At 43.3% G+C, this 260019-nt stretch overlaps 1 protein-coding gene across 1 annotated transcript; it reads left to right on the top strand.

Annotated features, from left to right (window-relative positions):
* The first annotated feature begins 75184 nt into the window (after positions 1 to 75184).
* LOC134569205 (complement factor H-like) lies at positions 75185 to 217734 on the top strand. The gene is made up of 12 exons (XM_063428118.1): positions 75185 to 75206; positions 81132 to 81314; positions 82153 to 82326; positions 117734 to 117922; positions 166994 to 167176; positions 173738 to 173935; positions 177943 to 178122; positions 205317 to 205493; positions 205680 to 205877; positions 211340 to 211528; positions 217521 to 217586; positions 217685 to 217734. Exons 1-11 carry the CDS (start codon positions 75185 to 75187, stop codon positions 217535 to 217537), a joined length of 1710 nt encoding a protein of 569 aa, XP_063284188.1. The 3' UTR covers positions 217538 to 217586; positions 217685 to 217734.
* The last annotated feature ends 42285 nt before the right edge of the window (positions 217735 to 260019 follow it).

The following is a 260019-nucleotide window of genomic DNA, read 5'->3' as shown; positions in this document are numbered from 1 at the left end:
GATCCCTGAGGTACCCCACTGGTGACAAGCCCAAGCTTCGAATATACTCCATTGACTACAACCCTCTGTTGCCTGTCACTCAGCCACTGCCTTACCCATTCAACAATATTGGAATCCAAACTCAAAGATTGTAGTTTGTTGATAAGCCTTCTATGTGCAACAGTGTCAAAAGCCTTACTGAAATCGAGGTAAGCAATGTCTACTGCACCACCCTGATCTATAATTTTAGTTACCCAATCAAAAAAATCAATAAGATTAGTTTGGCATGATCTCCCTGAAGTAAACCCATGTTGTCTCTGATCTTGAAATCCGTGTGTTTTTAGATGTTCAACAATCCTATCCTTTAACATGGTTTCCATCACTTTCCCCACTACTGAAGTTAGGCTTACTGGCCTATAGTTGCCCGACTCCTCCCTATTACCTTTCTTGTGAATGGGCACAACATTCGCTAACTTCCAATCTTCTGGGACTACTCCTGTTATCAATGATTGGTTAAATAAATCTGTTAATGGTTTTGCTAGTACACCACTAAGCTCTTTTAATAGTTTTGGGTGTATTCCATCAGGTCCCATTGACTTATTTGTCTTTACTTTTGACAGTTGAAATAGAACCTCTTCCTCTGTAAACTCACGTGTAATAAATGACTCATTTATCCTTTTTCTTAACTGAGGTCCCTTTCCTTCATTTTCATCTGTAAATACCGAACAAAAATATTCATTGAGGCAGTCAGCTAGACCTTTATCCTCATCTACATACCTTCCTTCTTTTGTTTTTAATCTAACTAATCCTTGTTTTACTTTTCTTTTCTCATTTATGTATCTTCAAATATAATGTGACTTCAAATATATAAATGTGATGTATATATGTATTTAAATCTGTAACTTTCCAAGACTCCCTAAAACCTTTACATGGGGAAGGGGGGGGGGGGGGGGGTGCTGTTTTACTCGGTAGACTTCGCCGAACACAAATATTAGTGTTTCAAAACAGTGAAACATGAATAAAGTAGAAAGAGAGCAGAGAGAGTGTGTCAGGTCACTGAACATTAGTGGGGGGGTAACCCCTATACGTAAATTTACTGAAGAAAAGTACAAAAGTACAAGAATTCCAAAAGAGGGGGGGAGAGAGAAAGATATCTAACAAAAAAAAAACTTAAAGTTCTTGTACTGTGGCAGCAACCCGAAGTAGTCTTCTCACAAAAAGAGATAAAATGTAACTTTTAATTTGATTAGTTAAAATAACTGAAAATAAAAAACAAATATAAAAGACTGAGAGGTACGAAAATAGGAGAAAATGATAGCTTGCCCGTGCTGCCCCTGTCTGATGGCAACACCTATGGCACAGGGGAATAAGGGGCATAGATATGGAGACACTGAAAAGAGTAGTATCAATATTCCTAATAATATATCCCCCCAACTCCCATCACTCTGTGCCACCGTGGCGGCAAAATCTCCTCCCCCTATGCAGTGAAACAGCAGCCGAACTGTCAAAACGGCTACCTAACTGAACGTTATAAAATCATCAAGCTGGGTGACTAAACCGGAGGAAAAATAAAGTATCACGGCAACAGCATAGTCCCCTGTCAACCCCCTCCACTCTCTTGCTACTAAAAGTCCCGACGCGCGTTTCGCCGAGTATCGGCTCTTCAAAGGGAACCAATTCAGAGTTAATCGGTTATTTAAATATCCTGCCCTCCATCCTGATTGGTTCACAATTTCACCAACCGGATTGGGGGGGGAATGGAAAAGAGAATTAACCCTTAATGACCGGGTACAAAGTGAAGAAAAAACAATAAATAAATAATCTCTGCTAATGATATAGAAATAAAAAATACAGAAACTCTAGGCAAGCAATGAAATTGTTGAGTGTTATGATATTGGCCACTCATATATTACTAGCAAGAGGAATCTGATAATATAGTCCTGAGCAATGCTCAAAGTGAATTACAAGATATTTTTTAGCTAGAATGATGTTACAATTTTACCTCAATGTGTTCTAATGTAACTAGTTATAGATGAGGATTGAAATTATAAATAGATGGGCAGGCTTTTTAGTAATGAAACCTATCCATAAGAGGAACAACACATAATTATAGTGGTTCAAATGGAGATGCAAAGTCCCATTATCAACCATGGCCACTGAATGTATCTTGACAGGAGGAATAGCACAAATCATAATTATAGTGATTCAAATGGAGATACCAAGTCCCATTGTCAACCATAACCACTGAGTGTATCTTGACAGGAGGAACAGCACAAATCATAATTATGGTGATTCAAATGGAGGTACAAAGTCCCATTGAAAACCATAACCAGTGAGTGTATCTTGACAAATTTACACTATATACATTGATTATAAAGTAGGAATTCTTGTACTTTTTTTCCTTTTCTTCTGTAAAAAAACAGTCAAAACATATCACAGCGACGATATTGTCAGTGAAAGTGAGTTTATTTTGCATTTTTCACACACAAACAGGACTTTCACTGCGGATATCATTGTTCTGATACGTTTTACTGTTTTAAAACACTTATATTTGTGTTCATCGATGTCTCCTGAGTATAACAGTACCCCCATGTACAAGTTTTATAGCGTTTTTGAAAGTTACAGGGTCAAATATAAGGCCATTTTTTCACATTGAAATTTGCCAGATTAGTTTTGTTGCATTTGAGAGCGTATGGTAGCCCAGGAATGAGAATTACCCCCATGATGGCATACCATTTGCAAAAAAAAAATGTTTTTTGCATTTTTAACACCAAAGCAAATACTGGACATACCCCATATTAAATACCCTGGATTGTTTACTTTTTAAAAATATATGCTTTGATGGGGGTAAATTACATTGGCCAGCTTTAAAAATTTCCCAAATAGGACATGGGTGCATGCTGACCTGCTGTGAAAATTCAAGTTGGAAAACTGGATTGCGCACCCTCCAAATATGGTATTTTAGCCCCCAGAGAACCTAACAGATTCCGTAGCGCTTTACAATATTATTAGAGGGGGGATTTAACTATAAATAGGACAATTACAAGAAAACTTACAGAAACGATAGGTTGAAGAAAGCCCTGCTCAAACAAGCTTACAGTCTCTAGGAGGTGGGGCACAAAACACATTAGGACAGGAAGTAGCAGTGTGAGGAACTGACTCTGCTGGGTTTTGAACCCTGGTTTATATGCTGCTAAACCTCTTCCTTACCAGTACACCAGCCTGCCTTTTGTAAATTTACCTGAAATCTAATAACCTTGACTCTACAAGCAATGGTATCAGTGACAACTCTCTTCAGCTGTGTCTGGGTAGGTGTCTTGTTCTTGGCCTATAAAAGCCACTTCCTGTCTCTGTACCTTTGCCAGATTATTGTGGTTCCTGTACTCTCTAATCAAGCTAGTTCCTGTTTCTTCTACCTGTTGCTGAATTTGAACCGTTTTGACTTTGCTGCTTCTCCTTCCCACTGACCTCGGCTTGCCTCACTACGATTATCATCTTTCTGCTCCAGTCTCCCATCTCTGCTTAAGACCAGACGGCCACTCAAGGTTCAGGGGCTCAACCACCTGGGTAACGAGTGGCTACCTCTGGCAGAAAACATTGCTGATCTGGCTACTGGACTCCAAAACTTTGTAACATCAATATCATTACAAGCAGTCAAATTAGGTGGGAGTGAAGCAGAGCTGGAGGAGAGAGTAGAGTGCTGCCCTTTAGGAGAGAGCAAGAGACATGTATGTGAGGTAGAGGTTAGTCTGGGAGGCCATAGGCTTTCCTAAAGAAATGGGTTTTAAGGCACTTCTTAAACGATTGGAAACTAGGGCAGAGTCTGATGGCAGAAGGCAGACTATTCCATAAGAAGGGAGCCGCCCACGAGAAGTCCTGCAAGCGCGAGTTGGCGGTATGGGTGCGAGCAGCGGACAGAAGGTGGTCACGGGCAGAGGGGAGAGACCGAGAAGGGGCATACCTATGGATCTGTGAGGAGATATAAGAGGGGCTAAGATTATCCAGTGCTTTATAGGTATGTGTTAGCACTTTGAATTGACTCCTATAGTATACAGGAAGCCAATGTAAGGACTAACAGAGGGGTGAGGTGTGAGAGGACCGACTAGAGGAAAATCAGTCTGGCAGCAGCATTTATTACTGACAGTAGTGGGGCAATACGGCTATTGGGAAGACCAATTAGGAGAGAGTTACAATAGTCCATGCGAGAGATTACTAGAACCACAAACAGAAATGGGATACGGCTGTACAGTCTATAGAGAGAACATATAAAGAAAAAAACAATAGTGTGATACAGTATATACAATGAATTGTGCGCTTTAAATGGATGCACTCACAAGATGGTAGAAATAGAAGAGCATTCAAAGGTGCCTCCCCAGATAATATGGGGGGGATACTGGTTTCCCTTGTTAATGTCAAGCAGCCAATGGAACACAGGACTCCAGATGAGTAGTAGTAGAAAAAAATCGGTAATTTTATTTTCTTAAAAAGGTGAAATGACACCATAGGAATAAAATGTAAAAGTGCAGCAATAGGTCCAACGCGTTTCGTTCAGACAAGAACTTCATCAGGGACCGCACAGTAAAATAAATCACAGGCAATATCATAGATTGTAAAAAATACATCCTACTCTCTCCTTAACAAAAACCTCTATAAATAGGGCTAATCCCAATGTCCCATTGGTCCATAGTGTGGGAGTATCCAATAGCAAGCTCTTCATTGGTCCAGGCATGATGTCCTCCAGCTGATGGTATTTTCGGCATTTCGATGAATCAAAATGAGCGCGTTTAGAAACGCCGGAACCGGAAGTGGACGTCCTTCTTCACTTGTGCGTTCCACGTGCGTTCCAAATGCGATCCGCATACGTTCAGTGGTTTTATCATAGCCACCTCAACAGGAAACCATCATTATAAGTAATCAAAAAATGACTAAAGAGTCAGAACATAATTAATAAACCAAATACAATTAATCTCTAAATAAAGAAAGAAAATTAATTAGTATATGCAATATATAAACACCTTCTTATGCTAATTCCTGTAAAAGTTAAACTTATATTTCAAAAAATATGTGTAACAATATCAAACATCATTATATAATTTATTCAAATCTATTTAAAGTGACAGACACCTCCCTATTAGGTGGGGGAAAAAATACATGACCAATTTATTCCTAAAAATGTTCCCTCAATACCAATGATAATAGTTTATAATATATAACCTGATTAGTACACATAACTGTATAATATAGAGCACACTTGTTTATTTTTTTATTTTTATTTTTTATTTTTTTATATATTTAGATTTTTTATACTTTTGTTTTATCCCAAAGAATATATCTCATTTTCCCATATATTTACACTGGTGATATTACTCATATTTCTGGAGGTACATATGGTGAAAAAAGAATAGACACAAAGATCAATCCAAGAAACACACCAAATTGATCCCAATATTCAGACCCTTCGGTTCCAGGGTCTTCAATTTGTGTATCCAAAAGGTTTCCCTTTGGGATAACTTCTTGACCCTGTCACCTCCCCGCCAATAGGTCAGGACATGTTCAATCCCCTTACATTTGAATTCTCTGAATGAGAAAAAAGGACAATTATAGCAATGGGCGGAAACAGAATGGGTAACAAGTCCCTTACGTATGTTGTTTAAATGTTCCAAAATTCTGACCTTCAGGATACGTTTCGTGCGTCCCACATACTGTTTACCACACGGACACTGCAGTAAATATACTACATGGTCCGTGTGGCAACCTATCGGTGATTTGATCTTAAAAAATTCCCCCATAATAGAACTGATAAATTCCTTGGTTCTCCCCATAAGGGCAGTAGTGCAAGCTTTACAGGTACTACATCCCCTGAAACAGCCCGAGTCAGGGGATCCATTGGATCTGTTCGTTTTAATAGCATAACTGGGAGCTAGCATATTCTTTAAATTCTTATTCCGCTTGAAGATCACCATCGGACGTTCAGATAGAGAGTTACCCAAAATAGGGTCCTGTTGTAAAATGGGCCAAAATTGACTGAAACTTCTTTTTATCTTGAAATGATCGGTATTATATTGGGTGACAAAAGAAGACCTGAAGTTCCCATTCCCCCCCACCCCAGGAGCTTTATCCTCCAAAAGTTTGCTCCGCTCAAGGAGACCTATTGATCAAATTTCTTTTTCCAGAGTGTTCTTGTTATAGCCCCTTGCACATAATTTATTTTTAATGTGGGCAGATTGGGTCTGGAAATCATGGGGGCGAGAGCAATTGCGTCTCAATCTGGTGAATTGGCTCCGTGCTATGCCTCTAAGCCAGGGTTTGTGGTGACAGCTCCGTTGGTGTACCAAGCCGTTACCATCCGTAGGTTTGAAAAAGCATTTGGTTTACGGTGTTGGTTTGTTTGCTGTTTGAGAGATTACTAGAGCATGGACAAGCTCTTTAGTAGCATCTTGTGTAAGAAAGGGGTGGGTGCGAGCAATGTTTTTTTTTTTTTTTTTTTAATTCTTTATTTTTATTGTGCAGGTGAGTACATAACAAAGTCTACACGCCACAACAGCGTACATAGAAGCATACAGGTTAAACTGTGGCAGAAGTAATTGCACATTATTATTATTTTTGCTTAAGACAGGCTAAATAGGACTGTAGCATTTAGTTAAGAATGTTAATCGAAATGAGAGGCCATAGCGAAGTACATGCTAGTGTCAAGTGTTTACCAGGCTGAGTATGTGTTAGCACTAATGCATTGCAAGATTGTATCTTCCAGTAGTCAGGTTAAGGATGTGCTAGTAATGTTATATGATCAGCTTGTGTCGTGTAATAATCAGGCTGGGTGCCTGTTATCAGAAATGCATGATATGTTTGTGTCGTGAAAATAACAGGCCGGGTACCCGGTAGTTATAAGGTACGGTAAGCTTATGTCATGTATAGAATAGGCTGGGTACGTGCTAGTAGTAGCGTGTTGCGGTTATCCTGGTGACCAGCCTATGAGATTATATGCGTGCGCTTAAGGCGCTGATAGTACGCTTCTTGGCTTTAAAAATTTTGCACATTGTAAGTCAACATGGATATGATTCGGCAAGCCTAGGGCTGTACAGTTTTAGGTAACAGTGGTGACAAACTTTAATACAACTATAACTTTGCATATTTTTAGTTAAAAAGGCTAGGCTGTGTCGTGGTCTAGACTTTGCCCTCTTGTGGTGAGATAAATAGTAAACTTTAGTTTAGCCGCGACTTTGCATTCGTTTCAGTTAAAGTAAGCAACAAACTTTTAGAACACTGCTACCAAAAAAGTATTGCTTTACCTTACTAGGTGAACATAAACATTTTTACATGAGCTGTGGTTAGTAGGGCATCACATACAGTGCTCGCCAGCCATACCTGTCGGGCACCTTTCGTGTGTGTGTATGGGCTGAGAGCCCTATAAGTGCAGGCTGGGGCGTTATTAAGAGGTTACTGGCGGTGTGTTAGGCGTAAGCTGGGGAGTTATTGCGGGTACCACTGTATAATAACGTTTAAAAGTGGGCGCCCATACTGTCGTGTAGAAACATTTTAAACGAGTAGGTATCAAGAGACAAATAAAATAAAACAACATATAAGGAACAAAAAGCAGGGAGAGTGCATGAGAGACACTACCAACAGTCTCTCGCTGCGTATGAGCGTTCTCAGCCGTTGGGTGTCGGGCTAGGCTGTTGCCCGGTAAAAGAGGAGTGCGGGAGAGCGTCCCGGTAGGTTTTGTCCTGTTTCAGGTTGTGGCGGCTGTATGCGGCCCTGCGGGCGGTTGTCGTGGCACAAAGATCGGTGCTCCCACCGCGTTCTTCCCTAGGCTGCTTGTAGTTCCAGCCGGTGGAGTCATGGCGGCCATTGCCGGTTGTGGTATTCTCAGGTCCTCCAGTGTCCTTGTGGCCTCCTGTAGGTTGCGCACCACCAGGGGGCCGCTTGCGGCTTCTATGTGTAGGGCGCGGCCTGGGCCCCAGCGGTACCTGGGTTTTTGTTGCATCAAGAAGGATGTGAGCTGTTTGATAGATCTTCTCCAGTTCAGTGTGCCCCTTGAAAGATCTGCATAAAAGGACAGGGTCATGTCCTCAAAAGCGTAGGTGGTTAGGCCTTTAGTAGCTTCTAAAACGGCCCTCTTGTCCCTCATGTTCTGAAAGCGTAGGATTATGTCCCCTGTGGCAGCTGGGGGTGCCATAGCTGGCCGTGGTATACGGAAGATGTGGTCCAATATTATTGATTTGGCCACTTTCGGGGTCAAGAGTGCGGTCAGCAGCCGCCTGGCATAATGTGGAAGTTCGGCCTCCGGCACAGAGTCAGAGACCCCCCTAAGCTTTAGATTATTTTGACGTCGCTTATCCTCTTGTGTGGCCAGTTGCTGTTCATGGAGTGAGGTTAGTTGTTTCAGGTCGTGGACTGCCACTTTTAGCTCTTCTATCTGGTGTGTATGTCCGCTAGAGGTGCATTCCACAGTCCCGAGCCGTGCTGAGAGGCCTTTCAGGTCGTCTCTTATCGTAGCCACTTCTGCGGAAATTTTGCTGTGATGGGCGGCCATGAGCTCTTTGATGGCCTCCATGGTCACCGGTGTGGGGGCTGTTGCGGGCACCCGCGGCCTGTCTGGTGGCGGCGGTGCTCTGGTCGGCATGAAGCACCCTTCACCTTCATCGGACGTGCCGTCCTTAAAATCGGAACATCCTCCATGCAGGGACGCCATTGTTGCTCCGGCTGTCTCGTGGGCCTGCTTCCACATGTCCCCGATGTTCATGCCCAGACGGGACTTGTCAGGCTTTTGCTTTTTTGTTTTCCTGCCCATGTGGATCAGGTAAGTCAAGTGGTACTCTGGCGAGTGTTTGGGTCGCAGATGGGTTCTGTTTGTCACTGTTTATCACGCTTGGAGACAGGAGCTCCGCGGCCATGCGACCGTCCTTGTCCGTTGCTAGACCGGAAGCATCACGAGCAATGTTTTTGAGGTGGAATTGGCATGATTTGACAAAAGACCGGATGTGAGGCTCAAGGGTGAGGCCAGAATCAAAAATAACACCAAGACCGCATGCTTGTAAGGATGGGCTGATATGGGTACCACCAATCTGAAGGGAAAGTGAGAGAGAAGGATTAATATTAGGAGGAGGAAAGACAAGAAGTTCTGTTTTGGAAAGATTCACTTTCAGAAGGCGGGAGGACATCCAATCAGAGATAGAAGAAAGACAAGAGGTGACATGTTGCAGGACATTAGGGGAGAGGTCCGGGGAGAAGAGATATATCTGGGTGTCATCAGCATACAGGTGGTATTGGAATCCAAAAGAGGTAATAAGTTTGCCAAGAGAGGCAGTGTAAAGAGAAAATAGAAGGGGACCAAGGACAGAGCCTTGCAATTGAGACAGGACAAATGGTGGAGGTTTCATTAGAATAGGAGACACTGAATGAGCATTGGGAGAGATAAGAGGAAAACCATGAGAGGACAGTCACAGAGACCAAGTGATTGAAGGGTTTGGATAAGGAGAACATGGTCAACTGTGTCAAAAGCAGCGTAGAGGTCACGAAGAATTAGTATGGAGTAGTGACCTTTGGATTTAGCTGTGATAATGTCGTTAGTGACTTTGATAAGGGCAGTCTCAGAAGAGTGGAGGGGGTGGAAGCGGACTGAAGAGGGTCAAGGAGAGAGTTGGAGTTTAGGAAGCAGGCCAGACGGGTGAAGACTAGTCTTTCAAGAAGCTTTGAGGAAAAAGGGAGCGAAGATATAGGACGATAGTTAGAAGGGGAGGATGGGTCGAGACATGGTTTCTTTAAGATGGGTACTACAGTAGCATGTTTAAGGACAGCAGGAACAGTGCCAGCAGAACGAGAGCAGTTGAAGATGTGTGTTAAGGAGGGCACAAGACAAGAGGAGAGATCTGATAAGGTGAGGCGGGACAGGATCAAGCGGGCAAGTGGTGGGGCGAGGGGAAAGGATAAGTGCAGCCACCTCTTATTCAGTAGCCTGGGAGAAGGTCGGAATGGTTGGAGAGGCATGATCCAGGTGAGGTTGAGAAAGTGAGGGGCAAGGTGGTGAGAATTCTTTCCTTAGCTGCTTAATCTTGTCAGTAAAGTAGCATGCAAAACTTTTGGCTGTAAGGTTAGTTTGGGGGGTAGCCGCAGCAGGGCAAAGAAGAGAGTTAAAGGTATCAAAGAGACGCCTGGGATTGCGATAGCATGAGCTAATAAGTGAAGAAAAGTATGACCATTTGTGCTGTATGAGCGCAATATGAATTTGTAGTGTAGAAAGTCTGACTCCGTGTGAGACTTCCTCCAGCAGCATTCAGCAGAACGGGAGCATCTTTGCAGGTAGCGTGTTGATTTTAGTGTGCCACGGTTGGGGGCGTGTTCTCCTTGAGGTGCGTATTTGGAGAGGGGCTGCAGCGTCCAGGGCTGAGGTGAGGGTAGAGTTTTATGAGGAGATAGCAAGTGAGGGACATGAGTAAGCAGGAATGGATAATAGTTGGGAATCGATATCAGTTGACAGCTGCTGGAGGTTTATGGAATTCAGATTCCTTCTGAGTTGAGGGGGGTTAGGCTGAGGTTTTTGCGGGAGGGGGCTATTGAGAGAAAATGATAAATTGCTATGTGTGTGTAAAAAAAAATCACCAATTATTTTAATTTTTTTTTAAATTTGGCATTGATTGGTGGTAAAATGTTTGCATGAAAAGAGGCAAAATACCCCAAGTTTAATACCTTGGGTTGTGTTCTTGTAAAAAATATATACATGTGAAGGGTTATTCAGGGATTCCTAGCAGATATCAGTGTTACAATGTAAAAATGAAAATAAATGGTTTGGAAATAGCAAAGTGGTACTTGTACTTATTGCCCTATAACTTAAAAAAAAAGCTAAGAACTTGTTAACATTGGGTATATCTAAACTCAGGACAAAATGTAGAAACTATTTAGCACGGGTGTTTTTTGGTGGTTGTAGATGCTTAACAGATTTTGGGGGTCAAAAGTTAAAAAAAAGTGTGAGGTTTTTGGCTTTTTTACATTCTTTCATCATATTTTATAATTTTTTTTGTAGTATATTATGATATGATGAAAATAATGGTATCTTTTGAAAGACCATTTAATGGCGAGAAAAACGGTATATAATATGTGTGGGTACAGTAAATGAGTAAGAGGAATATTACAGCTAAACACAAACACCACATAAATGTAAAAATAGCCCTGGTCCCAAACGGTAAGAAAATTTAAAAGAGGTCTGGTCACTAAGGGGTTAACACTGTAATAATTTGTACTTGCAGTTACATGTAGTTATTAATAATTTGGCTAATATAATTTGATTGCCAATTACTTAAATTATATACAACAAATGTTTTTTTTTCTGCTCCACCACTCCTCCCCCCTGCTTTCCACTCCTAGCTGTAAATTCCTTTAAATAACTGTGTATCTTTAAACCATAGTCCCAATTCCACACCATCTCTGCACCCGGCCTCTTTAATTGTATTTGGCTCTTCCCAGCTACCCATCCGCCCCTCCTCCTACCCACCCTGGTTTCTTCTAACTATACAGAATGCTCCGTCAGCTGTTTGGAACCATAGTCAATCACCTCATCATTCCCTTCACATGTTACTGCAATTGTATAATGAATTCTCTCTGCCATCACCTCCAACTTCCTCTGCTACCCTTTGTCTCATCTCCCCCATTTTAACCTTTAGGTTGTAAGCTCACGGGCAGGGCCCTCTACATTTTGTATTGGTCTGTTTATACTGATATGATTTTTTTCCCCAATCGTACAGCGTTGCAGAATTATTGGTGCTATATAAATTCTAGTAATAATAATACTGCCTTGACAAGTGCTTTGCACGTAATCTTCATCATGATGATGTAGATTAATTTAGAAATAAACAAATATGTTTAAATGTCTATCTGTTCCTGTCCAAATCTGAGATGATTAAATTGCGTATACGCAGAAGTAAGCTCACACTGACACATGGAGTTCAGGTTAAAAGCACTTCAGAAAATTTAATGCAATCTGGTTGGAAAACAGTTGTGCAGATCTTTTTAAAAGCAAAATGACATCATCATTGAATATCAGATAATAACAAATAAACATCATTAATTGGATTAAACATTATGTGACTAACTTCGTGTCCACCCACCAAGAGGTGGTATTATTTTGGACACGGGTGGGGACAAGGGGGTCTTGAGCGTCATTTTACACGGTCAGTGATATCAGGCCTCATGTCCAGGTGCAAGGTCTCTTATGAATAGAACATTTCATTACTACTGTGTTCTCGTGGCCTTCAAACTATACTATCTTACAAGTTTAGGGAGTAGTCAGCAACTCCTGTGTCTTTGCAGGAAATACAGTCTTTGTCTACTATACTAATTGGGTTGGGAAATTCAGTCACGTAAGGTAGTTTTAAAATGAACAAGTTAAGTCATGAGGACAAAATGGAGGATTTGAAGAAGTCAGGTTAGGAGGACAAAATGGAGGATTGTCACAATATAAGGTTAAAATGGAGTTAGTACAATAATTCAATACAAGTACAATAAAGATTTTTAATAATCCCACATCAGTCCCCCCTATGAAATGTTAAATTCTAAGAGATAAAAACTTTATTAAGTTAGTATCAGGAAGACGTGTTAACCCAAGGCACAGAAATGACTGGAGTAACGGTTCTCAAAGTCTTCTTAGTTCTTCAGAGGGACATCATAAATAGACAAGCTTACATTATCATATGGACTTGTGTTATCTGGAATATAGGCACAAGTAGTCATGGTGACAGGTAAACGTTGTTGGTTGCAATAGATATAATAAATGCAAATCAAAATATTATTATTATTATTAGCAGTGACGGTTGGGAAAATGGACTCAAACTTTTCTTTTACTGCAAAATCATCTGGTACCCCCCTTGGCACACCTATGGCATCAATATATATATATATATATATATATATATATATATATATATATATATCAAACTTTCCCTTTAGAGGGGTGCTCCTTTTTATGTTCTGAAGCATGAATGTGGTGTGTCAAGAGTACCTTGTCATGTATTATGTGTATTGACATAATAACCTTGGCTAGGGTGTAGTATTAAACCTGTCCCACGCTACATCAGCGTAGGTGGACTCGGATCATTTAGTCAATATTAATATCACCACAAACTCAGGATGGGCAAATAATCCTGAGGAAGCTTGGCGTTTGGATCTCTTTAGCTTCACGAGGTCTCCTTTTGGGGTCCTCGGCTTTCCATCGATGGCAGGTGGTCAGGCATTATTATGGCCATCAAACACCTACTTGCTGGTATCTTTTTATTTAACAAGTCATTTTTTTTCTTTAGAGTCAAAAGTGTGTCAAAATCAACAAATGTCACTTCTCATGTTGCAGAGAGAGTCTTGAATCTGGAACAATGAATCCACTGAGTGATCTCTGCAACTTTCACAATGCACTACTGGGTATATGGTCTTGGATGTCACATTGATGACCGGCTAGGCTTCTGGCCATCCTGACAAAATGTCTATTATAACTAGTGCATATTTGAGCCAGTAGCTCTTTGTCACCTGGATTCTTGAAAGGGATATTGAGAGTTAGCTAGGTGCTTAGGAGTGTTTAGAGATCAAAAGAGTTCATGAGGGTCTTGGATAGGTATAAAGTTCCATGGGCTCACTGCCCAGTACATGTTTTTGGGTAAACAGAGCTTGAGAGCGTTGGAGTACAGCCCGTCTTCAAGGGTTGCCCCTTTCTGTTTTTCCAGCTTTGTATTTCTTCAGGGTCAGTAGCTGCTTGTCATTCTTTCAGAAGCTTGAGATCTGTAGGTAGGATTTACATGGTGAGTATAGAAGTTTCTTTAGCGGACACCATTCTGTCCACTTCCCTTGGTGCACTTGTGGCTTGGTTGGCAGATTTTAGTCAGCTGAGTGGTGCTTCTTATCTTCCAGATTGATCCAAAATAATGTGCTGCACCCAGGGCATGTCTTGAGTCAGTGTAGATATTGGCATGTCTTCCTTCAGGCATTTTGTATGCCACTGAGAAGGCTGTCAATTCAGCGTCTTGAGCAGATGTGAGTGAGGAAAGTGAAGGTGCTTGACGTACCTGATCTTCTGTAGCAACAGCAAATCCAGTATGGTACCTTTCCTCTTTATCCGCAAACAGAGTGGAGTCAGGATCTGGTAAAGCTACTTTGTCTTTCTATTCACAGTTCTCTTGCTGACCCCCCTCTGTAGAGATTTGTAAATTGAATGTTCATGTTTTGTTCCAATGAGTCAAGTTCCTTTCATGAGATTTCTGGGGACTTAGTGAAGAAAAAACATGAGGGACAGCCACCTCCCTTACTTCCATGGGAATCTGGGTCAGGGCCGCACTATTTCCTTGAGAGTGCCCAAAACAGTTCTTTCAGTGTGGTATTCCCCCCTGGGAAGTGGCGGAAGAGTGGCCAGAGCAACTTTTCTTCAAAATATAATGTTGTCAGGTAGAGGCAGAGTTGTCTATGAGTGGAGGAAATTGGTAAGGAATAAGAAGGGAGGAAGCATATAAAGGATATAGATATGGTGGTGGGGAGATGGAAGAATGAGTAGTGGAATCAGGAATTGAAAGGTGGAATCATGGAAAAATCTAGTGCTTCAGGTAGTCTTAAGCTGCACTAGTCCTCAAATACTATTCCTCAAATACTAGTTGGAATCTTCTCTGCGATATATCCAGGGACACATTTTTTTAGTCTTACCATGCCTAAGTGATGACATAGGAAATATTCCTGTTCCTATTATTTATTCAATGAACAAAATTGTCAAAACAGCTTTATTTGAAAAACAAATGTTTATAACAACATTTGTGCATAGCTGTTCTAACGTCTACCTAAAAAAATAATAATAAGTTAAATAAAGGACACTGTGTTCCATCTGCAAAAAATGATGACTTGTGTTGCATAATACTTTATAATTGTGCGCTAATAAGATATGTTGCACATGCATAATTTCACATTATATACAGTGGTGCACAATGAAGGCAAATGTATACATTTTATTGAGAGCATGCTTTTTTATTAATACAGTTTAGCTGTGCAGACAACTTTACTATAGAAAAAGGTTAAACACCATTAAACCTAGACATTATTATTATAACATTATTTTCTCCATATACCTATATTTTTAGCATAAAATTTTCTGTTTCCATTTCTATATGGGTCTAGTTTCTTAAAGCACAATAATGTATCCAAAAGCTAATATGAACTTTCGTGCAGTAGAGCTTTCTTAAAGTTTTAGGATTTCATAAAGATAAAATCTTTATGAAATGCTCATAAAGGCTGATGTAGACTTTCACTGAAATCCCAATGCTGTCAAAAGATGAAATATTGTCCACTTTCTCTCATGGTAAGACTTGACAAGAGGTGGAGGCTACCACTATCAAGTTTTGTCAGTTCCCACAGCCGTTAGTAGCAATGTCTGTGGTAATAAAGCATTGACTAGCTCTTCATGAGACCATAAGCATGGAGGCTTCTGCCGTCTTGCAGGATCCTCCATAAACATTAGTATCACTCATCCATGCGTGACACCACAACACTGATATGGGCTTCTGGTGGATGAAATGCAAGGAGCTGATTGATGGTAATGGCAATACGTAGGGGACAACATAAGTTAGATAGAGCTCACCTCTACTGCACTTCTGCTGCACAAACAGGGTCTTTGCACAATATGCAAAGAACCTGGAACGTGACAATGTTTTAAGTCTTAACTTCATTCATAGTTCAGTTCCTGGAGAAAGACCTTTATATCACAAACCAGCTTTTGATTTTCTTGGATACTGAATCTCTTTGGGCCTTTCAGTGTTATGGGTAACATGAGTAAATCAGTTACCTGTATTAACATGTAGTTGGCATATTGGTTGCAAATCATACAAAATAAAATCTGCTTAGTAAAAAAAATGTACGCAAGCACTCTAATACATTCCATTTGTATAGTGGGCATATATACAAGTTTAAAAAAAAAATAAGATTGTAGATTATTTCCGAAAATAGCAAAAGAAAGGTAAAGCACTGGAAGTTCTAGTGCAGGTAGACTGAAGGCAGAAAACCCTGAAACTGGGGACTCCTCTAAGCCACAACAAGAAGTAAACACATAGTAAATTGTATATATGACTAATAAAACAAATAACCAAAAATAAAAAAGGAACAAAGATTGTATACTATAGAGTATATGAAGTGAAATAAAATACAATAAAACATAAGTAATTAAATAGTCCAGAAATTCTTCTAATACCTGAGCTCTTTTGCAGTCTATTCCATTCTCATTGGGTGTATATGTGGATAGAAGAGAGAAAGGGTTAATATCATCGATTCGCTTAATACCGGTGTGCAACAAGGTTCATGAATATCTTAAAGCGGCACTGTTACACCAAACTTACCTTTCCGCAATCGCTTCCTCTTTTCTACTTCTCTCAGAATTTGTTCTTCATTTCTTCCTTCCTGATCTAGTTTTCTTTAAAACATAAGACAGAGTAGTGACTACTTTGTCGAATGTATTTTTCCTACGCTTGACCAGCTTTGACCCAAGGAGGAGCTTAAGCCTGCTCCATATATGTGTTCAAATAAATTTTCCCACAATACTCACCTCTCCTCAATGTTCCCGTGTTGCTTCATTCGCCGTTCGAATATCCTGTTATTTAGACAGAGCACCGGCAAAACTACCAAATTTCGCCCTAATAGAATGAGTACAGTTTGTTAGGAAGGCATTCGGTACTTTTTGTTCGGATGGGAATTTCATTTGAATTAATGAAATTTTGAACCTATTTGTGCCGCAGCTGTGTCTTGCTGCCGCTTAGTAGATAGCTTCCTAATTCCCACGTTATAGGGAGTTATCTACTAAAAGGTTAAAAGACCAATTTTTTTTTAGCCTACTTTACTAATAAGTAAAGATTACTTAGTACTAGTAATTAAGGGAGATTAACATCTCCCTTCTGCCCCACTTGATATGCCATGAGTAGGGGCATATCTACTAAACAATGATTTGTAGGGAAAAAAGTAACAGTGCCCCATGGTGGGACATCTATTAAAATAACTAACAGGGGGAGGGGAAGGGGGAAATAGCTCAATCTTGAACTTTGCAGGTAAACAATCGGGTAAGGCTCAAGATTAACCTATCAGAACACTCTTATTGGTTAGCTTAAACCAACCAATCAGAGCACTCTGAGGTAAATTGCAAGGTGTGGGAAGGCTTTATAAGTATGTGGTGCTCTTGCAGGCTAAATATGGATTATTATTTTTAGAGTCGTTTTTTTTTGCGTGTTTTTTCTTTTATAATTTTGACGAGCTTTATGGATTTTAAATTGGCCTTTTTTGGGGCTAAAAAAAAGGTTTTAGAAAAAAGACATCAAATGGTAAGTATGATTTTTTTTAATTTACAGGTCTTTTGTTTTTTTTACTGGTATTTTATTTTATTACCGGGGGAGAGGGGACAATAGGTCATCCCCCCCTATTGTCACTTAGGCACCCCACCCACCGCTAATGGGTGGGGCTGGGGGGGACCATAGGTCCCTGTTTAGTTGATTGGACCCCACGGGTAGGCCATGGGGCACCTTATGGGAGGGGAGTTTTTTGTTTTTTTACAACAGTGAGTAGACTACTCACGATTTTATTCTCTTTATATTAACTTATGCTAATATGGGGTCATATTGGGGGGGGTTAGGAAGTGGTGGGGAGTACAGCTCCCAGCCACTTATTTTTTTACATATTACAAGGAGGGAGCTGCAAGCCAGTAGCTCCATTCTTGTAATAAACTGAACAAATGAACAAAATAAACACCGACATTTGGTCTTTGTTTCTGTGAAATTTCTATTCATTCATTCGCCTTTCTGAAGAAAGAATGAATAGCCAAAATTACAGTCTGAATGTTGGACAATAGTAAATGGCAAAATGTTTAACTGGACATGTGCGGGAATTTCATAGCGCTATCAAGTGTGGGCAGATGACATATCCCACAGGGCTTTCATCTGCCCTCACAAGATGGCAGCTCCCAGGACCTAGTCCGGGCACAAAATAAAGATGAAAAACAAGGTAATATGGAGGGCCTAGGGGCATTTGGGGATGACTAGAGGGACAAATAGATGTAGTGGAGCTGGGAGGGGGGTTAAAAAAATGGTTGTGGCCATTAAAGTGCCGCTTTAAGGCTAGTTTCTTTTTATTCAAAATTAACTTCTCTTTTTATTTACAGTTACACAAAAATAATACAAACAATAACAAACACAACACATGCTAGTTTTAACACCAATGGTGCCGAAATAACGTCACCGATATTTTGGATGAATGGTGTCAAAATTAAAAGAAGAATGGTGCTACTTTGAGTCATAATATCTGTTCAAAGAGCGGCTGCAAGAAAGGGATTCTTTTTTTTTTTTTTTTTTTTTACCAGGAATAACACATGATGTTTAATTTTTTTTCTATTATACCCATAATTAAGGTCAATATTATTTTTATTTTGTTAGGTCACTATTTTGCCAGGTGTTTGTCTTACATTGGTCTGAATATCTTTCGGTAACCAACATAAGCTGAAAGATATTAGTTAGCATATACATTTGTTTATATGTTTAAATCTGTTTATATAATCCGTATTATCAAGCATGACTGTCTGAAAAAAGATTTAGTTTATTGGTTCACAAATTGAATTGGTAGTTGTGATGTCAAAATTTGCTGTAAATGGGGATATTTCAGAATCCAGTTGAATGCACTCCAATTTAAACCAAATGTTGTTGTAGATTATGAGCACTTTATTTTATTTGGTGGTAGGCAGGTATCACATGAAGACTTACTTGCTACACAGGCTGTATATTGAAGACTGTTAGAGTGTCACCTTCCGATATAGAAAGAGTGATACCTAAATCACAATCAATAATTAAGTAGTCCTCTTTTCAGGTATATTTTTTTCTTTTTTTAAAAAACCTGTATAACAATAAATCTCTCAAATTGACTACTCTAGTTTAAATTTTCAAACAACAAGTGAACCCTAAACCCCTCTAAAAATTAAAACAGAGCCAGCTGATTTAATGCATGAGACTGATCATAGTATAACGTATATTATAAATTAATTAATATATTAATATAATATAATATATATATATATTCTATCCAGCGCAGCAGGGGCGGTTCTAGACTTTATGAGGACTTAGGCGAAACTCGAACATTAGGCCCCAGGTGACAGCGTAAGGGGAGTATGGTGGATCTGCTTGGGGGACATGACAGTGTGTGTGAGGGGGTTACAGTGTGTATGATGGATGGTGACTGTGTGGTAGAGGGGTGACACTGTGTGTGAGGGGGTTATAGTGAGCGGGTGTTGATAGTGTGAAGGAGGGGCGTGATAGTGAGGGAGAGGGCGGTGATACTGTGAGGGAGGGAAGTTATAATGTAGCTACTGTGAGGAAGGGTGGTGATACTGTGAGAGGGGGGAGGTGATGGTGTGAGGGCGGTGGGGTGATGGTTTGAGGGTGGGGGGTGATGGTGTGACGGCAGGGGGTGGTTCTGTGAGGGAGGAGCGGGGGGTGGGGGTGGGGGGTGATGGTGGTGTGAGGGAGGAGCGGGGGGTGGGGGTGGGGGGTGATGGTGGTGTGAGGGCGGGGGCGATTTATGGTGTGAGGGGGGTGATGATGGTGTGGGTGGATGATATTGATGGATTGAGGAGGGGTGGTGGGATTTAATACTTCATTTTTTATTTTATTTTTTAGCTCCGTGGTGGTCCGGTGGGCTCCCTGGTGGACCAGTGGCCATAATATCTGTTCTGCAGCTACGGCCTGTAACCCGCGGCAATGCTCTGATTGGCCAGATCACACAAGACACATTGTCTGCAGCTCTGCACATTGCAGAGCTGCAGATTGGTGTCTGCGATGGGCGCTCTCCTCCGGGCAGACTGGAGGTGCCTGTCACCCGGCGGCATACTGAGCAAATATAGGATTCAAAACATTAACAGAGCACCAGTTTTAATAAAATTCATAAAAATTATCATTTACTTGCTTTCATAATGTGAAATACTGTTTGAAGGCGAATAGTTAAAAAAACAAAACAAAAAAAATTGTCAGAAAGGCTTAATTATGTGGAGGCCTGGTCACCACTTGCTAGGCAACCACTAGATAAAAAATTTAAATAAAAATTAATAATAATCCTATGGCATATATCCCAAGTGTTCTTAGGGGGTACAGTCCCTAGTTTGGCCGGGGGATTTCGGTGGGACAGTCCCTATTTTGGGCTCAAAACCAAATGTCCCTTTTTTTTTTTTTCTAATATCCCTCTTTTCTGGCTGTTAATATTGTTAGTGTGTCAGAGTATATAACAGAACTCCACAGCTATAATACTCACAGTAATGTGTCTTAAAAATACAATCAGTGTGTCTAGAAATTAGTCTGTGTAAATAAGATACATTGTTCTAGTTCTAAACTACATTTTAGTTACATAATTTGTATTAGTAAGTTACCTAAATAGTTTCAAGAAGCCCACCCCTGGTCACACCCCCACTCACACCGTGAAAAATTAAAATATCCCTCTGTGTTGGGAGATATTCTATGGGGGTCAATAAGACCCCATATTACTATAATGAAGGTTATAGAAAATGCTAGAAAAGCCCATTCATATGGGAATGGAGCCTGTGAACTAATTGGGTCTGGGTAAACACAGTTTCCTCCCGTGGGCAAGGCGGTTTGTTAATTGACAAAATAAGCAGGGAGACCTGGTTATGTCCCCCAAGCTTCCACAGTAGGGGCTATGATAACATTCATGGGGGAGGATATAATTAGGTGCTTCCTCCTTTATTATTACTATTACGATCCCCACCCATTACCAATGGCTGTCCAGTTGCTAGTTTTAAATGTTTAGGAGATATGTCTCCAGGTAGGTGGGAGCATAAGGAGGTCCAAACCTCCATTCTAGTAATTGCAGGGTCTAATTGATCCCATAGACCATTTTTTTAATTTATTTTTGAAAACTTTTTTTAAGTGGCGGCTGGCTTGCAGTCTTTGACAACCAGTCTTTTTAACCATTTGTCTGCAAGCAGTTAGAGCTGCCAGTCGGCATATAGTTTGAATTTTATTTAAAATCCAGGCCTGGATTTTAAGCCTTTGGTCCAGATTTCAGCTGTCAGACTTAAATTGCAAAATTCCGTCATTGTTAAATTGCACGGACAATGATCCCATATACAGTCAGATAGTTTTGCCCAATTTGATACGAATGCACTTTAGTGAACTTCCCTCATGTTAAATTTTTTTTCTTTGTTATGTAATTGAGAAGTTGGCTAAGAATTAAAGGAGCACTTATACATGCTTTCGTATGGGGTAAGTACTAATGCAAGCATCAGCCGGCGTGGGGAGAGGAGGCAGAGCCCGAACCAGCACAGAGGAACATCGGCCCTGGACTCAGGTAAGTGACAGAGAAGGGGTTTTAACGTCACGGGGCACGTCGGAGTGGGGCACTTTGGGAGCTATCGTGCCAGGAAAACAACTTTGTTTTCTTGACACTATAGTTTCCCTTTATGAAAGCTGTACTACATTAAAGCCAATAATTCTTTGTTCTACATTTTTAGGGCTTACAGAAACACTCTAAGCACTAAAACAACTTTAACTTAATGAAGTGGTCTTGGTATATAGACCATGCCCCTGCAGTCTCACTGCTCACCAGACTGTATAGCATGATTTGTTTACATTAGATGATCTCATGTCCTGCTCTGTTAGGTTAACTTTAATTATAATCAGGAGACTGATGCGGGCTCTAGCAGGTAATTAACAAAACAGAAACATCTACTTACATGTGATCATCCATGAGGCAGTTGCAGGCTCTAGCATGCTATTGCAGAGCACGGGATAAGACATCCTAAATGAAACACACTGTACAATATGGGAACCAAAAAATAAAAATAACATATTTTTCTGGAAGTGTGTAGGGAGACTGTGTGAGTCTCAGCCAGTGGTGGTATGTCTTGGGCTGCATAAACAAAGTGAATGAACTTCTAAATTTTAGACAATTGAGCAGTGCAACCGAAGGTGCATGATCTATACCCAAAGACCACCTCATTAAAATTAAGTTGTTTTGATGCTTAGAAGGTACATTTGAATTTTACAATTAGTATAGTTTTATATTGAATTTAATAGTGAGTGAATATTGTTTGGGGCTTTTTTTTACTTTCAGAAATAAAGTGCACCCTTCCAAGATTCCAAGAAAGTAATCTGGTCAAGAATCCCAACCAGCTTGTTTTCAAAGTGAATGAGGAAGTATCATTGTCCTGTCCCAAAAACTTCTTTTTAAATGGAGCAAATCGTATCCGTTGTACTTCTGATGGCTGGGTTCCAACTTTACCAGTTTGTCAAAGTGAGTAATTGTTCCTTTTCTTGTTCATGGAATGATTGGATGCAGTAAGAGTTTGAGCAGCTGACAAGTGTTTTCATTCTCCTGCTGTATTTGACAACAGATCTCAAGGGATACAAATATAGCTAACTGAACTAGCCACTTAAACGTTTAAAACATACCATAAATAATCATCTACAAGTTGCTGCCCAAGGCACAGCAACATTTTAACATCACACATCATATATTAAAAGTTATTCATACTACATGGCACATCCTACTTGGCTTCAATATCCTCAACCTGATCCTAGATCTTTGTCAATTTCTTACCTGGTACTGCCTCTTATCTGGTACTGCCGGTGACAAGTCTCTGCTATGGCTGGCTGCAATATGTACCTGGCTTATGCAGAGCTGCAGTTCTGGATCCTATCCTCCAGTTATTCATTGACTGAGAGTGTCTGCAAACTGATCTCAGCCAAATGCCTGCTATTCTGTGCATAAAAATACACATATTTGAAATTAGTTACATTAGATGGTGCCCCATCTCTGGCATCATAGTTAATCTTCCTATGTGCAGCATTTCATAGTGTCTCTAGACTCCAGATAAACTATATGGACAACAGTATTACACTATATGGACACCTGATCATTACATCAACTGGGACTTTTTTGACATTGCATTCTAAATACATAGACCTTTATATGTAGTTGGTCCCCTCCTTTGCAGCTATAACAGCTTCCACTCTTTTGGGAAGGCTTCCACAGGGATTTGTACTGTTTCTTTGGGAATATTTTCCCATTCATCCTGTAGAGCATTTGTGAGGTTAGGCACTGATGCTGAACAAAAAGACATGGCTCGTAAGCTTCATACAAGTTCATCCCAAAGGTCTCTGAATGGAATGAGGTCAGGGCTCTGTGCGAGTCAGTCAAGTTCTTCCCTACCAAACTCATCCAACCATGTCTTTATGGAACTTGCTTTTGCAATGGGTCACAGTCATGCTTCAATAGATTTGCCCAAAATGTATTACAATTTCCCTTCACTGGAAACAAGGGGCCTAGCCCAACCCCTAAAAAGCAGCCCAACCCCTAAAAAGCAGCCCAACACCATTATTTCTCATCCACCAAACTTTACAGTTGGCACACATACATACAGCTGCTCAGCCATCGAAACCCATCCCATTAAGCTCCTGATGCACAGTTTTTGTGCTGACAGTAATTCCAGTAGAAGTTTGGTACTCTTCAGCTATGGAATCAGCAGAGGGATTGTGACTTTCACGCACTATGCACCCAGGGTCGGCCTTAGGGGTGTGCGAGCTGTGCGGCCACACAGGGCGCCATGGAGCAGGGGGCGCCCTGCGGCCGACACAGCTCACACATGGCCGGCCTGAATTTTATAAATAAATTGTGGGGGAGGAGGGGGGAGCTTACCGTACGGCGGGGGCGGAGCTAAACGCACCAGATAACTGCTGCAGGGGAAGCAGGAAGGAGTCCCTGCTTCCCCACCAAACAGTCTCCAGGAGCTGCACTGCCTCCACAGGTAACTGTGTGATTGTCAGTGAAAGTGTGACTGTCTGCCTGTGTGTGTATGACTGCCTGTGTGTGTGTGTGTCTGTGTGACTGTCTGCCTGTCTGTGTGACTGTGTGTATGACTGCCTGTCTGTGTGACTGTCTGCCTGTGTGTGCCTGTGTGTATGACTGCCTGTGTGTGTGTGTGTGTGTGTGTGTGTGTGTGTGTGTGTGTGACTGTGTGTATGACTGACTGTGTGTGTGTATGACTGTCTGCCTGTGTGTGTGTGTGTGTGTGTCTGTGTATATGACTGTCTGCCTGTGTGTGTATGTGTGTATGACTGCCTGTGTGTGTGTGTGTGTGTGTGTGTTTGTGTGTGTATGACTGCCTGTGTGTGTGTGTGTGTGAGAGAGACTGTCTGCCTGTGTGTCTGTGTGTATGACTGCCTCTGTGTGTGTATGCATGTCTGCCTGTGTGTGTGCATGACTGCCTGTGTGTGTGTGTCTGTGTGACTGTCTGCCTGTCTGTGTGACTGTGTGTATGACTGCCTGTCTGTGTGACTGTCTGCCTGTGTGTGCCTGTGTGTATGACTGCCTGTGTGTGTGTGTGTGTGACTGTGTGTATGACTGACTGTGTGTGTGTATGACTGTCTGCCTGTGTGTGTGTGTGTGTGTGTGTGTGTGTGTCTGTGTATATGACTGTCTGCCTGTGTGTGTATGTGTGTATGACTGCCTGTGTGTGTGTGTGTGTGTGTTTGTGTGTGTATGACTGCCTGTGTGTGTGTGTGTGTGTGTGTGAGAGAGACTGTCTGCCTGTGTGTCTGTGTGTATGACTGCCTCTGTGTGTGTATGCATGTCTGCCTGTGTGTGTGCATGACTGCCTGTGTGTGTGTGTCTGTGTGTATGACTGTCTGCCTGTGTGTGTGTGTCTGTGTGTATGACTGTCTGCCTGTGTCTGTGTATGACTGTCTGCCTGTGTGTCTGTGTGTATGTATGACTGTCTGCCTGTGTGTGCGTGACTGTCTGCCTGTGTGTGCGTGACTGTCTGCCTGTGTGTGTGTATGTCTTCCTGTGTGTGTATGGCCGTCTGACTCTGTGTGTGTGTGTGTGTGGCTGTCTGCATGTGTGTGTCATGCCTTAACTATGGTATCCTCTTACTTCCTGGTTCCACGGAGCCTAGCCACACCCCTTTATGACACGGTCTCCTTATTTAATCCGACCGCACCAGCTGATCGACGCTGGATTATTGAACTACGTTCCGTACTCACGAACCGGCTACAACTTCGTTGTGAAAGCCTTCTGTTACCGGACCGGACTGGAAGACACTTCAAGTTCCCTTCACCTCTCCTCATCCACGACTAAAGCTGAACTCTCTTCACTTATGATAACCGCCTCTGAGGAGATCTCGGGAACCAGTGTTCTATGTGCCAGAAGCTAAGTAAAACCTCTGTGATAAGCGTTACATCTCAAAGCTGTTATTTCCTGTCTCCAAAGTCCTTCTATAAAACAACCCAGTTACAGCTATCTTCAACTCATTCACTATACAAGTTAGCTGCATCTGTCTTGCTTCAGTTAAATGCTATGGAACAGCTATTGTAACTTCTTATCACCTAATTCATTAATACTACTAAGAGACTCTTTCTGATTCAGTGTCTGCTAATTACTACCGTTTACTACTTAAAGCTACAGTGCCTGTAATTGTGGACTTCAGTTATCATTTACTACTTTAAGCTACAGTGCCTGTAATTGTGGACTTCAGTTATCGTTTACTACTTAAAGCTACAGTGCCTCTAATTGTGGACTTCAGTTATCGTTTACTACTTAAAGCTACAGTGCCTGTAATTGTGGACTTCAGTTATCGTTTACTACTTAAAGCTACAGTGCCTGTAATTGTGGACTTCAGTTATCGTTTACTACTTAAAGCTACAGTGCCTGTAATTGTGGACTTCAGTTATCGTTTACTACTTAAAGCTACAGTGCCTGTAATTGTGGACTTCAGTTATCGTTTACTACTTAAAGCTACAGTGCCTGTAATTGTGGACTTCAGTTATCGTTTACTAATTAAAGCTACAGTACCTGTAAATTGGACTTAACGTCACAATATCTTCTACTTTTTATAATAAATATTCAAACTATAAGAAATCTGCATTTGTGTTCCTTCATAACAAATGTTTAAACGTGACAGAATAATCCAGCCCTTGTAATGGATCCAGCAGATTTCGATTCTACGATAACTACGCTGAATCAACGAGTTGATACACTAGCCCAAGGTGTGCAAGACCTGCAAGTTACTAACGAAAGAATTCTCACTTATGTCAGAGATTTACAAACTCATACTCCTCATACTATTCTGCACTCGGCTAGCGATCCTGCTGTATGTAATCCTGAAAAGTTCTCTGGAGATCGTTCTAAATACAGGGAGTTCCTTAACTCTTGCAAACTATTAATTGCTTTGAAACCTAGATCTTATCCTACAGAAAGAACTAAGGTTTGTTCGGTTATTTCCTTTCTAAGAGGTGAACCTATGTCATGGGCCCATTCCTTTCTGGAAAACGATGACCCCATCTTAGTCTCACTGGATGAATTTTTTGAAGCCATGTCTCTTCTCTATGAAGATCCTAACAAACAAGCAACAGCTGATTTAACAATCAGAACTCTACAGCAAAGACATAGACCCGTTGAAGATTACATTGCTGAATTTAAAAGATGGGCAGTAGAAACGCAATGGAATGACATCACATTGCACAACCAATTTCGAATTGGTTTATCTGAAGCTGTAAAAGATGAACTATCTAGAACAGAACTCCCTACTACTTTGAACGCTCTAATTCACCTATCAATCAGCATTGACAGAAGATTAAGAGAAAGAAAGGCCGAAAAAGCCCTCTTACATTCTAAAGACCGAAAACCTTTCACTCCCTCAAAAGCTCCTGAAAAGACTTCCTTACCAAGCGAACCTATGGAAATAGGTGTAATAAGAAGTCCTCTCACTCCTGAAGAGAAGAACCGAAGACGTCAATTAAACCTATGCATGTATTGTGCTTCTCAAGATCATTTGGTTCCTGATTGTCCCTTATTGAAACGGACAAAGGGCGGTAGGCAAGCCTATGCCTCTGCTATCTTAAGTGCACTCCCTTCTACACCAACCACTCAGTTCACTCCTATATCTCTCATACTACAGTGGGATAAGGTGAGAATTATGACTGAAGCTATCATCGATTCTGGTGCAAATGGGGTATTCATCGATTCAACCTTTGTAACAAAGAATAAAATTCCTTGTGTTCGAAAAAACACTTCTGTTCCTATTAGAGTGATTGACGGCTCCCTTATCTCCTCGGGACCGATTCTTCATGAAACCATCCCTCTAAAGGTAACCACCAATCATATTCATACTGAATTTCTAGTATTTGATGTTATTCAATCACCTCTCTATCCCGTTATAATAGGGATCAACTGGTTAAGGAACCACAACCCTCAAATTTCTTGGTCTCCTTTCTCTCTCACCTTTAACTCCCATTATTGTAAAGAAACACGTTTACAACAAATTCCCATTCTTCAGATCTCCAAAGAACCAACTATACCTTCTTGTTATTCAGACTTTTCAGACGTATTCAGTAAAAAGGAAGCTGAAACGCTCCCACCTCATCGTTCCTACGATTGTCCTATAGACCTCATACCTGGTGCCCCAGTACCTTTTGGGCACATCTACCCTCTCTCTGAGTCTGAATTGCAAATTCTCAAAGAATATCTGGATGAAAACCTACGGAAAGGGTTCATTAGACCCTCTAGTTCACCTGCTGCCTCAAGTATGTTTTTTGTGAGAAACAAAGATCAGACTATACGTCCTATCATTGATTACAGAGCTTTAAACAAAATAACAGTTAAAAATCGTTATCCTCTTCCCCTCATCAATGAACTGGTTGAACGATTAAAAACTGCTACCATCTACACTAAGCTTGACCTTCGCGGGGCATATAACCTCATCAGGATAAAGGCTAATGATGAATGGAAAACTGCTTTCCGAACAAGATATGGCCTCTTCGAATATCTGGTGATGCCTTTTGGCCTCTGCAACGCCCCTGCAACTTTTCAACATTTCATAAATGATATCTTTAGAGACCTATTGGACGTCTGTGTTATCATTTATTTAGATGATATTCTCATATACTCCAACACTCCTGATGAACATAGAAAACATGTCAGATGGGTGTTATCCAGACTCAGAACTCACAAACTATTCGCTAAACCCGAAAAATTTATTTTTCACGTCAATGAAATAACCTTCTTAGGTTATGTTATTTCCCCTCATTCAATAAGTATGGATAATTCAAAAGTCAATTGTATCATCAACTGGCCTGTTCCCTCTACAGTAAAAGAATTGCAGCGATTTCTAGGGTTCGCCAACTTCTACAGAAAATTTATTAAAAACTACTCTGAGATAGCTCACCCACTCAATCAACTTAACAGTAAAAAACATCCCTTCAATTGGAACGAGAAGGCTCAAACTGCCTTCAATGAATTAAAGAGAAAGTTTATAACAGCTCCTGTTCTTCAACTTCCAAATTCTTCATATCTTTATGTCCTTGAAACGGATGCTTCGGAAATTGCAATTGGAGCTGTCCTTTCTCAACATAAAACTCCTCAGGAACCTCTTCATCCAGTCGCCTTCTTTTCACGATCATTATCTCCTGCCGAAAAGAATTATCCTATAGGGGAAAAAGAATTATTAAGTATCAAAGTGGCTTTAGAAACCTGGAGACACCTTCTTGAAGGTGCTCAGACCCCTTTAATCGTATATACTGACCATAAAAATCTCGAATATCTTCACTCCAATAAAACACTGTCTGCTCGACAAGTAAGATGGAATCTCTTTTTTTCCCGGTTCAATTTCCAAATCGTCTTTAGACCTGGGTCTAGAAACAAAAAGGCAGATGCCCTTTCCAGGATCCATAAAGACACTATATTTGAACCTCCTCCGCCTACAGTCATTGGAATCTTATCTTCTCTTATTGACGACATTAAAGATCTCAGTGAAGATGCTCTTGAACTTCCTAAATCAATCAAATTATCCAAGAAAAACGGTCTCTACTATTTTAAAGACCGGATTTATGTACCTCCCTCTTTCAGAATTAAAGTACTTGAATTTATTCATGATTCTCCTCTGGCAGGTCATCCAGGTATAAAAAAGACCCTTGAATTGTCTAAGAGATACTATTGGTGGCCTCGTCAAGACCAAACTATTGAATCTTATGTCAAATCTTGTTCTATATGCCAAAGATCCAAACATGTCCATCATCATCCATTCGGTCAATTATTGAATTTACCGATTCCTGAACGGCCTTGACAATCCATTTCTATGGACTTCTTGGCGGAACTACCTCCTTCTCACCATCATACCACCATTTTAGTGGTAGTAGACCGCTTCACGAAAATGTCTCATTTTATTCCTTTAAAGAAGTTACCCTCATCCTCTGAACTTTCAAAAATATTCCTTGACAACATAGTTAAACTTCATGGACTGCCAGACGAAATCATTTCAGACCGAGGAACTCAGTTTACCTCCAAATTCTGGAATGCATTATGTGCTACTCTTCATATCCAACGTAAACTATCATTTGCATATCATCCTCAAACAGATGGACAAACTGAAAGAGTCAACCAATGCTTAGAGCAATATCTACGATGTTATTGTTCTCACTTACAAGACGATTGGATAACATGGTTACCCATGGCAGAATTCGCATACAATAACTCTTTTCATACCAGCAGCAAAATGACTCCATTTTTATCCAATTATGGATTTCATCCCTCCTCATTTCCTGCTCAGACAGTTTCTTCATCTAACCTCTCCGATTCGAATCAAATCTCTCATATGTCCTCTTTATTCAAGAAATTGCATGAAAATCTAGAATTGGCCTCCTCCAATCAAAATAAGTTTTTTGATACAAAAAGACAACCTCCTCCCTCTTATGAAATCGGTGATCTTGTCTGGCTTTCCTCAAAGAACATCTCTACAAACCGTCCATCAAAGAAGTTAAGTTCCCTTTTTCTTGGTCCTTTTCCGATAATATCGGTTATCAACCGTAATGTTGTTAAATTGAAGCTTCCACCTACTTTGAAACTACATCCTGTTTTTCATGTGTCCTTGCTAAAACCTCATCATCCTGACCCTTTCCATAGAAATGTCGCTACTTCTCCTGATCCCATATTGGTCCAGGGTGAAGAAGAATACGAAATTCAAAGTATACTGGATTCAAGGATTCATTGTGGCTCTTTACAATACCTCATCAGATGGAAAGGATATGGAATTGATGAAGATACATGGGAAAACTCCTCTGTCGTTCATGCTGACAAATTGATTTCCAAATTTCACAAGCGTTACCCTTCTAAACCAAGTCAATAGCACCCAGAGGTTGCTCATTAAGGAGAGGGTACTGTCATGCCTTAACTATGGTATCCTCTTACTTCCTGGTTCCACGGAGCCTAGCCACACCCCTTTATGACACGGTCTCCTTATTTAATCCGACCGCACCAGCTGATCGACGCTGGATTATTGAACTACGTTCCGTACTCACGAACCGGCTACAACTTCGTTGTGAAAGCCTTCTGTTACCGGACCGGACTGGAAGACACTTCAAGTTCCCTTCACCTCTCCTCATCCACGACTAAAGCTGAACTCTCTTCACTTATGATAACCGCCTCTGAGGAGATCTCGGGAACCAGTGTTCTATGTGCCGGAAGCTAAGTAAAACCTCTGTGATAAGCGTTACATCTCAAAGCTGTTATTTCCTGTCTCCAAAGTCCTTCTATAAAACAACCCAGTTACAGCTATCTTCAACTCATTCACTATACAAGTTAGCTGCATCTGTCTTGCTTCAGTTAAATGCTATGGAACAGCTATTGTAACTTCTTATCACCTAATTCATTAATACTACTAAGAGACTCTTTCTGATTCAGTGTCTGCTAATTACTACCGTTTACTACTTAAAGCTACAGTGCCTGTAATTGTGGACTTCAGTTATCGTTTACTACTTTAAGCTACAGTGCCTGTAATTGTGGACTTCAGTTATCGTTTACTACTTAAAGCTACAGTGCCTCTAATTGTGGACTTCAGTTATCGTTTACTACTTAAAGCTACAGTGCCTGTAATTGTGGACTTCAGTTATCGTTTACTACTTAAAGCTACAGTGCCTCTAATTGTGGACTTCAGTTATCGTTTACTACTTAAAGCTACAGTGCCTCTAATTGTGGACTTCAGTTATCGTTTACTACTTAAAGCTACAGTGCCTGTAATTGTGGACTTCAGTTATCGTTTACTACTTAAAGCTACAGTGCCTGTAATTGTGGACTTCAGTTATCGTTTACTACTTAAAGCTACAGTGCCTGTAATTGTGGACTTCAGTTATCGTTTACTACTTAAAGCTACAGTGCCTGTAATTGTGGACTTCAGTTATCGTTTACTACTTAAAGCTACAGTGCCTGTAATTGTGGACTTCAGTTATCGTTTACTACTTAAAGCTACAGTGCCTGTAATTGTGGACTTCAGTTATCGTTTACTACTTAAAGCTACAGTGCCTGTAATTGTGGACTTCAGTTATCGTTTACTAATTAAAGCTACAGTACCTGTAAATTGGACTTAACGTCACAATATCTTCTACTTTTTATAATAAATATTCAAACTATAAGAAATTTGCAGTTGTGTTCCTTCATAACAAATGTTTAAACGTGACAGTGTGTGTGTGTGTGTGTGTGGCTGTCTGTGTGTGTGGCTGTCTGCATGTAAGTGTGTGTGTGTGTAAAACTGTATGTGTGGCTGCCTGTGTGTGTGTGTGTGTGTGTGTGTGTGTGGCTGCCTGTAATTGTGTGTGAGTGTGTTTATCTACCTGTAACTGTGTATGTGTGTTACTGCATGTACCTGTGTGTTTCTGTCTGATCCTGTGTATGTGACTATCTGCCTGTGACTGTGTGCATGTGGTGGATTTGACAGTGTATATGTATAACTGTGTGCATCTGACTGTGTGCACATAACTCTGCAAAATATACACCTGCATTCACACACAGGCTTAAATGCATGTTTTTATCTGAATTAAATAACCATCACACACAGCCATTAAACTAAGCACACATATCACATACAACCAATACACGCATATCACACACTGTTAATACATCCATTACAAATATCACACACAGCCAATAAATAGCATACATATCACACACAGTCATCACACCTACTATCACATAAACAGACAACACAAACATTACATCATACATGGATGACAGGGGGGGGGGGGGGGCTGTGAAGATTTTTCGCACAGGGTGCCTAAAGGCCTAAGGCCGGCCCTGCATGTGCCTCAGCACTCGGTTATCCCTCTCTGTGACTTTACGTGGTTTTCCACTTCGTGTTGCTGCTGTTCCTAAATGCTTTCAGTTTCCAATAATACCACTTACGGTTGGCCGTGGAATATCTAACAGGAATGAAATTCCATTTATTGACTTATTGCAAAGTTGGCATCCTATCACAGCACCACAGTTTAATTACTGAGCTATTCAGATAAACCTATTTTTCACAAATGTTTGTAAATGAAGACTGCATGGCTAGGTGCTTGATTCTATACATCATTGGCAATGGGTCTGATTGAAATACCTCAATTCAATAATTAAGAGGTGTGTCCCGATACTTTTGTCCATATAGTGTATCATGACCATTTCAAATCACTTATTTGGTCATGGTGTGCGGAGAAACCCTTTAATTAACATTTTGAAAAGTACACCTTCAAAGCAAAATAAAGACTTTAGGACTTTCTTCCAACAATCCTAATAATAAATAATCATTAAATATCAAAAAGATGCGGCATATTAAGTCCAAACGTGATTTTAAGAACATGTGAAGCAAGTACCTGAAGAGGTGAAGGATGTGATCATCACATAAATGCCACAAAAGAGAGAAATAAAAATAATGGAAAATAAATAGAAAAAGAAAGAAAGAGAAACACCCACAATTGTGAAATGTATAAAATGAATTAAAACTATACAGACTTCTACAAAACACAGATTTTAAACATAATTATAATTTACTTGCTCTTTGCAATTGACAACTAAAAAACAACCCTGAAAGGATGATGTAAACACAAACTATGAACAAAGCCCCTCACCTCAGAAAATGCAACCGTATCACAGAGAGAAGCAGCATGTTGCAAAATGGATACATACAAACAAAACCCCAGTGTGAATAGAAGTAAACACTTCTATCAGCAATAGAACCTAAAACCTATATGATCCCCAGAAAAATGTTAAAAATGTACCTTAAAGGACCACTATAGTGCCAGGAAAACAAACCAGTTTTCCTGGCACTATAGTGTCCTGAGGGTGCCTCTACCCTCAGGGTCCCACTCCCGCTGCGCTGAAGGGGGAGGTAGGGGTTAATCCCTTACCTTTTTTCCAGAGCTGGGCTCCCTCTCCTCCCTCTTCTGATGTCATCGGCTGAATGCACATGCAAGAGCCACGCGCGCATTCAGCCAGTCCATAGGAAAACATTCTCAATGCTTTCCTATGGACACTGGCGTCTTCTCACTGTGAGAAGATTAACCCAAGTGTAAACATAGCAGTTTCTCTGAAACTGCTATGTTTACAGCAGAAAGGTTTAATCCTAGATGGACCTAGATGGCACCCAGACCACTTCATTGAACTGCCTATAGTGGTCCTTTAACCTCGGTGTGGGCCCCCACCTGAGGTAAAAAGTCCCTTGCCGTGGCAGGGGATAAGACGGGTAAACAATGAGGTGAAACTTCAGATAAAATACTAGCTGTAGATGCTGAGCGCTCATCCGTGGAAGATAACCCAACCACTAGCAACTGATGGAAGTCACAGGAACAAAGGTGAAGTTTTGGCTTCTTCTATAATCTACTTTTTTCAGTCCTAAAAAGGTCAAAAAAACATAAGAAACACAACTATTAAAAATAAGTTTCAAAAAAAAGAATCAAAATGAAAATGCTTTGAAAAGATTTACATAAAAACTATTACATCGACACAAATTATTTTGCCCATGGAAAGCTCTGAACTTGCTGGACATTTAAGACAGGGAAGGTCTTTATAAAGGTCTTTGTACTGTGAGTCATAGTGTGCTGCATTGTTGGTTTAGTAGCTATCAAATGATGCTAGCGCTGACAGTGGGCAAATTGACTGGACTTTTATATATGGGTCCAGCTGTTCCCAAACTCAAATTTTAACTTTCAGAACAAGCTGAAATCTGGATCTGATTCAGTCTCGCTCTGAACATGTTTTGCAAAAAACAGACGTTGTTAACTAAGTCTGGATTCTACAGCCTTTGAGCAATCTGAGATTCCTTTAGGTGCTTTTTTTTGCAAATTCTAAGTGGACTCTAATGTGTCTTGCAGTGAGAAGAAGCTTCCATCTAGTCAGCCTGCCAGATTGGTGGAGTGCTCCAGAGATGGTTGTTCTTCCTCAAGTTGCTCCCATCTTCACAAGTTATCTCTGTAGCTCACCCAGAGTAACCTTTGGGTTCTTGATCACCTCTCTTACCAAGGCCTTTCTACCCCTACTGCTCAGGCAGCCATCTCTAGGAAGAGTATTGGTTGTTCCAAACTTATTCCATTTAAGAATTATGGAGGTTACTGTGCTATTGGGAACCTTCAATGCAGCTTATTTTTTGTAACTTCCCCATATCTTTATTTATATCTATTTCTATAACCCAGGAATCATGCACTCAGAACTTCAAATTAAGTCAAATGCCCCTGTGTTTTCTACAGCGTAGCATATACTCCAAAGTGCCATTTGATGTTTTGGTTCAATCCAGGGTCCTTTATCAACAATTATGTTTTCTTGTCGGATGTACCTAGTACGCCCATGGTCATTAAGGGGATATACAAAGATATAGATAGATATAAAAAAATATTTTTACAGCTTTTTTTTTTTATTATTATCTTTTTATAATAATAATAATACAGCTTATTGTATTTTTTTTTTTTTTTTTGGTGAGTAATCATTTCCTGCAGGCATTTCAGAGAAATTACTCAGTGTCTCTACCCTCTGCATGGAGACGCTGAACTTTCCTCGTACAGATGCATTGATTCTTTCACTTTGAATTAAGTAAGAACCAAATGTTTTATTTTTCAGAGGATACTCCCAAACCACATGAAGTTGATGAACAGCCTGGAAAAGGTAATCACACTCCTACAAAATACCCACAGCTCTGCTGCATCTTTCTTTGGCTTATTTAACGTTGAATGTCTTTCTGCAACACCCTATCGGCCTATAAGACAGGGCAGTATGGTTTTGATATTTGGGAACAATCATTGCTGTGTAGTACAGCCTGACATACAACCCAGTCACAGCTGTCCAACCCACAGCACCTGATGGCCATTGCTTTATATCAGTATCCAGCATTGCAGAACAGTCGTAGCCCAGCCCCTGCCTTCTTATTGGACTGAACAGAGAGAGAGAACACAGACACAGATAACTGAGCAAACAAATTATCAGTCTATAGGTTCCCTCCAATAGATTGTTACGGGTGAATCTACAAGAAAGTAAAAAAGTGAGATTGGTACTCTGTTAATGTGTGAGAATATATCTAAATGTATCTGAATGTTTGATAGTAACTCTATTAGTGTATGCAAGTAAGATGATATAACACTGCCTGTAAGAATAATATATATATATAATTCTTTATTCCATATGGAAATCCAAATGGTCCACAGTTTTTGGCCCAAAACACTTCCCTTCTGTGCTCCCAGATAAATTAAAGAATACGTTTGCTCTGCCAATATTAAGTCAATATAGTTGCTGCAGGATTTTACGAAGTCATGACGGAAAGCCATGAGTATATTAATAACACGGAGGCTACTATTTAACTTTTCTCTTATTTTACTCTCCAATAGTAGCAAGGCACATGTGTAACATTATTAAAGCAAGGTCTAAAATATGAAAGAAACAATAAGGGGTATGAACACAGTGGCAATGACCTAATTTCAGTTGTACTAATCATAACTCCGCCCAGGCTATAAAATACACAGCACGGATAGAATACTTTTCTTTGTGGAGACAAAACTTCATAATATAATGATAGACGCAAACTAGCTAAAGTGTATCCAATGTTTAAAGGATCAATTTGACATATATCCTTCTTCACAAACTACTCAGTAAATAGGTTAGTCTTGAATCCAACAAGTTACACTAGAACAAATAACAAATGGAGAGAAGAAGAATTATCAGAACAAATACTTAACTTGTAGGGTAACTTATCAGGAAAAGGCATTATAATTGTTCTAGGTATAAACCTTAAGGAACACAAGACATCATCAGGGTTGGGAAATATCTTTAGGATAATCACATTTGATATAATGCTCACCTCAGTGACTCATACAATCATATTATAGTAGTTTAAAGCTTAACAATCACAGATTTAGATGCATAGTCTATCTGCTTAAAATGGAACTCTGTAAAAGTCGACCCTCTGATCCAGTCTGACAACTTCATTGTATATTCCAATCTGGCTTCAATATTGAGTGCATTCATTATCATGGCACCTTTAAATAAATGAATATATAGTATATCTGTTGATGTTAACTCCTGTAAATTTTAACAACGGTTTGCAGAAGGAAATAAAGAGTTATCCAGTAGATGAGCATGGGAAAGAAGTTCTTTTTTTTTTTTTTTTTTTTCATATTCTTAGACACAATTTGGTCTATTAGGGAAGGCAGGCAACAACACTTACTGGAGCTCAGTTCAGTCTCCTGGCAATATTAAACTCCAGTCCTTTGGGAGAAAAATATTGTATTCCAAAATGCAGTGCCCGTATGTCTGACACTCTCAGTCATAAAGCAAAAAAAAAAGCGTGACAAATTTAGCCAATAATGGTGAAAGACTCCATTTTTGTACCAAATTAAAAAACAAAAAAAAAACAAAAAGACTATATCGACATCACAAATTGTGTTATATTTTGTCCTTGGAGGTCTTCATATTTTGCTTTTTTAAGGAGGTAAAGGCTGTGTTCCTAGCTAAACACTATCTAGCCCAGTGTGGCCAGCAGATCATGGTCCTGTAAGCTTTTATTTGTTCAAAAAGTGTAGTAAAAAAGGTCAGGATTTATTTCAAATGTGGAGATTGGTGATCCAGATTCCCCTCAATGCACCAGTTACTCTCTTCTCACCAGAAAAAGCAATAACCATTGTGTTTTTATTGTATGAGAGTTGTCTTTGAAACTCCATCCATGTGCTGTGGCCATCTATTATTAGCCAGGTTAGGAGTTTTAATGATCTGCTTTGTATCAGGTGGTCAAGCTGATATTCTAGATCGAGAAGGAGTTCTTTGAATGTATTTGTGATAACTCTGCAGCGCCCTCTGTTAGTTAAATAGAAATGTATCAACTTGCATAATGTCAGTACGCAAATAAGTGCAAAGAAATAAGCAGATACATGTCAGCTTTTTATTATGTTAGAAAGTGGTACTTGTATTATATATTTGATGTGTTAATTATACATGCTTATTCTTAAGTGGATAAAAAGAAAGGAGGTTTTGCGCACACAATGGACGTATAGTAAATTCTGAAAGATAAACAACTTTCATAGGGCAATATATAAAATCCCAATAATAATAAAAAGAGTAATATGAAGCACTCACACTTTAGAGAGCCATATAAGTCGGCTCTCTACTTTGAAGGCACATAAAGTATTTCCAGTAAAGTGCTCTTGTGCGGATTGGTCCCACCATCAGATTTCGTCTGGATATAATCAGGAACCAGGATAAGTTGAAAGTAAAATACTTTATTCACAATAAAAGATAAAAAAACAACTAGCACAACGCGTTTCGACCACTCTCTTGGTCTTCCTCAGGTGCAATGATAATACATCAGACAATTTCTGTTTATATACTGCATCTTTCGTTAGAAAAAATGTGCTGAAAAACTCGGCTTATACTCGAGTATATACGGTAATTAGAAAACACATACATATAATCACAAAACCCCACCCTCTATGTCCATATATGGTAATTCCGGTGCACTTGCCCTCCAAAAATGGTGTCTTTTCATCCTCCATGCTGTGAGGAACGACCTCCTAAATCATGACCGTGCGTTCCAAATACTACTGTGCGCACACGTGACTTCCGGTTCTTCTGCCGATACGTCATTTCCGTCTGCTAGGGGGAGAGAGAGGTTATAGAAGAGAGGACAAGATAAGAGTATTTTAGTAAGAGATAATACCTATAAAACCATAAATAATATTAAAAACATATGCTAAGAAATTATGTCTGTAAAAAATAGCAATAAAAAAAATGGTCATAAAAGGTTATAAAAAGTTTGTACAACAGCTTCATAAAATAGGACCAATATCAAAATCTAAATTTAAACGCCTAGGATGTAAAGTTTGCATGTCAAGGATCCAGGAGCTTTCCTTTTTACTAAGGTTTAAAGCACTATTCCCTCCTCTCCAGTTATTTGAGACTTTTTGAATAGCCATAAATTCTAAATCTTTTGGATTTGACTGATGGACTTCTAGAAAATGCTTAGACACACTGTGGTTGAGGAAACCTTTTTTTTATATTCCTAATATGTTCACTCACACAGATTTTTAACAACCTTGACGTTTTTCCTACATATTGTAAACCACAGGGACATTGTGATAAATAAATACATTTTTTTGATTCACAGGAAATAAAAGAACAAACTGAATACTGTTTCTTAGTTATAGATGATAATAAAAGTTTTTTCTTTTACTGACTTTGGTGCTTTTACAAGCGTTACAGTTTCCGCAATGAAAGAAGCCTTTCTGTTTCTTAGACCAATCTTCTATAAATGTATGTTTTTCTTCAGCATTAATAAAACCTGAAGTTAAAATTTGTTTTAAATTCCTGGCACCTCTAAAAACTAATTTTGGTTTTTCCCCTAAAAATTCTTTAATATCATGTTCTTGGTTAAGAATGTGCCAGTTTTTGCTGATGGTCTTTTTTAAAACACCAATATTGCTTGCATAATTAAAGATGAACGGAATTTGATTCGATTTTAGGCTCTCTTTTTTTCTCTTTATATTTAAGCAAATCAGACCTTTCTATAATGTCTACATTTTTTAAATCTCTCTCAAGTGCATCCTCATTATAACCCTTTCGTAAAAATTGTTTTAAAAATTCCGATTGTTCCTTAAAATCCTTTCGTTCTGTGCAATTACGTTTTAGACGTAAAAATTGCCCTTTTGGTATATTCTGCAACCAGGGGTCATGATGACAACTTTTAATAAAACTGTTGATATCAACTTGTTTTAAAAAAGTTTTGGTTTTAACCTGATTATTGCTAATAAAAATGTTAAGATCTAAGAAATCTATAGAAACCTGATTAATATTTTTAGTCAATTTGATCCCCCAATTATTTGCATTTAAATAGTTAAAAAAAATTGGTAAAATCATTTTCAGTTCCCTTCCATATAATAAAAATATCATCTATATATCTTTAGTAGAGGACCAAGTTTGCCCCAAATTCATGTCCCTGGTACACAAACGTGTTCTCCCAAAAGGACATGAAAAGATTAGCGTAATCGTTTTGAAACCAGAATCCTCCTTTGCCTCTGCCAGACATGGTTCTGCTCTTCTTTCTGCACGAACGTTCGTGCAGAAAGAAGAGCAGAACCATGTCTGGCAGAGGCAAAGGAGGATTCTGGTTTCAAAACGATTTTTATCTTCAAATACAAGGCACAGCTATGGGGACCAAGTTTGCCCCAAGTTACGCTAATCTTTTCATGTCCTTTTGGGAGAACACGTTTGTGTACCAGGGACATGAATTTGGGGCAAACTTGGTCCTCTACAAAAGATATATAGATGATATTTTTATTATATGGAAGGGAACGGAAAATGATTTTACCAATTTTTTTAACTATTTAAATTCAAATAATTGGGGGATCAAATTGACTAAAAATATTAATCCGGTTTCTATAGATTTCTTAGATCTTAACATTTTTATTAGCAATAATCAGGTTAAAACCAAAACTTTTTTTAAACAAGTTGATATCAACAGTTTTATTGATATTAAATGTTGTCATCGTGACCCCTGGTTGCAGAATATACCAAAAGGGCAATTTTTACGTCTAAAACGTAATTGCACAGAACAAAAGGATTTTAAGGAACAATCAGAATTTTTAAAACAACAATTTTTACGAAAGGGTTATAATGAGGATGCACTTGAGAGAGATTTTAAAAATTTAGACATTATAGAAAGGTCTGATTTGCTTAAATATAAAGAGAAAAAAGAAAGCCTAAAATCGAATCAAATTCCGTTCATCTTTAATAATGCAAGCAATATTGGTGTTTTAAAAAAGACCATCAGCAAAAACTGGCACATTCTTAACCAAGGACATGATATTAAAGAATTTTTAGGGGAAAAAACAAAATTCGTTTTTAGTGGTGCCAGGAATTTAAAACAAATTTTAACTTCAAGTTTTATTAATGCTGAAGAAAAACATACATTTATAGAAGATTGGTCTAAGAAACAGAAAGGCTTCTTTCATTGCGGAAACTGTAACGCTTGTAAAAGCACCAAAGTCAGTAAAAGAAAAAAAAGAAACTTTTTTATCATCGATAACTAAGAAACAGTATTCAGTTTGTTCTTTTATTTCCTGTGAATCAAAAAATGTTTTTTATTTATTACAATGTCCCTGTGGTTTACAATATGTCGGAAAAACGTCAAGGTTGTTAAAAATCTGTGTGAGTGAACATATTAGGAATATAAAAAAAGGTTTCCTCAACCACAGTGTGTCTAAGCATTTTCTAGAAGTCCATCAGTCAAATCCAAAAGATTTAGAATTTATGGTGTTACGGACCGTTTCAGCATAAAAGGGAATAAATCGGTTTAGGCGATAATCCCCTTTTCCAAACAGGCACAGCTACTGCAGAACATCAAAACTCACAAACTGGATATAGATGAATAAGGTAGCACTCCAGCTGGAACCTCACGAATAGCTGCTAGCAGATGAATAGGAAAAGCAGACATCAGCTTACACTCCTAGCAGTCAAATCTCCAACAGCATACAGTGAATCCCCCCAAGAACGAGACAAGGCTCCGTGTTGAAGGTCAAGCAGTGGTCTGTTTATTCAGGGCTACCTGCCCCTGTATTTATGCAGGTCTCCCACCTGGTGGACACTCCCCTAGGGGACCAGATGGAAGACTGAAACAGCAGACAGACATGTATCATTTTCGTACACACAGCCACAATACTTTCCCACAATGCATCTTGGTTTCCTCCTCCCTGCCCTGGAGATAATTAATGAAGTAATTCAATTATCTCCTAAGACAAAGGCCAGACTCCATTATGCACATGGTGACACAGAAACAGACTATCACTTTAAAATACATACAGACACATTTTATACATAAAACACAGACATGTAACATATCCCCAGATAGCTCAGGTCTGGGTGCACATTATTAGGTGAATGGCACCCAGATCACACAAATACATTTTAATTGCCATGGAGCCAAAGTCTTTAATTATACGAACAGGCTCCATGGCATTGCTATCTGGGTTACTACAGTTCACATAAAACAAACTACCGAATTTCCCTGCATTCACCAAATTCATACGAATGAGAACCAGGGGCTGGAGGTTCAGCGGTGCCTGCACGTAAAAGTGTCCGATTTTGGTGCATGAAAGCCGGGCAGAAAAGTGTTGGCTGCCCGGGGAGCTCCAGAACAGCGCCACCTAGCGGCCGCTAAGTGTAACAGCGGCCACACAGTTAACAGGCAATTAACCGCAGCTTCAGGGAGGTAAATTGGCAGCACACTCCAGCTTCTGGGTGGCCAATTAACAACGCCGGCCGGCTTCCCACGGCTCTGGGGAGGTTGGTGAACGGCTGTTTGTTCGGTAGATGAAATCGGTAGATGAAATCTACCGAACTGCTGTGCAGAAAGGGAGAAATAAATCCTTCTGCACAGTAAAATTAACCCTTTAGCTGCCGGTCCATAATCCAAAGGCAGCAGGCGGGCAACCAGGCTCCTCCAATACAATGTGGCGAGATTGGTTTCGTCACATCTCTCCCCCTTTCCAAAAAGACTAACAGGGTACCTGACCTCCTGCCGGTCAGTGCCCTTGTTAGTCCAGCAGCCCACCCACAAAGCAGAAAAAACAGTACAGCCCACCCACAATAAATGGTTACTACACCTGGGTAGAGGAGAATCTTGTCCAGGTCCAGGTGCCTCACCACAGCTGTGTGGGGGACCGGTAGGCTGCCTTGGTGGGTTGCTGAGTGGGCAGAGACCAGCGGTACTCTGTCCTGGTGCCAGTACTACCACCGGAGTAGTCTGGTTGGAGCCTGGTTGCTGGAGACGGACTGTCTCCCCCTTGAATACACAGCTCTGTCGTGGGGGGGTAGGACCGACCGTCCCTACCCCCTGTGTGGTGAGTGCAGAGACCACGGTCCCATCTGCACCGGTGGGGGGTTTACAGTCTCCCCCTGGTACATTAAGCTGCCGCTGGGGAGAGGGGGTAACAAGCTCCTCTCCCGATAGAACACTCTGCCCATTAATGATCCGCCGCTGGGGAGAGGTGGTAACAAGCTCCTCTCCCATACATATTCCTAGTCTTTGCGGAGGGAGACCGACTGTCTCTCCTCCCAATACAGAGTCCTGCCGCTGGGGAAAGGAGACAGGGCTCTCTATTCCCTGCTGGATACTCTGCCGCTGGAGAATGGAGACTGGGCTCCCAATTCCCGAAAACTCACGCTGCCGCTGGGGAGGGAGGACGCTGCTCTCCTCTCCCTGTATTCCACATTGCCCTCCTGGCATATCACTCTGCTGCTGGGGGGCAGGAACAACTACCTCTGCCCCCTGTAACTCAGCCTGTCGCTGGGGAGGGAGGCCACTGCTCTCCTCTCCCCGCACTTCACATTGCCCTCCTGGCATATCACTCTGCTGCTGGGGGGCAGGGACAACTACCTCTGCCCCCTGTAACTCAGCCTGCCGCTGGGGAGGGAGGCCACTGCTCTCCTCTCCCTGTACTTCACATTGCCCTCCTGGCATATCACTCTGCTGCTGGGGGGCAGGAACAACTACCTCTGCCCCCTGTAACTCAGCCTGCCGCTGGGGAGGGAGGACGCTGCTCTCCTCTCCCTGCACTTCACATTGCCCTCCTGGCATATCACTCTGCTGCTGGGGGGCAGGAACAACTACCTCTGCCCCCTGTAACTCAGCCTGCCGCTGGGGAGGGAGGACGCTGCTCTCCTCTCCCTGCACTTTACACTGCCGCTGGGGAATGGAGACTGGGCTCCCAATTCCCTGCAGGCTCGGTGGAGAGACCTCGGTCCCATCTCCACTGGCCACCTGGGGTTCTTCCCAGTAAAATTGTACAATATCTTCCCAGCTGAAGGGGTCTGGATCTGGGTCTGCGCTTCCCTGTTGAGCCTTCTCACTGGAGTGGAACAGATTTTGGTAGTCCTGTTCCAGCTCCATCTCTCGGGTTACTAGGTGGACCAGGTCTTGCTCAATTTCATGAGTGTCGTCCCAGTCATACCTGCTCTCCCTCCACTCAAAGAGATCACTGAACCGGGCTTGTGTGGGGCTCCCAAATTCAGGCTCTGAGAAAGACTCCCATAACAAGCCAGGACCATCAAACTCCTCTCCCTCTGGCTTGTCATGCTCGGCTGTCCAGGGCAGGTGCTGTGCAACATACCACCAAAGCGCCTGGTAGGCATCCTCCAGCCACATCTCTTGCCATACCCGGAGCTCCAGTCTCTTTGGAGGCGTGGGTTCAAATCCCACCGCTGCCACCAATTGTTACGGACCGTTTCAGCATAAAAGGGAATAAATCGGTTTAGGCGATAATCCCCTTTTCCAAACAGGCACAGCTAGGACGAGCAGAGCAGACGAGCGCTAGGGGACGGCCGCTCCACTTTTGCACCCTGCTCCCTCTTATGCTTTGCTGGTGCCTCTGTGCCACCAGCGCCTCTTCCTACAAACTGCACACGTCAATTACATGATCTTGATTCCATGTGGGGTCTAGGACCTCATCATCCTCCACATCATCTTTCACCCACTCCTCAACCCTGCCCTCCTTGCCGGTATGCACACTGCAGTAAGCCACAGCAGGTGGCACCTGTGTTTTTCAAGCATCTAAAGGCTGCAAAGGACATATGGAAATTGTTTTAGAATTGGATCAAAGCAACAGTTTTCTCTATAAACTGACCTCTCAGTTTGACTTGTGAGGCTATTGCCCCAGAATCTTAGCTATTGATAACTGGTTTAAATAAAGCAGCTTGTTATCTGGTAGTTTCTAGTGTAGAAAATATCAATCTGTTTTCTATCACTTAGGTCTGTGTAACAAGTGTTGTAGGTGTGAAAAAATATTACAAGTGACCGATGTAGTAAATTGGAATCAATGTTCCATTTGCAAAAAAAATTTGTTTGGTTTTTAACTTTGTAGTTGTGTCTTCACACAATATAAATGTATATTAATGCTTCTGTAAATGAAGCGATCACAATAACACTTATTTTCCACTTTAAAAAAAAAAAAAGGCTAAACAAAAATTGGTAATTAACAATATGACATCTGAAAAGCACATGAAAGGATGCTGTATGATTAAAAAAAAAAAAAAAAAGAACACACTACATGAAGGTCTTGTTCACTAGAGTGTGTAGTCATGAATGTAACCAGTAAAACTTTGTTTTTACAGCCACTGGTTGGCCCATACATATTTGAAAACTTGTCTTATTTTGTTGTAGCATGACTTTTAGATATGAAGAGCAGGCCCCAAAATGTACTATTAGGCAGATTAGCAGCAAAACAATTAGAATGTTTACCACTGCGCTGTATGCACACTATTAGACACTTCGATTTGACTCTCAGATATGAAGTGCACGCTCCAAAATGTACTATTTAGCTGTTTAGCACCCAGAAAATAAGAATGTTTACCACTGCGCTGTAAGCACACTACTCCAACCCGAACATACAGTGATACGTCCGAACTTTACAGTTCGGGTTCGCTCAACTCTAGTTTTGATGCGTCCATATCCCACTTTGGAGCACTTGAGCAGGCTACATATTACAACTACCCCATAAAGGCATACCATTTCTTAAAGAAGACATCCCAGGGCAATTCAAAAGTCATATTTTGAACCTTAGCGTGGGATAATTTTTCCGCTAGCTTGTACCAAGTGTAGTGACACACAAAGTAAGTTTGCGCAGTATAGTTTGCAAACCTTATGTGTGCTATGACTGTATAATACTTCATATGTTGCTCAGCTATGTCAGCTGAGTACAGCAATACCCCCGTATGTACCTTTGCCAGGGATATGTGGACATTGAAGGGGCACATTTGAGACACAGCCATTCAGTTTTTTTCTAACTTTGAAGTTTTACGCTGTGTCCATGTTCCATTGTGGAGTAGATTAGCAGGCTGGTTATTCAAACTTCTCCACAAACACATACTATTTATTAAAGAATACACCATAGGGTAATTCAAAAGGCATATTGTAAACCTTAGCGTGGGATCATTTTTTCGCTAGTATGTTCCAAGTGTAGTGGTAATGAGCATTTTTTAATGTATTTTTTTTTACTTTGTAAAACTTTTTTTACTTTCTAAAACTCGTTTTTAAACTTTTTTTCTTATTAAATGTTTTAAACGTTCGTAACTTTTTTTTTTACACTTTTCAAAAATGTTATGAACTTTTTTATCGTTAACCCCTAACTAGCAGTAAGCAGCACTATCAGTAAATTCCCCACTTTCCCATAACTCCCACCCACCCCAGCTAGCAAAATACAAGGAGTGCAGAATCATTAGGCAAGTTGTATTTTTGAGGATTAATTTTATTATTGAACAACAACCATGTTCTCAATGAACCCAAAAAACTCATTAATATCAAAGCTGAATATTTTTGGAAGTAGTTTTTAGTTTGTTTTTAGTTTTAGCTATTTTAGGGGGATATCTGTGTGTGCAGGTGACTATCACTGTGCATAATTATTAGGCAACTTAACAAAAAACAAATATATACCCATTTCAATTATTTATTTTTACCAGTGAAACCAATATAACATCTCAACATTCACAAATATACATTTCTGACATTCAAAAACAAAACAAAAACAAATCAGTGACCAATATAGCCACCTTTCTTTGCAAGGACACTCAAAAGCCTGCCATCCATGGATTCTGTCAGTGTTTTGATCTGTTCACCATCAACATTGCGTCCCACAGCCTCCCAGACACTGTTCAGAGAGGTGTACTGTTTTCCCTCCTTGTAAATCCCACATTTGATGATGGACCACAGGTTCTCAATGGGGTTCAGATCAGGTGAACAAGGAGGCCATGTCATTAGATTTTCTTCTTTTATACCCTTTCTTGCCAGCCACACTGTGGAGTACTTGGACGCGTGTGATGGAGCATTGTCCTGCATGAAAATCATGTTTTTCTTGAAGGATGCAGACTTCTTCCTGTACCACTGCTTGAAGAAGGTGTCTTCCAGAAACTGGCAGTAGGACTGGGAGTTGAGCTTGACTCCATCCTCAACCCGAAAAGGCCCCACAAGCTCATCTTTGATGATACCAGCCCAAACCAGTACTCCACCTCCACCTTGCTGGCGTCTGAGTCGGACTGGAGCTCTCTGCCCTTTACCAATCCAGCCACGGGCCCATCCATCTGGCCCATCAAGACTCACTCTCATTTCATCAGTCTATAAAACCTTAGAAAAATCAGTCTTGAGATATTTCTTGGCCCAGTCTTGACGTTTCAGCTTGTGTGTCTTGTTCAGTGGTGGTCGTCTTTCAGCCTTTCTTACCTTGGCCATGTCTCTGAGTATTGCACACCTTGTGCTTTTGGGCACTCCAGTGATGTTGCAGCTCTGAAATATGGCCAAACTGGCAGCTGCACGCTTGACTTTTCTCAGTTCATGGGCAGTTATTTTGCGCCTTGGTTTTTCCACACGCTTCTTGCGACCCTGTTGACTATTTTGAATGAAACGCTTGATTGTTCGATGATCACGCTTCAGAAGCTTTGCAATTTTAAGAGTGCTGCATACCTCTGCAAGATATCTCACTATTTTTGACTTTTCTGAGCCTGTCAAGTCCTTCTTTTGACCCATTTTGCCAAAGGAAAGGAAGTTGCCTAATAATTATGCACACCTGATATAGGGTGTTGATGTCATTAGACCACACCCCTTCTCATTACAGAGATGCACATCACCTAATATGCTTAATTGGTAGTAGGCTTTCGAGCCTATACAGCTTGGAGTAAGACAACATGGATAAAGAGGATGATGTGGTCAAAATACTCATTTGCCTAATAATTCTGCACTCCCTGTATATAATTATAAAATATTTTAATTAATTAATTAAATTGAACACCTTAGGGTTAAAAAATAAATTAAAGTTAATCCTCAGGGGTTAAAAAAATAGATAAACTGGCAGGGAAGGGGTTAATTTTTATTTGGACTGGTTAAAGAGGGTGGTATTTTTTTAATTTTTTTTTTTTACTTAAACGTTACTAAAACATTTTTTTAAAAACTTTTCAAAGCTTATTTTAAAACTTTTTTTTAATGTTAACCCCCTAGTTAGCCTAACACCAAATCCCACTATTCCCCACTAACTTCCACCGATCCCAGCTAGAAATGTTCAAATGTTTAAAGAATTAATAAAATAAATTTAACCCCTGAGGGTTAAAAAAACAACAAAATAACCCTCAGGGGTTAACAAAAAAATCAGATGACAGTAAAATGTAATCCCTGTAGTCAGTGATCAATTGGCAGTGAAGGGGTTAATTTTATTAAAGCAGGGGAAAGAGGGGTGGGATTTAACTTACATTTTTTTTTTTATACACAGGATGAAGCGGGTGAGCACTGATCCGTCTCCCTGCACTTCATACTGGACGCGGAAGCGCAGGGAGGCGGATCGTGAGTCCCTACAGCACATGTGCTCACTCTGACAGCCTGTCAGAGCGATCACTGCTGCAGGGGCAGCGCAATCGCATGCTCCTGGTCTGCCTCGGATACCGAGGTGAGCGTTAACCTGGGGTTAAAGGGAATCTCCCGTGCCAGGAAAACAATCCGTTTTCCTGGCACTGTAGGATTCCTCTCCCTCCCACCCCCCAATCCCCAGTTGCTGAAGGGGTGAAATCCCCTTCAGTGACTTACCTGAGGCAGCGACATGTCCCACGTCGCTGCCTGCTCCTCCCCCGTCGCTCCTCCTTCTGCCTCCGTCGGCAATGCCGCGCATGCGCATAAGCACCCCATAGGAAAGCATTGAAAACGATTTTCAATGCTTTCCTATAGGGAATTGAGCGACGCTGGAGGTCCTCACACAGCGTGAGGACGTCCAGCGACGCTCTAGCTCTTTGCTATGGACCAGGAAGTTCCCTATAGTGGCTGTCTAGTAGACAGCCACTAGGGGAGGACTTAACCCTGCAAGGTAATTATTGCAGTTTATAAGAAACTGCAATAATTACAGTTGCAGGGTTAGGAGTAGTGGGAGTTGGCACCCAGACCACTCCAATGGGCAGAAGTGGTCTAGGTGCCTGGAGTGTCCCTTTAACTTTAGTAAATTAATGAAATTTTCCGTCAACGGTCCTTAACGCAAGGACAAGGTTGACGGAAAATTTCCGTCTTCGGTCGGGAAGGGGTTAAGGATGGAGGCAATTGTACAAGTTCTGATTAAAACAAAATCAAAACAAAAACTGGAATTGGAGCTATATTGTATTTAACCATAATTTACCTCTTTCATTTTAAGTGCAGCCGCACTTGTTATATACCAATTTGTTCAGGCGAAACAGAGCTTTCCTTTCACATCAAATATTTATAAATGAAATATAATTTGATATGAATAAAATCTAAACAAGATTGAGAAAACAGGAAATTATATTTTTTTTAAATTCTGCCTGGCCTTTTAACTGTGAATGTCATACTACTGTTAGCTTTTTCTGCAATAAAACACATATTTGTATGCTGTGATGTCCCATGGAATGCACAGATCTGATTGATCACTGCATACAGCTGATCTGTCAGTCTGCCGCTAAGAATGGCCCCAGCTGTCTTAAAGGGGCCCCATGTATCAATAGATACCTGGAACTCCCTGGTGTGAGCAGGGAGTTCCAGGTATTGCTCAAACCAAATAATTAGGAAATGTCAATACACCATAATAGAGTAAAAGCTCAGCTTAGTTAGAATGGCACTTCCTAACGTCATGAAAGTGTGAACATTAGGTGCATTATGAGAAAAAATATGTATGTATTGTTCATATAAATTTTATACATGCCAGCACCTCCTCCTTCCAGCACCACCTCCATCAGATACATGACGCTTGGAAGGTATAATTGTTTTAGTGTTTTCTGTTTATACAGTTCTGTAATTAGGCCTATCATAATTGTCAGCACCAGGCCCAATGGGCTCTTAATCTGGCCCTGCATACAGATCTTTAATTGTGGATTTCAATCCCATAGCAATGCTGTGTGAGCAGTACTGCCTCAAGATGACATAGGCCTGGAAAATTAGTTTGGTTAAATTTATACAGTTAGGTCCAGAAATATTTGGACACTGACACAATTTTCATAATTTTGGCTCTGAACTACCACAGTGGATTTGAAATGAAACCACTAAGATGCAATTTAAGTGCAGACTTTCCGTTTTAATTCAAGGGGTTGAACAAAAATATTGTATGAAACGGTTAGGAATTTTCACACACAGTAAACATATTTAAGGGGCTCAAATGTAATTGTACAACTTGACACAATCACAAATAAAGTTCTATATTTTAATACTTTGTCGAGAATCCTTTGCAGGCAATGATTGCATATAGTCTGGACAGCATGGACATCACCAAATGCTGGGTTTCCTCCTTTGTGATGCTTTGCCAGGCCTTTAATGCAGCTGTTTTCAGTTGTTGTTTGTTCATGGGTCTACCTTAGGTTTTATCTTCAGCAAGTGAAATGCATGATCAGGTGATTGATTCGGCCATTGCAGAATATTCCACTTCCACTCCTGGGTTACTCTTGCAGTATGTTTTGGATCATAAAAAGAAGCGCCGTCCAATCAACCTCGCTGAGCAGACAATATATCCCTATACACTTCAGAATTCATCCGGCTGCTTCTGTATTCTGTCACATTGTCAATAAAGTGACCCAGTGCCATTGGAAGCCATGCATGTCCATGCCATCACACTATCTTCACCGTGTTATACAGATCATGGATACGGATCATGAGACATTCCCAACCTTCTCCATACTTTTTTATTCCCATCATTCTGGTATAGGTTTATTTTAGTTTCATCTGTCCAAAGAATGGTGTCCCAGAACTGTGCTGGCTTTTGTAGATGTTTTTTGGCAAAGTAAACTCCGGCTTTTCTATTCTTGAGGCTAATGGTTTGCACCTTGTGGTGAGCCCTCTTTATTTGCTCTTGGGAAGTCTCATCTTTATGTTCTTCAGTGTTCTTCACTTGGCTGGATGTTGTGAAGGGGTTTTTCTTTACCATGGAAAGGATCCTGCAATCATCCACCACTGTTTTTCCATGAATGTCCAGTCTGTTGTGTTGCAGAACTCACCAGTGCATTTTTTTTCTTATAATGTACTGTTGATATGGCCACTCATAATGTTCCTGCTATCACTCAGGTGATTTTTTTTTTTTTTTGGGGGGGGGAGGGGGGGAGGGGTAACCTAAGGATGGCCTATTTCCCTTGCACTGAGAGCTCCTTGCATGTTGTGGGTTCACAGTTACAGCTTTAAAATGTGAATGCCGCACTTGGAATCAACCAGGCCATTTACCTGCTTAATTGATGAAGAAACAACAAAGGAATAGCTCACACCTCCATGAAATAGCTTTTGAGTCAATTATCCAATTACCTTTGGTCCCTTGACAAAGAAGGAACTACATATTAAGGAGCTGTCATTCCTAAACCCTTGTTCCAATTTGGATGCGAATACCCTCAAATTAAAGCTGAGAGACTGCACTTTAAGCCCATATTCATAATTTAACTGTAACTTGAATTTATTTTGGTAACAGAGATAACAAATCTTGTGTCAGTGTCCAAATATATCCTGGCCTAACCTTATGTATGAGAACTGGTGCTCATATTTGGCTTTGTAACTTCTAGCAAACCTGTACATGGGGGCCAATCGGATGTATTTCTGGGACTCAGTAAAACTATCAGTTTCATGATATTCATAATATATACAAAATATAGGTTGTGCCAATATAAAGTCCAATTATCCACAATTGCTGGAGTCTGTTCTAAACTGGTGGGAGTATATGCAGAAAATAACCAGTGATCGTCCAGAGTGTATGGAACTAGGTGCAGGACCTAAAACAATAATGTATATGGTATATCACTCACATTTGAGTGAGCTATAAGACCAGCTCTGAGTTTAGCAGCATGCAGCGGTACAATCCCCTCAATCCCCACTGATGAATATGTATATCTGGGGCTGGTCCCTTGATATATAAAAATTTAACGACAAACAATAGTGCTAACTGTGTGTAGACACTTGAGAGAGCCCCTTACTTTGCGAAACGTGTTGTGTTGGTTTTTTTAGTATCACGAACAGAAGATAAAAACAGGCCTTCCCACACATCAGTTGTATCAGGATGTCAGCATGGATTGGAACTCCACTTTAGATATGCTGGAAAGCATTTTGCAACAGTAGAGGGCAATTCATAGTCTATTTTCTGACCATTCCATTAGTGTTGATTCACCATTTGGGATTGAACAATAATAGAGCAGTTCTTGAATTTATTTTGGTAACAGAGATAACAAAACATGTGTCAGTGTCCAAATATATCCAGACCTAACCTTATGTATGAGAACTGGTGCTCATATTTGGCTATGTCCTTAAACCATTTAGGGATGTGACAGAAACTTTGAGCCACAGTAATCTCTGACAGACACTTCTCTCGAGACTTGTCTGTCAGAGCACTCTGAATGGTTAGCTTACAAACCAACCGATCAGAGCACTCTTACTGATATTACAAACCATATGAAATTTTCACACATAGTGTAATAGCTAACATAGCATAGGGAAGCCTTTATAAGGCTTTCTCCGCTATGAGAGCTCAGTATGCGGTGAACCCTCATGGGGGAAAAGATGAATTACTATGAATACTATATTTAATGGTTACTGGGGGTCGGAGGAATCTAATATTTTATTCTTGAAAGCCTCCACCCGCTGCCAATGGGTAGGGGATGGGGAATACTATGCCCCTGTATGTAAATATTTAGCAGCCCCACCCACAGACCACAGTTGGGGGAATGGGGGAGGCATTAGGATATCATCCCCATTTTCTTTTAGTACACAGCCCTATCCACTGGCCCTAGGAGGAATGAAGCATATTGTGGACTAACCCACTTCCCCCTTCCCCCCCCCCCCATTATTTCACTGGGTCCTATTCACATGAGATGGGGCCTTTATAGTTACTGTTTTAAAAATTTAGTTTCATTTTAAATGTTAGCAGATATGTACATCTAACCACCCTTATAGTAGTAATAATAAAAAAAAATAATAAGAATCTTTACCCCATACTGGAGTTTTTTAATGTGGCAGCTGGCTAGCAAACTCTGGCCATCCACCACACAATTAACCTTCTGGTTCCAGTGACCCAGACGATGAGAGACCCACAATCTCCAGGCCCACCAGGAGGAAGGACTCCGACTCAGGCGACTCCCTGTCCACCAAGGGAGAGATCAAAACATTACATACGGGATAGCTGAAAAGAAGACATGGTGGTATGATAACGGAGATGAATGGCCTCAAGACGTGCATCGGGGCACTGGAGAACCGGGTGGGAGACAGTCTATACTTACAGCCACCCACTGACAGATGGAGTCCATGTCCCAACAACTCCCTACGACTTACCTATAATGTGACTACAATGGAGGCACAACACTTTAAAATAAATTTAGGCAACCGTGGCGCTACCAAATACGTGGGCCCTGAGGCCTTACTAGAGTTTACTAATAAAGTTGCAACAGCGATGGGAGCGAAGAAATCTTGTGAAGCAATGTCCAGAGTGGCAGCCTTCCGCATCAGGAAAGAAGGTGAGCAATTATTTACAAGCGTAATTTAGGATATTTATTCTGTCCTGACGATATTACGCTAGAAGCACCTGTCTCTCTCTTTTCCTTTTTGGGGAACTTCTGAGTCAAGATCCTGAAGAGGTCTGGTATTACCTGATATACCCCTGCGCATGTGATTTGAGCCTATCCCTATAGGGCTCTTCACCATGTGAGTGTGGTCTATATAAATGCACATGTCAACTTTATATTTGTTGAGATACTACACCATATTTTATTTCTTTCTAATTTAGACTTTCCAGTCTTTTTCTACCTTCCTTTAAAACTCGTAGGGTAAGTGTTCATTTGACATATTACGATCTAGCACTCCACTGCGTTGACTCTTGGTGGTTTTTACCGCTGGGTTCACTTTTTCTCCACTATTATTTGTGTGTAATTTTGAGGTTTTACACAAGTGTTGAGTGGCTTTCTTTATACATATCTAGTTAATTTATTTATTAAGCACCTCTTTATACACAGTGCACTTTGTGTTATGTATGATCACATACTGTAACTGAAGTCTAAACTTACCCTAAACTAATCCTACTCCCTAGCTGTTAGCCTATGGATTCGATTCCCCAGGCCTGGATCGCTGTTTACATCAGTACAGGGATATGGTATTAAGCCATGGGATATCCCCAGGGCACTCTATCTCTATGTAGCATAAACCTTACAGTGAACTGCCGTGTGTTTGTTGCTTAGACAAATGGTTCCCAACCTGTGGTAAACATATCCCCAGGGATACAATCTAGTTCCCCCAGGGGTAAGCGGAAAAAACATCAGTAATGGCGTTCTGCTGGTGCAGCCACACTGCACAGGTTGGGAACCGCAGAGTGAGTGAGTCCATCGTGTGTCTCATGCACTTAGGCAATATGATCGGCATGAGCCATGGGGGGCCTGGTCATGTGCTGCAGCGCTTTAACAGTGTGATTGTGCTCCTTCTAGTCCGCAGGGAGTGCTGGGAGGAAGTTAGATCCAGCCTCATGGAAGAAGGGACGCAACCCGCGAAGGGGGCAAACCGGGAGAGATGCAAGCCCCTATCTCCTAACAGCCCCAGCCAGCAGAAGCCACCCTCCTGTACCCAAAAGGCAGGAAACAGGAGGGTGGCTAAAATGATGATGTGCATGCATGTTTTAGGTGTCTGTATCTATGTGTGTGCATGTGTATGTATGTCGGTGTAGCTGTGTGTATGCAGTGTGTGTATCGGTGTGTTTGTATCTGTGTATCTGCATATGTGAGTGTGCCTGTGCAACTGTATGTTTGTCAATGTTTGCATTTGTGTGTCTGTGCACCTGCATGTGTGGCAGTGTTTTCATCTGTGTCTCTACATCTGTATGTACAGTATGTGTATCAGTACATGTCAGCCTGTATCTGTGCGTCTGTACATCTGTATGTGTGTTAGCATGTATCTATACAGGGAGTGCAGAATTATTAGGCAAATTAGTATTTTGACCACATCATCCTCTTTATGCATGTTGTCTTACTCCAAGCTGTATAGGCTCGAAAGCCTACTACCAATTAAGTATATTAGGTGATGTGCATCTCTGTAATGAGAAGGGGTGTGGTCTAATGACATCAACACCCTATATCAGGTGTGCATAATTATTATATCGAATCTAAATTCAGACTTGTTTCCAATGCCTGTAAACAGCAAATTAGACTGGGCTGGGAAATTTCCTCTATCCACAACTACCTTAATAAGTCTATGATTCCCAGAGGTCTTAGAATCCAAGTCATGCCCAATATGCAAATGGAGGATACTGCCCTCCTAAAGGAATGGGAGGATGCAGCTAATCTATGCTCCCGCACCTTTATGAACATTATCTGCAGATTTGAGAGCCAAAGGTTGGAACTTATAAACAATAATGTTAAAGAAGCAGTTGAGGCTGTACAAAAACATAAAGATGATCCAACTTTTGACTCACAAGAACTGAAACTCCAGCATAATCTGAACAAGTACAAAGATACTATTAAAAATCGGAAGCATAAAAAGTTCATAAGGGATAATTCAGATTATAAAAATGGTAGAGTCTATAGAAAATTTAACAGAAAAAACGTACGTACAGACTCAGACCAGTACTCAACATCAGAGTACGAGACCTCTGATACAGACACTGAAAGCTCAAACACTAGTTCTACACCCTCAAGTGTCACTCAAACAAGAGGCATACTGAAAAAAGGGGTGGCTTTTTTAGGCCAAAACCCCCGAGAGGGGGAACCCCAAGCACAGTACAGGCAAACGCGGTACAGGGGGAGGTCACGCAAACGTTATTAAACGCCAGTAATAAAGTCATCAACTTCTCAGATGAGACACTTACTGAAACCCAGGTCCAGGTTCTCGTAAAGGGGTTATCCTTTGTCCCAGTCCCTCTATTCAACAAGTTTGAATGGATAAAGGATATCCACCTTTTTGGACGGAGACTGGCCCTCCATAAATTCTTCCTCATTGAGAAAGAGAAAAAAGCCAGAGACCTGGGTTTTAATATGAGGGAATATCAATGCCTCCAAGACCTAGTAACCTTACTAGATGAGAATGATGGCCCTGAGTTGCTACCTTACACCGACCTACGAACTAAGAGTAAATTTACCCCGAATATCAGGGATTACAAGAACATTGATATGTTCGTAGAGTCGACCTGCCAAATGATACAAGACCTAAGGTTGGATAATCTTCAACATCGACCACACAGCAACCTTTCAAGGAGGGAATGGCAAGCCCTCTGTGAACTACAGGCAAATGATGACATAGTCATCAAGCCGGCAGACAAGGGGGGGAATATCGTGGTACAGAATAAAACACAATATGTACAAATGGCCCTAAATATACAGTACCACCTATAAACACCTACCCTCAGATCCCTCGACCAAATTTCTACTAATATTTAAAAAGCTCCTGGATAAGGCCTTTGATGATGGAATTCTGGGAAAAGATGAATATTCGTATATATACGTAAAGTGCCCCACTGTGTCCACCTTTTACTGTCTACCAAAAGTGCATAAACAGTATGACGTTCTATCTGCTAGACCTATAGTGTCGGGGTCTAACAACCTTACATGCAAAGCCAGTGTCTACATAGACAAGATTCTTCGTCCCTTTGTTGAAAAATTACCCTCCTATCTCAGGGACACCAAGGATACTCTAAAATGTCTAGCTTCCATCAACCTCCCTGAGAATGCTATTTTATGCAGCTTGGACGTAGAGGCACTCTATTCATCTATTCCCCACTCCTTAGGGTTAAAACACACCAAGCATTACTTGGAAACACGTGGTCCTAGACATCAGGGCCACACCTCCTTTGTAATAGACTTACTACAGTTTGTCTTGACCCACAACTTTTTCTTGTTTAATGGACAGTACTACCACCAGGTGCAGGGCACAGCTATGGGGACATCTTGTGCCCCATCGTATGCCAACCTGCACCTGGGCTGGTGGGAGGAGTACGTGGTCTTCAGCAACTCAAACATTGAATACACTAAATTCATCTTTATGTGGAAACGCTATATAGATGACGTACTAGTGGTATGGACTGGCACGAGGGATCTTTTTTTGACCTTCGTAGAGACCTTGAACTCCAATGACCTTAACTTGAAGTTTACAATGGAGATAGGGGGGTCGTCCTTGAACTTCCTTGACTGCACGTTCACGACCACATCAAAACAAACCATTGAGACGACTTTATTCAGGAAACCCACCTCAACTAACACTATGTTGAGGTGGGAGAGCTATCACCCCACCACACTGAAGAGAGGCATCCCCGTGGGACAGTACCTCCGACTCAGGAGAAACTGTTCCAACGTGGAGGAATTTACCATCCAAGCCAAACTCCTTAAACACAGATTCAAAGAGAGGGGCTATCCCAACCGCTGTCTAAAGCAAGCGTATCAGAGGGCTCTACATAGTGATAGATCGGAACTCCTCAGCGACAAACTGACACTTGCCACACAAACGCCTATTCGCTGCATCGCAAAGTTTTGATTCAGGTTGGAACCAGGCCAAGAAGATACTAGGCAGGTTCTGGCCACTCATATCACAGGACCCCAATTTTAAGGGGATAGTCACCCCCTACGTATCTCTAACAGCACGTAGAGGTAGAAATCTAAAAGAGACACTAGTGCCTAGCCATTTATCCTCCAAGAAATCTGGTCACAACTGGCTTTCTTTACAGGGTACTTACAAGTGTGGCAAATGCGTCGCATGCAGCCACATTTGCAAAGACTCTAAACAACTTATGGACTCAAGCAATCAGGTGGTCTGCAATGTTAAACAATTCTTTAATTGCAGTACCAAAGGCATAGTTTACCTCCTGATTTGTGAATGTGGCCTAAAATATGTGGGCAAAACAATCCGCCCATTTAAAAGGCGAATCATGGAGCATGTACACTCCGTGAGAAACCTGAGGGATACACCTGTGGCGAGACACATCAGGAACCAACACTCCGGAGACCCTAAGGGTGTTAGGTTTGCTGGAATTGAGCGAGTGACTTTAGGTCATAGAGGTGGTGACTTGGATAACACTCTACTAAAAAGAGAGTGTTATTGGATCTACAGGTTTAAAACCCTGGCCCCCAATGGTTTGAACGAGGGATTTACATTCACTCCCTTTATTGAGAAATAAACACATCAGGATTCTATTAACACAAATGATTATATCACACATGTACATAATTTCTTTAGGGACTGTATATACTTTCGTTTTACTTCATCTATTCATTTATTTGTTTATTATTATTATTTTTTCATTTTTTTCATTTTTTATTGCAACACGTTTATTTATTTATTTTGTTTTACTCTACACTTCATCCACTTTCATTTATTTTTATTCTATTTATTTATTTTTATTATTATTTTTTTTTATTTACTTTTATTTATTAATATATATTTTTATTCACTTCTATTTTCATTCTTATTTATTATTTATTTTCACATTCAATTTAATTTATTACACTTACACATTATTTTTCTACTGTCACTTCTTTCATTATTGTTTCATGTTCTTTTTCATGTTCTTTTTCATGTTTATTTATATTATTTATGTTTCACTAACGGGAACCCCATATTCATGTAAATAACCCATTGTGCACCAGACCCCCTGAGTGTTTTCGGATTTACCCTCCCGGGATTGGGTCCCACGATTGTCATTCCATGTATCTGAAGTAGTCTCCCCTCACTAGAGGACCTGGTTGATTGGAGGCTCATCTTAGGCCCCCGAAACCCGTATTTTTTCGGGTTAGCACTCTCATATTGATTAAATTTAATATTTGGTCACTTGTTATACAGGCACTGTTCAACATGAGCAGCCTCCTCTGTATATATAAAAGGATTCTTCACATCCATGGATGTCATACTGGTCACGGGCACTGAAGGGGTTAATGGTTCCATTGATTGCCAGCAACATCACCTAATCCGCTCCTGACACGCTATCAAGGGGTGTCATTGGTCCGTTCCCGGCGAATCTGGGCGCAACAATGTGAATCACGCCCATAGCTTGGATTTAGCTTTCATGGGTATATAAGGGGCTCCCGTTACTCATTTCTTGTTTAGCCTCAGAAGAAGGCGCTTGTGTTGGCGCCGAAACACGTGTCAGGCAGGCAGTTAGGGAGGATATGACATAAGTCTGTTCACATGGAGAATTAGTCAGCAAGCTGAGCAATTCGATATAGTTCCTCTATATAGATACAGAGTTTTCTTCTTAACTCAGAGGGGTGGCTTCAAGGGGACAGACTTGGTGTATTAAGCAAGAGTTGCACAAGGGGACAGAATTGTTGTATTGATTGAGCGTTGAATCCTAAGGTCCAGCAGGTTGGCTAGTATAGACCTGGTTCACTGTAGCTCTGCATCCCAGTTACTGAGCGCTCTTTGAACACCGAGTTTTGTCCTCACAGCCGGTTCCTACAATTGTATCATTTTTATTTAAGAGGGGTGATGATGGGGGCACGTTTGGTGGGTGTAGAGGAAGGCTTTTTTTCAAAGACACCACTGCACAGTTGTTAGCTAGTACCTTGTAGCACTGTCTGGTTATCAGTGGCTGCTCTCTCCTCGCTGAGTTCGCTCCCTCAACCCCAGAGGCATTGCTCCTATAACTGTATCGTTTTTAGATACACTAGTATCATCCAGAACAGTTCTCATTCATATGATACACTTACTTCTCATGTTATTTTCTCGTTGCCTCTTTTCCCTCCCTTATGGGCACATTATAGTTTGCCATTCTCTCTACCCCATCAGATTCCGTGTTGGATACTGTTAGTGGGGACGAAACGGAGGGTCCATAGCACGAGTCAACTAAGAGTTTACAGTGTACCTGTGAGATATACAGCAGTTTGGGGGGCGTTCATTCGTATAGTAACTTGTAGGTTATCACCTTAGGTTATACTATCCCCATCCAGCACGCTCTCACATTTATTGATATCCTCCCGATCTAATTTTTCTTTCTTTTGTTTTCATTATTTTGTGTATTGTGTTTTCATTTTCTTTCTTTTCTGTTTTGCATCTGGGTCCTTACCTCAAGCATTTTATGCATTAACTATTAAAAGTTATATTTTACTTCTTGTACATATGTATGGATATTCACTAGGGGGCGCCCTACTCTCTCTGACCCACTAGGTCTGCTTTTCTACTTGTGCATAATTATTAGGCAACTTCCTTTCCTTTGGCAAAATGGGTCAAAAGAAGGACTTGACAGGCTCAGAAAAGTCAAAAATAGTGAGATATCTTGCAGAGGGATGCAGCACTCTTAAAATTGCAAAGCTTCTGAAGCGTGATCATCGAACAATCAAGCGTTTCATTCAAAATAGTCAACAGGGTCGCAAGAAGCGTGTGGAGAAACCACGGCGCAAAATAACTGCCCATGAACTGAGAAAAGTCAAGCGTGCAGCTGCCAAGATGCCACTTGCCACCAGTTTGGCCATATTTCAGAGCTGCAACATCACTGGAGTGCCCAAAAGCACAAGGTGTGCAATACTCAGAGACATGGCCAAGGTAAGAAAGGCTGAAAGACGACCACCACTGAACAAGACACACAAGCTGAAACGTCAAGACTGGGCCAAGAAATATCTCAAGACTGATTTTCCTAAGGTTTTATGGATTGATGAAATGAGAGTGAGTCTTGATGGGCCAGATGGATGGGCCCGTGGCTGGATTGGTAAAGGGCAGAGAGCTCCAGTCCGACTCAGACGCCAGCAAGGTGGAGGTGGAGTACTGGTTTGGGCTGGTATCATCAAAGATGAGCTTGTGGGGCCTTTTCGGGTTGAGGATGGAGTCAAGCTCAACTCCCAGTCCTACTGCCAGTTTCTAGAAGACACCTTCTTCAAGCAGTGGTACAGGAAGAAGTCTGCATCCTTCAAGAAAAACATGATTTTCATGCAGGACAATGCTCCATCACACGCGTCCAAGTACTCCACAGCGTGGCTGGCAAGAAAGGGTATAAAAGAAGAAAATCTAATGACATGGCCTCCTTGTTCACCTGATCTGAACCCCATTGAGAACCTGTGGTCCATCATCAAATGTGAGATTTACAAGGAGGGAAAACAGTACACCTCTCTGAACAGTGTCTGGGAGGCTGTGGTTGCTGCTGCACGCAATGTTGATGGTGAACAGATCAAAACACTGACAGAATCCATGGATGGCAGGCTTTTGAGTGTCCTTGCAAAGAAAGGTGGCTATATTGGTCACTGATTTGTTTTTGTTATGTTTTTGAATGTCAGAAATGTATATTTGTGAATGTTGAGATGTTTTATTGGTTTCACTGGTAAAAATAAATAATTGAAATGGGTATATATTTGTTTTTTGTTAAGTTGCCTAATAATTATGCACAGTAATAGTCACTTGCACACACAGATATCCCCCTAAAATAGCTATAACTAAGAACAAACTAAAAACTACTTCCAAAAATATTCAGCTTTGATATTAATGCGTTTTTTGGGTTCATTGAGAACATGGTTGTTGTTCAATAATAAAATTAATCCTCAAAAAATACAACTTGCCTAATAATTCTTCACTCCCTGTATGTGTGTCAGTGTTTGTATCTGTGTGTCAATATGTATCAGTGTGTCTGTGCAACTGAAGCTACCCTTTCACACATCGCTTTATAGTTCCCTACATTTCAATGCAGGTTTAAAGCAAAATGCAGAGAAATTACTATAACTAATTAATGGACTCCAAAAATACATTCATCTGTGCTTTCTTATTTCTTCTTTTAGCTGAAAATCCTTGTATGTACGTAGTGGGGAATTACGATGCAGCATAAACATAATTAAACCCCATTCAACCTCCCCCCAATAACGACAGACAACGTGGTATGGATGAACAGGCCACAGCATTTATTAAAACATAAATAAATTACTGTATAACACACCCATAACTCCATATATTAAACTCTTCTTTCTGTAACGAAATTGTTAGCAACAAAACATAAATAACATATATATATATAAATAACAACTCAACATACAGTGCTATACAGAGAACCCCCCGTCCTTGCCAATAAAAACCTGCAGTGGCTCCTAAACACCACTGCCTCTCACCTCCCCCCCCCGTCATAAAAAACATATTCCAATGCCTGCCATCAGCCGACCTTATCCACGCTCGATGGGCACGAGACCTCAGGCAACCTAAAGTTAAACCTTTTGAAGCAGGGGAGGCTGAGACCTGTAAACATGAGGAACTTATTCCATCCTTAACATAACCACACTTACTTGGCAAGGACATACCCCCGACTCGCTGTGACTAACTAAACCTACTCGGGGTGGGCGGGCGGGAAGCTGTTCACTGGCCCGAATCCCAAGTGGCACTGAGGTAAGACCTCCCCCCTGCTAGCTCACATAGCCCTAACCCCCACCCACACAATACACCCACTATCAAAGACCCTCCCCTGCATCTATCCCCCACACTCCTACATGTGCCCTTGTCCGCTTAGCTGCGCTATCTCCCCAGGGCCTTGTATGTACGTAGTGGGGAATTACGATGCAGCATAAACATAATTAAACCCCATTCAACCTCCCCCCAATAACGACAGACAACGTGGTATGGATGAACAGGCCACAGCATTTATTAAAACATAAATAAATTACTGTATAACACACCCATAACTCCATATATTAAACTCTTCTTTCTGTAACGAAATTGTTAGCAACAAAACATAAATAACATATATATATAAATAACAACTCAACATACAGTGCTATACAGAGAACCCCCCGTCCTTGCCAATAAAAACCTGCAGTGGCTCCTAAACACCACTGCCTCTCACCTCCCCCCCGTCATAAAAAACATATTCCAATGCCTGCCATCAGCTGACCTTATCCACGCTCGATGGGCACGAGACCTCAGGCAACCTAAAGTTAAACCTTTTGAAGCAGGGGAGGCTGAGACCTGTAAACATGAGGAACTTATTCCATCCTTAACATAACCACACTTAATTGGCAAGGACATACCCCCGACTCGCTGTGACTAACTAAACCTACTCGGGGTGGGCGGGCGGGAAGCTGTTCACTGGCCCGAATCCCAAGTGGCACTGAGGTAAGACCTCCCCCCTGCTAGCTCACATAGCCCTAACCCCCACCCACACAATACACCCACTATCAAAGACCCTCCCCTGCATCTATCCCCCACACTCCTACATGTGCCCTTGTCCGCTTAGCTGCGCTATCTCCCCAGGGCCTGAGCCTACACAACCTTCTACTGAAAGTGCAACTCAAGGTATGTTATGCTCTTCAGCTCCTGGTCGACGGCTCACATGATGCACAAGAATATAGATGGCTGATTCCTGTGCAAAAAGATGACTTACTGAAATAGTTACATAGACATTAAACTGTACCTTTCACCAACTTCAAAGCTCACAAAATGTAATGGGGTACATTGGCATTGTGGAAGGCTTATTTAATATATGATCATAACAGAAAAAAGCAATCATATATGCGCTAAACACAAATAAACCCTAAAATAGTGTTCCCTTTGTATACTTAACATTACAAAAAAGGGGAAATTGTGTAATATTGTGTAATATGTCACCAAAAAGTGATAGATATATATATATATTTATTTATACAACCTGCATATAATAAAACAAAAATCACAAGGTATCTGTGCCTGGTGAGTTCTCTCCCCTCACCCCCCCCCCCCCCCCACCACCTCTGTGCTGGTCATACTGCACTATATATTTATATATATATATATATATATATATATATATATAGTGCAGTATGACCAGCACAGAGGTGGTGGGGGGGGGGGGGGTGAGGGGAGAGAACTCACCAGGGAAAGACTGACAGCCTTCTGGGCCCCTGAGCAAAATTATCTCTTGGGCCTCTTGAGAGATATATATATATATATATATATATATATATATTATTATTCAAAATGTTGGTTGTTGCACATACATGCGCAAAGACAAGCTCACTACACACCTCACTACAGACAGCTCACACTGACATACAGAACAAGCTCTCTATAAACAGCTCACTGACATGTACACAATGTCACTACCCACAAGCTTACTGACACAATTCACAAGCTCATTCAGACACACAAGCTTACTTCTAAATAATCACTACATACAAGCTCACCCACAGACATTCAAGCTCACTATAGTAAGATACCTACACACAGCTCACTACAGAAATCTCACTTCACACAAGTTCACCAACAGACATTCAAGATCACTCTTTAAATAATCACTACACACTGCTCACTACGCACACCAAGCTCACTACAGAAAGCTCGTTGACATATCCAAGCTCACTACAAACCTCTAACTACACACAAACCCATGCAGCTCACTATGGACTGCTCACTGACACACACACACACACAAGTTCACTACACATAGCTTGCTACAGAAAACTCACTGACACATATGAAAGCTTACTAAACACAAGCTCACTGACACATTCACAAGCTCACTCACGGACACACTATTCCAATAAGTCCACTATTAAGAAATCACTTCACACAGCTCACTACATAAATCTCACTACACACAAGCTCACCCACAGACATCCAAGATCACTATAGAAATAATCACTACACACCGCTCACAACACACACCAAGTTCACAACAAAAAGCTCATTGATATATACAAGCTCCAAAGAAACCTTTAACTACACACAGTCACACAGTTCAGACACACACACACACACACACACTCACTACAGCAAACTATTATTTATTATTATTATTCAAAATGTTGGTTGTTGCACATACATGCGCAAAGACAAGCTCACTACACACCTCACTACAGACAGCTCACACTGACATACAGAACAAGCTCTCTATAGACAGCTCACTGACATGTACACAATGTCACTACCCACAAGCTTACTGACACAATTCACAAGCTCATTCAGACACACAAGCTTACTTCTAAAACATCACTACATACAAGCTCACCCACAGACATTCAAGCTCACTATAGTAAGATACCTACACACAGCTCACTACAGAAATCTCACTTCACACAAGTTCACCAACAGACATTCAAGATCACTCTTTAAATAATCACTACACACTGCTCACTATGCACACCAAGCTCACTACAGAAAGCTTGTTGACATATCCAAGCTCACTACAAACCTCTAACTACACACAAACCCATGCAGCTCACTATGGACTGCTCACTGACACACACACACACACAAGTTCACTACACATAGCTTGCTACAGAAAACTCACTGACACATATGAAAGCTCACTGACATGCACACACAAGCTTACTAAACACAAGCTCACTGACACATTCACAAGCTCACTCACAGACACACTATTCCAATAAGTCCACTATTAAGAAATCACTTCACACAGCTCACTACAGAAATCTCACTACACACAAGCTCACCCACAGACATCCAAGATCACTATAGAAATAATCACTACACACCGCTCACAACGCACACCAAGTTCACAACAAAAAGCTCATATATATATATATATATATATATATATATACAAGCTCCAAAGAAACCTTTAACTACACACAGTCACACAGTTCAGACACACACACACACACACCCTCACTACAGCAATCTGACACACACAGACACAAGCTCACTGACACATACACAAGCTCACTACACACACAATCTCAGTAAACACAGACTCACTTACACGCACACCCAAGCTATACACACACACACTAGCTCACTAAACACAGGCTCACTACACACACATGCTCACTGCATGCACACAGAAGATCACTAGCACACAAGATAACCCTGTCACTTACCCTTTGCTGCTGTGGATGGAGAGCTGGAACACAGGCTGTTCCTTACAGCATGGCCAGGTTTGAACTGGGTGCAGAGATTAGGTGCTGCTGGTCCCTGCAGCTTGTGCTGCTCATGGGAGAAGCTCAAAGGGGCAGGTAGGGTTTTACATTTGACTCCACAGAGAGGAGGGCCTGAGGGAGGAGGAAATTTCCCTCCTCTTCTACAAACATAGAGCTCTCCCGACGGGGAAGTTTAACAGAAACCAGGTATGAAGAGGTTCCTGCTGGTCTCACACTGCATTAATGCCTTATTTAATGTTGGGCTGGTTGGGGAGATCCTCTGATCTCTCAAGCCCAGCCACAGCATCCCCAGGCCACTGGCTGCCACCGGCCGTCGGTCAATGACCAATGTGCCCGAGTGGTCAGTCCACCCCTGGAACTCACTGAATGGATGAAATATCAGGCATATCTCCCTCTCAAATGGAGTGAGGAAATGTCGACAAACAGTCTTTAAGGAGAATCTTGATCATTTAGAATGGCAAAAAAAGAGAGAATATATAGTACAGATGGTATTAAAAATACACATATATTAAACAATATTGCACTTACAAGATTTAAATGACAAAAGAGCCTATCTCCACAACCAGCTTGGTGTCCAGACTTCAGCAAAAGCAGCAATAAGCGCTAGATGTAAAAATGCAGACAGGAAAATAATAGAAAAATACAAAACACAATAAAATGTCTGAGAGGGAGACGAACACACATAGAAACATAGAAACATATAAACATAGAATGTGACGGCAGATAAGAACCATTCGGCCCATCTAGTCTGCCCAGTTTTCTAAATACTTTCATTAGTCCCTGGCCTTATCTTATAGTTAGGATAGCCTTATGCCTATCCCACGCATGCTTAAACTCCTTTACTGTGTTAACCTCTACCACTTCAGCTGGAAGGCTATTCCATGCATCCACTACCCTCTCAGTAAAGTAATACTTCCTGATATTATTTTTAAACCTTTGTCCCTCTAATTTAAGACTATGTCCTCTTGTTGTGGTAGTTTTTCTTCTTTTAAATATAGTCTCCTCCTTTACTGTGTTGATTCCCTTTATGTATTTAAATGTTTCTATCATATCCCCCCTGTCTCGTCTTTCCTCCAAGCTATACATGTTAAGATCCTTTAACCTTTCCTGGTAAGTTTTATCCTGCAATCCATGAACCAGTTTAGTAGCCCTTCTTTGAACTCTCTCTAAGGTATCAATATCCTTCTGAAGATAGGGTCTCCAGTACTGTGTACAGTACTCCAAGTGAGGTCTCACCAGTGTTCTGTACAATGGCATGAGCACTTCCCTCTTTCTACTGCTAATACCTCTCCCTATACAACCAAGCATTCTGCTAGCATTTCCTGCTGCTCTATTACATTGTCTGCCTACCTTTAAGTCATCAGAAATAATCACCCCTAAATCCCTTTCCTCAGATGTTGAGGTTAGGACTCTATCAAATATTTTGTACTCTACCCTTGGGTTTTTACGTCCAAGATGCATTATCTTGCACTTATCCACATTAAATGTCAGTTGCCACAACTCTGACCATTTTTCTAGTTTACCTAAATCATTTTCCATTTGGCTTATCCCTCCTGGAACATCAACCCTGTTACATATCTTAGTATCATCCGCAAAAAGACACACCTTACCATCAAGACCTTCTGCAATATCACTAATAAAAATATTAAAGAGAATGGGTCCAAGTACAGATCCCTGAGGTACCCCACTGGTGACAAGCCCAAGCTTCGAATATACTCCATTGACTACAACCCTCTGTTGCCTGTCACTCAGCCACTGCCTTACCCATTCAACAATATTGGAATCCAAACTCAAAGATTGTAGTTTATTGATAAGCCTTCTATGTGCAACAGTGTAAAAAGCCTAACAATGTGACAATGCAAAAATCATTTCAATGCTTTCCTATGGGGTTTTGAGCGACGCTGGAGGTCCTCACACAGCGTGAGGACGTCCAGCGACGCTCTAGCACAGGAAACCTGTGCTAGAAACTAGGAAGTGACCTCTAGTGGATGTCTAGTAGACAGCCACTAGAGGTGGAGTTAACCCTGCAATGTAGAAACATAGAAACATAGAATGTGACGGCAGATAAGAACCATTCGGCCCATCTAGTCTGCCCAGTTTTCTAAATACTTTCATTAGTCCCTGGCCTTATCTTATAGTTAGGATAGCCTTATGCCTATCCCACGCATGCTTAAACTCCTTTACTGTGTTAACCTCTACCACTTCAGCTGGAAGGCTATTCCATGCATCCACTACCCTCTCAGTAAAGTAATACTTCCTGATATTATTTTTAAACCTTTGTCCCTCTAATTTAAGACTATGTCCTCTTGTTGTGGTAGTTTTTCTTCTTTTAAATATAGTCTCCTCCTTTACTGTGTTGATTCCCTTTATGTATTTAAATGTTTCTATCATATCCCCCCTGTCTCGTCTTTCCTCCATGCTATACATGTTAAGATCCTTTAACCTTTCCTGGTAAGTTTTATCCTGCAATCCATGAACCAGTTTAGTAGCCCTTCTTTGAACTCTCTCTAAGGTATCAATATCCTTCTGAAGATAGGGTCTCCAGTACTGTGTACAGTACTCCAAGTGAGGTCTCACCAGTGTTCTGTACAATGGCATGAGCACTTCCCTCTTTCTACTGCTAATACCTCTCCCTATACAACCAAGCATTCTGCTAGCATTTCCTGCTGCTCTATTACATTGTCTGCCTACCTTTAAGTCATCAGAAATAATCACCCCTAAATCCCTTTCCTCAGATGTTGAGGTTAGGACTCTATCAAATATTCTGTACTCTGCCCTTGGGTTTTTACGTCCAAGATGCATTATCTTGCACTTATCCACATTAAATGTCAGTTGCCACAACTCTGACCATTTTTCTAGTTTACCTAAATCCTTTTCCATTTGGCTTATCCCTCCTGGAACATCAACCCTGTTACATATCTTAGTATCATCCGCAAAAAGACACACCTTACCATCAAGACCTTCTGCAATATCACTAATAAAAATATTAAAGAGAATGGGTCCAAGTACAGATCCCTGAGGTACCCCACTGGTGACAAGCCCAAGCTTCGAATATACTCCATTGACTACAACCCTCTGTTGCCTGTCACTCAGCCACTGCCTTACCCATTCAACAATATTGGAATCCAAACTCAAAGATTGTAGTTTGTTGATAAGCCTTCTATGTGCAACAGTGTCAAAAGCCTTACTGAAATCGAGGTAAGCAATGTCTACTGCACCACCCTGATCTATAATTTTAGTTACCCAATCAAAAAAATCAATAAGATTAGTTTGGCATGATCTCCCTGAAGTAAACCCATGTTGTCTCTGATCTTGAAATCCATGTGTTTTTAGATGTTCAACAATCCTATCCTTTAACATGGTTTCCATCACTTTCCCCACTACTGAAGTTAGGCTTACTGGCCTATAGTTGCCCGACTCCTCCCTATTACCTTTCTTGTGAATGGGCACAACATTCGCTAACTTCCAATCTTCTGGGACTACTCCTGTTATCAATGATTGGTTAAATAAATCTGTTAATGGTTTTGCTAGTACACCACTTAGCTCTTTTAATAGCTTTGGGTGTATTCCATCAGGTCCCATTGACTTATTTGTCTTTACTTTTGACAGTTGAAATAGAACCTCTTCCTCTGTAAACTCACGTGTAATAAATGACTCATTTATCCTTTTTCTTAACTGAGGTCCCTTTCCTTCATTTTCATCTGTAAATACCGAACAAAAATATTCATTGAGGCAGTCAGCTAGACCTTTATCCTCATCTACATACCTTCCTTCTTTTGTTTTTAATCTAACTAATCCTTGTTTTACTTTTCTTTTCTCATTTATGTATCTAAAAAAGGTTTTGTCCCCCTTTTTTACTGACTGTGCTATTTTCTCTTCTGTGTGTGATTTGGAAGCTCTTATAACTTGCTTAGCCTCTTTCTGCCTAATCTTATAGGTCATTCTGTCTTCCTCACTCTGGGTTTTTTTATAATTACTAAATGCTTATGAAAAACTGCAATAATTACACTTGCAGGGTTAAGGGTAGTGGGAGTTGGCACCCAGACCACTCCAATGAGCAGAAGTGGTCTGGGTGCCTGGAGTGTCCCTTTAACATTTGTATAACAGATAACCATATTTCTTAATAACATTAACATTTGGAATGCAGAGGCGGTCTTCAGGCCTATTGATGGCGACTGCCAACTTGGTTATGCATAGTCCCGGATCCGTGGCCTAGTTGTAGGCTCCTATCATACTTGGGGTATGAGCTTCACCCTTGCCGGACCCCAGTCCCCATCTGTGTCCAGGCCTTCCCTCCCATTCCCCATTCCCCCCTCCCCAGCCTAGTGTCCGGGTACGTCACTCGGTCCCCCACTGAGAAATGCCATTGCGACAAAACTTTTTGTGAGGAGTGTCTCGCCTCAGTCTCTTATGATGGATAGACCCCCGTCCCCCCCCCCCAAATCCCATGGGGCCCCCTTGAACGGCGTGACTCAGCGGGCTCACTGTAATTTTGTAGGCCCTGTTGGCCCCCCAATAAAATATGAGTGCAAGATTGTCCCCAGTACCTTACTCTCCCATGGTCTGCCATTCTTCGGGGAGGGCTTGCAGTTCCTCCGTGCCGGTCAGCATAGGTGGAATCTAGGTCGGGGCTTGAATCCCCATGTCTGCAAAGAATGAGGAGGCGTTGTCTCCCGGCTGCAGGACGTAGGTTCTACCATTTTGAAAGGCCAATAGCTTAAAGGGGTATCCCCAAGCGTATCTCACGGTCGCTATCCTCAGGGTTTCGGTAATGGGTTTCCACTCTCGCCTTCGTTGGAGCGTTGCCGGTGCCAGGTCTTGGTACAGCGACAGCTCTGAACCTTGGTAACGAATTGGTCCATCTCTGCCTCGTCTAATCAGCGCCTCCTTTGTCTGAAAATGGAGGAATCGTATGATGATGTCCCTCGGGGCGTTAGTGTCAGGCCTTCTAGTGCGCAGAGCTCTGTGGGCGCGCTCTATATGCCAGAGGTGGTCCAGCAGGTCGGGGAGCAGTGGTTTTAATATTGCGGTCACAACATCAATTACCGGGTCTTCCCCTGAGTTCTCTGGCAGGCCCCTCAGGCGTAAGTTATTGCGGCGTGACCTGTTGGCCATGTCTTCGATTGCAAGCTCTGCTGCCGCCATCCTGGCTGTTAGTTGGTTCACTTGATGAATGGCTGCATTGTGTGCAGTAGTAGTGGCCTCTAGGCGGTTTTCTAGCCTCAAGGTGCGATCTCCTATGGCCTGGATTTCACCTCGCAGGACGGATGTGGAGCGTTCTATTTCCCCAGCTAAATAAGATTTAACCTCTGCAAGGGTTTCCAGTATTTTCACCGTGTCTGCTGTTCCTTTGGCTTCCCCCGTCGTTTCCACAGCACTGGCTGGTGATCTTGGAGATCCTGCAGTCCCCGGGCCTGTGCCGCCGCCATCTTGCGGGCCCGCGGGTCCGACACGCTGTGTCACGGCTTACCTTGGTGGGAGTCCGGTATGCAGAGATATGCTCACCCTTGCAATTAAACACAGGCCAAGGTGGTCAGGGAAGAACTCACCTGGCCTGTGAGTCTGTGCACGGGGGCTGTTAAGGATAACCAGGTCGAAGTACAGACAAGGACAAGAGCAGGAGAATCGTCGTGGGTAAGCCAGAGGTCAGAGGATGCCAGAATTCAGGATAAACAAGAACAGAGCCAAGGTCAGAAGCCAAAAACGAACAGGACAACAGGAACTCGAAATAACAGGAACCAAACAAGGAAACCTTAGGGAGGGGCAGTGTCTTATACCTTGTTAATTCGGTATCAGATCCAGCTGGAGAGTTACTGACAGGTGTGAGCCTGGTGAAGTCCAGCCCCCTAGTGCTGCAGGCAATACAAGAATAAAGAGGAGTTATCCAAAGTCCTGAAATGGCTCAGAGGTAACATAGCAGGATACGGCCCAGAAGAACCACAGTTCAAATCCCCTATTGGGTGCTTCTGGGGTGACCACCTCTGGCAGTTGGGATGTCATGGTGTCGATCATGACACGTGGAGTTGAGAAAAACTCCGCTACGGAGGCTCCTGTGTCCTGGCCCTTCGTTAGGGTCTTCTTTGCTGGTCGTTTGTCCATCTTGCTGTGCTCGGCTTGTGAGTTAATCACGCTTCTGTAGGCTATCCGCGGTGTGGACGGAGCGGAGCTAAATGCAACCTCGGCCAATCAGCATCTCTTTATAAAGATGCATTCAATCAATACATGTGTCAAGACCCCTGAGCAGCGGTAGCCTCTCTGTTACCTTCACCATGAGCGGTCTCTTCCGTTGCTCGCGCACTGCTCGCAGTACAAGTACAATTACCTTGCACGTGTGATAATTAACTCTGATTGGAAGGTAGCCAATCAGAGTTAACCTAAGCATATTTATACTTACCTTTCCCATGTCTCCTTGCCCTATTGTGGTCCTTGCTTACCCAATAGTGCGTTACACTGTTGTCTGGTATTCTGGTTACCGAACTTTGGCTTGTCTCTCGTCTACGCGGTCTTCTTTAATCCTTGACCTCGGTTTGTCTTTTCGTATTTCCATCCTTCTGTATTCCTTGTCCTCGGCTTGCTCTTTTACTATTATATTCCTTTGCATTGTCCGGCCATTCTAAGGACCGGCATTGCAATTATGTGTGTCTGTGTCTTCATTAAGATGTAGTTGTTCTGTAGTGTCTCTTTAAATTTGCTAACCTTTCTTCAAATCTAAAATGTTACATTCCTTTTATTACTTTTGAAGCCCGCCTCTGCACTTTTTCTAGTACCATAATATCCTTCTTTACAACAGGTGCCCAAAATTGCACAGCAATTAAGACATCTTACCATTGATTTATAAAGAAGAAAAATATTACATTAAAATTTTTTATTAACTAACCCATTTCTGATTTCGGTGTACCTATACTTTCTTTTTATATTTATTACACTATGGTTTGCTGAGAAGTGTACATTTCTAATATTTGTTGTAGATGTTGCATCTTCCATCATTTTTTTCACTAATGAGTTCAAATGAGGCAATGAATTTAAAGCCCTATTCTAAATCCTATTGAAATTGGCAGTTTTAAAAGTAAATGTTTTAGTATACCTTATGTACATTTGCATTTTTTGTGTACATTTCAAAAGACACCATATTGTGATCACTATTTCCCAAGAGCTCTCTTATTAGAATGTTTTCCAAAGAATCAACATTGTGTGACCTTTATGGGCAAAGCAACACAGTCCTCTAGGGTAACAGGTATAAAACAACAGTCTCTTATGCAAAAAAGGTGTGGTTTATTTACATTGTGCACAAAAATCCATGCAGCAATCAGTTTGTTCAGAACTGCAGCAAAACAGAAAGGAAAGTTCTACAAACAAAATCCTAGCTCAAATTCGAGCACTTACTAAACATAAAGTAATGTCCCTTACTAAACCAGGGTAATAATCTAAACAAATTAACAAAATAAACATTGGTTTCACCAACTTTTAGCACTTTTCTGGTGCTGCTCTGCACAAACCTGCTCTAGCTGCAGGTCAGATTGTATCTTTCTCCTTTCTGCTCTGAGACCTGCTAATTAAAGCATCAGCAGTTGCTAATTGGGCAGGTGAATGAGTACAGGCTATGGAGGATTCTGGGTCCTAAATACCTTCCTTCTATTACCCTCACATAGACTCTGTCACAATTGTTATAACCAAATCCAGACAAGCACCCTTTCAAGTTGTTGCTTCTACCAATTGTGATATGAAGCTAGATGTACAGCTTTCCAAATTTGCTCTAACAGTCGTTCTTCCTCATCAATATCAATGTTAGGTGGTTTATTACGTATCACAACTAGAGATGTCCCGAACAGTTCGCCAGGAACTATTCGCCAGCGAACATAGCTTGTTCGCGTTCGCAAAGGCGGGCGAACATATGCGATTTACGGTCCGCCCCCTATTCGTCATCATTGAGTAAACTTTGACCCTGTACCTCACAGTCAGCAGACACATTCCAGCCAATCAGCAGCAGACCCTCCATCCCAGAATGTGTCAGCTGACTGTGAGGTACAGGGTCAAAGTTTACTCAATGATGACGAATAGGGGGCGGACCATAAATTGCATATGTTCGCCCGCCGTGGCGAACGCGAACAAGCTATGTTAGCCGGCGAATAGTTCCTGGCGAACTGTTCGGGACATCTCTAATCACAACCAATAACTGATTTCTCTTCTTTTGCCCCTAGCAGATATCTACCCATAAAGCTTTCACATTTCCCTTTTTTTCGTTGTCACATTCCAATTGCTTAATATTTGGCTTTAACTCATGGTTGATATACAAATATACTCCTCCAACTTTCCTGTTTTTTCTATCCTTCTTGAATAATGTGTAACCATTTGAATTAATTGTCCAGCCATGTGTCTTATGCCACCAAGTTTCCATTATGCCTAGTATGTCATATTGCTTAGTGTGTGCTAGTGACTCATTTTGTTATTTAGGCACCTTGCATTAGTAAGCTTATCTTTAAGGACCAATATAGGAACCCAGACCACTTCAGCTCAATGAGAAAATGCTATGTTTACACTGAGGGTTAATCCAGCCTCTAGCGGCTGTCTCACTGACAGCCACTAGAGGGCACTTCCGCGATTCTCACTGTGAAAATCAGTGAGAAGACGCTGATGTCCATAGGAAAGCATTGTGGCTCTTACCGCGCATGCGCATTCGGCGCTGACGTCGCCAGGAGGAGGAGAGTTCCCCAGCGCCCAGGGAGCCCAGTGCTGGAGAAAGGTAAGTGGCTGAAGGGGTTTTAACCCCTTCAGCCCAGCAGGAGGGGGGCCATGAGGGTGGGGTGAACGAAGGACTACATAGTGCCAGGAAAAAAAGTTTGTTTTCCTGGCATTACAATGGTCCATTAAATATTGTCATGAAGCACTTGTACTTTATTTAAAATTTAAATACATTCCATCTCCTTTCTCTCTCATTCTAAATCCCATCTCCTTTCTATCCTATCTTCATTTTGTAGACTTCTGTGTCCCAGTTCCCCTACCACTAGTTTCATATCTCCTCCAATCTTCTAGCAGTCCTGTCCCCCTGCACAACAGACCCTCTTCTGTGTACGTAGGTGTAATCCATCAAAGCTATAGAAATTGTACCCAAGCTCAAAAAGCTCAAATCCTAATCTCCTTAATCTCCTGCTGCCTTTCTACTGTAGCGCATGACATAGGTATTATCTCTAAAAATCCAACCTGGGGGGTCCTTTTCTTCAGTTTAATTTCTAGTTTCCTGAACTAATTTTTTTTAGAAAACCCTTCATTTTCTTCTGACTTTGTCATTTATATTTATAAGTATCATGACAATATCATCCCCAGCCCCATCTCGATAATTAACCCACTCTATCAACAACATTCTGGATCCGTGCATCCAGGAGACAGCAAATTTTCTGGTTGGAATGATCAGAGCAGCATATTCCCTATCTACCACAAGCTGACTACCCTTTCTTACATTGCCAGTCCCACCTATACTGAAAATGTTCCCTTTTTCTAAAGTTCCTAGAAGAATCCAGCTTGGAAATATACTTTTTTTTTTTTTACCACCTCTTGCTTGAACAGCTCATAAAACCAACATTATTAGGCAAATATCTTCTTGAGCCACTCCTTTGTTGCCTTGGCTGTGTGTTTTGGGTCATTGTCATGCTGGAATACCCATCCACAACCCATTTTCAATGCCCTGGTTGAGGGAAGGAGGTTCTCACCCAAAATTTCACGTTACATGGCCCCGTCTATCGTACCTTTGATATGGTGCAGTTCTCCTGTCCCCTTAGCAGAAAAACACCCACCAAGCATAATGATTTGACCTCCATGTTTGATGGTGGGGGTGGTATTCCTGGGGACATAGGCTTTCCTTCTCCTCCAAACACAGCGAGTTGAGTTGATGCCAAAGAGCTCGATTTTAGTCTCATCTGACCACAACACTTTCACCCAGTTCTCCTCTGAATCATTCAGATGTTAGTTGGCAAACTTTAGACAGGCCTGTATATGTGCTTTCTTGAGTGGGGGGATCTTGCTGGCGCTGCAGGATTTCAGTACTTCATGGCGTAGTGGGATACTAATTGATTTCTTGGTGACTATGGTCCCAGCTGCCTTGAGATCATTAACAAGATTCTCCAGTGTAGTTCTGGGCTGATTCCTCACAGTTATCATGATTATTGAAACTCCACGAGGTGAGATCTTGCATGGAGCACCAGACTGAGAGAGACTGACAGTTATTTTGTGTTTCTTCCATTTGCGAATAATCGCACCAACTGTTGTCACATTCTCACCAAGCTGCTTGGCAATGGTGTTGCAGCCCATCCCAGCCTTGTGTAGGTCTACAACAGGGGTAGGCAACCTACGGCACTAGTGCCATGCACGGCACTCGAGGTGTCTTTCCACGGCACTCCAGGCTGCTAGAGCCAAACAGGGTCTGGCCTATCAGGAGTCTCAGTGAAACTTCAGATATCTGCTAATACAAAGAGGTAGTGAATGACAATCCTCAATTTTTGCATTGCAGCACTTAGATCACTTCCTCCCAGCACTTGTGAATGGGAATCCACACTGTAGTAGAGCAGCCCACAGCTGATGTTGCAGCTCCTGTCCTTGACCTGTACCTGCCCAGGCTGGTCCCCACTGGAACCCAGGGAAGCCACCCACACTGCTATATACACAGACCTGCAGAATAAGCCTCCCCTCATACAAATAATACGAACAGCCCACACACAAACATACACACAATCCCCACAAACGCAACACCACTAACAATCTACATACATGCACACAATCCCACATGCAGCCTCTCACGTGCAAAACCCAAAACAGCCGCCATACACTACCTAACACACAATGTGACATAACCACCCACACACAATTCCACAAGCAGCCCTCATACACAGCCCACATTCATATGTATCATACACGATACCATAAACTACTAATGAACAAATACAATATAATAGCTCATATACGCACAAATACAACGATACAAAGCAATTACAGTATACATAACACAAGCAGAATACGGCAGCACACACACGTCAATTTAAAAAAATAGGATCGGCAGGGCCGTTTGAAGGAATTTGGGGGCCCCAAGCAGAATGGACATGGTGCCCCTCCCCCCCCCCCCTGCACGCAAAGCCTACAGGAACCACAGCATAGCCATACAGTTTAAGTTCACCCACACTTTATATAAATAAAAAAGGTTTACAGTGCTAATACTGCTGTTGCATATAATGTGCATAAAACTTTTCAATTGAAAATTCCCTGTGTTCTCCTCATCTCCCCTTCTCCTCACCCCCCTCCCTGTGTTCTCCTCATCTCCCCTTCTCCTCACCCCCCTCCCTGTGTTCTCCTCATCTCCCCTTCTCCTCACACCCCTCCCTGTGTTCTCCTAATCTCCCCTTCTCCTCACCCCCCTCCCTGTGTTCTCTTAATCTCCCCTTCTCCTCACCATCCCCCTCCCTGTGTTCTCCTAATCTCCCCTTCTCCTCACCTCCCCCTCCCTGTGTTCTCGTAATCTCCCCTTCTCCTCACCTCCCCCTCCCTGTGTTCTCCTCATCTCCTCACCCCCCGTGTTCTTATACTCCTCCCCCTCCGTGTTCTTCTTACTCCTTCCCCCTCCCTATGTTCTTCTTTCTGCCCCATGTTCTTCTTACTCCTCCCCCTCCCTATGTTCTTCTTACTACTCCCCCCTATGTTCTTCTTACTACTCTCCCCCCTCCCCATGTTCTTCTTACTCCCCTCCCTATGTCCTTCTTACTCCCCTCCCACCCTCCCTGTGTCCTTCTTATTCCCCTCCCCCTGTGTCCTTCTTATTCCCCTCCCCCTGTGTCCTTCTTACTCCCCTCCCCCTGTGTCCTTCTTACTCCCCTCCCCCGTGTCCTTTTTACTCCCCCGCCTATGTTCTTTTTACTCCCCCTCCCTCCCTCCCTCCCTATGTTCTTCTCACCTCCCCTTCCCTGTAGCGTGGCCGAGCTCAGGGTGCACTTCCTGTCAGTCTGGCCGGGAACAGGAAACTAAATCTCCTGTACCGCGTGGTACCCAGCCGGACTGACAAGAGGAAGAGGAGCTCAACCACGCTACAGGGAAGGGGAGATGACGAGAGAGGCAGTGCTGCAGCCGCCTGAGGCTCTCTATAGAGCGCTCAGGCGGCTGCAGCCTTATAGAAATGGCCGGCCCTGCTTGGGGGCCCAGGCCAGCTTGGGGCCCCAAGCAATTGCTTGGTTAGCTTGCCTGGTAGTGACGGGCCTGAGGATCGGCACGCTACGGGACATCACAATCCTATATCGGCACAGTGCTGCTAAAAGGTTGCCTACCCCTGGTCTACAATCTTGTCCCTGATATCCTTGGACAGCTCTTTGGTCTTGGCCGTGGTGGAGAGTTTGGAATCTTATTGATTGATTGCTTCTGTGGACAGGTGTCTTTTATACAGGTACCAATTTGAGATTAGGAGCACTCCCTTTAAGAGAGTTTTCCTAAACTCACCTTGTTACCTGTATAAAAGTCACCTGGGAGCCAGTAATCTTGTGGATTGATAGGGGATCAAATACTTATTTCCCTCATTGACATGCAAATCAATTTATAACTTTTTTGACATGCGTTTTTCTGAAATTTTTTTGTTTTTGTTGTTATTCTGTCTCTCACTGTTAAAATACACCTACCATTAAAATTACAGACTGATCATTTATTTGTCAGTGGGCAAACGTTCAAAATTAGCAGGGGATCAAATACTTTTCTTCCCTCACCGTACATAATATAACCCAATTCATATATATGAGCATTGAAATTGTTTTAATTATTTTTTTAATATAAGGCTTGTGTGTATATATATATATATATATATATATATATATATAGCATCGTAATATATTGGTTACAATTATATCCCTGGTATTATTGTTATTATTCTTATTATTTTTATTATTGTGTTTTTAATATATATATATATATATATATATATATATATATATATATATATAACAAAAGGGTTCCTTGCACTCACGCTTTCCTGTTAGATGCCGGGTGCAAAAGTCAACTGGCTGGTCCACATTGAGTATCCACAATGACGGCTGCACTCCTTGGTCTTGATTAAAATCCAAATAACTTTTATTGAATATACATTAAAAATAGATCAACGTTTCAGCCCCAGTCTGGGCTTTCTTCAGGATTAAAAAAAAAAAAAAAAAGAAAGCCCAGAGTGGGGCTAAAACGTTAATCTATGTTTAATGCACATTCAATACAAGTTATTTGGATTTTAATCAAGACCGAGGAGTGCAGCCATCATTGTGCCTAATTTTATATATATATATATATATATATATATATATATATATATATAAACAAATTAGAGCATTACTCTAACCCTTTGGGGGGTGTAGTATGCTCTATTGGGCACTATGAATTATGCACCCCCTCTGATTGCAGTATTACAAGTATTATAAGAAAGATAATTTACTTATCTGGAATCCAGCATCCAGGCACTAACTTCCACGCCCCCTCCAACATCACAGGGGCCGTACTCAGTGCAATCACAGGCTTCTCATGAAGATATATGCACAGAATTGCCATCACGTGGCCCGGAACAGAGCTCTGGGCTACCTAAGTCATGTATGCTGGAGGCGCAACTATCCTCTGGCACACAAAATTTGCTACTCTTGCTGCTTAAAAAAAATCAGTTTTCTGCCCCATAAATACATTGGTTTATGCAGTGTATGCACTCCAACTTATTATAATAAGAATGAGTTGGTTATAGCAACAATATAAGAATGATAACCAATGTTACAGTCCCCTCCATTCACACATCATTTATAGGCTCTGTCTAAAGAGGCTGTTTTCACAGATTATGTATGCATCGTTTTAGGGAACATTCTGGGCACTTTTGCTTTTCACTTCTTTATTAGATGTGTTCTTCGTATATACTCGGCTCAGCCAATGAAGGATCATTTTAAGCTTAGCTGCTAGCTTGACTTTTCCAGCACAGCCAATCACTGTCATCTTATTATCTGTATTGCATTTCAAATCTGTGCTAAGGAGGAAGAGTACAAATAATTAGAGATCAGTATTGGCCATTGCACAGCAAGATGTCAACAATTCAGCACCCGAGTACGTCCTCGAAATACATCTAATAAAGGAGTTGCTTTGTAAAAAAAAGGCAGAATAGCTAAAGGTTCAGGATTATGCTGGAAAATGCTGCAAAACTGTTTGCAGCATTTTCTTGATTTATTTTAGCAAAACTAATGAGATTTGAATGTAAAGAAAAACACTGCAATAATACAAGTCCAAAAATCTATCAGATGCCCTTAATTAATGCTGGTGCTGGAGTACTAGTGAGGCATTATTTTAAATATAGTCTGGATGCTTTTTTGGAAAAACTGAATATTTAAAGATATAATAGCTGGTATATAGTGTAATGGCTTGCTGCTGTAAGGAGAAATCAAGTCAATAATGATTATTTTCCTATTCCATGGCAACATTGAAATCATTTCAAATTAGTTTTTTCACCTTCTTATGGATCAACAGCAGTAGCACAGACTTTTGAAAGGCTGTACTTGATGGATTTATCATTTTTCAGCCCATATTACTATGTAACTGTGATTACAATAGGCTCAATTGCTTAACTTGTTTGATATCAAGGTGTAATTCACATTTTTATTGTTAAAGCGGCTGGCACTTTGCAGTGTTTGCTTTTGTATTAGCCCTTTTTTGTCTTTCTATTTCTCCTTGTTATTTTTTTTTTGTTATATATAGGCAGGGCTTTAAAAAAAATGAATTTCAATGAAGTGGCCTGGGTACTATGTCCCTATAGTTTTAACCCTGCATGAATGGCAGTGTTTACATTGCAGGGCTTAAATGTCTGAGTGATAACCACTCAGTGATTTCTATCAGATGGTCTCATAGAGAGACACACATATTTATGCGCATGCACACTTTTCCCCAATGCTTTCCTAAGGGAAACCATTGGATTGGCTAAGATCATTAGTCTTGATTATTTCAGCCAAGAATGGTATGGTAAAAAAAGGTAACATATCTTGTTAACCCTAGTAAGGGTGACTAGGGCACTATAGCTTTAGGAATACACATTTGTATTCATAACGCCATAGTGTTCCATTAAGCAAAGTTTCATTTCAGTTGCTTAGCTTATTTTTCCACAATCCATCTAGCAACAGAATCCCACATAATCTCAATCCCCCTGAAAGATGAGTATTTCATAAAGATAGAATCTTTGCGAATTCTACAAAGTCCCCAGATAGTGACATTCGCGCTTTAATATGCAACGCAAGGAATAGAAGATAATTAATTACATTAAAAGCAATTGGCAAAGAGAGAAGTAAAGTCATTAAGATACAAGAGGCATAATGTAGAATATTGCATATTCTATGTTTCTATTGATTATTTATGGATGTCTGGATTGACATAAGTAACAGATGGTCTGTCACGTGCCTTTCTTTGTATGAGAACTCTGGAATGTGGATTGAGGGTCTTGTCCTTATATGGCTAGAGTTATAGTCCGACGTCAGTATGGGCACATCTATATAGTAACTTAAAGGGACACAACGTCTCTCTCTGTCTCTCTCTAACGATGTAACTCTCCCTTCAGAAGTCCAGCAATTACCATCTGTTGTTGAACATCCATGATCATGTAACATCCTTTGTTGTTTTATTATGTATCAGTAACTAAGAATAAACCTGAAGAAACCGTAAGTCAGATTGAGTGTTAGTACTTTTCATTAATATAGATGTATATTAATGTAGTGAGCCTTTGGCCCAAGACTATATATACAAAAGACGTATATATCAATAAACCAGAAAAAAAGAAAAAGCAGAAGATTTTACACATAAGAAAAGGAAAACTGAAAGAAAAAAGAAATGTTAGTCACTTTGAATATATGTACAAATAATAGAAAATAGGATAAGCCGCTAAAAGGCAGCTATATGTAGAATTGTAAACAGGCAGCATACACTGGTAGTTAGGGATACCCTCAGACCCTTACTGATTAATATAAAGCAAGATAATGCAAACTATATGTATATATGTGGCCACCCTAAACAGGATACTTAAAACTAGAGAGTAAACAGTCTAAAATAGGATAAATATTTTCTTATTTATATTCAAGCTTTACAAAAGTGTCTCAAGCCACCGATTATAAAAGATGGGGAGATTACTGAAGAAACAAGAAAGAGTGAATATTTCACGGATGACATTGTGAAGTACAGTTGTAACCCTGGTTTCCACATCACTGGGTCAGATGAAAGTCGATGCACAGAAAGAACATGGTTGGCCGCTCCGCAATGCACTGGTAAAAATATTTTTCAACATGTATAAAAGTAATTTACAGATTATCAGAAATGATGTTCTAATTCAACCTTTTGACGTTAAAGGAAGATTATTGTATAGATAACACTTTTGTTGGGAAATATTTACCTTTACATAAATGTGTAGAATCTGGATGAACTATACTGAACTAAAATTTTAAATACCAACAGAAGAACACTTGGGAGAAGTAGATAAGCAGAATTCTTAGAATCCAGAAAATAATACTTGAAATAATGCTTTCATTATTTCTAGGTTTCATTTCTAAGTGATGTGGTGGTATTATTACAGTGGTACAGAGCTACAAAGTGATACAGTGCTTTATTTCATAACTGTAAGAAGCAGTATGAAACACAAGTAACGGTTTCTTGAGCATGACTCTGTACAAACAAGGGATAGTAGATTTTGGCCTGTGGTCTAGTGCAAACAAACCCAATGCACAAGAGAATTGAGCATTAATTCATATAATTGCATACGTCTTTCCTGCCACCTCTTTCTTGAAGTACTATGCCAATAGACAGCCCAATACACTTCCTGCTGCAATTAATCAGCAGGAGAATGGTGATGTGAGCATGCAATCCAAACTCCCATGTGCATTGCTCCAGAATGAATCCCTCTCTTGCCTATGTATTTTGCTAGTATGGAATATTGCCTCACACTATATTATAACCATCTCTAAAACTGGGTGTAAAAATCCAAAGTGAACATTTTGGTGGAAGCATATTCATACATTGTGAACCATAGTAGACTGCATATTTATTTATGTTTGTATATACTGTGGTGCATTAAATACATAGTCCTCTTTTGTTTTTTTGTTTGTTTAGAGGACCCATGTGGCCCCCCTCCAAGTGTAACCAACGCACACGTTCTTTACAAAAAAAATGAATATAAGCATGGTGAATATGCACAATATGTGTGTGTGAATAACTACAAAATCACTGAAGAGAAACCAGCAACGTGTCTTGAAGGAAAATGGTGGCATGTCCCTACTTGTGTTTGTAAGTACAGATATCACACAACAGTAGAAAGATAACTAAACCTATGTGTAACAGATTCTGTATGAATTGTTCTGTGGCAGCATTTTCTAATGTCCACAGAAATTATGTGTTTGTGATAGTGACTATTAAAACTATCAATGTGCTTGAATGTAAACCTGACAACCAGATGCTGGTATGATTATGGTAACTCCAGAATGCAAGCATGTAGCATGATGTCATTTGGGCAATATATATATTTAACTAGAAAGCTGTCAGCTGAACTACAGTTGCCAGAAATGCTTGCTATTCCAATAAAGATCTGTAGCAACGCTGGTGAAACTAGAAGAATAAACAGGGTCAAAAGGGAGAATGCACCACTTAATATTTACTAGCAGTTAATTACATTACAGAGTTACTCCAAGAATAATACCACTGCAACCCACAATAGTGGTTATGATTACAGGAGTTCCCTGGAACTGTTCTCCAGTAATGGAACAGCTATTTTGCAAAAGCTTTCTTTCTTACCTGGGTCCTTACTTGCTTCATGGCTCCTATCCTGTCAGGTAACCTGTACCTAGCTGCTGCAGAGCTGTAAAAGGTGGATGCCAATCAGTGGCGTCTCCAGGATTCATACTTAGGGGGGCACATAAGGGGCCAGGGACAAAGTAGGGGGCAGTTATAAACACATACATACATACACACAGGGGCGGACTGATAGGTCGGGCAGATCGGTCACTGACCGAGGGCCCGAGTCAGTCAGGGGGCCAGGCAGCACAGCCATGCTTCTGCTGTGGAGATCAAAGATCTCCACAGCAGAAGGAAGTTAAAGAAAGTGCTGTAAGAAGCTTGCAGGGGCCCATAATGAGTCGAAGGGCCCCTGCAACCCATCAATCCCCCCACTCCATCCAGTGAGAGACCTGGCAGCATTATACCAGCTCTCACTGCCAGGTATCTCTCTCCCTGGTCCACCTATATATATATAATATATAATACATCCAAGTAAATACCGGCACACAAGTTTCTTTATTCGATACAGGACGTCAACGTTTCAGCTCCTCATGGAGCTTTCATCAGGACAACATAAACAATAGAATAAGCAAACTTATATAGGAAATATCTTGATTAGGGTACTTACGAAATCAGGTGTAACCCCTCCATTCCCGCCGCCGGGTGCGCTCCGATTGCTTCCGCAATGCTGAATTTTACTTCCGGGTCCCTGACCCACATGACCGGACTAGAGGATTGTGATTCGCCGTGCGTCGTTGCCGGGCAACCAGAGACGCCAACGTCTCCTTGGTTGATCCCTTGCTTACAGGCGCCGGCATAGGACACATCTCTTAAGCCCTTCAAGTGTATTCATATGATGCCATGGCAACCGGACCGCAGCCGGTCAGGAGGGGAGGGAGGAACCTATGGGACAATACAAAAAAAGAAAAAAACAGGACAGAGCACTTGTGTATTATAAAGTTTAACGCAATCACCATTTCTGATACAGTGAAGTGCAATAAAACAGCCTATTGTGTAAAAATAAAAACTAAGCTGTATTGGAGGTATAAATCTAATGTGAGTGTAAGAGCCTACTAATAGGTAAAAGCTGTATATCTTAATATGTGACACCAAAGCCTATGATATAGACATCTGAATGCATAATGTGACCTCAATAAACATGCAACAAAAGTACAAATATGTGAAAAATCTGAAAAATCTATAGGGCTATATCCAGCTATATGAATCATAATATTAGGGCTGCTTGTGTATTTCAATTAATAATCAACTGTGAATGTGTGTGCATAATAAGTGTATAGTAAACAGACAGTAAAGGATTGCCCTATGTACATTAAGCCCTGTCTAGGTATGTAATTAATACTGTATCCCCTTATCCATTTTTAAGTAAGTATAAAAAAAATGGTTTTTATAATAGCTAAAAATTCTCTTTATAAACAATAAAGCAAGAAAAATTTAATTTTTTTTTCTAAAAAAACTGTACTAAATTGCAAATTGGACTGGGTCCAATGGTTGTGGTAAACCCCAACCTAAATATGGTAACATTATGGATTGCTCTATGCAGTAAATAAAGCTGCGGTGGAGGTTCACAGGAACATAGTAAAGGAGCATTTTTCATTCAGACCCCTGGGCGAGATAGTATCCAACCGTGTTATCCAATACGTCTCTCTCTGCAAGAGAAGTCTGCCCCGATCTCCCCCTCGGGGTGGGATCGGGACATGGTCAATTGCCACACACCTTAGAGAAGCCAAGGGATGTGATGACTCTAGAAAATGTCGGGCCACAGGCTTGTCCGACTTGCCATCACGGTAGGCTAGACGGATACTCGATCTGTGGCCCCTAATTCTCTCACAGAGTGCCGTCTCTGTCTTGCCGACATAATTAAGACCACATGGGCAGGTCAACTTGTAAATAACAAAATCACTTCGACAGTGAATTCGATGTTGTATTCGAAATGTCTTGCCCGTGTGGGGGTGACTGAAGGTTTTAGAAGGGATAATGTGTCCACACGTGACACATCCCAAACACCTTACGCATCCCACGTTCTTTGTGTCTTTAGATGTCGGCTTGTAACAGTGTATGGGGTCAGTTTTGACTAGCATATCCCTTAAGTTCCTGTTTCTTCGGAAACAAAACAACGGTTTCTGGCGGAGACTCTTGGGAAGAGACGGGTCCAATGCGATGATATTCCAATTTTTCCGGACCGAAGAAGTTAGTTCCGTGCTGGCTGTATTAAAAAGCATTGGGAAAATCGGTCGTGGATTAGCCATTTTATCGCCCCGTATTTCAGGGGTCATGTGGGTGCGTCTGGCTCTCTTAAGGGCATCTTCAAGTATTGTGCGGGGGTACCCTCTAGTTTGAAATTTCTTATACATGGTTTCAAGTTGGAGATCGCATTGACTTTTCTGGGAGTTATTTCGTAACACCCTCAAGAACTGAGAAAACGGTAGTGACGTTTTTAAATGTCTAGGGTGAAAACTCTCGTAATGTAGAATGGTATTGCGGTCCGTTGGTTTGGTGAAGAGTTTGTACTCCAACTTTTGATTGATAACCATGATTTCGATGTCCAAAAACTGGACACTTTGTTCATCAATGTAACTGGTCATCTTAACCGGTGTTGGTAACTCATTGAGACTTCTTGTAAATTGTATCGCTTCTTCCTTCGTGCCGTTCCATAGGATTAAAATATCATCAATAAATCTGAAATATCTGATGATATGTGCCCCATATTGTTGCAGAATGTATTTCGACTCATATTGGTACATGTATGCGTTCGCATACATGGGGGCCATGGCTGCTCTCATAGAAGTCCCCGCTACCTGCAAATACCACGAAGTTTCAAAGCGAAAATAGTTATTTTGTAAAGCTATGTCCAGCAATTCCAACACATATTCAATGGTTGGCCCATGATAGTATGGTGATTGAGTAAGGAGATCCCGCATAGCCTGTACCCCATCCTCATGTGGAATGATAGTGTACAGACTACCAACATCCATGGTTATCAAAACTCCATGAAAAATTCCCACCTGGTTCAACCGGTTTAGGAGATCTGGAGTATCCTTAATGCATGTTTCCAGTGACGTCACAGGGCCCTTAAATAAGTAGTCCAAATATTTGGCTATTGGTTCTAATAGTCCCTGTACTGCAGAGACAATAGGGCGTCCCGGGGGTTTGATCAAATTTTTATGTATTTTAGGGAGTGTGTAGATTATGGGAGACCGTGGATGTTTCTTTTGTAAATATTGAAATAACTCCAAGTCTATATGTCCTGCTTGAAGTCCAAAGTTTAGGGTATCTTCAATCTTCCTTGCTATTAAACCAGTGGGATCCTTGTCCAATTTCCTATAGGTCCTCGAGTCATTCAGTTGGAGTCTGATTTCCTCCGCATATTCATCATAATTTAGAACAACAATCCCTCCCCCCTTGTCCGCCGGACGAATTACTATGGTCGGATCCGTAGCCAAATTTTTAATCAAGGCCAGATTTTCTTTAGAAAAATTATAGTGTTTTGGTTGGTGACTCTGTAGGATTGAATTTGTATCCTGCTTCACTGATGTGAGGAAGGACTTGATGGCTACCTGTGTAGTCGGTGGATCGAACACACTAGGTGTTCTAAATTTATAAGTTGTTGCACTGGTGGAAGGAATTTGTGATCGGGTACTTGTATGGCTGAAGAAATCTTTCAATCTTAAATTGCGGCCGAACTTGAAGAGTTCCACCTCCCATTGGAAATGGTTAGGAGAAGTTGTAGGTATAAAGGAGAGGCCTTTACTCAAGATATTAGTTTCGGTCGGTGTTAACTCCCGCTTTGATAAGTTAAAGATGGGGATTAATTGCGCCTCGGAGGTCTGCCTTTTGGACCAGTGGACTCGTCCTTTCTGTCCACGCCTGGTGTCGGCTCTTTTCCTGACCTGAACATGCTCCTTGTCATCGTAGTCGGTAGTTTGGTTGTGTCTTGGGGTATTTCCTCGTCTAAAAAATGGACCGAAGATCCCGCCTGGTTCCCTTCTCCTTCCGAAGCAGACTCCCCAGATGTTACGTCTACAGTTGGAATGTTCGGTTTGATTATCCTTTTACGGTACCTCCTAGGCTTCCCTCTATATTCACCAGAAAGCCATCTGTACACTGAGGACTCCTGGTAATCCAATTGTACCCGTTCCATTTTCTGCCGTTTGAACTTGATCAATTGATTTTTGTATTTGAGTATTTCCTCATTTAGTTTCAGTGTCATATTGTTTCCTTCTTGTGTCCCAAGCAGTAGTGCATATTCAATTTCCACTGTCTGGATCTTCTTTCTAATTTCCACCAAGTCGTCCTTGACATCTTGGATTGTTATCAACATGAGGTCCAGGGAGCACTTGTTCAGAACTGCTGTCCAGTCTTTGCAGACCTGCCTATAGTGGGGATATTTCTTACTCGAAAACCCCTGGGGATTTGTTTTGCTCTGTGATAGTCAGAAAGAAAGATTCCGTGGAGATCCAAATCGATTTCCTTCTTTTTTAATTTCAGAAGTTTGAAGTACACATCTTTAAGTGTTGTAGTGGTGGGTAATTCCAAACTAGTTGTACTCCATAGGATCTCTGCAGCTTGTGCATCACTGAATTGTAGTGTGGTAGCCTGAGAATCACACCCCCCTGCTTGGGTTAGAAAATTCTCCATGTCCGTGTAGTAAATGAGCAATATAATGCGGTTCTCCAACTGATGATTAGGAAGTTATTCCACAAAAAAACTGTAGCTAAAAATTAACTTTTATTATGGTATACTTAAAAAAAATATATGTACTGTTACTTTTAAAAAAATAATAAAAACAATGTATTTCCAGCAAAAAAAACTGAAATACACAGAAAGTTCCATAAGCAGCCTATATCCCTTCAAATCTGGGGAGTTTCATGCACAAATTTGCACAATACACTGTGGGTGCATAGAAAGAGTGTGTGCCAAACACACAATATTTACAAAAATAGAAAAGAATTCTTGCACTCCAACAAACAGAAAAATTGGTACCTGGTGCTCTGGCAGCAACAATAATACATCCAAGTAAATACCGGCACTCCAGGAATTTTCTAATCACACAAGTTTCTTTATTCGATACAGGACGTCAACTTTTCAGCTCCTCATGGAGCTTTCATCAGGACAACATAAACAATAGAATAAGCAAACTTATATAGGAAATATCTTGATTAGGGTACTTACGAAATCAGGTGTAACCCCTCCATTCCCGCCGCCGGGTGCGCTCCGATTGCTTCCGCAATGCTGAATTTTACTTCCGGGTCCCTGACCCACATGACCGGACTAGAGGATTGTGATTCGCCGTGCGTCGTTGCCGGGCAACCAGAGACGCCAACGTCTCCTTGGTTGATCCCTTGCTTACAGGCGCCGGCATAGGACACACCTCTTAAGCCCTTCAAGTGTATTCATATGATGCCATGGCAACCGGACCGCAGCCGGTCAGGAGGGGAGGGGGGAACCTATGGGAGAATACAAAAAAAGAAAAAAACAGGACAGAGCACTTGTGTATTATAAAGGTTAACGCAATCACCATTTCTGATACAGTGAAGTGCAATAAAACAGCCTATTGTGTAAAAATAAAAACTAAGCTGTATTGGAGGTATAAATCTAATGTGAGTGTAAGAGCCTACTAATAGGTAAAAGCTGTATATCTTAATATGTGACACCAAAGCCTATGATATAGACATCTGAATGCATAATGTGACCTCAATAAACATGCAACAAAAGTACAAATATGTGAAAAATCTGAAAAATCTATAGGGCTATATCCAGCTATATGAATCATAATATTAGGGCTGCTTGTGTAGTTTGGAATTACCCACCACTACAACACTTAAAGATGTGTATTTCAAACTTCTGAAATTAAAAAAGAAGGAAATCGATTTGGATCTCGACGGAATCTTTCTTTCTGACTATCACAGAGCAAAACAAATCCCCAGGGGTTTTCGAGTAAGAAATATCCCCACTATAGGCAGGTCTGCAAAGACTGGACAGCAGTTCTGAACAAGTGCTCCCTGGACCTCATGTTGATAACAATCCAAGATGTCAAGGACGACTTGGTGGAAATTAGAAAGAAGATCCAGACAGTGGAAATTGAATATGCACTACTGCTTGGGACACAAGAAGGAAACAATATGACACTGAAACTAAATGAGGAAATACTCAAATACAAAAATCAATTGATCAAGTTCAAACGGCAGAAAATGGAACGGGTACAATTGGATTACCAGGAGTCCTCAGTGTACAGATGGCTTTCTGGTGAATATAGAGGGAAGCCTAGGAGGTACCGTAAAAGGATAATCAAACCGAACATTCCAACTGTAGACGTAACATCTGGGGAGTCTGCTTCGGAAGGAGAAGGGAACCAGGCGGGATCTTCGGTCCATTTTTTAGACGAGGAAATACCCCAAGACACAACCAAACTACCGACTACGATGACAAGGAGCATGTTCAGGTCAGGAAAAGAGCCGACACCAGGCGTGGACAGAAAGGACGAGTCCACTGGTCCAAAAGGCAGACCTCCGAGGCGCAATTAATCCCCATCTTTAACTTATCAAAGCAGGAGTTAACACCGACCGAAACTAATATCTTGAGTAAAGGCCTCTCCTTTATACCTACAACTTCTCCTAACCATTTCCAATGGGAGGTGGAACTCTTCAAGTTCGGCCGCATTTTAAGATTGAAAGATTTCTTCAGCCATACAAGTACCCGATCACAAATTCCTTCCACCAGTGCAACAACTTATAAATTTAGAACACCTAGTGTGTTCGATCCACCGACTACACAGGTAGCCATCAAGTCCTTCCTCACATCGGTGAAGCAGGATACAAATTCAATCCTACAGAGTCACCAACCAAAACACTATAATTTTTCTAAAGAAAATCTGGCCTTGATTAAAAATTTGGCTACGGATCCGACCATAGTAATTCGTCCGGCGGACAAGGGGGGAGGGATTGTTGTTCTAAATTATGATGAATATGCTGAGGAAATCAGACTCCAACTGAATGACTCGAGGACCTATAGGAAATTGGACAAGGATCCCACTGGTTTAATAGCAAGGAAGATTGAAGATACCCTAAACTTTGGACTTCAAGCAGGACATATAGACTTGGAGTTATTTCAATATTTACAAAAGAAACATCCACGGTCTCCCATAATCTACACACTCCCTAAAATACATAAAAATTTGATCAAACCCCCGGGACGCCCTATTGTCTCTGCAGTACAGGGACTATTAGAACCAATAGCCAAATATTTGGACTACTTATTTAAGGGCCCTGTGACGTCACTGGAAACATGCATTAAGGATACTCCAGATCTCCTAAACCGGTTGAACCAGGTGGGAATTTTTCATGGAGTTTTGATAACCATGGATGTTGGTAGTCTGTACACTATCATTCCACATGAGGATGGGGTACAGGCTATGCGGGATCTCCTTACTCAATCACCATACTATCATGGGCCAACCATTGAATATGTGTTGGAATTGCTGGACATAGCTTTACAAAATAACTATTTCCGCTTTGAAACTTCGTGGTATTTGCAGGTAGCGGGGACTTCTATGGGAGCAGCCATGGCCCCCATGTATGCGAACGCATACATGTACCAATATGAGTCGAAATACATTCTGCAACAATATGGGGCACATATCATCAGATATTTCAGATTTATTGATGATATTTTAATCCTATGGAACGGCACGAAGGAAGAAGCGGTACAATTTACAGGAAGTCTCAATGAGTTACCAACACCGGTTAAGATGACCAGTTACATTGATGAACAAAGTGTCCAGTTTTTGGACATCGAAATCATGGTTATCAATCAAAAGTTGGAGTACAAACTCTTCACCAAACCAACGGACCGCAATACCATTCTACATTACGAGAGTTTTCACCCTAGACATTTAAAAACGTCACTACCGTTTTCTCAGTTCTTGAGGGTGTTACGAAATAACTCCCAGAAAAGTCAATGCGATCTCCAACTTGAAACCATGTATAAGAAATTTCAAACTAGAGGGTACCCCCGCACAATACTTGAAGATGCCCTTAAGAGAGCCAGACGCACCCACATGACCCCTGAAATACGGGGCGATAAAATGGCTAATCCACGACCGATTTTCCCAATGCTTTTTAATACAGCCAGCACGGAACTAACTTCTTCGGTCCGGAAAAATTGGAATATCATCGCATTGGACCCGTCTCTTCCCAAGAGTCTCCGCCAGAAACCGTTGTTTTGTTTCCGAAGAAACAGGAACTTAAGGGATATGCTAGTCAAAACTGACCCCATACACTGTTACAAGCCGACATCTAAAGACACAAAGAACGTGGGATGCGTAAGGTGTTTGGGATGTGTCACGTGTGGACACATTATCCCTTCTAAAACCTTCAGTCATCCCCACACGGGCAAGACATTTCGAATACAACATCGAATTCACTGTCGAAGTGATTTTGTTATTTACAAGTTGACCTGCCCATGTGGTCTTAATTATGTCGGCAAGACAGAGACGGCACTCTGTGAGAGAATTAGGGGCCACAGATCGAGTATCCGTCTAGCCTACCGTGATGGCAAGTCGGACAAACCTGTGGCCCGACATTTTCTAGAGTCATCACATCCCTTGGCTTCTCTAAGGTGTGTGGCAATTGACCATGTCCCGATCCCACCCCGAGGGGGAGATCGGGGCAGACTTCTCTTGCAGAGAGAGACGTATTGGATAACACGGTTGGATACTATCTCGCCCAGGGGTCTGAATGAAAAATGCTCCTTTACTATGTTCCTGTGAACCTCCACCGCAGCTTTATTTACTGCATAGAGCAATCCATAATGTTACCATATTTAGGTTGGGGTTTACCACAACCATTGGACCCAGTCCAATTTGCAATTTAGTACTGTTTTTTTAGAAAAAAAAATAAATTTTTCTTGCTTTATTGTTTATAAAGAGAATTTTTAGCTATTATAAAAACCATTTTTTTGATACTTACTTAAAAATGGATAAGGGGATACAGTATTAATTACATACCTAGACAGGGCTTAATGTACATAGGGCAATCCTTTACTGTCTGTTTACTATACACTTATTATGTTCACAGTTGATTATTAATTGAAATACACAAGCAGCCCTAATATTATGATTCATATAGCTGGATATAGCCCTATAGATTTTTCAGATTTTTCACATATTTGTACTTTTGTTGCATGTTTATTGAGGTCACATTATGCATTCAGATGTCTATATCATATGCTTTGGTGTCACATATTAAGATATACAGCTTTTACCTATTAGTAGGCTCTTGCACTCACATTAGATTTATACCTCCAATACAGCTTAGTTTTTATTTTTACACAATAGGCTGTTTTATTGCACTTCACTGTATCAGAAATGGTGATTGCGTTAACCTTTATAATACACAAGTGCTCTGTCCTGTTTTTTTTTCTTTTTTTGTATTCTCCCATAGGTTCCCCCCTCCCCTCCTGACCGGCTGCGGTCCGGTTGCCATGGCATCATATGAATACACTTGAAGGGCTTAAGAGGTGTGTCCTATGCCGGCGCCTGTAAGCAAGGGATCAACCAAGGAGACGTTGGCGTCTCTGGTTGCCCGGCAACGACGCATGGCGAATCACAATCCTCTAGTCCGGTCATGTGGGTCAGGGACCCGGAAGTAAAATTCAGCATTGCGGAAGCAATCGGAGCGCACCCGGCGGCGGGAATGGAGGGGTTACACCTGATTTCGTAAGTACCCTAATCAAGATATTTCCTATATAAGTTTGCTTATTCTATTGTTTATGTTGTCCTGATGAAAGCTCCATGAGGAGCTGAAACGTTGACGTCCTGTATCGAATAAAGAAACTTGTGTGATTAGAAAATTCCTGGAGTGCCGGTATTTACTTGGAGATATATATATATATATATATATATATATATACACACACACACACTGCCCCCCCCACACACACACACACACACCATACACATACATACATTGCCACCATACACTGCCCTCCCCATACACACATTGCCCCCCACACACACACACATACATTGCCCCACACATTCATTCACTACACCCCCCCCCCCCCACACACACACACACTGAACCTTTTACACACGCTGCACCACTCACACACACCACTGCTCCTATGCCCTACTACAGCCTCATGTCCCAGCAGACCCCAGGTAAGTTGTCAAACTGTTCTCAAACGGTTTGACTACTTACTTTAAAATTCTTTTTAACATTTTACTTAGTCCTTAAAGGACTACTATAGGCACCCAGACCACTTCAGCTCAATGAAGTGGTCTGGGTGCCAGGTCCCTCTAGTTTTAACCCTGCTATGTTTCACTACGGGTTAATCCAGCTTCTAGTGGCGGTCTCACTGACAGCCGCTAGAGGCGCTTCCGCGATTCTCACAGCGAGAAGACAAGCTGGACGTCCATAGGAAAGCATTTAGTAATGCTTTCCTATGGGTGGTTTGAATGCGTGCGCGGCTCTTGCCGCGAATGCGCATTCGAATCTGACGTCGGCAGAGGAAGGAGAATTCCCCAGAGCCGAGGGAGCCCGGCGCAGGAGAAAGGTAAGTGGCTGAAGGGGTTTTAACCCCTTCAGCCCAGCGGCAGGGGGGCCCTGAGGGTGGGGGGGGACATAATGACCCAATAGTGCCAGAAAAACAAGATTGTTTTCCTGGCACTATAGTGCTCCTTTAATATTTTGTCTTCAAAGGGCCCTGGATCTAATTTTGTCCGGGGGCCCAGAAGGCTGTCAGTCCATCCCTGCATACACACACATACATACACAGGGCTCGACAAATTCCACGTGCCAGGGCGCCTAGACATTTCGCTCTGGCGCCTGGTATTTGTCAGCCCTTTGCTAAGCCACGCAGGAAACATTAAAGTCGTCACCGTGGGGAGCATGGAGGCAACGCATGAGGGAGCAGTAACCTTCCTGCAGTTCCTCTCTGCTCCCTTGTGCTCTGGTTAGCGACATGATGTCACACCAGCCCTGTCATCGCTACAGAGAGCACGCAGGGGAGCACAGAGAGACTGCAGGAAGATTGAGAGGAGACATACTGGATGCCAGGGAAAGATTCACTCAGCTCTCCCAAAGGTAGGGAGGCTGGATGGATTTAAATAAAAATAGCAATTTGTGGGGGGCGGAGTCTGACTGCCAAAGCGAACGGTCGCATGTATCTGGAGCTCCAGACCGCAAAGGGATTTATGGCAGCGGGCCCGGAGCGCACAGGGGCCTAAGATGGCGGCCATCACGGGGGACTGCTCAGACCTCTCTGAGGATTTATATTGTGGATCCGAAGAGGGCTATACACAAGCTCAGGCGCTCCCTCCACCACAGAGCCTGGCAACAAACCCGGACTCGGCCCCGGTAACAGCCTCGCTCATAAAAGAGCTACTGTCGAATTTACAAAAAAAAACTACAAGCAGACGTGGCCACAATCCGCCATTACTTGAAAGGGCTGACCGGCAGAAACAGAGCACTGGAAACCACCTCATTTTCAAGCAAGCAACAGATCAACACCCTCCAGCAAGAGGTCAAGGCCCTGCAACAAATAAACAGCTCTTATGAAGGACGCTTTGCCGGTCTTGAGGACTCCCGTCGCCGGAATAACATAAAAGTAAGGGGGGTCCCCGACAATGTACCTGATGCAGAGCTCCCACACGTGGTGAGGAGACTAATTTCGACCCTACTCATGCCCAAACTAGCCAAAACAGTAGAAATGGAGGGCATATTTCGAGTGCCCAAACCAGCCAGGGCACATGCCTCAGCCACAAGAGACGTGATTGTACAATTTGTAAGAGGACAAGATAAGGCAGCTATCCTAAAAGCACTGCGTGGAAACTCACCTTACACCTTCGCAAACATGACCCTGACTTTCTTTGCAGACCTGAGCGGTGGAACCATGGCATGGCGGAGGGGGATGTGGCCGTTCACCACTCTGCTACAAAAACATAACATCGGCTACAGATGGCGCCCCTCCAGAGCCCTGTCAATAACCCAGGGGACTGAAAACCACATCATCCGGGACCCCAGTGACTCTGCAGCGACTTGGCATCCCACAACACTCACTCATCATGGGAGCCCCTGAAGCAGCACAAAGTCCAATCCACAGATGGAACCCGTGAACCTCAGCTGAATTTGTGCCCAGGGAGGCCACCCAGGACTCTCAGGGCAAAGCCAAGACCTGACTCTACAATGGACTGCCCCACACAGACCCAATTCAGGATTCGAGTACCTTCCTGCCGCCCACCCCACGCAAGGCATCTTAGCCTGCGGATACACTATGCTCACCACCGCTCCCTCCCCCCCCTCATTTTTGCCCCTGACCCAGGGGTCATATGGGCAAGGAAAACTTACGCCACCCACCCGTACTTACCCACCTGAAGCACAATCACACCCTCAGACACCACTCCTCTAAATGGAGATAATGAAAGTAACGATAAGACCAAGTCAAGGTGGGCACCGGGCTGAAGCTACAACGGGTCATGTTTTTTCTGTTTCATAATGTTTCGTTTTGTTATTATTGTATATATAGTTGCCCACTGACGATACGCTAATCTCTTACCACACACACTACACCCCCGAGGGCAGAAACAGGGGGATAGACACGCTTACTTCCTCTAAAGCATATAAGACATATCTTCCTCTAAACGGCTTACCCCTCACACTTGACGAAGTTACAGAGCACAGCAAGCACTACGGCTTTATTACGGTTTGAATAAAATTACACTGAAAAATGCGTACCCTATCCCTTTGATAACAGAGCTCTTTGACAGGCTTTGTGGTTCTAAGGTCTTTACTAAGCTAGACCTTAGAGGTGCTTATAATCTCGTATGCATCAAAGAGGAGACGAATGGATGACAGCATTCAATACTCGCAGTGGTCATTATGAGTACACGGTTATGCCCTTCGGCCTGTGTAACACTCCTGCTGTCTTCCAAGACTTTATCAATGATGTCTTAGGAGATTATTTGCACACTTACATTATTGTGTATCTTGATGATATTCTAATTCATTCTCCTGATATTCAGACACATCACCAACAAGTTAAGAACATTTTACAGACCCTTCTTGCTAACGGCTTGTATTGCAAACTTGAGAAATGCCTCTTCGATCAGACCTCTATTCAATTTTTAGGGTATATAATTTCTGCTGATGGCTTTCAAGTGGACCCCTAAAAACTATCGTCTATTCTTGAATGGCCCCTACCCATTGGATTGAAGTCCATACAGAGATTCATTGGGTTCGCTAACTACTATAGAAGGTTAATTAAGGGCTTTTCCCAGATTATTGCTCCTATCACCGCTGTGACAAAAAAGGGAGCTAATCATGTCAATTGGTCTATGGAAGCTAAGGCTTCCTTCACTCTCTTGAAAAAATATTTTGCTTCAGCTCCCGTTCTGGTACATCCAGACCCCTCTAAATCCTTCATCCTTGAGGTTGATGCCTCCGAGACCGGTGTGGGAGCCATCCTTTCCCAGAGGGCGTCTCCAACCGCTCTGTTGCATCCAGGGCCGGACTGGGCATTAAAAGCAGCCCTGGAAAAAAATTTTTACCAGCCCCATATTGCGTCGCGCCAGCATAGTGTGCAGATACAGAGTTAGAAAAGAGAACTTAAAATTAAAAATTATTACTCCAACATATGCTTCAAAATAAACAAAAGTGCTGATTTATTTTAAGCAGATGTGCCTTTGCATGTAATCAATGTTTCAGTCCAACTACCATGACATATTAAGGAAAGCTTGGTAATGGGACTGAAATGGTGAATGTATGTTGGGCACAACTGTAAAAAATTGACGTTATATTTTTTACTTTGAAGTCCTGTGGGTGCGCTCTTCACTTTAAATATGTTATTGTGCTGGAGTATGCACCTACCTAGCAACAAGACAGGGCCAATATCTGCTCATTACATATGGTACATATTAATTACATTTCTCTGTGTATTATGCATATATAAATGTACATTAATATATGTGTAAATATAATAGACATAATTATATATATATATATATATATATATAATGAACTAATACACACATTAATATACATGTCATATACCAGTGGAGGATCCAGAGCCTGATCCCGGGAGGGGCAGTTGTAGATTATTTAAAGAAAAAATCCATGCACAATAACCACTACTGCTCTGTGTAGTGGTTATGGTGCAAGGAGTGCCGGGACCCCCTCACAGAGTAAGTAGTCAAACCGTTTAACCTCCCTAGCGGTATTCCCGAGCGTGACTCGGGGTTAATTTTCGCTGCCAAAAGCGGTAACCCCGAGTCACGCTCGGGGTAGATAAGATGTACTTACCTCCGCCGCGATCCGCTTCGGGAGGACTGCCTCACAGCCCAGGCAGCCCTCCCACGGCTCTCAAAGAGCGATCACATGGCCCTCTATAGCTGGCTGTGGATCTGCCAGCAGGGGGACTGTTTGAAATATCAGACAGTCCCCCTGCTGGTGGGAAGTATAAAAAAATAAATAAAAGACAAGTGTAAAAATAAATTAAATATATGTTTATATATATATATATATATAATATGTATATATATTATATAATAATATATATACATATTATATATATGTAACGTCATACAAAGTGTATTTTAATATTAATATAAGTATATATATATTAATATTAAAATACACTTAGAATGACGTTACATATATATAATATGTATATATATTATATATATATAATAGATGTACATATATATATTATATATAAATACGTATAATTAAAATAATAAATAAATGAAATAATAAAATAAATAAATAAAATATTGAAACAAAATTTAATATAAATTATATATGCATATGTAATTTCATTCTAACTGTATTTTGTTATTAATATATATATATATATCGGTAACAAAATACACTTAGAATGACATTCTATATATATATCTATATATATATATATATATAAAATACAAATAACCGCAAATATATATATAGAGATAAATACATATAATTACATAAAAGATTACATTAGTATACACGTAGAATTTAAATACCTATAAATGCATATATATTAAAATTCTACATGTATATTTAAATAATCTTTTAACGTAATTATGTGATTTGATTGATTAAAATGTGATTGACATGCCTGACATGGAGGCGGAACTGGGCGGTAATTCAAATGCAAAAAAATGGTACCGCTTTTGGTACAAAATTCCTGACATAATCATACCGCCAGGGAGGATAAGAACAGTTTGACAACTTACCTGGGGTTTGCTGGGATATGGGGCTGTAGTAGGGTATAGGAGCAGTGGTACAATGTGTGAGGGGTGCAGTGTGTGTGAAAGGTTCAGTGTATGTGTGTGTGGGGGGGTGTAGTGTGTGAATGCGTAGCGTGTGTGGGGAAATGTATGTATGGGGGGCTGTGAATGTGTGTGTGTGTGTGTATGGGGGGCAATGTGTGCATGGGGGCAGTGTGTATGGAGGCAGTGTGTGTGTATGAAGCAATGTGTGAATGTGTATGGTGTGTGGGGGGGCAGTGTGTGTATGGGGGGCAGCGTGTGAATGTGTATGGTGTGTGTGTTAGGGCAGTGTGTGTGTGGGGGCAGTGTGTGTATGGGGGGCAGTGTGTGAATGTGTATGGTGTGTGTGGGGGCAGTGTGTCTATGGGGCTAGAGTTCACTCTCAACACTGCGACCACCAGGAATTCGTGGTGAGAGTGAACTCTAGCCCATAGCTCTAGGGCTAGAGTTTACTCTCGTGAGAGCCGGAGCATTGCCATGGTAACCACGGCAACGCTTTGTGCTCGTGCGGGAAGGCCGCAGAGGAGCTGCAGGCTGACCTCCCGGGTCTTCTCTCTTCCCCCTCTGTTTCTCTCTTCCCCTCCCCTTGTGTGTCTCTCTCCTTTCTCCCTCTGTCTCTCTCTTCCCCTCTGTCTCTTTCTCCACCCTTTCCCTTTGTCTCTCTTCCTCTCTGTCTCTCTCTCCCCCCCTCCTCTCTCTTGCGGTTCCCACAATTCCCAGCACAGGAACCACGAGGGAGACATGCTCCTCCCTCCTCCATCAGCCTTCAGCGAGTCTGCATTAGTGAAAGCAGTGCCGCCGGACCGACGAGGCTGACACCCGGTCCGGCGGCTCCAGCGCGGAATGCGGCTGGCCCCCTCAGATTGTGTGCCACCGGACCGGCCACCCGGTGGCACATACTTGCTTAGAGCAGCCCCCAGGTGACGCGGCCCACCGGGAAAATTCCCGGTATCCCGGTGGGCCAGTCCGGCCCTGGTTGCATCCTTGTGGATTATTTTCTCGTAAGCTGACACCTGCAGAAAATAATTACGATATAGGTTATAGAGAGTTATTAGCCATAATACTATCTCTCAAAGAATGGCGTCACTTACTTGAGGGATCTCCACTTCCTGTCATGATTCTCACCGATCAAAAAAATTTGTCCTATTTGAGTGACGCTAAAAGACTTTCCTCCAGACAAGCTTGATGGGCTCTTTTCCTTTCCCGCTTCAACTATGTGATCTCATATAGACCGGGTGATCGTAACATCAAAGCTGATTCTCTTTCCAGACAGTTTTCCACTCTTGATAAAGAGGAGGTCATGATAGAACCCATTATACCTCCCGAGAGAATCATTGCTTTGACTAGAACCAGGGTCTCTTCCCCTCTTCTGCACAAAATCCAAAGGGTTCAAGCTAGGGCACCTAGTGATAAACCAGTTGAGAAATACTGCGTGCCTCCCGAGCTGAGAGGGGAAGTATTTAGCCATTACCATGACAGTAAAATGGCTGGACATATGGGGGTATCAAAGACCATTGATTTGATCACATGACAATATTGGTGGCCATTTCTCAGAAAGGAAGTGGAAGTTTACGTATCGTCTTGTAATGTTTGTTCTCAGTCTAAGTCTTCCCATCAAGTCCTATATGGTCTTCTGCATCCCCTTCCTGTGCCGTCAGTTCCTTGGTCTCAACTGTCTATGGATTATATTGTCGAACTACCACAATCTAAGGGTTTTACGGTTATTTTAGTTTTGGTTGATCGCTTCTCTAAAATGGCGCACTTCATACCATTAAAAAGCTGCCTTCTTCTGTTGAATTAGTTAACATATTCATCAAGGAAATACTGCGCCTACACGGGATGTCAGATGTCATTGTGTCTGATAGGGGTTCACAATTTATCTCGAAGTTTTGGAGGGGATTTTGCAAAGACATGGGGATTGAACTTGCATTCTCCTCAGCCTATCATCTTCACACGAATGGTGCTGCTGAAAGAACTAATTAAAGCCTTGAGCAATATCTCCATTGTTTTACGTCTCAACTCCAAGATAACTGGGCTGACCTTCTTACTTGGGCTGAATTCGCCAGGAATAATGCTAAGCACTCTGCTTCTGGTCACAGTCCCTTCTTTGTCACGTATGGTTGTCATCCGAATCTGCTTCCGGCTTCGTTTTCTCACAAGGGTTTGCCGGTTCTAGATGAACAATTGTCCACCATACATGACACTTGGAGAATGGTTCATGCCATCTTGGAGAAGACTGCGCTTACTCAGAAGGCGTATGCTGATAGGCACCATAGGGCGGCACCTTCTTATGTTACTGGTGATAGGGTCTGGTTGTCTACGCGCAACTTGCATTTGCGTGTTCCCTCTATGAAATTGGCTCCTAAATTCATCGGACCTTACAAGGTTTTGCGGAGGGTCAATCCTGTGTCCTATGCCTTGGAATTGCCCAAAAGCGTCCGTGTACCCAACATCTTCCATACATCCCTCCTGAAACCACTTGTTTGAAATAGTCATTCCCGTTCTCAGTCTCGTCCTCTTCCTGTTTTAGTGCATGGTCAGGAGGAGTACGAGATCCAACATATTGTCGACTCCCATTTCTCCCTTGGGTGGCTTCAATACCCTAGTCCATTGGAGGGGTTATGGGCCCGAGGAGCACTCGTGAGTTCCTGCTTCTGAAGTCCATGCGCCCCGACTTCTTCGGGCATTCCATGTTCCTCCAGTAGGCATTCCCGCGCCGTCCCAGTCCCGCCGTCTATCCTCTCCTGCCGAGCGGTGCGGATCTCCGGCCAGCGTTGCGCGTGCACGCCTCCAGGTGCGCGCGCACGCCTGGGAACGCGTCTGAGGGCATGTGCACGCAGGTAGCCAACACGGGTAGATGTTACTCTTGCATTTAAAGTGATGGTAGCCTATTACTACTATCAATTTATATTCTGCCTCATTTCTGTCTAAACCTCTCAGATTCCACCTTGTCATATTTAAACCCCCTTCTGACATCACTTCCTTGCCCTGCCGTGGTTTATTTTAGCCCAAGACTGCGTTCTGATTACTTGTATTTTTCTGGTTTCTGACTTCGGCTTGTTATTTGGTTATTCTCGTTTCTGTCTCCCTTGACCCTTGGCTCTGTTTCTCGCTTGCTCGTACCTCTCTAATCCTGACCTTGGCTTGTCCGACTATTCTTCTCCTATATATACTTTCTAAGGCCCGGTAATATGTCTAACTGTGCTTGCCTTTATTGTTCACTGGTTTGCGTGCTGGGGAATATTAACCTTGACAACAGGAAGCCAATGTAAGGACTGACAGAGGGGATTGGTGTGAGAGGAGTGACAGAAGAGGAAACAGTCTAACTGCAGCATTCATTGCAGACTGTAGCGGGACAATGCAACTTGTGGGAAGACCTATTAGGAGCAGGGCCGGTGCAAGGATTTTTGCCGCCCTAGGCAAAAGTAAAGTTTGCCGCCCCCCATATGACATCACAATGCCCCACCCATATGATCTGCCATGTTAACTAATGCAAGTGCTGCAGTGCCGCCGTGCTTACATTAAAAGGCCCGCAGGGACAGGCTATAGACACCAGAACCACTGCATTAAGCTGAAGTGGTTCTGGGGACTATAGTGTTTCTTTAATGTGAGGTAAATTAGAGATTAGTGCCATGAATAATATACTAGATCGCCTACTTACAACCAGATGAGGATGATGATGGGCTCTAGCTGCAGTCTGGCTCTACTGGTCTGGTGTAGAACAGGCTCTCTGGAGGCTGTTTGTAACTGTGGTCACAAAAATCAATGTTCTGGGAGAACGGGAAGCAGCTCCATTTTTTTTAACGCCCTTTACACAGCTCAAGGTCTGGGTCCCAGGGTCCACCTTCATGTTCCACCAATGAGTTTGTTCACAGGAGGTGGAGTAGGGGATGTCTTGATATGTGTGTAAGGAATGCATTGTGTGAATCTGTGTTTGTATGTGTAAGGGCTGCAAGGTGTGTTTCTGTGTATGTACGGGATGCAGTGTGTGCATCTGTAAGGGGTGCATTGAGTGTGTGTAAGGGGTGCATTGAGTGTGTGTAAGGAATGCATTGTGTGTAAGGGTTGCATTGCTTGTGTGTGTGTGTCTCTGTGTGTAATGCATTGTGTGTTTTTCTGTGTGCAAGGGGTGCATTGTCTTTGTGTATAAGGGGTGCATTGTGTGTGAGTGATGGATGTCAATCTCTACCCCTTCCCTTGTCACTCTCTTCTCCCCCTCTCCCTCCCTTGTCACTCTCTTCTCCCCCCTTGTCCCTCTCTTCACCCCCCTCCCTTGTCACTCTCTTCTCCCCTGCTTGTCCCTCTCTTCTCCTCCCTCCCTTGTCACTCTCGTCTCCCCCGTTGTCACTCTTCTCCCCTCCCCACTCTCATTCCCCCTCCCAACCCCGTCAATTCCCCTCCCTGTCAATTTCTCCCCCCCCACCCTGACAATTTTTTCCCCCCACCCTGTCAATTTCTTTCCCCTCCCTTTCAATTTATTCCCCCTCCCTTTCAATTTATTCCCCCACCCTCCCTGTCAATGTATTCCCCCCACCCTCCCTTTCAAGTTATTTCCCCCACCCTCCCTGTCAATTTATTCCCCCCCACCCTGTCCATTTATTCCCCCCCTTCCCTGTCAATTTATTCCCCCTGTCAATTTATTCCCCCCTTTCAATTTATCCCCCCCTTTCCATTTATCCCCCCACCCTCCCTGTCAATTTATTACCCCCCTTTCTATTTATTGCCCCTCCTCCGTTTCCATTTACCCCCCCTCTCCCTTTCCATTTATCCCCCCACCCTCCCCTACCTCTGTTGTAGCGTGGCCGAGCCCTGTATGGTCCTCGGGTACAGGGAGCTTTTGTTTGCTGTACCCGGCCGGACTAAAAGGAAGTGGCTCCCTGTACCCGCTGACCATACAGGGCTCGGCCACGCTACAGTGAGGGAGTGACAGGAGGGAGTCTCCTGTCTGCTCCTCTCCTCATGCTGTGCCCGGGCGGTGCGCCCTCATGGACGCACCAGCCCGGGCAAAGCTGCAACCGCCTGAGGCTCTCTACAGAGCGCTCGGGTGGCTGCAGCATGAGGGGGCCGGCTCTCCTGGCGGCGCCCCTTCCTAAGGGGCGCCCCAGGCGGCTGCCTAGTCCGCCTTACAGGTAGTGCCGGCCCTGATTAGGAGAGAGTTGCAATAATCCATGTGAGAGATTGCTAGAGCATGGACAAGCTCCTTAGTAGCATCTTGCGTATGAAACGGGCGGTTGCGGGCTATGTTTTTTAGGTGGAATCTACAGGATTTGGTAAGAGACCGGATGTGAGGCTCAAATGTGAGACCAGAATCAAGTATAACGCCAAGACAGCGCACTTGCAAGGATGGACTGATGTGGGTACCACTCACTTGAAGGGGGATCCATATTAGGAGGAAACTTGAAGGAATTAGGAGGAGGAGAGACAAGGAGTTCAGTTTTAGAGAAATTGAGTTTCAAAAATCGGGAGGACATCCAGTCAGAGATGGAAGAAAGGCAAGCAGTGACACATTACAGGACGGCAGGGGAGAGGTCCGGGGAGGAGACGTATATCTGAGTGGCATCAGTGTACAGGTGGTATTGGAATCCAAATGAGGTAATAAGTTTGCCAAGAGAGGCAGTATAAAGATAATATAGAAGGTGACCTAGTACAGAGCCTTGGGGGACTCCCAACAGAGACAGGACGAAAGGAGGAGGTATTAGAAAAGGAGACACTAAATGAGCGTTGGGAGAGAGGAGGAAAATCAAGAGAGGACAGTGTCACAGAGGCCGAGTGATTGAAGAGTTTGAAGAAGAACATGTTCAACAGGTACTATGTGTAACTAGGGGCTGTAGTGTGAGCACGTGCTCATGTATAGGAGCCTTTGAGATTGTGTGTGTGTGCTGAGAGGGCCAGTACAGCGTGTACATGCACATCTAGGCGCTGCATTGTGAGTGTATGTGTATTGGGGTTGCATTGTGTGCTTATCAAGGAGCTGTCGTTGTTATAAATATATATATATATATATATATATATATATATATATATATACATACAGTATCTCACAAAAGTGAGAACACCCATTACATTTTTGTAAATATTTTATTATATATTTTCATGTGCCAACACTGAAGAAATGACTCTCTGCTACAATGTAAAGTAGTAAGTGTACAGCCTGTATAACAGTGTAAATTTGCTGCCCCCTCAAAATAACTCAACACACAGCCATTAATGTCTAAACTATTGGCAACAAAAGTGAGTACACCCCTAAGTGGAAATGTCCAAATTGGGCCCAAAGTGTCAATAATTTGTGTGGCCACCATTATTTTCCAGCACTGCCAAATCCTTCATGGGCATGGAGTTCACCAGAGCTTCACAGGTTGCCACTGGAGTCCTCTTTCACTCCTCCATGACAACATCACGGAGACCTTGCGCTCCCCCACCTTCCATTTGAAGATGCCCCACAGATGCTTAATAGGGTTTAGGTCTGGAGACATGCTTGGCCAGTCCATCGCCTTTACCTTCAGCTTCTTTAGCAAGGCAGTGGTCGTCTTGGAGGTGTGTTTGGGGTCGTTATCATGTTGGAATACTGCCCTGCGGCCCAGTCTCCGAAGGGAGACAATACTTTGGTATCTAACTATCGCCCGATATCATTACTCCCCGCATTGTCTTAAATCTTGGAAAAAATGCATCCATATGCAACTATGTGAATATTATCAATGATCAAATGATCTGACCCCTGATCAATCAGGCTTTCTTCCAAATCACTCAACTTTGACTGCCCTCTTAAAAGTTTGCAATGATATCCAATTTGACATGGAACAAGGAGACTTAAGTGGAGATATTTTCCTTGATTTTGCCAGGGCTTTTGACAGTCATTGATTACGGAGATATAGTGTATGCACCCGCACTGCAAACCCACCTTAATCAACTCCATATGTTACATAATTTGTTCTGCCGCTTTGTACTAGAATGTAATTACTTTACCCACCACTGTGTCATGCTAAAAGAGCTAAACTGTCTATCGCTGGAATCCCGACGCGCTCTTCATCTTTCCAGCCTTATGCATAAGAGCATTTCTGGGGAGCTCCCACCCTACCCAAGTAGAATGCTCTCCCCAGCTGTTCCTTCCTACTATAACCTCAGATCTAGTACTAGCACGATATTTAGCATACCGCAATACAAAAATCAGGTGGCTCGATCCTCTTTTTCCTACAGAGCACCACAATTATAGAACAACCTCAGGGACACAGTCACATCTTAATTCAATCTAAAATCTTTAAGAGATCTATGGCAATATACCTCAATACAGAATGCATCTGTCATGGTTGAATATATTTATTCCCTGTTATGTATTAAATTTATATGTGCGTGTGTGTGTTGTGGCAGTGTAAGGGAACACTGCTATATTAGCCTTAGAATGGCACTTTCAGTGTTCCCTGACCAGAGGGGGTTAAAAATCAGGTTGCTCTAGTACATCAATTAGGGAGCTACATAAACCCTATACAGAGTGAAATCACTTTCTCCTGTGAAGAGATGGGGCGGAGACAGAGAGACTGTGAGTCAAAAAAGACTGCTGAAACTGTGTGGAAACAAAAAGGTATTTTGCAAGCCTTTATTTTTATTTGTTAAACTACTGGGATCAGCTTAGCTGCCCAGTAGCATAAAAAGCGTACTCTATGTTAGTTAGTCTCCAGTGTGGAGTAGGAGTTTATTTGGTTTTCATGTTTTGCTCATATTGAAAGAAAGAATGGTTTCTGCTATTTATGACCCAAGACCCGGCCACTGTGTGTATGTATATGTGTGTATATATATATATACATATATATATATATATATATATATATATATACGTGTGTGGGGGTGTAATGGGGTGAAGCATGTATGTATGTATGCGTGTGTGTGGGGGTGAAAGTATGTGGGGTAGAAGTGTGTATGTGGGTGAAGAAATTATGTGTGTTTGTGGGGTGCACTGTGTGTGTATGCAAAGGTGTACTCTGTGTTGATGGGAGTGTACTGTATGTGGGGGGTTCACTGTCTGTGAGGGTGTACTGTGTTCAGGGGGTTATAGAAAAAAAGAACATTCCCCTTTCCCTGATATAACGTGTTGGTTGAGAAGGCTGCCTATCCATCGGGTACAGGGGAGCTCACAAAATGAGAGGTATCTCTTATGGAGCTCTAGCACTTACACAGACTGACCCATACAAACCTACACACTCACACACACACAGACTGACCCATACACATACACAGACTGACCCATACACTGATTCCCACTTCCCAGCCGCTGCCTGGATGCCTCTGTGCAGAGCTGAGTGTCCTCTCCCTGTCTCTCCCCTGCGCTTCTCTCTTTGTTCCATGACAGTGCCCTCTCTGGCCGCACTTGGAAAAAAGATGGAACACAGTTCCACCGTGACAGTGCTGCTGCAGACTCAGTCTCAGTGCTCCCGACTTAAATTTGAATTGGGGGGGTGGGCACTGCATGATATAAGGGGCGGCCATGGCCCCCCCTTGTGACACCACTGATGCCAATACCGTTGACCAACCATTGCTTGAGAGCCAGTGACAGCAAAAGAATAAGGGTAATACATGTCTTCAGTTAGCATTAATAAAATGTACATCCCTGGCAGCTGTATATCTGGGAAACATCTGGCATAGAAAGAGATTAACATTGTAACAGTGCCAGAAGGAAGGTTTAAAGTGGAAAATTGGGAAGATTGAGAGGAAGGATTTTCTGGGAAAGCTGACAAATCCAGTACTAGTCTCAAATGGAGAAAACACCATTGCCACTTTGAAAGTGACTAAATTATATGTGAACGTAAGAATTTTAACATATAAAGTTAAACTAATTTAATAGATATTGCAAAAGCTATATTTATAGGGTTATCCTGACCATGGATTATGAATAGTATACAGGGAGTGCAGAATTATTAGGCAAGTTGTATTTTTGAGGATTAATTTTATTATTGAACAACAACCATGTTCTCAATGAACCCAAAAAACTCATTAATATCAAAGCTGAATATTTTTGGAAGTAGTTTTTAGTTTGTTTTTAGTTATAGCTATTTTAGGGGGATATCTGTGTGTGCAGGTGACTATTACTGTGCATAATTATTAGGCAACTTAACAAAAAACTAATATATACCCATTTCAATTATTTATTTTTACCAGTGAAACCAATATAACATCTCAACATTCGCAAATATACATTTCTGACATTCAAAAACATAACAAAAACAAATCAGTGACCAATATAGCAACCTTTCTTTGCAAGGACACTCAAAAGCCTGCCATCCATGGATTCTGTCAGTGTTTTGATCTGTTCACTATCAACATTGCGTGCAGCAGCAACCACAGCCTCCCAGACACTGTTCAGAGAGGTGTACTGTTTTCCCTCCTTGTAAATCTCACATTTGATGATGGACCACAGGTTCTCAATGGGGTTCAGATCAGGTGAACAAGGAGGCCATGTCATTAGATTTTCTTCTTTTATACCCTTTCTTGCCAGCCACGCTGTGGAGTACTTGGACGCGTGTGATGGAGCATTGTCCTGCATGAAAATCATGTTTTTCTTGAAGGATGCAGACTTCTTCCTGTACCACTGCTTGAAGAAGGTGTCTTCCAGAAACTGGCAGTAGGACTGGGAGTTGAGCTTGACTCCATCCTCAACCCGAAAAGGTCCCACAAGCTCATCTTTGATGATACCAGCCCAAACCAGTACTCCACCTCCACCTTGCTGGCGTCTGAGTCGGACTGGAGCTCTCTGCCCTTTACCAATCCATCCATCTGGCCCATCAAGACTCATTTCATCAGTCCATAAAAGCTTAGAAAAATCAGTCTTGAGATATTTCTTGGCCCAGTCTTGACGTTTCAGCTTGTGTGTCTTGTTCAGTGGTGGTCTTCTTTCAGCCTTTCTTACCTTGGCCATGTCTCTGAGTATTGCACACCTTGTGCTTTTGGGCACTCCAGTGATGTTGCAGCTCTGAAATATGGGCAAACTGGTGGCAAGTGACATCTTGGCAGCTGCACGCTTGACTTTTCTCAGTTCATGGGCAGTTATTTTGCACCTTGGTTTCTCCACACGTTTCTTGCGACCCTGTTGACTATTTTGAATGAAACGCTTGATTGTTCGATGATCACACTTCAGAAGCTTTGCAATTTTAAGAGTGCTGCATCCCTCTGCAAGATATCTCACTATTTTTGACTTTTCTGAGCCTGTCAAGTCCTTCTTTTGACCCATTTTGCCAAAAGAAAGGAAGTTGCCTAATAATTAAGCACACCTTATATAGGGTATTGATGTCATTAGACCACACCCCTTCTCATTACAGAGATGCACATCACCTAATATGCTTAATTGGTAGTAGGCTTTCGAGCCTATACAGCTTGGAGTAAGACAACATGCATAAAGAGGATGATGTGGTCAAAATACTCATTTGCCTAATAATTCTGCACTCCCTGTAGTTACTAGAGGATTGTCCATTAACAGTGCACTGTAAGTTTTAAAGTTCACTGCCTCCCCAATATCGAATGCCAGTAAGCTGAATGTTCACATGAATAAAGCTAGAATAGATGTTGGGTCCTGTAGAGGCAAACAATAGCGTTCTCTTCAGTGCTCAATGGGATGAACCCTTGAGGCAAAGAATTGTAGATTATGCTAGCGCAGTGTACCTATAATCTTAATTTTATTAAGGACAGGAGGCGAGTATTTTGCATAATCTTTCTTTACTAAAACTCCAGCAGCACAGGTTTAACAATAAAGTTTAGTAAAAAAAAAAAAAAAAACATTGCCATAGGGTATAAAAGGCCCTTCCTCTTGCATCATTTCCTCTTTCCTTGGTGCAAGATAATCATAAACATATCCTGCTATTGCAATAAATATTGCTAACGACAAAGAATCAGACTGTAAATGATCCGAATCCCGACTGGAAGATTGTCGTAGAGTTCAAAGACGATCCCATGTATTGATCCATGAAGAAGAATCAAACTGAAAAGAAACAAAAAAGACGTGAAAGGGATTTGGAAATGAACTGTTTGTCCTCATTATTATTATTATTATTAGCATAATCAATATTACTGTTTATAAAACGCCAGTTTATTCCGTAGTACTTTACGTAAAAGGAATTTATCAGATGAGAGAAGAATTTTTTTACCGAAATAGGAAGCTATGATAGACATTAATATAGTCAAATTGTATGTATTACGAAATCATAACCGATAGCAGTCGTAATTTCAAGATGTGATATGAAATAAACCACGTAATAAAGAGATAACCGCACCCCCTGCATTCAAATCTTTTATTGAAGTACAACCCAAGGAATGATAAAAAGGGAGGGAAAAAGCAGGGTGGGAAAATACTCGCCTCCTGTCCTTAATAAAATTAAGATTATAGGTACACTGCGCTAGCATAATCTACAATTTTATAACAGGACAGGAGGCTTCATATTTTGCATTTTTAACGCTATGGAACAACACAGGATGTGTGAAGAGTCCGAGCAAGTTGAACACCCTGAAAGTCTCTTCTCGTGACCAGGCCAATGAACATCATCGAAGGAAGATGCGTCGTGGCTGTCTGAGACGCATCCATGACCCGAATGGCCGATAACCAATCGATCACTGCAACCATATGAGCAATGGAAACGTGCCCACTCAGTAAGGTGGTGGCCATAATTGGTGTGAAAGGATAGTATACAAAGGGAGAGAGAGAGGCTGTCTCGATTGGGAGATTCCTTGAGGGTTAGTTGTAGTGAGTATACAAATCCATAGGTCAAACCCATAAGAATAGCCAAACTAAGACCCATAACCGAGTGTATTCTGATACTGCTTCTGGAGCGTATGACGCCTCGCAGCATATGAAAAGTCATGTTGTGGAACGTGAGCCGCCCAGGATGGAGTCAATAGGATCGGGAGCCCCTTTGATTCTGTCGTAGTGGCGAGGTGTGTGTCACCCAGATCTCCGTGATGCGATGGTGACCAAGGAGTCCCATTGTCAGTTGTTGTCACGAAATGCAGTTCGTGATATAGGTAATCTCCTGAGGGAACCCTAGTCGTAGGGTAACCTTGCGTGTAATTTAGAAATGGTAAATGTCGTCCGATATTAATATAGTCCGATACCACTCCGTCCAGGTGTTTTGTGTAGCCAGTTGCCGAGATATTGTCCAAATGTAGGAGAATACAACTATCGGATCTGTCCCAGGCTAGCTGTAGGTTGTCGGTAATCCCGGCGCCGGACGTTTCTTCTCCAGATCATGGTTCCCAGGTAGGGGTATGTGCAGCGAGCCTTCCAGCCCTAGAGACTGGTTGTCAATTACGTGTGTAGTAAGTAATGTCTTGTAATCTAGAGAGGTGAGGTAGCGGATTCCCTTGTGGCGAAAGGGCGCTCTGACCTGGTATAAAAATGTCTTGGGTACCATGGGTCGTACCTTAACGATAGACTCGTGAATTGATTCATTTGGTCCCGTCGATGAAAACAAAATGGACAGATGGGTCCCTGGTGTGACTATCCTGGACGGGTATGTGTCCGAACCCACCTAGGTGTGGGGAAGCTGTAGGACGGTGCCAGGATGGTAGTCACCCAACTACTGTGAGCATTAAATATCCCTGAGTTAAACGGGGGTGTCTGGAGCGAATGCCCAGCTCTTCTTGGAAATAGGTGTAAGTTTCCACATATGTGAGATTTGTGGTCCTCATATATACGTATGATGGTATAGCAGGGGATGAGCCTGCTGGTACTGCGACTCTTAATGATATAGCAGGGGATGAGCCTGTGTGCACTGTGTCACTTAGGTTTATAGCAGGGGATGAGCCTGCTTGCACTGTGTCACTTAGGTTTATAGCAGGGGATGAGCCTGCTTGCACTGTGTCACTTAGGTTTATAGCAGGGGATGAGCCTGCTTGCACTGTGTCACTTAGATTTATAGCAGGGGATGAACCTGCTTGCACTGTGACTCTTAGTGATATAGCAGGGGATGAGCCTGCTTGCACTGTGACTCTTAGTGATATAGCAGGGGATGAGCCTGCTTGCACTGTGACTCTTAGTGATATAGCAGGGGATGAGCCTGCTTGCACTGTGACTCTTAGTGATATAGCAGGGGATGAGCCTGCTTGCACTGTGACTCTTAGTGATATAGCAGGGGATGAGCCTGCTTGCACTGTGACTCTTAGTGATATAGCAGGGGATGAGCCTGCTTGCACTGTGACACTTGAGCCTGTGGGGGGTCACCCCCTATAGAGGGGTCCCTCCGTGTACAATTCTGCACTAGGTGTAATATGTGGGTGAAGGCCTGGCAACCCCCATTACGTCAATCTCTGTGTGTTGTCTGACTGTGCGGTGGTCAAATCCGTGGAGTCTCAGGAGATTTCCTTATAGGGGAAGTTAGGTTGTTTGGATAACTTTCCGGCACATCGGGGTCCTGTTCCCAGGCTTGCTGTAATTATTTGGAGGGTCCGTGATGGAATACTTGCACTTGTCCTTTGTATATGGGTGCTTGGCCCGGGGCCTGGTAGCTCATGAATTCATAGGCAGATGGGGTACCATGGTTCACAGTCTCTGCAAGACCCTGACCCAGCCTATTGTCTGCATTGAGGTTGCCACTGCAATTAACCTAGGCTGAAAGTCTTTAGTGAGAGATCGTCTGTTGACCTTTCGGACTGTTGAGTGTATATATATATATCTATGTATACGGTCCAGGTACATGTGTAAATGTGTTAAAACGCCTAGAGCGCCTCCGGCCATAGTTCCATGTGGAAAGCGCATCTGCGAGTTTGGGAATAACCCCCAGTAGTAAGGGAGGTTCATCCCAAGAATAAGTGCACAGAAGTCCGTAAACGAGTGCCGATCTGTGAGTGTATGGTGATCCATTGTTGAATGAACATCTATGAGTGTTACACCAGTAGTAAGGGGGGTTTCACCCCAATAGTAAAGTGCACAGTAGCCCATTGGTGAATGCACATCTGTAAGTGGGGGGGGGGGTTCACCCCGGTTCACCCCAGTAATAAAGTGCATAGAATCCCTTGGCGGATGTGCCTCTGTGAGTGGGGGGTCACCCATTAGTAAAAGGGGTCACCCCAATAATAAAGTGCACGATAACCCATAGGTGAATGCACATCTTTGAGTGCGGGGGTCACCCCAATAATAAAGTGCACAGAAAATAAAGTTTGGATAGTTTTATTGCGGGGACTTCTCAAAGGAAGTCAGGGTCTTCCGTTTTAGTGGTCGTTGCGGTGTCAGTGTCCGTTTTCGGGATCTGCACCAGTAATTTGGCAATAGCCTTCTCCACTGATGTGGCCACCGCTGAATTTATCATTGACTGGAAGTCAGATGGTGGTGATTGTGGTGAGTCACTCATCATGAAGTAGTGGAGTATTCTGTCTGTGAAAGACAGGAGAATGTCAGGTATCGAAGTACGCGAGTAGTAGTACAATAGGATTCCACTTATGACTGGGAGTCACCCAGTGTTATCTGGCCTGAGATCCTCAGGTCGCTAGGGGTCGAGTGGCCCGAGGAGGGGGTCACCCTCTGTGCGACCGGGATGAGCGGTCGTATACGTGGGCCACACCCGTCAAGGGTGGAGGGCCTGTTTGGTTTGGGGTTCACCCAACAATATATGAATTGTGGAGCCTGTACACTTGCAATTTCCTCCCTCCTTGGCAAGGAGGTGCGTGGATCACCTCCGTTGTAGTGTGGGTGTCCGATATTCACTGCATAGAGTCATATTGTTAGTGTATGGCAGGATGTTGAACCTGTGTGTACTGTATCTCTTTGAGCCTGTGGGGTGTCACCCCATCTGAAAGGGGGGTCACCCCTGAATAAATCCTGCACTGAGTGCCGTATGGCTCCGCTTGGGGGTCACCCAGCGTAGGGTGTCACCCCTGTTATGGTATTGGCAGGAGCGTGAGTGGGGTTCACCCCCAACTGAGAGGGGTCACCTCTGTATAGACACTCTGCAGCAGTGTAATGGTTAGTGTACAGAGCAGTTTGTTATCAGCAATGTTCCACAGTAAATGATTGATTAATGGGAATACCTAACGATACATATCCAACGTGTGTTGAAGGGATCGTGTGAGTCATAACCGCTAGGGGCACAAATGGCCGTCGTGGGTCTCGCGGGTGCGAGACCTAAGATGGCCGCTGTTCGCACCAAAATGACAGCGGTTGCGCTGTCAGCGTGGATACGAAAGATGCACAGAAATTAATAGGTCACAAGATATAAAATCGTGAACACATTCTCTGGTTACCCAAATAGGTGATTCCTATTGTATCTACTTCAGTGGAGAGTGTACTGCTAGTGTATTAGCCCATTGAGCTAACCTAATGCATGAATACATAGTGAAACATCTATGTATATATATATATATATATATACACATGGTGCTATGAATATCACAGTTCCTGACAGGCATTGAAGAAAACCTGTAGGAGAAATGAGAGCATTCCAGACTGTGTGAATCACTGTCTGGGAAGGTGGCTGGCCGCCCTGGATCTCGGGGTCTGCGATGCAAAATGGCCGCCGTTCGCGCGCCCATCTTAATGCCGGTAACGCAGATTCCCACACTCCCCCTCCAGTGGCGGATCCAGAGCCTGATCTCGGGAGGGGCACTTGTAGATTATTTAAAAAAAATAATCCTAGCACAATAACCACTACAGCTCAGTGTAGTAGTTATGGTGCCAGTAGTGCCAGGATCCCACCCCGGAGTAAGTAGTCATACCGTTTAAGAACAGTTTGACAACTTACCTGGGGTCTGCTGGGATATAGGGCATAGGAGAAGTGGTGTGTGTTAGGGGTGAAGTGTGTGTGAAAGGTGCAGTGTGTGTGTGAGCGGTGAAGTGAGTGTGAGTGCGTAAGGGTGGCAGTGTGTGTGTTAGGGGGCAGTGTGTGTATGGGGGCACTGTATGTCTGTGTGGGGCAGTGTGTGTATGGGGGGGCACTGTATGTATGTGTGGGGCAGTGTGTGTATGGGGGGCACTGTGTGTATGGGGGGGTCGTGTGTGTGTGTTTGGGGCAATGTGTGTATGGGGGGCAGCAGGGTGTGTAGGGCACTGTGTGTGTATAGGTGTGCAGTGTGTGCGGGGCAGTATGTGTATGGGGCAGTGTTTGTGGGGCAGTGTGTATGGGGACAGTGTTGTATGGGGACAGTGTTTGTGGGGCAGTGTGTGTATGGAGGCAGTGTTTGTGGGGGCAGTGTGTGTATGGGGTCAGTGTGTGTAGTGTTTGTATGTGGGGCAGTGTTTGTGGGTCAGTGTGTGTATAGGGGCTGGGGTGTGTAAGGGGGAAGTGTGTGTATGGGGCAGTGTTTGTGGGGCAGTGTGTGTATGGGGACAGTGTGTGTATGGGGACAGTGTGTATATGGGGACAGTGTGTGTATGGGGGCAGTGTTTGTGTGTATGGGGGCAGTGTTTGTGTGTATGGGGGCAGTGTTTGTGTGTATGGGGGCAGTGTTTGTGTGTATGGGGTCAGTGTGTGTATGGGGTCAGTGTGTGTATGGGGGCAGTGTTTGTGTGTATGGGGCAGTGTGTGTATGTATGGGGGCAGTGTGTGTGTGGGGTCAGTGTGTGTAGTGTGTGTATGGGGTCAGTGTGTGTATGGGGTCAGTGTGTGTATGGGGTCAGTGTGTGTAGTGTGTGTATGGTGTGTGTATGGGATCAGTGTGTGTAGTGTGTGTATGGGGTCAGTGTGTGTATGGGGTCAGTGTGTGTAGTGTGTGTATGGGGTCAGTGTTTATATGGGGACAGTGTGTGTATGGGGACAGTGTGTATATGGGGACAGTGTGTGTATATGGGGACAGTGTGTGTATGGGGGCAGTGTTTGTGTGTATGGGGGCAGTGTGTGTGTTTATGGGGTCAGTGTGTGTATGTATGGGGTCAGTGTGTGTAGTGTGTGTATGGGGTCAGTGTGTGTGTGGGGTCAGTGTGTGTAGTGTGTGTGTGGGGTCAGTGTGTGTAGTGTGTGTATGGGGTCAGTGTGTGTAGTGTGTGTATGGGGTCAGTGTGTGTATGGGGTCAGTGTGTGTAGTGTGTGTATGGGGTCAGTGTGTGTATGGGGTCAGTGTGTGTAGTGTGTGTATGGGGTCAGTGTGTGTATGGGGTCAGTGTGTGTATGGGGTCAGTGTGTGTATGGGGTCAGTGTGTGCATGGGGTCAGTGTGTGCATGGGGTCAGTGTGTGTATGGGGTCAATGTGTGCATGGGGTCAGTGTGTGTATGGGGTCAGTGTGTGTATGGGGTCAGTGTGTGTATGGGGTCAGTGTGTGTAGTGTGTGTATGGGGTCAGTGTGTGTATGGGGTCAGTGTATGTTGGGCAGTGTGTATTGGGGCAGTGTGTATGGGGGCAGTGTATGTGGGGCAGTGTGTATGGGGTCAGTGTGTGTATGGGGGCAGTGTATGTTGGGCAGTGTGTATGGGGGCAGTGTATGTGGGGCAGTGTGCATGGGGGAGGGGAGGAGGGAAGGGAGGCTTTTTAATAAAAAAATAAAAAAAGAAATGTATTTAATAAAATATATTATGTCCCCCCTCCCTTCTTACCTTTATTGAGGAGGAGGGGGGACATTTCTGGATCCCTGGTGGTCCCAGTGGGGAATCCCTGGTGGTCCAGTGGTTCCAGTGAACTCTAGCCCGCGCTCCAGGGCTAGAGTTCACTCTCGCGAGATTTGGAGCGTTGCCGTGGTAACAGCGGCAACGCTCCAAATCTCGCGAGAGGAGGACCCGGAGGAGCTGCTGGTAACAGCTCCCGGGTCCTCTCACCCTCCCCTTCCGGTCGGCTGTCAGTAATGTGCCTGCGGACCGGGGAGGGAGATCGCTGATCTCCCTCCCCGGTCCGCAGGCACATTGCAGGGCTGGCGCTTGGGCAATGCCAGCCCTGCACTAGCCGGCAGGGGGGAATCTCGGGGGGGGCAATTGCCCCGTTGCCCCCCCCCTGGATCCGCCAATGTCCCCCTCCCGCTGACCCTAACCGATGTCCCAGTCCCTAGTTTGATAAGCGCGATCATGGTAACTTGTCACGATCGTGAAATGAATGACAGGGAGATAGTGAGAGGGAAGCAAGGGTAGTACAGGTGGGGATATAGGGGAGAAAGGGAAAAAATTAAGAAAATAAATAGTGATCATCAAATATAGAGACAATCCATCAAAACCCAATGTGAATGTAAAACCATAGTAAGAATGGGCAGAGAATAAAATATTCTGACAGAGTAAATGTAAATTCAATAGTAAGAATGGGCAGAGAAAGGAAGCTCTGACAGAGTAAATGTAAATTCCATAATAAGAATTAGCAGAGAAAGGAAGCTCTGACAGTGTAAATGTAAATTCCATAGTAAGAATGGGCAGAGAAAGGAAGCTCTGACAGAGTAAACGTAAATTCCATAATAAGAATGAGCAGAGAAAGGCAGCTCTGACAGTGTAAATGTAAATTCCAAAGTAAGAATGGGCAGAGAAAGGAAGCTCTGACAGTGTAAATGTAAATTCCATAGTAAGAGTGGGCAGAGAAAGGAAGCTCTGACAGTGTAAATGTAAATTCCATAGTAAGAATGGGCAGAGAAAGGAAGCTCTGACAGTGTAAATGTAAATTCCATAGTAAGAGTGGGCAGAGAAAGGAAGCTCTGACAGTGTAAATGTAAATTCCATAGTAAGAATGGGCAGAGAAAGGAAGCTCTGACAGTGTAAATGTAAAACCATAGTAAGAATGAGTAAAGAAAAGAATACTCTGACAGTGTAAATGTAAATTCAATAGCAGAGAATAAAATACTCTGACCTGTCTGACTGGAGCAGCAAAGAAAGAAGAAATGATGCAAGAGGAAGGGCCTTTTATACCCTATGGCAATGTTTTGTTTGTTTTTTTTCACTAAACTTTATTGTTAAACATGTGCTGCTGGAGTTTTAGTAAAGAAAGATTATGCAAAATATGAAGCCTCCTGTCCTGTTATAAAATTAAAAGCACTGTTTAAAAAACAAAGAGAAAGGCAATAGGACAGAATGCAGTAAACTATTCTCTTTGTATCTATAGTTAACAAACATAAAAAATATGCATGACAAGTTAGTAATAAAATGTATAATTATTCTGACTACATATGAAGGGGGTGAACATGGAAAAGTCAAGTTACCACATGTCTGAAGAAGTTAGACATGTCTCCCTTAAACAGATACTTAATCAACAGCTAGAGACAATGACACACATAGGTCTGTAGAAAATAGTACTGGTAATATATAGTTATTGAAAAAGAATGTAACATTAGATATTGCTTTGGGATTACTGTTACTATTAGTATAGATAGTACCACACATAGGACTCTTTTATAGAGTAAAAAGATAAAATATTTAATTGTATCATGGGAAGCCAATCATCTGTTCTAAAGAGGGGCCTCTGCAAGGTGTTGGCCATCTGGGGTACATGGTATCTGTGCAAGTCAGGTCCCAAGATTATTCCCTGCAAATTGGGCACCTAACCAAAAGTATACTGTATATGACATTCTATTTGTCTACAAGCAGATAAGCAGTGCAAATACAAGATTAGATTTTTTTTTTAAAAAAAATATTTACTAGGGGAAATGTGTGCAACCTGAGAAAAATAATCTTTTTGATAACCAACTGTTGTAATAAGTTACATTTTATATTTCATCAGAATGGTTCTAAAAAAAACCCCAAATACAAATGTATTAACCAACAATTATCACTATTCTTTATTTCCTAGATATCTCGTGTTCACCACCACCTGAAATTGAAAATGGAGTGCTTACCGGTAAAAAAAAGGATCAATATGCATCTGGTGATAAAGTGCGATATAGATGCAACAAAGAATATGCTTTTGAGAAAAAAACAAATGATAAATCTGAAGCAATTTGTGAAGAGACACAATGGAAATCTATACCTGTTTGTCGAAGTAGGTGTCTGCAATAGATAAATATCTCAGTTAAAGTTTTGTAAACTAGAAGAATTTTTTTTTTATGAAAAAATATGTAAACCGGACCCCCCTTTTATCATCATCATACTACTTTATATACTTGATATCCTACATAAGGGTAACCAAGTAGGCAGCAATGTATTAAATACAGCTGAACTATTAAAATGAAAGAGCTTTTTCTTATCATTCAGTTGTTTATTAAATTTCTCTCTAATTTGGTAATTCCAGATAAGGATACCAAATTAGGTTTATTACAGTTATATACTAAGCAGCTGCAAAAGCTATTTTCTTAATTTTGCTTTCAGTTGCTTAATAGACAAGTCCCTAATTTGGTACACTTAATTATGGCAATTTGGTCTAAAGATACAAAGTTAGGGAGCTATCTATTGTACAGCCAACTGATCAAAATTAAGAAAAAAGCCCTGTAGCGGAGTAGCAGTATAATCGACGGTATCTCCGCTGGTAGTCAGTATAAAGCAAGTAAAACACAGGCAGCAAAATAATAATCCCTCTTCCCCAAGGACTAGACGACACATAGTCTGGGAGCCAACTGTCCTTTTTTTTAAATCATAGGTCACAGCATTTATGCGGTTACAAATGCAAGCGGTTTCCCAAGTCACACTGTAGGGCCTGTACAGCAGTGGACTACATGGGGGACTGAGCTCACAAGCTGATTTCCCATCATACACTGCTGTACTAGAGAGATAAGCACCCAAGAATGTATTGTCAATGAGATTATCTCCTAGTACAGCAAAATACAGTTTGTACATTAAAATCCATAACTGACACAATATTACTGCTATGTAGCTAACAGACCCCTTTTTACATAGCTGGGATATACAATTACCTTCTGTAAGTGGCTAGGTTTGCCACACTCTCCGTACAGCAAAATATACAGTTTTACATAAAAATACATAACTGATATAAAATTCAGACGAATGCCACATACTGCATATAAAACAAGCATAGCAACAGTTAACAAAATATTCACTCTAAGTTTCCAGAAGTGGCTAGGTTTGCCACAAGCCCCTTATCTTATTTTGCTTTTACAGTTGCTTAGTAGATAGCTCTCTAATCTGCTATTCTTATGAAAATAAATGGATCAAAAATATGTTTGACTTTGTTCCAAATTAATTTGTTTTAAGTTTGTTTCATTTTTTTATTTTTTTAAACTTCTAGACTGTCAAATTAGTTCAAATCAAAACTTTATTCAAAACTATGTGCCCTATACAGAAACAAATCCTGCCTAAGCCCCATGGTAAGGAAACAGATTGTACAATAAATGCTATTGCCGTTCATTGTCATTGAACATAGGGATGTAGTTTATGCACTGGCGCCGCAAACCCACCTTCATAAACGTACTGTGTTGTATAACTCATTCTGATGTGTTGTGCTACAATGTAATTACATGACCCACCATTGTGACATTCTAAAAGAGCTAAACTAGCTTTCGCTGGAATCTAAATGCGCCCTTCATCTTTCCAACCTTGTATTTAAGAGCTTTTTTTGGGAAGCTCCCACCCTACCTGAGTAGAATGCTCTCCACAGCCATTTCCGCCTCCTATATACTCTGACCCAGTACCTGCACTTTAGTAAACCACATTACAAAAAGAAAGTAGCGCAATCCTCATCCTCCTACAGAGCAACACAATTATAGAATATCTTTCTCCAGTCTAAAATCCTGTAAGAGATCCCTGTCAACATGGGACTGAGTCAACAATATGACATCTTGCCGATTGTAAGCTTAAAGTAAGATGGTCAAGGAGACCCATGGTATTGCAAGAGTTGGCTCTGACCATTTCCCCACTGTGTTTACGGTATCTGCTTACTCCTTGTATTATGCAAACAAGTGTCATGACTGTAAATGTAGAAAAAGCTGTGTGCTCAGACAATAATCAGTTAATTGGAGTTCACTTTTACATGAAGAAGAAACTATCTAGTCTCTTTCTTTGTTGTAACTATCTACAGTCTGCTATAGTGCGATCACTCATAGGAGAATCACTAGTGGTTTTGTCACGGTAATATACCCCAACACGCAGGAATAGTTCAGATAGTCAAGAGACAAGAAAACAGGATTCGTCTTACCGGACCTTAGAATGGCCAGACTTAGACGAGTACAAGAAAATACAGAGTCCAGAACAAGCCGAGGTCAAGGGAACGGAGAGACAGCGTGAAGTAGAACAAGCCAGGGACTGGTACACAGGAGAGCAAACCAGCGGAGATACGAGCAAGGATAAAGAGAAAGCGGAGTCAGGAACAAAGCCAAGGTCAAGCACCAAAAAAACAACTGAACGATACAAGCACTAAAAGGAACTGAACAGAAACCACATGTGAGTGTATGGGGAACTTGGCATGACAGGGGCCAATGGGAGACAGATTCTAATTTTGTCTCCCACTGTCCCTTTAAGAGCACGCCCGAGACACACGGCGCGCTCTTAGTGTCAGACGGGACACGTGACCGCTTCTTGCGGTCACTGCCCGCCTTCCTGAACACGTCGGACGAGCCGCGCGCGGCTCGTGCAGGAGCAGGACCGCGCGCGGCGAGAAGAGAGGACCCGGGCCGAACCCTGGAGAGGGTAAGTACTGCTACAGTACCCCCCCTGAAGACACGCCCACCGGGCGGGGAGGAGCAGGCCTAGCAGGAAAGCGAGAGTGGAAAGAACGCACAAGGCGAGGAGCGTGAACAGCGTCAGCGGAAATCCAACTGCGTTCCTCAGGCCCATAGCCCTTCCAATGTACCAGATATTGGAGGCGACCCCGAAGAAAACGAGAGTCGAGTGTAGCGGCCACTTCAAATTCCTCATGGCCTTCCACAGAAACTGGAGGGGGAGGAGGAACATGCCGGGTATAACGGTTGCACAGGAGGGGTTTTAACAAGGAGGTATGAAATACATTAGGAATGCGTTGATTCCTAGGAAGATCCAAGGCATACGAAACAGGATTAACCACATGCAAGATACGAAAAGGACCAATAAAACGAGGAGCCAACTTCATAGAAGGCACGCGAATATTGCGAGTAGAAAGCCAAACCCGGTCCCCCACGGCATAGGAAGGAGCCGCCCTGCGATGCTTGTCTGCCTGAACCTTCTGGCGAGCAGCGGAATCCACCAAAGAACACTGAACCTGCTCCCAAGTATTACGTAAACCAGCCAAATGTTCATCCAGAACTGGCATGCCCTGTAACTAGAATGCAGGTGGAAGAACCACGGGAATGCCGGCCATAAATAACATAAAAAGGGCTTTTACCGGAGGATTCATGAGCAGCGTTATTACGAGCAAACTCAGCCCAAGGAAGAAGGTCAGCCCAATTGTTCTGATGGTGGGATACGAAACAACGAAGATACTGCTCTAGAGATTGGTTGGCACATTCAGCAGCTCCATTAGACTGGGGGTGGTAAGCGGAAGAAAACGAGAGGGAGATACCCATTTCTAAACAAAATGTTTTCCAGAATCTGGAAATAAACTGGCTACCCCTATCGTACACGATCGAAGTGGGAATACCATGCAACCGAAACACCTCCCTGGCGAAGACAGAGGCAAGTTCCTTGGACGAGGGCAACTTGACAAGAGACACAAAATGAGCCATCTTAGAAAAACGATCCACTATCATCAGGATGACAGTTTTACCATTCGAAGGGGGTAATTCAACAATGAAATCCATGGATAGATTGGACCAAGGCCTCTAGGGTATGGCCAACGGATGCAACAACCCACAAGGAACTCTGTGGGAGGACTTCATACTGGCACAAGTAGTACAAGCATTTACGTAATCGGTGACGTCCTTGCGTAAGGAAGCCCACCAGAAATATCTAGAAACTGCTGATAACGTTTTAGAAATACCAGGGTGTCCAGCAGTTTTTGTGTCATGATACAATGACATAATGTCCCGTCTCTCGGGATATCAACGAACAGTTTATCAGCAGGCCTCTCTCCAGGTGCTATGTTTTGTTTAGCCTGTATAGCTTGTAAGAGGGAAGAAGAAATTGATAGAACAGTAGTAGCAATTATTCTGTCGGGGGGAATGACAGGGGTAACATCAATTTCTTGATTGTCAGCAGTTTCGAATTGTCTGGACAGAGCGTCTGCTTTAGTGTTACGATCACCTGGTCTGTATGTGATTATGTAATTGAAACGAGACAAAAACAGAGACCACCTGGCCTGCCTAGAAGACAATCTTTTAGCTTCACTAAGGTAGGAGAGGTTTTTGTGATCCGTAAAAATGAGGATGGGATCTGTAACGGACCGTTTCAGCATAAAAGGGAATAAAATCCGTTTAGGCGATAATCCCCTTTTTGAGAGACAGGCACAGCTACTGCAGAACACCAAACTCCCGAACTGGATACAAGATAACACTCCGAACTGGAACAGCTGAACAAGAAAAGCATACAATCCGCTTACACTCCTGGCAGTCAGCTTACAATCCAATTCCCCCCCAAGAACGAGACGACACTTCATTTTGAGGGTTGAACAGGAACTCTGGACTGGCCCATCCAGACTGGCTTTTATTACAATTGTACACTTACAGGCCACACCCAGGGGGAGGCATAAAATAACCAATGACATAGATGTTACCTCCCACACATCCCCTTCCCTTAGTGTGACACATAATCCCATTATTCATACAGTTTAAAATATACTTTTTACACAATATTTATAACTTCAAAACCATACATCACATTCACACAAAATTACATATCCACAATCAATCCATTCAGGGGAACAAAATATTAAAAAATGGCATGGATCAGACCAGGGGTTCAAAAGTTAGTAAAGTATCTTTTAAAACCCCTAGCTTTCCAGCTTCCTTCTCTGTGCTGGAGAAGTAATCCAATTACCTCCCAGCACAGAGACAGACTCCATTGAGCACATGAGGATACAAAGACAGTAAAACACTTTAAAATACATAAATTCACCTTTTACACATAACACACAGACATTTCACATATCCCCAGATAGCTGGGATCTGAGCGCACAAAACTACTGAATAGCGCGCATATCCTATTCACACAGTACAATTGCCATGGAGCTAAAGTCTTTCCCATAGTCTTTCATTATATGAATAGGCTCCATGGTATAGCTATCTGGGGTATCACATTCCCATAAAGTCTGGTTCATAGTCCAAAGGCAGCAGGCGGGCAACCAGGCTTCTCCAGTTCAGTGGCGAAGTTGGTTTCGCCACAATTCTCCCCTTTACCAATTAGACTAACAGGGTACCTGACCTCCTGCCAGTCAGTGCCCTGGTTAGTCCAGCAACCCACCCACAAAACAGAAACCGCAGAGCAGCCCACCCACAATAAACAGTTACTACACCTGGGTGAGGGAGAATCTTGTCCAGGTTCACGTGCCGCACCGCGGCTGTGTGGGGGACTGGTAGGCTGCCTTGGTGGGTTGCTGAGGGGGCAGAGACCAGCGGTACTCTGTCCTGTTGCCAGCACTACCACGGGAGTAGTCTGGTTGGAGCCTGGTTGCTGGAGACCGACTGTCTCCCCTTTGGATATATCGCTCTGTGGCTGGGGGACAGGACCGACCGTCCCTACCCCTGGTGCTGTAAGTGCAGAGACTACGGTCCCATCTGCACAGATGTGGGGCTTAACATCTCCCCTTGGTGGGTTAGGCTGCCGCTGGAGAGAGGGTGTAACAAGCTCCTCTCTCTGGACGGTAAACTGCCGCTGGGGAGGACGGACGACACCATCAGCTCCCTGGGGTACACACTGCCGCTGGGGAGGAAGGACTGCACCTTCTGCTCCCTGGGTTACACACTGCCGCTGGGGAGGATGGACAACACCATCAGCTCCCTGGGGTACACACTGCTGCTGGGGAGGAAGGACTGCACCTTCTGCTCCCTGGGTTACACACTGCTGCTGGGGAGGATGGACGACACCATCAGCTCCCTGGGGTACACACTGCCGCTGGGGAGGAAGGACTGCACCTTCTGCTCCCTGGGACACACACTGCCGCTGGGGAGGACGGACGACACCATCAGCTCCCTGGGGTACACACTGCCGCTGGGGAGGAAGGACGGCACCTTCCGCTCCCTGGGGTACACACTGCCACTGGGGAGGAAGGACTACACCTTCTGCTCCCTGGGACACACACTGCCTTCCTGGCATATCACTTTGCTGCTGGGGGGCAGGAACAACTACCTCTGCCCCCTGTAACTCAGCCTGCCGCTGGGGAGGGAGGACGCTGCTCTCCTCTCCCTGCACTTCACACTGCCCTCCTGGCATATCACTTTGCTGCTGGGGTTGCTCACAGGACCAGTCTAGGAGATCTGCTACCTCGGGTACCGCTGGTTGCTGTTGGGAAGGAGGACCGGTTGTCGCTTCCCGGGCCTCATTGATGAGTCGCAGGTAATCCCCCTCCAGGTTCCATTCCTCGGCGACCAAATACTGTAGGTCCGCCTCGAGGTCAATAGCGCTAGGGAGACCCAGCATGTCCTCTCGGTCGTAGTACAGGTCCCAAAAACGAGAGTCGTCACTTTCCCAAAGTCCTCATCGTCAATGTTATCCCAAAATCGGCCAAGGTCCGTGTAATCTCCGCCTTCTGGGAACTCATACTCTGCCATCTCAGGGACACACTGAGCTGCGTACCATTGTATCGCCTGGTATGCGTCGTCTAGCGCCATTTCTGCATATACTAGAATCTCGAATCTAGTCACCCACTTTTCTGTGGTCTGTTTTCTCAGGAGGGGCATCCGCTCTGCCATTCTAGACAGAATTCGCTGCCTTCTGCTGCGGCGCCGATCCCCTCGTGAATACTGTACTTCTTCTAGGGCTTCGTCCCACAATCTGGCTCTGGCCATATCTCTGTACCTCATCATGTCCTCCTCTGGGACTACTCCAGACCCCAGGCGTACGTAACTGTACACTGTATCTTGAAGCTTCTCCTCCATTTTTCCGAATTCCTTCGTAGATAGGGTCGCTGTACGGGTACTAGCGTTGCCCTCAATTTGTACTCCAGGAATTGATGTTGCCTGTAGCTGTCCCTCTGGTTGTAGGAACGATCCCGCCGCTTGCCACCAATTGTAACGGACCGTTTCAGCATAAAAGGGAATAAAATCCGTTTAGGCGATAATCCCCTTTTTGAGAGACAGGCACAGCTACTGCAGAACACCAAACTCCCGAACTGGATACAAGATAACACTCCGAACTGGAACAGCTGAACAAGAAAAGCATACAATCCGCTTACACTCCTGGCAGTCAGCTTACAATCCAATTCCCCCCAAGAACGAGACGACACTTAATTTTGAGGGTTGAACAGGAACTCTGGACTGGCCCATCCAGCCTGGCTTTTATTACAATTGTACACTTACAGGCCACACCCAGGGGGAGGCATAAAATAACCAATGACATAGATGTTACCTCCCACACATCCCCTTCCCTTAGTGTGACACATAATCCCGTTATTCATACAGTTTAAAATATACTTTTTACACAATATTTATAACTTCAAAACCATACATCACATTCACACAAAATTACATATCCACAATCAATCCATTTAGGGGAACAACATATTAAAAAATGGCATGGATCAGACCAGGGGTTCAAAAGTTAGTAAAGTATCTTTTAAAACCCCTAGCTTTCCAGCTTCCTTCTCTGTGCTGGAGAAGTAATCCAATTACCTCCCAGCACAGAGACAGACTCCATTGAGCACATGGGGATACAAAGACAGTAAAACACTTTAAAATACATAAATTCACCTTTTACACATAACACACAGACATTTCACATATCCCCAGATAGCTGGGATCTGAGCGCACAAAACTACTGAATAGCGCGCAGATCCTATTCACACAGTACAATTGCCATGGAGCTAAAGTCTTTCCCATAGTCTTTCATTATATGAATAGGCTCCATATTATAGCTATCTGGGGTATCACATTCCCATAAAGTCTGGTCCATAGTCCAAAGGCAGCAGGCGGGCAACCAGGCTTCTCCAGTTCACAGTGGCGAAGTTGGTTTCGCCACAGGATCCCTAGTACCTTCTAGTAGATGTCTCCATTCCTTGAGTGACAAAATGATAGCAAGGAGTTTGTGATTGCCTACATCATAATTCTTTTTTGCTTTGGACATTTGTCTGGAAAAGAAGCCACAAAGGTGCAACGGCTTTTCAGGTGAATCTCTTTGAGACAAGACAGCACCTACCCCAATATCAGAAGCATCAACTTCAAGAATAAAGGGTAGGGAAGGGACAGGATGCTGTAAAATAGGGGCAGAAGCGAATGAAGCTTTCAGGAATTCAAAGGCCTCAAGTGCTTCTCGTTTCCAGACATGAGTATTACCATCCTTTTTGGTCATTCTGGTTATAGGTGCTACAATGGCAGAAAACCCTTTAATAAAGCGCCTATAATAATTAGAAAAACCCAGAAAACGCTGAATGGCTTTCAAACCCTGAGGCAGAGGCCATTCCATGATGGCAGAAAGTTTCTTGGGATCCATACGAAAACCCTTAGCAGAGATTATATAACCCAAGAATTGGACTTCTGATTGATCAAATTAACATTTTTCTAGTTTACAATATAGACCGTTAACAAGAAGAGTCCTCAACACTAATTTAACATGCATGTGATGAGTCTGTAAATCAGTTGAATAAATTAATATGTCATCCAAGTATACTATTACGAATGTGTGTATGTACTGACGTAGGACAGCATTAATACATTCTTGAAAAACTGCTGGGACGTTACAAAGACCAAAGGGCATCACAGTATATTCGTAATGACCACTCCTGGTATTGAATGCGGTCTTCCATCCGTGATCCTTTTTTATACGTATGAGATTGTAAGCACCCCTAAGGTCCAATTTAGTACAAACCGTGGCATGTTTAAGCCTATCGAATAGTTCCGTTATCAAAGGTATGGGGTACGCATTTTTGACTGTGATTTTATTTAGGCCCCTATAGTCAATACAAGGCCTTAATTCGCCATCTTTCTTGGATACAAAGAAGAAACCAGACCCTGCCGGGGAAGAGGATCTTCTTATAAATCCCTTTTGTAAAGGTTCCTTAAAGGGAAACTCCAGTGCCAGAAAAACGATCCGTTTTTCTGGCACTGGAGGGTCCCTCTCCCTCCCACCCACCAATCCCCGGTTACTGAAGGGGTGAAAACCCCTTCAGTCACTTACCTGGGACAGCGGCGATGTCCCTCACCGCTGTCTCCGCCTCTGCGACGCTCCTCCTAATGATTACGTCGGCCGGTGGGCGAGACTAATCTCGCTCACCGGCCGAGGAGACCTAATGCGCATGCGCGGAAATGCCGCGCATGCGCATTACGTCTCCCCATAGGAAAGCATTGAAAAATAATTTCAATGCTTTCCTATGGGTTTTTGAGCGACGCTGGAGGTCCTCACACAGCGGGAGGACGTCCAGCGACGCTCTAGCACAGGAAACCTGTGCTAGAACCCAGGAAGTGACCTCTAGTGGCTGTCTAATAGACAGCCACTAGAGGTGGAGTTAACCCTGCAGTGTAAATATTGCAGTTTATGAAAAACTGCAATAATTACACTTGCAGGGTTAAGGGTAGTGGGAGTTGGCACCCAGACCACTCCAATGAGCAGAAGTGGTCTGGGTGCCTGGAGTGTCCCTTTAATATATTTCTCCATAACAAGATTCTCCTGAGGAGACAGGATATATTCTCCCTTTGGGAGGCATAGTACCAGGTAGTAAATTAATAGCGCAGTCGTAAGGTCTGTGAGGTGGCAACTTTTCAGCCTCCCTTTTATCAAAAACAGATTTAAGAGACAAGTACTGAGGGGGTATAACAGTAGACACGGGAGGAATATTAGTAGAATTCAAAGGGGTGATTTTAACAATACAAGACTCTTGGCAAGCATCACTCCAAGATACTATTTGTCCTGACTCCCAGTCAATAGTGGGATTATGAGTACGCAACCAAGGATACCCTAACACGAGGTGAGAGGAAGGAGAAGTAATGATCTGAAACTGAATGGTTTCAGAGTGTAACACCCCTGTAGACATATATAGTGGTACAGTTTCATGTGTGATAACTGGAGAGCATAATGGTCTACCATCTATGGCCCCAACGGCCAAGGATGTCTTCTTCTCTCTAGTGGGTATGTTATTCTCCTTAACAAAACCGGAATCAATAAAGTTTTCGGCTGCTCCGGAATCAACCAGGGCTAGTATATTCCCTGCTATGCAGTTTCCACCAAGGTGCAGGGAAACAGGGAGAAGCAATTTATTGAGAGGCAAATGTGAGGACTCTGATGTCACACCCAAGGCCTGTCCTCTATACGGTATTAGGTGCGATAGTTTTCTGGACGCACGGGACATTCTTGTCTCATATGGCCCCTCCTACCACAATAGAGACAAAGTCCCTCCTTTCTCCTATAAAGTTTTTTGGCGTCAGTAAGTTTAGCAACCCCTAACTGCATGGGTTCCTCCTCTGACCCTTTAGATCCCTCGGGAGTCTCAACTCTAGGAGGATTAAGGGGGACAAAGCGTCTATTCCTGGACTTGGTATATAACCTGTCACGGATCCTGTTATCTATATCGATGAGATAGTCAATAAGGTCCTCTAGGGGTACAGGAAGGTCCTTAGCTGCTACCTCATCCAACATAGTTTCTGATAGGCCTTCCATGAACGCAGTAGTAAGCCCATTGTTAGTCCAATCTACCTGTGAAGCAAGGGTAAGGAACTGAATAGCATAATCGGCTACAGATTTAGATCCTTGCTTAATTCTCATTAACTCCCTGGCGGCATTCTTTGACCTTTTAGTCGTGTCAAATGTTCTACAAAAAGCCGTGAGGAAGCTATTGAAATCATGTACCATAGGTCCATTAGCCTCCCAAATAGGATTTGCCCATTCAAGTGCTTTATCAGTAAGCTGGTGCATAAGAAAACCCACCTTAGATCTATCAGTGGGAAATGGAATTCCACTTGATTAAGGAATCCCCTACATGTCTTAGCGTCCCCTCCATACCTAGGTGGCGGGGTTAGATGTGCTGAAGCATTAGGCATATTAGCTGTGTCTAGTACAGGGGTTACAGGAGGCGCAGGTACAGGTACTGGAGCTGTTCTGGATAAAAGTGTCTGGATGGCGTGAGCCATTTGATCCATACGGTGATCCTGTTCTGCAAATCTAGCCTCATGAGTGGCCATCTGTTGTCCTAAACCTGCGGGGTCCATGGCCCTATCGTAATGTCATGGTAATATACCCCAACACGCAGGAATAGTTCAGATAGTCAAGAGACAAGAAAACAGGATTCGTCTTACCGGACCTTAGAATGGCCGGACTTAGACGAGTACAAGAAAATACAGAGTCCAGAACAAGCCGAGGTCAAGGGAGCGGAGAGACAGCGTAAAGTAGAACAAGCCAGGGACTGGTACACAGGAGAGCAAACCGGTGGAGATACAAGCAAGGATGAAGAGAAAGCGGAGTCAGGAACAAAGCCAAGGTCAAGCACTAAAAAAACAACTGAACGATACAAGCACTAAAGGGAACTGAACAGAAACCACAATAGGGCAAGGTACAAAGGAAACAGGTGAGTATAAATACCCTAGTGTTCACTTTGATTGGCCCCTGTCATATCCACGCCCCCAAAACGTGAGTGTACGGGGAACGTGGCATGACAGGGGCCAATGGGAGACAGATTCTAATTTTGTCTCCCACTGTCCCTTTAAGAGCGTGCCCGAGACACACGGCGCGCTCTTAGTGTCAGGCGGGACACGTGACCGCTTCTTGCGGTCACTGCCTGCCTTCCTGAACACGTCGGACGTACCGCGCACGGCTCGTGCAGGAGCAGGACCGCGCGCGGCGAGAAGAGAGGACCCTGGCCGGCCCCTGGAGAGGGTAAGTACTGCTACAGGTTTTTAGTTAGTGTGACGAAATGCCTTTTGTCACTGGATTTTTAAGTGACAAGCTGCCCTTTGTCCCTGGCTGTTGAAGGAGGCTGATTGCCTGCCTCATGACTATGGCCCTGGGTTGTATGGCCCTTTTCAAACATTATGTGGGCTAATGGATTTATATTGTGCTGCTGATGGCCCTTTAAGAACTGCATTGTGGCTTATGGACTTGTATTGGACCATGCTGGCCCTTTAAGAACCGTCTGGGGACATATTAAGACTTTGTGCGACAATGCCCCTTTAAGACGGTGTCCCCAGTGTCCCCAGACTTGGTTAAAATATTTTGTTCCTGGCTTTCTCCCACTTGGTTCAGTAAATGGGGCTTACTGAACCGAGTACCACACAGGCGGACAACCCAGAAGTGGAAGTGTGCAGGCAATTTACCTCCCAGGCTGGGAGCCTGCTGTAGGTAAATTACCGACCGCTGGGTGGCCGCAGTTCTTGCAAACCAACACGTGGCGGTGGCCATCTTTGTTCATTCGAACGAGGTCAGCAGTAAGTGTAGCCAAATTCATGGAACTGAAATCGGCTACACATTTTCACGAACACCGCTGACCCTTACCTTCTCCTACACTCCATTTTCAGATACAGAGACTAAGTCCCGTTCGGCAGTTTGAACTCACTGTTATACTGAGCCAAATGCACGAACTGCCTCGTTCGTGCATTCGAATGGGACTTAGTAATTTTTCTGCATAAAATAGACCGGCCGCACAGCCCATATCTATGGAACTGTTTTGGGCAGGAAAATGTGCTTGCGGCCGGTCATAAAGGACTTCCGTCTAATTTTTTATGTACTGGTGGGATTTGTATGATTTTTGGTTATGTTTATATTTAAAGTATGCTGATTCTGAATATGTATGTGAATATGATGCATATTTTTAACCCCTTCCCGACCGCGGACGTATCAGGTACGTCTGCCAGAAAACAGTCCATAATGACCTTGGACGTACCTGGTACGTCTGCACCTATTTTGAGCTCTGGAAGCTCTGATAGTATAGCAGTGATGTACTGCATGTGATGAGTGCCTTGAGGGGTCCTGGCACTCCGTGCATATAAAATAATATATATAAAAAAATAAATATAAAATAAAGAAAATGATCAATATTAACTCCCCCCCCCTTTTTTTTTCGAAAGGCAGTGAATCATGGGGCTTCTGGGGGCGTCCCTAGCATGCCGCATCATAAGGGGCAGGCTGGAGTCATACAATCACAGCTTGCCCCATTAGCAATTTCATCCCAAGTGTGTTCCCCATTTCTCTGATTAGTGTGGATCTGCCTCCCTCTCTTCACTTGTGTTTTAGTGTGAGAGAGAGAGAGAGAGAGATCTGTGGTTTAGCTAGAGAGATTTAGGTATTTATAGGTAGGGATTTGTAAAATCTTGAGACCCAAAGGCTCTTTTCAGAGCCATTAACCCCTGTCTTGCCAGTGATCACTATAATCACTGGCTCTTGCACAGCAGATCTTTTCTGCTGTTTGTGCCTTTTTTTTAGGGGTTCATTTTTTTGTGATCTTTTTTGAGACCCAAAAGCTCTTTTCAGAACGATTAACCCCTGCCCTGCCAGTGATCACTATACAGATCACAGGCTCTTGCACAGCATCACTTATTTTGCTGTCTGTTCATTTTTTCAGGGGTTATTTTTTTTTTTGTGACAGGTCACTAAGTAAAGCAATTGTGATCATGGCACACGGGTCACGGAAGACAACCCGCGCTGAGCAGTCATATGCCACCCTTGCGCTAGAGTCTGACGCGTCTATGTCAGACTCTGACCCTGATTTTGACCCTGCCAGGTGCTCAGATACATCATCACTCGATACAGTGTCTACTGCTAGTGATGTATCTGGTGATGTTGTATCTGTGCCTGCTAGTCCCCCTGCCAGAAGGAGACGTGCTGCTCCAGCTGGCAGAACTGCTGAGGAGTGGGTAGTGCCTCATAACCAGAGGCCAGACATCCCATCCTTTACTGCAAATCCTGGCATTAATTTGGATGTCACAGGATTTAGCCCTCAGCAGTTTATGGAGGTGTTTCTGGGCGATGATGTATTGGGGAACATTGTCGCCCAAACTAATTTATATGCCCATCAATTCCGAGCTAAAAAACCGGACTCTTTTTTGGCAAAGCAGCAATGGGCCCCCATCGATGTGCCAGAATTTAAAAGATTCTGGGCATTGACTATGCTGATGGGCATCATAAAGAAGCCCTCCATCCGCTCCTACTGGAGCAGTAGCCCCATCTGCTCTACCCCCATTTACTCCCAATGTATGTCGAGGAAGAGGTATGAAATGATTCTGCATTTCATGCACTTCAGCGACAACAGCCTGTGTCCCCCTAGGGAGCATCCCCAGTTTGACAGGCTGTATAAAATCCGCCCCCTGATTACCCACTTTGCTGCCAGGTTTGCAGAGGCTTATATACCTGGAAGGAATATATGCGTGGATGAATCCCTGATGAAGTATAAGGGAAGGCTGGGATTCAAGCAGTATGTTCCTTCCAAGCGCTCTAGGTATGGTGTAAAGATGTATAAGCTCTGTGATAGCGAGACTGGGTATACTCAGGCCTTCCGGGTGTACGAGGGAAAGGATAGCCACCTTGACCCTCCAGGTTGCCCAGAACATATGGGAACCAGTGGCAAGATTGTCTGGGACCTGATATTCCCCCTGATGAACAAAGGGTACCACTTGTATACTGACAATTTTTATACAAGTGTCCCTTTGTTCAAGCTACTGTACTGTTTTGATACAGTAGCTTGCGGCACAATTAAAAAGAACAGCACAGGTTTCCCAGGACAACTTGCACGCACCCGGCTACGGAGGGGGGAGACCTCAGCTCTGCGCCAAGAGGAGCTGTTGGCAGTTAAGTACAGAGACAAGAAGGATGTGTACCTTCTTACCACCATCCACACTGAGGGGACTGTGGAGGTCCCTGTACGTGGCAGAGCTGAGAGAACGAGGAAGCCAGTGTGCATCAAGGCCTATAACCGTCATATGGGTGGGGTTGATCTGGCAGATCAGCTGCTGCAGCCCTACCTAGTTATACGAAAGACAAGGGCCTGGTACAAAAAGGTTGCAATCTACCTAATGCAGATTGCAACCCACAACGCTTTCTTGTTGTTCAAAAAAGCAAACCCCGGGACGCAACTGAGATTTTTACAGTTTCAGCTCCAGATCATTTCGGGGATTTTGTACCGTGATGCACCTGCTCCCCGGGCGGTGATGGGAGAGAGCAGAGTTGGGGCTACACATTTTATTTTTAAAATCCCCCCTACTGCGGCAAAACAGAGTCCCCAAAAAAGATGCAGGGTCTGTTCTAAGAGGGGGCAGAGAAAAGACAGTGTATATTACTGTCCTGATTGCCCTGGGCAGCCTGGACTCTGCATTGGAGACTGTTTCAAACGATACCACACGCTGGCCCATTTTTAATTTATTTTTTGCCGTTCAGTTATTTTTTTTTGGTGTCTTTTTCTTTGGGGGGGGTTGTTACATTTACCCCGTGCATGGGGGGCATGGGTGTCCTTAGGAGGCCTCGCAGAAAACAACCCTGTAAGGGGTCCGCGGGCGGCTAGTAGGGGAGGCTGCTCGCAACTCGCAGCACTCACCCTCAGTCCATCGCCGCCCGCGGTCTCCCCTCCTCCTACCTGTCGGCGAGCGGCGTCTCCTCTCCGCCGCTCGCATCCGTCACGCCTCCCAGCGGCAGCATGTATAACGCTGCACGCTGAAAGGTCGTTGATTTATGCAAACGCCGGGGTCACGTGAGTGACCCGGCGTTAAAGCAACAGTACCACAATCACAGTGGGAGGCTTAGATATCTCCCACATGTGATTGTTAATTCTGATTGGAAGTTATCCAATCAGAATTTAACCTAGGGTATTTATACTCACCTTTCCTGTTCCTCCCTGCCCTGTTGTGGTCTTTGCTGTATAGTATTGATTCTGAACTTGTGATTTGTGGTTACGTACTCTCTGGCTTGTTAAGCTGACTTTGTGACTTTCTCCTACCCTTTGACCTCGGCTTGTTTCTCGTTATTCTGTTTTCTGGTTCCCCTGACTATTCTGTGTGTGCTTAGCCCGGCCACTCTAAGGTCCGGTACGGCACCTTTTCTGTGTGTGTGTGTGTGTGTGTCTGTTAGCGTGTTAGGTTCCCGGAATCGTGATAAACCCGGGGTGTGTTCCACAGTCAAAAAGCGGTGTGCGGGGCGGGGCTTACCGGCGGAGCGAGACGGACGCCATTTCTAGCAGCTCTGGGCGACTCAAACTGAATCCGTCAAACATCACCGAAACTACATGCCATCCACGCAAATAAATACTTGCATTGCCCGGGGGAGATCATTCTGCATCGCCCGATGCCATTTAAGTACAATCCGAGGCAGGCAAAGCCCAAAACGAAAATCCGGGCCTACTACACGCCAAACTACCGCGGCCTGGAGTACTTGTGGGGCGGAGAGAGCCTGGGAGACCCAAGCAACGATCATCCACAGGACCCTGACCAATCCCATGAGGAGATGGGGCGCAGATCACAAAGACCACACCAAGGTACTGCCACAGCACAGCCTGATATAGGGGCACTGCTACAGAAACAAACCCCAGCCAAAATGGCGCCCGACCAGGGCTCAGACCCCCCACAGGCAGACACCTCACCTGCACAAACCACTCAGGGGGACACTCAGAGAACCCCACAGCCCATACAGATCACAACCCCTAAACCCATACCCCCACAGGGAACAGCAGACCCAGCCACCAAGCAGGACCTGCAGCAGATGCAAACTATGCTGCAGGATATACAACGCCTGCTGGCAGCAGACCTACCTGCGCTCAAAATTAGCATGCAACAGATCACAGAAAAAGTGACAACCACTGAAAACCAAGTCAAAACAATACAGGGAGAAATCTCTACGCTACAAGACTCGTTCCACCAACTACAACACGACCAGCAACACTTAGCAATACAAGTGGCGGCGCAGGAGGATAAAAACCGGCGCAACCACATCAAAATTAGAGGCATCCCGGCATCAGTGAGCAAAGAGGATCTACCGCATTACGTGAGGCGACTCACACAATCATTACTCCCTACTGCAGTAACAAAGAAACTCGCCTTTGCAGGGATTTACCGCCTACCCACGCCTCCCAGAGCCGCAGCAACGCTAGCCGGAGACGTCATCGTCCGTTGCATCCTACCCCAAGACAAGGGGCACATCATGAGCGCAATCAGGGGTAAGACCCCGCTTGACTTCGAGGAAGCCCAATTAACTTTTTATCAGGACTTATCCAAGGCCACCCTCCAGTGGAGAAAGTCGCTGACAGAACTAACCGGCCACCTACGCACAGCGGGGATACCATATAGATGGGGAAGCCCTCGCTCCTTGCTCATCACCCACCAGGGGACCACCCATAAACTCACCTCAGGGACTGAGGCCCCTACACTGCTTGCAAAATTGGGCCTACAAAACTTGCCCAACCCGGGCACTCCCCACGTCTGGAATCCAGATGTCTCGGAAACGTTTGTGCCAAGAGGGCAGAGAATGGACACGCAAGCCACCTGACGGACAGGGGGAGAGAGGTCTCTTACCCATGCCCGCTCAACGGCAATACCCATATGCCTTGCCTAACACAACCTGTATTCTCCCCACCTTCCCCGCAATACAATGCTGAAGTTTACGTTACTACCCGTTTACCGCAAGTTAGAGGAGATAGCCGGTGACGCTGGCGCGATGCCTCATTACCAGACCACAAGCCATAGCCTAAGCCAAAACCTACCCCCCCCCCCCCGACAGCCCCTCGGTTAGGGCCACCACCTCTCACGAGTGGTCTCCAGTGGAACTAGACGACCAGGCCACTTCAGAAAGTAGAAATGAGCACCTGTACCACTCACCAGACTACCTGACCGACAAAACGACACCCAGTGCACCCACATGGGCCCTAGCACCACTACGCACCTCCACGCAACTACTTTCTAACACTTATAGGGTCACGCCTCCGACACTGACCCATGACCTAGGTACCGCACCCGCAGACGAATTGCACGACTAAACCCCTATACGACCCCAACCTCGACCTAGGATCTTACGCATGTTATACTAAACAAAAAAAAAATTGTGCTAAAACTTATCAAATGCATTATTTACCCAATGTTAAAGCCTGTTACCCTCTCAAACGATGCATATGTTGCACCATGTATAAGTCTTGTGCACGCAAAAATAAAGAATTAAAAAAAAAAAAAAAAAAAGCGGTGTGCGTGTCTACGTTTCAAGTATGTACCCTTTTGTGGCGATATATAAAACTGGGGTATGTGTTAAGCCCCAAGCTAAAGATAGGCCTATCAGAAGACATACTCTCAATTTCAACTCAAATGGCAAGTCATTCAATTGTTACCGTACCTTCCCCAAATCCTGGCAGACCTATGCATGGGGGGGGGCATGGGTGTCCTTAGGAGGCCTCGCAGAAAACAACCCGGGGTGTGTTCTTGCAATAAACAACAGCGGGCTCTCCTAAATCACAGTCACATAGCGGTGTGCGTGTGTAAAATTGAGGATGGAACAGTTACCTCCACACACGTTCTTCAACTTGTTTTATCTTTTTTCTGGCTAAAAAAAAGTTGCATCAAAGCACTCCACATACATGCAATACCTCGGGGTGTCTACGTTTCAAGTATGTACCCTTTTGTGGCGATATATAAAACTGGGGTATGTGTAAAGCCCCAAGCTAAAGATAGGCCTATCAGAAGACATACTCTCAATTTCAACTCAAATGGCAAGTCATTCAATTGTTACCGTACCTTCCCCAAATCCTGGCAGACCTATGCATGGGGGGGGCATGGGTGTCCTTAGGAGGCCTCGCAGAAAACAACCCGGGGTGTGTTCTTGCAATAACCAACAGCGGGCTCTCCTAAATCACAGTCAAATAGCGGTGTGCGTGTGTAAAATTGAGGATTGAACAGTTACCTCCACACACGTTCTTCAACTTGTTTTATCTTTTTTCTGGCTAAAAAAAAGTTGCATCAAAGCACTCCACATACATGCAATACCTCGGGGTGTCTATGTTTCAAGTATGTACCCTTTTGTGGCGATATATAAAACTGGGGTATGTGTTAAGCCCCAAGCTAAAGATAGGCCTATCAGAAGACATACTCTCAATTTCAACTCAAATGGCAAGTCATTCAGTTGTTACCGTACCTTCCCCAAATCCTGGCAGACCTATGCATGGGGGGGGGCGCATGGGTGTCCTTAGGAGGCCTCGCAGAAAACAACCCGGGGTGTGTTCTTGCAATAACCAACAGCGGGCTCTCCTAAATCACAGTCAAATAGCGGTGTGCGTGTGTAAAATTGAGGATTGAACAGTTACCTCCACACACGTTCTTCAACTACTGTGGGGTGTAAACTTTTCAAATATATGCACGCTCATGGCAAGAAAATACATTGGGATATCTGATAAGGCCCTCAAAACAAGATAGGCAAACAAGATATATAAAATTTGAAAAACGCATATCAGACATTTTGCTTTGCACCCCCCCAGTGAACCCGACAAACGTATGCATGAGTGTTATCGCTGTACTCGGGAGATGATGCCAAGTACATATTGTGGTGTCCTTTGGCAGTAACACCTAACAGGAGCTTAGAATCTATGCACAAAGTAGAATGTGTGAGTGAAAAATAACACCACAAAAACGTTTGACAGAGACTGGTGGTAGAATTAGTGCATGTAAAGTGTTCAAATGCCACCATGTGAAATGCCCTAGGGTGTGTACTTTTCAAAAACATACAGTTTGACTGAGGTGAATTACATTGGTCGGCTTCAGACATGTTCCAACTGGGACATGGGTGCATGATGGCCAGCTGTGTTTTTTTTTGTTTGTTTTTTTATCATATTTTACTTTTTTTATTCTAGTACATTATATGATATGATGAAAATGATGGTATCTTTATAATGAACATTTAATAGCGAGAAAAATGGTATATAATATGTATGGGTACAGTAAATGTGTAAGAGGCAAATTACATCTAAACACAACCACTGCAGAAATGTAAAAAGAGCCCTGGTCCTTAACGGTAATAAAATTGAAAAATGGCCTGGTCACTAAGGGGTTAAAGTTACAGTGTATGTATAAAAAGTGTATTTTTCCTGCTTGTGATAAATTACATTAACCCATTGTGTTCAGTAATTATATCACAGGCAGAGGGGAGGGATTGTATGTTTGTGCTGGGTGTGTTTTACGGTTCTCCTGGAAATGATTGGTTGTACTGTGTCCCACCCTGTGGGATGTCCCCTTGCATGGGGACTTGCATAAAAGCCAGTATGTGGTCATTAAAAGTCAGATCATCTTGTACCTTCATGAAGTTTCGGCTCATGTTTGGGGGATTGGAGGACTACACTCTGGGGATTGCTATAATCACTACTCCCCAGGGCTTGGCTCTGCTAAGAGCTTGTTCCTGTTCCTGCTCTCTGGAATTCAGAGAGGTTGACCTACTGGAAGCTGGGCCCTGGTCTTGGGTCCAGAGTGGGTGGAGGCGGCAAGACCCCAACCAAGTTGCGGCGGTTCGTGGGGTCTGTAGTGGTTATGGTGTCGGGCAGAGTGTTTGGAGTCCTCGGGAAGCACTAGGAGCATCCATCAACGGAAGGTACCCGGTCGGGGTGCAAGCGGTTCTGTTACAGATAGAATGTCCTGTAATACCCAGAGCAACTCTGCAGTGTATCCTGGGGACTAGCGACTCAAGTAGCAGAGTCCTAGTGTGCAGGATAGAAGTTTGCCAGGTGAGCTAGTGGAAGTTCGTGCAGGCGATACAAGGCCCGAACTGTTACAACTTCAGTAACAGAGACGTCAGGATTATATTGCTTCCAACTGAATTGGAGTGACGCTTCGTTTGCTAGCGGGAAAAGTACAGGTTAATACAAAGAGTCCAACAGGCTATACTAGGCTTAAACTGATCAATCTTCAGGGATAGAGATGCCAGGGACGTATCATCACGTGTATTTTTAATATTAGACTGCACCCCCTTGTAACAATGCATTTTCTGTGGGCCCAGGACATAATTGAAATATTATGGTAAAATAATTTATAAATAATTACATTTCGGAACAAAATGATTAGTACATGTCCGCTAGATTATATTTCCTTTTTTTTAAGATTTAAGATTTTTATTTTCAGGAGAGTAGAAGACAAAAATAGGTAAAACATAAAGAATAGGGAGGGATACATAATAAATAAAAGGGGGGGGGGGGTACAAGGGGCGACAGGTTGTTGTGCTTTTCCTTACGCAGAATGAGATATATACGATACAACTGATTACATATGACAAAGTGAGTCAAGCAAGAAGTCTAACAATATTTCTAACAGTGGTAGATGACAAAATGAGAATACCTCAAAATATCAAATTACATCACACTGTGCATCCCAATGTCAAAAATCATCAATCCCCTACTTTATATATACGCCTTATGCTAGCCATAGGCATATAGATCAACGCAGTTTTTAACCCATATCGTATCCTAATTGGGGTCATGTTCTAGTCCCTCAGTTCTCTGTGTCTCCAAGTAAGGTTTCCCAAGTGGGGATATTATGATGTCTTAATAGTGTTGTGTATCGGGCTGGGGGATTTTAGCTAGAAGGTCTAGATTCCTGGCTAGCGGTTCCAGATTTGTCATCCACCAGAGTGAGCCACAGCTGCCATATTTGTTCTCTCTCTTTTGTATGTGGGATTCTGCAGAGAGTATCTCATATTTATAGTATTGCAAAATTTTGGTTATGAGTTCCTTGCGAGAGGGACATTTTGTGCTCTTCCAGTATTGGGCCACTAAGTTACGCGCTGCCAGGATAACTAGGGAAGCTATTTTCTTATATTTTTTGTCCCAGCGATCTGGAAAAATCATTAGCAGTGCCAACGTTGGCGTGATGTAATTCAGAGATTGGAGCAGTATTTGTTGAACCTGTTTCCACAGTGGTTTTATCACTTGGCATTCCCACCATATGTGGGTCATGTTGCCTTCCGTTAACTCGCATCTCCAACAAGTTGGGGTTGCGGAGGGGAAAATTTGGTGTAACCTATGCGGAGTAAGGTACCATCTATATATGATTTTTTTTATGCGCCTCTATGTGTGAGAAACAGGACGTAAGGCCTTTCAGTGTATTCAGTGCCTTGATCCATTGTTCGTCTGTAAGCTTAGGGATACCTTATTTTTCCCCATTGTTCTACATATTTAAAAGAGTGGGGTTGAACTTGGTTCAGTGTCGCTTTATAACAAAGAGAGAAGGATTTGGGTTTAACCGGTGCTGTGTGGCATCTGGAGATAGCATTTAATGCCTGTATGATGCTTTGTGATGGGGTTTGTGTTTGAAAGGAGACATGTGTACTTATAATGCTTTTAATCTGTAGGTATTGAAAGACAAAGGAGTTAGGAAAATTGAACTGGGCTTGTAAATTTGGGAATGATTTAATCCCTGTTGGTTCGCAGATATCTTTAATATATTTAATTCCGTAAGTATTCCATGTGTGTAGTGACAACCATGGGGTTAACCTTGTTAGTGCTTCCAGCGGAGCGTGTATGCAGTATTTCCCTTTTTCTGATAAGATAGCCATAAGTTTATCCCAGTATTTGAGGGTCACTGAAGAGGAGGGGTACAATGTTAGTTTTTGCAGTCAATGTATTTTCGGTGCCCACATTATATGTAAGATAGGATGGGGGTGTGCTTTGTCCGTTTCCATGTCCACCCATTGGAACGTGTGTTTAGGGGCATGGAGCTTTATGGCGGACTCGAGAATAGCTGCCTCATAATAGGCGGCAATTTTTGGTGCCCCTAGGCCCCATGTGGATTGCATCTGTTGGAGTAAGTGGATAGGTAATCTAGGTTTTTTCTTGTGCCATATAAATCTGGATATAGTCGTCTGTAGTGTTTTTAGTATGCATGGAGGGATAGGTAGGGGTAGCGTTCGGATCACATATAGAATTTTGGGTAATATTATCATTTAATAGTGTGGATTCTTCCGAGCCATGATAAGCGGACTTGTTCCCAACCCTGAAAGAGCGTGGTGCATGTGTGTGATAGAGGTATGTAGTTCAGAGTTACAGTTTTGGTTGCGTGTAAAGCAAGTTTCACTCCCAGGTATGTTATATGGTTTTGTCTCCAATCAAATAGAAAGGTCTGGCGTAATTTATCCACTCGCTGTGTGGGTACGTGAAGCGGTAAAGCTTGTGTCTTAGCTGCATTGAGTTTATAGTATGATATTTTTCCATACTCTTGTAATAGGTTCATAAGGCGTGGTAACGATGTATCAGGATTGCAGATGGTTAGGAGGATATCATCCGCGAACATCGATAATTTGTAATTTGACTGCTTTATAGGTATGCCCGAGATTAGTGGATCTTGTCTAATTGTTATTGCCAGGGGTTCTAAGGCAAGTATGAAGAGAAGTGGGGATAGGGGGCACCCTTGTCTAGTGCCGTTGGTAAGATGAAAGGGTGATGAAAGGAACCCGGATTGAGAAACTCGGGCCGCAGGATTTGTATACAATGACATTATGCCTTGTATAATTTCCTTTGGGAGCCCATATTTAGCGAGGACCGTTGTCATGTATGTCCAGTTAAGTCTATCGAATGCTTTTTCAGCATCTAGTGCCAATAGGACGCTTTCTATTTTTTCTGAGTCAATGTGGGACAATATATTGAGAATCTTTCTGGTATTGTCGGATCCCTGTCTGCCTTTAATAAATCCTGATTGGTCGTTGTGTATTATACGAGTTAATAAAGGGTTTAGTCTATTCGCTAAGAGTTTAGCATACATTTTAGTATCACAATTTAATAGAGAAATCGGTCGGAAGTTGGGGCAATGGGTTGGAGGTTTCCCTGGTTTCGGTAGAGTAGTAATATGGGCCTGCAGCATCCCTGTGGGCATAATTCCTTTTTGGAAGCATTGATTGAATAGTGTCATCAGGTAGGGTGCTAGTATATCTTTGTAGGTGTAGTAGTATAGGTTTGTAAACCCGTCTGGTCCTGGGGATTTGTGTTTTGGGAGGTGTTTGAGGATGTCTACAATTTCTTGTTTGTAAATGGTTGTATCAATCCTCGACTTTCCTCCACTGTAAGAGTGGGTAAATGAATATCTGTTAGGAATGTATCTATGTCTTTTTGCTCAGGTACATGGCAGTCTGGGTCCCTTGCCAGGTTATATAGATCGCTGTAATAATTGCCAAATTCCTCCGCTATTTCTTGCGGGTTAGTGAGTTTGACTCCCTCTTTCGTGTGTATAAAAGCGATTTTGGTTGATGTGGCCTTTGCCTTTAATTGTGCCGCCAAGACTTTCCCTGCTCTATTCCCCTCTTGAAAGAATTTGTGTTTCATTTTGGTCAGTAAGTATGTGGTTTTAGCCATTTCTATTTCTTTCAGTTGTGCTTGTAGGTGGAAAATTTGTTGTATAGTATCGTGTGAAGGTGTGTGTTTGTTAGTGTGGGTGAGTGCGACCAGTTCCTTATTTATAACTATATAAGCCGACATGCGTTGTTTTTTATTAAAGCTGGCGTGTTTAATAAATTGTCCACGAAGGACCGCTTTGTGAGCTTGCCATAAAGTATCTATTCCAATATCTCCCGTGTCGTTTAGCGAGAAGTATGATTCTAGTTCTTTAGATATTTGTTGAACTAATGTGTGGTCTGTTAAAAGGGAGTCGTTCAGTCTCCATGTATTCTTCCCGCTTATCGGATGTTGAGTCGTCAGCGATAGTGTGATCGGAGCATGATCCGACCATGTGATAATACCTATATTTGTGCAAGATACTTTCACTGTATGGGCTGTAGGGAGTAGAAATCGGTCAATCCGGGAATATGTGTCATGTACCAGAGAGTGGTGTGTGTGTAGTCCTTGTCTAGGGGGTGTAGGGCCCTCCAAATGTCTGTATATCCATGTGTATGTAGGACGTTTCCTATTCGGGTAGTCGCGCGTACCCTTTGTTTTATTGACTTGTGTGAGATCGTAGATTGTAACGGACCGTTTCACTTACAAGAGGATAATACCCAGTTTAGGCGATATCCCCCTTTCCCATAGACCAGCAGCTACTGCAAGCACCAATCTCCCGGACTGCAAACTGTACAAATCTTCCAACTCCTGAACTGGAAACACACGAACCCTGGAATAGCTGAACAGGAAAAGCATATAATCCGCTTACACTCCTGGCAGTCAGCATACAATCCAATTCCCCCAAAAACGAGACGACACATCGGTTTGAGGGTCAAGCAGAATCTGAGGTCTGGAACACCCAGCCTGGTTTTTATTACGGTTGTGCACATACAGGACACACCCAGGGGGAGGCATAAAACAACCAATCAAGTAACAGTACAACCCACACATCCCCTCCCCTCCAGGGGCGTATTAGCCGCGAGGCAAACAAGGCATTTGCCTTGGGCGGCATTTTCCAGGGGGCGGCAAAAAACGCCGCCCCCAAATGCCCAAGGCAAATGTCTTGTTAGCCTTGCGGCTAACAGACATGCTGGGCTGGTTGCTGGGCGGCCGGCGAGGGAGCTCTTCCCCTGAGCTCTCTGCTCAGCTCCCTCGCGCGCCGCCCGCAGAGTGAGACTGGGAGCCGGAATATGACATCATATTCCGGCTCCGCCTCCCAGCCTCACTCTGCGGGCGGCGCGCGAGGGAGCTGAGCAGAGAGCTCAGGGGAAGAGCTCCCTCGCCGGCCGCCCAGCCTGCCCGGCAGTGCCGCCCTGCAGCCACTGGACCACCAGGGAATGGGAGAACCCCCCACCCCCAGCATTCCCAAAGGTAAGGAGGCTGGGGGGGGGGAGTAAATAAAAAAAAAAAATGTGTTAATGTGAGTGTGTGTGTGTGTCTCTGACTGTGTGTGTCTGATAGTGTGTGTGTGTCTGTTAGTGTGTGTGTGTGTCTGTTAGTGTGTGTGTGTGTCTGTTAGTGTGTGTGTCTGTTAGTGTGTGTGTGTGTGTGTCTGTGACTGTGTGTGTGTGTGTGTGTCTGTGACTGTGTGTGAGTGTGTGTGTGTCTGTTAGTGTGTGTCTGTGACTGTGTGTGTTAGTGTGTGTGTGTCTGTTAGTGTGTGTGTGTGTCAGTGTGTGTCTGTGACTGTGTGTGTGTGTGTCTGTTAGTGTGTGAGTCTGTTAGTGTGTGTGTCCGACAGTGTGTGTCTGTTAGTGTGTGTGTCTCACTGTGTGTGTCTGTTAGTGTGTGTGTGTCCGACTGTGTGTGTGTGTGTCCGACTGTGTGTGTTTGTTAGTGTGTGTGTCTCACTGTGTGTCTGTTAGTGTGTGTGTGTCCGACTGTGTGTGTGTGTGTGTGTCTGACTGTGTGTGTTTGTTAGTGTGTGTGTGTGTCCGACTGTGTGTGTCTGTTAGCTAGTGTATGCGTATCTGTCAGTGAATGTGTGTGTATTTAGAAGGCGGGGCAGGGGGGAAGGGTCGGGTGGGGGTGGCGCGCGGGGGGGGGGGGGGGTGTCTGAGTTTTGTCCTGCCTAGGGCAGCACAAAACCAAGATACACCACTGCTCCCCTCAGATAAGCAATTAACATAATTACTACATACAGTAAAAATACAGTTTCCACACATACTCTATAACTTTAAAACCATACATCACATTCACATAAAAATACATATCCACAATCAATCCATTCAGGGGAACAACATAACGCACTGGGAGGTATACCAAATAGGGACTAACACAGTATAGAGACATTATAACAGGTAACTATAAAAGTATGGAAAAAGAACATATAAAACAGTGTGGGATAGGGGTTTACCACGTCTGCGGTACCCCATATTAAGCAAAGGACATATGCGGGTTTACCATGGGCTCAACCTGCCCTATCTGAGAAAGTCACTTATCTGCAGCCTGTGATTCCCAGTCGGAGGTCACTTTCATTGGCGCGGGTGTCAGCTCTCGTGAATTCGCACTGTTCGCCATATCTGTTATCGGGATGTTCCATTCCGCCAAGACCTTTTGTCCTTCCTCTGGGTTGAGAAGATGATTTTCAGCTCCATTCCTTCTAACTATGAGACGAGTTGGAAAACCCCATTTGTAGGGAATCTCTGCCGCTCTCAAAGCTTTAGTAATAGGTAAAAAGCTTCTATGTGCATTAAGCGTGGTTGCTGAAAGGTCTGTATTGTCAGGGTACCTGAAGTCTCTACCTCCGAGAGAGGTAGAGACTTAGACGTTTATCCGTCCGGACGCCATGTTTTCTCTGTTCCTCGCGGTCGACCCGGTCACATAAACGCCGGCCGCGAGGGAGTCACTTCCTTATGTAGCATGGCGCCCGGAGACCGACGTCATGACGCCAATCCGGAACGACCTGTCACTCAATTCGTTGGAGACTAATCAGGACTCGTCGGAGGCGTGTCTATCCTCTCTAGCCAGGGTATTTAAACATACTTCGCCCTGTTGCTCATTGCCCTGTCGTGGTTCTAGCCTGTCTAGTCACACAGTGCTCTGGTGTTTTTCAGTTATCCTTTTGGTTCCGACCCGGCTCGTTTGACTTACTCTGTTTACCTCTGTTATCCTTGACCCGGCTTGTTCCTCGCTTACCTGTCTTCTCGTTTCCTCGACCTCGGCTTGTCTCTGACCATTCTCTATACTCTCCGTACGTTAGTCCGGCCATTCTAAGGTCCGGTATACGTACCCTGTACCTGTTTGTACTTTGCGTGTTGGATCCCTGTCCCGATCCTGACATTACGACAGGGCCAATGGATCCTGCAGGTACAAACAGTCAGGTTGGTTCCTCTGATTCCAGGTTTGACGCCATGGAACACAGAATGGACCAAATGGCCTTAGCAATACAGGCGTTATTAACTCGTGCTAATAACCCACCAGAGGAGACGCGTCCTACTCCAATTTCCTCTGTAGGTTCAGGCCTAGAGGTAGCCACTGTAGGTGCCTCTTCCCGTATTACCCCACCAGTACGCTATGGTGGTTCACCTGAGAAGTGTCGTGGTTTTTTAAACCAGATCAGTATTCACTTTGAATTGCAACCTCGCTCCTATCCTACCGATAGGGCAAAGGTTGGCTTTATTATCACCTTACTCATTGAGAAAGCTCTGAGATGGGCCAACCCATTATGGGAAAACGATAACCCGTTGGTATATAATTATAATGCCTTTGTAGCTGCTTTTAGAAGAACTTTTGACCCGCCTGGTAGAAAGGTCAATGCAGCCAGATTACTGTTGCGCCTGAGACAGGAGAACCGAACACTAGTGGATTATGTACTAGAGTTCAGGTCTCTGGCGGCAGAAGTCAAGTGGAATGAGCAGGCTTATATGGATGTATTCTTGAACGGGCTATCAGATGTTATCCTTGACGAGGTTGCTACTAGGGAGCTCCCTGAGAATTTAGAGGATTTAATTTCGTTCATTTCTCGTATTGATGAGCGTTTAAGAGAGAGACAGAACACTCGAGAGAGGAACCTGAGACCTGCCTTTAAATTAGCACCCGCATTTCTAAGTCCTGATTCCAATACCTCACTGTTTCCTGAACCTATGCAGATAGGCAATACTCACCTCTCAGAAGAGGAGAGACAGTACAGGAGAAGGGAGGGATTATGTATGTATTGTGGAGTCAGAGGTCACTTGCGCCTGAATTGTCCTATTCGCTCGGGAAACGCCCGCACCTAAGTTTCTCTAGAGGACAGGTCTTGGGTGTTTCTATTTTGTCCTCTACGCATAATTATAAAGATCACAGGCTTCTGCTACCAGTTTCTTTAACGTGGGAGAAGGGAGTACTAAAGACCATGGCCTTGATAGATTCCGGAGCTGCTGAGAATTTTATCGACCAAGCCTTTGCTACTAAACACACTATCCCATCCCAGTTAAGAGATACACCCTTGGCCGTTGAGGCCATAGATGGTAGACCGCTACTCGAGCCTGTTATCTCTCGTGAGACTATACCCATTAACCTAGCTGTTGGTATCTTACACGAGGAGAACTTATCACTTATGCTCATTTCGTCTCCTTCTGTTCCCATAGTCCTGGGGTACCCATGGTTAAAGAGACATAACCCTATTATCGATTGGGAGCTAGGGGAAATAGTCTCATGGGGTCAGGGTTGTCAGGAGAGGTGTCTACGCAGGGTATCTCCATTAGCTGTAATTAACACACCAGACAGTTCTACCCAGTCTACGGGGAAACAGATACCTCCTCTGTACCTGGACTTAAAAGCAGTGTTCGATAAGAAGAACGCTGATACACTACCCCCACACAGGACATTTGATTGTAAAATTAATCTATTACCTGGTACCATGCCTCCTAGGGGCAATGTATACCCTCTATCCACTAAAGAGAATTCTGTTTTAGAGGAGTATATTCAGGAGAATTTAGAAAAGGGATTCATTAGGAGATCTTCCTCTCCTGCCGGGGCTGGATTTTTTTTTGTTAAAAAGAAGGATGGTTCACTCAGACCTTGTATCGATTACCGAGGTTTGAATAAAATAACCATTAAAAATGCCTATCCTATTCCCTTGATTACTGAGCTCTTTGATCGGCTAAAGGGCTCTAAAATTTTCACCAAGTTGGACCTCAGAGGGGCATATAACTTGGTGAGAATTCAGCAAGGTCACGAGTGGAAGACAGCGTTTAATACCCGCTATGGTCATTATGAGTATACGGTCATGCCTTTTGGTCTTTGTAACGCACCTGCAGTTTTTCAAGATTTGATTAACAAAGTCCTTAGGGAGTTTCAACATGATTGTGTTATTGTCTACCTGGATGACATACTCATACACTCTAGAGAGATTGAGACCCACCATAGACAAGTCAGAAAGGTATTACACAAACTTCTGCAACACGGTTTATACTGTAAGTTGGAAAAATGCAGTTTTGACCAGACCCAGATAGACTTTCTTGGATACGTGATTTCTGGGGAAGGCTTTAAGATGGATCCTGACAAACTCCAGTCTATTTTAGATTGCCCATTGCCTAAGGGACTCAAGGCTATTCAAAGGTTTATTGGTTTCTCCAATTATTATAGGCGCTTCATTAAGGGTTACTCTTCGATTATTGCTCCCATTACCAATATGACCAAACAGGGGGCGGATACTAAGACGTGGTCTACTGAAGCTCTCGCTGCTTTCAAGAAGCTCAAAGAACTTTTTGCTTCTGCTCCTATATTAGTCTATCCTGATACGACTTTGCCGTTTCTACTCGAGGTCGATGCCTCTGAGACAGGAGTAGGTGCGGTTCTGTCACAAAGATTAGGGGTGGACAAACCATTACACCCGTGTGGTTTTTTTTCCAAGAAACTTTCTGGGCCTGAGAGCAGATATGACATCGGAGACAGGGAACTGTTAGCGGTCATTAAAGCCTTAAAGGAGTGGAGACATTTATTGGAGGGGACCTTACACCCTATTACTATTTTGACGGACCACAAAAACTTGTCCTATATTGGGGAGGCCAAGCGTTTGTCCTCTAGGCAAGCTCGTTGGTCCTTATTCCTGACTCACTTCAATTATGTGCTGACTTACAGACCTGGTTCTAAGAACTCTAAAGCCGATGCTTTATCTCGCCAATTTGAACCTTCTACTGTACCTGAGCCGGTTCTTTCTTCTATAGTTCCGAAATGCAATATTCTTGCTAATACTAATCTCAGGATTCATTCCCCGTTACTGGCCAAGATCATTAAGCTGCAACATCTAGCACCTAAACAGACTCCTGCGGGTCGACATTTCGTTCCTCCTGCTCTTCAACTGGAACTGTTGCAGTGTTTACATAACAGCAAGATGGCGGGACATCCTGGTATTCGCAAGACTTATGCGTTGATCTCTAAAGACTTCTGGTGGCCTGCTTTACGTAGGGATACTAAAGATTTCATCGCTGCATGTGAGGTTTGTACTAAAACCAAACAACCCCATACGCTCCCATGTGGATTCCTGCACCCCTTAGAGGTTCCAGAGAAACCATGGTCCTGTTTGGCCATGGACTTTATTGTCGATTTACCTATCTCCAAAAAACAGACTGTTATCTACACCGTGGTTGACAGATTCACTAAGATGGCACACTTCATTCCTCTGCCTAAACTCCCGTCTTCTCCCGAATTGGCAGAGATATTCGCTAGGGAGATTTTTCGCCTACATGGGATACCCTCTCAAATTGTATCTGACAGAGGTTCCCAATTTATTTCCCGTTTTTGGAGGTCCTTCTGTTCACAACTTGGTATCAAATTGAACTTTTCTTCTGCCTATCATCCTCAGTCTAACGGAGCTGCTGAACGTACCAACCAGAAAATTGAACAATATTTACGATGTTTTGTTTCCGAACACCAGGATGATTGGGTCGGTTTGATTCCTTGGGCGGAGTTTGCACACAACAATCTCGTTTGCGATTCTACTCATTCAAGTCCCTTCTTCATGAATTATGGCTTTCATCCGTCTATTCTTCCTTCGGCTTCTCCTTCCCAGGGGGTGCCGTCGGTTGATGTTCATGTTGCCAATTTGAGGAAGTTGTGGGATCAAACTCGACAAATTCTTATGCACAACTCTATGTTGGTCAAGAGACACGCTGATAAACGTAGAAGGGCGGCTCCGGTCTTTGTTCCAGGTGATAGGGTATGGCTGAGCACGAGGAACATCCGTTTAAAAGTGCCCTCCATGAAGTTCGCTCCCCGTTATATTGGACCTTACAGGGTGCTGACTCGTATCAATCCAGTTGCGTATCGTCTAGCTCTTCCTACTACCTTACGCATCCCTAACTCGTTTCACGTTTCATTGCTGAAACCACTCGTATGTAACAGATTTTCCTCCACAACAGCCCCTCCTCGCTCTGTTCAGGTGGAGGGTCAGGAGGAGTATGAGGTTAACTCTATTATTGATTCTCGAATCTCCCGGGGGAAAGTACAATATCTGGTTGATTGGAAGGGATATGGTCCTGAGGAGAGGAGTTGGGTACCTCAGGAGGATGTTCATGCTCCCCGTCTCCGCAGGGCGTATCACTCTCGCTTCCCATCTCGTCCCGGTTCTTTCCGCCTGGTGGGCGTATCTGAGAGGGGGGGTACTGTCAGGGTACCTGAAGTCTCTACCTCCGAGAGAGGTAGAGACTTAGACGTTTATCCGTCCGGACGCCATGTTTTCTCTGTTCCTCGCGGTCGACCCGGTCACATAAACGCCGGCCGCGAGGGAGTCACTTCCTTATGTAGCATGGCGCCCGGAGACCGACATCATGACGCCAATCCGGAACGACCTGTCACTCAATTCGTTGGAGACTAATCAGGACTCGTCGGAGGCGTGTCTATCCTCTCTAGCCAGGGTATTTAAACATACTTCGCCCTGTTGCTCATTGCCCTGTCGTGGTTCTAGCCTGTCTAGTCACACAGTGCTCTGGTGTTTTTCAGTTATCCTTTTGGTTCCGACCCGGCTCGTTTGACTTACTCTGTTTACCTCTGTTATCCTTGACTCGGCTTGTTCCTCGCTTACCTGTCTTCTCGTTTCCTCGACCTCGGCTTGTCTCTGACCATTCTCTATACTCTCCGTACGTTAGTCCGGCCATTCTAAGGTCCTGTATACGTACCCTGTACCTGTTTGTACTTTGCGTGTTGGATCCCTGTCCCGATCCTGACATGTATACAATTGGAGCCTTTTATAAGCTTCAGGCAGTGTAGGCCGTTTCCTGGAAGCTGACATTATAGTTTCCTTGGAAATATAATAATGTATTCTAGTTATGGTGTCCCTTGGTGTCGAAGGTGGGAGGTGTCTGGGTCTTGGTAGTCTATGGGTTCGATCTAGCAGTAGTGCCGAATCTGGAAGATCAGGTCCCAGCAGATGGAAAAGTGTAGTAACATACCTTCCCAGTTCATTGGGGCCTATATCCTCTGGAATGCCGCGTATGCGTACATTATTCCGGCGGTAACAAGAGTTTGTATGATATTTCTGTTATTTATATACCACGCATTGCGTGTTCATATGTGTTTGTATACATATGTTGTTTTGGTAAATGCTTTTGTATAGCATGACTCTGTATATATGTGATCTGAGGGCCATTCTGTGATTATGTGCTCTCAGATCTAAGCTATCTGGGGATATGTGGAATGTATATGTATTATGTACTAAATGTAACAGTATGTATTTTTATGTTGTTTATTGTCCTTTGTGTGCCATGTGTGTAATGGAGTTTTGCCTCGGTCCTTGGAGATAATTGGATTCCTTCCCAATTATCTCCAGGCCAGAGGGGAGGGATTGTATGTTTGTGCTGGGTGTGTTTTACGGTTCTCCTGTAAATGATTGGTTGTACTGTGTCCCACCCTGTGGGATGTCCTCTTGCATAGGGACTTGCATAAAAGCCAGTGTGTGGCCATTACAGTTGAGACCACTGCTTGACCCTCAACACGGAGCCCTGTCTCGTTATTGGGGGGATTCACTGTATGCTGTTAGAGACTGATTGCCAGGAGTGTACGCCACTTGGGAGCTTTTCCTGTTCGTCTGCTAGAAGCTATTCGTGAGGTTCCAGTTCGGGAGTTTGGAGTGCTACCTTATTCCCTTGTATGCAGTTCGGGAGTTTAGTGCATTCACTTGTATCCAATTCGTGAGTTTTGGTGATTCTACAGTAGCTGTGCCTGTGTCTCTGCAAAGGGGATTATCGTCTGCTGAAACGGTCCGTTACATACACTATTTTCTAAGCACAAGGGTCAAAGCTGCATGAGGATTCCACATGTAGTAGGATTTAGAGTATTTGGGTTACTTCAAGTAATATAGAATACACTTAAGCAATGTTTAGATTTAGAATGACTTTGGGTTGGTTTGACTTAGGTTTGTGTGGGTTTTTAGCATTGTTAAATACTTTAATTCAAGATCAGAGGCAGCTTGTGAAGTTTCAAGTTTGTGAGGCATTAGACTAACTCCTGGCTTCAGGTCTTTTGCATTAATAAATTTACTTTTCATATTCTTTAACATGTGGCAGCCTAGTGTCTTGCAACAAGGCTATAAGACCATACACTGATCAGCCACAGGTGAAGTGACCAACATTGATTATGTTGTTACAATGACACCTTCCCAGGGGTGGTATATTTTAGACAGCAAGTGAATGAGTGAATTTGATAGGTTGGAATAAAAAATTTTTTTTAAAAAAATGGGCCAGCAAAACGATCTGAGTGACTTTGACAAAGGCCAAATAGTGATGGCTACACAATTGAGTCAGAGCATCTCCAAAATGACAAGTCTTGTGGGATGTTCACGGGCTACACTAGTTACTACCTACCAAACGTTGTGTAAGGAAGAGTGTGCAAGAAACTGGACAGATGCTCTGACCACAAAATAAGAAAGTAAATTATCAAACGTAAAACTTAATATTTATTGGATATTGATTTTAAAAAGGTGAAAAGAGTTTGTATACATTAAAAGGACAAACACTGAATAGTTAGAAAATAACTAATGTACTAAAAATGTGAGCGTCCCATAAACACATTATATATTAAAAAAATGAGAGAAAAATAAAAAAGATGGTAGTACCAGGATAGTGTGTCAACCAGAAAGTTCTGACTAAGAGCGCAAAATACAGTTGCTAGTTCTGTTGTAACAAATTGTGAAATTGAAGAGCAACAATGTTGCAGTCTAAGAGGTAAAGTATGCAAGTGCACATGCACTGCATAGTGCCGCTGAATACACTGGTCACTGAGTCAGACTAAAAATAGAGTTGCAAAAAATAATAACAGATCACAGGGCGCTACAATCACTTGTCTTTACCAGCTTGTCTCTAATAGATCTAAAAGGAGATCAATTATAGCCGGAATAAGATCAGTATAGTAAAGTTTTACAATTTATTCAGACATCAAAAAAATAATACAATATATACACAATAAAATAAAATCCAATAAAAATAGCCTCAATAGGCTCAGAACCCTTTGGCCAGCAGCTGAAAAAATACAATATAAAGTGAACAATGCAAAAGAACCAGAAGTAAAGATAAATGGCTATAAATAGCCACTAGCATACACTATCCCTTCACAATATCCACTTGGGATAATAGCCGTAGATGAGCTATTTGGAATAGAAATGGTACAGTAGGAGTCACTAACAAATAGTACCCCAATGCAGAGTTAAAGTGCAAAAAAATCAAAGTGCCAAATGCATATAACTTCAAACTGTTGATACCAATCATATAGGGTCGCCTGTCACTGTGCTCAACGCGTTTCGTCCGGCGTCCGACTTCCTCAGGAGCTTGTGTCTTCTGTCCCCATCTTCCTGCTTTTAAACGTGCCGGTCTTCGCGTCCCAATTGATGATCGCGCATGCGCGGACCACTACGAACGCAACGTCATACGTCATGACGTTCGGACGTTGGTACCGCGCATGCACGTATAACCACCGTGGAATGCAACATAACTTTATTGGCAATCTACATATTTACACAACTGTGCCAGCAATATTAGCATGGCTCAGAATCAGTGCAATCTGTGCTTACATCAATATCTAAAAAAAATAGCTAACAGTCAAATCTAAATTCTATTTTAATAAACAAAGGTATGAATGGGACTTATATTAAAAACCTTTTCTCCAAAGATCGAAAAGGATGTGATATTAAACTGTTTCCATATATACTGTCAGGATTACAGAATGATCCAGCATGTAGAATTGTGTAACACAGAGGACTGATAGGTAACGCATACCGGACCTAAGAATGGCTGGACTAACGTACCAAAGAATAGTCAGGAATAGCCGAGGTCAAGGGAAACAGAGAGAGACACAATGATAAGGAAAAGCCAGGAGTCAGGGATGCCAGAAAACAGGGAAGTCAAAAACAATGCCAAAGTCAAATAACCAGAATTACCAGAATAAATAACGCGCTCTTGGACAACCACAAGGGAAACCACAACAGGGCACTGAGCAGGATGAGAACTGGGCCTAAATACCCATCCTCTAGGTCTGATAGGCTGTAACCGGCCTTTGACCCCAAAGGCAGTTACCAGGTTCCCATTTGCATAATTGCTGCTCAGCATTAACCCTTCTGTGGATTTGGTTGCTGCTCGACACAACTTTTCCTGTGTGGACAGTAATTGTCATTTACCACATTTTTATAAGCAGATGAATACGTGACATATGCAAAAAGAATATATTAAAGAGAATATATAAAAAAAATTATTTTATGTATTTCATAGTGTGTAAAAAAAAAAATAAATATATATATAAGTAGAATGTATGTATGAAAATATTCCCTTCATACATAACCCATATTTAATATTGGTATAATAATTACAATTATAATGGAGGAGTCTAACATAGTATATCTAAGTTTAATACAATATTGGAAAGCATACTCATTAATAAGAAGGCAAATGAAAAACACATCAATTGTGAGGAAGGATTCAAAGGGGCTTATATGGCTACAGGGAAGATCTTAACTATCCGAAGAATCTTAAAATCTTAAAAAATCTTTAAAAGACCCCCAAAACAAATCATTAAAAAAACAGCAATTGAATATAAAAAACAATTAAGTGTAACAAAACAGTTAGACATATAAAAAATATATAAAATATATATAAAAAGAACAATTAAACAATATAAATAAACGTAATTACCGTATATACTCGAGTATAAGCAGAGTTTTTCAGCACATTTTTTGTGCTGAAAAACCCCAACTCGGCTTATACTCGAGTCAATTGTCTGTATTATGGCAATTTGCATTGCCATAATACAGACTGGGGCTGTGGGGGCTGCAGAGAGATGTAACTTACCTTTCCTGCAGCTCCTGTCAGCTCTCTCCTCCTCCGCCGGTCCGTTCAGCTCTTCCGTCAGCTCACAGTGTAAATCTCGCGAGAGTCGCGGCTCTCGCGAGATTTACACTGGGAGCTGACCGAGGTGCTGAACGGACCGGCGGAGGAGGAGAGAGCTGCAGGAAAGGTAAGTTACATCTCTCTGCAGCCCCCACAGCCCCCTCCTACACAGTGCCCATCCACTGGACCACCAGGGAAGGAGAGCTCCCCTCCCTGGCCAGCTAGCAAGCAGGGAGGGGGGACGAAAAAATGTATATATATTAATAATAATAAAAAAATAAAAATAATAAAATAAAAATAATAATAAAATAAAAAATAATAATAAAATAAAAAAATAATAATAATAAAAAAATGCAATGAAACAAAAAAAAATATTAAAATAATAATTAAAAAATAAAAATGCCCACCCCCCACCAAGGCTCTGCATCACACTCTGCATTACACACACTCATACACACACACTGCACTCATACACCCACACTGCATTCATGCACACACACTGCATTCATACACACACACTGCACTCATACACACAGCATTCTCATACACACAGCATTCATACACACACTGCACTCATACACACACACTGCATTCATACACACACACACTGCACTCATACACACACACACTGCACTCATACACACACACACTGCACTCATACACACACACACTGCACTCATACACACAGCATTCTCATACACACACCGCACTCATACACACCACACTCATACACACTGCACTCATACACACTGCACTCATACACACAGCATTCATACACACACACTGCATTCATACACACACTGCACTCATACACACACTGCACTCATACACAGCATTCTCATACACACACACTGCACTCATACACACAGCATTCTCATACACACACAGCATTCTCATACACACACTGCATTCATATACACACACTGCATTCATATACACACACTGCATTCATATACACACTGCACTCATATACACACTGCACTCATATACACACTGCACTCATACACACACTGCATTCTCATACACACACACACTGCATTCTCATACACACACTGCACTCATTATATACACACACTGTAAATAAATATTCAATTAATATAATTTTTTAAGGATCTAATTTTATTTAGAAATTTACCAGCAGCTGCTGCATTTCCCACCCTAGTCTTATACTCGAGTCAATACGTTTTCCCAGTTTTTTGGGGTAAAATTAGGGGCCTCGGCTTATATTCGGGTCGGCTTATACTCGAGTATATACGGTAAGTATATGAGAAAACATTTAATCATAAACTAGAGTTAAATTCCATTTTATATAATATATTCAAAATCTTGTATTCTTTGGAGGGATCCTGATGATGATGAAAAAATTAATTAAAAATACAAAATAAATAAAGGAGATAAAAAAGAGAGGATTAGAACCAGAATAAATATAACATGCATGTTTTACAATTTGTAGTTAATATATAAAATCATATTAGTCCATAAAAGCGAATATGACTAAATCCGTGTTTAGACCTGAGGGAACAGAGGTTTTTAGTTTATAAATCCACTCTGTTTCCCTCATGGCCAATGCTTTCTCCATTTCACCACCTCTCCAGTGGGAGGTGACAATGTCAATTCCAATACATATGAAACTCTGGTAATTAACCCCTTAGGGGACAACTTCTGGAATAAAAGGGAATCGTGAAGGAATATTTCTGTCATGTGTCCTTAAGGGGTTAAAATCCTTGCAATTTGTACAGTGTCTCGGAACGCTATGTTTCAATTTTTTCTTATTTATGCCATTGAAATGTTCTAAAAACCTCAATTTTCTTATCATGCATCCAACATACTGGATGCCGCACTTACATTGTAGTAGATAAACTACAAATTGACTTTGACAATTAATAAAATGTTTGCTATAAAAAATTTCCTTCGTAACATAACTTTGAAACTGTGTGATCATATTAGCTTGATATCTACAAGTGCTGCATCACCCACATTCAAAAAATCCATTGGGTTTAACAGTTAAAAAATTTGAATTTCCTATAACATTTTCTTTCTTAGGTAGGACACTCAGAGCCAAAATATTATTTAAATTATTTGTTTTCTTATAAATCACTTTTGGTTTGCATGGTAGAATTTTCTTTAAGTATTTATCCTGCATCAAAATTGCCCAGTTTTTATTAATTACTAAATTTAGTTAGAAATGCAAAATCAAGACTAGTAACCGAGGTCTTATTCCTCCTATTTTTATTTTCCAAAAATTCTTCTCTTTTAAGCCCCTCAGTTTGCTTTTGTGTAGTCGTTAATAAATCTTCAGGAAAATGTCTATCTAAAAACTTTTTGTTTAAAACCTGTACCTGTTCTTTAAAATCTTCTTCCTTAGTACAATTCTTTAAAATCCTAATATGCTGTCCCTTAGGGATATTTCTCAGCCAATTTTTATGATGACAGCTAGAAAATTCAATAAAACCATTGCCATCAGTAGGCTTAAAATAAGTTTTGCTACACACCTTTCCTTCTTTAATAAATAGTGTTAGATCCAGAAAATTTGTCAAAGTTTCTCCTATCTCCACCGTAAATTTGAGACCATATGTATTTGAATTGATATATTTTAAGAAATTAGGTGCTTCTCTCACCTTCCCATATGATCAGAACATCGTCGATGTACCTTTTCCATAGCACCAGGTTCGCACCAAAAGGGTTGTTAGTCCAAATGTTTTTTAATTCCCAATCCGCCACAAAATTGTTGGCATAACTTGGTGCGAACCTGGTGCCCATCTCTGTTCCACATGTTTGAAGTTAATATGTCCCTTCAAACCAAAAAAAATTATGGAACAAAAATAAACGAATAATTCCTAAGATGAAGTGTGCCTGATCCTTAGACATATGGCCATCTCTATTTAAAATCTCCTGGACTGCTTTTAAACCTTTTTTCGTGGTCAATGACCGTGTACAATGAGGTGACATCAACTGTCACCCATAGATATTGCTCTTTCCAGTCTAGGCCCTCAATCTTTTTAATAATTTGGGTGGAGTCTTTAGTATATGATCCTGCCTGTATCACATATTTATGTAGGAAAAAGTCTACATATTGAATAATAATTGATGAATAATTGAATTCATCTTTGTCAATCACCCCTTTATCCAGACCCTAAATAAAAACATTATTTGTGAACATTATATCTATGGTTAGACAGATAAGGATCGAATGGCTTAATTACTAGATACTTTTAAGCTGTTGGAAGGAGATATTGATGCTCAAAAAATCCTCACATTGTTAAATGGGAAAAGGATCTCAATTTATCTTATACCCCTTTCAAATGGTACCAAACTACTACTATCCAATTAAAAATATCCATTGTATATCTCTGTTAGAATTACATCTAGATTATATTCAGATGGTACCTGATTCCTTCTAAGTTTCATAAAATATATGAAGCATATTCACCCTTATGTTGGAGATGTAAAAAAGAGACTGGCACGATACTCCATATATGGTATAGTTGCGATTTATTAAAAGATATCAAGATCAAAGATATCATATTTTTCTATTCAACCTAAAATTCCCATAATGGAGAAAAAATATAAATATTGAATTACTCATATTCTCTCTGCACTTACAATATATATAGCTTGTAATTGGAAATCCAACCAACCTCCATTATGGCAAGAAATAATAAATCAACTAGATTATTAATATATAATGGAGATTAATTTTATAGCTATATATATATATATATATATATATATATATATATATATATATATATATATATATATATATATATATATATATATATATATATATATATATATATATATAGCTATAAAATTAATCTCCATTATATATTAATAATCTAGTTGATTTATTATTTCTGATTATATATATATATATATATATATATATATATATATATATATATATATATATATGTGGAAACTGTATCTCTTATCGAGACTCATGGAATCCCTGGCTTCTATATAGAAATAAGGAAAATGTACTCTAGGATAAAAGAAAGGAAAGGGAAAAAGAGAAGGGAAGATGGGGAAGGAAAAAGGAAATGGAAAAAAGGGGAAAGGGGAGAGAAAAAAGGTAGGAAAAGGGCAAAGAGGAAAGAAAAAGGGCAAAAAAAAAAACTTTGAATACTTTCCCCCCCATACTTTATATCGGGCCCTGGATTCTGCAGTCTGCTTTGTTCTCAAAGTCTTCACTCCTTCAACTTGAAAATGCAAATTACTTTAAAGGTTGTGCCAGTAGATGTTTCAGAACATCCATATCTAAGCAAGCTTCAGGAATTCCTAGGAACTGGAATTGTGTAGATTCAAACACACACATATATTTATTGAATAAAGTTATGCTTGCACAATAGATGTAATAATGCATTGCATCAATGTTCCATCTACCCTCACCAAACTCCTTGTGCGTGAGGCTGAGCCAGTCTTTTCCTCAGTAGGCGTCTGTAAGTAGTAGCAACTGGCCAGATGCCTTTTCACCCATTAAATGAACGTTATCAATAAAAGCAGAAAGGTAAAAGTAAAAGCAGTCTTTCCACCTCTCAGTATACAGGGAGTGCATAATTATTAGGCAAGTTGTATTTTTGAGGATTAATTTTATTATTGAACAACAACCATGTTCTCAATGAACCCAAAAAACTCATTAATATCAAAGCTGAATATTTTTGGAAGTAGTTTTTAGTTTGTTTTTAGTTTTAGCTATTTTAGGGGGATATCTGTGTGTGCAGGTGACTATTACTGTGCATAATTATTAGGCAACTTAACAAAAAACAAATATATACCCATTTCAATTATTTATTTTTACCAGTGAAACCAATATAACATCTCAACATTCACAAATATACATTTCTGACATTCAAAAACAAAACAAAAACAAATAAGTGACCAATATAGCCACCTTTCTTTGCAAGGACACTCAAAAGCCTGCCATCCATGGATTCTGTCAGTGTTTTGATCTGTTAACCATCAACATTGCGTGCAGAAGCAACCACAGCCTCCCAGACACTGTTCAGAGAGGTGTACTGTTTTCCCTCCTTGTAAATCTCACATTTGATGATGGACCACAGGTTCTCAATGGGGTTCAGATCAGGTGAACAAGGAGGCCATGTCATTAGATTTTCTTCTTTTATACCCTTTCTTGCCAGCCACGCTGTGGAGTACTTGGACGCGTGTGATGGAGCATTGTCCTGCATAAAAATCATGTTTTTCTTGAAGAATGCAGACTTCTTCCTGTACCACTGCTTGAAGAAGGTGTCTTCCAGAAACTGGCAGTAGGACTGGGAGTTGAGCTTGACTCCATCCTCAACCCGAAAAGGCCCCACAAGCTCATCTTTGATGATACCAGCCCAAACCAGTACTCCACCTCCACCTTGCTGGCAACTGAGTCGGACTGGAGCTCTCTGCCCTTTACCAATCCAGCCACGGGCCCATCCATCTGGCCCATCAAGACTCACTCTCATTTCATCAGTCCATAAAACCTTAGAAAAATCAGTCTTGAGATATTTCTTGGCCCAGTCTTGACGTTTCAGCTTGTGTGTCTTGTTCAGTGGTGGTCGTCTTTCAGCCTTTCTTACCTTGGCCATGTCTCTGAGTATTGCAGCACACCTTGTGCTTTTGGGCACTCCAGTGAGGTTGCAGCTCTGAAATATGGCCAAACTGGTGGCAAGTGGCATCTTGGCAGCTGCACGCTTGACTTTTCTCAGTTCATGGGCAGTTATTTTGCGCCTTGGTTTTTCCACACGCTTCTTGCGACCCTGTTGACTATTTTGAATGAAACGCTTGATTGTTCGATGATCACGCTTCAGAAGCTTTGCAATTTTAAGAGTGCTGCATCCCTCTGCAAGATATCTCACTATTTTTTACTTTTCTGAGCCGGTCAAGTCCTTCTTTTGACCCATTTTGCCAAAGGAAAGGAAGTTGACTAAAAATGATGCACACCTGATATAGGGTGTTGATGTCATTAGACCACACCCAGGGGAGGGCTGGCAGCCTTAGGCCTGGGGGGCAAAACCAGTCAAGTGGCCCATTGCACCACCAAATCAGTTCACCATCCATGCCCACCTTTTTCTGGCTTTATAATGGATATTGATGTTATGCTAATCAGTAGCTCTTTGCCATACCCGCTCGTTCACGGCTCTGACTTTCAATGTTGTCAGAGCACAGGCTGAGAATCTCTGAGCCTGTGCTCTGACTCACTAACTGAGCGTTGGAACCACGAGGGAGAGGATATGATCTGACTGCACCTACTGCTGGTGCGCACCAGTGGACCACCAGCGAATCATTTAAATTAAATATGCTGGTGTACCCAACTTGTGAGCTGTGTTGGCCGCCGGGTGCCTCTGTTGTCATGGCACCCTGCGTGACCGCACCAATTTGCCCACCCCAACGGCTGGCCCTGCTGACACACACTGACGTTACTACTTAGACATCCCTCAATATTAATACAGACATCAGACACCAATAAACTGTGGAAACAGAGCTGATCCCCCCAAATTTATAAAGGTTTGCTTAGAGGATTTATTGTAAGATTAAATCATGCCTCCTCCTCTCTCTCCCCCATGCGCTGCTCTGTAGGCTGGGAGGAAGTGAAGAGTAATCACAGTCTCCCAGCACAAGGCCACCTGTGGCTGCATGGGGAACAGCTGTTTAATGTAATGCTTGCAGGACGGCCAGCTGCCGCAGAACCTCTTTGTTTCCGTCTCTGCAAAGGGCTCCAGGCACTGCTTGTTGTGAGTGTGAGCCACTGTAAATTAGGGGCAGAGGGCACTTGCACTGCGGTCAAGACGGGTCTGGGCAGGAGGAGAGTGCAGTGCAATCAGTGAACTCCCCTCCTGTGGGTCACCAGTAGACTAGTGCACCTGCCCAGGATCAGAGCCGGTGCAAGGATTTTTGACGCCCTAGACAAAATATAAATTTGCCGCCCCCCCATGTGACATCACAATGCCCCACCCATATGATCTGCCATATGAACTAACGCCAGTGCTGCACACAGTGTGTGTTTACATTAAAAAGCCTGCAGGGACCAGCTATAGACACCACAACCACTTTATTAAGCTATAGTGTCCCTTTAATGTGAGGTAAATTACAGATTAGTGTCACTAATAATATACTAGATTGCCTACTTACAATTAGATGAGGATGATGATGAGCTGCAGTTTGGCTCCACTGGTCTGGTGTAGAACAGGATCTCTGGAGGCTGTTTGCAACTGTGGTCACAAAATTCAATGTTCTGGGAGAATTAGAAGCAGCTCCATTTTTTTGGGGCCTCTTACACAGCTCAAGGTCTGGGCCCCAGGGCCTGACGGTGAGTATGCCCATAAGGCCCACTCATAAGTCCACTTATATGTTCCACCCACCCATGAGTTCGCTCACAGGGAGTGGAGTGTGTAGGGGATGTGTTATGAGTTATTGTAGAGGATCTAATATGTGTGCTTATGGTATGTAGTTTATAGGGATACCAGTTTGTGCAGGTGATGCAGTTTGTTTGTGTGTAGTGGAAGCAGTGTGTATTTGTGTATAAGGGATGTATTATGTGTTTCTGGTTGTCTGTAAGGGATGCATTGTGTGAATCTGTGTTTGTATGCATAAGGGATGCAAGGTGTGTGTCTGTATGCGTGTGCATTGAGTGTAAGAGATGCATTGTGTTTCTGTGTGTATGTAAGAAAAGCAGTGTGTGTGTGTTTGCATTGTCTGTTTCTGTGTATGTGTGCAAAGGATGCATTGTCTTTGTGTGGGGGTTGCACTGTGTGTGTGTGTGTGTAATGGATGCATTGTGTGTTTCTCTGTGTGTAAGGGAAGCATGTTGTGTTTCTGTGTATGCATAGGGATGCATTGTGTGTTTCTGTGTATGTATAGGGATGCATTGTGTGTGTGTGTGTGTGTCTGTGTGTGTGTGTGTGCGCATAGTGTGAAAGAGCTCCCTGTCTTGCCCCCTGTCCTATAGAGCTGTCCCTTCGAGCTTCTTAACCCTCCTACTTCTTCTTACTCCCCCTTCTTCTTCTTCTTCTTACACCCCCCCTTCTTCTTACCCCCTTCTTCTTACTCCCCCTTCTTCTTCTTACTCCCCCTTCTTCTTACCCCCTTCTTCTTCTTACTCCCCCTTCTTCTTCTTCTTATCTCCCCTCCTTCTTACTCCCCCCCTTCCCCCCTCTTTTTCTTATCTCCCCTCCTTCTTATTCCCCCTCTCTCTCTTCTTACTCCCCCTCCCCTTCCCCCCCTCTTTTTCTTATCTCCCCTCCTTCTTACTCTCCCCTCTTCTTACTCCCCTTCCCCCTCTTCTTCTTACTCCCCCTCCCCCTCTTCTTCTTACTTCCCCTTCTTCTTCTTACCCCCCTCTTTTTCTTATCTCCCCTCCTTCTTACTCCCCCCTTCTTTTTCTTATCTCCCCTCCTTCTTACTCCCCCTACCCCTCTTCTTATTCCCCCTTCCCCTCTTCTACCCCCCTTTTTCTTATCTCCCCTCCTTCTTACTCCCCCTCCCCCTCTCCCTACTCCCCCTCCCTCTCTTCTTACTCCCCCTCTCTTCTTCTTATTCCCCCTCCCCCTCTTCTTCACCCCTTTTCTTATCTCCCCTCCTTCTTACTGCCCCCTCTCCTTACTCCCCCTCCCCCTCTCCCTACTCCCCCTCCCTCTCTTCTCACTGCCCCCTCCCTCTCTTCTTCTTACTCCCCCTCCCTCTCTTCTTACCCCCTCCCCTCTTACTCTCCCCCTCCCCTCTTCTTACTCCCCCCTCCCTCTCCTTACTTCCCTCTCCTTACTCCCCCCTCCTCTTACTCCCCCCCCCTCCTCTTACTCCCCCCTCCCCTCTTACCCCCCCTCACTCTCCCCCTCTTCTTACTCTCCCCCCTCCCCTCCCCTCTTCTTACTCTCCCCCTCCCCTCCCCTCTTCTTACTCTCCCCCATCCCCTCCCCTTATTCATCCCCTCTTCTTATCCCCCCTCTTCTTATCCTCTCCCCTCTTCTTATCCTCTCCCCTCTTCTTATCCTCTCCCCTCTTCTTATCCCCCACCCTCTCCCCTCTTCTTATTCCCCCACCCTCTCCCCTCTTCTTATTCCCCCCACCCTCTACCCTCTTCTTATTCCCCCCACCCTCTCCCCTCTTCTTATTCCCCCCATCCTCTCCCCTCTTCTTATTCCCCCCACCCTCTCCCCTCTTCTTATTCCCCCCCACCCTCTCCTCTCTTCTTATTCCCCCCCACCCTCTCCCCTCTTCTTATTCCCCCCCCCACCCTCTCCCCTCTTCTTATTCCCCCCACCCTCTCCCCTCTTCTTATTCCCCCCACCCTCTCCCCTCTTCTTATTCACCCCCTACCTCCCCTCTTCTTACCCCCTCCCCAGTAGCGTGGCCGAGCTGCTATCCGGTCCGTGGTCCCGGCCGGAGTGATGGGAAGGTGCACGCTCAGTGTGCACTTCCTGTCAGTCCGGCCGGTTACAGGAAACAGAAACTCCGCGCGGAACAGGAGTTTCTGTTTCCTGTACCCGGCCGGACTGACAGGAAGTGCACACTCAGTGTGCACCTTCCCATCACTCCGGCCGGGACCGCGGTCCGGAGACCAGCTCCGGCCACGCTACAGGGGAGGGGAGGGAGGGGAGAAGCTGCTGCAGCCGTCTGAGCGCTCTGCTCAGGCGGCTGCAGCATTTAAAGGGCCGGCCCACCGCGGCCGGTCCTAAAAGAATTTCGGGCGGCCTGGGGGGCAATTGCCTCCCTGCCCCCCGGCCCAGCCCGCCCCTGACCACACCCCTTCTCATTACAGAGATGCACATCACCTAATATGCTTAATTGGTAGTAGGCTTTCAAGCCTATACAGCTTGGAGTAAGACAACATGCATAAAGAGGATGATGTGGTCAAAATACTAATTTGCCTAATAATTTTGCACTCCCTGTACATACAGACATCTCTGACAATTGGCTGTCTTTAATAAAAGTGACCAAAACCTGTACATGCTTAGTGTGGCAAAACCAACCTCGTCACTGGGCAGCGGAGAAGCTTGTTTGCCCACCTCCTGCCTGCTGACTATGGCCCCTGGGAGATTTGGCCCTTTAAATACAGTATTTGGGCATATTGTATTTCATTATGCTGCTAGCCCTTTAAGAACCATCTGGGGACATACTGTGACTTTTGGGAACAATGCCCCGTTAAGATTGTGTTCCCTGTCCCCCTAATATACTTTGTTTGTGCCTTTTTCCCACTTGGTTCAGTAAGTGGGGCTTACTGAACTAAGTACCACACAGGCAGACCACCCAGAACTGGAAGCGTGCAGGCAATTTATTTCCCCGGCTGGGAACCTGCTGTAGGTAAATTAAATCTTTTTTCATTCAAATGTTGTCAGCGGTGTGTGGAGTCAAATTCATGGAACTGAAATCGGTTACACAGTTCCACGAACACCACTGACCCTTACCTTCTCCTACACTGAATTTTCAGCTGCAGAGAGACGCATGTTCGAATGGGACTTAGTCATTTTTTCTGTGTGAAATTGACCGACGGCACAGCCCAACTCTATGTTTTGGGCATGAAAATGTGCTTGCGGTCGGTCATGAAAGGACTTCCAGCTAACTTTTTAACCTCTGGATGGAATTGGCTGAATTTTGACTATGTTTATAATTAAAGTGTGCTCAATAATAATATATGTACTTTTTATGAAGATTGAATGCATATTTTTTTAAAGTTACAGTACATGTGTAAAAATTATTTCTCTGCCTGTGATAATTACATTAACCAATTGTGTTCAGTAATTATATCACAGGCAGAGGGGAGGATTTTGTTGGTGGTGACCTTTTCCTCTGATGGCGTTCTCTACTGCTTCTATGAATAGGGGTTCTCCTCATTTGTTCTCTCCCCCTCCTCCTTTCATTTTCATGGAAGTCTGATTTATTGTTCCTATTTGGCTCTCTTTTATTATTCTGTCTCCCATACATATGAGATGGTTCCTTCCCCTTTGCATACGTCCTGACCTGATTTGTTGCATAATTTCTATGACATTTTTTTCCAAATTAATTTGTATCTCATTCATGGCATTAGTATACTCTTCTTTGGTCATATTCTCTAACAGAAATTTTTTTATCTCGATTATTTCCGGATCTATTTTTGGTAGGGAGTTATTTCGTCTCCTAATAATTAAATTCATCATACCAAAGGAGAAACTCTCCAAGAGGTCCGTCCGTTCCTGTATAAAGTCTTCCTCTTCTTGATCGAACAAGGGACTTTTAGTGAACCTTAGGCCTCTTGGAGTAATTTTCTCCCTGGTGTATTTATCCAATGTGGCAACTTCCCATTTTATCTTTATTTCCCTCAATAATAGTTTTTCTAATTTATAACATGAGTATGCTGTTTAGTGTTTAGTATGCTGGGGCTGGAATGGCATCATATTCCGGCTCCCGGCATCACAGAGGGCGCACGAGGGAGGAGTGGGGAGCCGCAAGAAGAGCCTCACTGCCGTCGCCTGCCTCCTCTCCTCCAGAATTCATTGGCAGAGCAGACACCTGCAATCAGGGTAAGCACGTGCCTGATCTGCCATACTGAAGTACAGCTTTGGGGGCAAACTGAGGTGGCCAAATGACCATTAGTTCAGTCCCCTGTGACAGGGATCCTCAATATCAGGCGCCTGGAGAATCGGCCTGGCACTGGGGGTGGGGGGCGGCTCTTGAGCCCCTCACCCAGTGCTGGGTCCCAGGACAGGGGGAGCCCACCAGGAAATATCATGTGGGCGTCCCCAGAAGTCCGGCACCCTTGGCGAATGCATAGTTCACGTAACAGTTGAGCCAGTCCTGAACGGCACAGACAAAAGGTATATCTAACCCTATGACTGTGGGCCAAAAATAAAATAAAGAGCTTCCCATTTGGAAAACAAAACCTTTACCTGCGTTTTGCGGCTTTTTATATAACCTTGTTGAACAACATATGAGGTTGACTATACAGTGAATGATGATCTCCACACATGTGAAAGAAGTAACATATATAATCACTGTCTAGTTTCTGGTTAATATAGTCCCCATTATACATCGCTACAGCATTTGTTGGCGCTTTATACATATTACAATAATAATTAAGCTAACTGTTTATAATGGTTGTTTTACATATTAGGGAGGGGTAGGAGGAATTATGGCTTCAGAGATTGATGATTTTTTTGTGGCAGTAATAGGTCCATCTGTTATTTTTCTAACCCAGAAATATACTCCTGAAGTGATGAATTGTCCGAATACACCCCAGACCAATAACATAGTTGGGTTGAATTCTAACACTATAGGTGTTTGTTAATATCATTAGGCTAAATTAGCTGTCAGTGAACATGCTGTTGGGCAGGTGGAGAAAGGTCTCTGTTTTTCTTAGTGAATCATCAATTCTCAGTTCAAGCAAGGTGTGCTAACAGGTAGAGTTGAAAACATGATAACAGATGACTCTCTGGAATACATTCATTTCCTTCTTAATTGCTGTTTTGTTTGTCTCTAAATTTGCTCTAAATTGATGTTTATCTTATCTGTTATGTATATTTGTTTTATCATTTTTATTGTTTTTCTATTTTAGAAATAGGAGAGCGCTGCGGCCCAGCACCTGTTGTACAATATGGAGACTATTTGGGACCGAAACAAAATTATTATAAATCAGGATATACTATGCAGTATAAGTGTCCAAATTTTTATAAAACTGAAGGAGAAACATCGGTTAGATGTGAGAATGGAGTATGGGGAGACCCACCAGTCTGTCTAGGTAAGTGTGATTTGACTTCTAGTTGATTGTCATCATTGCTAAGCAACAAATTAAATTCTCATTCATTTCATATTTTATAAAGTAGTTATAATATTCCTAAGTCTTTAAACGTTTTAAAGGACAATGATAAGGCAATAAAAGTACCCAAACCACTAAAAAACAAACAAAGCGTAGCAAACCTACTAAATAGTGTGCCCTCCAACAACACCAGAATAATAATGTAACAAAATAAATAAGTAGGGATGCAGAACAAGAGATAAACACTTCTAAGGTGCAGATATAAAATTTATACAACCTTATAATAACGAAGTGGGCGAGATCTATATAAAAATAAATGAATCGCACATAGTGTAATACAGAACAAAAATATATTAAGACACGCAGGATGACTATGTGGAACTCACAAGATAACAGTGAATATCAAGCTCATGATCCTCAGTCAAAAAGGGATCTTCAGAATGTATAAGACCAAATCTTCTATATATCCTTGTGAAGTAAAAGAGACCAAATAATAGTGCAGGTGGAAATAAAACTTGACAGAAATTTATTTTACAATGCACTTACAACAGGATCCAAATAAAAAAGCATGTAATCCACTCCAAGGTGGTATCGACAGCATACAGAATACAAAGTAAGTCCCCCAAGTAGTGTAATCCGACGCATTTCGTCTAAGTGACTTCCTCAGGGATTCTGATTTTCTGTTCCATCGGTCGCCATTTAAATGTACCGCCAGAAAGCCGGAATGTATTTCACCTGTGTAATTCCTCCGTCGTGTGCGTTTCAGCTTGGAACGCACTCGGTATGTCCGGCGTCACTTCCGGTTCCGGTTTAGCGATGAAACTCTTCTTTGCGTTCCACACTGGAACGCAAAAGCGAAAAACCCGGAACAGAAAAAGGAACGCTACATAGTTACAATAAGATGTCCCATAGTGAAAAGATATATTACTATATCTGGTAAAAAACGTAAAAATAACTATAAAAATATATGTATATATCCAGTAATCATGGGACACCTCTTTACACCTATATTATGTAAATACATATCATAATACTGTTTGAAAACAAACAATCAGATATAGATATAAGACCCTTATTAATATTAAAAGGGTCTTATATCTATATCTGATTGTTTGTTTTCAAACAGTATTATGATATGTATTTACATAATATAGGTGTAAAAAGGTGTCCCATGATTACTGGATATATACATATATTTTTATAGTTATTTTTATGTTTTTTACCAGATATAGTAATATATCTTTTCACTATGGGACATCTTATTGTAACTATGTAGCGTTCCTTTTTCTGTTCCGGGTTTTTCGCTTGTGCGTTCCAGTGTGGAACGCATAGAAGAGTTTCATCGCTAAACCGGAACCGGAAGTGACGCCGGACATACAGAGTGCGTTCCAAGCTGAAACGCACACGACGGAGGAATTACACAGGTGAAATACATTCCGGCTTTCTGGCGGTACATTTAAATGGCGACCGATGGAACAGAAAATAAGAATCCCTGAGGAAGTCACTTAGACGAAACGCGTCGGATTACACTACTTGGGGGACTTACTTTGTATGCTGTATGCTGTCGATACCACCTTGGAGTGGATTACATGCTTTTTTATTTGGACCCTATTGTAAGTGCATTGTAAAATAAATTTCTGTCAAGTTTTATTTCCATCTGCACTATTATTTGGTCTCTTTTACTTCACAAGGATATATAGAAGATTTGGTCTTATACATTCTGAAGATCCCTTTTTGACTGAGGATGATGAGCTTGATATTCACGGTTATCTTGTGAGTTCCACATAGTCATCCTGCGTGTCTTGATATATTTTTGTTCTGTATTACACTATGTGCGATTCATTTATTTTTATATAGATCTCGCCCACTTCGTTATTATAAGGTTGTATAAATTTTATATCTGCACCTTAGAAGTGTTTATCTCTTGTTCTGCATCCCTACTTATTTATTTTGTTACGTTTTAAAGGACAATGACTGAACTGCAATGAAAAATGCCAACATTTGATAACCGTATTGTTTTGAAATGTCTAAGAATCTACAGCACTGGAAGTATAAGTATACTGGATAGAAGTGGGGAAAAGCAAAACAATATAATCATGGGAGCATTCAGAAAGGGGGAAAAAAGGCTTAATGTTTAACCCTTTTACAGAAGGGTTTAGATCAGTAAGAACATAAAGTTAATAAAAGTATTGTATTCTCTCTTATATCCAAATTATACTTAAAGGACCACTCTAGGCACCCAGACCACTTCAGCTTAATGAAGTGGTCTGGGTGCCAGGTCCAGCTAGGGTTAACTAATTGTTTTATAAACATAGCAGTTTCAGAGAAACTGCTATGTTTATCAATTAGTTAAGCCTTCCCCCTAATCCTCTAGTGGCTGTCTCACTGACAGCTGCTAGAGGCGCTTGCGTGATTCTCACTGTGAAAATCACAGTGAGAGCATGCAAGCGTCCATAGGAAAGCATCAGAGCTGTAGTGGTTATTGTGCATGGATTATTTATTTAAATAATCTACAAGTGCCCCTCCCGAGACCAGGCTGTGGATCCACCATTGATGGTGTCCCTCAGGTATTTGTTCTGGACCACTTCTGTTCAACATATTTACAAATTATCTTGGAATATGAAAGGAAAGTCATGTTTCAGTGTTTGCAGATGACACAAATCTCTGTGTGTATGTGAGCAGAATATTACTTTGCTGTAGAGCAATTTAGATAGATTGGGGGACTGGGCACTCAAACTGAAAATGAATCTGAATATAGATAAATGCAAAGTTATGCTCTGCGGGGTAAATAATGCACAAGCAACTTGCAGCCTAAATAGTAGTGAATTAGGGAAAACAACACATGAGAAGGAGAATTGTTATAGACAACAAACTAGGCAACAATGTGTAATTTCAATCAGCAGTTGCTAAGGCAAGAGTTGAGCGAACATGGACTGTAAAGTTCGGGTTCGTATCGAACATTAAGTTTTTTGGACACTGGTCCCGAACACGGACATATCACTGTATGTTCGGGTTGGAGTTCAGAGTTGGGCGATTTAATGGCGCGTTTTGAAAGGCTACAGGGCAGCCAATCAACAAGCGTTTAACTTGTGTGCCCTTAAAAGCCATCGCAGCCATGCCTACTAATGGCATGGCTGTGATTGGCCAGTGCAGCATGTGACCCAGGCTCTATATATATATATATATATATATAAGCTGGAGTCGCGTAGCGCCGCACGCACATGAGCTCTTATTAGTGTAGGGAGAGGATGCTGCCGCTTTCAGGGACAGATTAGGAAATAATTCTGCAAACTAGTACATTAATGGGGTGCACTTCATATCTGAGAGTCAAATAGAAGCGTCAAATACTGCGGTTACATCGGAGTTTTAAAAAGTCAATTTTTTTGAGTGCTTAATAGTACATTTGGGGTGTGCACTTCATATCTGAGAGTCAAAGAGAAGCGTCAAATACTGCAGTTACAGCGTACTTGTAAAAATTCTAATTGTTTTGGTGCTAATCTGCTAAATAGTAAATTTGGGGCGTGCTCTTCATATTTGAGAGTCAAATAGAACCATCAAATATTGTGCTTACATTGCAGTTTTAAAAATTCAAATGCTTTAGATGCTAAATAGTACATTTGGTGTGTGCACTTCATATCTGAGAGTCAAATAGAACTGTCAAATACTGCTGTGACATAGCACTTTTAAAAAATTCTAATTCTTTAGGTTCTAAAAAGTCAATTTGGTGCCTGCACTTCATATCTGAGAGTCGAATAGAAGCATCAAATACTGTGGTTACATCGCACTTTCAGAAATTCAATTTTTTTTGGTGCTTAATAGTACATTTGCGGCCTGCGGTGCATTTCTTGCAGTCCAATAAATAAAAATAAAAATACAAAAATTGACTATTGGCGGTTACATTGTCGCCTGACATAAAACATCTGTTAGTTTGGTGGGTGAACTGTAAGAATGAGGAGAGCATCAAATAAGGGACGTGGCCCTGGTCGTGGTGCTGCTGGTGTTGGTGGAGCTCCCGTTGCAAGGAGAGGACGTGGTCGATCTGTGCCAGCTACACGCACAAGTGAAACACCTTCCTCATGTGCGAGTACACGACAGAACCTTCAGCGTTATTTGGTAGGGCCGAATGCCGCACTACGAATGGTGAGGCCAGAACAAGTACAGGCGATAGTAGATTGGATGGCTGACAGTGCCTCCAGTTCCTGCACATTGTCTCCCACCCGGTCCCCTACTGAAAGCTCAGAGTTGGCACCTGCAGCCCATGGCCACCTGTCTTTCACCTCAAACCCTTGCAAATCAGCCAAGCAGTCTGAGCCACAAGTCATGCAGCAGTCTCTTATGCTTTTTGATGACTTTGCTGGTGGACTTTTCCGTGGGCCAACCACCTAGCCCTGCCCCAAAAGTGGAAGAAATTGAGTGCACTGATGCACAACTACTTATGTGTCAGGATGTGGGCATGCAAGGACCACCGCAGCACGTCTCTGATGATGACGAAACACAGGTGCCAGACCGGCAAGGAGGGCAGGGCTGAGGAGTGGGTGGAAGATGAGGTCCTAGACCCCACATGGAATGAAGGTCATGCGAGTGACGTGTCCAATTTGGAGGAAGAGGCGGTGGTCGCACAGCATAAGAGGGAGCAGGGTTGAAGGTACAGTGTTGCTTTCCCTCCTATTGCATCCATGTGGCTATTTGTGCCTGAGTAGGCATCTGGGAGTCAGTGTGTCTCTCTCTCTCTCTTTTTTCAAGGGTGTTTTTTGTTATGACTAAGGGTGTGTTTTGTCATGACTAATGACAAGCACGCTCCCTCTCAAAGTGAGCATGTTGGTTCAATGCGCAGAGTCCCGCAGAAGAGCTTTTGCATGAGAAAAAGGCCCTGTATTTGTCCTGCCTAGCGCAAGCAAATTTAATAACCTGCTTGCGCTGTGTTTGCTTTTAACTTGTCTCTGGTGTCTCCATAAGTGGGATACCAGAGGACAAAAGGGCTAGGAAAGCGTATGGTGCATGTGTTTGGAGCCTGCTTGTGGGATTGCGTGTGTAGAGTGAGCTGATTGTGGTATGGTATTGTGTAAAGGAGAGGACGAGGTTGATTTTCATTAGTGTTTGTGGTGTAATATGTGTGGCCAGGGGCTGTAGGGTGTGTGTGTGTATAGGGGCATAGTGTGTATAGGGGATGTAGCGAGTGTGTGCATACGGGCTGTAGTGTGTGTGTGTGTATATAGGTGACGTAGTGTGTGTAGGGGTTGTAGAGAATGTTGTATGTGTTTGCTTGCAAGGAATGTAGTGTGCGCATAGGGGATCCAGAGCTTGTATGTCAGGAATGTAGTGTGTGTGTGTGTGTGTGTAGGAGATCTAGTGTGTAAAGGACCCAGAGTGTGTTTAGGAGATCGTGTGTGTGTAGAGGATTCAGAGTGTATATTTTATTTGTTTGGACGTAATGTATGTGTGAGGGGCGCAGTGGGTTGGGTGTGCTGTGTGTATGTGTGAAGGGTGCAGCATGTATGTGAGGGGTGCAGTGTGTGTGTGAGGGTGTTCTTATCTGCTGTCACATTCTATGTTTCTAATTGTCTTTGTCAACTCACTGAGGGTAAATTTATATAATAAATAGAGAGTGTGCTGTATATGTGTGGGAGGGTGCTGTATATGTGTGGGAGGGTGCTGTGTGTGTGGGAGGGTGCGGCGAAGGAGCACTTTCCCCTGACCTCTCTCTGCTCAGCTCCATCGCGTGACCTGCAGTCCGGCTCCCAGCATCACTTTGCGGCGTGAGGGAGCTGAGCAGAGAGATCACAGCTCCCTCGCTGAAAACCTAGAGCGCCCGCCCACCTGCACGTCCGGTCGCCAGGTGACAAATCCACCCAGGTATCCCAAAAGTAGGGAGGCTGGGTGGATTTAAATTTAAAGAAATTTCTACAATAATAATAATAATTGTGAGTGTTGGGGGGAAATGTGTGTGTCAATGAATCTGACTGTGTTTGTCAGTGAATGTGAGGAAGTGAGTGAGTGTGTGAGTGTGTCCAATGAATGTGTCTGAGTGATTGTGCGTGTCTGTCAGTAAGTGTATGCATCTGTCAGTGTGTGTCTAAATGAGTGTGTGTGTCAGATTGTGTCAACTGATTGTGTGCGTATGTCAGTGTATCTGAGAGTGTGTGCTGGTCCATGCATGTGTGTGTCAGTCAAAATGTGTGTAGGTTAACAGGAAGAGGTGTGGCCTTGGCAGGAAAGGGCGGGTACATTTAAATTAGGGGTACCCAAGATCTGTCATGTCTAGGGCATCACCATTTTAAAATACACCACTGCACATATCTATGATTCTTTTGTCACGTCACACCAGGCAAGGAGTTTAAACCATTAAGTTGATTGTTTTTTAATTGAAAGAAATTAAGTTTTATTTTATTTTTTCAATGTTCACAGGGTAGAGGGAGAGATTATCTTGGGGCTAAGCACTAGTCTGTGTAATGAAATGATGGTAGTATAAATTAATTCATTACAAAACCTCAGACATGAGAATGTAACTAAAGTCAAACTAATGTTTTCTTTTCTTTATTTCAGAGCCATGCACTGCAAATGCAAAAGACATGAAAGAAAACAATATAGATTTTAAATGGATAGCTGGCAATAAGCTCTACAGTGAACATGATGATGATATGGAATTTAGGTGTATTAATGGCTTTGAGATTTCTAATCAAACACATCTAAGAGTAAAGTGTAAGAGAGGAGTGATTTTATATCCTAAATGCATTAAAATTGGTAAGTGTCATATTCTGTAACAAAATAAATACATTTATATTAGTATAAAAATATCAGAGCACTTCCATGATAAGGAATATGCATTTTCATATAATGTAAACATTAAGCTGACCAGGGTTGGATTAACATATTAGGTGTGAGACTGTCTGCCTGTGTGTGAAACTGTAACTGTCTGCCTGTGTGTGAGAGACTGTCTGCCTGTGTGTGAGAGACTGTCTGTGTGAGAGCATAGGCGTGCGCAGCCTATTGCATTAGGGTGTGCACCCTAAAGCACAAACACACGGCGCATGTGTATATATGTAATATATATATATATATATATATATATATATATATATATACATACATACACACACACATACACTGCTGTGTATGTGTGTGCTGCTCGTGTGCTGTGTGAGGGTGGTGTGAGGGTGCTGGTAGTGTGCTATGTGGGTGAGGGTGTTTGTGTGTGTGTTTGTTAGGGTCCTGTTACTGTGCTGTGTGAGGGTGCTGTGTGTGTGAGGGTGCTGTTTGTGTGATGTGTGCGTGTGCGTGTGATGGTGCCGTTTGTGTGATGTGTGTGGGTGTCGTGTATTTGTTAGGGTGCTGTTTGTGTGTGTTTGTGAGGGTGCTGTTAGTGTGCTGTGTGTGAGGGTGTTGTGTGTTTGTAAAGGTGCTGTGTGTGTTTGTGAGGGTGCGGTTAGTGTACTGTGCGTGTGAGCGTGCGGGCTGTATGTTTGGAGGGATTGTGGAGGTGGGGGCAGATTAGTAAATATCCCCCCTCCCTACCTTATATAGGGAGGGGGGATCCTTGCTGCCATGTGCTATCCCTGGTGGTCCAGTGGAGAGTGACCTCTAGCATGCGGGGCTAGAGTTAACTCTCGCGAGATCTGAGTGTTGCCGTGGCAATGCTCAGATCTCGTGAGAGGAACCTGGCGGAGCTGCTGTCTAGAGCTCCCCGGGTCCTCTACTGCCTCCCTCCATGTTGCTGTGGGCTGGTGAGGTAGATCTTTGATCTCCCCGCCAGCCCATGGAGGCTTAGAGCGGAGCCGGCACTCTGATAGTGCCGACTCTGCGTGAGCCGACAGGGGAGATCCGGAGATCTCCAGTGAAGTCCTGGGGAATAAAGTGTGGGAACTCTTTTCCCACCTCCCCAAAAAAATAATATACACGTGTATATATATATATATATATGCGTGCACACACACACTGACACACATACACAGACACACACATATATACGCGTGCACACACATACATTCACAGACACCCACACACCTACAGACACACACCCATACACACACACACACACTCACAGACAGACACACACATTCAGACACACACACTCTCAGACACACACACCTACATTCACAGACACACTTACAGACACACATACACACATTCACAGACACACATACATTCACAGACACACACACACACACACATACATTCACAGACACACACACACACATTCACAGACACAATCACTCACAGACACACACACACACATTCACAGACACACTCACTCACACACACACACATATACATTCACAGACACACACACACACACACACACACACACATTCACAGACACAATCACTCACAGACACACACACACATACATTCACAGACACACTCACTCACAGACACACTCACTCACACATACACACACATACATACATTCACAGACACAATCACTCACAGACACATACATACAAAGTATTATTTTTTAATAAAAAAATGTCCACCCAGCCTCCCTACCTGGAGTGCTGGCGTGGACTTGTCCCTGGGGTCCAGTGGGTCGGTCAAGCGCCGGTCTCCACTCAGCCGCGGCGAGGGAGCTGTGTGCTCTCTGCTTCCTCTCACCGCGCGGGCTGTCTGCTGTAGCTGGGAGCCGGAATATGACGTCATATTCCGGCTCCGGCATCAGTAAACAGCGCGCGGCGAGAGGAAGCAGAAAGCACACAGCTCCCTCGCCGCGGCTGAGTGGAGACCGGCGCTTGACCGGGGGGTGGGGGTCCTTCACCTCTTGCCCCCCCCCCCTCCCCCCCATGACAGGGGAAACATAGGGGGAGGTAGGGGGAGCTGAGTGCCTGCAGGAACAGCGTTCCTGCTCAAATAAAAGTGCAGGAACGCTGTTCCTGCAGGACTTAATACATAGGCGTGCCATGGGGATTAGGGTGTGCCCAGGCACACCCGGCACACCCCGTGCGCACGCCTATGTGTGAGAGACTGTCTGCCTGTGTGTGTGTGTATTACTAACTGTGTGTATGACTGTTCCCTATACAAACACTACACCTCTATATATACACACACACACACACACACACACACACGGATGAAGATGGTGGGTGCACCATGGCAACAGGGGCGCCCTGGCAGCTGACACAGCTCACACATGGCCGGATGTGAACTGTGCGCACCTGCTAATCATATACATACAGTGGGTGGAATGTTGTGGTTCAGGATAAGATACAATGATGTTAAGGTCAATGAAGTAACTGTGGAGATATGAATATACAAATATCTAGTGCAATATTGTACTGTAAAATAAAACTTCAACATACAGTGTATAGCTCAGTACTCACAAGGAGGGAGCCAATCGGAAATGGCTCAATCCTGACGCTTGTGGGATAGTTAGAAGGGATCCCACTCCCTTCCAAAGTGCAGGTGCTTTTCTGTATCTTTCAAAAAGGGAATGTCCACACCAATGTGAGCTTGGGGACTAAGTCCTTTTATTGGTAAAATAAAAGTGGATATACAGCACAGCAAAGTGCAATGAAATAAAAACAAAAGCAAAACAAACTTGATAAAATCACTCAAATAGTGCTATATTAAAAAAGTCCACTATGGGGTAAAAGAAATTACTTGCAAAACGCGTTTCGCCCAAGTCCTGGGCTTCCTCAGTTGCTACAGATGGGACTTTGTTAAAGAACAATAAAGTTATTGACGATTTGGAACGCATATGCGTTCCAACAACAGGACCGCGGACCGGAAGTACGTCACTGATATGCGACCGGAAGTGGAGATACCGGCGCGAACCCGGAAATGAACACCCTCCGAAGTGGGTATATAAACAAAGTATCTGAAAGACATCTGTAGCAACTGAGGAAGCCCAGGACTTGGGCGAAACGCGTTTTGCAAGTAATTTCTTTTACCCCATAGTGGACTTTTTTACTATAGCACTATTTCAGTGATTTTATCAAGTTTGTTTTGCTTTTGTTTTTATTTCATTGCACTTTGCTGTGCTGTATATCCACTTTTATTTTACCAATAAAAGGACTTAGTCCCCAAGCTCACATTGGTGTGGACATTCCCTTTTTGAAAGATACAGAAAAGCACCTGCACTTTGGAAGGGAGTGGGATCCCTTCTAACTATCCCACAAGCGTCAGGATTGAGCCATTTCCGATTGGCTCCCTCCTTGTGAGTACTGAGCTATACACTGTATGTTGAAGTTTTATTTTACAGTACAATATTGCACTAGATATTTGTATATTCATATCTCCACAGTTACTTCATTGACCTTAACATCATTGTATCTTATCCTGAACCACAACATTCCACCCACTGTATGTATATGATTTGCTGTGATTTTTAGTGTGGATAGAGAGGTTACCACACGGGTGTTTTGAGTGTCGTTGGTACATATTTGGGTAACACGCTGTGACTCTGTACTTTTATTTATATATTGTGCGCACCTGCTACCCGGGTGGAGGATTTCCTTTTTCCATCACCCGGATAGCCGACTATCCCAAAACACACATGTGCGGGTGGGCGGGGCTTACACACACACTATACATGGATGAAGATGGGGGGTGCTGCACTTTGGGTTGATTGAAGGCTTTATGACAGGAAATCTTTGACAATATTGCTGTCAAGTTACACTCATATTTAGACAAGCACATGTCACAGATCCTTTTTAGGGGAAATAAATCACAATTAGTGTTAATCCTTAAACAGACTATCTTACACACTAATAAATTGAGAGGTATGTTTTAAGTCTATTATATGCTTATATTTTTAGGATCTTGTTTGTTATCACAATCAACAATGAAACAACAAAATATATATTTAAATAGGAGTAGTGAAATATCTAATTGGGAAACAGTTACTTTTGAGTGCTATGAAAAAATGGTGCCTGAAAATGTTCTGCAAGCAACTTGCGTGAATGGAAAGTTAGATTACCCAAAATGTTTATTTGCAGGTAAGTGTAATTTGTGTGTTTATGCTATAAATAGTAATAGTTTTATCAGAAAACATTAAATCCTTATTATTCAAAACAAAATTGTTAAAAGACCACTATAGTGCCAGGAAAACATACTCAGTCGCCGGGCTGGATGGAGAGGAAGGGGTTAAACTTACCTCTTTTTCCAGCGCCAGGCGGGGAGCTCTCCTCCTCCTCTCCACCTCCTCTTCGGCTGAATGCGCATGCGCGGCAAGAGCTGCACGCGCATTCAGCCAGTCTCATAGGAAAGCATTATCAATGCTTAACTATGGACGCGGACGCTGGCGTCTTCTCACTGTGATTTTCACAGTAAGAAGCGTGGAAGCCCTCTAGCGGCTGTCAATGTGATGGCCACTAGAGGCTGGATTAACCCATTTATAAACATAGCAGTTTCTCGAAACGCCTATGTTTATTTTTTTTTTAAAAAAAGGGTTAATCCTAGCTGGACCTGGCACCCAGACCACTTAATTAAACTGAAGTGGTCTGGGTGCCTATAGTGGTCCTTTAATATTAATATAAATTAAGCTGATAATAGTAATATAGTAATATAGTAATATGCATGTATTTTACTATCAATGTTTTTAGTGAGCTGAAAACTCAAAAGATGATGGGACAATGCTAATTTCTAAAGATAATGAATTGCTATTTTTACCAAAGCTTTGCTATGTCAGTTTTGCCATGCAAGTAAAATAGCACAATGCAAGCAACGTTTTGTGAATGCAATACTTTTTAATTTATTGTATTTAAATCTATCCATTCTATATAGTCATAGTAATGTAGTTAAAGGAACACTAAATCTTTAGGAACACAAAACTATATTCCTAATGCTGTAGTATGCCCCTGTCCCAAACTTTAGGTCCATTTCATCACCTCCCCATAAGCATGAAAAAGTTAACCCTTTTAAAACTTACCTTAAAGGGACACTGTAGGCACCCAGACCACTTCAGCTTATTGACGTGGTCTGGGTGCCAACTCCCATCACCCTTAACTCTGAGCAGGTAATTATTGCAGTTTTTATAAACTTCAATAATTACCTTGCAGGGTTAAGTCCTCCTCTAGTGGCCGTCTATCAGAAAGCCACTGGAGGGACTTTCAGGTTCTTAGACGACTTTTGGTTGTCTAAGCGATGCTGGACGTCCTCACGCTATGCATAAGGACCTCCAGCGTCGCTGGACTCCCCATAAGAAAGCATTGAATAATAATTGCCGCGCATGCGCATTAGGTCTCCCCTGCTGGCAGTGGGGGGAGGGCATGGGCGTAGCTGATGCAGCGCCAAAAAAATATTGGCGATGAACCCAGGTAAGTGACTGAAGGTGTTATTAACCTCTTCAGTGCCGCGGGAAGGGGCCTTGACAGAAGGGGAAACAACTGTGCCAGGAAAACTTGTTTTCCTGGCACTATAGTTTACCTTTAATTCTAGTGCCAAGAACCTAATGCGCAAGTGCATTAGAGCTTCATCATAGGAATGCATTGATACAGAGCATATCTGAGAAGTGGCCACTGGAGATGTCTGTAGGGGGTAATGTAAACACTGCCTTTTCTCTAAAAATATAGTGTTTACATAAAAATGCATGCAGGGATTGATTATACTCACCAGAACAACTACATTAAGCTGCAGTTGCTCTGGCTGGTGACTATAGTGTCCCTTTAAGCAATACTGTGTTTTCAGAACTATCAATGCTATTTTATTCTCAGAAGCATGAACTTGGACGTTCTCAGGGTGGTTTATGTGAAATGGTAGCTTGGTTGCATGGAAACGGCTCCACTGGCAAATGTTGAACAAGAAAAAACCTTGTCCAACATTTGATTAAAGGACCACTCTAGGCACCCAGACCACTTCAGCTTAATGAAGTGGTCTGGTTGCCAGGTCCCTCTAGGTTTAACCCTTTTTTATATAAACATAGCAGTTTCAGAGAAACTGCTATGTTTATATAAGGGTTAAGCCAGCCTCTAAATCCTCTAGTGGCTGTCTCACTGACAGCCGCTAGAGGCGCTTGCGTGATTCTCACTGTCAAAATCAGTGAGAGCACGCAAGCGTCCATAGGAAAGCATTGTAAATGCTTTCCTATGCGACCGGCTGAATGCACGCGCAGCTCTTGCCGCGCATGCGCATTCAGCCGAAAGGGAGGATCGGAGGCGGAGAGGAGGAAGAGAGCTCCCCGCCCGGCGCTGGAATAAAGGTAAGATTTAACCCTTTACTCTCCGCAGAGCCGGGCGAGAGGGGGTCCCTGAGAGTGGGGGCACCCTCAGGGCACTATAGCGGTCCTTTAATTGCAGTTTTCTAAAAAAAAAAAAAAAAAAAATATGACCATCCTTTTACAAAATGGTGAAAGTATATTTGAATTAAGACACGGTTACCTCTATACAATGTCGCCAATACTACAGGGTATATAAAATATTGACGTATTTATGACAAGACCTTAACCCCTTAAAGGACTGAGGCAAATGTACAAATTTAGACCAAAACAAACTTGAGAATTGGAGTTGTGTCTGTTCTATAAAAAAAAATATATATATATATATATGAGAGAAATTAAAAAGAAAATAGAAGTAGTCACTTAGTCACAAACCCTGGCCAACATTAGTGTTCATATTTGTTTTTTGCATTTTTCAAATAAACTGCCCTTTCACAGATGATAATGTCACACACATTTTACTGCTCTAAAACACTAATATTTGAGTTCCACAACTTCTCACAAGTACATCAGTACATTGTGTAAGTTTTATATCATTTATGTAGATTTGGAAAGTTGCAGTGTTAGTCTCCAATATTGGTTGCAGTTGCAGTGAGTCTCCAATATTGGTTTGCTGGACCTATGTTGCCTTTGAGACCATATGGCAGCCCAGGAATGAGAATTACCCCATCATGGCATACCATTTTCAAAAGTAGACAACCCAGGGTATTCAAAATGGGGCTATGTCCAGTCTTTTTGGTAGCCACTTAGTCACAAACCTTGGCCAAAGTTAGTGTGTAGATTTTCTTTTTGCATTTTTCACATAAAAATTGCACTTTCACTGAAAATATCATGGTAATTAGAAGTGTTTGTTTTAACCCTCATATTTGTGTTCACAACGTCTCATGAGTACAACAGTACCACCCATGTATAGATTTTACAAGGTCTTGAAATTAAATTCTCTGGACTTTATGCTTGAGTTGTCAAGCAGGTCCCTCATATTATAATGAATAAAATCACATAATTATGTAAGAATAATGAATAAATGTACACATAGAATATATATATATATATATATATATATATATATATATATACACACACACACACACAAACATTTAATTCTAAGCACTATTTGTTTTAAAATGAGTATAATTAAATTGTGTGTATATATATATATATATATATATATATATATATATATATATTTATTGTGATCCTTGTTTGCAGATAGCACGGTCCTCTAGGGTAAACAGGCACAGTCCTTTGGTTTTCATATAATCCAGACAACTTTATTGGCAAGTCCACACAGCAACACAACTAAAACATAAATATAACAGGTTTCCCCTTTAAACAAAAACCTAGCTCGTCTGAGCACTGACTCACTTTTAATATCCCTCTCTATCAGGGTTAAACCACCAAAAACATATCGCACCAACCTTATTAGATAGCAACACTCTGCTAGCTAGCCTGTTGCTTTCCTTTCTCCACTCCCAGTGCTCCAAGCCAGCCTTGCCTTGACTGCTTTCCTTTCTGCACTCCCAGTGCTCCAAGCCAGCCTTGACTGCTTCCTTCTGCACTCCCAGTGCTCCAAGCCAGCCTTGACTGCTTCCTTTCTGCACTCCCAGTGCCTAGTCTCCTTGACTCTCTCACTGGAGAGAACAGCCTCTCTCCTACATGCTTCCTGGGAGGAAGCCAGCAATCCCCCCTTTACCTGCCTAGCAGGGAGTGGTTTATTCCCACTGCTACAGCTGATTATCTGCAGCTGAGCAGTGGGTTGGAGACAGGTCCAAAAAACTCTGACCTGGACCTTATTTCTCCCAGTTGTGTCTAAACTGAGGAGTGGATCATTGGCCCACCCTTCTCTCCAAATTCTCCACCCCAGGGGCCCATAACTAAACACACACACACAAACTACATATACTCCCCCTGGGGTTAAATGCCCTCTCTGTCTTCACTTTATCACAATATATATATATATATATATATATATATATATATATATATATATATATACACAAACAGTGTGTGTATAGTTCAATTTAGCCTGGGTGCAATCCCACGTTGAAAATATATAAACAGAAACCTTGAGAAAGACCCGAACGGTTCGAAACGTCGGCTATTTTTTAATGCTATACCTATTGGAATAAACTACCCCTTTTTTCATCTACCAAGTCATCTACCAAGTCCTTGGAGTGCATCTCTTTATTTCTGTGTATATATATATATATATATATTGTGACGGAACCATCCGTCTGTCTGGTGCTTTAGTGGATTCGCCTATTTTAGGCCATCCGTCTAAAGGACTGATTTGTGATGTTATGAAACATGTTTTACCGTTCCAGCCTGTTTTCCAGCCGTTCACCTCATTTCGCACGAACTCCATGTCTAACATATGGGTGGCCGCCATTTTGGGACTTTTGCACGTGTTCGCGGCCATCTTGCGTGCGAACAGCGGTGTTTGCCTGTGAACGCGTGGAACTAAAAACGGATACCCAAACAGGCGAACACCGCTGAGACCTCCATACACCCAGAAGTTCGTGTTGGAACTACCGAACGACGAGCCATTCGGTAGTTACTTGTAATCGGCTATGGGGAATCCAGCGAACTCGGAGATAGTTGTGGATGATGAGGATTTCGTATGATTTTAACCGGCGAACGGAGACCGACTGCAAGGCCAAAACTTATGGAACTCTTTTCGGCTAGAAGATCCGTGCAGTCGGTCAAAACTTCAATCATCCATAACTCCCGAACCCCTTAACCGAATGGGCTGGGATTTGGACAGAGTGTTCCCCTAACCAAGACCTTTCAAGCGGTGCTGGACTTAAAGGTGTACCCCCTGGTTTTGGGGTACATCCATAACTGGGGTAAATTATTGTACAGTATAATTGTGTTATGTGGTTATCTGAGGGGAGGAGAGGTGGGGGTGTTACCCTGTGTATAATTGGTTATTTTCATCCTCCCCCTGGGAGTGCCCTGTGTGTGCCTTTTCCTAATAAAAAGCAGGCTGGATGTTCCAGTCCTCAGATCTTGTTTTGACCCTCAACACGGAGCTTCAGTCTCGTTATTGGGGGGATTCTTATTTTACGCTTAAGGACTATTATTGGGAACTTATGCCGTTTGGTGGATATCGTTATTCGAGAGATTACTGCTTCCCCTGGTTATGGTTCGTGGATTATACAGCATACGAACAAGGACTTGATACGGTGAGAGGGGAAGGTGGACTAAACGGTGATTTACTTATTAAGACAAAAGGTGTCTTAACAATTGGTGGCAAGCGACGGGATGAATCCCACAACACAGAAGGAAAGAAATGCAGTATGAACAGTTAAGACGTGCTACTCTTAAGGACATAATAGAACGCCGAGGTCGATCAGCAAGCAATTTAAAGAAACGGGAAATTATTGCTTTGCTAAGGGAAATGGATGCAACACAGGGAACGGAGAGCGCTAATGTGCCCAGCAGTTTGGATTTAACACCCGAGGAAATACAATTTAACCGGGCAGTGCAAATAAGGCTGGCACACTTTGGCCCCAACCCCTCAGCAGACATTGTGGAACGTGTGCAAGCCGCAGTAGCAGCACACCAAGCGCTCCAAGGAAGAGGAGCTGCAGCAGCAGAGGTACCCAATAACGATTCCGGAAGGAAAAAGGTACCATTTGCTGCATTTAAAAATTTTATTGAAAATGAAGGAGAGATCGATGGGTTCCTGGCCGATTTTGAGAGGCAGTGTGCCCTCCATCAGGTACCCACAGACCAATGGGTTACCATCCTTTCTGGGAAATTATCTGGCCGGGCTAGTGACGCATTTCGGGCCATCCCAGAGGAGGAGATCACCAGCTACCGGGCAGTGAAGGATGCGCTCCTAGCCAGGTATGCGGTGACCCCAGAAGTTTACAGACGGCGCTTCAGGGAAACCAACAAGCAAAGTGCCGATTCTTATGTGGAATGGGCCTGCAGAGTTCACCGTACTGCAGCCCACTGGATGGCAGGATGCCAAGCAGTATCGGGGGAAGAGGTGCTGCAGGTATTCTTACTGGAACACTGCTTCGAGAAATTGCCTACCGGGGTCCGGGAGTGGGTCAGAGATAGAAAACCCTCTACCCTACCCGAGGCGGCCCGGTTGGCAGACGAATATACTGATGCTCGCAAACTGGACAATACCGTTGTTAAAGTTCCGACCAGAGTGGAATACCGACCAGCAGCCCCTCCGATTCCAACAACATACCAACCCCCAGTGCATCGCAGCCCAGTAGTACCACCGACCAATACTTATGTGCAGCCATCCAAATTTAATGCCAGGGATTATTCCCAACCCATCCGGTGCTTTCTGTGCAAACAGTTGGGACACAAGCGCCCGGAGTGTCCACTGAACCACGCTAACCAAGCTCAGTCCTGGAGGAGATCATCCAACCCGAATCAGCGACCACCACAGCCTGCTGCTCACTGTGTAGAGCAGGAGGAATTCTGGGGCATCTTGCACGAAGCCGACCCGGTGCAAGCCGCCCATCAGGACAATCGCCAGCAACACCGGCAGACTGTGAAACTAAATGGCCGAGTGGTAAATGGACTTAGAGACACAGGAGCCACCATGACACTGCTCCAAAAGAACTTGGTCTCAGAACACCAGCACACCGGAGACACAGTGGCCGTGAGGGTAGCAGGGGGAGCTGTATTCCGGTTACCTGTTGCCCGTGTTCACCTGGACTGGGGAGTGGGCGCTAGACACGTGGATGTTGGGGTTATGAAAGACTTGCCCGCTGATGTGCTTCTTGGGAATGATTTGGCCCCTTTGGTTTCGGCCTATGCTCCAATGGGCCCCTTGGATGTTAACCCAGTGACTACTCGCTCTCAGACCCGTGCCTCTGGAACCAGCCCACCTGCCGAGGAGGCCCAGGTAAGACCCTTTTCCCCGACTGACACCTTAGCTCAGACCCCCTTACGTTGGGATTCACCAGAGGAGTTTGGGAGGGAAACCCGGGCAGATCCTACCTTACAAAAGTACAGGGACAGAGCAGATGCTGGAGAGGAAGGGATAGACGGGGAGCGGTATAAGTGGGTGGGGGACAGGCTATACAGAATCCCGAAACCTTCCCAGAAGAAGATAGCCCCTCCGCAGAATCACCAGCTGGTGGTGCCCGCGAAATACCGGCAGGAGCTTCTGCGGATAGGGCACGATGTCCCTTTAGCAGGACATCTAGGGTCTCGTCGCACAGCCTATAGGATCTCCCAGAATTTCTTTTGGCCCAACTTCAACCAGGCTGTGCGGATATATTGCAGTACTTGTGACACATGTCAACGGGTAGGAAAGCGGGGGGACCACCCTAAGGCTAAACTATCAGCGATGCCTATTATAGGGGAGCCCTTTTCCCGCATAGCTGTTGACATTGTGGGTCCACTGGCCAGGGCTAGTCCATCAGGCAAGAAGTATATTCTTACTGTAGTGGACTATGCCACTCGCTATCCAGAGGCAGTAGCGCTGTCTAACATAGAGGCAGAGACGATTGCTGATGCCCTGGTTAGGATTTTTACCAGGGTTGGGTTCCCTAAAGAGATCCTCTCCGACCAGGGAACCCAATTTACTGCGGTGCTCACCCAGCAGCTGTGGAAAGTATGTGGCATTAAACCCTTGCTTAGCTCACCTTACCATCCACAGACTAACGGTCTCTGCGAGCGTTTTAACGGTACCCTCAAACAGATGCTGAGGACCTTTACGGACACTTGCAGGGACTGGGAGAGATTCTTGCCGCACCTTCTGTTTTCATACCGGGAGGTGCCCCAGGAATCTACTGGGTTCTCCCCTTTTGAGTTACTGTATGGGAGACGGGTCCGCGGACCCCTAGATCTCATCCGGGGACACTGGGAAGGGGAGACTGAGCAAGAAGGGACCCCCATAGTGCCATATGTTCTGGAACTTCGGGACCGCATGGAGAAACTGTCCCTGATGGTAAGGGAGAATCTCCGGGCGGCCCAGGGGAAACAGAAGAGATGGTACGATCAGGGTGCCCGACAGCGAGCCTTCCAGGTGGGGCAAAAAGTATTAGTGCTCAAACCTGTGAAGGCCAACAAGATGCAAGCCTCTTGGCAAGGCCCGTACAGAATAGTGGCGCAGATCTGTGATACTACCTATTTGATAGCCAGCTGTTCAGACGAAAGGGTCCAGAGATCCTTTCATGTGAACATGCTGAAAGAGTATCAAGAACGACCTGAGAACATTGCGGCCGTATGTGCCCCAGCTACAGATGACCCTGAGAATTTGCCTCTCCCTGATCTATTAGAAAGGGACCCCCAGACTGACCTCACCTCCCTCGTACAGTTAGGAGACAGGTTAAACCCCACAGAAAGGATCCAAGCGAAACAGTTGTTATGGGAGAAGCAAGCAACTTTCTCCCAGGAGCCAGGTTACACCCATCTCGCTATACACAAGGTAGAGACCCCTGGACAGACCCCCTTACGACAGCCGCCTTACCGTATCCCTGAAGCAGTCCGAGATGGAATGCGGAAGGAGATACAGGAGATGACCCAGCTTGGGGTCATCGAACCCTCTGACAGCCCTTGGGCTTCGCCTGTAGTCCTAGTACCTAAGAAAGATGGGACCACCCGGTTCTGTGTGGACTACAGGCGACTCAACGAGCGGACTACCACTGACGCCTACCCAATGCCCCGGGTAGACGAATTATTGGATCGTATTGCCAGGGGACGTTATCTGACCACCATAGACCTATGTAAGGGCTACTGGCAGTTTCCCCTGGCCGAGGATGCTATCCCCAAGTCGGCCTTCATCACCCCATTTGGCCTGTACCAATTTAGGGTCATGCCTTTTGGGATGAAGAATGCCCCGGCTACTTTCCAACGGATGGTGGATAGACTCCTGGATGGCTTCCAAGAATTTGCCTGTGCATACTTGGACGACATAGCGATCTATAGTGGGTCCTGGGAGGAACACCTGGTACACATAGGGGTAGTACTGGATAAGATCCGGGCCGCTGGCCTGACATTGAAGCCAGAAAAGTGCCATGTAGGTATGGCAGAAGTACAGTACCTGGGTCACCTAGTGGGATGTGGAAACCAGAGACCAGAGCCCGCCAAAGTAGAAGCGGTGGCTAACTGGCCCACGCCCACTACTAAGACCCAGGTATTGGCCTTCTTAGGGACAGCAGGGTACTACCGACGTTTCGTTCCTGACTACAGCTCTATTGCTAAGCCCCTGACAGATCTGACGAAAAAGAATTTGCCTAAGCAGGTCCTGTGGTCCCCGGCTTGTGAAGCTGCGTTCCAGGCACTGAAACAAGCTCTCGTGAATGCCCCTATCTTGGCTGCCCCAGTCCCTAACAAACGCTTTCTCGTTCACACAGATGCTTCCATGTATGGACTGGGGGCTGTGTTAAGCCAAGTTGGGGAAGATGGAGGAGAGCATCCTGTCGCATACCTCAGCCGAAAATTACTACCCCGAGAAGTGAGTTATGCGGCAGTTGAAAAAGAATGTTTAGCCCTAGTCTGGGCATTGAAAAAGTTAAGTCCCTACTTGTATGGGCAAGAATTTTCCCTTGTAACAGATCATAACCCCCTCGTTTGGCTTAACCGGGTCTCAGGCGACAATGGGAGACTGCTGAGATGGAGCTTGGCATTACAACCTTACAACTTTACTATTAGCTACAGACCCGGTAAGCTGAACGGAAATGCGGATGGCTTATCACGGCAGACCGACATATCCACCACCTCTTAGTCCGGACATCCCCAAGTTTACCCGCCACAGGGTCAAGCCGGGTCTGCCGGAGTGTTCCACAAGGGGGGAGCCGTGTGACGGAACCATCCGTCTGTCTGGTGCTTTAGTGGATTCGACTATTTTAGGCCATCCGTCTAAAGGACTGATTTGTGATGTTATGAAACATGTTTTACCGTTCCAGCCTGTTTTCCAGCCGTTCACCTCATTTCGCACGAACTCCATGTCTAACATATGGGTGGCCGCCATTTTGGGACTTTTGCACGTGTTCGCGGCCATCTTGCGTGCGAACAGCGGTGTTTGCCTGTGAACGCGTGGAACTAAAAACGGATACCCAAACAGGCGAACACCGCTGAGACCTCCATACACCCAGAAGTTCGTGTTGGAACTACCGAACGACGAGCCATTCGGTAGTTACTTGGAATCGGCTATGGGGAATCCAGCGAACTCGGAGATAGTTGTGGATGATGAGGATTTCGTATGATTTTAACCGGCGAACGGAGACCGACTGCAAGGCCAAAACTTATGGAACTCTTTTCGGCTAGAAGATCTGTGCAGTCGGTCAAAACTTCAATCATCCATAACTCCCGAACCCCTTAACCGAATGGGCTGGGATTTGGACAGAGTGTTCCCCTAACCAAGACCTTTCAAGCGGTGCTGGACTTAAAGGTGTACCCCCTGGTTTTGGGGTACATCCATAACTGGGGTAAATTAATGTACAGTATAATTGTGTTATGTGGTTATCTGAGGGGAGGAGAGGTGGGGGTGTTACCCTGTGTATAATTGGTTATTTTCATCCTCCCCCTGGGAGTGCCCTGTGTGTGCCTTTTCCTAATAAAAAGCAGGCTGGATGTTCCAGTCCTCAGATCTTGTTTTGACCCTCAACACGGAGCTTCAGTCTCGTTATTGGGGGGATTCTTATTTTACGCTTAAGGACTATTATTGGGAACTTATGCCGTTTGGTGGATATCGTTATTCGAGAGATTACTGCTTCCCCTGGTTATGGTTCGTGGATTATACAGCATACGAACAAGGACTTGATACGGTGAGAGGGGAAGGTGGACTAAACGGTGATTTACTTATTAAGACAAAAGGTGTCTTAACATATATATATATATATATATATATACCGTATATACTCGAGTATAAGCCGAGTTTTTCAGCACATTTTTTGTGCTGAAAAACCCCAACTCGGCTTATACTCGAGTCAGAGTCTGTATTATGGCAATTTGCATTGCCATAATACAGACAGGGGGGCTGTGGGGGCTGCAGAGAGCGTTACTTACCTTTCCTGCAGCTCCTGTCAGCTCTCTCCTCCTCCGCCGGTCCGTTTAGCTCTTCTGTCAGCTCACAGTGTAAGTCTCGCGAGAGCCGCGGCTCTCGCGAGATTTACACTGGGAGCTGACCGAGGTGCTGAAAAAATGAAAAAATGTGTATATATATATGTTAATAATAATAAAAAAAATAAAAATAATAAAATAAAAATAATAATAAAATAAAAAATAATAAAATAAAAATTAATAATAAAATAAAAAATAAAATAATAATAAAAAAATTTAATGAAACAAAAAAAAATATTAAAATAATATTTAAAAAATAAAAATGCCCACCCCCCACCAAGGCTCTGCATCACACTCTGCATTACACACACACATACACACACTGCATTCATACACACAGCATTCTCATACACACACACTGCACTCATACACACAGCATTCATACACACAGCACTCATACACACACTGCACTCATACACACACTGCACTCATACATACACACACTGCACTCATACACACAGCATTCTTATACACACACTGCACTCATACACACAGCATTCTCATACACACACACTGCACTCATATACACACTGCACTCATACACACACTGCATTCTCATACACACACACTGCATTCTCATACACACACTGCATTCATTATATACACACACTGTAAATAAATATTCAATTAATGTCATTTTTTTAGGATCTAATTTTATTTAGAAATTTACCAGCAGCTGCTGCATTTCCCACCCTAGTCTTATACTCGAGTCAATAAGTTTTCCCAGTTTTTTGGGGTAAAATTAGGGGCCTCGGCTTATATTCGGGTCGGCTTATACTCGAGTATATACGGTATATATATATATGAAAACAAGGGGCTGGCTGCACTCACCTAAACATGCTTAAATGGGGTGCTGCTGGGGGCCAATAAGTACAGTAAAAATAGAAATCTAGCACACTCACTTATCAACTAAACAGCTACTTTGATGCTGACAGATTTGACTAGTTTTATTAAAAACACCTAATCTAGGCAAAGTGCAGCCAGCTCCTTGGTTTTGCAATGCCCCCTGTCACAGGTGTCTCATCTCAGGACCCTATTTAAGCCTTGTACTGCAGAGAACTCGAGATGGAAGGATTTCCCCAAGTGAGTAGCTCATTTAGTAGACAGTTGGCATTGAGAGTAGGACCTGCCAAAGATGGGGTACATTGACGTTTGTGGCAGGCTTATGCAATGTATGATCATATAGTGTAACTAAACCCCCATTATTTTTTGCCTAGATTAGGTGTTTTTAACCCTTTCAGGACCGCTGACGGTTCAGGACCGTCAGCGGTAAAACGTGCGTTTGGACCGCTGACGGTCCTGAACCGTCATAACGGTCTGGGGCTACTTACCTGATCGCCGTCGGTCCCACGGCGGCGATCAGTGCTCCACCCGGTCCAGGGGGACTGCCTGTCTGCCCGGGCAGTCCCCCCTCGGCAGATCAGGACCCCACGGCCATGTGATCACTCGATCACATGACCGCAATAGGGGTCCATGTGTCTGCCTGCAGGGGGACTGTCTGTGCTGACAGGCAGTCTCCCTGCAAGTGTAAAATAAAAAAATAAAGTGAAAAAAAAACAATCAGTGTAAAAAAATTATAATGTGTGTATATATATATGATATATATACATGTATTATATCTATATATACCTATATATAATATATGTATATATATATCATATATATAATGTCATACTAAGTGTATATTTATATTTATATATACGTATATTAATATAAAAATACACTTATATTTAAATTACACACGAATATATACAATATATATAATTATATATATGGTATATATATATATATTATTATAAAATACAAATGATATGTTAATAAAAATAAATAACAAAAAATAAAAAAAAATTTTAATAATTAAAAAAAATTTATATATATATATGCAATTTTATTCTAACAGTATTTTGATATTGATATATATATATTTATATCAAAATACACTAACAATGTAATGATATATATATCTATGTATAAATAAATAAAAATAATACGAAATATACAAATGTCCACATACATAATTACATAAATAATTTCATAAATATACACGTAGACGTCAAATATATAAATATGTATATATATTAAAATTATACGTGTGTATTTATGTAATATTTTTACCTAATTAAGTAATTTTAATGATTGCAATTTGAGGGACCTGCCTGCCAACCCAGGCCGAAAGCCCAGATATTTTAATTTGCTAGCACTGTGTTTAACCCTGTAACTTTCTATGACACCCTAAATCCTGTACATGGGGGTACTGTTTTACTCCGGAGACTTCGCTGAACACAAATATAAGTGTTTCAAAACAGTAAAACATATCACAGCGATTATATAGTCAGTGAAAGTGAAGTTTTTGCATTTTTCACACACAAACAGCTCTTTCACTGAGGATATTATTGCTGTGATATATTTTACTGTTCTGATACACTAATATTTGTGTTCAGTGAAGTCTCCTGAGTATAACCGTACCCCACATGTAGAGGTTTTATAGTGTTTGTGAAAGTTACAGGGTCAAATATAAGGCTTGATTTTACTTTTTTTTTTTTTTGGTTGAAATTTGTCAGATTGGTTAGGTTGCCTTTGAGAGCGTATGGTAGCCAAGGAATGAGAATTAGCCCCATGATGGCATACCATTTGCAAAAGAAGACAACCCAAGGTTTTGCAAATGGGGTATGTTCAGCCTTTTTTAGTAGCCACTTAGTCACAAACACCGGCCAAAGTTAGCGTTTTTTGCATTTTTAACACACAAACAAATATAAATGCTAACTTTGGCCAGTGTTTGTGACTAGGTGGCTACTAAAAAAGACTGGACATACCCCATTTTGAATACCCTGGGTTGTCTACTTTAAAAAAATATGTACATGTTAGGTGTGTTTCGGGGATTTATGACAGATAACGGTGTTACAATGTCACTATTGATACATTTAATATATATATATATATTGAAACAGCAATTTCCTACTTGTATTTATAGGCCTATAACTTGCAAAAAAAGCAATAAAGCATGTGAACACTGGGTGTTTTTAAACTCGGGACAAAATTTTGAATCTATTTAGTAGTTTTTTTCATTAGCTTTTGTAGATAAGTAAATGATTTTTCAAGTAAAAGTCCAAAAACATGTTTTTTTTAAAAAAAAATTTCACCATATTTTATTATTTTTTTTTAAATACAATATATGACATAATACAAATAATGGTATGTAAAGAAAGCCCTTCTTGTCGTGAAAAAAACAATATATAACTTGTATGGGAACCGTAAATGAGAGAGCGGAAAATTACAGCTAAACACAAACACCACAAAAGTGTTAAAACTGCTCTGGTCCTTAACGTACAAACATCGCAAAAACAGGCGGGTCCTTAAGGGGTTAATAAAACTAGTCAAATCTGTCAGCATCAAAGTAGCTGTTTAGTTGATAAGTGAGTGCGCTGGATTTATATTTTTTACTAATATATATATATTGTATGTATATACTGTATGTATATATATATATATATATATATATATATATATATATATATATATATATATACATACAGTCGGTCCATAAATATTGGGACATTGACACAATTCTAATCTCTTTGGCTCTATACACCAACACAATGGGTTTTGAAATGAAACAAACAAGATGTGCTTTAACTGCAGTCCTTCAGCTTTAATTTGAGGGCATTTACATCCAAATCAGGTGAACGGTGTAGGAATTACAACAGTTTGTATATGTGTCTCCCACTTTTTAAGGGACCAAAAATAATGGGACAGATTAGCAGTCTTTTTTTCTACCAAAAAGAGTTGTAATTATGACCCAAAACATGTTTTGTTTTTTGTTTTGTTTTTTTTAGTGTTTTTTTTTTTGTTCTAAGAAATTACAAGAAAATTGGATTAGTTATTTTAGGTAGGGAGGTGAAACTCTTTTTCTTTTATTGCGGAGTTTACAATTAATAATGAAAGAACTAAAAAAACAACGGGTTTAAGAGCTTTCTTCGTGTTTTTATTTCTGATCTCTCCAAAGGTCAGAAATAGCCTATTTTTACACTTACACCTTCATCTCCTTGCAATGTGCTCTTTTAACATGCATCAAACCCCAGCCAGAAATATCGGAATGAATAACTAATCAATTAAAATGTTAATCCCTGGGGGGCGTGGCCGACCGCGGAGCAAGATGGCCGCATGAATTCTTGCCCTGGGCACATAATCCACTCTAATCTGGCGACATAACGCTGCATCCAACAGAATTTAAACAAAATGTCTCACAACAAAAGCAAAAAGAACTCGGCCAAACCGGACAAGATGCATTTTTTTAACCAGAAACAGCCACAACTGGCTGAGTCGCAACAGGCCTCAAATGACACCAGAGACCCAGGCTCAGTGGCCGGAATGCAAGGCCGGGGACCCGGCTCACAAGCAGATTCTGCCCAAATCACAAAGGCAGACCTCACTGCAGCACTGGAGATTCTCTCCAACAAATTAGTAACCACATGGCAACACACAGCGGACGCCATGCGGAGGGACATACAAGAGCTAGGGAAGCGGACAACCCACATGGAAGATAAGTGTGATGAATTCGCAACAGCTCACAACGACCTGGCAGGGAACGTGGAACAATTAATGACGAAACTTACCTCCATGGAAGAAAAACTGGCGGATCTCGAGGATAGGTCCCGCCGAAATAATCTCTGTTTGAGAGGCATCCCAGAGGAGGTAACAACCGCTGAACTCCCAGCCTATGTACGTACGTTACTGCATGCACATGCCCCAGATGTACCAACGGACATGTTGCTGGTAGACAGGGTGCATCGCATCCCGAAACCTCGCTTCCTCCCGCAGTCAGTCCCGAGGGACGTACTCCTGCGCGCCCACTACTATCATATCAAAGAAATAATCCTCCGGAGTAGCAAGATGAGGGCGAAGCCTCCAACAGAATTCCCCAACGTGAAAATCTTTGCAGACTTCTCAGCGACAACACTCAAGAGGAGGAAAGAATTCCATCTAATTACTACCACACTACGCGCACAAGGCCTAAGGTACAGATGGGGGTTTCCCACCAAACTTATCATCACCAAAGATGGCGACACCACTATCATACCCACCCCCGAAGAAGGCCTGAAGCAATTGAAGGCCTGGGACCTGCCTGTGGAGGCACCCGAACACCAAACGAAACCATCCGGGCACCTCAAGCCCGACTGGAAGAAAACCTCTAAAGGACATTAAAGCCAGTTGACTCACTGGTTTATGAGACTGAGACAAAATCAAATTGACAAGCACGGACACAATGGGACCGGGCCGGGCAAACACCGCTAGATCGGGGCCTCCCGCCGAAACAGTAAACTGTGACGAAGTGTAAACGGAGCAGGAACCAAACCGGGGGTCCCCGATCGAGGAAAGCCGGCACAAACCACAGGGCCTCCCTTATACACCCTTGTACGAGGACACGAGACTTACCTCTGTGACAGGGTGAGAGAATTCATCACCGCCATTATTCTGGGCCTCCCGCCGCTCCGACAACGAGGCGCAAGCAGAGCCGGGGTGGACGTGGGGGTCCTGGGCCTACACACACTCAACACGAACTGTGTAACCATCTCCTGGCAAGAGGTATGTGGACCACGAATAGACTGTTTAAAACCTAACCTTCTCGGACCGGGTCTCCTACCGGCCCGTGACGAGGCTCAAGCAGAGCGGGAGCCGCGGTGGGAGCCCCGGACCCGCACCAGTGAGAACAGGACACACCGCCTTCCCCCCCTGAAATAGGTGTTACATGGAAAGCCAATATAACACTCACGGTCTCTCCCGATCAACCTGAGCAAAACTGGGCCTCGAGCCGCACTGGTGATGAAGTGCAAACAGAGCCGGTGCGGATGCAGAGGCCGAGGCAGAACCCACAGCTTTGACTCAACATGCACGAGCGGTATTCCCCAAGAAGAAACATGTACTTTTTATTTTTTATTTCTGCTCTCTTTTCCCTCTCCCCTTCTCTTCTGTTTAGGAACAGACAGACCACATGCGGACTACCCATACGGAGCCGGGACTTCCCGCCGGCCTGTGACGAGGCGTGAGCAGAGCCGGCACCGGCGAGGAGTCCCCCGGGTCCGGACTAACATATGTGAGTGTGCTAAATATATTTGCAGTTCCCCCCAATTTCAGATCACCATCGAGGTGAGAATCCCCGAGCACGACTCACACCACATATCACAGGACATGTGCTGCTCCACAGAGCCGGGGAACCCAAGAATAGAGACTCAGTACAGAACCATGGCCTGCTAGGCATGAAACACAAAAATGTAATGTATTGGGGAACGAAACATGGTATAACAGACAGAAAAAGCAACTGGGGAAGGGACAGGATAAAAATGAGGGGATAGAATGGGAGGGAATGCTTGTGTGGGGTTTGTGGGGAGGGGGTAGGGGACGATGGCAAGTCAGATGGGAGGTTAATAGGGAAGATCCGTTATGGAATCTTGAGCAAGGGGAAGTTAGGTGGTATATACAATGTGTTAATATGTTAACTGATATGTCGACCCCCCCTGCTCACCTACGGGCCCCACAGACCATAACATACTAAGCCACACATATTGGTTACGCCCATGATGAACCATGTAACGGAGCTCCGTGTACTCCGACCGAGTACCCTCCGTTAGTGGATGCTCCTAGCGCTCTCAGAGGACTCCAAGCACTGCAGACGACACCACAACCACCGCAGGCTCCACAACCGCCGTAGCTTAACTGGAGCCGCGCCGTCTTCCTTCCACCCTGGATCGGCTTCTGTCCTCCAGGACCGTGTGGGGAAGACCTCTCCTCCAGGAGAGCGTATCCGGAACAAGCTCTTACAAGAACTAAGTGATTAAGAGCTCAGGGGAATATGCAGAGCATAGCAATCCCCAGTGTGATATAGCAGTTCCCTCCAATAACGAGACAAGGCTACGTATTGAGGGTCAGAAGATGCTGCTGAGATGCTGGAACACCCAGCCTGGCTTTTATTGAGGTTACATGCAAATAGGACACTCCCAGGGGGAGGCATAAAATCACCAATCACACATCTGGTGCAGCCCACACATTTCCTCCCCTCAGATAAACAGTTAAACCAATTATTACATACAATAAAAATACAGTTTTTACACACACACTGTAACTTTAAAACCATACATTCAATTTCAATAAAAGTTGCATATTCAGACTCAGCATACATCAAACATAAACACTTCCAAAAATCAGCCAAATCCCTCCAGTGGATCAAAAGTTAGCTGGAAGTTCTTTATGACCGACCGCAAGCACAATTTCCTGCCCAAAACAGTTCCATAGATTTGGGCTGTGCGGCCGGTCAATTTCATGCCGAAAAACTACTAAGTCCCATTTCGAACGGGACTTAGTCTCTGGAGCTGCAAGTTCAGTATGGGAGAAGGTAAGGGTCAGCGGTGTTCGGCAAAATGTGTAGCCGATTTTGGTTCCACAGAATCTTTAGCATACACCGCTGACCGCATTCGAATGACTAAAATGGCCGCCGCCACGTGTTCGGCTGCCGAATGGCGGCCACCCAGCGCTCGGCAATTAACCTGCAGTAACCTCACAGCCTGGGAGGTAAATTGCCTGCACACTTTAACTTCTGGGTGGTCCGCCTGTGTGGTACTTGGTTCAGTAAGCCCTATTTACTGAACCAAGTGGGAGAGAGCCAGGGGCAAGTTATGTTACAGGTCTGGGGACATAGTCTTAAAGGGGCATTGTTCAGCAAAGTCACAATATGTCCCCAGACGGTTCTTAAAGGGCCATACACACCCAATAAAAGTTAATACATTTTCAGGGGCACAATCTTCCAGGGGCCATAGTCATGAGGAAGGAGGCTGGCAAATAGGCTTCTCCACAATCCAGGGAAGCAGGGCAATTTTCCATTTAAAGGGCCAGTTACAAATAGCGATTTGTAACACATCTCCCCTTTGGGGGGAAGACTAACCAGGCACCTGACCTTCTGTCGGTCAGTGCCTCCGTTAGTCGATCCACCAACCCACAATAACCAAATGCCAGAGTAGCCCACCCACAACAAACAGGTACAAGGGTGACCCACCCACAAGACACAATTACTGCACCTGGGTATTTTGCTGTGGTGATGTGGTAACATGCTGTGGGGACTTGCGGGAGGGCAGAGGCCGACTGCACTCTGCCCAGCTGCCAGCTCTTCTGCTGGGATAGCCTGCAGGACATCAGGCTCTGGACCAGGGACAAAGGTAGGGCAGAGGCCGACTGCACTCTGCCCAGCTGCCAGCTCTTCTGCTGGGGTAGCCTGCGGGACATCAGGCTCTGGACCAGGGACAAAGGTAGGGCAGAGGCCGACTGCACTCTGCCCAGCTGCCAGCTCGTCTGCTGGGGTACTGAGACCATAGTCCGGCTCTGTAGCCAAGGGAACATGGACGTCAGTAGGGGTTAACATCGCCTCTGTTAACCCTGGTGCCACGCTAGGAGTTAGCTGGGGAGGGGAATTTGTACTTACCCCCTCCTCCTGTTGTCCCGGTGAGAGCAGTTGGGGATCTGGACAGGTTGTCCAGCATCCCTGTAGGTCAGGCACAGAGACCACGGTCCCATCTGCGCCGTCTGGGGGATTGGTGTCTCCCCTTGTTAGGGTAAGCTGCCGCTGGGGAGAGGGGGTGCTGTGCTCCTTTCCCGGAAACACAGGCTGCCGCTGGAGAGGGAGACCACCTGTCTCCACTCCCGTAACATTGTCCTGTTGCTGTAGAGAGGGACCAACTGTCTCTGCTCTCTGTAGGACACACTGCTGCTGGGGGGGAAGGTTGACACCTTCGGCCCCCTGGGGTACACACTGCCGCTGGAGAGGGAGACCGCCTGTCTCCACTCCCTTACCATTGTCCTGTTGCTGTAGAGAGGGACCAACTGTCTCTGCTCTCTGTAGGACACACTGCTGCTGGGGGGGAAGGACGGCACCTTCGGCCCCCTGTGGTACACACTGCCGCTGGGGAGGAAGGACGACACCTTCGGCTCCCTGACACTCACTCTGGGGTTGGGGATCTTCCCAGTAAACCTCTACGATATCCTTCCAGCTGAAGGGCTCTAGACCTGGTTCTGCTTGTCGGGTAGGTTGGGGCTGCACGGAGCTGAGCAGGTGTAGGTAGTCTTGCTCCAGCTCCCACTCCCTTGTTACCAGGTGGGTCATGTCTTTTCTCACCTCGTGTTCATCAGCCCAGACATACATGCCCATCCGGTAGTCGTAGATGTCCCAAAACCTAAACTCCTCTGTGCTGCCGAAATCAAGCTCCTCTGCCATGGCATCCTGAAGTAGGCCAGGACCATCATAATCATCCCCCTCCGGTAAGTCGTGCTCGGCTGTCCAGGGAGTAAGTCGGATGGTATGCCACCAGAGGGCCTGGTATGCGTTGTCTAGCCCGATCTCTCGCCATACCAGGGTCTCAAGTCTTGCCACCCACTCATCTAGGGGTTGCTCTCCCAATAGACCCATTCGCATTGCCACATGCTTCTGTAGCCGCTGCTCATCACTGGGGAGCCTCTCACCTCGCCGCCACTGGGCATCTTCCAGGGCATCATACCAGAGTTCCCTTCTGGCTGCATCCCTGTAATCTGCGGCCTCCTTCTCCTCCTCATCATGGAACGCTGTCCGCAAACCAGCTGATTCCATCCTGTTGTAGCCAGGGGCGCTGCCCAATGGCTAGCCAAACGTTACCAGTGTCTCTGAGCTGCTTCTCCTCGCACTAGGACGCCATCCCACCGCTGCCACCAATGTAACGGAGCTCCGTGTACTCCGACCGAGTACCCTCCGTTAGTGGATGCTCCTAGCGCTCTCAGAGGACTCCAAGCACTGCAGACGACACCACAACCACCGCAGGCTCCACAACCGCCGTAGCTTAACTGGAGCCGCGCCGTCTTCCTTCCACCCTGGATCGGCTTCTGTCCTCCAGGACCGTGTGGGGAAGACCTCTCCTCCAGGAGAGCGTATCCGGAACAAGCTCTTACAAGAACTAAGTGATTAAGAGCTCAGGGGAATATGCAGAGCATAGCAATCCCCAGTGTGATATAACAGTTCCCTCCAATAACGAGACAAGGCTACGTATTGAGGGTCAGAAGAGGTCTGAGATGCTGGAACACCCAGCCTGGCTTTTATTGAGGTTACATGCAAATAGGACACTCCCAGGGGGAGGCATAAAATCACCAATCACACATCTGGTGCAGCCCACACATTTCCTCCCCTCAGATAAACAGTTAAACCAATTATTACATACAATAAAAATACAGTTTTTACACACACACTGTAACTTTAAAACCATGCATTCAATTTCAATAAAAGAAAATAATTTCAATAAAAAAAATTTGCATATTCAGACTCAGCATACATCAAACATAAACACTTCCAAAAATCAGCCAAATACCTCCAGTGGATCAAAAGTTAGCTGGAAGTCCTTTATGACCGACCGCAAGCACAATTTCCTGCCCAAAACAGTTCCATAGATTTGGGCTGTGCGGCCGGTCAATTTCATGCCGAAAAACTACTAAGTCCCATTTCGAACGGGACTTAGTCTCTGGAGCTGCAAGTTCAGTATGGGAGAAGGTAAGGGTCAGCGGTGTTCGGCAAAATGTGTAGCCGATTTTGGTTCCACAGAATCTTTAGCATACACCGCTGACCGCATTCGAATTACTAAAATGGCCGCCGCCACGTGTTCGGCTGCCGAATGGCGGCCACCCAGCGCTCGGCAATTAACCTGCAGTAACCTCACAGCCTGGGAGGTAAATTGCCTGCACACTTTAACTTCTGGGTGGTCCGCCTGTGTGGTACTTGGTTCAGTAAGCCTTATTTACTGAACCAAGTGGGAGAGAGCCAGGGGCAAGTTATTTTACAGGTCTGGGGACATAGTCTTAAAGGGACATTGTTCAGCAAAGTCACAATATGTCCCCAGACGGTTCTTAAAGGGCCATACACACCCAATAAAAGTTAATACATTTTCAGGGGCACAATCTTCCAGGGGCCATAGTCATGAGGAAGGAGGCTGGCAAATAGGCTTCTCCACAATCCAGGGAAGCAGGGCAATTTTCCATTTAAAGGGCCAGTTACAAATAGCGATTTGTAACAAACCACATGACACGATATGACGGGACACTACAGAGATACTAAAGAGCCCCAAGAGCCGCAACTAAAACCCGGTCCCAGGCCCGAGCCCAAGCCCGTGCACCTTATGCAAGCGAAACGCAGCCAAATAAAATAGCTAAACCGAGCCCAGAAGGGCGCCAACGACCACGCAAATGGAGGAAAGAAATTTCTCCACTTCCCCGAGTGTGGAATACCCACACGAGATCTCCAAAGGAGATACCATGTACATAGTTATCCCACCTCCCCTGTGTCACTCACCCTTAACCCCACCAAGACCACGATCGCTCAAATTCCTAAATATAACATACACAATACGCAACTCTCACCAATATCAACTACCCGATAGAGGCGATGGCCCCAAGCTCTGCTACCACAATCTAAGTGGCCTACCAAGGGACACATATAAAACACATAAGAGGCAGAGGGACAATACTCCCCGCAAGATAAAAAACGAAACAATGCAAATCAGGGCATATCGCCCAAACACAGACGCAACCTTTTAAAATCCAATAAGTAAAGTATGAAAATACAAACCATAAATGCTCGTGGCCTTAACACGCCACACAAAAGGAGGCTTCTCCTTGAAGAGGCGACTCGAGCAAAAGTGGATGTACTTTGCGTACAAGAGACGCATTTTGTCCACAACAGGGTCCCTGCCTTCGCCAGCAGAGACTACCCTGTACAATACCACTCAACTTATTCCACAAAATCGCGAGGGGTCTCCATTCTTATTCACAAATCAGTATCATTCGAACTTCTAACCCTAAAAAAAGATGCACAAGGCAGATACCTGATATTAGGCTGCACACTAAACAACTCATTGTACACTCTGGTGAGTGTATATGGACCCAACACTAATCAAATAAATTTTCTGAATAAGGTCCTCAACAAAATTCACACTACCCAAAAACAGTCCATAATCCTGTGTGGAGACCTGAATCACGTACTGCAACCTAAACTTGATACTACATTAACAGACAAATCACCCAGACTCAAACACTTACGTAAACAAGCGACAGAGATTATGAAAATACTGACGGACCATGATCTATATGACACATGGAGGTCCCAATACCCCAATGGTCGAGAATACTCGTTCTACTCCCCGGTACATGGCACGTACACGAGAATAGATTATATATTTACATCTGGGAACCTGCTTCCACACGTAGAACACAGTAGGATAGGGAATATTGTATGGTCTGACCATGCCCCGGTGCATCTAACCCTAAGGGATGCTTTCAACTTCCGTGGGACTACACAATGGCGTCTGAATGACACCCTACTATATGATCAGGAGTTCTGCTCCAAACTCACAGACGAACTAACATCATACTTCAGCACTAATGACACACCTGACACCTCCCCTGCTACTCTATGGCAGGCCCACAAGGCGGTCATAAGGGGCATTCTCATAAGCCAATCATCATACCTACACCGACGATCAAAAACAGAGTACATGGAGCTTCTGCGAGCACTGAGGGACACGACTGCTGCACATACGCAAAACCCATCCCCATCCTCGCAACTCCGCATTGACCAACTGAGACAGAAACTGAATGACATACAATTACGCAACACAGCACTTCTGTCACATAGGTTAAAATTGAATACATACACCCAAGGTAACAAAGCAGGGAAAACACTGGCAGCGCTTCTGAAGCACAAAAGACAAAATGCAAAAATACCATATCTTATTAACTCGCAAGGGAATAAAGTGCATAACCCTCAGACTATAAATGACATGATGGCGGAGTACTATGAGACTCTGTATAACCTACGGACGGACAAACAAACACACCAACCCACAAACACGGACATAGAGAAATTCTTAGCCGACATTACACTACCACAATTACCAATACAATCCCAAAAACTGCTGGAGGACCACATTACCCAAACGGAAATTGCAGACACGATTAAAGCCCTCCCAAAGGGGAAATCACCTGGCCCGGACGGGTTCACAAATATCTACTACAAAACCTTTGCACATATTTTGATCCCCACATTAGAAAAACTATACAATGACATTATCACCACAGGAACTATTCCGAGAGAAATGTTACTAGCTCACATAACCACCTTACCAAAGCCAGGGAAACCCCCACACAAATGCCAAAACCTACGCCCCATATCACTATTAAATACTGACCTAAAAATATTATCGAAGATATACGCCAACAGACTAAGTACCATTATACCATCCCTAATCAATGCCGACCAGGTGGGCTTTGTTCGAGGCAGGCAGGGATCGGATGGAACCAGAAAATTGATCAACATCCTTCACAAGATCCAGAAAACGGGGGAACCCAGTGTGGCTCTGTCACTGGACGCGGAGAAGGCGTTTGACAGGCTACACTGGGGATACCTAAAAGCAGTTCTAAGGAAATTTGAGTTCCCAAACAGCTTCATCACACTAGTCTCAACAATCTATGACAATCCAACAGCAAAAATAGTCAACGGGGGGTTCTCCTCCAGGCCATTCCACATCTCGAATGGTTCGAGGCAGGGCTGCCCACTGTCACCCCTACTATACATTTTAGCTTTGGAACCACTAGCACAAAGTATAAGGGACTCTGATAACATACAAGGGATTCAAATAGGTGAGAGCTCGCATAAGATTACTCTGTTCGCAGACAATGTCATGCTTACCTTGGCTAAACCTGATATCTCTCTACCGGCCCTTCAATCTTTAATACAACACTTTAGCAACTGCTCATATTACAAATTAAATGTTACCAAGACGCAGGCTATGGGTCTCAACATCGCAGAGGATCAACTAGCAGTCCTACGCAGCTCACATGCATATGACTGGAAAAGCGACCACCTAACCTTCCTAGGTATCAATCTCACACCGTCCCTGCATAAACTACACAAGGCAAACTACACAAAATTATTAAAAGACATTAGATGCCAACTCCAAGGCTGGACAGGGAAATATGTCTCCTGGTTAGGTAGAATCGCGGCAGTGAAAATGATGGTTCTGCCGAAACTACAATACTTGTTTAGGACTCTTCAGGTTAGAGTGCCGATACATTTCCTTACAGAAGCCCAACGAGTCCTGAACCAATTCATTTGGGGGGGGGGGAAAGACCCAGAGTTGCGGCAAGTATACTATATAGACCCTTTAAGGCAGGGGGAATGGGAGTACCGGATGTGAGGAAATATTATACAGCAGCCATGTTAAACACACTCATATCCACCTTCCACCACAAAACACCGCAGATTTGGAGCCAAATAGAGGCGGCACACACAGATGGGACTATGCTACCCACGCTCATATGGATACCCAAACATAAACGACCTAAATACACAGACATATGCCCCACAACGGAGGCAACACTCCATGTATGGGACAACTACTATAGAAAACAATACACAGCGACACACATCTCCCAAGCTCTACAGATCCAAGCTCTCAAAATCCTGATCCCCGGATTTGATTGTGGAGTGTGGAACAGATGTGGCATCGACAACATCTCCCAACTAATGACGAAAGGCCGACTAACGGACTTTCCAACATTGGTTGAGACGTTTAATATCCCAAATAAAGCATATTTTTCATACCTGCAACTACAGTCTTGGATGCACAAACATCTGACACAGCATAAGTTACAAAACCAGGGCCATGAGCCTACTGATATGGAAAATCTATGCACTACGCGCAAACCTCCCCAACGGATGCTGTCAGTTTTATACAAGCTACTCCAGAAAGACGAGCAGGTAGAGACACTAAGCTATGTAAGAGCATGGGAAAAAGAATTAAATCACAACTTTCCAAGCGAAATATGGTCTAAGGCCCTTACTGCACACAAACACCTCACTCTGAATGCCTCCCACGTGGAAATTAGCAGGAAGGTGTTGTACCGATGGTATATGGTGCCAACCAGGCTACACAAAACAGATAAAGGCAAATCAGCTGAATGCTGGAGATGCAAAAAGGAAGCAGGAACAATGACCCACATATGGTGGTCATGTCCAGCGCTCAAATCCTTTTGGGAAGGTATATCAAAAGCCATAATGGAGGTAACAGGTACCACAATGCCTCATACACCAGAAACGTACCTACTATTAATACTGCCATCAAAAATACATAAGGCCGACAAATACCTAGCCTACCACATAGTCATAGCAGCACTCACATCAATTAGCAGAACATGGCTAAACACAAACCCACCCAGTGTTGACCAATGCATCACCTCAATAGACACCACTAAGAAATACGAAATGGCAGCACGACGATTACGAACCACAAACAAATATTGGCAAACAGCATGGGGAAAATGGGACACATGGTGCAAAGCAACCAGAGGGTGTACTCCAATGTAAGCACCAAGCCATCGCACCCACCTACATTTCCCGGAGTAGCAAACACTGAGGAAAGTGATCGACCCCTCTCCCCTTGCCCCACCTCTTCTTCCCCTCCCTTACCCCCCTTAATATGTTAAAATATGTCAATCTTTCTAATCATCAGATGGACGAGAAACGGGAACAATTGCAGTTCATGTATAACACTTTTATAGGTTCCTGAAATGTGTTTGATGACAACATGCACTGTTTATGATGTAAACTTTATTCGATGTAATTGTGCTCGTTTGTCTATTTTTGGAAATTCAATAAAATATTGAACATAAAAAAAAAAATGTTAATCCCTTATTTTAATGAAATAATGTTCATGTACCTGTTCACTTCACTGAGACTTTGATATTGTTTGTCTAGAAAGTCTATTTGGGCCTATATAATGTATTTTAGACGTTGACATTAGTGTGATTGCAGATGGTGCTTCACATTAGAGATGAGATAATATAAGAAAGCCTAACATTTATAAACAATGTTTATATTTCTAGAAAAATGCAAGTCCGCTCCTGAAGTTCAAAATGGAAAACTTAAAGGTGAACAAAACCAAGGTGGCTATGATTCAGGCTCCACTGTGGAATTTGAATGTGATCCTCAACATGTGCTCTCTGGGCCTATAAGTGTTAAATGTGAAAGGGGTCAGTGGTCTGATCTTCCGCAGTGTCTTAGTAAGTAAAATAAGAAACATGATGAACATTCTGCATTTTCCAATTCATTCCCTTCTCAAAATGGTTGTATTTTTTTCCCCAGGTATGTTTAACTTCTCCATTATTTGGCAACCTTCCTTGCTTGAAAGGATTCTGTTTATATAATTGTTGCTGAGATTAAGTGAATTCCTTTCTTTTATTTTGTAGAGCCATGCAAAATTTTCACAAAAGACCTCAATGCTAGAAATGTTGAATTTATATCACCGGAAGATGAGCACATTTATGAAAATGGTGATGAAGTAGATTTTAAGTGCAAAACTGGTTTTAAAAATATAAATTCGGGAAATCCCTTAAAGGGAGAATGCAATGATGGCAAAATGAAGTATCCAAAATGTTTTCAAGGATGTAAGTAGTATTCATATTTAAATTTTCTTTATTTTTGACTAATACAATAATGCACATAATTTACTATAGTGTGAATTGCAGGGAATTTAAAGTGAATTTGAAAGGCCAAAGTAGCTGAACTGAAAGCATAGCTGACGTTAAATGTTAAATTTACTTTGACTTTGCTTTGACTTCCCTGCAATTCTCACTTTAGTGAATAACCCTGTTAGAGCTCAGCTTATTACAACCAACATAATTTTGGCATTGTGACAAATTTACTATTTACAAACTGGTGAAACTGTGCAGCAATGCCTATTAGTTAAAGTTCCTAGCGCTCTATTGGAAACTATAAAAGGTGCAAGTCTTTTTTTTGTGTGTTTGACGATGTTGTGGCTCCAAGGACTGTAAAAATTCCCTGTTCTGGCATAAATGCTACACCTGGTGAAACAAGAAGTAAGGTCTCACTGGGGATATACTTTTAACTTAGTTTCAGAGAAACGTGCTGCTCTACCCTGTGAAAGTAATTAAAAGAGAACCTTCTTCATTGAAGCCAAGGACTTGGCTAGAAGAACAGGTACAGAGTGGATGGGTGCTGGCTACACAAATTTGGGGTTAAACCATTTGTAATCAGTTTCATCTGTTTAGGTAGGATGGTGCTCAAGACCTCAAAACATCAAAGCAACAGCATTGAGTTTGTTCCTTTAAAGAACATACATGAGTAAATTTTCTCTTTTTTTTAGAGTGTGCAAGCCAAAAAACTCTCTCTCTCTCTTGTTACATGCCTGGTCTCACAGACACCACTGTAGCGGAGCTCTCTGTACCCCGACTGGGTAACTCTGCCAAAGATCGCTTCCTAGCTGGAACCGGGGAAAACCTCAGCGCTTCTGCCCCAGTCGCCATGGCTTGACTGGGGTCCTCCTGGAGCCTCTCCATCCTGGAACAGGATAGGGGACTAGCTCTATGCCCTCCCAGGGACAGAATGACACACAGTCCTGTGAGCTCTAGTACTTACAAGGACTTTCCCCGCCGAATCCTCCATGAGCTGGAACAAGTTGCTGAGCAGTGATTAGCCTTTCCCCTCCCAGTAACTAGACGACACATAGTTCTGGGAATACAACTGGTTTAATGCATCCAAACACAGCCTTTTTTTTGTCTTCACCACAAGCCCCTCCCAGGAATCTCTGGGCTTGGGAGATAATTGTGTTAAAGACAGGTAAGTTAATTATCTCCCAGGAACAGAGAGGCAAACACAAAAACATAAAACCTAAAAATACCCCAAAACCTCATAAAAACATAAAATAAACCTACAAGTGCATCCTCAAATAGCCCTGATCTGAGTGTCCAAGTTCTCCTAATAGTGCTCAGATCCATGCAGTGTAGTGGAAACGCCACTGTGTTAAAGTTCTGACCAGCCGCACACATGGTCCTATGCCAAAATTGTCCTAGGGCGTTTAGTGCTTTTGCCGTTCAACAATCGGGGGCCCCTGCGACTGCAATACGTGGTGCTTCGCCTGACTCTCATGGTTCGTTTGTTCCCGTTAGTCTCAGGCACCTTCCCTCCAAAAAGCACTCTTCTGGTGGGTTGCAAAGTTGTTCAAAACCCTGAATCATGTTGTCCGGGAACCGCACAGTTCCATAACATTCACGGCTAAGTACCGCTGAGGCGACCGGGGACCAACAAAATCCTCATGACAAAATTAGTTCCGCCGTGGACCATTCGTGGGTTTGGTAAATGAGAACGGTCGCCAGTGAGTGTGAGAAGGGAAAGTGCCGAACCAGAGGCACCCAGGGAAAGCGGCTTGTAGCGGCTGGGCAGGGTAACTCCCGAACGGGGTCTTAGACCTGGACCATAGTTAGTGGGCAGGAGGCCGGTTTCCACACTCCTCCAGGAGTCCTTGGCAAACGTTCTTGGGAAGGAGCATTTGTCACAACCTGCATGTATTTTATTCTGCAACAACACCAGGGTTGGAGCTCCAGACAACTCCATCCTCCAAGGCATCACATACATAGCAAAATAAAATATAATTAGTCTTTAGCCCAAATAAGCTTTTAACAATATTAAATCAGTTGACAAAGAAAATGGAGGTTGTGAAATATGGAAACATGGAGGGTAAACTGCCAGCCCAAAAAATACATGGCAAGGTTCAAGGTTTGGTGTGTAGCCCAGAGTGTCACATCAATACAAATGGTTGCCACAATACTTTACAATGAAGGATTAGATTTTTGGATGACAGTTACAGGAGAAGAAGCAAAGTGGGTTACAAAGGTGCAGAAAGGGAAAGCTATTGGAGGTTGAGTAAGAGTCTAACTGAGCTGGGGAGTTCCATAGGAATGGCACAGCCTTAGAGACGTTTTGAAGATTGGCAACAGAGGTGCAAGTACGAACAGGAGATAGTCCCAGGTCTTCGGTAGAGCATAGGGGCCTGAATGGGGCATACTTGTACATTAGTGTGGATAGGTAGGTAGAAGCAATATTATATACAGATTTGTAAGCAAGCACCAGAATTTCAATTTGAACCGTAAAATGTATGGGGAGTCAGTGTAAGAGTGACAGAGTGATGAGGTACAGGAGATGCAGATGAACACTCAGACAAGCCTAGCCACCACATTAATTATAAACTGTAAGCAAACGGTAAGACCACTGAGAAGTGAATTGCAGTAGTCAAGGAGAGTGCTGATAATGGCATGGACTAACACCTTAGCGGCTTCTAGGGTTAGATGCAAGCTATGTTTTTGAGATGGACACAGCAGGATTTGGTGAGTAACTGGAAGTTAGGGGTGAGGGGTAAAGGTGAGCTTGGAGTCACATAGGAAGTGAGTCTGTGAGGGTGAGGTAATGCCATCGACTTGGACGGAGAGAGACACTGGAGTAGCAACACTCGAGGGAGGAAAGACAAGAAGTTCTGTTTTGGACAAGTTTAGTTTAAGGAAAAGAGCAGCCATCCATTTAGAAAAAGAGAGTCAGTTAGAGACACAAGTAAAGAGGGCAGCAAGATATCAGAAGAGGACAGATAGATAGATAGAAGTGATATTGGAAGCCAAAGGAGCTGATTTAGCAATGGAGGCCAAGGCCGGACTGGGAGCTAAAAGCAGCCCTGGAAAAAAATTCTATACCAGCCCAATAATGCATCGCACCAGCATAGTGTGCTGATATAGAGGGTAAAAAAATAACTTAAAATTGAAAACTATTACTCCAACGAAAGAACGCATATAGGGCTTCAAAATAAACAAAAGAGTGCCTTTATTTTAAGTAGACGTACATTTGCATGTAATCAATGTTTCAGGACAACTACTTTGGCCTATTAAGGACATTTTAGTAATGGTACTGAAATGCTGAATGTCTGCAGTTGCACAACTAAAAAAAAATGAAGTGATCTTGTTTGTTTTTAAGTTCTATGGGTGCACTCTTCACTTTGAATATGTTATTGTGCATGAGTATGCAACTAGGAACAAGACTGGGCCAATACATGCTCATTCTATATATATATATATATATATATTAATGACATTTATGTGTGTATTATGCATATATAAATGTATATTACTATATGTGTAAATATAATATGCATAATTATATGTTACTAATACACACATCAATATACATGCATACAGTTGCAAGAAAAAGTATGTGAACCCTTTGGAATGATACAAATTGCACAAATTGGTCATAAAATGTGATCTGATCATCATCTAAGTCACAACAATAGACAATCACAGTCTGCTTAAACTAATAACACACAAAGAATTAAATGTTGCCATGTTTTTATTGAACACACCATGTAAACATTCACAGTGCAGGTGGAAAAAGTATGTGAACCCCTAGACTAATGACATCTCCAAGAGCTAATTGGAGCGAGATGTCAGCCAACTGGAGTCCAATCAATGAGATGAGATTTGTCTCTTTCTCCCCTTCCAAATATAATCTGTGTCTCTTTCTAACTCCAGACTGTGTGCCTCTTTCTCTTCTCCCAGCCACTCTGTCTCTCCCAGCCCAGCGTTGCCTCCCACAAATCTTGTGTCACTTTGTTCCCCTTCCCTACTGTATGTCTCTTTGTCCTCCCAACAAACATTCTGTGTTTCTCTTTCTCCTCTCTCCTCCCTGTGTCTCTCTTCCCCATCTCCTCCCTGTGTCTGTCTTACCCCTCTGTCTCTTTGTACCCCCATCCCCTGTGTCTCTCTCTTACCCCTCTGTCTCTTTGTTCCCCCCCTTCCCTGGTATCTCTATTACCCCTCTCTTTGTCCCCCCCATCCCCTGTCTCTCTATTACCCCATCTGTGAATGTGTCCCACCTTGCCCTATGTCTCTCTATTACCCCTCTGTCTCTTTGTCGTCGTCCCCGTGTCTCTCTATTACCCCTCAGTCTCTGTGTCACCCCTCTATTTGTTTTCCCCAATTTTGGTCCCCCCTTCCCCTTCCCCTCTTCTTGTCCACCCCCCCCCCCCCCCCCCACCCTTCCCCTATTTTTCTGTGTGCCTGCTTACCTTGTCACAGGAGAACTGAGGGAGGGGGCGGAGCTAACTACCATGCTCCCTCGCGGTTCCCATAATTCCCAGCATGGACACATCATAGAGTAGTGATTACTCTATGATGTGGCTGAGCTGAGAATTATAGGAACCGCAAGGGAGCATGGTAGTTAGCTCCGCCCCCTCCCTCAGTCCTCCTGTGCTGACAGCTATGCCGCTTAGGCGGCCGCCCGGCACACTCACTGATACTGACAGCAGTACAGCTGTCAGCACAGGAGATGGGGCCGCCGGCCGCAAGGTGAGTAATCACCTCAGAGTGACATGCGGCCGCGATATTATTAAAATATAGGGAGCAGGGCTCCCTCTCTCTCTCCAGCCCCCCAGGTGCCGCGGCCCACCGGAATATTTCCCGGTATCCCGGTGGGCCAGTCCGACCCTGATGGAGGCAGTATAGATTGAGAATAGCAGGGGACCAAGGACAGAACCTTGGAGAACAGAAGGGTTGCCAGAAAAAGAAACACTGAAAAATCTCTGGGGGGAGATATGACGAGAACCAGGATACAGTATGTCCTAAAAAAAGTCATCATCTGCTCATTATCAGGTAAAATTAGGTAAATACAACCTCAAATGAGCAACAACATATGGCATATTACAACATGTTATACACTATTTTGTATATTTTGTTTTTTCAAGGTATATACACTGACTTATAAAGATATATAAAGTTAAGTGGTTTATTTTTAGAAGTGATATCACCACCAAATTTAGATTTATTGCACTTATATTTTTAATATAGCGCTCCACTGTGTATGTTTTATAGCAGAATTACAATATCTATGTTTTCCTAATTACTGATTTAACTCCAGTCAGAATCCTTTGTTTGGTGTTGCGGCTAAGTTACAAAATTAGAAAATTGAGCATTTAGATATGACTTTGCCCCATACTAAAAACAATGCATTAGGCCCTATTAAATTGATCTGCTGGTACTTATTTTTTAATTGTCTTGGTTTTGTATTGAAGCAACCTGTCGTTTAAGTCAAGAGATACTTGATGAAAAAAATGTGGAACTGCATACTAACGAAAATTATGATGTTTATTATGGAAATGGAGAAACAATTACATTCAAATGTAAGATAGGGTTTCACAGCACATCTGAACTGACTGGAAAATGTGAGAATCAGATTCTGACATATCCATCCTGCACATTCAGTAAGTAGAGTCTTCAATTTCCTTTTTTTCCATTTAAAGAAATGTTCTAAGCATAAAACATATTTTAGCTTAATTAAACTGTTTTGGTGTGTAGATAATAGCCCTGATTGCTGTAACTGCTCAGGTTAAATCCCTTTGTTTATGAAGCCTTAGCCACAATTCTCCTGGCTGTGACTCACATAGCCTCCCTACACACTTCATAAAGAAAAAGTCTAATTTTGAAACTTCCTTTATTACCCACTTTATTTAAGTTAGAATCTGATCACTGAATTACATAAATCAGTCTTCTGTTTGTGATTATAGTTCAAGTAACAGAGCAAAAAATAAGCGTCTAAAATGAACATGCTGTGCTGTAAATTTTTATTTGTAATGAGGCTGTGTGAGTCACAATGAGGGGTGTTGTGGTGAGAGCATAATTAAGCTGATTTAAACTTGCAGAGAATTGAGCGGCGAGACTGCAGGGACATGATCTATACACCATAACGGATTAATTTAGCTAATGCTGTTTTGGTGCTTCGCTTATCCCTTAAAACTTACACATGCTGTTAAAATTTACCATGTTTTATTCAGTTTCATTTATTGTTTATCTGCTAACCAAAAAGATCTTCTGAGTTGTTTTCACTCATAACGTGAAACATAGGTCATATAATTCGTGCTTTTGTATTAATTAAAATAATATTAGAAAAGCTTTCCTAGTTCATTACTGCTTTCATGTTTCTTTTCTAATCTTCCGTGAAAACTGTATTTGAAGACCTCATGTATAAAATAATGGAGGAGTCATGGTAATGACTATGGCCATTATAAAGGCAGGGCCGCCGCTTTCATTAGGCCAGTTGGGCAGTGGCCTTGGGCGCTGTGTAACACGGGGTGCCCGCAGGGGTTCTTATTCTTATCTGAACAATATACAGAGCGTGTGCCGACTCCTACTGTAACAGAGCTTCCAGGAGCGCCCTCCCCACACTACTCCTGCCCTCCTCCACTCTTATAATGAATTCTTCGCTCTATCGATATAGCCCTGCCTCTGACCGTCCACAAAATATTAATCATGCACCCTGCATATAACCCCACCTTTCACCAATCCTAAACAGTGCAGCTCCGCCCCCACCTGCTTTTACCCACTCCTCTCAAGACCTCCAGACAAAAAGCCTTGGGACTTTTGAAGAGGAGGGCAGAGCTAGTGCAGATCATTCATGTCCTGCCCTCCTGTCCTTTCCTGGTATTCTAAAGTATTCTAAATCTATGTACAGAACTCATAATACCAAAATTCAAAAATCTTCAAAAATATTCAAAGGAGTTGTGTCCATGAGACATACTCAGCGAGTGTCCAAAAAAGCGTTAAAGGAAACATATTCATTAAGTCCTTTGGGGTGTAGAGTGTCGAGTGTTTTGATCCAGTACGTCTCCCGTTGGAGCAGGATCCTGGAGCGATCACCCCCCCTAGATAGGGGGGGGATATGGTCAATGGCCATGAATTTGAGAGTGGGTAGCCGATGGTTCATCGCTAAAAAATGCTTGGCTACTGGTTTATCCGTCTTGTTGTCCCTAAACGCAGTCGTAATGCCTGACCGGTGTCCTCGCATTCTATCCCGTACGGTGAGGTCAGTTTTCCCCACGTAGTATAGTCCACATGGACAAGATATCAGATAAACTACGTGGGTGGTGAGACACGTAATATGGTGTTTGATGGAGTAGCGCTTCCCTGAATGAGGATGTGCAAATGAAGAGCCTGTGAGCATGTGGCCACATGACACACAATTGGCACACTTAAAGCATCCTGTCTTATTATGGATTTTCAATGTCTCATACTGCTCAGGGCGGTCACTTTTGACTAGAATATCCCTAAGTGTCCGGTTCCGTTTGAACGCAATACGGGGTGGATGAGAAAAGGCAGACTGTAGTGTAGGGTCAGAAGATAGTAAGTCCCATCTCTTTCGGATAGACTTTGCAATTTGGTCACTGGCCGTATGGTATAGTAGAGGTAATGTGACAATCCTTGGTTTGTTATATGGTGTCATAGGTCGTACATCTGATTTGTTGTGGATCTCCATCGCTCTGTCCAGGGAACGTTTCAGTGTTGGATGTGAATATCCCCTTTTCAAAAATGCTAGTTGCATGGCAGAGATCTGCATTCTAGTGTTGTTAGGATCAGAATTGTTCCTGAGGACTCTAAGGAACTGTGAGATCGGCAGTGATCTTTTTAGTGCTCCAGGGTGAAAGCTGGTGGCGTGTAGAAACGTATTCCGATCAGAACTTTTCTTAAATAGAGTGTAGCCAATGGATTGCTGGGAACGATAGATTTCCACATCCAGGAACTGAATCCTCTCGATGCTGCAGCAGTGGCTGAGGCGCACCGGGGAGTTGATCATATTGAGCTCCTGGATCATATTTTCAAAAGATGAAGGCGAACCTGCCCATAACATAAGGATATCATCCACATATCTCCGGTATAAAATAAGGTTGGATTGATATTTCGACAAGATGTACTTCTGTTCATATGAATACATATAGCTATTAGCGTAATTTGGAGCTATGGCCGATCCCATCGCAGTCCCCGTTTGTTGGATATAGAAAAATTTCTCAAAGCGAAAATAATTGTTGTTTAACGTAAACTCAAGACACTCCAAAAGGAATTCGATGGGGGGTCCGTTATATAGATCAGAACGACTGAGTATCTGTCTCATGGCATCCACCCCTTCAGAATGAGGTATAATCGTATATAGAGCGCTCCATACACTCATTCTCCTCACTTTCATAGCATCGAGGCGTTATGTCTGCCTCTTCATACCCCCCTTCTCTTTACACATATATCTTTGTATACATTTTATTTTCTCCACGGCTCTCCACTTGATCATCTCACCCTTTCACACCCTATTTATTTCTTGCTGTCACGTTTTTCCAGACTTTGGTGTCACTACTCTGTTCTTGGCCACCCCGCCTTTCCACACACACTCTATACACTCTAGTTCTCATTCACCAGTCTATCTATCACTTCATCGCATTACATATATCTTTATTTTCAGGCTACACACATTTCTGATCTCTCCCATTCCATTTACCGTTTCTTATTTTACACTTCATTTTCCCCGCTTGTAATCACGCTCTATATTTTTCTCCGGTATAAGATTAGCTCATGCACACACTTTACATATCTATCTAGATCCATCCAGTATTATTATCAGCAGTTTAACTCTCGATCCATATTTCTTTATTGTCATTTCACATATTTACTTATTTGGGTATTCACGGATTGGTAACCTAGGTTACCCAGATAAACCTACACGATTACTTCCGGTCGTTCTCCTGTGACGTCATCGGTCACCGACAGGATCACTCCGGCTTTACTCATTATCACACACTATCGTTCACACATGGCATGGGGATACACAGCTTTTTCAGGTTAGTGATCATGTCTTTTATTGGTTTGCCTATATATTGTCACTTTCTTCACTTGCTTTTATATCTTGATAAAGACCGTAAGGTCGAAACGTCGATTGATTTTTTCACCGAATAAACAACTTTGAACAAGACCTCTGGAGTGCTCTTTCTATGTCCTGGATATATATCTACGCTCTGCAGCACCGAGGCTTTTTTTGCAAATGAATCAACTTTAAGGTAGAGTGCCAGACTTTGAATATTTTTTTATATATATATATATATATATATATATATATGTGTGTGTATATATATATATATATATATATATGGCAGTATGTGTATGGATGTACAGTATGTAATAGACAGTATATTTATATAGATGGGTCTCTATCTACCGTTGCTTCAGTCTGTTTCTTAATATGTGACTGTCTCCCTAAATAAAGATCAAGCAGACAAACAATTGAGGGTCAATTCACTAAACAGTGATTTGCTAAGTCTCTAAAAGCTTAACCCCTTAAGGACCAAACTTCTGGAATAAAAGGGAATCATGACATGTCACACATTAACATAGGTCAAAATAGTAACATTTGAAAACTTTTTCAGCTTCGATGAGATGGAGACTTTTTTAAACTTTTTACTTTTCACTCACCATTTAATGAATAGACCCATTGACAACACATATGGGACACTCTGAAAAGGGTAAGAGACAATAACAAAAAAGAGATTGTTTAAAGTACAGTCGGCAAAGATGGACATTACAAGTGATGGAGGAAAAAATTGCCGGCTCTGAACCACTAACTTGCAACTCTGGTTCCGGGAGGCTGGGCAATGACATTTCACACATGGTGATGACATCACTTAGAATGACAGGTTTTGCCGATCCAATCGGCTTCCTCAGATCTGCTCTTTCACTGCTTACAGTGGTATTTATGTCCATTCTATGGATGGGACTCGCCAAAAACGTCAGATAATACCTCCATGTGATTGGCTATTATTATTATTATTTTATCTTTAATATAGCGCAAGCAAATTCTGTAGCGCTGTGCAATAGGTATCAAAGTAAACCTTCATTTCCATGCAATCAAAACATGCAATTAAAACATGTAGAACACAATTAGGGATATCAGAATGTCCATGCTTAAAGGAGAATGATTATGCATTGCATTTCAAAGACATATAGCACAGATAATCTAATAGGACAAATTGAAGCAACACATATTAAAATACTTATTAAGAATGCTCAAACATATATTAAAACAGACACATTATTGAGAAATGCCAATTAAAAACAAATACAAAATATATAGCAGTATCCTAAAATGACCTGACTTAATAACAAATAAGGATACAATCAAAATAAAAAAAAATGAATAAAATACATGCACCTTAAAAGGAGAGAAATGGGGAAGAAAAACATTAGATCACATAATATCATGTATATAAGCAAAAATGCACAAGAATTGTGTATAAAAAATATATCAAACGATCAAACTTTATATTTAACCTATCAGGTTTCAATGTCCTGAGCTTATGTACCAATTTCATCTCCTCTCTACCTATATTTACAATATGATCACCCCTCGCCATGGCTTTTAGTTAGTTAACTGTTCCTTCGGATTCATGTTATGATATTTCTTACAATGTGCAGGCACACTATGTTGCTCATCACACTTTAAAATATTCACATGTTCACCTATTCTTTTGTGAAATGGACATATTGTGCGGCCTACGTATTGTAGACCACATAGACAAATTTCATGATAAATTAAGTCCATAGTGAAACAGATGAAAAAAATCATTAATGTAAAATGATCTCATTATTTTTAGTTTTAAATGTATTTATACCTTTTAGAGATGTATTCTTGCTGTATCCTATATATTTGTTACAGGAATAAAAAACCTTTACTGTTAACTAAAAAAAATATTTTTTTACTTCTTATTTAGGGTGATTATGCGTTAAATTAACTTTAAAATTAGGCACACCCCTAACTGTAACAAAAGGTTAATCTGGTATGATTCCTTTTAAATCTTTGATTTTTCAAGAGGTGTCAATGTTTGTTTATTGTAGTGTATTTAATGAGCTATTACACTTATAGATAGGTGCTGCTATATTATTTAAATGTACTTTAAAAAAAAAAAAAAAAGAAATAAGCTCCATTATCACTTGGAATTTTTGTTACTAGCACGAAGAATGCATGACTATGAAATAGTCACACTGAATATATCAGAATTTTATTTCAATTGAAAAGTGGTCAAAATATATTATAAGACAAATTAGTAAATGTTTTGTCTTATGGTAAAGCCTGACGTTGACAAAACTTGACAATATGCAAAATATGGTGAAGCATACAGAGGACAGCTTCAGTTGAGTATACTGTATCTACTGCTTATTGCACCACCAGACTTCTGCATCCATAACAGGGATTTCACCCTTAGTGGTCTTGGCAAAATATACACAACATCCTATCAATATCATCCTTTTTTTTGTGTGTGCAAATGAATCCATAAAAAGTGTACTTGGTCTGAATAGCAGTTATCTCATCAATACCTGTTTTACATTATAATGAAGAGTATAGATTATCAGATCATTACCTGTCTTCTCTAACTTTTCTTCCAGGGGAATCTTCAGTATAAATTGCTGGCAGCAAATGGAAAGACAATGCAGACAAGACAACATAGAGATTTCCATACGTTTGCAAGTTTACTTCCAAAATTTTATAAGTATATATTCTGGAAAACTGATCCACTGAAAGGATGCATTGACGCATGACATATTTCTATGATTATCAATCAAAGACCTGTGCATTTTATATACTGCTGTTTAAGAATCAGTATTTAAAGAATAGGTTTTTATTTTTATTTTTTTTATCACATTTATATGTGAAATGACTGATCTATACATTTACTGTTCTTTATATACTGTTATTTCAGTTGTGTTTAGGAGCATAAAAAAATAAAAAAATAAACTGGCTTATTATATAAAAAAAAAAAAACATTGAGTTGTTTATCATTTCTTCATATTTATGTTAGATGTAAGATTTGAGGACAGAACTCCAAAGTATTATTTAAATGATCATTTATATTTTTGCTTGCACCAATACAAGATTTAAAGAAATATGTGTTTGAATACCTGAAATAGGGGGGGCGGGGCCTGACCGCCATACGGAGTGGACGTGTGTTCCATGAGCTCCTGTCCGGCGGGCGGGAAAAAGCCGAATAACGCCGGCCTCAAGGCCCAAAGAAGCACCAGGGTGCACTACCCACGTTGGGGGTGCACCACAGAAGCGAGGCATACCACCCCGACGCCCGTCGGGACCAGGGGCACTGAAAACCGGTGCGGCCTACCTGAGCTGAAACCTGGTCATAGCGTCCGTTCGCCCCGACCTCGGAGCTCCTAAGCGATGCAGCAAGCACCCTACCCCTCCCCCCCTTAGGACCGGTGGGGGTTATCCCGGTCCCCACTGGCCACTCTGAGCCCACTGACGGGCTTACTGACCGTGCAGCTTGCAGGGGTATTACCCCGACGAGACGCAGCCAAGATGGCGGCCCAGCAAAGGCCCAATTCAAACAGTACAAGCACCCGACCGCCAACGCAGGCACTGAAGGCATTTGACAGGCTGTGTACAAGCTTCTGGACGACACTGTGCAAGCGGGGAATGACTCACAATCAAGCGGTGAGAGCAGTGGCTAAGTTGATCCGCCCTGCTGCCCGGCGCCGCCACTATGATCCCCGGCCTCAGCACCCCAGAGCAGTTAACCAGCTACACAGAGGCAAGCGACAGACAAGGCGGGAAAAGGCGCCAAGAGGCTCGGGCATAAACACCCGCTCCCACGCTCCCAAACAAACCCCACACACAAGTACCTCACCGGATCCAGGCACCAGAGACCAGCACGGCACACGTCTACCCCTTATGACCACAGTCTCTAACCGGGTCGCAATTCAAGGGTCTACCCCACAGCCTACCGAAGAAGCCGAATCCCACTGCAGAGACACCCCTAAGAGAGCTTCCAATGCCAACCTCCAGGACATTCCAACGCTGGGTATAGGCTGAAACGCCTGCCACACTGCCTCACAAGGGTACTTTTATCAGTAGCCTGGACTGTTCCGAGCTCCCACAAATCCTAAGTACCCAAATTCAGAGGCCTCATCACCCAAGCAGACTATGCTTCCGTTTTTTACTTTTGCCCCCATCAGTTATGGACCTGCAAAATATGTTGAAGCCAACTCCCAGTGGTTTAACGCTTAATTAACCCCTGACATAACTTTATTTTTTGTTAAGCCTACTATACATAAGCCAGTTATTGTCCCACGGCATACCATAGTATTGTATTATAACTAAACTAGCATAGCCGAACTAGCATTGCTAAACGGTATTCACTTAATGCTACTCTGACAATATAAACGTATAGTCAAGCTTGTTATCTCTTTATATATAAGAACTGACTTAGCTAGCATATAATTTAACATATGATTTTAACTGCACTAACACAGCTAATCTAGCATTGTTAAGCATTAATTGTTTTTATTTGTCACATTTACTTCTACTCAGAAAATATAACCGTTTAGTTAAGCTGGATAAATATATAAAAACTGTGCAAATTCTCATGCCACTGCCTCACATGTACTAATCTTGAAATACGCTGTTGTGGCGTCTGTCGATACCATGTAATCATATGCACAATAAAAATAAAGAATTAATAAAAAAAAAATGGCAGAATACCTGAAATAGTACCCTGAAAGCAGTGGCATCCATGGGGCCCTGGTGCGAAAACTGATCCGTGGCGGCGCCGCAACACAGTGGGAACCTGGTCGCAGGGTGTCGACCCCTGCGGCTGCGGTATGTACGCCACTGCATGCAGATACATACACTTAAAGGACCACTATAGGCACTCAGATCTCTTCAGCTCAATGAAGTGGTCTGGGTGCTCGGTCCCTCTAGTTTTAACCCTGCAGCTGAAAACATAGCAGTTTCAGAGAAACTGCTATGTTTCACTGAGAGTTAATCCAGCCTCTAGTAGCTGTCTCACAACCGCTAGAGGCACTTCTGCAATTCTCACTGTGAAAATCACAGTGAAAAGACACTGGACGTCCATAGGAAAGCAGAAAACCAGTATACACTCAGTGTAGGAGATAGATAATAACCACCACTAGTGTGTATGTGGAGCGCTTATAATTTGTCTTACTCACCTATATGGGTTAACATACACATGTATGTGAAATGTATTCCGTGACAGTATATCTGAAACGAGTATAAATACAAAATAGTGCTAATAACGAATGTAATGGGTACAATGAGAAAGTGTTCTATATGGTCACACTCACATGTAACAGAGCCCTATAGAATAGGCTCAAATCAGGGGAGGGCTGGCAGCCTTAGGCCTGGGGGGCAAAACCAGTCAAGTGGCCCATTGCACCACCAAATCAGTTCACCATCCATGCCCACCTTTTCCTGGTTTTATAACGGATATTGATGTTATGCTAATACCCGCTCCTTAACGGCTCTGACTTTCAATGTTGTCAGAGCACAGGCTGAGAATCTCTGAGCCTGTGCTCTGACTCACTGAGTGCCGGAACCACGAGGGAGAGGATATAATCTAACTGCACCCAGGGCCGGCGCGTCCATAAGGCGGCACAGGCGGCCGCCTTAGGGCGCACCGGCTCTGGGGGCGCAAGATTTCGGTGACCGGCAGGAGGGAAGCGCTCCCTCCTGCCAGGTCACCTTCTGGACCCCACCTTCTGCCCACCTTCTGGGCAGCGTTCTAATGAGAGGCGGCGAGGGAGCTCTAACCTGTCTGCTCTGCTCCCTCGTGTGCTGTGTGCTGATATTCCGTCTCCCGGCATCAGCAGACAGCCCGCGAGGGAGCAGAGCAGACAGGTTAGAGCTCCCTCGCCGCCTCTCATTAGAACGCTGCCGCCCGCCGCACTGAAGCCCCACTGGACCCAAGGGACACATCCACACCAGCTCTCCAGGTAGGGAGGCTGGGTGGATATTATTATTAATTTGTGTGTGTCTGAAAGTGTATGTGTGAGTGTGTGTGTGTGTGTGTCTGTGAGTGTGTGTCTGAAAGTGTATGTGTGAGTGTGTGTTTGTCTGAGTGTGTGTCTGTGTATGTGTTTGTGAGTGTGTGTCTGAAAGTGTATGTGTGAGTGTGTTTGTGAGTGTATGTGTTTGTCTGTGAGTGTGAGTGTGAGTGTGTGTGTGTGTATGTGTCTGTGAGTGTGTGTATGTGTCTGTCAGTGTGTGTGTGTATGTGTCTGTCAGTGTGTGTGTATGTGTTTGTCTTTGTGTGTGTATATGTGTTTGTCTGTGTGTATGTTTTTGTCTGTGAGTGTGTGTCTGTGTATGTGTGTGTGTGTGTCTGTGTATGTGTGTATGTGTCTGTGTGTGTCTGTGAATGGTTGTATGAATGTGTGTGTCTGTCAGTGTATGAGTGTGTGTTTGTGAGTGTCTGTCAAATCAGTGAGATTATGTTTGTGATTGAGTGTGTGTCTGTCAGTGTATGAGTGTGTGTTTGTGAGTGTCTGTCAAATCAGTGAGAGTATGTTTGTGATTGAGTGTGTGTCTGTCAATGAATGAGTGTGTGTCAGATCAGTGAGTCTGTGTCTGTCAGTGACGTCTGTGTGTTTGTCATTGAGTGTGTGTGGCTGTTAGTGTGTATACACCACTGAGTGTAGCGTGGCGGAGCGGAGCGCAGTACAGGAGCTTCTGTTTCCTGTACCTGGCCAGACTGAGAGGAGGTGCTCACTGAGAGAGCACTTCCTGTCAGTCCATCCAGGTACAGAAAACTGAAGCTCCTGTAGAGAGTCTGCTCCGCAACGCTACAAGACAGGTAGGAGGCTCACCAGGAAGGGGAGTGTGACCGCTAAGAGGGTGGGGGGTGCACCAAGGGACAGAGATGGGAGGGGAGAGAAAAACCAAGGGACAGGGAAAGGAAGGGGGGGGGAGAGGAACACTAAGGGACGGGGAAGAGGGAGGGGCTGGTTAGGAGGCACATAGGTGAAGATGTTAATTTTAGAGGGGGGGGGGCGGAAAAATGCAATTTCGTCTATGTACCCAAAAATCCTTGCACCGGTCCTGACTGCACCTACTGCTGGTGCGCACCAGTGGACCACCAGCGAATCGTTTAAATTGAATACGCTGGTGTCCCCAACTTGTGAGCTGTGTTGGCTACCGGGCGCCTCTGTTGTCATGGCACCCTGCGTGACCGCACAGCGTGCACACCCCAACGGCTGGCCCTGCTGACACACACTGACGTTACTACTTAGACATCCCACAATATTAATACAGACATCAGAGTAAACACCAATAAACTGTGGAGAGCTGATCCCCCCAAATTTATAAAGATTTGCTTACTGGATTTGTTTTAAGATTAAATCATGCCTCCTCCTCTCTCTCCCCATGCGCTGCTCTGTAGGCTGGGAGGAAGTAAAGAGTAATCACATTCTCCCAGCACAGCGCCACCTGTGGCTGCATGGGGAACAGCTGTTTAATGTAATGCTTGCAGGACGGCCAGCTGCCGCAGAACCTCTTTGTTCCCGTCTCTGCAAAGGGCTCCAGGCACTGCTTGCTGTGAGTGTGAGCCACTGTAAATTAGGGGCAGAGGGCACTTGTACAGCGGTAAAGACGGATCTGGGCAGGAGGAGAGTGCTGTTCAATCAGTGCACTCCCCTCCTGTGGGTCACCAGTAGACTGATGCACCTGCCCAGGATCAATGCCCCACCTATATGATCTGCCATATGAACTAATGCCAATGCTGCACACAGTGTGTGTTTACATCAAAAAGCCTGCAGGGACCGGCTATAGACACCAGAACCACTTAAGCTGAAGTGGTACTGTGAGGTAAATTATAGATTAGTGTCACTAATAATATACTAGATTGCCTACTTACAACCAGATGAGGATGATAATGTGCTGCAGTTTGGCTCCACTGGTCTGGTGTAGAACAGGATCTCTGGAGGCTGCTTGTAACTGTGGTCACAAAATTCAAAGTTCTAGTAGAATGGGAAGCAGCTCTATTTTTGGGGCCCCTTACACAGCTCAAGGTCTGGGCCCCAGGGCCTGACGGTGAGTATGCCCATAAGGCCCACCTACATGTTCCACGCATGAGTTCGCTCACAGGAAGTGGAGTGTGTAGGGGATGTGTTATGTGTTATTGTAGAGGATCTAATGTGTGTGCTTATGGTAGGTAGTGTATAGGGATACCAGTTTGTGTAGGTAATGCAGTGTATTTGTTTGTAGTGGAAGCAGTGTGTGTTTGTGTATAAGGGATGTATTGTGTGAATCTGTGTTTGTATGCATAAGGGATGCAAGGTGTGTGTCTGTAAGTGTGTGCATTGAGTGTGTGTAAGAAATGCTTGTGTTTCTGTGTATATGTAAGAGAAGCAGTGTGTGTGTTTGCATGTGTGTGTAAGGGTTTGCATTGTGTGTTTCTGTGTATGTGTGCAAAGGATGCATTGTCTTTGTGTGTAATGGATGCATTGTGTGTTTCTCTGTGTGCAAGGGAAGCATGTTGTGTTTCTGTGTGTAATGGATGCATTGTGTGTTTCTGTGTATGTATAGGGATGCATTGTGTGTGTGCGCATAGTGTGAAAGAGCTCCCTGTCCTGCCTCCTGTCCTATAGAGCTCTCCCCTGCCCCTTAGTGGTCTCTCCCCCCCACCCCCCAGCAGTCACTTCTCACACCCACCCACCCTCCCTGTGCTCTTCTAATCCCCCCCAAACCTCCGGTGTTCTTTTCACCCCTCCCTCCCTGTGTTCTCCTCACTCCCCTCCCGTTCTCCTCACCTCCCCCCTTGTGATCTCACTCCCCCCAGTGTTCTACTCACTCCCCCCACCCTCCCTGTATTCTTCTCACTCCCCCACCCTCCCTGTGTTCCCTCCTACTCCCCCACCCTCTCTGTGTTCTTCTCACTCCCCCACCCTCCCTGTGTTCTTCTCACTTCCCCCCCCTGTGTTCTCCTCATCTCCCCTTCTCCCCCCTCCTCCCCGTGTTCTTCTTACTCTCCCCCTTCCTCTCTGTGTTCCTCTTACCCCCATGTTCTTCTTACTCCCCCGTTCTTCTTAGTTCCCCCCCCCGTTCTTCTTAATTCCCCCCTGTTCCTCTTAATCCCCCCACCCCCCTGTTCTTCTTAATCCTCCCACCCCCTGTTCTTCTTAATCACCCCTCCCTGTTCTTCTTAACCACCCCCACTGTTCTTCTTAATCCCCCTACCCTCCCCCACTGTTCTTCTTAATCCCAATCCACCCCTCCTTCTTCTTAATCCCAATCCACCCCTTCTTCTTAATCACCCCTCTTCTTATTAATCCCCCACCCCTCCCCCTTCTTTTTAATTCCTCCCTCTTCTTATTAATCCCCCACCCTCCCCCCTTCTTCTTAATCCCCTTCTTTTTAATCCCCCACCCCTCCCCTTCTTCTTAATCCCTCCCCCTTCTTCTTAATCCCCCACCACTCCCCTTCTTCTTAATCACCCTTCTTCTTAATCCCCCACGACCCCCCCCCCTTCTTCTTAATCCCTCCCCCTTCTTCTTAATTCCCCCCTCTTCTTCTTAATCCCCCACCCCTCCCCCCTTCTTAATTCCCCCCTCTTCTTATTAATCCCTCACCCCTCCCCCTTCTTAATTCCCCCCTCTTCTTATTAATCCCCACCCCTCCCCCTTCTTAATCCCCCACTTCTTATTAATCCCCCACCCTTCCCCCTTCTACTAAATCCCCCCCCTCTTCTTATTAATCCCCCCCCCCTCCAGGGACTTTTTAGCCGCGAGGCAAACAAGGCATTTGCCTTGGACGGCATTTTCCAGGGGGAGGCAAAAAAATCCGCCCCCAAATGCCCAAGGCAAATGTCTTGTTAGCCTTGCGGCTAACAGACATGCCGGCGGGCTGCTGGGCGGTCGGGCGGCGCTGGCGAGGGAGCACTTCCTCTGTGCTGTCCTCTCAGCTCCCTCGCGCGCCACAGAGTGAGGCTGGGAGCCGGAATATGGCACCGGTCTGCGGTGCCCGGCCGGACTGATAGGAAAGTGCACACTCAGTCCGGCCGGGCACCGCGGACCGCAGAGGAGCTCGGCCACGCTACAGGGGAGGGAAGGGGAGGAGGGGGGATTAATAAGAAGAGGGTACCGCGGACCGGAGAGGAGCTCAGCCACGCTACAGGGGAGGGAAGGGGAGGGGAGAAGATGTGCTGCAGCCGCCTGAGGCTCTTTACAGAGCGCTCAGGCAGCTGCAGCAGTAGGACCGGCCCTGCAGCGGCCAGTCTTAAAATGATTTGGGGCGGCCTGGGAGGCAATTGCCTCCCTGCCCCCCGGCCCAGCCCGCCCCTGGCTCAAATCACAGCAGCTTGCGTGTACACAGTACCCAATCGGTCCCATAAATACCAGAGAAGATCCTTATGCATACATAGGAGAAAAAGAAAAAAACAAGGGGAAGAGGAAAAACCCCTAGTGCAGTACATATGCTTCACAGTGTTTACAATGAATGAACTGTGAAGAATATGTAATAACATTATTTCCCCTTCTCCTTTTAATTTTCTGTGTATATGGCTTAATTTGAGTGATTAACTTGCCAATTCGATCGAACTATCTAAAGAAAGGGCATTTGCCCAATTCCAAAATGGACGCAAGAACTTTGTGAACCGAGATCTGCGAACACGCCTATCTTGTGACGCGGTACGTGACGCTTGAGTTCACGTGACTCGGCTCCGAGAACGGAGCTTCCCTCATTACTAATGGAACACAGCTGTCCATTGAAAAAGGACAGCCGATTAGAGGAGAAGCTAATTGGACAACCATACAGAGAGAAGACCACGGTATTTTAAAGAAGAACAGCAACATACACATCACCGATCAAGAAAGCTGTCTGAGCACAGCGAAACGCGTCTCGGCTGAGAGGATTAAGGACTCCATTGTTTTTATATATATATATATATATATATTTTTTTTTTAAACTTATTTTGTTTATATTTCTATATTTTAATTGTAAGTTTTTTTATTACTTACTTTAATACATTTTGCTACAAATTGGAAACCATCCTCCGTTGTTGCTGTTAAAAGAAGGGTGGGAGCCCCCTTAAAGGCACAGACACTCATACACCAGGAGCCAGGTATAAGGGCTCCTAACAAGGTGAGAAGCCAATTATTCTCTGCTACTCAATATTATATATTAAAACAGTCTGCACTAGGTGTTTTTCCTCTTCCCCTTGTTTTTTTCTTTTTCTCCTATGTATGCATAAGGATCTTCTCTGGTATTTATGGGACCGATTGGGTACTGTGTCACCACAAGTACACGCAAGCTGCTGTGATTTGAGCCTATCCTATAGGGCTCTGTTACATGTGAGTGTGACCATATAGAACACTTTCTCATTGTACCCATTACATACATTATTTACACTATTTTGTATTTATACCCGTTTCACATATACTGTCACAGAATACGTTTCACATACATGTGTATGTTAACCTATATGGGTGAGTAAGACAAATTATCAGCGCTCCACATAGTGGTGGTTATTATCTCCTACACTGAGTGTATACTGGTTTTCTGCATTACTTTATAGGGTTGAGAGTCCCTATTTTTTGTGGTAGCTACTATTATCATTGAATCCATTATTAATTAATAAGCGCCTTATATACACACACATTTTGCATTTCTTGTCCATAGGAAAGCATTGAGTAATGCTTTACTATGGGAGGTTTGAATGCGCATGCATGCACATTCGGAGCTGAGAGGTGGATCAGGGAGGAGAGATCCCCAGTGCCAAGGGAGCCCGGCACGGGAGAAAGGTAAGTGCTGAAGGGGTTTTAATCACACACACACTCTCACAAACAGACGCATACACACTAGCTCACACACACTCACTGACAGACATACATACATACTCACTTACAGACACACACAAACTAACACGCTCAGTAACAGACACACACAGTAACACACTCAATGACACACTGACCCTCACTAGCAGACACACACTAACACACAACAACACACAATAACACACAAAAACTCACACTCACTAACACACTCAATAACAGACACACAACTAACACACTCCATAACAGACACACACACACACACACACACACAGTAACACACACACACTGACACACAAAAATTAACACACACACTAACACACATATACGCACACTCATTTTTTTTTTAATTTAATCCCCCAGCCTCCTTACCTTTGGGAGTGCTAAGGGGATTACAGCTGTCCCTGGGGTCCAGTGGTCTGCTGGGCGGCCGGTCCTGCAGGCGGCGAGGAAGCACTGAGCGCTCTCTGCCCAGCTCTTACTGATGTCGGAACCGGAATGATGTCATATTCCGGCTCCGGCATCAGTGCGGTGCGCGTGAGGGAGCTGGGCAGAGATCACTCAGGGGAAAATGCTCCCTCGCGCGCCCGCTGAGACCACTGCCAGCCTCGGGGGGCCCTGAGGTGGCCAGCTCCTAGGCTCCCCAGGAGAAGAGGCTGGCAAACTGGCGTACATACCCGGTCGCAGGGCGGCCGGGCCACGTCGCAGCTGCGACCCCTGCATGCATGCCAGTGCCTAAAAGTATGGACAATTATCTCAAAGTACAAAACTATCCAAGTATAACACAACAGATGGCAATACAGATAATGGCAGATGAATTTTCAAAGTGAACCATTGTCCCCCCCAAAAAATTAAAAAGTCTACTAATATATATTTCAAATTTAGTTTATATGGACACTACTATAACGCGCGGTCGACCTTGTTGTGGATTCAAATAATGATCTTTGTTATATTCAGAGGAAGCCCAAATTATTATTACAAGTGCACTTGGAGAAGCGAGAATTAGACACCAGACACCTGTGGGTATTCAAAATAAGCCTCTGCCATTTTATTCATCAGCTGGGTTTTATACATTAAAAAGTAAGTGCTTACATGCAAATACTCATAGAACAGTAATAGGAAGGGAGTACAGATAAGATATAGGGATGAACGTCATGTACACATAACAAATAAGTTCAAAGGTAAGAAAGAACACAAAGATTAGAGAAGAGACATCTCAAGTGGGGGCTCTCTGTTCTCGGAACTAGACATATATGGTCTTAAGTGTCGTGTTAAGTATCAAGCATTTCCTGAGTCCAAGTTAGCCAATTTTAATATAGGATATCATTATATGACATTATATAAGCTTGAGCCTTGGAATCAAGATAAATTCTATCACAATCCCCTCTTTTGATCCAAAGGTCACCCAAATGTCCAAGGTATTTCCAGGCCTGCTAGCCAAAGTCTGTGGGACTTTCATTTATTGCTTCACCACGGTTCCCTTGGACTGAGAGACCACCAGAATCAGTGGAGGAGAGTTCCTTCATTTGTTAGGCGAGGTAACATCATAAAACCCTTCCAAAGTCGGAGCTGGAATGTAAGTTAAGGTACGACCAACAGTAGGTTTGTTTTTACATAGAGAGGTTAGTAGACATGAGAAAAATCTAAAGGTTACAAAAATGGACATAATAACAAATATAGCTAATAGCAAAAAATACAAAATTAATCTTAATTTGTAAAGTCAATGGTTGCTCTATTCTCAAGGATTGCCTTCTTATTTGCCTGGTTGTCCATAAGTAGGTCTTCTAGGGCCTCTGAAGTGGCATTTAAACCCTTTGCAAGGGAACAGGCTACAGCATCAATTATTTGGGTAGATATTTATAGGGTCTATGGGTATGTAGGTACTTCCTCAAGAGTGAGATCGGGGTAGGGACAGCTATAAGACAAGATTCTATGGCATTTTCAGTACTGAGGAGAGTGTTGAGGCAAAAGGAGGTTAAATTAACCCCTTGGGGACACAACTTCAGAAATAAAAAGGAATCATGACGGAATACTATCTGCAATTATATATTTCCCTGCTATGCATTATTATCTTCTGGTCTCAAGTCAGAGTAGCATATCTGAACAGAGCATACAATGGTAAAGGATAAGAACAGCTTCATGTCGGTGGATCAGTCGGAGTGACTTGTTGACAGTGACTGGCGTGTATCTACATTGCTTTTCCTTCTAGTTTCACTGAGGTAGCTGTAGTCAAGAGCACTTGGAATGGACCGTCAAAGCGTGGTTCAAGTCCTTTCCTCACATGCCTCTTTATCACAACCCAATCACCAGGCTGCAGTTTGTGAGTTGCAGAATCAGTCTGGATCTGGAATAGAATCAAAGACTAGTTTATGCACCCTGCCTAATCTTTGGTGTAGGGCCTGCACATAGGCAGTCATACTACCATGCTGCATCTGGAGGGTCTGGGGAAAATAGAGGCCTGTCTTTGGGGCACATCCAAACAGTATCTCATAAGGGGATAGACCATATCTAGAATTGGGTCTGAATCTCATAGAAAAGAGTGCTAGGGGAAGGCATTCAGTGCAGGGCTTCACTGTGTCTTGCATGGCTTTTTCAATCTTGTTCTTTAAGGTGCCATTTGCCCTACTTTCCCACTACTCTAGGGGTGATAGGGGGTGTGGAAGGCTTGACTGATTCTTAAGGCTTTCATAATTTCTTGCATTATTTCCCCAATGAAATGGCTACCTCTGTCACTTTCAATCACTCCATATCTACATACCAGTTCCTTCAGAAGCTTACTTGCTGTGACCTTCGTTGTGGCTTTCGACACTGGGTAGGCCTCAGGCCAACCTGAGAAGAGATCAATGCACACCAACACATATTCATACACTTCTACCTTAGGCAGTTGAATATAGTCTATCTGCAGTCTTTGAAATGGGTAAAGTGGCCTTGGTGTATGCTTACTTGGTGTTTTGACAGCCTGTCCTGGATTGTTTCTAGCACAAATCATGCAATCATGCAAATCATGTTTAGCTGCTACAACAGTAAATACGGGTGCTACCCAATGGGTATTTACTATGCTGTTCATGTGCATCTAGATGTGTAGGTCCATGGGCAATCTGGGCCATCATAGGGTACAATACTCATGGCAAGGGGGCGGAGCCTGGCACTCAGGCTGAGCGGCTGTGCTACACCTCAGCTCCTGCTAATTAGTGTACTTTTCGGGGATAAACCCCTAAAAACACGGCACAGTCGCACACCAGAGACGAGGAATCATGTCGGGGATACCCGGGAGAATAGCCCGACACCAAACTCAAGATTATACCACACCGGGAACCCGACAAAGAGCCCTGAGGCCTACCGGAGATCGAGCGCCGGGGAGACGGCTGCTTCCCGCGCTGACTGACCTGGTCGGGGATACCTCGAGGGCATCACCTCCTACCCCCCACCCCCTCTGGACCGATGGGGGTCATCTCGGTCCACAACAAGCGACTGGAGAGACGGCTATAGGCTGAGCCTACAACATGAGGAAACACAGCACCAGGAAAGGCGAACATGAGGCGCAACTAAAATGGCGACAGCAAGCGCACCAGGTGAGACACCTGAACGCCACACAGACATGCCAGACTATGAAGCCAAACTCACCGCTATCTTCGAAGCCTTCTGGGCACGGCTGGAGCACCAGGCACAGCTGAATAAACCAAGCACATGTTGAAGCAACAAGAAACATAAGCAACACAGCCGCCTGCGCCTTACTCCTAAACGGCACAGGGCCCCAAGATGGCGCCACAGGAGGAGAGACCCTCTGCCTGCAGGCAAACTCATGGGAGGGAATCAAGCACCAGAGGGTAACTCCTCACCGCCACCCATACACCCAGGGGAGCAACCGGAATCCTGCAAAACCTTGGGCCCATCACCCTGATGATGGGGTAAATGGACTTGTGGCAAGGGCCCTCGCTAAGGCCTCGGGCCGAAGACACAGGACACTCAAGCGACAAAGAACTGGGAGGTGCACCGGGGGAACCACAACTCAGAGGGCCAAGCACCCGGCGGGTCAAAGCATACACCCTAGAGAAACAGGCCCAACCCTCAACAGAGCGACGGACCAAAGAGGCAGCCCCCCACAACCAAGTGGACTGGTCCCCGCATACTGCAGCACGATTCCTCCATGTGGGGTTGGCTGAATAAATGCATGGACACTTGCAGCACTCGATGCCTTGGACTGCTCCAAGTAACCGAGAGAGACACACTGTCATACCCTGAGGGTTTCACCCATAAGGTTTCCTTTCACATGCACCGTAATGTTTTCTACAGTTAATACTAATATAGCAAATTGAATGGCTGGGCCTGCATTAGTTTGAAGGTAATCGTATCTAGCAACCTATAACCAGCCATAACCTGCATTGTTCAACTCACATACTTTTCAATGCTAACGGTACCCATCTGGCAGCCTGGGTAAATCGATTTAACCACAACGCCTCCACATCTATTATTAACAGAAGGCACAATCAGACAGGCTTGCATAGATCCCAATAAAACATCACCCAGTCCCCTCAGGCCAGTCTTAGCATGTATAGTATATATTAACCCATTTAGCTTGTTTAGCATTTATAACACTCTTGTTGAAAAGCTTAGCCTTCGCTGTAGACATATTTCCTGTCCTGAGCACACTGGTTAACAACGTTATTGAATATGCTGCTAGACAGACATTTTCCTAGATTGACAGGCTAGTCAACAGGACCTAACTGATCTGCGATTTGTCGCTTAACAGATCGATGTGTGCTACGTTGCCAATTCAAATTGTACTTTAACGTCTTATTCTCACTACTATGCGCCTGTTAGCAACCATGACGCAACAGTTCAGCATGTCTAGCATCTAAACTCTTTTTAACCAATAGCCTAGTGTTGCATATTCCCTAAGCCTGTTTTAACCCTATGATTCATAGCTTGTATTTTCAACCTATAGATTAGCAACAAAAAATTTTAAAAATGAGGCATCGCTATCCTGGAAATGTAATATAATATTGCCATACGGTAGACCACAGGTTTGCCTTTCTCTCGCTTTTTCTTAATTGGGTACAATGGTGTGTTACAAGGGGAGGTGGTCTGGACAACTACCCCTGCCTGCAGAAACTCTTGCACAGATTGCGAAATAGCATCTTCCTGTGCTGGGCTTCTGGGGTATTGTTTTTGATAGGAGGTTTGGCTCCGGGCAGGAGATTCATTTTGACTGCGGGCAGGGGCGGGCTGGGCCGGGGGGCAGGGAGGCAATTGCCCCCCAGGCCGCCCAAAATTCTTTTAGGACCAGCCGCGGCGGGCCGGCCCTTTAAATGCTGCAGCCGCCGAGCGCTCTGTAAAGAGCGCTCAGACGGCTGCAGCAGCTTCTCCCCTCCCTCCCCTCCCCTGTAGCGTGGCCGAGCCGGTCTCCGGTCCGCGGTCCCGGCCGGAGTGATGGGAAGGTGCACACTGAGTGTGCACTTCCTGTCAGTCCGGCCGGTTACAGGAAACAGAAACTCCTGTTCCGCGCGGAGTTTCTGTTTCCTGTAACCGGCCGGACTGACAGGAAGTGCACACTGAGCGTGCACCTTCCCATCACTCCGGCCGGGACCAGAGACCGGCTCGGCCACGCTACAGGGGAGAGGGTAAGAAGAAGGGAGGGGGGAATAAGAAGAAGGGAGGGGGGGAATAAGAAGAGGGGAGGGGGGAATAAGAAGAGGGGAGGGGGGGAATAAGAAGAGGGGAGGGGGGGAATAAGAAGAGGGGAGGGGGAATAAGAAGAGGGGAGGGGGGAATAAGAAGAGGGGAGGGGGGAGAATAAGAAGAGGGGAGGAGGGAATAAGAAGAGGGGAGGGGGGAATAAGAAGAAGGGAGGGGGGGGAAATAAGAAGAGGAGGGGGAATAAGAAGAGGGAGGGGGAATAAGAAGAGGGGAGGGGGGAAATAAGAAGAGGGGAGGGGGGAAATAAGAAGAGGGGAGGGGGGAAATAAGAAGAGGGGAGGGGGAAATAAGAAAAGGGGAGGGGGAAATAAGAAGAGGGGAGGGGGGGAATAAGAAGAAGGGAGGGGGGGAAATAAGAAGAGGGAGGGGGAATAAGAAGAGGGAGGGGGAATAAGAAGAGGGAGGGGGAATAAGAAGAGGGGAGGGGGGAAATAAGAAGAGGGGAGGGGGAAATAAGAAGAGGGGAGGGGGAAATAAGAAAAGGGGAGGGGGAAATAAGAAAGGGGAGGGGAAATAAGAAAAGGGGAGGGGGGAAATAAGAAGAGGGGAGGGGGGAATAAGAAGAGGGGAGGGGGGAGTAAGAGGGGAGGGGGGATTAAGAGGGGAGGTGGGGGAGTAAGAGGGGAGGTGGGGGAATAAGAAGAGGGGAGGGGGGGAATAAGAAGAGGGGGAGTAAGAAGAGGGGAGGGGAGGGGGGAGAGTAAGAAGAGGGGGAGAGTGAGGGGAGAGTGAGGGGGGAGGGGAGAGTAAGAGGAGGGGAGGGGGAGAGTAAGAAGAGGGGGAGAGGGAGGGGGAGTAAGGAGAGGGAGGGGGAGTAAGGAGAGGGAGGGGGAGGGAAGTAAGAAGAGGGGAGGGGGAGTAAGAAGAAGGGGTGGGGAGTAAGAAGAGGGGAGGGGGGAGTTAGAGGGGAGGTGGGGAGTAAGAAGAGGGGAGGGGGAGTAAGAAGAGGGGAGTGGGGAGTAAGGGGGGAATAAGAAGAGGGGAGGGGGAGAGTAAGAAGAGGGGAGGGGGAGAGTAAGAAGGAGGGGAGATAAGAAAAAGAGGGGGGAAGGGGAGGGGGAGTAAGAAGAGGGAGAGGGGGAATAAGAAGGAGGGGAGATAAGAAAAAGAGGGGGGAAGGGGAGGGGGAGTAAGAAGAGGGAGAGGGGGAATAAGAAGGAGGGGAGATAAGAAGAATAAGAAGGGGGAGTAAGAAGAAGAGGGGGGAGTAAGAAGAAGAAGGGGGGTGTAAGAAGAAGAAGAAGAGGGGGTAAGAAGAAGAAGGGGGAGTAAGAAGAAGTAGGAGGGTTAAGCTCTAAGGGACAGAAGGGACAGCTCTATAGGACAGGGGGCAAGACAGGGAGCTCTGTCACACTATGCGCACACACACACACAATGCATCCCTATACATACACAGAAACACACAATGCATCCCTATACATACACAGAAACACAACATGCTTCCCTTACACACAGAGAAACACACAATGCATCCATTACACACACACACACACAATGCAACCCCCACACAAAGACAATGCATCCTTTGCACACATACACAGAAACAGACAATGCAAACACACACACACTGCTTTTCTTACATACACACAGAAACACAATGCATCTCTTACACTCAATGCACACACATACAGACACACACCTTGCATCCCTTATGCATACAAACACAGATTCACACAATGCATCCCTTACACACAACCAGAAACACATAATACATCCCTTATACACAAATACACACTGCTTCCACTACACACAAACACACTGCATCACCTGCACAAAATGGTACCCCTATAAACTACATACCATAAGCACACATATTAGATCCTCTACAATAACTCATAACACATCCCCTACACACTCCACTCCCTGTGAGCGAACTCATGGGTGGGTGGAACATATAAGTGGACTTATGAGTGGGCCTTATGGGCATACTCACCGTCAGGCCCTGGGGCCCAGACCTTGAGCTGTGTAAGAGGCCCCCCAAAAATGGAGCTGCTTCTAATTCTCCCAGAACATTGAATTTTGTGACCACAGTTGCAAACAGCCTCCAGAGATCCTGTTCTACACCAGACCAGTGGAGCCAAACTGCAGCTCATCATCATCCTCATCTAATTGTAAGTAGGCAATCTAGTATATTATTAGTGACACTAATCTATAATTTACCTCACATTAAAGGGACACTATAGCTTAATGAAGTGGTTGTGGTGTCTATAGCTGGTCCTGCAGGCTTTTTAATGTAAACACACACTGTGTGCAGCACTGGTGTTAGTTCATATGGCAGATCATATGGGTGGGGCATTGTGATGTCACATGGGGGGGGCGGCAAATTTATATTTTGTCTAGGGCGGCAAAAATCCTTGCACCGGCTCTGATCCTGGGCAGGTGCACCAGTCTACTGGTGACCCACAGGAGGGGAGTTCACTGATTGCACTGCACTCTCCTCCTGCCCAGACCCGTCTTGACCGCAGTGCAAGTGCCCTCTGCCCTCTGCCCCTAATTTACAGTGGCTCACACTCACAACAAGCAGTGCCTGGAGCCCTTTGCAGAGACGGAAACAAAGAGGTTCTGCGGCAGCTGGCCGTCCTGCAAGCATTACATTAAACAGCTGTTCCCCATGCAGCCACAGGTGGCGTTGTGCTGGGAGACTGTGATTACTCTTCACTTCCTCCCAGCCTACAGAGCAGCGCATGGGGAGAGAGAGGAGGAGGCACGATTTAATCTTACAATAAATCCTCTAAGCAAACCTTTATACATTTGGGGGGGATCAGCTCTGTTTCCACAGTGTATTGGTGTTTACTCTGATGTCTGTATTAATATTGAGGGATGTCTAAGTAGTAACATCAGTGTGTGTCAGCAGGGCCAGCCGTTGGGGTGGGCAAGCTGTGCGGTCACGCAGGGTGCCATGACAACAGAGGCACCCGGCGGCCAACACAGCTCACAAGTTGGGTACACCAGCATATTTAATTTAAACGATTCACTGGTGGTCCACTGGTGCGCACCAGCAGTAGGTGCAGTCAGATCATATCCTCTCCCTCGTGGTTCCAGCGCTCAGTTAGTAGGTCAGAGCACAGGCTCAGAGATTCTCAGGTATTAACCCAGTGAGATCTGGAAGGCAAGTTAAGCTGGTAAAGTTGGAAAAAATCTAAAATCTAAAAGCTGCATACCAGGAGGTATAAATGGCACCAGCTAAACAAATGAAATTAACAGATACTGTCAGACTAAGCAAGAGAGACCGTAATAAGCAGGACCAAGATGGTGCAACCGCCTGCTCACATGAGGAGGAAACTATAGAAGCAATTATAGTGGAAGAAGAGCTATTGGAACAACCGGTCTCTGAAAGGAAGCTACATAAGATGCTACAAAACTTAAGAATTACATTACAAGAAGATTTTAAAAAAATTATTTCAGACTTACATAAAGAAGTGGTGGAATTGGGTGAGCGCACAGGGCAATTGGAGGTTAAAACAGAAAATTTATGTACCTCTCATAATGCACTGATTGACAAAATACAAAACATGGAGGATGAACATAAGCAGTTAAAATATAAAATGGCTGTGATTGAAGATCAGTCACGTCGCAGCAATGTACGTTTAAGAGGAATAGCGGAGTCAGTCAGTGTGGAGGAACTGTCAGAATATATTAAAGGCCTATGTGGGAAAATTGTAAAAAACTGTGAGGAATCTGCATGGGAGCTGGATCGAGTGCATCGCCTACCAAGACCTCAGTTCCTTTCAGTAGATAAACCACGGGATATAATAGCAAAATTCCATTATCCAAAATCTAAAGAGTTGCTGCTGCAGTCAGCAAGAAAGGAGCCTAGCCTCCCTGCTCCTTACAAAGATGTACTGATTTTGCTGATTTGTCTGTATTAACTATAGCAAGGAGAAGAGAATTTGCGGAGTTCACAAAAGTACTGCGAGACCAAAAAATATCATACCGTTGGGGCTACCCGACTAAACTGTTGATTTGGCGGAACGGTGCATTACATGCAATAAAAGAACCAGAAGAAGCGAGGAATAAATTAAAAGAATGGGGAATGTTAACAACACAGAATGGAAATTCAAATAAAGCAGAAAAGAAAATACAAGCAGAATGGACGGTTGCTGGCACACCTGGTTATAAAAGCTTAGATGTTGCAGAAACTGTAAAGTGAGGTTCAGGGCTTTAAAAAATGATTATTTTTTTTTAATAGATATCTATGTTCTCATGTTGCTTTAATTAAAGTTGACTATAGCAAATTAAGTAGTATGCCAACACCAGTTTAATGTGTATAAAATTAGTGGCCTTTTGCTCCCTTTAAGTGGTGGTGGTGGGTCTTTAAGGGTTTCAACAAAATACTAGCGCTTGAAAAGAATAATAAGAAATAATAGTCTGCAATATATTATAGTACACGAATTAGGGTTGTGCTTAGCGTAAATGTAGTAGTCGGATGCCCAGGGTAAGAGGGATAGCACAATAACTATTCATGTTTTGTTTTTTGTTTTTCTCTCTCCTTCCCGTCTTTTTTTTTTTTTTCTTCTTTCTCTCCGTTATTAAGATTGATGTAAATAAATGTAACAGTTACAAATGTAGATTTATAGTAAACCTTGGGTAACCCTTGGGTAACAGTTACAAATACAAATCTAAAACAATAGCTTGGGTAAAACAAAATGGAAAAAATAAAAATTAGGTATATTTAGTAATAGATTAATTATAATTAAAAAAGTGAGAGAGGGAAGGGGGGGGGAGAGGGGAATGAGTATGATAGCTTGATTTTGGCTTTGCCATTTGCTATTAGCTTGGCCTCGCATTGAGTGGGTCGTTTTACTCACGCCCCCTGGCCGTTACAGGAAATATGGGTATTCCTGAACAGGCCATTAATTTATCCTTTTCAATAAGGGTGTATATGTATTTGATGTTTTTTTTTTGGTGGTTTTTCTTTCTTGGTTGTGATTCTTTTAATTTTTTTATTTATTGTGTTTTATTTTTCATTTTTTTTTATTATTTGAATTTAGAGAGTATTGCTGGTTATTTTAGTTTTCTTTCTCTCAAACGGAAGCACAGCATAAATATTAGGAATACACAGGTAATTAATAGTGACTTAGGCCCAAATATGGCGACATTTTTAAGGGTTATAAAGATGTAATTGAAAAATAAAAACACATAAAAAGTAACTATGGATACAAGATTTAGAATATTTACCATGAATGTTAATGGATTAAATAGTCCACATAAGAGACGGTTGGTGCATCAGGAATTGAGGAAATCTAAGGCAGCTGTAATATGTTTACAGGAAACACACTTCAGATCTCAAGAGGCCTTTAGATTAAAAATAAGACCATACCCACAGGAATTTCATGCATATTCAGCCAATAAAACTAAAGGAGTAGCAATTTTAGTTCATGCAGATTGGGGTTTTCAAGTGAATATACAATATACAGATGAGGCGGGACGGTTATTAATATTAGTAGGCTCCTTGAACGGGATTGAAATTACATTGGTTTCTTTATATGCATCAAATACTTTCCAGATAAAATTTATAAAGGCAGCATTAAAAAACATTTTGGAGTTGCGTGTGGGCCATTTGATAATATGTGGCGATTATAACACAACCCTTGATCCAACACTGGATATCTCTAGAACAGAAGAAAAAAGCCCTCATCCCTTGGCCGTTAGTAATAGTGAGAAATTAAGGAAATTGATCAATAATTACGACCTATATGACACCTGGCGATGTCTGTATCCATCGGGTAAAGATTATACGTTTTATTCTTCTGCACATATGACATACTCAAGGTTAGATATGTGCATAGTAGATAAACCTACTTTGAATAATATATTAGAAGTGCACATCGGCCTTAGAACTTGGTCAGACCATTCACCGGTTATAGTTACATTTCAAGCTAAATACCCGGGACGGGGAATGGGGTCGTGGAGAATGAATGAGGCAGTGTTGGACGATGAAAAATTTTTTTTAGAAGCTAAGGAGGCTCTCATTAAATATTTTCAGGAAAATGACAAGGATGATATAGCAGCCTCCTCGTTATGGTTGGCACAAAAGGCTGTAATGAGGGGCTTTTTTATAAAATCAGGGGCTAGTAGTAAAAAGAAAATGGATGCTGAACGTTTAAGATTACTTCAGGTACTATCCAAATTGGAAGAGGAAAATAAAATTAAACCAAATAGATTGTATGGTAGTCAAATAGCTAAAGTAAGAAAGGAACTCGATGTATTGGCATTAGCAGAAACAGAAAAATATATGAGAGCATTAAAATTGAAATTTTATATTCATGGCAATAAAGCAGGAAAAATGTTAGCTAATATGCTAAAAACAAAGTATCTTCATACAAAAATCCCCTATATGATCTCGACGAATAATTGTAAATTATTTAACCCAAAAGATATTGTAGCTGAATTAGCAGGTTATTATAGGAAACTGTATAATTTAACGGAAGACTCAAATATATTACAGCCTTCTGGCTCTGAAATAGAGAAATTTTTGGAGGAAATAGATCTTCCTAAAATTTCAGTGAGTCAACAACAGATGTTGGTGGAGCCATTTATAGAAGATGAAATAAGCAAAGCTATATTGGCTCTTCCCAAACATAAAGCACCAGGGCCAGATGGTTTTTCTAACTATTATTATATCAAAATGGAACCGATCTTGACACCATTTCTTACGAAGCTTTTTAATAGCTTTAAAACACCAAATGCAATACCGCCGGAAATGTTAGAGGCATTTATAGTAACCCTTCCTAAGCCTGGTAAACCACCAACAGAATGCGCTAACCTCAGGCCCATTTCACTCTTAAATGTAGATAGAAAAATATATGCTAAAGTATTGGCATCTAGAATAAAACCGATCCTATTGGGGCTTATTTCAGAGGAGCAAGCTGGTTTTGTTTCAGGTAGACAAGTAGAGGACAATACAAGACATTATATTAATCTTATAGAATGGGCAAGTATTAATAATTATCAGGGGCTTTTGCTTGCTTTGGACGCTGAAAAAGCGTTTGATCGTTTGAATTGGGGTTATATGGAGCATGTCCTCCAGAAATACAATTTCCCACAATCCTTTGTGAACAATATTATGGCATTATACTCAAAACCATCAGCGAAGGTTATGAATACTGGCTTCATATCATCTAAATTTGAGATCTCAAATGGAACACGCCAGGGGTGCCCACTTTCCCCAATAATTTTTATAATAACCTTAGAGCCCTTGATTAGACACATAAAACAACATGCTGGTATATGTGGGTTAAATACCCCGGTTGGGGAACAAAAATTAGCTCTTTTTGCTGATGATGCACTTTTATTTGTATCAAAACCTAAAGAATCATTACCGTATTTAGTTAAACTGTTGGAAAGATTTAGTATGATCTCCTATTATAAAAATAATGTTAAAAAAAACCCAGGCGTTACCGTTGGGTGTACCTAAAACGGAGATAAATCAATTAGCAGGTACTTACTCGTTCGATTGGCGCAAAGATTTTCTAACATACCTGGGCATAAAACTTACTAAAACAAGCTCTCTTTTAATTAAGCATAATCATATTCCTGTATTACATAAATTAAAAGATCAGTTAGAAAATTGGGGGACTTTGGGGACATCTTGGTTAGGGCGTGTACACACAATTAAAATGATGGCCTTACCCCATATATTGTATCTTTTTCGAACTATTCCTATGGCTGTGCCAAAAAATTTATTAAAAAAATTTCAACTTATGTTTAACTCATACATATGGAAAAAAAAACGCCAAGGGTGGCAGCTAGGCTTACAGATCTTCCATATCTACAAGGCGGATTGGGTATTCCTAACATTATTAAATATTATCAGGCATCTATGTTGTCCTATGCTTTGGCAGTACTTTTCCGTTTAAATTCACCAGTATGGTTAAAACTGGAACAAGCTTGCGCTAAACCCTATTTAATAGAAAAGCTTTTATGGGAGACCTTAATGAATGGGTCAATAGGCAAAAACATGCTTTCTACGACAAAATTAATGCTCTATCATTGGTCAAAATGGACTCCAAAATGGGGTCCAGTGGTCTGCTGGGCGGCCGGTCCTGCATGCGGCGAGGGAGCACTGAGCGCTCTCTGCCCAGCTCTTACTGATGTCGGAACCGGAATGATGTCATATTCCGGCTCCGGCATCAGTGCGGTGCGCGTGAGGGAGCTGGGCAGAGATCACTCAGGGGAAAATGCTCCCTCGCGCGCCCGCTGAGACCACTGCCAGCCTCGGGGGGCCCTGAGGTGGCCAGCTCCTAGGCTCCCCAGGAGAAGAGGCTGGCAAACTGGCGTACATACCCGGTCGCAGGGCGGCCGGGCCCCGTCGCAGCTGCGACCCCTGCATGCATGCCAGTGCCTAAAAGTATGGACAATTATCTCAAAGTACAAAACTATCCAAGTATAACACAACAGATGGCAATACAGATAATGGCAGATGAATTTTCAAAGTGAACCATTGTCCCCCCCCAAAAATGAAAAAAGTCTACTAATATATATTTCAAATTTAGTTTATATGGACACTACTATAACGCGCGGTCGACCTTGTTGTGGATTCAAATAATGATCTTTGTTATATTCAGAGGAAGCCCAAATTATTATTACAAGTGCACTTGGAGAAGCGAGAATTAGACACCAGACACCTGTGGGTATTCAAAATAAGCCTCTGCCATTTTATTCATCAGCTGGGTTTTATACATTAAAAAGTAAGTGCTTACATGCAAATACTCATAGAACAGTAATAGGAAGGGAGTACAGATAAGATATAGGGATGAACGTCATGTACACATAACAAATAAGTTCAAAGGTAAGAAAGAACACAAAGATTAGAGAAGAGACATCTCAAGTGGGGGCTCTCTGTTCTCGGAACTAGACATATATGGTCTTAAGTGTCGTGTTAAGTATCAAGCATTTCCTGAGTCCAAGTTAGCCAATTTTAATATAGGATATCATTATATGACATTATATAAGCTTGAGCCTTGGAATCAAGATAAATTCTATCACAATCCCCTCTTTTGATCCAAAGGTCACCCAAATGTCCAAGGTATTTCCAGGCCTGCTAGCCAAAGCCTGTGGGACTTTCATTTATTGCTTCACCATGGTTCCCTTGGACTGAGAGACCACCATAATCAGTGGAGGAGAGTTCCTTCATTTGTTAGGCGAGGTAACATCATAAAACCCTTCCAAAGTCGGAGCTGGAATGTAAGTTAAGGTACGACCAACAGTAGGTTTGTTTTTACATAGAGAGGTTAGTAGACATGAGAAAAATCTAAAGGTTACAAAAATGGACATAATAACAAATATAGCTAATAGCAAAAAATACAAAATTAATCTTAATTTGTAAAGTCAATGGTTGCTCTATTCTCAAGGATTGCCTTCTTATTTGCCTGGTTGTCCATAAGTAGGTCTTCTAGGGCCTCTGAAGTGGCATTTAAACCCTTTGCAAGGGAACAGGCTACAGCATCAATTATTTGGGTAGATATTTATAGGGTCTATGGGTATGTAGGTACTTCCTCAAGAGTGAGATCGGGGTAGGGACAGCTATAAGACAAGATTCTATGGCATTTTCAGTACTGAGGAGAGTGTTGAGGCAAAAGGAGGTTAAATTAACCCCTTGGGGACACAACTTCAGAAATAAAAAGGAATCATGACGGAATACTATCTGCAATTATATATTTCCCTGCTATGCATTATTATCTTCTGGTCTCAAGTCAGAGTAGCATATCTGAACAGAGCATACAATGGTAAAGGATAAGAACAGCTTCATGTCGGTGGATCAGTCGGAGTGACTTGTTGACAGTGACTGGCGTGTATCTACATTGCTTTTCCTTCTAGTTTCACTGAGGTAGCTGTAGTCAAGAGCACTTGGAATGGACCGTCAAAGCGTGGTTCAAGTCCTTTCCTCACATGCCTCTTTATCACAACCCAATCACCAGGCTGCAGTTTGTGAGTTGCAGAATCAGAGTCTGGATCTGGAATAGAATCAAAGACTAGTTTATGCACCCTGCCTAATCTTTGGTGTAGGGCCTGCACATAGGCAGTCATACTACCATGCTGCATCTGGAGGGTCTGGGGAAAATAGAGGCCTGTCTTTGGGGCACATCCAAACAGTATCTCGTAAGGGGATAGACCATATCTAGAATTGGGTCTGAATCTCATAGAAAAGAGTGCTAGGGGAAGGCATTCAGTGCAGGGCTTCACTGTGTCTTGCATGGCTTTTTCAATCTTGTTCTTTAATGTGCCATTTGCCCTACTTTCCCACTACTCTAGGGGTGATAGGGGGTGTGGAAGGCCTGACTGATTCTTAATGCTTTCATAATTTCTTGCATTATTTCCCCAATGAAATGGCTACCTCTGTCACTTTCAATCACTCCATATCTACATACCAGTTCCTTCAGAAGCTTACTTGCTGTGACCTTCGTTGTGGCTTTCGACACTGGGTAGGCCTCAGGCCAACCTGAGAAGAGATCAATGCACACCAACACATATTCATACACTCCTACCTTAGGCAGTTGAATATAGTCTATCTGCAGTCTTTGAAATGGGTAAAGTGGCCTTGGTGTATGCTTACTTGGTGTTTTGACAGCCTGTCCTGGATTGTTTCTAGCATAAATCATGCAATCATGCAAATCATGTTTAGCTGCTACAACAGTAAATACGGGTGCTACCCAATGGGTATTTACTATGCTGTTCATGTGCATCTAGATGTGTAGGTCCATGGGCAATCTGGGCCATCATAGGGTACAATACTCATGGCAAGGGGGCGGAGCCTGGCACTCAGGCTGAGCGGCTGTGCTACACCTCAGCTCCTGCTAATTAGTGTACTTTTCGGGGATAAACACCTAAAAACACGGCACAGTCGCACACCAGAGACGAGGAATCATGTCGGGGATACCCAGGAGAATAGCCCGACACCAAACTCAAGATTATACCACACCGGGAACCCGACAAAGAGCCCTGAGGCCTACCGGAGATCGAGCGCCGGGGAGACGGCCGCTTCCCGCGCTGACTGACCTGGTCGGGGATACCTCGAGGGCATCACCTCCTACCCCCCACCCCCTCTGGACCGATGGGGGTCATCTCGGTCCACAACAAGCGACTGGAGAGACGGCTATAGGCTGAGCCTACAACATGAGGAAACACAGCACCAGGAAATGCGAACATGAGGCGCAACTAAAATGGCGACAGCAAGCGCACCAGGTGAGACACCTGAACGCCACACAGACATGCCAGACTATGAAGCCAAACTCACCGCTATCTTCGAAGCCTTCTGGGCACGGCTGGAGCACCAGGCACAGCTGAATAAACCAAGCACATGTTGAAGCAACAAGAAACATAAGCAACACAGCCGCCTGCGCCTTACTCCTAAACGGCACAGGGCCCCAAGATGGCGCCACAGGAGGAGAGACCCTCTGCCTGCAGGCAAACTCATGGGAGGGAATCAAGCACCAGAGGGTAACTCCTCACCGCCACCCATACACCCAGGGGAGCAACCGGAATCCTGCAAAACCTTGGGCCCATCACCCTGATGATGGGGTAAATGGACTTGTGGCAAGGGCCCTCGCTAAGGCCTCGGGCCGAAGACACAGGACACTCAAGCGACAAAGAACTGGGAGGTGCACCGGGGGAACCACAACTCAGAGGGCCAAGCACCCGGCGGGTCAAAGCATACACCCTAGAGAAACAGGCCCAACCCTCAACAGAGCGACGGACCAAAGAGGCAGCCCCCCACAACCAAGTGGACTGGTCCCCACATACTGCAGCACGATTCCTCCATGTGGGGTTGGCTGAATAAATGCATGGACACTTGCAGCACTCGATGCCTTGGACTGCTCCAAGTAACCGAGAGAGACACACTGTCATACCCTGAGGGTTTCACCCATAAGGTTTCCTTTCACATGCACCGTAATGTTTTCTACAGTTAATACTAATATAGCAAATTGAATGGCTGGGCCTGCATTAGTTTGAAGGTAATCGTATCTAGCAACCTATAACCAGCCATAACCTGCATTGTTCAACTCACATACTTTTCAATGCTAACGGTACCCATCTGGCAGCCTGGGTAAATCGATTTAACCACAACGCCTCCACATCTATTATTAACAGAAGGCACAATCAGACAGGCTTGCATAGATCCCAATAAAACATCACCCAGTCCCCTCAGGCCAGCCTTAGCATGTATAGTATATATTAACCCATTTAGCTTGTTTAGCATTTATAACACTCTTGTTGAAAAGCTTAGCCTTCGCTGTAGACATATTTCCTGTCCTGAGCACACTGATTAACAACGTTATTGAATATGCTGCTAGACAGACATTTTCCTAGATTGACAGGCTAGTCAACAGGACCTAGCTGATCTGCGATTTGTCGCTTAACAGATCGATGTGTGCTACGTTGCCAATTCAAATTGTACTTTAACGTCTTATTCTCACTACTATGCGCCTGTTAGCAACCATGACGCAACAGTTCAGCATGTCTAGCATCTAAACTATTTTTAACCAATAGCCTAGTGTTGCATATTCCCTAAGCCTGTTTAACCCTATGATTCATAGCTTGTATTTTCAACCTATAGATTAGCAACAAAAAATTTAAAAAATGAGGCATCGCTATCCTGGAAATGTAATATAATATTGCCATACGGTAGACCACAGGTTTGCCTTTCTCTCGCTTTTTCTTAATTGGGTACAATGGTGTGTTACAAGGGGAGGTGGTCTGGACAACTACCCCTGCCTGCAGAAACTCTTGCACAGATTGCGAAATAGCATCTTCCTGTGCTGGGCTTATGGGGTATTGTTTTTGATAGGGAGGTTTGGCTCCGGGCAGGAGATTCATTTTGACTGCCCCCCAGGCCGCCCAAAATTCTTTTAGGACCGGCCGCGGCGGGCCGGCCCTTTAAATGCTGCAGCCGCCGAGCGCTCTGTAAAGAGCGCTCAGACGGCTGCAGCAGCTTCTCCACTCCCTCCCCTCCCCTGTAGCGTGGCCGAGCCGGTCTCCGGTCCGCGGTCCCGGCCGGAGTGATGGGAAGGTGCACACTGAGTGTGCACTTCCTGTCAGTCCGGCCGGTTACAGGAAACAGAAACTCCTGTTCCGCGCGGAGTTTCTGTTTCCTGTAACCGGCCGGACTGACAGGAAGTGCACACTGAGCGTGCACTTTCCCATCACTCCGGCCGGGACCAGAGACCGGCTCGGCCACGCTACAGGGGAGAGGGTAAGAAGAGGGGAGGGGGGGAATAAGAAGAAGGGAGGGGGGGAATAAGAAGAGGGGAGGGGGGAATAATAAGAGGGGAGGGGGGGAATAATAAGAGGGGAGGGGTGAATAAGAAGAGGGGAGGGGGGGAATAATAAGAGGGGAGGGGGGGAATAAGAAGAGGGGAGGGGGGAGAATAAGAAGAGGGGAGGAGGGAATAAGAAGAGGGGAGGGGGGAATAAGAAGAAGGGAGGGGGGGAATAGGAAGAGGGGAGGGGGGGAATAGGAAGAGGGGAGGGGGGGAATAGGAAGAGGGGAGGGGGGGGAATAAGAAGAGGGGAGGGGGGAAATAAGAAGAGGGAGGGGGGAATAAGAAGAGGGAGGGGGAATAAGAAGAGGGAGGGGGAATAAGAAGAGGGGAGGGGGGAAATAAGAAGAGGGGAGGGGGGAAATAAGAAGAGGGGAGGGGGGAGAATAAGAAGAGGGGAGGGGGAAATAAGAAGAGGGGAGGGGGAAATAAGAAAAGGGGAGGGGAGGGGAGGGGAGAAATAAGAGGAGGGGAGGGGAGGGGGGAATAAGAAGAGGGGAGGGGGGAGTAAGAGGGGAGGGGGGATTAAGAGGGGAGGTGGGGGAGTTAGAGGGGAGGTGGGGGAATAAGAAGAGGGGAGGGGGGAATAAGAAGAGGGGGAGTAAGAAGAGGGGAGGGGAGGGGGGAGAGTAAGAAGAGGGGGAGAGTGAGGGGGGAGTAAGAGGGGAGGGGAGAGTAAGAGGAGGGGAGGGGAGAGTAAGAGGAGGGGAGGGGGGAGTAAGAGGAGGGGAGGGGGGAGTAAGAGGAGGGGAGGGGGAGAGTAAGAAGAGGGGGAGAGGGAGGGGGAGTAAGGAGAGGGAGGGGGAGTAAGGAGAGGGAGGGGGAGGGAAGTAAGAAGAGGGGAGGGGGAGTAAGAAGAAGGGGTGGGGAGTAAGAAGAGCGGAGGAGGTGGGGAGTAAGAAGAGGGGAGGGGGAGTAAGAAGAGGGGAGTGGGGAGTAAGGGGGGAATAAGAAGAGGGGAGGGGGGGAATAAGAAGAGGGGAGGGGGGAGAGTAAGAAGAGGGGAGGGGGAGAGTAAGAAGAGGGGAGAGGGAGGGGGAGTAAGGAGAGGGAGGGGGAGTAAGAAGAGGAGAGGGAGGGGGAGTAAGAAGAGGAGAGGGAGGGGAAGTAAGAAGAGGGGAGGGGGAGTAAGAAGAAGGGGTGGGGAGTAAGAAGAGCGGAGGGGGAGAATAAGAGGGGAGAAGGGAGTTAGAGGGGAGGTGGAGAGGGAGGTGGGGAGTAAGAAGAGGGGAGGGGGGAGTAAGGGGGGAGTAAGAAGAGGGGAGGGGGGAGAGTAAGAAGAGGGGCGAGTGAGGGGGAGTAAGAGGGGAGGGGGGAGTAAGAGGAGGGGAGGGTGGAGAGTAAGAGGAGGGGGGAGAGTAAGAAGAGGGGGAGAGTGAGTGGGGAGTAAGAGGGGAGGGGGGAGTAAGAGGAGGGGAGAGTAAGAAGAGGGAGGGGGGAGTAAGGAGAGGGAGAGGGGGAGTAAGAAGAGGGGAGGGGGAGTAAGAAGAGGGGGGAGTAAGAAGAGGGGAGGGGGAGAGTAAGAGGGGAGGGGGAGAGTAAGAGGGGAGGGGGAGTAAGAGGGGAGAGGGGTAAGAAGAGAGGGAGGGGGAGTAAGAGGGGAGGGGGGTAAGAAGAGAGGGAGGGGGAGTAAGAAGAAGAGAGGGAGGGGGAGTAAGAAGAGAGGGGGAGGGGAAGTAGGGAGAGGGGGAGGGGGGAGTAAGAAGAGGGGGCAGTAAGAAGGAGGGGAGATAAGAAAAAGAAGGGGGCGAGTAAGAAGAGGGGGGAGTAAGAAGGAGGGGAGATAAGAAAAAGAGGGGGGTAAGAAGAAGAAAGGAAAGTAAGAAGAAGAGGGGGAGGGGGAGTAAGAAGGAGGGGAGATAAGAAAAAGAGGGGGGAAGGGGAGGGGGAGTAAGAAGAGGGAGAGGGGGAATAAGAAGGAGGGGAGATAAGAAAAAGAGGGGGGAAGGGGAGGGGGAGTAAGAAGAGGCAGAGGGGGAATAAGAAGGAGGGGAGATAAGAAGAATAAGAAGGGGGAGTAAGAAGAAGAGGGGGGAGTAAGAAGAAGAAGGGGGGTGTAAGAAGAAGAAGAAGAGGGGGTAAGAAGAAGAAGGGGGAGTAAGAAGAAGTAGGAGGGTTAAGCTCTAAGGGACAGAAGGGACAGCTCTATAGGACAGGGGGCAAGACAGGGAGCTCTGTCACACTATGCGCACACACACACACAATGCATCCCTATACATACACAGAAACACACAATGCATCCCTATACATACACAGAAACACAACATGCTTCCCTTACACACAGAGAAACACACAATGCATCCATTACACACACACACACACAATGCAACCCCCACACAAAGACAATGCATCCTTTGCACACATACACAGAAACAGACAATGCAAACACACACACACTGCTTTTCTTACATACACACAGAAACACAATGCATCTCTTACACTCAATGCACACACATACAGACACACACCTTGCATCCCTTATGCATACAAACACAGATTCACACAATGCATCCCTTACACACAACCAGAAACACATAATACATCCCTTATACACAAATACACACTGCTTCCACTACACACAAACACACTGCATCACCTGCACAAAATGGTACCCCTATAAACTACATACCATAAGCACACATATTAGATCCTCTAGAATAACTCATAACACATCCCCTACACACTCCACTCCCTGTGAGCGAACTCATGGGTGGGTGGAACATATAAGTGGACTTATGAGTGGGCCTTATGGGCATACTCACCGTCAGGCCCTGGGGCCCAGACCTTGAGCTGTGTAAGAGGCCCCCCAAAAATGGAGCTGCTTCTAATTCTCCCAGAACATTGAATTTTGTGACCACAGTTGCAAACAGCCTCCAGAGATCCTGTTCTACACCAGACCAGTGGAGCCAAACTGCAGCTCATCATCATCCTCATCTAATTGTAAGTAGGCAATCTAGTATATTATTAGTGACACTAATCTATAATTTACCTCACATTAAAGGGACACTATAGCTTAATGAAGTGGTTGTGGTGTCTATAGCTGGTCCCTGCAGGCTTTTTAATGTAAACACACACTGTGTGCAGCACTGGTGTTAGTTCATATGGCAGATCATATGGGTGGGGCATTGTGATGTCACATGGGGGGGCGGCAAATTTATATTTTGTCTAGGGCGGCAAAAATCCTTGCACCGGCTCTGATCCTGGGCAGGTGCACCAGTCTACTGGTGACCCACAGGAGGGGAGTTCACTGATTGCACTGCACTCTCCTCCTGCCCAGACCCGTCTTGACCGCAGTGCAAGTGCCCTCTGCCCTCTGCCCCTAATTTACAGTGGCTCACACTCACAACAAGCAGTGCCTGGAGCCCTTTGCAGAGACGGAAACAAAGAGGTTCTGCGGCAGCTGGCCGTCCTGCAAGCATTACATTAAACAGCTGTTCCCCATGCAGCCACAGGTGGCGTTGTGCTGGGAGACTGTGATTACTCTTCACTTCCTCCCAGCCTACAGAGCAGCGCATGGGGAGAGAGAGGAGGAGGCATGATTTAATCTTACAATAAATCCTCTAAGCAAACCTTTATACATTTGGGGGGGATCAGCTCTGTTTCCACAGTGTATTGGCGTTTACTCTGATGTCTGTATTAATATTGAGGGATGTCTAAGTAGTAACATCAGTGTGTGTCAGCAGGGCCAGCCGTTGGGGTGGGCAAGCTGTGCGGTCACGCAGGGTGCCATGACAACAGAGGCACCCGGCGGCCAACACAGCTCACAAGTTGGGTACACCAGCATATTTAATTTAAACGATTCGCTGGTGGTCCACTGGTGCGCACCAGCAGTAGGTGCAGTCAGATCATATCCTCTCCCTCGTGGTTCCAGCGCTCAGTTAGTAGGTCAGAGCACAGGCTCAGAGATTCTCAGCCTGTGCTCTGACAACATTGAAAGTCAGAGCCGTGAAGGAGTGGGTATGGCAAAGAGCTACTGATTAGCATAACATCAATATCCGTTATAAAACCAGGAAAAGGTGGGCATGGATGGTGAACTGATTTGGTGGCGAAATGGGCCACTTGACTGGTTTTGCCCCCCAGGCCTAAGGCCGCCAGCCCTCCCCTGACTGCGGGCACAGAGAGTCTGCCTGTATATGTCTTTCCTGTAGCCCATAAGGAATCAGGGATTGAGGACAAGTCAGTGGTAGGTTGTGGCACATGGCTGGGCATAGTGAGAGTTGCCAGAACATTTGAAAGAGATATCATTTGTTTGTCCTCCAGACAATGTTACTTTTCCAGCGGGGCGATACTGGATATTTGCACTAAGAGCAGACAGTATATCACTGCCTAGTAGATTAGCAGGGACATCAGTATATTTAGCAATTATTCTAGCCCAAATGGGGCCAGCTTTTAGGGCAACAATCTGTTTTAAATCCATCCAAGTACACTGGTAAGTAGCTTGAATGGTGGATAGAGACTGGACTAGAGCTAAGGGGATCTTTTCAACATCCGGCAGCTTCTGTATTATTGCCAGTTGTTCACTGGGTGTCCACGGCTTATATTCTTCCCAGTATTGGATACCTGAGCTCGGCTGTCTCTTCTCATGGTATCCACTCTCAACTTTGGGTATCATAGGAGTAGTAAATTGTGGAGCTAATGGCCCCACTCGGGTGTCTATGGGGGCAACTAGGGGTTCCCTTAAGTCTGGTGCACTACCCTCCTTCTTGCCCATTCTGTGACCCTAGAGGTCCAAAACATTGATAATATGGTACACCTTTTCTGGTGGTTTCTCTACAACCACATTTAGTTAATTCAACAGCAGTATCATGCCATTTTTGGGCAACTTCTACTAAGTCATTATCTTCTAACCAACCTCTGTAATTTGCCATAAATTCACTCCATATATGGGGGTCTAGAGTGCCCTCTGACAGCTTTCTCAAGTAACCTCCTAACATTCTTAATAGCTCCTTGTCCTTTGAGATGCTTGACAATAGTCAAAGCCGTAAATCCCCGTTGAGTGCTTTTCAGAGCTACCCATCTTAATACTTGTAAGGGTTAATTACTTCCTTACACAAGACAAACTGTACAAAAACAGTGTATTTAAAACACTTATGACCGCTGCAGTGGAATTTTCACAGTTTTGTCTTCGTTATTCTAAACACAGGTCAGGAGATCTGCCCTTGGAGGATTCTAACTCAAATTATAAAACAAATGACAAGGCAAACAATAAAAATAACATAACACCCACAGTTATATTCCACTATCTCAAGATTCCTTTCACAAGACAAAACACAACATCCACCTGAATATAACCATAATACCACAGAAAACAAGTTCTTTAGATCAGACGTTTTTAAAATCCTTACCCACCCGGGCAGGGGTCTCAAACAGCACCAGAGAGTCAAAATCATTTATAGATAGAAAAATAAAAGCTTTTTCTTACCCGCTGCAGCTGATTAACCATCTGGGCTCCGAGCCAACCCTTCTGGTTCCGGATGAACTGGATTCATCTGATCCCAGGGTCACGGCACCAAATTGTTGTGGATCCAAATATTGATCTTTGTTATATTCAAAGGAAGACAAATTATTATTACAAGTGCACTTGGAGAAGCTAGAATTAGACACCAGATACCTGTTGGTATTCAAAATAAGCCTCTGCCGTTTAATTCAACTGGGTTTTATACATTAAAAAGTAAGTGCTTACATGCAAATACTCATAGAACGGTAATAGGAAGGGAGTACAGATAAGACATAGGGATGAACGTCATGTACACATAACAAGTAAGTTCCAAGGTAAGAAAGAACACTTCCATCCATCTGTGTGAGGTCGGGTCCGGTCGCATGGAGTAGGAGCTTGCAATCCAGCTCCAACTCAGCGAGGCTGAGGTTGAAAAGAAGCAGGAACTTTGCACAGAAAACGGTACAGACGTGGAGCAGTGTGGAGATATGGAGATATAATAGTGGTATTAATCATCAAAGAGAGGCTTGAGTTGGAGCTTGTGAAGCCATGTAAAAAAACACTTGCATAATTGAGAACGGAGAAAAGTGAGCAGCAGACAGGAAGCACGCTGAGCGGCAGTCGGGCTGTGAAGCTGAGCTGTGCACCTGTGTGTAACAGGCTGAGAGGAAGACGAGCGGTAGCTGTGAAAATCAAAAAACTTTTTCTGCAAGTTATATGTCAGAAGTTACCGTATTTTTCGCTCCATAAGACGCACTTTTTTTCCCCTCAAAAGTGAGGGGAAATGTCTGTGCGTCTTATGGAGCGAATATGCAGCTTTACTTACCTGTCTTGTAGCGTTGGCCGGCAGCACAGGGCGCACCGCGGTACTGGAACTTGAAATTCAGGTTCCGGTTTCCGGCGGGACTGAAAGGAAGTGTGCACAAGCTGAGTGCGCACTTCCTTTCAGTCCCGCCGGAAACCGGAACCTGAAATTCAAGTTCCAGTACCGCGGTGCGCCCTGTGCTGCCGGCCAACGCTACAAGACAGGTAAGTAATTATGGGACAAGGGGAGGGGGACAGTATGGGAGAGGAGGATATGGGATAGAAGAGAAGAATATGGGGAGGGGGATGAAGTCTATGGGGAGGGAGGGGGATGAAGTCTATGGGGAGGGAGGGGGATGAAGTCTATGGGGAGGGAGGGGGATGAAGTCTATGGGGAGGGGGGGGAGATGAAGTCTATGGGGAGGGGGGGAGATGAAGTCTATGGGGAGGGGGGGAGATGAAGTCTATGGGGAGGGGGGGAGATGAAGTCTATGGGGAGGGGGGGGAGATGAAGTCTATGGGGAGGGGGGGGAGATGAAGTCTATGGGGAGGGGGGGAGATGAAGTCTATGGGGAGGGGGGGAGATGAAGTCTATGGGGAGGGGGGGGAGATGAAGTCTATGGGGAGGGGGGAGAGATGAAGTCTATGGGGAGGGGGGAGAGATGATGTCTATGGGGAGGGGGGGGAGAGATGAAGTCTATGGGGAGGGGGGAGATGAAGTCTATGGGGAGGGGGGAGATGAAGTCTATGGGGAGGGGAGGGAGATAAAGTCTATGGGGAGGGGGGGAGATAAAGTCTATGGGGAGGGTGGAAGATAAAATCTATGTGGAGGGGGGGAGATGAAGTCTATGGGGGGGAGATGAAGTCTATGGGGAGGGGGGGAGATGAAGTCTATGGGGAGGGGGGAGATGAAGTCTATGGGGAGGGGGTGGATGAAGACTATGGGGAGGGGGTGGGTGAAGACTATGGGAGGGGGGGACACTATGTGACAGGGGAGAAAACAAATATTCTGAACAAACTGTCCCATAGTAAGAAACACTATGGGACAGTTTGTTCAGAATATTTTTTTTCTGGGTTTCTTCCTCTAAAAACTAGGTGCGTCTTATGGTGAGGTGCGTCTTATGGAGCGAAAAATACGGTATATGCCTATATGCTTTAAGCTCTAAGAAAAGCTCTGAGAAAAACTTTAAAAAAAAACGAACAGGAGCAGTGAGGCAGCAGCTTTCAATTGGAACAGTGAAATTGCAAGCAGTGCTGGATGGTGTCAGCAGCAGGTGAGGCATAATAAACCTCTGATATTCATTAAGCTTTTGATAAAGTCCTGTGCACTCAGTGTATTCAGCAAAAAACGGCAGTGTATCAGAAGGCATAACAGGAATGTTACAAACTGTGTTGTTACAAGTACTAATTGTTACAAGTTGTCACAAAGTGTATAACAGCATTTAACAGTGGGTAAAAGCAGTCATTGAAAAGTAACTGTTACAACTGTTACAAGTGTTCAGGCTGTACTGAGGCTGTTAAAAGTAATTAACCCAGTGAGATCTGGAAGGCAAGTTAAGCTGGTAAAGTTGGAAAAAATCTAAAATCTAAAAGCTGCATACCAGGAGGTATAAATGGCACCAGCTAAACAAATGAAATTAACAGATACTGTCAGACTAAGCAAGAGAGACCGTAATAAGCAGGACCAAGATGGTGCAACCGCCTGCTCACATGAGGAGGAAACTATAGAAGCAATTATAGTGGAAGAAGAGCTATTGGAACAACCGGTCTCTGAAAGGAAGCTACATAAGATGCTACAAAACTTAAGAATTACATTACAAGAAGATTTTAAAAAAATTATTTCAGACTTACATAAAGAAGTGGTGGAATTGGGTGAGCGCACAGGGCAATTGGAGGTTAAAACAGAAAATTTATGTACCTCTCATAATGCACTGATTGACAAAATACAAAACATGGAGGATGAACATAAGCAGTTAAAATATAAAATGGCTGTGATTGAAGATCAGTCACGTCGCAGCAATGTACGTTTAAGAGGAATAGCGGAGTCAGTCAGTGTGGAGGAACTGTCAGAATATATTAAAGGCCTATGTGGGAAAATTGTAAAAAACTGTGAGGAATCTGCATGGGAGCTGGATCGAGTGCATCGCCTACCAAGACCTCAGTTCCTTTCAGTAGATAAACCACGGGATGTAATAGCAAAATTCCATTATCCAAAATCTAAAGAGTTGCTGCTGCAGTCAGCAAGAAAGGAGCCTAGCCTCCCTGCTCTTTACAAAGATGTACTGATTTTTGCTGATTTGTCTGTATTAACTATAGCAAGGAGAAGAGAATTTGCGGAGTTCACAAAAGTACTGCGAGAACAAAAAATATCATACGGTTGGGGCTACCCGACTAAACTGTTGATTTGGCGGAACGGTGCATTACATGCAATAAAAGAACCAGAAGAAGCGAGGAATAAATTAAAAGAATGGGGAATGTTAACAACACAGAATGGAAATTCAAATAAAGCAGAAAAGAAAATACAAGCAGAATGGACGGTTGCTGGCACACCTGGTTATAAAAGCTTAGATGTTGCAGAAACTGTAAAGTGAGGTTCAGGGCTTTAAAAAATTATTATTATTTTTTATTTTTTTTTAATAGATATCTATGTTCTCATGTTGCTTTAATTAAAGTTGACTATAGCAAATTAAGTAGTATGCCAACACCAGTTTAATGTGTATAAAATTAGTGGCCTTTTGCTCCCTTTAAGTGGTGGTGGTGGGTCTTTAAGGGTTTCAACAAAATACTAGCGCTTGAAAAGAATAATAAGAAATAATAGTCTGCAATATATTATAGTACACGAATTAGGGTTGTGCTTAGCGTAAATGTAGTAGTCGAATGCCCAGGGTAAGAGGGATAGCACAATAACTATTCATGTTTTGTTTTTTGTTTTTCTCTCTCCTTCCCGTCTTTTTTTTTTTTCTTCTTTCTCTCCGTTATTAAGATTGATGTAAATAAATGTAACAGTTACAAATGTAGATTTATAGTAAACCTTGGGTAACCCTTGGGTAACAGTTACAAATACAAATCTAAAACAATAGCTTGGGTAAAACAAAATGGAAAAAATAAAAATTAGGTATATTTAGTAATAGATTAATTATAATTAAAAAAGTGAGAGAGGGAAGGGGGGGAGAGGGGAATGAGTATGATAGCTTGTTTTTGGTTTTGCCATTTGCTATTAGCTTGGCCTCGCATTGAGTGGGTCGTTTTACTCACGCCCCCTGGCCGTTACAGGAAATATGGGTATTCCTGAACAGGCCATTAATTTATCCTTTTCAATAAGGGTGTATATGTATTTGATGGTTTTTTTTTTTGGTGGTTTTTCTTTCTTGGTTGTGATTCTTTTAATTTTTTTATTTATTGTGTTTTATTTTTCATTTTTTTTTATTATTTGAAGTTAGAGAGTATTGCTGGTTATTTTAGTTTTCTTTCTCTCAAACGGAAGCACAGCATAAATATTAGGAATACACAGGTAATTAATAGTGACTTAGGCCCAAATATGGCGACATTTTTAAGGGTTATAAAGATGTAATTGAAAAATAAAAACACATAAAAAGTAACTATGGATACAAGATTTAGAATATTTACCATGAATGTTAATGGATTAAATAGTCCACATAAGAGACGGTTGGTGCATCAGGAATTGAGGAAATCTAAGGCAGCTGTAATATGTTTACAGGAAACACACTTCAGATCTCAAGAGGCCTTTAGATTAAAAATAAGACAATACCCACAGGAATTTCATGCATATTCAGCCAATAAAACTAAAGGAGTAGCAATTTTAGTTCATGCAGATTGGGGTTTTCAAGTGAATATACAATATACAGATGAGGCGGGACGGTTATTAATATTAGTAGGCTCCTTGAACGGGATTGAAATTACATTGGTTTCTTTATATGCATCAAATACTTTCCAGATAAGATTTATAAAGGCAGCATTAAAAAAAATTTTGGAGTTGCGTGTGGGCCATTTGATAATATGTGGCGATTATAACACAACCCTTGATCCAACACTGGATATCTCTAGAACAGAAGAAAAAAGCCCTCATCCCTTGGCCGTTAGTAATAGTGAGAAATTAAGGAAATTGATCAATAATTACGACCTATATGACACCTGGCGATGTCTGTATCCATCGGGTAAAGATTATACGTTTTATTCTTCTGCACATATGACATACTCAAGGTTAGATATGTGCATAGTAGATAAACCTACTTTGAATAATATATTAGAAGTGCACATCGGCCTTAGAACTTGGTCAGACCATTCACCGGTTATAGTTACATTTCAAGCTAAATACCCGGGACGGGGAATGGGGTCGTGGAGAATGAATGAGGCAGTGTTGGACGATGAAAAATTTTTTTTAGAAGCTAAGGAGGCTCTCATTAAATATTTTCAGGAAAATGACAAAGATGATATAGCAGCCTCCTCGTTATGGTTGGCACAAAAGGCTGTAATGAGGGGCTTTTTTATAAAATCAGGGGCTAGTAGTAAAAAGAAAATGGATGCTGAACGTTTAAGATTACTTCAGGTACTATCCAAATTGGAAGAGTAAAATAAAATTAAACCAAATAGATTGTATGGTAGTCAAATAGCTAAAGTAAGAAAGGAACTCGATGTATTGGCATTAGCAGAAACAGAAAAATATATGAGAGCATTAAAATTGAAATTTTATATTCATGGCAATAAAGCAGGAAAAATGTTAGCTAATATGCTAAAAACAAAGTATCTTCAAACAAAAATCCCCTATATGATCTCGACGAATAATTGTAAATTATTTAACCCAAAAGATATTGTAGCTGAATTAGCAGGTTATTATAGGAAACTGTATAATTTAACGGAAGACTCAAATATATTACAGCCTTCTGGCTCTGAAATAGAGAAATTTTTGGAGGAAATAGATCTTCCTAAAATTTCAGTGAGTCAGCAACAGATGTTGGTGGAGCCATTTATAGAAGATGAAATAAGCAAAGCTATATTGGCTCTTCCCAAACATAAAGCACCAGGGCCAGATGTTTTTTCTAACTATTATTATATCAAAATGGAACCGATCTTGACACCATTTCTTACGAAGCTTTTTAATAGCTTTAAAACACCAAATGCAATACCGCCGGAAATGTTAGAGGCATTTATAGTAACCCTTCCTAAGCCTGGTAAACCACCAACAGAATGCGCTAACCTCAGGCCCATTTCACTCTTAAATGTAGATATAAAAATATATGCTAAAGTATTGGCATCTAGAATAAAACCAATCCTATTGGGGCTTATTTCAGAGGAGAAAGCTGGTTTTGTTTCAGGTAGACAAGTAGAGGACAATACAAGACATTATATTAATCTTATAGAATGGGCAAGTATTAATAATTATCAGGGGATTTTGCTTGCTTTGGACGCTGAAAAAGCGTTTGATCGTTTGAATTGGGGTTATATGGAGCATGTCCTCCAGAAATACAATTTTCCACAATCCTTTGTGAACAATATTATGGCATTATACTCAAAACCATCAGCGAAGGTTATGAATACTGGCTTCATATCATCTAAATTTGAGATCTCAAATGGAACACGCCAGGGGTGCCCACTTTCCCCAATAATTTTTATAATAACCTTAGAGCCCTTGATTAGACACATAAAACAACATGCTGGTATATGTGGGTTAAATACCCCGGTTGGGGAACAAAAATTAGCTCTTTTTGCTGATGATGCACTTTTATTTGTATCAAAACCTAAAGAATCATTACCGTATTTAGTTAAACTGTTGGAAAGATTTAGTATGATCTCCTATTATAAAAATAATGTTAAAAAAAACCCAGGCGTTACCGTTGGGTGTACCTAAAACGGAGATAAATCAATTAGCAGGTACTTACTCGTTCGATTGGCGCAAAGATTTTCTAACATACCTGGGCATAAAACTTACTAAAACGAGCTCTCTTTTAATTAAGCATAATCATATTCCTGTATTACATAAATTAAAAGATCAGTTAGAAAATTGGGGGACTTTGGGGACATCTTGGTTAGGGCGTGTACACACAATTAAAATGATGGCCTTACCCCATATATTGTATCTTTTTCGAACTATTCCTATGGCTGTGCCAAAAAATTTATTAAAAAAATTTCAACTTATGTTTAACTCATACATATGGAAAAAAAAAAACGCCAAGGGTGGCAGCTAGGCTTACAGAGTTTCCATATCTACAAGGCGGATTGGGTATTCCTAACATTATTAAATATTATCAGGCATCTATGTTGTCCTATGCTTTGGCAGTACTTTTCCGTTTAAATTCACCAGTATGGTTAAAACTGGAACAAGCTTGCGCTAAACCCTATTTAATAGAAAAGCTTTTATGGGAGACCTTAATGAATGGGTCAATAGGCAAAAACATGCTTTCTACGACAAAATTAATGCTCTATCATTGGTCAAAATGGACTCCTAAATTGCTAAAAGGTGTAAAGCTATTAGTCTTAGCACCATTATATGTAATAAAGTACTTTATACAAGATTTAAATTTGAATACTTGGGAAACTAATGGCATTAGTAAAGTGCATATGTTATATAATGAGGCAGGGCTCAAATCATATCCTAGTTTGCAGGCAGAGTTTGCCCTTCCGAATAAAGAGGTATTTTCGTATTTAAGGATCAAGAATTTTTTTGTTAGAAAATAAGCTGTTAAAATTAGATATGGCCTTAGTGACTTGGTTGGGTAAATTCTGTTTGAACCCTAATATGGAGAGTAAACCTCTTTCAATATGCTACAAAAGCCTTTTATATGTAAATGGGGAAGAAAAGTTGCCTTATATGATATTATGGGAACGAGACCTATCAAAAACCTTTGATCTATCCCATTGGTATCAAACTATAAAAATTACTAAACAAATATCTCACAGCCTTACATATTGGGAAGCTTATAGCAAAATATTAATGCGTTGGTACTTAGTTCCCGCAAAAGTGTCTCGAATGTATGAAGCTGCCTCTGACAGGTGCTGGAGGTGTCAAAGGGAGAAGGGAACTTTATTACATATTTTTTGGGGATGCTCTCGTCTTGTACAGTTTTGGAACGATGTTAAATTAGTAATTCAAATTTTAATGGATACAGTGATACCAAATTTCCCTGAGTTCTATCTTTTACATATATACCAAGAGTGGAGTCGAATAAAAAATAATGTAGTTATTATTCATATATTAATCGCTGCAAAAATAAGCATTGCTCAAAATTGGAAAAAAACAATCCCACCATATATTTTGGAAGTGCAGGAAAGAGTAGACAAGACGTATGAATATGAGAGAATAATAAATAAAATAGAAGGAAGAGAAGGTGGCCATGAAAAAGCATGGCAAGATTGGTTAGCATATAGGTGTAAGGTATAAATAGAGGTTATAGCAAAAGGAGGAATAGCCTAAAACAGATATGAGGTTAAAGCATGTACATTATTGCATATTAATGAATAATTGATAGGGTATGACTGCAAAGCTGAAAGATTTAGGTAAAATAGTGTTAAAACTGTTAAAACAGGACGAATATGCTGAGCATTCCGCTTGTGAGTAAGAACTAATTGTCAATGTCAATTATTTTTACTTTGCATACTGGTATAAGTTGAATATAAGGATTATAAATTAAATCAAGGTAATAGCAAAGAAAAGTAAAATTGAATTTATTTTGTTTATGTATTTTTATTTTTATTTTATTTAGTTTTATGTTATTGTGTTTTGTGTTGTTTATGGCTTGTGTTGTTTTTTCTGTGTGTGTAAGAAATAAAAAATTAACAATGAAAAAAAAAAAAGAAAGAACACAAAGATTAGAGAAGAGACATCTCAGGTGGGGGCTCTCTGCTCCCGTAACTAGACATATATGGTCTTAAGTGTCGTGTTAAGCATCAAGCTTTTCCTGAGTCCAAGTTAGCCAATTTTAATATAAGATATCATTATATGACACCTATAAGCTTGAGCCTTGGAATCAAGATAAATTCTATCACAACCTTTAGGCCCACGCTGCCCACCATGCATGCTGAATGTAGACGTACTCCACGACACACATGCAATACGTTTCAATATATATTCCTACACCAGCCTAGATAGGCATAGAGTCCT

Source organism: Pelobates fuscus, chromosome 7, assembly GCF_036172605.1.
Source record: "Pelobates fuscus isolate aPelFus1 chromosome 7, aPelFus1.pri, whole genome shotgun sequence".
Lineage (NCBI taxonomy): Eukaryota > Metazoa > Chordata > Amphibia > Anura > Pelobatidae > Pelobates > Pelobates fuscus.
This window is presented reverse-complemented; position numbering and strand designations above follow the sequence as displayed.

Coding starts and splice junctions, on each gene's coding strand:
- LOC134569205 (XM_063428118.1), top strand. CDS start 75,185: ATGATTATTGAAACTCCACGAG. Junction 167,177..173,737: donor AGACCCACCAGTCTGTCTAG/GTAAGTGTGATT, acceptor TCTTTATTTCAG/AGCCATGCACTGCAAATGCA. Junction 205,878..211,339: donor TCCAAAATGTTTTCAAGGAT/GTAAGTAGTATT, acceptor TTTGTATTGAAG/CAACCTGTCGTTTAAGTCAA.